General features: G+C 38.5%; 5 protein-coding genes and 2 long non-coding RNA genes across 14 annotated transcripts; 2 read left to right on the top strand and 5 right to left on the bottom strand.

The window, feature by feature from the left end:
* Positions 1-10,849: 10,849 nt before the first annotated feature.
* rerea (arginine-glutamic acid dipeptide (RE) repeats a) lies at positions 10,850-170,015 on the bottom strand. Of its 7 annotated transcripts, none has more exons than XM_039652986.2 (24): positions 169,754-170,015; positions 144,421-144,489; positions 142,452-142,564; positions 95,039-95,510; positions 81,586-81,656; positions 53,629-53,734; positions 52,694-52,790; positions 50,899-51,003; positions 45,982-46,030; positions 44,338-44,462; positions 44,147-44,246; positions 37,822-37,920; positions 28,982-29,062; positions 20,414-20,576; positions 19,995-20,087; positions 18,813-19,012; positions 18,555-18,716; positions 18,346-18,459; positions 16,197-17,587; positions 15,031-15,253; positions 14,210-14,918; positions 13,381-13,521; positions 13,127-13,295; positions 10,850-13,033 (listed from the first exon to the last, which is right to left on the bottom strand). In XM_039652986.2, the coding sequence occupies exons 4-24, from the start codon at positions 95,364-95,366 to the stop codon at positions 13,000-13,002; spliced, it is 4,560 nt and encodes a 1,519-aa protein (XP_039508920.2). In that variant the 5' UTR covers positions 95,367-95,510; positions 142,452-142,564; positions 144,421-144,489; positions 169,754-170,015; the 3' UTR covers positions 10,850-12,999. The 7 variants fall into 7 exon arrangements, with proteins under 7 accessions (XP_039508920.2, XP_088980786.1, XP_088980785.1 ...); XM_089124660.1 differs by having other exon boundaries at positions 13,381-13,551; positions 142,452-142,655; positions 169,754-170,014; XM_089124659.1 differs by having other exon boundaries at positions 13,381-13,551; positions 169,754-170,014.
* LOC148970630 (uncharacterized) lies at positions 29,799-38,879 on the top strand. The gene is made up of 2 exons (XR_016148272.1): positions 29,799-29,989; positions 37,661-38,879. It is a non-coding gene; the product is annotated as an uncharacterized LOC148970630 (long non-coding RNA).
* A 5,287-nt stretch (positions 170,016-175,302) lies between the features above and the next one.
* Positions 175,303-185,616, bottom strand: eno1a (enolase 1a, (alpha)). The gene is made up of 12 exons (XM_039652953.2): positions 185,495-185,616; positions 183,777-183,871; positions 181,843-181,938; positions 180,869-180,927; positions 180,461-180,530; positions 180,153-180,286; positions 179,563-179,785; positions 178,327-178,524; positions 176,915-177,116; positions 176,687-176,795; positions 176,540-176,598; positions 175,303-175,778 (listed from the first exon to the last, which is right to left on the bottom strand). The coding sequence occupies exons 2-12, from the start codon at positions 183,859-183,861 to the stop codon at positions 175,715-175,717; spliced, it is 1,299 nt and encodes a 432-aa protein (XP_039508887.2). The 5' UTR covers positions 183,862-183,871; positions 185,495-185,616; the 3' UTR covers positions 175,303-175,714.
* A 3,365-nt stretch (positions 185,617-188,981) lies between these two features.
* On the top strand, positions 188,982-194,036 carry ca6 (carbonic anhydrase 6). 2 transcript variants are annotated; one of them, XM_039652955.2, is made up of 10 exons: positions 188,982-189,161; positions 189,649-189,828; positions 190,110-190,258; positions 190,621-190,716; positions 191,797-191,863; positions 191,970-192,127; positions 192,205-192,331; positions 192,437-192,520; positions 193,176-193,196; positions 193,332-194,036. In XM_039652955.2, exons 1-10 carry the CDS (start codon positions 188,999-189,001, stop codon positions 193,943-193,945), a joined length of 1,659 nt encoding a protein of 552 aa, XP_039508889.2. In that variant the 5' UTR covers positions 188,982-188,998; the 3' UTR covers positions 193,946-194,036. The 2 variants fall into 2 exon arrangements, with proteins under 2 accessions (XP_039508889.2, XP_039508891.2); XM_039652957.2 differs by lacking the exon at positions 193,176-193,196 and having other exon boundaries at positions 188,983-189,161.
* A 119-nt stretch (positions 194,037-194,155) lies between these two features.
* Positions 194,156-200,638, bottom strand: slc2a5 (solute carrier family 2 member 5). The gene is made up of 12 exons (XM_039652958.2): positions 200,498-200,638; positions 200,195-200,293; positions 199,569-199,726; positions 199,367-199,491; positions 199,141-199,293; positions 198,890-199,015; positions 197,921-198,108; positions 197,703-197,813; positions 197,504-197,605; positions 196,384-196,459; positions 195,934-196,061; positions 194,156-195,636 (listed from the first exon to the last, which is right to left on the bottom strand). The coding sequence occupies exons 1-12, from the start codon at positions 200,525-200,527 to the stop codon at positions 195,409-195,411; spliced, it is 1,524 nt and encodes a 507-aa protein (XP_039508892.1). The 5' UTR covers positions 200,528-200,638; the 3' UTR covers positions 194,156-195,408.
* Positions 200,639-206,393: 5,755 nt separating this feature from the next.
* gpr157 (G protein-coupled receptor 157) lies at positions 206,394-210,842 on the bottom strand. The gene is made up of 4 exons (XM_039652959.2): positions 209,843-210,842; positions 208,552-208,765; positions 207,562-207,756; positions 206,394-207,386 (listed from the first exon to the last, which is right to left on the bottom strand). Exons 1-4 carry the CDS (start codon positions 210,217-210,219, stop codon positions 207,171-207,173), a joined length of 1,002 nt encoding a protein of 333 aa, XP_039508893.2. The 5' UTR covers positions 210,220-210,842; the 3' UTR covers positions 206,394-207,170.
* Positions 210,843-212,696: 1,854 nt separating this feature from the next.
* LOC120462823 (uncharacterized) lies at positions 212,697-219,474 on the bottom strand. Its single transcript, XR_005618422.2, has 4 exons — positions 219,282-219,474; positions 218,145-218,229; positions 216,939-216,997; positions 212,697-213,670 (listed from the first exon to the last, which is right to left on the bottom strand). It is a non-coding gene; the product is annotated as an uncharacterized LOC120462823 (long non-coding RNA).
* Between the last annotated feature and the right edge of the window lie 21,220 nt (positions 219,475-240,694).

The raw sequence follows: 240,694 nt of genomic DNA, 5'->3' as shown, positions 1-240,694 counted from the left end.
TTGTATGTTGACCATAAAAACATAAACCCCATATCCCTCCACAGCTAGAGTCATCATCACAGCGCATACGGATGAATGGCTGTAATGCACACGGAGAGACAGTCAGTGAGTAAGACAGGGAGGATTGTGGCGCAGCAGGAATCGGTTCCTCTCCAGGTTTTGCAGGGTGTCGTGTCGTCTAGGGAACGCAGGGAGCACAGGCCTCATTAAATGTGCTGAAGAGACCCATCAGGAGCAGTTTTACAGAGCCGACCCATACCACTTTCTCATTACAAACCTTATCCTCCCCCAAGCACTCTGCTCACACAGCACAAACCATCCAATATCAAATCAAATCAGCCAGCAGGGAAATAACCCAGTAAAAACACACTCACGTCACACATTCACACACTCCCACTGACACACACACACATACGGGTGCATACAGCATGTGAAGCACGTCCTATCTTCTTTTCACTGGCTGAGACTCAATGTAAACACACAGAGTGGCACAGAGATATGCACATAACCAAAATCATACCACATACAGTATAACGCAAAGATAAATATATAAAACCTTGTGGAAAGCGAGTAAATGTGCATCTTTTTTTTTCTTCCGGTAAGAACATCTCTTTCAAAATGGAGGACTGTTTCCCTTAACCTCCCACATAGAGATGTGCTGAGCAGAGGTAAATGATGACTGACCACAGAGTACACACATCTCCACTCTGTTTGCTGAAGGTCTAGTCGACCGAGAAGCCATTATCATCAGTGTTTACACAAGCAGCTTTAAATGGTCTGATTCAGCAACATGAGCTTCATATCTTATGTTTCTATAGAGGTTTAATATGTTTGTGAATGAATAGTATTTTTGTTAGCAAATGACACATGTATGTTTGTTGCAGTACTAGAGAAAATAATTTGGTTTTCTTTTGAGTATTGTCTGCAGTTCCTGTGGGGTACAGGGAGAAAACAGCTAAAGCAAATTCCTCTGCAGCTTTCTGTTCATTCAATATTGACACACCTGCCTTCAAAGACTAGATGTAACGTGAGTGAGTTGGATTAACAATGTTTACACAGTGCTAACATCCACACAAAATCTTGAAAGGCACATTCTGAACCATGTCCTTCCAAAAACACATATATGAAAGTGCTTTACACCATCCCTGCTGTGCAATAAGATGATAAAACAAAACATCAATAAAAAAGTGAAATAAAATAAAATTTAAAAGATTAAAATTGTAAGATTAAAAGTTGAAATTGAATAAAACATAATATAATACAAAATAATAAAATGAAAAAAAAAATAACACAATTCAAAGTAGCTAAATTAAATTAAGTTCGTTGTATTGGGTGACCAGATAAAACAAAACCAGTTAACATAATAATCTCTATGTCAGTTGTATTGTTATCCACTAGAGGGCGTACTCAGCCCAATTTCCATCCAGTCACGTGACGTGTCTAAAAGAATGGAATCATATCACGTTACAAAAACATCACAGTGGACTCTTGATTCTTATAAAGGGGGTATAAACCAAAAGGCAGCATTTATGCCACTTTGTAGATTAAATGAGTACTACCACTCTAATATGTTACGTTTTCTGTCAAGAGATACAGTGTGGTAGGCAACGCGCTCTTGTTTCGCCAGACAAAAGAAGTGTCCATTCACATTCCTCACAGTCGTCAAGCGCATTAATCAGGAAGAGATCAATTTGAACACGTGACACAGGTCCATCTAGCGGCCTCCAGAGGGCGCTGAAATCAATATTTGGGTTCTGTGGTTTGAACCGTACACCAAAGCTGTAACTTTACAGACATCGATTTGAAAGGAAAATTCTGTCACCATTTACTCACCAACCATGTTGTCCTGGTCTTCATTTGATCACAAAAGATGTAAGGCAGAATGCCAGTCCCAATCGCCATTCATTCATAGTAGAGAAAAAAATAGGCCTATAAGAAAAACAAAACAAATTATGATAATTTTGACATTGGACATTAAAAATGTGATTTAGAATGATAATTTTGACATTGGACATTTGATATAAAAAATGTAACCGATTTATAGGTAGGCCTAATCTGAAACTGATGAAATCATTTGTGTTTCACAGTTATGACTGCATGCTATAGTAAAACCCTGGTGAATTGGTGAGGGTTGGAGAGCTACAATGCAGATCTGCCTTTTTGTTATCTCATTAACCATCTCTCCATGATGGGAAATCTGCTCGTCAGTGGATTTAATCTGAATCATCTCAGTCAGAAATGATATTCTCTGCAGGCTGTACAGAGCTGAGTTCATATGAAAAGCAGACGTTTCCTCTCTCTCTCTCTCTCTCTGTGGAGATTTGACTCGCATGTCTTCTGGGGATTTCAGTACGGTGTGGCCACAGATCCGCTATACTGAGGCAGTGAAAAACCCCTCATCTAAGGGATTACACATCACATCTGATCACTAACACTGTCATCTCTAATCCAATGTAGTTATTAAACTGGAATACTGTTTTGCATTAGCACTTGCAGTATTAAGCGTTAGTTAGTTGATATCACATATGGCCCAATAATATTTCTGAAAGAGTGAGATTACATGCCAAAACCACCTCTGAAATGAAATGAAGCACTTCTCAGAGCAAACATTAACTATATGTGAACGCATATCTTATAAATAAATATTTCCATTCTGCATATTTCCATAACACTAAACCATTCACAGCGTCCATTTCGATTTCACTTGAAGACAGCTGGGGGCCTTTGGATCAATCTACCAGATCATCACTGACAGGCCAACACACATCTGTGACCCAGGTAGTCTATAATATCTGTAGAAAGCTATGTTAGAATTCCCATTCATATCACATTCAGCTGCTAGCACATAACCCTTTTTCTTTGTTCATGGATGCTCAAATCTTCAGCCGATCACCTAAGCTCCAAATGCTGTGTAATTAATGTAAACAATGTAAACAACGTGCCTCGAAATCATTTTTATTCTGTCAGAATACATGGCTTTTTTGATGTATGTCAGATAATAAAGATAATTTATTGATGATACATCAAAGAGATTGGCTAACCAGTAAACAGCAGTGTTGCTAATGCTCTCTGCAAGAGCATACACTTGTTTATTTGTTACAAAAATTATATTTGAAATTATTGCTGTTCTTTTGAACATTCTATTGATTTTTTAAATCAGCATTTTAGAATGATTTAGAAGGATCATGTGACACTGAAGACGAGTAATGATCCTGATATTTCAGGAATAGACTACGTTTTAATATTATATATATACCAGTTATTTTGAATTGTAATAATATTTCACAATATTACTGTTTTTGACTATTAGTATTTTTGATCAAATAAAATGCTTAGAGAGCATGAGAAACTTCTCTTAAAACCAAAAAAAAAAAAAACTCACCAACCCTAAACATTTGAATTGTAGTGTATCGCCTATATATGTTGAAATGTCACTCTCATTTTTTAGCATGCAGCAGAAACAAGAAAGCAAAATAAATAAATAAATATAAAGTAACCGCTTCATACAAACTTTTCAAGGATCATCTTACATACAGTACACTGCACACAAAGACAAAAGTCCCAGTGAAAACCACCAGTCCAACTGCTGAACAAGTGCTTCAGAGGAAGGTTTTTGTGTGTGTATGTATTCAAATTTTTGCACAAGTCATGGCAATGGTCTTTGAAAGAGTGAAGTATTTTGTTTGAGGCAGTTTGTAGCAAGTAAACAACATATCCTTGAGCTCAAGTGTACTGCTTTATCCTAAGAGTTATGTCCATGAAAGTATCTGTGGTCTACATATTGTATGGGCAGAAATCCAGACCAAGGTCAACGCATATGTTCTAAAAATGTCTTTAGCGTTGCCTTCACAACCTTTTCTTGAGACAAAAACGTATTGCTAGTCAGTTTATCTATTTGGTATCACTGATTTCTGCTTTAGTGAATAACAGGTTAAAAAAAGTTTTACAAAAGAGTTATAACTGCTCCCCATCAACCACTGCGTGACAAACATGGAGCTCCGCCCAAAATCTCATGACATTGGTTGAGGTGGAGGTTGACATGACGCTCAAAGAAACAGCCGCAAAGTTTACACGCTTCTGTAACATCAACCTTTTCTAATGTTTTACAGTTGAATCAGCACAAAAGGCTTAGTAACCTTAAATCTTCCAATTTAAAGTACGAACCAAAATAATTGATACATTTATTATTAATTTGTTAATAGAGAAAAAGATTCAGAGAAAAGAGTTCACGTTTTTTTTTCATCACTCCAACAATGTGCATGAATCTAGCCCCATTCAATCTAACATCTACGAGCAACACACCCTCCATTCATTTATTATTGATTGAGAACCCTTAATAAATCGGATTTCACGTACATTTTTGACTGAACATCTTTGAATGAAAGTTTTATTGTGTAATTTAATGTTCCATATACGTTTTATGTTTTATATCCATGTCATGTTTTAACCTATTTAAAAAAAAAAACTAGCTTTTGTTTTCTGCCCTGCAGCCAACGTCATGCTCAAAAAAAAGTCCTGTGAATTTTGGTGTGGAAAAATAAAATAAAAGTATATGTTTAAATTTGTTTATGCATTTTGTATTTAGCCAAAATTATTTTTGAGAGGATTACGGAAATGGGGTATTGTTAATCAGTCAAAAATCAGAAATTTGTCTTTGATATGCATTATGAAATTATTTATCTTATTAGGAAAATACCATATAGCCTACATAAAAAGAGGTGGGCTCTTTGCAAACCAGATGTCTCATATGTTATAAATAACTTTCCTTTTGAAATAGAATTTAAGTGCTGAGAACATGTAAAGTCAGATCATTTCAGATGCTACGAGTCAATTTTCGAGGAGGCTCAGCCTCCCATTGCATCCTGATTGATTTATGAATCACTGTTTGTACTGCCTTAAAAAAAAAAAAAATGATGGCTTAAGTTCCACAGTATGTTGCCATTGTTAATGCAAAACATGCAATTGGCAATACAGCAGATCAACATTCCTTTTTTAATCGATGCAAGATTACTGTTGGGGAAATTCTAGCTTTGAAATATTTTGAAACCAAAATGAATCTCTCATGGAGCAAAGATAAATAATACCCTGGGCTTTGTCCAGAATACAAGGTGAAAAAAAAGCCAACAGAGCTATGCATTTTAACATCTTCTTTCTTATTTCAGCAGGCCGTGGTGCATTTGCCCCTGGCGTGCGAGTTTATCACCTACCGGCTCGAGAGGTGTCCGCTACGCTGGAGTCAGACATGGAGATGGACTCAGAGAAGATTAATTGCACTGTGGAGGTGTGAAGAAAAACAAAGAACAATCTATCTGTGTCTGGGAAATCGGACAGCCCCACAGAGAGGCGAGTGAGCGCATTGGCACAGCGATCTATCACAGGACGCTCATTACACACAAGGTCAGGGTGCTCCCTGTCTCTCTGGCCCCTGAGAACATCTAGCTGCTGCATGTGGTTTCACCTGAAGCCCTCTGGGCAACTACAGGCCAACATCTTAACAGTATTGGTTTAACATCTGAGTGTGCTTTCATTAGGGGCATGATGGACATGAAGAGCTTACGTATTCATATTCAAGCTGTGTCGCTGTGCATCTCAACATGTTCAGCACACCTTAGAGCAATCAGTTCTGTTGGAAGCAGATAATCACCGTCTCCCACAAGCTGAAATAATGACCCAGCACTACTTCACACAGGCTTTTAGTAAGATTACTGTTTCATCAAGAAAATTAGAAGAAACACATCCACCACGCTTACTCTAACTTTCCTAATTCCCTCCCCAGTACAAGTAGAGCAGAAGGTGCAAAAGCTGTAAAACATGAGACAGATGAATACATCATCACATTTACATGAAGCAATGCATGTTTGGTGTTTAGATACCTGGCCTATAGGCATTATGTACAGTAAGGATGATGTCGGATATATCTGACAAATTAAACTCACAAGTAAGCCTGTATACAGTTGTAATCTAAATTATTCAGTGTATTGCAAATCATGTTCATTGGCCAATTTTCAGACTTTCAGCTGTTCTCAATGAACAAATAAAACAAAAGTAATTGAAATAGCTCAACACAACAAATGTTTCAAGTGGTTTCTCATCTTAAAGAGGCACAAAATCTCTTTCTCTGACCTTTTTCTGGTCTGTTCCATGCTGGTGGAATGTCCCGCCCAATTCAACCAGAGCTGCTGAGCTAATAGAATATTATCTTCTATTCTATATCTCTTATCTTTATATATAAAAAAAAAATAATAATAAAAAAAGTACACATACTGCGTTAGATTAAACTAGGCACATAGCACTGGAATACTGTTGTCCTATTGATAGTTTAACTGCTTCTATTGTTCTCATTGTAAATCACTTTGGATAAAAGCATTTGCTAAATGAATAAATGTAAATGTCAATAGATGGTGAAATTAATGCAGGTTACCACTTTGTATATTTTAGTGTGCCACCCTAGGATTTCTTACTGTACCCCTTTGGCCATTAAAAAATATTCAGGATATATCCACTGAGACGAAAAGGGTATGTATCAACTCTTCTTAGTTAAGGGAATAACATACTTTAATATGAAAAAAACCAGCCCGTTCTCATCCTTTGGCATCATGTGACGCCATATGACGTCACCGAAATATTTCGCAGAAATACTCTGCACATGGCACCCTTTAGCGTCAATATTACACGCAGAACCCAAGCAGTCATACAGGTGACTGGCATCCTTTAGCGTCAATGAGACGCAGACCCTACCCCAGACCTAAATAGCCATAACAGTGCGTGTTATATTGGCGCTAAAGGGTGCCATGTGCATAGTATTTCGACAAAATGTATCCCTTTAAACTAAAGGTTGTATACATATATAAATTTGATACGCCACTCCACATAGGAAGAATAGACATGCCAACTAGTGACCTGATGGAGACATATAGCTGAAGCGGACTGACAGCATCTTGTTCTGGAGTAAGGTTTACAATCAGGTTGCGTACAAATAAGCGGGGCAGCCAGAAATCTGCCCCTATGGATCTTTTTGAGAGTGCGCTGCAGTTCCATTTTTCACCACAGATTTACATTGGAAAACTCTGGGGCACTGTAGAGCTATGGAAAGCTCCGAGACCGCCGGCTGCCCCGCTTAGTATCGTAAATACATGCCTGCTGAATCTATACACTACATTTTAATATATCCTGCTCACTTCATGACTTACTGTAAAATAGTCTAGAGCATCCAAAACATATTTGTTGTAGAAAGCTGAACTCATTTATTTATGTATTATTAATTCAGTGCATATAGTGGTCTTTGTTTGGATGAATGTTTTGGTTTGCCCATACAGACGAGCCACGGCCTAGACACCTGGAAAATAAATGCCAACTGAAAATACACAAAAGGCCATTATGATGTTAGTGCGTGATGCACCTACAGCTCTGTGTGTTCTTCTGAACAGTCCCTATGAAAAGGTATGGAAATAGAGTGCCGAAGTTACGACGTCACTCTGTAGGCCAAAACGCGGAAGTGAGTTAGCATTTTAGCTAACTGGTTTTTAAATGGGTTTTTGCTAAATCGCCTGAAATAAGGTCTGTGGTGAACAAAGCCTCTAAATATTTTCACGTTTTGATCTATGACATAGAACACACAGTTATAACCTGCTTGTGTTTTTTTAAACTTTATTGTGTCTGATTGTGTTTTTTTTAAATCTTTATATAGGCTTCAAAATGTATAAATTTTGGATTAACTTGTAAAGATTATCTTGACAAAACATGTAAGTGTCACTACTCTTTGTTAAACACAGATCTTATTTTTAGCGATTTTACAAAAGTCTATGGGGAAAATGCATTGCTTTTCTACCGAGGGAACCCATGCGCCGCTAGCTTCCGAGTTGTCGTACAAAGTGACGTCATCACTTCGGCACCCTTTAGCAGCTGAAGTTAATTTCAATCATGACACCTGTACGAATAGAATTAAACATTGTTTATTGATATGAATAGAATGTTTAGGAATAATTTTGGCGGACTAGATCTGCTGCTACTGCTGCATGAGTGAATAAGGCTAATGCCAAAAGATGCACATAAATCCAGTGAGCTACTGCAATGAAATTCGGGAGAATCCCCAAGCAGATTTAGGCAGGTGGTGCTGGGGAAGTAGGAGGACTGTGAAAGTTAATAACCAAATATATAGGTTATGTAGATAGAAGAAAAAAGACTGATTGGCCAGAGCAGCCAGCTGTGTCTAATCAAAACAGCACATTTCAGTGTGGATTGCATTGTGATCCTCTCACAATGTAAAACAGCCTTTGCAAAGAGGCTTTTATTGAAGGATGGAGCTGCACAAAGTATAATGCACCGACAGCAAACCTGCGGCAAAGTGCTATTACTCGTTTCATGAAAAAAGATGTTCACAGAAGGAACAGTGGCAAAAATAGCCTATTTTATACTTAAATACTTAAATAATGGACTTTAGATGGAAAAATTAAACAATGAAAGATTACCCCTCAACAATACTTTTAATTACTTGGTTCTGTAGTGCTTAATATAATTTTATATTCAAATATCAAATATATTAATATTACTGTAACAGATATATAAAAAAATCTTTTTACTATTAGTTCACAAGATCACAACGTTCATTTTGTACATATGAGAGCCTGTAGGTGGCCCAAAGAGGCTTAAGTTATTACTTACACTATCACAAAGCAAATGTTTGAGTATCTGGACAGCTGCCACAGAGGATAAGTGTGAAATGGAGATTCCATACATCTCAGAGGATAACAATGTTATCCAGCAAAGAGACAGAGAGCATCATGGACAGGAAAAGGGAGGATCAGACGAAAAAAAAAAGAGGAATGATGTCGGAAAGAGAGAGAAAGTGCACACGGCTGGTGTAGAGTGGGTGTGGAATGCATAGGACCGGCCAAATGTGAATCTAGTCCCGCAGAGCGCATGAGGGAATTGAGATCTGCTATGACAGGAATGTGAGAGTGGGATATCATTAAGCGGGGGGGAGCAGCACTTTCGTCCACACACGGAAACGAACACCACAGGGACGTACGACAACAACAGCTGCCTAATAATACTCACTGAACGACCGCACACTATAACTTCAAATAAAAGGACAGAAATCATTGCTGTGTGTTTCTGTATCCTTCAAGATGGCCTCTTTGAAGAGGAAGCGCTTCAAAGTTCTCTCTTCACACTGAAACGCTCATCCCCTCAAGCAATCCAGACAGAAACAGGAACAAATTGCAAACGCACTGACAGATTTTAAAATTGTGCTGCAAGACCTTTACATTCACTGTGAGGATGCGTTTATTCACTGCACTGTGTGAATACAAATTGCAAGTGACATGTAATATGCAAAAGCATTGTGAAAGGCAGGCACAAAATATATTCATGTTGCATTTCCCTTTCTATAATATGACTGTGTGTGTGTGTGTATATATATATATATGTGTATATATATATATATATATATATATGTATGAGTATATTTAAAAATATAAATTCATATTTTCAAATAAGAATACATACAAATCCAAATTTCATTAATATATATAGGGTGTGACTAACGGTTCGGTCCGGTATGTTCAGGGGAAAAAAAGACTATTGTCAAATAAAAATTGCAACCAAGAGCATAATTTACTGGAACAATGTCCTGTGGTCTGATGAGACTAAGATAAACGTGTTTGGCTCAGATGGTGTCCAGCATGTGTGGCGATGCCCTGGTGAGGAGCAAGAAAACCATCTTACCTCGGTCAAGCATGGTGATAGCATCATGGTCTGGGGCTGCATGAGTCCTGCTGGTATGGGGGGTTGAGCTTCATTGAGGAAAACATGGATTCCAGCATGTCCACAGACATTCTGAAGCAGAACATGATGCACACCCTTCAGAAACTCTGCCGAACGGCATGATAACGACCCCCAACACACCACCAAGATGACAACTACCTTGTTGGGGAAGCTGAAGGTGATGGAGTGACCAAGTGTTTCTCCAGACCTGAACCCTATTGAGCACCTGTGGTGATCCTCAAGCGGAAGGAGAAGCACCATGTGTCGAACATCCAGCAGCTCCGTGATGTCATTATGGAGAAGTGGAAGCAACAACCTGTGCAGCTGTGGTGAAATCCATGCCTAGGATGATTGAGGCAGTGCTAGATAACACAAAATATTGACACTTTGGACACAGTCTTGATATGTTCACTTTGAATTGTTTTCAGAGGACAGTAAATGCAAGCAAAAACAACCATCTAAATTACCCTATAACTGTATGAGATTATATCCACATAAGCGCTCAACCTTAACTTTACTTACCATATACATCTTGTGAAATCAACACCTGGAAAGTTTGTATCTGCATGTGGAGAAATATCTTTTTGATTAGTGAAAATTTAAATGTAGTCGATTGTATATAATTTCAGCTGTTTATGGATTGAGGAGAGAAAAAAAAAAGACAAGAATGAGCACACAAAGTAATGTTCTGATTTCGTCTCGGTTTTAGTTTGTATTGCAAATGTTCAATTGTTTTTAGTGCTTTGTGACTGAACAGGCAGAATTCTTGGATTAGAAACCTTTCTTGGTCTGTCATTTATTGCTGCTTGGGGACCTATTCTCAGAATTGACTTTGTGAGCTCATTTCCCAGAATGATTGTGCTGGTAAAATGATGGACAACAGTTTTACTTTAGAACGGCTTGCTTTGATATGGTTGACAACACACTTACTTTGAGCATATAAATCAGTCAATAAACCCATTTTCAATACAAAGTCATCAGTATTAACCTGGAAAAGACAAAGACTTTAACCCAGAATTTTTCTACATGAACATTTACTTTTGCCATGTCATATAACAAAAAGTGATATTAGCTACAAGTCAGGTTTCCATGTGGTGTAACTTAGTTTTATTTTAATTCCACAAATTTGTCAAAAAAATTACAAAATACTCAAATGGGGAGAACACAGGACTCACAATCTGCCTTAATTATCTCTACTTTTTGTTTACACTGTGTCATCCCATTGCGACTACTAATATATACAATAAGCTTCAAGATACCAGTATATATAAATCTTAGCAGTCAGAATGTACATTCTGCTATTGCCGCTTTGAAACAAGAAGCTAAACCATTGACAACACTCAACATCAAAGGTTTAAGACACAAAAGAGGGACAAAAGGAGAAAATGCTTAAAACAAAAGTAAAATGCTGTATACATCTGAGACAGAATAAAAGATACATGACAGTCCAATTACAGAAAGTGTTCAGCTTTGGGTGTATAGTATACTGCTAAAAACGGGCTTCTATGCTTCAATGGCTTTTTTTAAAAAAACAAAAGGGGAGAATTAAAAACAGTACTATGAGCTTTTACTGTACTTTGAACTTTTAGCTCAAAAAAGGCCCATACACAAATCTCACCAGAGGTAAAAACTCATTTTTTAGCATTTGTCATTTTAAATAACGAACGTTAATTCTGACGGATCTGGAAAAGACGAACAAAACGGACAAAAGTTCTGCATGTAACAGTCAATGATTGCTATCAAACAGCCTGATCATGATAGAGAGCAACTAAAGAGGCATCATGCATCATAGGTAATGCAGTGTCAGGAATGCAGAGAAGCTCAAGCACAGTCATCATCTCCACTACTGTGAACACATGCACCCACAGGTACACAATCCAAGCTCGATGTCGCCTCCGCCACATACATCTTCCCCCTGGCTTCACAGTGAGAATGGTTTCATGAATTTGTACAGTAGGCCGGGAAACTGACTGTGCGAGTAGCTCGTAAGAGGACTTTAGGAGAGAAACCGGGATTGGGGGGGGCATTGCTATCTTTTCCAGCACCCTTTGACAATGTGTAAAATCTAAAAGTAAAAAAATGTGCATCAAGATGTCATATTGTTACTTAAAAAAAGGTTTAGCAATCTCTAAGCACTGAGGAACTTGCCGAGATATGAACCCAGTTGCAAAACTGAATGTCGCTCAACTTTGGTACACAGAGAACAGAGCGAAACGGCTTTCGAAATGCACTCGCTCACACTTAAGTCACAGGAAAGCCAATTATTGTAATAAAAAAACAAAAAAACAAAACTGAGGTTAATCAGTGCAATATTCTTCTTTCCAAATGGGCTACTTGCCCCAATACTCACGAGGCGTCGCACCTCCTCCTTCAAGTGTTTTCAACGTCTAACTCGGTCTGAGTTCAGCAATGAAATTAAAAAAATGGTCATGATGTCATGAGTGTTTGTCATACACTGTCATATATGAAACAAATCAAACAAACGAACAAAAATAAAAAGGCGTCATCTGAGCTTTGACCTCTAGAGGTGTTTGGATTAAAATCCGGTACCATTCTACCCAGTAGACCCCGTTTACATGGACCGAACCATCTGACATGGTTACCTGCTCTGACGATGCCATCTCCTTCCCCTCTGAAACAAGGGATGGCACTTCAGAAAATTATTATATCGGAGGTCTAACGCATCTGTTAGGAATCCACACCTAATAATAATTATTATGATAATAGTAATAATTATATATGTATATATATATATATATTTATATACTATTTACAGACTCAAAAAATGCCATGCTGCAGCTTTTCTTAGCATTATGAAAACCTCCTACAATGTATTAAAATAAACATTGAATTTAAGATAGCACTTTTCAGATATAATGGCCCGACTGTTCTGTTCCTCTGTTTTCCCCCCAATTAGCACAGTGACAAAGTATCTGGTTCTCTAGCACCTACAAAAGACGTCAGGGAAGCTTCTCAGAGTATGTTCATGCAGGAAAGTCACAATCAGTCTTGAGGACGCTGTCACTACTTGAACGATATATAACCCCCCGAAAAAGTCAATGTCTTAAAAAAGTCCAGGATAGTGAAGAAAGCTGACAACAGAAAGAAGTTTCCTCAGACGATCCTCATCGCTTCGGCGAACTGAAAACGTTCCTAGAACACGCGAGTTCCCGTGTGTAACTGTTCCGCTGTGACCTCCTGTGTCCTGCTGATACACTGGGAGCCCTCGGCTGATCACAGCTGTTTGTCGCTTTCCTTCTTCAACCGGCTGAAACATAGCGAGAAGAAACATAGTGTGGTTTTATCACGGATGTTTGAAGCACACATGCGTTCTAGAAAAAGGTGTGATTGGGGGACTGACCTGTAATAGTCCTCCTGTCCTGGCAGAGGCCCTCCGTGCATGTGGTGATGACTGTGTAGCCACTGCTGCTCCATGGCCAATCTCTGTAGCTCTGCAGACTGTGCATGCATGGCCTGGAGCTGATGTGCCGCTGACATGGGTGGTGGGAGATCCCTGGGGTATGGAGCGCCTAGGGATCACACAGCAAGATTCGTGAGTTAATGCTTGGACAAAGAGCTGGAAAGATTCAAATGCTGCTTGTTTATGCGTCTTACCGAACATAGGGTGCCGGAGCATCTCGTGTTCATGCGGGGGCTGTCCGAGCAGGGGGTTGGGGATGGCTCCAGGTGGGTAGGGGAATCGGGTGAGGTGCGGTCCGCCGGCCAGTGGGTCTACAAGCGGATGTGCCCCAGAACCTGGGGGACACACAAGACATTCACCACCACCTTCGCCCGTGTCAGAAGCTTTTTGTAATGGTACACAGTCAATATAATACAGAAACACACATATTTAATACTAACAGCACTTATATTCAAAATGAACATCATGCATAAATGACAAGCATAAAATAACAATATTTAATAGCAGGGATGCATGATAAATTTCAGTATCAAATTGGCCGATATTGGAGATGTTTTTAAAAAGCATAAGCATGAGCTAATGTTACATATTTATTTGCACATGCACTTTCCATTTATTTAGATAAAATATTATATTAAATCAGCCCTTTATAAGTTATCGGTCATAACACAAAAATAATTATGGGCTTATTGCTATCGGCCAGAATTTAAACATCAGCGATAGCATCATTTCATAGAATCAAGCCATGCCATTTCTACAATTCTAAAGATGGCCCAGATGGAATCTGCAGACATTTTTCACATTTTCTGAACTAGAACATTCGAAATTCTGTTAAATGGATTCAAACCATTATATTCTTGAAGCTGAGAGTACTGCACTCTAATTGGCAGCCAAACTACATCATACTTCATATAAACACACACAATGGATGTATAGAAGTCTGTGAATGAGATCTGGGCACACAGATTCCATGTGGGCCAACTACAACCATTCAACACACAAGTAGAGTGAAAGGTCTCTCACCTTGGTGCAGAGGGTCCTGTTGGTGCAGGTGCAGGTGTGAATGGATGTGCGAGTGCTGATGGTGGTGTGGCGTCACGTTGAACATCTGCAGCCGTGCGATGGGGTCGTTAGCAACAGAAGCCATCCTCTCAACGGCCAGTCGCTCAGGGTAGGTCATCTCAGGCCGTAGCTGAGGCCCGGTCAGCGCCAGCCGTTCCCGCTCCAGTGGATTCAGGCCCGGGTGGAAGGAGGCGAATGGATGATGGCCAGCCATGTGTTGGAGACCAATAGGCCCGTGCCGTGCAAAGTGCTCCATGGGGTTAGCGGAAGGATGCAGGCTGTCCAATTCTGGAGGTTTGACCTCGAAGCCCGGCTTCATCCTCTCCATTCTCATCTCCCTCTCTCGGATCTCCCTCTCCCGCATCTCTCGCTCCCGCAGCTCACGCTCCCGCATGGCGGGGTCTGCGTTGTACAGGCCGGGCATGTGGTAGGCCAGGAGTGGGTCTGCGGGGTTGAGTGAGACGAAGAAAGGATGGTTGCGGTTGGTGGGGGACATGACGTGGGGCCGAGCGTATTCGCTGAGGGTGCGCAGGGCGGGTGTGTCAGGGCCGATGTAAGGGGGCACAGTGGCGATGGTGGTGGGTGGTGGATCAAAAGAGGTCCGCATATGAGCTGATCCCGGCATCTGGGGTTCACCCATGCGACCCTCATGAGAAGAACTGGAAGCTTTCTGTAAAGACAGAGCAGATGTTTAGGAGCAAGAAATCGATAATGAAAACCGTTTTGGAGAAATTACCAGATAAAAATAGCATTTAATGCACACACTTTAGACCAAAACTTACAGCAGCTCTCTCAGCCTCTTTCTCTCTCTCCCGTTCTCGTTCTCTTTCTTTTTCTCGTTCTCTCTCCTTTTCTTTTTCTTCTCGTGCTTTCTGCTCTGCTTCCCTCTTGGCTTTCTCCAGCACCTCCTCACGCTTTTTTGCCAGTTTCGACGAGGCCAGTGGTGTGAAGTAGAAGTCTGTTCTGGCACATGTGTTGTAACCTCTGTCCAGATGTTTGTAGAACCTATAAACATGATGGATAGACAAAATAATCAGAATAATCTTTAAAGTTACCACTGTCAGTGTCATTTTGCTGCATGAAACCTTTCTTCTTTAATGACAGATATAAGCTGTGGAAGAGCAGAAATATTTCCACAGGCTGATTTAGCAGCCAGTTTAAAACAAATAGAATTACTTTGTCTCAAATAACCTGTGGGATGTCCTCTCATTTATACTATACTAGAGCTTCTCAATCTTTTTAATGTCTAGTGGCATAATGAGCTGCTCTCTGTGCATTAGTGAGCTTATTGCTATTCACTGCAAGGGAGTGTGAAACATGGCCACAGCAACTCTACAAAGACATGCTCATGTTCTGATGGAGGCTTTCACCGCTATGATGCAGTCATTAATCTGTGCCCTGTCCACGCTTGATGACTGCAGAGGAGCTGAAGCTAAGGCAGGTTTGTTTAGACTGCTACATTGATAGTACTATTTCACATAACTTTTAAAACTTAATGAAATTATATTTGATTACATTTGAATAAATGCAATAAATAATTTGTTATCATTTGTTTATAACATAAATATCAATTAATATACCATTTCATAAATAAAATTGTATTATCTACTACTATAAAAATACTATTCAAACCATTCAAACAAATTTAATAAAATAAAAATGTAGTAAACGTTAGCGTTTTTGTAATATTCTTTTAGTATGTTTGATCATTTTAAAATATATAATATAAATATGAATTCATGTTTTATTGTAGTTATTACTGATTTAGAAATTGTAATATATATATATATATATATTTTTTTTTTTGACAATTACTAAATTGTCAGTATATATATATATATAAAATCAGTATATATATATATATATATATATATATATATATAATATTAATTCTGCACTTTAGCACTTAAAGATAATTCTATCGATCATGAAAAAATAAATGATGTACCGTGCAGACTGGCTGGCATGACTGGGAGTGTTGACAATGGTGGGTGGAGGTGAAGGGCTCCTCTGTGGTGGTGGAGGACTCTCTGGCTCCTCAGCTTCATCCAGTGGCTCTTCCTTGATCTGTACAGGTGGCACAGTGGAGGGTCCTGGGCAGGGCGCACTGACCGATGCAGGCAGGGGCATGGATATGGAGGAGGGTGGCTGCTGCAGCATAGTCATTGAGCTCGCCACAGAGGAGGAGACGGCGGAGGGTGACAGGACGGGCGAGCTGCCGGGCATGAAGGAATGAGGAGGGAAGGGTGGCTGGGAAGGCGCCGAGTGTGAGGCAGAGGAAGAGGAAGGGAGCGGAGGAGCCGGCGGGGGCGCTTGACTTCCTGTTGCCGGAAGGTTTTGGGACTGGGTGAGCACTGGAGGTTGCACTGGTGGAGGCTGTAGCTGCTGGTTTTGAGGCATGAGCTGAAGGGGAGGCGGATGGGCAGAGGGAGGGTGGTGCGTGGATAGAGAGCTGAGGGGCTTCAAGGCAGGTGGTGGGGGCAGGTTGGAAGGCATCTGTGGGAATGGGGGGTGGCTGGGATGCTTGTGTGACTGAGGGTTTGGCATTTGTGGGATAGGGGTGGTAGGCGGAGGTTTGATGTGGGGCATAGGCAATGGTGCTGATGGCAAAGGCTGCTCTCTGGGAGGCTGGCTGCCGCTCTGTGAGGAGGATTGCGACTGGGATGGAGGGGTGTGAGGTCGCTGTTGTTGAGACAGGGAGGGAGCTTGGGATTGACCTGGGAGTGGTGAAGGGAGGACCTGAGACTGACCGATTGGGAAGGACTGAGCAGGTATAGCATGAGGGTGAGGCATGTGTGACGGCCCCGCCTGCAGAGGGTGGCCCATGGGCGGCATGGGGCAATGTAGTGGAGGCTGCAGGGACTGAGGGCCGGTCTGAGTAGGTGGAGGAGGCTGGGTTATGCCCTGCAGTGGAGAATGGGGTGAGGGCAGCCTCTGCACCCCTGACTGGATGAGAGACAGCGGACCTGCTGGAGGTGTCTGCTGAGGAGGCATGGAGGTAGGGGGGATGGAGGGGGATGACTGGGATGACAGCGAAGGTGTGCCTGTGGAGGGTGGTGTGGAGGCTGCAGCTGTGGAAGGAGGGGCCGGGGGTAAAGCCCCCGTCTGGCACTGGATGACTGGAGGGTGCTGACCCTGGAGGATCTGTTGCTGCGCTGAGGAGTCCGAGTCGCTCTCGTTGTCACGTGGGCTGGGGATGCTGGGTGAGGAGCTGCGGTTGTCCTGGTCAATATCCTTGGGATCACTGCTGCCCTCATCATTCACGCTGCGACCGTCCGAGCTCTCGCCCTCACCCTCGCCCTCTCCCTCACATTCCGAGGGCGAGTCCGGCCGGAGTTCCTGCAGAAGAAGGAAGGAAGGGTCAATAAACTTGGCCATACCGACATTTGCTGATGACCGAATAATGGGTGCAGTCACGATCAAGAACAAACAACCTTTGCATTTCACAGTCATTGTGATATAATGTGAACTAATGACATTTAAAGGATATGAAATCACTCTAACATGCAATCACATTGTAACCATGGGTAACAGCAAAAAATACAACTGTAAATCTAGCGTCTTTGTTGGACGGAGTCAAATAGAGCTGCCACGAACCCTTCAGTGAACTTTAGTTTATTAATGTCTTTTGGATTATTTGGAGAGCTTTTCTTCCAAGTAAACCTCTAGTTGATCATTTTTCTCCTAAACACATCACACATTTCCATGCTAACAATAATATAACCACATTATCACATATCTTTAGCAGTAATCATCAAACTGCCATCTTTAATGCAGCAGCATGGATTTCAGAACTATACATTGTTATGAAGGACAGGTTAAAAGAAAGCAAATCTAAGCCATTTCTGAGTTATATTTCCTATTCTTTTTGAGATGTATACAAAATACTTTTCCTGCTTGTTTACTAGGACTTCACTTACCTGCATTTTAGACTAGACTATAAAAATGTAAATATATAAATAATATAAAAAACACATTAAATATTTTATAAATTTTTTTAAAATAAAGATATTTCTAAAACTAAATTTTCTACAGACTAAAAATGTGGAAACTACTAATGATGTATTGAAATGCTTGTTTAGTAGGAATTCACTCACCTGCGTTTTAGACTTCTTGGCGCTTGCCCTCTCAGACTCTTCTGTGTCAGAGGCTCCTTTTTCTCTCTGACGTTTGGCACTCTTCATAGGCGATGGCACCTCTTCCTTTGTCTTCTGTTTTGACAAAATGAAAACATGTTTCCTCTGAAAACAAATTCCTGTGATGCTCAGTGTGATTTCAATGAACAGTCTGTGCACATGGGTCTTACCTTGCTGGGTTTCTTCATCGAGTCAGTCTTGCTGTCAGTGCTGGAGGTGCTGGCTGCACTGGGTGAGGTACGCCCGCTGGAACGCAGATCCTCATTGGTTGGTGAGGCTCTGCCATCTGGGCTGGCGGTTTGCTTCTTGCGGCCACTTCGTAGCGTTGACATCTGAACAGAGAAAAAAAAAAGATGTCACAAATGCTGCTTAAACACATTATATGTAGTTAAAATGGCGCTAAATGGTAGCCAAGTTAGGTGTCTTACTGAGCCGCGGTTCCGTCGAGTCCTCATGCTATGCTTCCCACTGAGTCCATCTTCTTCCTCTTTGACAGGTTTGAACATAAACGGTGGTGGGTCTACAGGCTTCTCAATGGGGGGTAGTTCGCCGTACTTCTTAAAATGGATCCGGCAGTCGGTGCACAGCAGGATGTTCTCGCGACCCCCGTGGTGCCAGTCCTTGGAGGCTGTAAACACAAATTTCAGTTCAGCTGAGCTCTGCTTATTAAACATTACACTAACAGGAAATGCTCTAAGGCTAGCCAAACACTTCATAGACATGCTAAGGTCAAATAAGATGTTTACGTATCAGACTTCAATGCGATATGAATGCAAACTGCATCAACAGGTCAGAGCACTTAATGAGACAAAAAACAAATGAGTAACTGTGAGATTGGATAAAATTAGAAATGACACGCTCTGATGTCCATCTGCCAGATGAGGTACGGGGCCGAGCATCAGCGGACTCTCAAACTGAGAGTAATTACAGGCTTGCAGAGGGGATTATTATAGTCCCCTGAAGAGTCACCTGTCTCATGGTATCACTATATTAGGTTAATACCTCCAACACTTCAACTTGGGAAAAATTGAAGGACTGAGGAAAAAAAAATCATTGTTTTTTGTTTGTCACACTGTTTGGTCACTCGGCAAATCAGAAAGAATATGGGCAAAATTATACAACAATTAGTGCCAGGCCTCTAATTTGATTGGACAAGCAGCGTTCCCAGTATCAAACTTAATATTCATGGCATGAACTTAAAATAAAATGCCAAACGTTAAATAAACTTTGTGACAAAAGATAAATAAACAATAAATACACATATAAATACAAATACAATAATTCTAATAAAGATATTTAAGTGTCTAAATGTAAATTATTGAATAACTACTTGTTTACTGAACTGTTAAATTAAAACAGCAGCACACTCAGTCTTTATGCTGGTCTGAATATCAGCAAGGTGTGTGATAATGCTTAATTTGATAAAAACTACATAAATAAATGTATAAATATAAAAACATTTATTATCCTTTCTAAAATGCAAGTTACAGTAACTTATTGAGCTGCTGCATAAAAACTACATCACACTCACAGTCATGCTGTTGGTCTAAATATCAGCATGATATTATATATGATATGATATTTAATTTGCTGATAAATTTTGCACTCACTGGTAGAGAAACAGTGGCGGCAGGCGTAGCCCTTCAGTTCCTGTTCGCTGTCTTCACTGTCAAAGTCATCTTCGCTGGCTGAACTCAAGTCCACTGGAAAATAGAAAGATAGGATGATAAAGATAGGAGACTGTAGTTGTCAAATGATGTTTAAGACAAAACAGAGGCCTGTTACACTTAATACATTATCAGTGGCTTTTTTTCTGGAGAAAAGGATAGTACACATAATTAGAGCGATAAACCTCCCTGTTCCGTCTCTTATCGGATATGAGATTTCAGCTGTTTACTTTGAAGAATCACAGAGGGGGATCTGTGCTCTGAAAAGCCATATTAGTCTTGGAAGATCAGGGATGTCATGTTTAGCTGTGACAAGAGTCTGTTCTCTGTCTCTAGGAGGAAGAGAGGTAGATTGCACTTACAGAACTCGCTGGAAGGTGGGCGGGAGGGAGTGTTGACGGGAGTGGAGGCGGTGCGGGTCTTGATTCGGCGGAAGACGGGTTGTCTGCGGTGCCTGCGGTGGGCTCTGCAACTGGCAGCCTCTGGGGTTTTCTTCCAATAATAGTAAAAGGTGATCAGCTCCCCCTGTGAGATGGCAAACACAAAAACAATCTCATGAGCCAGCAGTTAACCATTTAGGCAGTCTTACTGTATAAAATTGAACAAAGAAACTACAAATACTACACAAAAATATTGTTGATCTGTTGGATGTGATGTGAATATGGCTTGATAAGTGAAAGAATAGGCCACAGGCAGCTGCAATGAAAAACTTCAGGAGTTGGTTGATAAAACCATTTTAGTTTTGATAGTACAAAGAAAGGAAGGGAGAAGATAGTATAGAGTCCTGGACAAAGAATCCATGCCAGGTTTGCCAGCAGACCGCCTTGTGATGTGGCCGTGTCTGTCCCAGGATTAGGCAGTGAAGCTCTCTGAATGCTGGGATATTAGGATCAGTACATTGGTGGCTGCCTGGGTGGCAGGCGTTTGAATGGAAACAAAGGAACATGTCAGGGAGAGCTTTGGCGCTACAAATAGGGAGTAAAATGGCTCCAAGCCCCTGCACTAGAAGAGTCAATTGAACTTTAATCAAACATTCAGAGGGCGCGCTTGCCAGGGAGTAAGGCATATAAATCCCGAGCACAAAAGCCAGCCAGGAAATCAATACCCTACTGAAACATTAACACATGCAATCATGGATCAGAAGACGCTTTTGCTTAGGCAGCCTGCACAAATTAACTGTAGTTTTCCGGACACGTTCAAAATAATACACATGCCCTAAAACCGTTGTCTGGTGGAAAAGCAATTACGAATTTTTCCTCTGGTAGTTCCTCATTTCTCTCTTGTACCTTTCGGTTTCTTCCCAATTGAATCATTTGGCTGATTCTGGATATTCATTTCAAGACATTGCATTGGAGTGGCTTGCATGTCAACAGCTGAGCTTTTATCATGCTTTAATGTGTTAATGTTGCAGGAATGAGTGAAGAGGACAGACACGGGGTCTGACAGGGTCTGTTAAACTCAGGCTGAATAGGGCTTGGGTGTCTTTAATGCGTATTGATTGCTTTCCCTCTTTGCTTCGGCTGTTCTTCTTGACATAAATTGGTCATTAAAATGCTGCTCTCCCCAACACATTAACAGCTTTACGGCAAACACTTCAAACTATTCTTGGCAGCAAGTGGAAAAACATGTACTTTGAATCCTAGACTATTCATAGGCTATTTTATTGCTTGAGTGAAATTTACTGAACCATATAGATTTGCTTCGCATGCCTGCACTTGAGCATATGAATTACATTTACATAAATCACAAAAAAGCTGCAGTCTGATGGAAAGGCTATAAAACTGAGGCTAGCTCAACCAAAGCTACCATGTCTGACATGGGCAAACACACAAGATAAGCCTCATACTTGCATCCTCTTCTTATATAACATGTTCCCCTCAAAAAAAAGTAATCAAAGTACAGCATAAACACCAAAACAATGGTGTGATCGGAATAAGCCATTAAAGAATAGAACATGAAAAATGCACAAACCACAGTTGAAGGACTGAAAAAAAGCACATTGAGCAAATGTTTCCCCATGCATCAAACTCATCAAGAGTAGCCCATCTTTGAGTGGTCCGATGGACACACGCAAGAGGAATACATCAATTCCTTGAGGGTGGTATAAATGCTTGCCAAATGAGAAACACAAGGCTGACAAGCTCAACTTAAAGTATCCAAGCCCAGCTCCCGTGGGTTATTTATCCGATATGATGAGTGGAACGTGCAATGGCCAAAGGCCCGGGCCCGCTTCTGAGAGCAAAAGGCATTTGGCGGGGTCGGTCAGGGCGCAGGTGCAGGCCAAAGGATGGCAGGCTTCCTGATGTGAAATTTAATTGAAATGTGCAGATCAAAACTGTTCAGCAGGACAGCGGGCAGGCTTTCTTCACAGCCTAATGACTGTTCAGCACCGCATCCCCCTCCCCTTCCTCATGGTTGCCCCTTACTTTTTATTTTCCCTCCCTCTATTTGATGTGAGCTTTGAAGCATGAAACCTCAACTTAATGCTACAGAAGATAAAAAGAAAAGGTCATTTTAGCCCTCAACAATTTTGCCAGAGCTCTTTATAGCTCTTAAACATCCTAGAGGAAGGCAGACGAAAAAAAATGCGCTCTGGTTCAGAGTAATAACACTGTGAAAGGAATCACTGTGGTCATTCAAAAGTAATTTAGTCCATAGGCTATCAAGACAGGTGTCAAGGTTGAGAAAGAGCCGACAACCACGGGCGAAGATAACGCAGCGATGTTTAATGCAATCTACTGAAGCAATATGTAGAGGAGTAGGGGAACGAGGATGAAACGAGTGATGAAATGTTTTGAGAGGATCATCTGTGATGATGACAAATTTCCTTGGGTGATAACTGTACGATGGAGAGCTATAGAAAAATCCCCTTTCAAGCTGGAGGAGAGGCGATGGAAGAGGAAATATGATTTCATTTGAAGCATGGAGGGGCTGTGCCAAGTCACAGGCGCTGGGTTTGTCTCTCATCCCTCACTCGTTTCAGCGCTGCCCATTATTTCTGACAAAATGTTGCTGGATTGTTCGCCATACAGAAGAAAAAAAAGCTATATTTTTTAAGGTGCAGCACAAAAAACATAGGACAGACAAAGAAGCTATTTAGTATTTTATATAGGGAGATGTCCTACTGTGAAGCAAAATAAAAGATGACATCTGGGGGAGGAAATGTCTCCTGTGAGTTTCAGTTTGTAGTGAAGGTCTGTGAAGCTGGATGCACATAGTGAGTTAGTGTCAAGTGCTAAGACTGACAGCTTGAATACCAAAGCCAGGACTTGTGTCAAGGTAGGTTTGTTGGAGACAAAAGTGAGATTTCTCTCTGCTATCTGTAGTGAGCATCAAAATGTAAAATTTAAGCTTTTTTTGTTTTATTTATACACTAATGTGCAAAATATTATGGCAAGGCAAAAAAAGAAACCACCACTAATAATATTTTTAAAAGACATGGCTCAACCATAAATAAAAAATTAAAATATCATGCTGTTCCACACCTGTGTAACAAAATATGTGAAAAAATATATATTTCCCTCCCCCACTCTTAAATTTAAAGTCAACGTCATTGTTTTGCAAAAAAAAACAAACAAAAAAAAAAAACGGTTGAAACATTCTTTAAAATATCACACTAATTTGTTTAAATGCAATGGTGATTAAATGAAAACTATTTAGATTTTTGGGTGAACTCTCTCTTTAAGGGTGTGTAACATTTTAAAAATGATTTGAGGTACAAATAGCAAAAATCCTTAAACTAAAAGATAAACATTTTCCTGAATAGCTATTACTGTATGTGGAATTTCCTCCATTAGCCCCGAATCTTTAAGAAGAAGAGAAGAGTGTGCACCAGGGAGCGGGAGATACTGACAACGTAAGCTTGGAATTATGGAGACATTTCAGAATGCTTCCATCTGCAAAATTTTTCTGGAGGGTGGATTATCTGACAAGGAAGGGGCTTACCTCCTATCACAGCACAGAGAAATGCTTTTTCCACTCTGATTTCACCTCGAGAAAACCACCGATGTGGGAGCATGCAAGCACAGACTGTAATTTCCAACAGATTACACTTTTTTTAATTGCAGCAGACCATTCGGGATAAACCATAGCTGGGCCTTTTGGTCATGTGTGCGTCTGTGTGTAGGACGGGTGTGAGGCCTAAACTCCTGTATTTATACACTCATCCGCACTCAGGCCTGGACTTGAACAGATGGTTTCTGTTTTTCCTGGCAGATTTGTGACGAAGCCACAAAAGGCCCCTGCTTTGACAGTGAGCCAAACGGTTAAGGCTGTAGCTGACAAATACAGGGGAAGGAGAGCAGCAGAGAATGCAAGGGAGGGCAGCGAGAGGGGAGAGAAAATGGAAGATAGCAACAGACAAATCAAGCCCGCCTGAAAAAAACCTCAAAAGCATTTGCTTGGTTAAACAATACAAAAAATTGGATACGAGAACATTTGGTCACTAGGTACAGACAGGGAATGTGCAGCTGTAAACATTAATTAGTTGAGTTGGCCCGTGTGCTTTCTGGTTCTCGCATGGAACCGACTGTGCCCAAGTACATGCGGAAGGGTGAGACATGCAGAGGTAAAGACAAATTCAATCCACCGTCACAAATAAAGAAAGCGAAAAGATATTTGACTTATGGCACTGCACTTTATAGCCTTTAAAATCTGGATACTTACAATATTGTCTTCAACAATTTTATACAGTACAATATACTTTTTTGTAATTTAAAAAAACCTATAGCAAAAATAAAATTCATTAATAAAATTGTACCACAAATAAAGAATTTAAATTAAGCTATTAAAAAAAATTATACACATAGAGATGTATTAAATATACATATATTTAGTACACTGCAGCTAATTAATATAAATTTGAATTTCAAAATTAAAACACACACACACACACACACACTCTCTCTCTCTCTCTATATATATATATATATATTCAATATTTAATCATAAATAAATTGTAAACAAGTATTTCATTAAATGTATGAGACAAAATACGCGCATTATCGCATAAATTTTTTTTTGTTAAAAAAAGTTACTACAGAGTATATTTACTGTAACCACTAAGACTTCATTTGATCGCTTGGCTTTTTTTTTTTTTTAATGCCTTGCCACCAATTTTTACTCGCACACCAGGCACTCCACATTGAGGGTCAAAATAAATGCAGCTGAAATACTGTCTGAGAAGAGCCCTGAAAAATCACATTGAGAGGAGATGTCTATTACTGTAACCTTGCTCCAAAGTCAACAAAGCAATGTAGCACACTACAAAAACAGGCTCCATTCAAACACCATTGCCCAACCTTTTGGTTAAATCTGGCAAAATTTGAGAGGAAAAAAAAAGTGCACTACAATGGCCTTGGCTGATAGAGCAGGGTATAAAAGGATATTAAATGGACAGTGAATCCCTGCTGCGCTGTCGCTTTCTGTTGGAAAAGAAATAAGCCGTGTGCGCGTGCAGGTCAACGAGTCACAAGCAGAGGAATCAGCAGTTGTGTTTCCCTGCTTTAAGCGCTTTCAGCCAATGGAGGCAAAAGTACGCCACAGCAAGACTTTTTGATCGGGGTCGATCTCTTTAATCCAAAAGATCAAGTTGCACAGCCACAGCTTTGTTCAGAAAGCCAGACAACAAACACCACACACGGCTATGCATGCTCACTTTTCATACACACTAAACAGAAATAATTATAATTTAATTGTATAGCCTATCTGGAGGAAGTCTAAACCATACAAAATGGCCAAGTACACGAAGATCAAAAATATTTCCAAATATTTACCAAAACAAGCAGACAATTTTATCACGACTGGACAGCTGCTGGCGATCGAGCAGGCCGCCAGTTTTAGCCATTTTAATTAGTGCCCAACCCTCAATACCTCTAATCACACAAGCGCCTCTCTAGGGCACTGGCTGCAGGGCTAACATCTTTGCAATGAATTCAATTTGACATTTATACAGATCGCACCAGGGCAAACATCTGCTACAAGGTTGTAGCGAGAACAGTTCTATAATCTTGGCCAAAATTACAGGGCCCGAGGGCCAGGGCTGCCTCCTTACACAATTGGATCTTCTGCAACGCCAGCAATGCAGCTGGATTACACCATGGCTGCTTTACGATATGGCTGTTTTTCCAACATGATGGAAAATAACCCTTAAACATCTCGGCCCACATTACAGAGTCTCCATTGTGCAACCTAATGTTCTTTCTTCCTGCAGGTGCAATTTAATCAAGCTTTGGAGTGTTAACAGTTAGTCTGCACCCTCCTTAAACAAGTGTCCACCTAGCATTAAAAAGCCAGGGGCAGATTTCCAAAAGGTTAAAGCGCACAGACTGTTGTCTCAAAGTGCTGCAATCATACCAAAATTTCAGATTTACCAGGGACAGACCAATGTGCCCTTTAAAATGAGAAGCATCTGGAAATCTTCCAAAAAAAAAACCCTACAGAAAAATATTAATAATTTCTTAAATTCAAATCAAAAAGTCAGTATATAATAAACTGTCAAATACGAATAAATAAATAAAGGAACACTTTTGGCCATTTAAAGTGCATTAAAAATAATCCTAAAACAATCTGCAACAGTTTATTTCGAATTAGATCATTTGCAGTCTATCAGAAGAGTACAAAGCACAAAAAATCTTTCTGGGACAGCACACAGGCAGATCTGCGATCACATCATGCCGGGTTTGTTTGGGAACATTTCTTACACCAGAACACAAATAATTCCATGACGTTGTCTTTCAAGTGGAGGAAATGGTGGCAGCGAAAAGAGCAGAGACAGTAAGACGACACACCCACTTCCCCAACTTCCTCTTTTATTTGACTTCATATAAAAGCATTCCAAAGAGCTAGTCAGGCCTGGTGTGTTTGCACAGCAGTGGGTGCTTAGCCTTGGCACCGGCTCTTTATGACAAACCCAGCTCATAAGTGCTGAGGGGGGAAAATGAGGAGAGGCAGAAAAGCTGCACTGTATCACCCTCTACGGCCCTGGGCATTGAAAAACACTACGGTCATTTCAAATCCTGGACCAGTTGACCTGGAAGAAATTCACAGGAAAGATTCTTCAGCAGAAAGCCTGGTATTTGAGCAGCAGGAAAGGTTTTCATCTTGGATGGATGAAGTTTCAGAATTTGCCACAAAAAAGAAAGATTTGGGAAAAGAAATGGGAGAGAGGGAGAAAGACTGTAGAGAAAATAAATCAAGCTTTCCGCAGGGTATTGACTGGCACTTACACAGAGCTGGCTTTAAGCACAAAAGCAACTTCAATCTTAAGCAAAGTGGGGCTTTTTAGAGAACACTCGCTGTTCATAGTGTACATTAAACTAACCCCTCAACCCTGCTCTTCAGCAAGACTGTTGTGCCTCCATGTCTTCTTTTTCCATTATCCTTTCTTCTTGTCCTGGTTTTAAGAGGCTGGCTTGTTTATGTATGCATGTGCATAATTAAATAAATGGAACAAATGTCTCCATTCGAATGGGAATTGATATTAATTCAATATAAAATAAAATAATTTTATCATTTTCAAGTCCTGTCAGAGATTACAGCTTTATAAAAAACTAAATAAAATTGGCATCTTCTGAATACTGTCATTAAAGAAAATAAAGAAATAAGCCAACTATTCTAGTATATGATATTAAGATATTAATTTGCAGAATTACAGGATTGTTAAAGCCTTCAAGTATTCGTTCCTTGTTTAAGGTCAATATAAAAATCAACGATTTCAGCACAAAAGTGCACTGCTCCACTCGCTAAACGGGTATTTGGGAGTGTACACATACGGAGTTATTTACACTGTATTTAATTTAGTTCTTTCATCTACAGGGTCATACTATTAACTAATTAAAATGGGCTCATTTAAAATACGTATTTACAGCCAGAGGAATACATGTTGTTCAGCATGAAGAGCAATACTATCAATGACTGTTGTACTTTAAAGGTGACAGGCCTTAACACAGCTTCCCTCATGCTAGCAGGGATCCTCTTTATTGACTAATCATTGAGCTAAGTCAATATCCCATAAAACATGCACTTGATAACCAGCCTATTAGCCAGAGATTGTGTTTTAGTCTATCTGACATGACACTGAGGCCAGTAAAGCCAACAGCTGACCTGATAAAACATTGATAAAACATGTTTGGCACAAACACAATTCATACTGTACTTAAGTATGCGATAAGAATGTTAAAGAAGTGTTCAACTTTATCAACCCTAAAAAAACACAAACTATATATTTTTATAAATCAACATTTATATAATATAAGTTTATTAGTCATTTATAAGTTTAAAGTCATTTATATAGTTTAAAGTCTATATAAGTTTAAATTCATTTATATACGTTTTTAATGTTAAACAGTTAATGAAAAACAATCTAGATATCTTCTTAATATGTTCATGTCAACAAGCTCATGTCATGTTGATCTAAATAGGAATCTTAAACTTTACTCATGCATCAGCTATGACCTGAATACATTTTAATGAAAACAACAAAACCTTAATCTGCTAAGAATACTGTGAAATGCAAAGTAACATGCATTTAAAATTAATTTCACCAATTTTTTTTTTTACATATTACATTACAATAAAATCACATATTTCTGCATTTATTACTTGCAATATGAATAAAAAAACGAGTTTAACAAATAATGCTTTACGCTTAAAATAAGTTTGAAGCTGTACAGAGCTGTAACTAAACGTTATATAAACAGTCATGTTTCTGTTTTGACTAAACACATGTCTCAGGGCCCCTGTACAAGCACCTAACATGCACTGTTAAATCTAATAAGTCCATGTGTAAACTATGGTATTCAATCATTTTCTCAACCACTAAGACATAGCCTTTATTTCAAAACATGAAAAACCACAGTGAAAAGGAGTTAACTTGTTTTAGTGTCCAAAGATGACAAATGTTTTTTTTAATAGGAAAAAAAATTACTTACCGTCTCCTTGTTAGGGAGCAATTCTTTCCGAATCCTAAAAAAGTTCTTCCCGTACTGCCTTAAACCCTTTATGAACCGTTTCTGTTGAAAAAAGAAATGAGAAAAACATTTAAAATTAGATTCTTAAAGCACCCGTAACAATTGACATGAAGCACTACTCATACATTACATTGTGAACCGCAAGGGGAAGAAAACAATGTTGTGATCTTAATCTGAAAATCTCTGCTTGTTCTAGCAAAGCTTTGCTACAGTGAAAAAAAATGAAGGGAAATGACAACAAAAGCAGGAATAGAAGCTGAGATTAAACCACAGTGGAGTAGAAACGCAATGGCAGTTCGAAATCTTAGTGAAAGTTCAGCAAGGTGATATGCATATGAGGGTCGCACAACACTGAAGTTCAAAGCTGAAACTGAACTTCAATAAGTTGCGACGAATCACAACACACTTCTCTCTGATCTTACAATTTGCACGCTCGCACTTCAAACAGCTGCCTGAGTCCTGCGCAAAGTACTAGAATTACAAACCCTTTTGCTTATAGTTACTGCAAACAAACAGAACTTAAAATAATCATGTTTGTGAATGTGAAAAATGGCTGAAGCTTTAAACAAGTACAGTTATCAAGTAAAACATTCACTTAAAAAAAGAGAACAACTTTTACAACACAAACCAAAGAGTAACTTCAAAAATAAAACAAATAAAATAAGACCTCTGTAATATAAAAGTAGAATTGGTGCCTTGAATGCTTTTCTATTCCTTTAAGAGCCACAGACTGTGTGAGCCATAAAAAAGCAGAGGCAGAAACATTCATAACCAGCGAAGCAGACAACCAGCAGATTTACTTTCTTGTTCCAGCGGCGAGCCCCGCTCCACAGTAATCTCAGTCAACGGTCCTCAACAAACAAACTGTTCGGAAAGCCTGGGAAAAGTCCACTCGGCACACGACCCAAATCTCTACGTCCACTCAAAAGCAGTAAAAAAAATTGAGGTGCAAATCCAGAGTCTCCGAAGGTACGTCGTTTTTTTTTTTACGAGCAAGAGATAGCTTGTCACTCTCTGCTCCTCCACTACAAAGGGGAAGGCTTTACATGTGATCTTTCTGCTAGAGAGCCTCTGGTCTGCGGCTGGCTGGAAAACCTGGAGCGGAGTCCTGCGATGCATGGTGGATTGAGCAGTTGTGTCACACATGCGTTTTCGGCGAGCTTTAAGTGTGTGTGCGTATGTACATCACCTCTACGTCTGCGCTTCTCATTACTCAAACTCCAACCCCCTTATGGTGGCTTTTACAAGGGAACCATACGGTATAACAAAGCACAAACTAGTGAGAAAAATCTTTGTAGAGGTTTTAGACGTGGTTAAATGATGCAAGTCGTTTGCAAAACCAGTCGTGGATTTCCTCTGGCATTCTCAGCCAACTTATCAAATGCATACTAGTTATGTAACCAGGAACTGTTTACACATGGCGTTTAAAAGAACAATTTGCAGTGAGAAGAGAGAGAGTATTACTTCCTTCTCTCTTTCAAAGCTCTGAAAACATGCAATAAATTAGATGTCTGAGTTTAATGAAATTCCCAATCCTGCAAATTAAAACTAGATATAGCCTCGTCAGGGCAACCATAACGGGTCGAGATACGCAAGCATTAGAAACAAAATTACTACAGACGACACTGTTCATCTGGTGTGGTAAAGAGGCGGATGATTAACCAGCAGGTGGTGCAATGTGCAAAACGAGCGTGTGATGATCTTTAAATGCCCCTACGACTAAAGTACTAGTTATGAGTTAGGGCATGTCAGACTATCCAAGTATCAAGTTATTTTACTCGAAGTTTTAAAGGGCTTAACATTGAGGGATGCAAAATAACAGGACCAGGGCAAGAAAAGGAGTTAAGTAGATAAATTAGACTCAAAAACTACAGTCTATGTTTATCGAGTTATGTTTACACCCTGGTGACCCAGACCAGGACCAGCATTTGGCACTGGGACCACTTAATCACAACTATTTTAATCTCACACTGATGAGTATCTAACAGTCTCATGTGTTAATCAATCCCCAGCCTAGCGACTACAGGTCTAAGGTGTGAACACGTTCATTTTGTTGAACACATTAAAGGGATCCGAGCGCACCTTCATTATCCGAGGTCCCGGATCCTGACCGGCAGGACAAAAATCAATTACACCTGCCAGAGCGGCACATGTTAGCAGCCTGATTATGTCACCTTAATTATGTTTCCACTACTGTAATATTTACAGTGCGCTGCAGGCAGGAGTCTACGTGCACGGCTGTCTCGTTCGCTGCGTGTCGGCTCCACTTTAAGGCTCCATTTCAGCTGCCTGGGCTCGCTGCACTCTGAGCGCAACTAATAAATCATCCACCAATCTGCTCCCTGAATTGCTCTGCCTCTGCTACGATTGCTCCGGCCCGCCGTTGCTAGGCAACAGGGCAGATAACGGGAGGGGCTGGAGAGCGAGGGGAGAGTGGAGGAGGGGTGAGAGGGGGAGGCGAGCGCTACCGAGTCACCAGCAGCCCGCTCTGTTGAAACAACAGGCTTCTTTCTGTCAAAAATGTTTCCAGTGCGCTGGCTCTGCTTTCTGCCTCTCTCTCTTTCGGCTCGACAGTGCTCTATTGTAAAAGAGAGCGGTGAGAAGGGAATACAACTGAAAAGGCTATTGTGATGCGTGCGCACTTCCTGCCTAAATCATAATTGTTAAAAGCTGCAAAACTGGTTAAGATCATTCAAGCATGTACAAACAGATGGTGTCAGAACACTCCATACAAAACACACTAGTGGGTCCAACATACACACACAGAAACACACACGCACTCTTCAAATACCAAGAATGCCTAACATTTAGCTCTATTGCACAAACACACGAGGGTCTTATGAAACCAGTGTGCTTGGCCTTTCGCTGAGGATGACCTGCTATGGGCGAAGACGAATGAGCAGAGTATACAATTACAGTCACAGATAGCACAACACACAAATATGACTTGACATGACAGCAATGATGATGGCACTTTCAAACACAAAGCAACCACAAAGAGGGATGAGAGCAAGCCCACATCCTGTCCATTTCGACCTTACATAACATCAAAGCCACAACAGAAAAGAAGAGAGACATGGGGGGAAACTATTACGGCCCAGCCGTAGTACCAGTCCTATTAATATGAGCTTCTAAATCAGGCCGCCGCTCCCGCCACTTAAGCATTTGCTTAGCGCTTGAGTCTATAAATATGCATAGATTTAGCTTAACCGCAGCTTTTCTTGTGTACTGTGTAAAACCAAAGGTGACAGGAAATTCTCTAACACACCCTTCCTGCCTGCGCAAATCTCATGGCAATAAAACGGTCTTTAAATCTGAGCGCTAGCAACTCCACTTCACACATAAAGTCCAATGACAGAGAAAATATCTCCAACCATCTCAGTGGTTGTCGACTAGTTGGTCTCAAGTCCGTTTATATTTGTAGTATTATTTGAATTATATAACAAATTGTAATATGTTATACATATTTGCATATAGTGCTTCACTGAATTTCGATCTGTGTTTAGTCTAAAAACATGTTATCATGCAGTCAGTTTTCATTATACTATAGTATTTTATTCCGTATAACATTATTCATAGAAGTACATTTTAAAGCTGGACATTCTAAGGACATTTTTTGTTCACGTTTGTGTCGTGTCATCACTTGATGTCCCATGTAAATATTCTGGGTCCTGAAGCAAAACCAGTTTAAAACCACTGAACTAAACAAACATGCAACATTGCATGCGGGTGGCCCGCAGGAAAAAGTCATGATCTGCTGTCCTGGGGGTATTATTCCCTTCTTGTAAACTTCCTTTATTACTGTGCACTGAGATTAATATTAAGGAGGGGGAGGAGGAAGGTGTTTATTTTTTTTAGAGAAATTGTGCAGGCTTCTTGGATCACCACTGGGGGGCCATAATCTTACCAGGTTGCCCACTGCTGCACAGAGCATTTCAACTATCTGGAGCTTGACGCTGTCATTTGTCAACTTGTGACAAGCTAAAGATAATACACAGCAGGGCAGAGCAGCAGATAGCAGTCCTCACTGTGGGGTTATATGTCAGACAACCTGAAACAGCACTCAGTGCTCTTTTTCTGGCTGTTTTAAAACACAGTGAGCTGCATTTTTGAGCATCAAAGGCACACATTTAAGCTCAGCCTCTCTTAAAGGGATAATTCACTCAAAAATTCAATTTATTCACCTTAATGTATTTCCAAACCTGTATGACTTTTTGTTTTTTGGAACGACTTGAGGTAAAGATTACGATGATGAGGTTATGACCGAATGTGTGAACTATCTACCCGCTGTTACCATTCTAAAGTTTTAGGTCAGTATTATTTTGTAAACATTTTTAAATCTCTGTTGTCACTAATGTTTTTAGTCTCATGTTTAACAAATGCTGCATTATTTTCCGATAAAATAGTAGAAACTTAGCTTGGATGGCAGCCGAACTTCCACAACATTTGAGCATGGGAAGTTCGGTCTGGACTTGATCTGATGAGAAGCAAGTATGCCCGAAAATTGTCAGGGCGGGCTTTACGCGATGATGTACAGATGATCAACAGTAACGTAATCATCCATATCACCAAAGAGCGCTTGGGTTGAATTCGTTTACAACAAAGAATGGCTGCCACTGGAGAATTTAGATGTGTAGAGTCAGCCATAGCATCTGTTATAGAAGATCTAGACAGCACATTAATTTTAAAAAAAGGAACAGAAAACCGCAATCAAGGCATTTATCGATCGGAAAGTTCGGGTTTTTGCCGTCTTTCCTACGGGATTCTGCAAAAGTTTAATTTATCAGCTGGCCCCACTAAGAAGATGGGACGCAATGAAAACCCTGGTGGTCATTGTGGTTTCTCCTTTGGTCACACTCATAGAGGACCAAGTGAAAGCAGCAACCGAAATGGGCAAATATAGTTTAGACTCATCTTTTTCCCTTGTGCATATAGTTATGTTGACAACTATGCATGGCTCAACATAAGTCATTTACTCCGTTGCTCTGATCTGGTCTATCCAATTTTGAGTGCAGAGGTATTTTCTTTCCTGGTTCGGTTGAAACGCCCCATAATCACAGCCCAATGGAGCATTATCAGACTCACATTCTGACTAGAATCTCAGCGTGACAACATCAGGCTAGTAAAAACTAGCAATATTGTGAAATATTACTGAAATTTAAAACAGCTCGGTTCTATTCTGGCATATTTTTTATTTTTTGTAATTTAGTGTTTTTATTTATTTTGAAAAAAGTTGACAACATTTTGTACAATAAGAAAGAAAACTTATATAGCTACCAATTCCCCTCTAACCCACCCCACACCCACCCCATAGCACTTCTATTCTGGCATATTTTAAAAGTTAATTTGCGATGTCAAGGCTTCAATTACTTTCAGCAGCCATTACTCAAGTCCAGTCACATGATCCTTCAGAAATCTTTCTAAAATGCTGATTTGGAGAAAAAACACTTCTTACCAATTTTGGAAAAAGTGGAATAGAACGTTCAGCATTTATTTGGAAAATATCTTTTTTTTTTTTTGGTAAAAATGTAAGCATTTACTGCTCCTTTTGATGAATTTACTTCAGTGTATTCAAGTATTTGATCCCATCCTTAGAGGAAATACAGAAAAAAAAAAACTCACAGGGAGCTAATATTTCTTACACGGCATTACTAAAATGGCTTACAAGATTAAAGGGTGTTACATATGACATGCCATTTTAAAGCATTACCGCGGGATCTAAAAGAATTCTCTCGATAAACTGTGGCACGGGAAAAGAAATAAAATGGCACTCTCTGTGGCTGAAAGCGCTGCAGGCTAGTTGAGAAGAGAGGCTCCGAGGGCCGGGTTGAGAGGCTGAGGGAGACGGGTGACAAGTGACCCTGAAGAGGGGATGATTCTGTCATTTCTGAGACAGTCACTGTCACTTTTATTCACATTTCAAAAAGGAGCGATGGAAAAAGAGCAGGAATAATGAGGCCGTGGACCTGCAGGCAGAGAGAGAGAGAGAGAGAGAGGGAAAGCAAGGGATAATAAATAAATGAGGAGCAGCGGGGCTGGTGCGAGCGTCCAAGGTCAGGGGTACATTTACACCTGTCCCTCAAGGCTGCAGGGCTGAAAAAGCACAACTTGAAATCAGATCAGGGGGAGCGGTGTCCTTGACAGTGCAGTGGTGGCCTGGCTGGGTTACAGACAGGGAGGAGGGGGCAGCTTGCCTGTCCCAAACAGCCTCCTGAGGGGTGCACGCACGCCACATAGAAAAATACCAACAGTGGTGTAATCGAGGCCTGTGCTCATGCAGTATTTATTCAGCATCTCTATTATTCATCTCAGACAGACTGTTATGCAGTTCGCTTCACACACACGTGCGTACATTAAAAAACAGGCCCACACTCAGTTAAACATGCCAATGCAAATCGATACACACAGCTAATTGATCTTTTTTAATGGGCTTGCTGGCACCATTGACATGACCACTACTTTTAAAATTCAGCCTTGTAGCTTTTATTGAGTGTGTACATATACACACAAACACAAGAATCGATTTAATATAGAAAAAAAAAGCTACAGCATACTAAAGCCTGTTGGGATGGAAATAACCTAATAAACATTTAAGTGTGTGTTGCTGAAAAGTACGTTCAGAAGAACTCTAGTTTATTAGATGACAACTATGAATGGAGTGAGTTTGAATGTGAGTGAATTAGGGTGACCAGATTTCTCATGGTGGAATACGGGACCACCAGGTGGAATTATTTCTCATATAAATTATTTCGTAATAAAGATCTTATAAGGCCTAGTTAATTTATTTTTGTTATTTAAAAAAGCAGCAAATTATAAACTATAGTCTAAGTTGGTTTTTAGGTACATGTTTATTTAAAGATACAATATGTAATTTCTTTTGCTGCTAGGGGTCGCTAACCTCTTACAATAACAACGGAATTATAGAACTTGTCGTCGAGCCGATGGATCTAATAATGTTTATCGATGAGTGAATACATTGATGTTTTTATCATGACTGTGGTTTGAAGCAGGTTGCGATTGCTAATAAAAGATCAACGCCACACGCGAATTCCACGGAATAAGAACATTTAATGCTACCGAACTACCCGCAAGTGTTGAATTATTCACACAGGACAGTTTATTAGATGAATTAAACTTGTGAGGTAACGCTGCGCTATTTCACTTGGTCTACACGATCACACTAAACTGCATTTGAGTGTGTTGAAAGTTATAATGTTATATTGGTTTGTTGGCTATATGACACTAGCAGTAAACTAGATCAAAATTAGAATAACATACAGATCAGAGTATGTGAGCGGAGTGGGAGTGGAGCGAGGAGGATGGAGCGCTCCACTACCACTCAATCACAGTTCATTTCTTGCCAACGGCTCATTATAGAGCTGCATTTAGTAAGGATTCACACATTAAGCACATTACGCTAGCATGGATCACTCAAATCAGAAAAAAATGTGAGTGTTTATGATGATGCCGATGGACATGAGTGGCTGCGGGAGGTTAGTTGTCAAGCGTACTGGATGTGATCTAAAATTGTTGCCGCTCCACTCCGCTCACATACTCCGATACAGAACAAATTCTAAAATTTCATCATGTTGAAATATATAACATTGATTAGTTGTGTATATTTACTTACCTGTCTATAAAGTAGCCTACATGTAAGAGCTCTGTCAAGTCAAAGTTAGTCGCGGAATCGCGGTATCTCGAAAACGGCACGCTGATATCTATCCTCGATTTAGTTCTTCTTTTTTCCCCAAAGTCTGCTTGCCATGGTCCATAATGTTTAAACAAAACAACAGCGTGCAGCTAGAAGTTACGCATTACGTAGTTGTCCACGTCTGTTGCCATGGTTACTATCGGAGAACTCCTAGCGGAAACCATAACGCAGATATTCCGCCATTGACAGGCGACAAGTGAACAGGGATTCCGGGATGGCCAATTATTTAAAAATAGTATATTCTCTGAAATGAGAAATCTTTGGGAACTATTGGGATATTGTAAGTACACAACTGCAGGAAATATATCACACTGTGCAAGTGATTTTTGGATATTTTATTATATAATTCTCACATATTGTACCTTTAACATGTATAATAGGCCTATATTTAACATCTTTTGTTGTTTGATTAACATTACACAAATAGGTATTTTAGGCTGCTGTCACTTTAAGACCGAAAGCTTTTACTGTATTGTGAGATACTCCAAATGATGGGATCATTCAGGCGCACAGAGAACTTAATTTAGTATCGCATGCTGTCTGAGAGGTACTTCTGGTGCGGGTCACCAAATATTTTTCAATATAAGTGTGGAAACTAAAAATAGAGCTGAAATGCGGGACTGTCCTAAGGAAACTGGGACGTCTGGTCACCCTAGTATGAAAGGAGTTTTGGCACTGTGTGCAGATCATGAAAATGTTATAAGGTCTTTTATTTTTGCCTATGTCAAGCCCTTCATGGAGTGTTTAAAGGTAAACGTATAATTGCTTTTCAGGCTATTATCGACACAACAGATCTCTTTCCACCTTTTTTTCCTTATACTATAAAGCACAACTGCAAGCACAAATTGCTTTCAGGTACACAGATAAATTTAAGACTAACACAAGCTGACCAAAACTTTGTTTCCCCCTCCTTTGCTTCTCCCTCACAGGGAAGATTTATTCCACAGGCCATAAACAGGATGCAGCTGCCCTGTTCTGCTGGAGGAGCTGGAATCCTGAGTGCTTTTCAGCGGACGACAAAGAGCCAGCAATGCAGCGAAATCCGGCCTTCCCTCTCCAAATAATGAAGAAAGTTAACTCGTTCACTCACCACTTCGTCTTCTGACCAGCACTTCTCGATCAGCTTGGGCACTGGCTTCTTCACCAACCGCTGCAGGGCTTTCCCGGCATCATAGCTGCTCTCATGAAGCTGTGTGAAAGACGACAGAAATTCACATTAAATGTTAGCCCTTTTGGAAATGTATCTTTACAAGCTACTCATTACTTACAAGCTAATCATTTGTATGAATCTCAGCTAGAGTGACAATAATGTTTAAGAATAAGTGTTATTACTAAATGCTAATACAAGTTAACGCATTGAAAACACCACATCCAAGTGAACACTAATTTAACCTTAACCTCCTAAGTGCCACGCCCCTCTTTTTGAATAAAAATGAAAATGCACAATTCGAACTTAAATGGTTGTAATTCAAGAATGAATTATATATGTATAATTTGGAATATATATGTAAGATTGGTCTTGTTTTAAAGAAGACATTTGGCAGATTTTCATAGAAGAAATTAAGAAAGTGAAATGGAAAAAAGTTATAGAAGTTTGAGTTTATGAAAATGTAAAAAAATATTCCTATTTTATATAAAATATATTTTTTCAAAACCTGGTGGACTCTAAAACTGCAAGAAAATCAAAGTCAAAACTCTGAACAAGTTGTGTTTCAAATTTTTGGTTGATATCTCAAAAAATTAGCTCTCAGTAAGATTTGGTTGGGCGCAGTACCCAACTTTTTCACTAGGTTACAACCAGACTCCATTACTTCCCATATAAGTGCACCTCCATTTCCATATGTGTTTTGAGTGATCTGAACCATTATTTCCGGAATTTTCCTACAGTTTATGAAGTAGGCATCCAATTCAGAAGTAGTAAGGGAAGTTTGGCATATTTTGATATAAATTCAACCTCAATAATCACATACAAATAACACGCATGTGCTTTATAGCTTGGTGCCACATCACAAATAGAGAATCTATCATTTTTTTCTTTATATTTAAAACATTTTCTTTTTCTTTTTCTTAAAAAAAAAACTGTGGTTTCTACCATTCTTTCATGATTTTCATGTTCATCACTATTTCAAAATAAAGGTCTTAACACGCTTTAGGAGTATGAAAATATTCTTGTTGCAAATTGATAGATTACGGCTCTTCTGTAATTTATTTTGACAATCACCAAAAAGATATATAATGTGTCAATATTAGTTTAAGATTAGTAAAGGATATTACTGTTTTAAATATGTAATGGCTATGGGCCCGTCGGCGGTGCAACTTTAGAGGCCAACTTGAGTCAAAAATACTCAAATCTAATAAAATCCTAAATGGAAAACCTCCTGATTTAACTGTTAAACTAAACACACTAATACAAAACTGAAGTTAGCAGTGTTGCAACTTTTAGTTAGTTACTCCGCAGTTCATTGTTACAATGTGATTGCAATCGACTCATTTTCCCCAGTGTAAGTACAGCCTGAACACTTTAACAGTGGTTGGATCTCTATAAACGTGAAAGATAGGGTGAGTTTGGACAGCTAGACTGGAAATCTGAAAGCCATTAAGTATTGAGCAGGCAGATGAGTGTGAACTTGAATAACCTAAAATATACTGCCAGTAGAGCAGCCACGCACGCCTCACGGATGATGCAGAAAAACACTTTAATATGACTCGGAACGTCCAGACAAGCTACTTATTATCACTAGCCGTTAACAATGGAGCGTTTTGTCTCAAAATGATGTCACTTACTATTTAAAGGCTTAAAGTGTCACACATTAGATGTGTTTACAAAAACATTTGAATGCAGAACAATATCCGGTTGAAGTGACGCAATCCTTTTTCCTGCACCACTGGAGACTTTGGCCGAATCAAAATACACATTTCAACATCAGCGATCATTACTAATATGGCTACAACAGAGCAGCTCGTCAAAGACAAACAGATACCTGACTGAGGCACGGGGCAGATCAAGCCGAAAGCACAATGGAATTGCAGATGAGTGGAAAAGGGTCAAGAAACTGTGAACCTCAGGTCACATTAATTCTCAGCTTATTCTCACTTCAAGTCAAAATGGAAAATTCATGTTTATTGCATTTCAGGTTAATTTGTCGAATGCTTTTTTAAAGGATAGGAGACAAACAGTGGAATTGGTTTCATAATGGATCACAAGTTGTCCGACATGGGCAGCATTAGCATAAGTGCTCTATGCTCTGTACTTGATCGGGTAACTTGTCCGTGTAGGAGCTGGTAAATTCAGCTTTGTAAAAAAAAAAGCTCAGCTGTCAGCGACCACTGTGTATTAATGAAGCCATGGATTACACCCCTCTTGTTCAGACATCTTACAATCGCAGAGATCACTGAGGAGCTCTTCAACGCCAATTTACTAGCGTGTTTTGATGGCCCCTGGTGCCTGTGTCTTTCCCGAGGCGAGGCTGTGTTCAGAGAGCGGCAGCCTGTGGTGCACCGCTGAGAAGGTGAACAAATGTGAGTGAAAACGCTGAGGGATTTTTTTTTTCATCTTCTGACAATTAGGCATGAAGCCTGCTAGGGACATCTTACTTCACTGTTTCTCTCTGGTGCTGGGCGCTTAATTGGCCAAGACAAATTGGGTTTTAGCTGCTGTACTGAGCAAGTAGAGAAAAATTAGATGCAAAGAAGAGTCTACCATATACAGGCAGATGTGTCACACTTAAGTTACTTTGAAGGTCAGGAAAATGTGTCAAGACCACACACCAAACAATTAATGAAACTGGGAAATAAATCGAGCCACAAAACCCCTGTAATAATCTATTTAAAAAATAGGGTTGTTAAAACCTTCTCCTCATGAGCCTGAGTGATTAGTTATTTAGAAAATGGCTCTTACTGAAACGTGTGGTCTGTTAAATCACTCTACTGTCTGCAGCTCTTTTGGGTTTAGACATTATGCCATTTTATGGTTTTCTTAACTGAGTAATATGACTGGATTAATTTATCGTTGTGTTGTTTAAATAGCTCCACAGTAAAATGACAATAAATATTGCTAATAGCATAACAAAAATGCACTTAGACTGAATCACCAATTACAAAGCAGCAGATCAGAGTCTGAAAAAGCACTCCGTTCAGGAGCAACGTTTTATTGAAGAATCTACATTGCTGTTTATTTGCATCTCATGTCTGGTTCTCTAAAAAGTGACCAGATGATTAAAAAATCATGACTGAATAGAACAAGTAACTACAACTACTACTAAGGTATTCATACTGTCAAATGACAAACAGTGTTAAAGTACAAATGCTGTAAAAAAAAAAAAAAAACTATATCAATATAGCAATGAGGTGTGTGTGAGATAGATCATGCTATTTGCTTCAGCCAATGGCAGCATGGAGTGTAAGTTTAGCAAACATTACTCCACTTTATTACAAGTTACAGCAAAACAAAGCCTGAATGTACATCAGAAAACATATGTTGAAAAACACAGTACAACATTCAATCATGGACAGTAGATATAAAAATTCTATACACCTCTTTGGTTTTGCGACGTAAAAAATTAAATACATAAAATTAGAACTTTCACATTTAATGTGAAATTACAACCTATGCAATGCTAGGTCAGGGCGATATGGCCCAAAAAAATTATCACGATCATTTTTTTTATATCAGTCGATATCAATAATTATCACGATAAATGTCAAATCTTTATTTCTTTCAAGTTTAAAGGCAGATTTTTGCTACTAAGTGAAGTGAATAAACCAGAGCATTAATTGTGGTTTTAAACTATTGTCAGAAAATATGACAAACACTTGCCAAACACGAGAACATTTGCCAAATCTGAGTTATTCAAACATGTGTCATTTTCTCTTAACAAAATAAATATCTTAATCGAAAAAAAATTCTTAGTTTCTGCATGTTCTATTTTATATTTGGTAAAATATAATATCCAGACTGTTTGAGTTTTATTAAAATCAACCATTGGTCATCCAGCATCTTGCATTTGGATCATGATAACCACAGATAAAACCGGGCATAGCCTATAGCACCTCACTATCATGTTACTTTATGGTTTCTATGGTATTTGTATGAAAACCTGTAGCCTAAATACATTAAATAATGTTATTATATTCCATTAGTCCTTGCATTGTCTACATTAATAATATAATACAATTCAATATGTATATCCCAAATTTCAAAGCGCAGTTATTAGTAGGCTAACGTTACAGTAAATCCGTGGTAAATGATGGGATTTGTAAATGGAAAAGCCTTCAGACTGTATCATTGCACACAGTGTTTCTCCTGTTCGTCAGCGCCGTTTCATCTGCCTTTTAAAATGGTTTAAATCACAGGGACATGTGTGTTCTTCGCTGAATTCAAGCGCTTCTCAATGGATCTCGTGACCGAGGCCATTCAGAGTAAACGCATCTGCCCAAGTGAGCTCGCGCTCGCGCTGCTGTTTGGACTTTGAGCCGAGCTAAAACAGTCCGTGAGGTGCACGTGGTTCAAATGAGTTTCGTTATGCTTTTGGCACATAAACATTATCTAACATTTATAAAACTCTTGATATCGTTTTGTCTAAAAAAATTATATTGCGTTAACTATTATTATCGTTTTAATCGCACAGAATTACCTAATCACGCTCACATGTAATGATATACGCCAAGTAGAGAAATCATGGCTAGGACTAGGTATCGTTAATTTTTTCCCCATTTCGATACCTTGACTTCGATACTGGTTCCTGAACGATACTTATTTCTATAGCAACAAGATTACATTACATATCACCTAAAACTTTTTTTTTTTATTCAGTTTTTTGACTTTTTTTATAGACTCATATAGGCCACTGGGGGCAGAATATATGTCTCGAGCTCAAGCGCACACATAAAGCTTGCTGCAAAGCACTGGCAAAAATTAGCTTTGATTATGAATGTGTTGGGGAAAAATAGCAAGGAGACATTTTAATTGTTTTTTAATAACCTAGTGTTTTCCGAGTCAGTGTTGACAATAAAGAAGATACGTTGAATTTCGTTTAATTTTTGACGCGTTCCGGTTCCTCTTGCAGTCGAAGATGGAGCAACTTTCTGCTCTTAAGTTTACTTTGTGCACTCACTGCACTGTCAAGTGCTTCATTAGGTTTGTCATGTTGCTGGTCATGATAGTAATTATCTTGTCGCAAATATTGCATTTAGTCGCAAATATTGCAGTTAGTGATTCCAAGTTTATTTGCTATGTGTCACTGGCTTTCAGTGCATTGCATAACCCAATAATGTCTTTATAGAGATGCTTTAAGTCTTTCTAGATGTAATACATAAACAATAATGAACTAAAGAACTACACAGTTGTAAGGTTTATGCTTTGGTTCTAGTTTCATTGAGTTTTTAGTTAGATATGTCTAGGTCCTTATTTGTTCCCATGGATTCTAATTAGTTCTATACATATTTTTAGTTCATTTATATTGTCAACCTCATAAGCTCTTTGTTCTCCCCAGGTCTTTGTCTTGCGATAATGTGACGAAACAAAACATTGTATGTTTGTTTTGTGTTTGATCTCCATTGTTCCTGTTCTGTGAGTATTTTTGGATGTAAATTCAAGACTTCTAAATTGAAGACAATTTCGTCGGGTTTACTGATGAGCATTTCTTGACAATAGCTAAAATTAATAAAATTTAAAAAAAAATATTGTAGAATAAACAAGTTATGACAACCATTTGAATCACTATGTCTCAAACATGATTATAAAACGTATAATTACAATAACTGACAACAGAAACTTACATTTTATTTTGTGCATAAATCTTAAAATGTTTTTCTTGGTTAAAGTGACTGAAAATAATGGAACATGTCATAATCACAAAAATTAATGAAACTGTTGTTTCACTCATGTTGTTTCATTGTACTCACAATGTAGCTTAATTAGCCTACTTTTAATGCAATAGCTTATTTTACATAAATCTATTAATATCCTTTGTGCTCAAATTTACTACACTGAAATAATTATTATATTATAAACATTCTTTCACTTATACATTGTGCTGGTATTATCTTATGAATTACATGATTACATGATTACATCATAAGTTTCAACAATGTGTTCATAATGTAATACATCTTTCATACACATTTGTTATTACATTGGAAAATCGTTTTTACATTGAGCTCAAGATTTTATTATATCTTGACAAAAATTATTAGAAACATTTTATTATACTAATAATGTAATACCCATTACATCATGTGTAGCTATTACATTATGCTTTGTTGTGACTTTGAGTTGCTACACAGCTTCTACATAAAACACATCACTATCCCGATGTTACTCAATGCTAATTTTACTGTTAGCTAAGAGCTCCTGTAATCTTAAATCTGGAATAAGGGTCAGTTACATTGTGAACAGTGTGTGTGTGTGAACTTACAGTGTTTAATGCGTTAAGTGTAGTGTCGTCTCGTGAGGCGGCGAGGCAGCCGTCTTCTGTTGACCCCCCATCACACATCCCTGCAAATGCTGCCATGCTCCTGACAACCAGAAAAAGGGAATATTGATGTCCAAGATAACAACACCACATTGTATAACACAACTAAAATCCGGGGAGAAGGTAGGGCTTACCTGGCTGCCCGCAGGTACATGAGCAGGTCACAGTCGTTGACCCCAGGCATCCAAACCAGCTCCTCATTCTCTGTCACTGCCTGACCTCCAGGAGAGGGAAAGGGCTGGAGTTCTGGCAGCTTGGCCTAATTTGGCAAAGCGCAGAGGGGACAGACAGCTGTGGTCACAACACAAATAGCACTAGTGGTGAGTGCTAAATATCAGTTTTCAAAATCATTTAATCTCTGTATGCGTCGAGCCGACGGAGGGGAGCGAACAATCACTGGTTCGCTTGAATCAAAGAGGCAACTAAACATTTAGTTTCCCATTGTGTGTATAAATATTGCGTTTATACTTTTGAATGTGATATTGACACAAGACTTAGGTGGTTACCAGGGTGCTGCTATGCAGCTTGTAAGAGTGTTTTTAGTTTGTTATTAAGGAGGTTGTGGGAGGCCTAATGCCAAAGTATGAGCAAGCATAATTAATAGATATACACTACCATTTTGTTTGGGGTCGGTAAGAATTTTTTTATGTTTTTGAAAGAGGTCTTTTATGTTCACAAAGGCTGCAATCATTTAATTACCAAATACAGTAAAAAAAAAAAAAAAACTATAATATTGTGACATTACTATATAAAATAACTTTTTCTATGTTGTCGCATAAACCTTCAGAAATTCTAATATGCTGATTTGAGGATTATCATCAACAGCACTCTTTATTTGAAATAGAAATCATTTGCAACATTATAAAATAATTTTTAAGAATATATATATATATATATATATATATATATATAAATCCTATCTGAAGACCAATTTAATGCATCCTTGCTAAATAAAAGTATTTTCTTTGAAAAAAAAGTAACTGACACTAAACTTCTGAACGCTAGTGTATATTATTCGCACAGGGAAAAATAAAAAAACATGGCGAAAATATAGTGTCCTGAAATCCTCGACTAAATCCCTTCAGTAGAATGTTGCCAGAGTTAAATACAAAAATCATGTGCTCAAATAAATCTTAGAGCAAACCACAAAAGTAATTTCCTAAGTTATATCTAGCATTTAGATCCGGCCCGTGTTGGATCAATATCCATGGTGCGCTAGCCTGTAATAGCTGGCTTTGTAGAGCTTTATTACCGAACTTCATTTAAAGTCATTTGAAGTAACCCTGGGCAGAGGTCCTGCCACTGGTTCCACTCCGCATGATAACTCGAATGAATCTCTGGGAAAATATACACTATAAAACCTCTGACATTAATTGCCCGTGGTACTCTGTCTTTTTCATCGTGTGCCATCTTCTTTAGCGATCTTCCTTTTGGCTTTTCAATTTCAGACCACTGTGACCGTTCCTAATTCCCATAAAACACAGTTAAATGTTTCTAATAAATCCCACATACACAGAGCAGCCAATTTCCAAACACACTATTCCATATGAGTGCTGCACTGCATGAAAAATCCATTAAGTATTTTCTTGAATGCGCTATGAGGACATGTTCAAGTTAAGTATGCAGGTGACAGAAGACCAGTAGTAATATAATTGAGCTTGTCAATCAAGCCACTGCTTAATATGAGCTTTGGAAATCTTTGTTCAATCTACACCACACGCAATGTCAGGGAAGACAAGGTTTCAGATAACATCCTAAGAATTTGTAAAGAAACATACCTGGTGACTGGGACCGACTCGAATCTCCCCTTGTGTACTGTTTAATCGCCTGAGAGAAAAGGAGAGAGAATGAAAAAAAATAAATAAATTGGTTGTGTGGTTTATGAAATGTCATACACTGTGTTTAGCTATTTTTAATAAGTGTCGTATAGGAAATTGTGCTTCATACAATGGAGATTGACATCTGAAGTTAGTACTCAAATTGTATTAGCATTAAAAGCCCAGATTGTTAACCTTCAGGCTATAACAGCCTTTTAGCAGCTTTCTTTACAAGTTTTTACCTCTCCAAAAACCTTTTCAATGCTCTGATGGTGCTTTTAATGTATTACATGGCTTTAGCAGCACATTAAAATACATCACATTAATGCAAGATTCACATTACTGCACAACAGAGGCTAAGAGGAAATGGTGTGGATTTAAATCTATAGACCAAACAAAGGCGGCGAACAGCGCAGTTGACGTTTCTCATTGTTTTTGTGGAGGTACACTACAAAAGCCCCCAAATAACCAGATGATAAGCAAGGGGAGATGAGCCCTGAAATGGCTGCTGTTGCAAACCCATGGCAGTAACCATGGCAACTACAATTTAATAATAGTGTTCCGATCTCCAGCTGCAGTGGATTAAAGAAAATGACAAGATGTTCCTTTTGAAAAGCCTTCCCTGCTCTGTTGCCACGGTAACAGCACTGATTTTCATATAGCAGGCACAGAGCGGGGCCCAGAAACTGTCACTATGATTTGCGTCCAGAGTAGCTCTCACTCCACCGCCGGGCTGACTGCCCGAACCTGGCTGCAAAGTGAGGAGAGGTTAGGGCCTCAAATCATATCCCTCCTTCATCTGGGTACATTTCATAAACAACCCCTCTCTCTCCCTCCAGCATGATCCACTAAAAACACAAGCTCTGTCAATGGAGGAAATTCCACACTGAAGCAAATATGGCAGACAGATGAAGAAAAAACAGACAGGCCTGCATTAAAAGCTTTTCAACATTGAGCTGTTTAACGTTTTAAGAGTCTGATTCTAATGCTCACGGCTCCTATAATGAAAGACAAATCCACATGAAATAAATTGCAAGGCAAGCATTAATGTGCTCTTGTCTGAAACTGAATCTGCTGCGAGATGATGGCGATAGCGGAGGGGAGAAATCACTCGGCCGGGTTCCTAAACATTCTGCAGGCTCTGCATTTTTGGAGGGTCTGAGTTAGGCAGCAAACACACAAGAGTCTTGATCAGCCTTGACAGTGATCTGAGAGCCGCCACGCCACAGTTAAATCGCAAACAGCACGTATTGCAGAGAAAAATCTCTCCAAAATGAGTCAAGAAAATATGAAAAAACAATAGTTTATTTAAAAATGACTATTCACAGGATCACGGTTTATCAAGATTTAAAAACTTGTTAGATTAAGTTTTTCAATTCCAAAACTTTAAAATTATAATTATATGCATTCAAACTTTTCCATTCAAATTTTGCCATTATCTGCTAAATGCATGAATTCTATTGTTTAACCCACAGGAATATATTAATTTGAAGTATTGAAAAATACTTCAGAAATATTCATTAAGAAATATTAAAAGTTTGATAGTTATATATATATATACACACACACACACACACGTGCGTACATTTCAGTTTGTGTGAGTGTGTATGTATGTATATATATATATATATATGTGTGTGTGTGTGTGTGTGTGTGTGTGTGTGTGTTTATATATATATATATATATATATATATATATATATATATATATATATATGTATATGTATATGTATGTATGTATATTACACACACACCACGAAATGTGTAAAAAGTTTACTATTAGCACAGGAAAATATTAACTTTCATGATTCATGATTAATACAAAAAATAGAGAATCTGTATTTTAATGATGCACATCCTTTTTGCAGGTATAACTGGGACTTCCGGGCAAGTCTGACATGTCGAATATAAACGTATACACTTTGTAACAAACTATTTTGTAAATTCCTTTTGCACTGGTATTCTGTTGAACTGAAAAACTCTGACCAGATGAAGTAGTATAGAGTTCATCTGAAGCATAGAGATAATCTGAAGGGAGTTTAATAACGGTCTGCTTTAAAAAGTAAAACAGCAACATGTGTGAACACTTATGCAGTGACGCTTCCTGGCTTGACATCCTTTGAATCAAAAAGGTCAGAAAATTGCACTGGAAGGGCAAATGAAAAATATCAGCATGATATTCCTCAGTCATGCCTTAAAACATTTAAGATCAAAACCTCAGATCAATGCATTTTAACTTGGATAGAATAAACAGTTAATAAACTAATGTTTATGAAATAATACAAACATGGAGCAACTCCCAAATACACTTATTATACACTACATCTTTAATTACAACACTATCTCTAGCACATGAAGCGCTGTCAACAAACACAACATCCTGCATATTTTGACTCGACCACGAGCACAGCAATCAAGCCTAGCCCCGCCCCCTCCATCAATATCCCCCAATCCCAGCACGACTTAGGGACTCTCATAACACATTGCATAAATAAAGCAAGCGCCTCAACAACTTTATTTACACACCGACTAAAGCCCTTTAAAACAACGGAGGCTTTGCATTATACATTTGAAACTCAAACTTAACATCCTACGCCATGACATTCCGACTGTAGTCACAGCATAGCGTATTGTCAATTCATAATAGGACGATTTTTATATTTTATAAGTCTAAAACCATTTAAGTGGAATATCTTATGTCGGGACAATTCGCACTAGCGTGCATTCAAACCCGCTTTATTTCACACGCTCATAGCACTAATGATGAAAGCACACAGCGTTGACATTAGCACAGACGGCTAATGCTACTGACAGCAACACAAACAACCGGGCAGCACTGTCAACGCGATTTAAAGCACGGACAGCTATTTTCAAGACAAACACGTATATAGCATTACAACAGGCGCGCGAGGCGGGTACGTCCAGAATGACGCACGCCGATATTTTAACAGGTGAAGACGAGCATGCTAACGTACCTGCGCGGACTGAACAGGTCGTCCATGTCGGAGCCAGAGCTGCGGTTTGATTTGACAGAGTGAGGAATAAAGTGTCCCCTCGCACCTATTTGTGTAGGTACTCAAAATGGAGGCTCAAGCATTCAGTCAGCTTTTACACTGAGCTTGTGCCGTGACCGACAGACAGCACTGAGCATGTGCCGCGACCTCACACACATACGCAGAGGAATCACAGCCCATCTCTCCTGCTCACACACACCATGCTGCTGCTGCATACCAAACAAGCGGGAGGAGGGAGTGGAGAGGGCGATAGACTGTGATTGAGTGGGGGACCCGTGAAGGGGGCTCCCAACCAGCAACAGTACACCAATGCTCCTGTTTATCCGCCACAGCATCTTATAGCCCTCAAATATCCCCTTTCTTCTCCCCGGGCTCCTAATGCACCCCATTATTGGAGCATCACATGACTATGGTAATGGGCCCTAATGTAATCCTGCTTTTTCCCTGACACAACAGCATACAGGCTATGATTGTTATACACAAAGGAATAGGGGATTTAACTATTCATTCCCATTACGGTTGAACATTTAATAGAGAAGCGTGACACAGATTTTTTTTTGTCAATATCGTATGTTTAAATATAATTATTGCACATCATCTGCAAATAAAAGGATTGTACCCCCCACCCCCTCCATTTCATTTACACTATCCTAATTAAAATTCATTTGCAGATGTGGTTTGGATTTCAAATGCTTAAATAATTGTTGTATGCTTAAATACATCTCAGATTACATCAATTACATTGGTTTTAAATTTGAGGTTCCAAATAGTAAATTTTTATTCTAAAATAAGTAGCCCACAAAAAAGACATAACAGCCATTACAAAAGACAAGTCATTGTCCTTTAAAACACTGTAACGCGAGTGCACCACACAGAGACAAGGCCGTAAAATAGGCAATAGACATTCTTTGAGCAAAACCGGGATTGCTATGGTAAGTAATAAACTGTGAGAGGTGTATTAGTTCCATTATTAATACTAGACTAGCATTTCAAACTCACAGTGAAAATCATACAAACAAAGATCCATCATACAAAATCCATTTCCTGTCCTTTCAGCTGTATTGGTATTTTAATTCATCATACCATGCACCTGTGAGAAAATGATGTCAAAGAACAAACAGCGTAAAAACCAACTAACTACTTCTTAAAGCAAGCAAGCCTAAAAATCAGACTCCAAGAACAACCAAATATTATATTTTAATGCTATTAAATAAATATTATGTTTAAATATATATATATATAAAAAAAGCATTTATGAATCTTACATTTATTAATCTTGTATGAATACACAACCATTCAAAATATATTTTTTAAAGAAATAGGATTAAGGATGAAAGTGACATTACAGACATTTATAATGTTACAAAATATTTACATTTCAAATAAATGCTGTTCTCTTGAACTTTCTATTCATAAATGTATCATAAAAAGTATCAGTTTCCACAAAAATATTAAGCAGAACAACAGTTTTCAACATTGACAATAATAAATATTACTTAAGCACCAAATTAACACATTAGAATGATTTCTGAAGGATCAAACATTAATCTGGGATCAATCATTAATGAATTAACTTTGAATTTATGTTCCATTTATAATAGAAAATTAAAGCATGATAAAATTCCCCAAAATGCTGGAGATGGAAAATAAATCTCTACATGCTTGTCAAAGACAGTGTCCTTGATTTAATCTATTCACAACTGCCTTTGTGTATTATAGGACAATTTAGAGTGAATACAACAAAACCAGACACTGCATACCTGATAAGAATCACAAAATCTCTATTTGTAAAATATTGCAACAGAGGATCTGAAGACAGAACATGCCTGAGGATGCCTGATTACTGAAGTCAGTAAAGGCTTACCTGGTTTCTGGGTTATATCCTAAGATGTAGAAGAAAGAGTCGATTCGTGCTTTGAACTCCCTGGCAGCAAATATGTCAGAAAAGTGTGAAATGTTACATTTCCCCCTGCAAAGAAATAGAGCGAACAAATCAGTGTCATGGTGCAAATACATTTCCATGTTTACTTCAAAGAATAGTTCACTCAAAAATGAATATTTTCCATTATTACTTACTCACCCTTATTTATATTAATATTATATTTATTTATTGAATCCACCCAAATGCTGATCCAACACTAAATGCTGTTTTTTTCATAATTTTCCTCCTACCTTTGTGTAAATAATAATAATTTTTGGGTTGGTCCTACACCTTTAAGAGACAGTGTCTGATAGCTGACACGTCTCGTCTAAGCTATTGCTATAGGTTTGTAAGTGCGGGTAATCTTGTGGGTTACAGTATTCCTGTATAGTTGTTTTATTAATGCCCTTTCCCTTCATCCTGTTAGACAAACAAAAGATACCAGACACCACATGATTTTCAAGAAATGCAGAGCGAACAAACTCTATGAATTGTGACATTTTTACAATGCCCCCCTTCTACATTACATTTTTGACATCAGGGGCCATCAAAATAATAGGCATCAGTGTTTTTGCACTGGTTCAATACCTTCCTCATAAGATGAAAGGAACATGAGGTTTGGAGCAGGAATTACGACATGCTAGCGGAATTCACTGAGTTTATCTAAAGCCCTGTAATAAGTCAAATCAAAGGGGTCTCTGTGCAGCAGAAGTTGCAGCTAATTTGCCCTGAAATCAGTGGTTCAGAGCTGTGCGCTGCCTCCAGATGGTTTCAGTTAAGAGAGAGGAAAGGAAAGGAGGGAGGAAGAGAAAGAGAGAGGCGAAAATACATCACTTGGGTAAAGACGGACTGAAAAGGTCTGGTTTCTTGACAATAAGCATGCCTGTACTCTTTTTCCTGAGCCTCATCGCAAAAAAACGTAATTGCTTTCAGTAATGCTTTGCACGCAGAATCGCTGTGAAATGGTTGTCTGTACTGAGACGGCTACTCCTGTGGTGAACTGAGAGGATCAAAATGTCTGTTTACAGCTCTTAAATACTCAAGTCTTAGATCCCAGAGCATCTGTACATGCCAGAGGTTTCTTTAATGACCATAAATCTGAGCTAGTGCTGGCTCTTAAAAGGAATATTCACAATTTATTGGTGTAATCATTAGACTAGTTTTAGAAGTTGCCAGTATGAGTATGACAGAGTATGATTGCCAGTACAAGACACATTTAATAAATTACATTTATAAAAAAAATGTATTGATTAAAAACATTTTAGTTTAAAACGCTTTAACTGAATCATTTCAAAACTCAAAGTAGCTACTTGTTTGCACTATCCAAAAAGGCCATATGCAGGATGTTTCATATATTTAGAAATTAAATATAAATATAAAAACTATTATTCTTGTAATTTAAAAGGACATTATGAAGGATTGAAACGAGAGAGAGAGATAAGAGAATCCTTGCCGTCTTCATTTAGAAGAAAAAGTATTTCACTTCCAGTAAACATTTTGAATCTAATTGACTATTCATAATGGGATATAACAGGTCTTTTTATTGGAAAAAATTAAACGCATAAATATTGATATAATCGTATCAAAAAACTATTATTTTGTTTAGAGATTTTGAAAAGAAATTTAGTTTTCCTATATTTAGTAAACTCTTATTAGGCAGGTGCTGATACTGCTGTGGGTAAAGTGACTGAATTCCTAACCACAGTTGAATTTAATAGTTTGTGTGTGTGTGTGTTACCTGAGGGCAGCAGCATGATAAGTGTCCACATAGTCTGAGATGAAAAGCTCTCTGCTTTTAACCACGGGATCAGTAATAACCAGCTCACGACCAGAGTCTGGAGAAAGAGACAGAAAGCAGACACGGAGCGTGAGAGGCATCCAGACTGCCGCTAATAAAAACGTGCACACATAATAAACACATGCACGAAACAAAAGAAACCAGACAGATTCACATACACATCTATGCAATATGATAGCTATAGACTATGACAGTAACAGTACAGCAGCTCTTGGAAATAAACAATAAAACTTAATGGGTTTCAATTCATCAACAACAAAAGACAACATTTAATGCAAATGGAAAAGCTAATGAAGCTTTATATTTGCTAAACTTTATATTTATGGCCTTTCAGGCAAATATTTCCAGTGACAAATGTCACAAAGATCCATACAGACAGTGTTTGATGAAAATTTGTCTTCAGATGGTATTAGCACAAATTACAATGGCCGCCATGTCAGGCTAGTCAATGGTGCAGCAGGTGGCGGCTGCTGCTCTCCAGAAGGCTGGCAGAAATGCAGGCCTTCTTAATGCTTTATTAGAGTGCGGTGTGAATCAAAGTGGCAAAGACCCAGCCAGGCAGACCCCCTCAGCCTGTTATTACTGCCTGATGTGTGTATCAAGCTCAGATTTGCTGCTGATAGTCGGGAGAATGAGAGCTCCAAGGGCACATTACACTGAAAGTTATTTGCACTTCATGGCACCGCTGTCGCTCTTGAGGGAGCGTTACCAGGGAAACAAGGGCAGGAGGGTGGTCTTTTTTTCCGAATCCTCATTTATTTGAGATGCCGTTCTCTATGAAACTTCACAAACCAATAACCAGGGGTGGTTACATAAATGAGAAGGACTCTTCAAACAAAATTCTTTGTGTTTGTTCGACCGTCACACACACATACCGTTCTCATTGTTGCGGTCCTGCACCAGGTGCTGGTAGACGGAGTCAGGTACCTCAGACTGGCGGTAATACCATTTCACATTCATTAACAGATGGTCCCGTTTACTCTGAAAGAGAAAAATAAACATTCCGTAAAATAAACAGATATTGTTCGTTTGTTCACAGCGTCTCAAATTTGGCTCTTGGCGAACGTGAGTCTGTGCCACCACTGGGTTTATAGTTCTAGTCGTTCCGTGCCAAAAGCTCTTGGTGAAACAAAGTCAATTAAAAAGGGATTGAAGGCAATTCATTCTTTAATAAAGGAAATGGCTCCATGATCATGTGTGGGAGGGAGGTGAAGAAACATGGATGGGGCATATTTATGTAACAAAAAAAAAAAAAAAAAAAAAAAAAAAAAAACGAGGCCAGCTTTGTCTAGCTAAACATCAGTTGCCGCTCCCCTCTTTTCCACAGCTGCACTTTGAACTCTGCCACCCGCTGTCTATCCAAGGGACTGCACACAGTGCCAGTGTGCTTCAGTACCGCATAATGACCAGCAAGTGGCAGCACTGAGTCATGTCCAGACCTCCCAGAGGCACTTCCAAGAGGGGCCAGAGAGGGGGAAGAAAAGGGCAAAGCACTGTTTTTATTCCCTGACATGAAATATTTATTATCCTCTCACACGAAGCCAACTGACCATTCAAATGGTTTAAAAGGACATTAAAGAAACCACAGCTCAGCAGACGCTGGCGACAAGACCCCTAGAGCAGCGGCCAGAAATCACAGTCATCTTTAACATGACTACAGATTACCACATTCCCCACAAAAGGCCGAGTGTGTGTGCCACCGCGCCAGCCTAGTGGAAAAAAAACATCCAGGGTGGATCAGACAGCCAAGGGTCTTTTTTTATTGAAAGCCTGATTCACTTCATGGAGCTCTGGCTTCTCAAAGGGGGTGGGGGGCTGAGATCATTGTAGAGATATTTCAAGACTCCTACCTTTTCTGAGATCATTGGAAAATACTAGGAGAGCAGAAATGAAAATAGAGAAATGTTCAAAAACAGAATTCCATCTTTTCAAATTGCCCACTAAACAAGGTCAAAGTGAAAATTCTTGGCATTGAATAGCATGACTAAGAGTAATCGAAGCTAAATTAAAATGTGTGCTGATGTGGTATTGTTGAGATGGTTAAAACCCAATTTAAATGAGATTAAAGGCGCTCTCTGTAACTGGGCCACTTGTATGTGTCATCAGAGGTGTTGTCAGTGCTTATTACACCCCAGATGGGGAGACAACCTGTGCTCCTCCAGGGTATTTCAGAGCTTTCAGTGCCTTGGTTCAGCTCCTGCATTAACATTAACCCTATAAAACACTGAGTTTTAACATGAATAAACACCGAAGGCTTTGAGAACAAATGCACACTGTTTGATAAGTTATTTGTGCCGTCCAAACAGATCCCTGTGGCCGAATCGTGCAACCTTTCCTGTCGCTCTAGAGCTGGAAATTACTGTTTCATTATCAGACCCTAATTATGTTTGCATGTTACACTGAGCAGATCACTGTGCAGAATCAAATTATCAAGATAAGCACTATGAGGCAGAGAGAGGCAGCCAAACTGAGGCAGCGGTGAGGAGCCTATTACAATTACAATGCTGAATTGATTAGTGACATTCCACACAGCATTCTCTTCCTTCCCGGAGTTGCTCCTCATCCGGCTGATCCAAGCACATCTTAAAGCCATCTCTCCAAACACATGACTGAATTAAGCCTGCTCCAGGGGCCTGCCAGCTTACTTATAAACTAGGTCTCAGTCAGTGATGGAGACACTAAAGGAAGAGATTTCCCCTCCATGAGAGGACCGAGGCATACCACAGGAGAACGGAGGGGGTGGTGGTGGTCTGCTCTCTCCTTCACTCTATATGGCTGTGCTGTTTCCTTTGTCTGTTCATTGAGCTCTAAACCTGGGAGTCTCTATCTACCTAAATGGAGCAAGATGCACAAGAGAAACCCAGATCCAATCCAAACACGCCTATCGTAATGCCCAACACTACATTCATGATATAAGCACGACCTAAAGAGGGCAGAAGAGAGAAGTGAGAAATGTTAGAAGCATGGGGGATGTAGGGTGAGACCAACAGCGCGGCTGGGCAGCACTAATTACAGCACAGCCAGTGTAAGAGTCCAGTGAGAGTGCTATAAGAGGCTGAAGCTGGACTTTATGAGGTCTGGCCAGAGGGGGAACAGAGCAGGGTGGAGTCTACCAGGGGTGTTAAGCAGACTCCACCGGCACGCCAACAGCTGGGCTTTCCACAGGGAGCTACTGTGCTAATAATAACCTGATGTGTGGCACACATCACAGAGAAAAGATGTGTGAGGACTATTCATTAGTGATGTGAGAATTAAAGAGCTGCACACAGAAGCGGGCTCTTGAGCCATGCTTGGACGGAGAGCCGAGGTGGTAATGAGAGGAAAATTACACGAAGTGAATGCTTGCGCACACGCCGTTTGAATTAGTCACGGTTTATTACATGCTCTTGCTGAAGGTACCAACTCGGATCCAACCGCCGTGGCATACCCTCCCACCCCTGTGACCTGACGCTGCGCTTTGGCGGCTGACATTTTGTCGGTTTAGCGTAATCATTAAATATGGCGGCAGCTGCAGCAGTGGTGGCAGGTTTTATCTGCAGCTTGAAGCGGTCGCATGGCTACCACATTAACAGGAGAGGGCAAAACAACCACAGCCCAGGCCCTCGCACTCTCTTCTCTCACAACCAACTCGCAGCTAAGCAAAGCCAGACCCTGAAGCTCTCCACCTAGAGCACATTAACAGGAAACGTGTGTTTATTTTCAATTTCAACGTTGTGCTTTTTTGTCATCCGGCACCAGAACTCTCTCTGGTTTTCTTAACCAAACCGAGTTCAGACTGCAGAGGAACCGAGAAAAAAAAGCAGGGATTTTCAAACTTCCTGGAGAAGGTGGTTGTGGAAAATGGCTTTGGCCCGTGATCATGTTGCAGGAAAGGTATGCAAAGAATCCAAATGGCTTGGGTGCAGAAATTCAGGCTCGTTTTCCCGGCATGCATACATGTTGGTGGCATCAAGGAGGACAGATCTATGCTCAACAAAACGTAATATGATTAGTGAGGAGCAGGCAGACAGGAAGGGCACACTCTCTCAAGCATGATGGATGTGCACACAGAGACCGTTTCCGCCCATAAGCTTGCTCTCTCTTTAACTGCCTCTCAGACATAGACCAGACGCAGCTCTCTCAATATACACACACAAGCACTTCCATCTGGACCTCAGCTCACAGCTGTATGTGCCTGAGTGACAAAGAGAGGAAAAACACGTAGTTGTAGGCACCAAAACAGAACTCTGAACAAAAAAGTCCAATGTGAACAAAGACATGTAGCATGCTCTTCCCTTTTTTAATAAATAAAGAAAAAGAAGAGTCTCAAGTAGCAGTTGAAGAACAAATGAGCTGCCCTGCCACCGTCAGACTAAAACTAATAATGGTAAACAAGTGCTGATGACATGTTTCTCCCCTGCAAAAGCCTGTGTACAGATTACTCCTCCGCCTGTCTACAAGCACAAATGGAGGGGGGGGGGTGTCACAGCTGTGATGTCAGCACAGTCAGGACCTTTATGCTGCTAAACACCGGGCCCCTCTCTCTCCCTCTGCTGTTTAGATATTAAATCTCGACTCGCTTTGAACAAAGTCTGCCCATCTGTCAGCCACTCTCTATATTGGATTTGATGAGCATTAGGCAGTTCAAAGGGGGAGATTTTTAGTGTAACAAAACCAGGATAAAACTGCACCCCCCAACCTTGTGACACCAATCCACTCATGTGAGTTCGGCTCCAAAACCTGGTGAAGCGATCTAGGTAACATTTTAAGGCATGTTCTCAACACAAAAGCAGACAGCACCATTATGCAACCTTCCTAGATGTCATTTTAGCCTACTTCTAAAAGTTGGTCTCAGAACTAGTGAGCTGCTTCACTGATCACGTTTACATGCAGCCATTAACTCGTTCAAAACCGGGATATTAGCAAAAACGGCCATGTAAACACCGGCAAAAACCCGAATATGATCGTACCTTGGATTTTAAAAACCGGGATATTGTACCTGGGGTACCCCGAATATTTGGTCATGTAAACGTGTATCGGCATATCCCCATAGTGATTTGTGTTCTGCGCATGTTCTATTCGCAAGGAATCTTGGTCTTTTGAGTAGAGAAACTTCTTGGTGCATACAAAAATCCACGTGCAGCTGATGTTGTTGTCTTTGGATGCAGGAAGAAGAATCGGAAATGCATCTTAAGGTTGTCCGTACGTCTAGACGCTAACCGCGCGTCGCAGTTTACATCGGGATATTGTAATTCCATGTATACAGGAGAAACTCTCTCTGTTCACGCATGTAAACAGGTTATTCCTAATGTTTCAGAAACCCGAATAGTGACCTTAACCCAACCATAACCCGAAAATTGGCTGCATGTAAACGTAGTCGCTGTCAACCACTTACATTAGAGCTTTCTAACCGAAATGGAACCTCAATAGTAACCGTTTGGAAACAAATCTACATTGGTAGCTTGTCATAGAAAGCATTGCCCAAACAAAGAGCACAAGAATAAAGGTAATGTGACTGGAATGACATTGTACTTTAAAGGGATACTTCACCCAAAAATGAAAATCATCATTTACTCACCCTCAAGTTGTTGCAAACCTGCATGAGTTTCTTTTTTTCTGCTGAACACAAAGGAAGATATTTTGAAGAACGATTGGAACTTTGGCACCAATGACTTCCATAGTATTGATTATTTCCTACTATGGAATTCAATGGTGCCAAACAACTGTTTGGTTCCAATCGTTCTTCAAAATATCTTCCTTTGTGTTCAGCAGAAAAAAGAAACTCATACAGGTTTGCAACAACTTGAGGATGAGTAAATTAATTTTCAGAATCTTCATTTTTGGGTGGAGTATCCCTTTAATGTAAACTACTGTTTGGTCGGTACAATTTTTTAATTTTCTTGTGCTCACCAAGGCTGCATTTATTTAACCAAAAAATACTGATTTTTTTTTTTTTTTACAATTTAAAAAGACTGGTTTCTCTTTTCATATTTATTTTGGCAAAGCTGAATGTTAAGCAGCCTTAACTAACTCCAGCCTTCAGTGTCATATAATCCTTCATAAATCATTGTAATATGATTTCTTATAATTATCAATGTTGAAAACAGTTGTGCTGCTTAATATTTTTGTGGAAACATGACGCATAATTATGTAACATGATTTTTGTCAGGATTCTTTGAATAGAATGTTCAAAAACAGAAATGATATGAAATAGAATGCTTTCTACTGAGGCTGCTCACTCCTTTGGCGGTGACTAGATTCGGGCTGAGTGTACAAATAACGCTAATTAAGATCTCACTGCTACATCCATTACACCAGACTCTCAACACAGAAACACTTATAACACTCAACTCTCTGCACTTCACATAATCTCCCTGTCTCCATTTCCTCGCCTTGATTCTTGATCTCACAGGCTATTTCCTGTAGCTGGCCGTTGGGCGATATCACGTCAGGTGTGTTTGATATGAAGAGGCAGTGGCTGTGATGTGTATCACAGCGTGTGTTGGGTTGCTACACACAGCAGGTGTGACCGGCTTATATCCCTTCCCCCCTTTTCCTCTTTCAAAACAGTTTTTTCCCCTCACTCAACCCCCCACCTGGTACTCAAACTCTTCAGTTACTGACTGAAAACTGGGGGCTGGACATGAAAGGAGGGGGTGTTTCCTGAGACATGATTGACAGCAGTCTCCAGGCAAACAATGGGTGGAAAGACAACGTTAATATTTAAAAGGTTGTTATTGTCCTGAAATGAAGGAGAAATACTTTTTCCTTCACGAGACAATGATGGTACAGCTCTATTGTTCTCATGATGTTTTGTTGTTGGAGACATTAAAAGATGCAAACCAAACTAGAGGCATTTTTCACTATGCTTAAAACAATGTACCATAAAAATGAATGCTTTTATCTAGAAGAAACAATCTGTAAAACATGCTTGTAGACTGATAAGATACCCGCATAGTTTCTAAAATAGCTAAATACAGACAAGTCTTTCTTTTCCTTCAGTCATGGCTGTTTGAGTGATCCAGACAATAGAAGGAAATGAAGAGCTCTGAATACAACTATCGATAACAGGCCAAATCATACAGCTTTGCACAAACACACACAGGCATTCAATGCCGCAGCTCAATGGACAGTGCCCAGACAAAATTAATCACATTCCACACAATATGTGCATTTGCTGAACAATTCAAATGTATTACTTTGCTGTATCCAGTCCCATCCAACACAATAAATAGACATACAGGTAACACCTTACAATTGTATAGACGCCCCTGTCAGTACTCAACACAAGGAGACAAGCAACAGTTCAAATTTTCTGATTCATAAACGACTCTTATGAGCAGGTTCTTTTAATGAAATGGTTAAAAAGATTCACAAACTCTTAAAAATGACTTATTACATACTTACAGAATGCTTGCTGAAAACGTGTATATAACATCCAAAAGTTTTGGGTAAATGTAAATGAAAAATACATTTAAATATTACAAAAGTTGTAATAAAAACAGTGTAAATTAGGTTTAAAAAACGAATAATGTATTAAAAAAATATATTTAGTATGCGATTAAGACCAGTTTTGGAGGGTGATCATTTTGCAGTCAATTCAAAGTCTATTGTTACGATTGGCGAATTCGTTTTCCTCTGTTGCAGAGTTTTAGATTTGACCTCTTCCTTCGTCTTGGGTAACATCTTATCTAAAACCTGACTGTGCTAGCCCTAAATGGCTGCTGACAGCATAGATTTATGGACTGAAGCAGTGCGACTTGGAGGAGAATGCCTGCGAGCTCAGGGGACGCCGGATCTGTGTTCCTGACCTCAATGGTCACTGTCGTAGTATAGAGTTACTCCATAATTCTACAGCTCCCTGACACAACCTTGTCACACGGCCGGTGAGATAATGTACTACAAGAGCACAAGCCTGGCGAACAGCCTTCCAGAAATGTGAAACATCTCAAAACATTTGAGCACAAAGGCAAAACACATGAGCCTGTGAGCTTATCCAGTCCTGAAATCTGTAGAGAGCGACGGCGGATCAGTCGGACTCAGTTTAGCCTTGAGTCCCTGCTCATGTCTCTGCACTTCCTGAATGAAAGCAGAGAGAGAGACACAATGCGCTGCCTTGTTAGTGTGGCCTAATGACTGGGTCGTTTCACTTGCCGGGGAGGGGAGCAGCCATGCATTTATAGATAAACACAGACAGGATCATGGTAGGGTGAAAAGGGCTGAAGCACAGGCAATGGTATCAGCAAGAGTTAAACGAAGAAATAGCATGTTTACGAGACTGACGTATGAATGAAGCACACAAGCTGTGGGGCCTTTTTTGTTAGGATACAGAACACAGAGAGAGAGAGAGAAAAACACGCAGTCTATGTGTTTAAATGTGAACCATGCCTGGTTGGCTGGTTAATCCCAGCATTGAGGCTGCAGCATGGGCCGCTGAGCAGTGCCGGGTGTGATGGAGCGCGGTAATGGAAGGCAGGAAATGAGAAGTCTTGGTTAAGCCACGGCTAATCGATCAGTGTGGGCTAGAGCGAGCCAAGCTGATGCAGGGAAAGTGGCTTGTGGTAACAGACGCTGCGCAAACCCTTCCTCTCTTTTCTGCGCAGCTGTACTCTAGCACAATGGTCTTTGTTCTGCTCTAGCTCTAATTGCTCCGTTGATTCACTTGGGTTCTGATTATTTGATTGGGCTGATTACAGCGTTCACCTTTCATTGGTCAGTGTGCATGTGACCCGATGATTGTAGATAGAGTACAAGAGCAGTTTTTGTATATGTGCAGCTGTTTGGATTTAGGTTGAATTTAGGTGAAATAAAGAGAGAGAGAGAGAGAGCAAAAGAGACTGATTTAACTCTGCCATCTCCCCCATTGTCTCAGCTAACTGAAGCTGATGGAAATATTTATAAAAACTCCAAAACCTAGTCTCCTGTCTAGCAAGATACCATTTAAATTAAAATAATATCATCATCAACAATCACCTTTGTCATTGAAAATCTATGAGTGTCAGTGGATCACAACCGTTTTTGCCAACTGAATTAAAGCCAATTGTGTCCAAAACACTAGAAGAACCCAATATTACAATGAAAGAGAAGAAAAAGAAAATGACTATCTAAAGAAAAGTGAGTTAATGAAAATTATTTACATTTTTGGGTGACTATCCCTTTAAGTCATCATAACCACCTACCGCTATAGACCTTATGTAGCTCCACCCCTTTTCAGCGCTGTGCTCGTTGTCTTTTGTCTTTCGGTCTGTATTTTCACAGTGATCTTGCCTATTTATGAATGAACGACTCGTTTTAAAATCTTCCCGGTTTACTGACATTTATTAAGACATCTGCTTCAAACATTACAATCCTCATGATAACTTTCGTTAACTTTACATTAAGTAAATCCACTTCAAAAGCTAATTACTCCTGGACAGCAATGCTATAGAGATATATAGAGCTAAAGCAGATTCTAGATTCTAAGGCAGCACAAATACTTTGCGGAAAAGCTGATCCCAGAATTTACAGCAACAAGGCTCAGTGTTCATATTTCATCAAAAAAAAAAAAAAAAAAATGGTTTAATCGATTTATTGTTATTCCAATGCAACAATAAGACTAGATTGTGCTGAGAAATTAAACTAACATTTTTTAAATAATACCAGACAGTGCATTAACAACCCTAAAATACAAATACATACAATCACTGATAGAGTAAAAAAAAAGACAAAAATGGAAACAAAGTGGCCTTAAAAAAAAATCAAAACCATAACATCTCTACTTATGAGGTTTAATTTCAGTTTGCATGCTGCTTTAGAAGGCAGTTTCCTACACCGACAGTAGACAGCAATGTATGTCACTAGATCTATCACAGAGCTATCATTTTTAAAAAATTAAGATATAAAGAAAGAGAACAAAAATGCTGATTCTTACAAATCCTGACTGCCAGACAATGATACTCAGCGGGAAGTAGTCTTTATCAAGTACACTCATCTAGTGGAAGAAGAAAAATCAAGGAAGGACAAGAGCACAATTCCCATCCTCACTTGTGATTCATCACACACACTCCTTTTACCCAGCATCCTCCCGCACTGGGTTTTCTTTCAAACATCAACCTCTGCAAATATTTAGTCTCTAATATCTTTCAAATAAAGGAGCCAAAGCATTAAACAGGATGGCAGAGGGACAGATCCGCATACTGATCCAAGCTCACGCATCCTAAGAGGTGGACAAACGCTCAACGATCTAGGAGGACCGTGACACAAGGTCCTTAGGATGAGTCGGAGAGCGTGTGTGTGCAGACAGACGGAAAACTAACTGGCCTGCGACATGCCAGCTGGAGCACCGCCCTCTGGCTCGACGGGCGGTGTGTTACCCGGTGGCCGAGGGAAATTATCGCTGACCAATATTCATAAAAACACGACACAGATACAGAAAATACATCAGAATGACAACGCACTTCCTCATGTAGACAGACAGGCGCACATGTAGCCTCATTCCCTATACGTTTAGATTTTAATGAGCATGTGTGCATGGCTGAAAGAGCTCCCTACAGTGCGGAGGGGGAGAAATAAAGAGGAACGCCACAGGAAGCTGCTTATCTGTGCTCCAGACTGTCAATCTGCCACAGGAGCCCTGCACTACAGGCATGAGGAGAGATCATCTGCCTTCTCCAATCCCTCCGTCCTCTTTAATTACACACCCGCACCACGTACACACACACACACACGACCGCGCATGCGCACAACTTCACAACGACAAAGAAGAAACAATGCAGATCTCCTTGTCGAGTCTGGCTCACCGGCTTCAGCTCTGCATCAAGGGGGAGAGGAAATGAATATCTCTCATAAGGATGAGGAGAAAGGCTGCTGGAGTTGAAGGGTCATATAACTGACACGGTCGTATGCATGCATCTTTCAGCTGTATTCCAACCCTTACTCGCTTGCAACAAAAGCAAACATCTCTACCGGCAGCCACCAAGTCCGTTCTTTGTTTTAGAGTGCCTACACAGCCTTGCCAGATAAGAGCTGAGGTCAATCTAATTAGACGTAATGGGTGGCAGCACACTCACACACACACACAAACGCACGCATACAGAGGCAGGCATGCAACCACGCAGACAATTTCCCATGCGCTAAAATGTGAGCATATGGTCGGGGGAGGGCTGCAGAGACATCAGCCATTTGACATTTTCATCAAGTACCGTAGTACACTTGCAGTAAACTGATATCTCAATAAGCGGGGCGAGGTATCGGCCTCCACTGCCGAACTCATGTCAAATCGAGCCTCTGTACTAGATTAAAACGAAAAGAAGAGGAGAAACGTCTGCGTGCATTAACGTCTGCCGAGATGAAGGACGACGCAAAGTGGGGGTGACAGCTCAATGTGGTCTTCAGTCTATGAGTGTGTGTGTTGTGAAGGGGGTGTGGTTATTGATGGCACCCGGCTCAGCATTATTAGTGCAGCGGTCGGTAAATTTTCCCTCCAGCCTTTCGCACAAGGTCCGCCCACACACTAGCCAGTGAGCTTCAAGCTGGATGACTGACAGCCCTAAACAGCCAGTGGCGGAGAGGCACGGAGAGACGATGAGGTGATAAAGCGTTATCAGAGCCGTTTTGTGTATGATGACTGAAAAGCGCTGTTTGTTTGCAAGCCTGCTGAGATTTACAACCATTTGCACTGCCCCTCCCTGCATTTGTTTTTCTTTCTTGCTGTATTTTTTCCCGTCCTCACTTTTTCTCTCTCTCTCTTCGAGTGCTGTGTGCACAGAGGACATTTTCCAGCCCACTGTGATGATATTGATTGCAGAGCCTCCCCTGATTGCAGCCCTGAAGTATTGACCAGCCGGCTCTCCTAGAAGCAAACAAACATGCATGCAACCTACACAAAGTGTGTGTGTGTGAGAGTGATTACATGCTGTCAAGCCCCATGTCGAAACGCTCCACAAGGAGAGTGTAAAAGCCCAGAGCTCCTGCTCTCTTGTGCTTATTGGTTCCAGTGACAGCCAGTGGGCAATAGGTGTCTGCTGTTTTTCTTATTACCATGTTACTTTTGCAATAATTTTACCCTTTTTAAAAGGACTGCATTCTGGGAAAGCCATCAAGAAAGCAGCATTGAAACAGAAAATCTCATCACTCATCTAATCCAGCTCACAGGCTCTTCACAATGACCCTGATCTAACAGCTCACACTCTACCCTAATGCACTAGCACTGCCATTACTGCTCTCTAATTAGACCTGCATTTCTGTGCGATTTCCACGAAAAAGAGTGCATGCTCCTGCACACAGGTGATGTGCATTAAGAAAATTTTAAAGCAAAAATATACAAATACTTCCTTTTTAGCGCAACAATAAGCATGCATAATATAGGCAAAGCATGCTAAATGGAGGGACAGAAAATACTGGAAGTACAAAATAGTGTTGTCAAAAATATCGCTATTTCTATAAATATTGAAATACTCTATCCCCCCACCCACGATATTGAAATATCTGAAAAACACCACACGTGATGCACTCGTCACATTCGCTCTGGCTAAATTGAATTTAGCCAGTCGGGAGAATTAAAGGCACTTCTGGATTCGCTTTGCGGCCCTAAATCTGCTATAACCACGGTATGTACGATTGCCAAATCGGGTCGTGTTTCTGTAGTTCTAACGAGACATAAGAAACCTAGAAATTTGACTTGCTTTAGAATAGTCATAATTTTGTTTTTCTACGTTTCTGATGTCGCAATACTTCATACTTTCATGAAATCATGCAACATACTCTACCTTGTCTGTGGACATCGATCATTCCAAAGCCGGTGCTGGATAAACGAGCGTGCGTGCGACAGTAGGCTGCGGTAGGCTAAATTATTTATACGACAGCGGTAATGGACAATGTCGCTTCCAACCTGTACGGCGACTGCAGAGGAAAAGTTACTTGGTGTTGCGTTAAATACCACTACATTTTCATCACATTTTCATCATATATTATGCATGCTTGTTTCACTCGAACATCTATCAAAATTTGGATGTAAAATGGCTTTAGACTTCTGAAGTAGAAGTTCTCCCTGGGCAAATGAAGAACAACATCGCATACAATTAAGTATGTCAAGAGCTGTCAGAGATTGCTCTTACTACATGAAACGCATAATGTGATATTACATATGGTGACTGGCATGATTTGAATGCCTCAGTGTATAAATCAGTCATTTCATAGAATATAAAGACGGTATTTGCCAAGAATATGTGCGACTGCATGATATAATTCTCACGTCTTGCCTGTAATTCTTTAAATTTTCATGCCTAAATGTCAACCTCCCACACACAGTTCTCTAATGGCTGCCAGCGAGAGTGGTTTGACAGCACTGGCTTATGATCGTTACAGTGTGTCGATGCCCCAGATCACGAAAGAGACTGTAGAGCGCAAACCACTTCCACTCACTCCTCTCTATCCCCCCACCCCTCTCCCCCTCTTCGTAAACCTTTATATACACTAAATCCCTTCCATCCATTCAGCCATGGTGGGAAAGAAAGAGTAAAATAAGGAAAAAAGGCAAAGTTGAAGCCATAAACCCCTGATATTATGCCTGCTCTGGCTACCACTTGGCATTTAAATGCCATTTGTGGCAGCAAACAGTTCACACTTAATTACAGCGAGCAAGCAGCTGTAGCGGCCAGCCTTTCCACACTGAAGCAAGCTGGGCAGCCAGCACCAGCCCTTTCAACTTCCCATGCCGCTAAAAGAGAGCTCACCTTTTAAATACTAAATTGGCCCACAGCTCAGAACATCTCAGCAAGGGTTTCCCGGCTTCTGAGATGTTGGCCAGCGCCTCGGTTCTTCAAACACTCCACCATCAGCCTGTCCTGCTGCCCCAGTGGTGCCTATAATCAATTGGCCTTTATACAGCACCATAAGCTCTGCCTTTGCTTTAGTGTGACACACACACACATACACACACAGAGATAGAGGCCTCCCCTGCGCTCGAAACGAGCTTGGATGATGTGTTGCTCAGAAATGTTAAAGGCGTCTCTTCCACTATCACACTGAATCGACCTTGGAAAGGTAAAAGGAGAGGAAAAAGGTTTTAAAAAAGATTTAAGAGAGCCGTTTCATTTTACCACTGTAAAAAAATCAAGTTTATTTCTGTAGATGATTCACAATGATCCCATGTAATGAATTAATGTATCACCAATATACAAACCAATTGCATCTAATTAAAGTAATTAATCTCTGTTTTTTTTTTTTTTGTAAATATGTTCACTAAAAGTTGTCATATAAATAGACTGATTTAAGTGTCATGTAACTTAAGTAGCCTACAAATGGTCAGGGTTGTGGCCGAATAACTTACAATTAGGAGTGTCGCAATATACACCCCTAATTGGGTGTATTGCAGTATTGGCAAAAAAAAAAGGGAAGAATGTATAGGATAATATAAAGGAAGGATGTGCATTTATAATGGAATGCCAATCGACATAGCCTTGTATATAACAATTAAATAGAATATAATTTCTTTTTAATTTCTATTTGACCCATATCTTTTTTTTTTTTCAACTAAAGATATCGCGATATCATTATTGTGAATCCTTTTGGCCATGATAACAGTGTAGTGAAAAATCTGATACTGTGAGAGCCCTACTTACAGTGATATACATGGTATTTGGCAACATATATTTCACAACACAACATATTCTAAGACAATAACATAACTACTTGATTAAAACTCTGCATCACATAAGGGTCTCATTGTATGTATTTCACATTACTGCCTTGACATAACATTTTCCCAACTGATTGGCTGAAAGGCAATCAGTTAAAGGTCTAAAATACATCTCAGTCCATTCAGCAAAATAAATTCTTGAAATATACTATTTAAATTTGGGGGGAAAAGTTGCAGGGTGTGCCTACCAACATAACCGCCTTGGCTTTTCTCTATAACAGCAGCTAATCCAGGACTTGCATTGTGCTCGGTATTTCCTAACACTCAACCTGTTTGCTCCTAAAACACCAGGCCTGAGCAACAGACAGTTCAAGACCAAAGTAGGAGGAAGAAACTCTTCACATGTGAGAGACGAACCAATATTGTGTCGGAGCATTACGCGGATGTGCAGTTCACATATTTCTGAGTAGCACTTGCAACATTAGAGAGCATGTGTGTCACACCAGGAAAACATACAAAGACAGACTGGGGTCTTAATCTGTCTCAGCTAGTTACACACAAACACTCCATATCAACATCCAGGCAGGTCTACACTAAAAAAGTCCATTTCGTCTTCAGAGGTAGGGAAGAGTTTTGTGCATCTCCTCGACAGCATGAATCAGCCTCGGACATGTGCGTCCGGCACACGAAGGACATTATAAATGGAGAGCACGGCCTCGTCTTCTAACATGCCCACAGGCACACATTTATCAGTAACACCAGTCAGTGGCAGAGCCTTTTCCAAGAAAGGAAAAAGAAAACATTCTCAACATGTAAGTGTGCAGAAAATTATCTGGTGCTCTTTCTCTCTCGATCTCATTACTTTTTCTTAAAGCTATAAAGAGCTATTCTGCTACAAATGGCTCAGGCATAACGGCAATCTATAAATGGGATGTTAAGTTCAATAGCCCAAGGTTAGAGGCTGAGAGAGCTTGAGCACTTCATTGCACTCTGCATTGTTCTTTCCAGAGTTCAGATGAGCCTGGCCTCAGCACACGGCTGAAGCATCAAGCACTATTCATGAACTTCGTCCTGACATGGAGGAGATGGTGAAGAGAAAAATAGAAGGAAAAAAACAGAATAAAACATTCTGTCCATGATAGGAATCCATATCTGGCTCTTGTGGCATCTCACTCTTTCTGGAATCTCAATTGATTTGTGAATTAATTTTGACAAATAAACAGATTTGGAAAATACAGAGATTGTTCAGCTCTGAGACAAAGAGTCAGCAATGGGGTATTATTTTTGGGAAACAGGCAGTAACAACAGCAAAAAGCCCAACGTATAAATAATTTTCCCATAGGTGAACTTTGTCATTAGCATAGTGCACTTGTACTATATGCGCAGCCAGACTAAATACGCTCAATCTCACACATGAGCGAAATGTTTTTCTAGATTTTTTTTCTTGATTAATTTGTACTTTTTTTAGCTTTACCATAAGGTGTTAACACTGTCCTGGGTTGTTTCACAATCAAACAAGAAACTAAAGAGATGGAGCAACAAAAATGGACTGCGTTGACAAGTACTTGTGTGAGGGGGTTAAAAGATTTCAAAAACACGCCGTAGCTCGATTATAACAGTAATGTAAATGTTATTCATATAAAATACTTCAGCAGCCTAGGCCGTTCAAAGCATGCCTGCTGCACAAAGACAAGTTCTGAAACGTGTCCGAGATGTGCGACAATTAGTATGCAGGTAATACAATTAAAAACAAAAAAACACAACTTTCAAGCATTCACACAAACACTAATAAGCATAAAACAGTCATCCTCAAAGCCATTGTGATGAATCAAGAGGGAGAATGCATACAGAAAAGAAGGGGAATGAATAACATAAGGGGGTGAAGATGGAGGACTGTGGAATTTTCAAGCGCCTTATATTTCCCATCCTCCCCAGCCCAAAAAGCCCTCCCACTCTCCCTCTAGACTTTTTTTTTTCGTCTTCAGCGAGAGCTAATTTGCAACATGTGTTCTTTAATGGAGAGAGCCACCCGATGGAAGCATGTGAACTCGATACCACTGTAAATCTCCACTTCCACAGCTTTTTTTATTGGCATGTCACACTTTGGACAAGCTGGAAATTACACTCGGTGAACTGAGAAGCATTGCCGAGACACTCTAGAAAGGCGGGGAAGAAAAGGAGAGGAAAAGAGACAGATGAGAAGGAAGCGGCGTAAGGTGCTGCGAGTCAGAGAGAGGACCGCTGGTCGTGTCAGAAAGGGAGGATCCAATTACACTGCAGCCAGGCAAAGCACATGTGTTTGGAGAACAGGATTGTTGCAATGAATATTGGCCATGCAAAGACTGCATAACCCACTTTGCTGATACACAACATGAGGCAATTTACTTGGAGGCAAATATCAATTACAATGTTTCAGTTAACAAGAACATGAAATCTAATTGGGGAATAAAAATGATAGTGTTTGGATTTTTGGTGGATGGGGATAGTGTTGTGTGAAAAAAAAAATATTTGAAAGCCAATTTTTTAATTGTAATTAAAATGCTCAGGATTACACTAGTACAATTGTTGTTTTATCACAGAGTGATAGGGAAAGTGTAAACACTGCCTCCATGTTGGTATTTTTGTCAATTTATTTCTCTTTGACATCAAAGCGGACGAGATAGAGAAGCCTGCCTTTCCTTTTTTGAGATGAAACAGTTGGGTTGAATGCCAGGGCTCAGCGTTCCCAGCTTCAGATGCTAGTAAAGACATCAGAAGAGGGAATTTGCCTGTGATGTGCCAAAAAACAGCATTGTGTCTCTGCGGCAGATTCCGGCAATCTGAGATGAGCAGAACGAAATTAACATAGCCGTTCCACCGAGACCCAAATGATTTCTAATACATAAAAATACTTGACAAATACCCACCTCGCCACCAGCAAAGCAACGGCGGTAGTCCGGGATGGGAAAGCCGCGATAATAAAACGTGGCGAGAAAGGCTCTGTTTAATAATTTAGTCTCGCTGTCAAGGATATGCTATTGATTGTGCTTTCAGGTGTCTTATGAAAATGTTATCTCCAGCCTCGCAGTCTCTCGGCTCCATCTGGCAATGTAATCACCACCCCATACCCCATTGTTGACCCCACACACACCTCCATTTTGATTTTTGTTCTTGCTCTTCCTCCTCGCTCTGTCCCTCTTTCTATCCCTTTGGCCACACAGCTGGTTTCCATAGTAGCGTTTAATGAAAGCATAGAGCTGTTAAAGGCATAAGAGGGAAAGAAAGAGAGAGGGAGGTGCGATAAAAAAAAAAGAAAAATAAGGCTTTTTCGAATTGGGTGATAACACAATACTTTCTTATTTGGCTACTGTCAAGGTAGAATGTCAAAAGCACTGGTATTTAAGTATCAAAAAATTAATCTAAATAATTACATAAAATACAAAATAAATTTAAAATAAGATTATCAGCTCTGTGCATTAAATACAGACTAATAGGTCTGTATTAATGCAATTGCTAAAATGAATCAATTTGAAATATTAAAGCTGCAGTCCGGCGTTTTTCCTCTTTGTCGCCATCTCTGTTCGAAATCTGCAATTGTAGTCATTCGCGGAATTATCAATTATACGGGAGTTGTATTTCAACACCCTCGACACGGCACAGCAGGAATGAACACAATGTTTGAGGAGACTGTGTTTGAGGAGACTGTCAGTCACCGCACCGCTGTGGATATACTGGCATTCAGAATCACAGATTCTGGAATTTTTTTGGAAGTATGACCAACATAATTTTCACCGGAAAATATCATTTGAACTAGTAAGAAACATCAACTTTTGTTGGTTCTGACATTGCAGTAAATCGAACTGATTAAATCTAACAATTGCTTAAGTTTTCATATCACGCAAAACTGTGCAAATTATACTTTGTTCTCAAATTGTTAAATGTTAATGACGTAAGCAAGCATTGCGTGACTACATGTAATGTCCTTCCGATATTATCCTTATTTTCGTCTTTTTTTTCTGCAGCCGTTCCGAAGTCCGAACGAAGTTTTGCATTTTACAGCGGGTGAATCTCCAGATCTCACTGGTTATTGTCGTTTGAACCTTTCTGGATCCGCCATCAAATTGATAAGTTTAATTATATCAAGTGCTGAGAGAAAAGGTTATAAATCTCCACCTCCAACACCCGCACACACAATATAGCCGACTAGCCGAGACTCCTTCTTTATGTGTACAGATGTGACGTAATGACGCAAAGACATGCTCGAATCTCCCGCGGAATTCAACCAGTACCACTGGAATTAAAAACATTACTACAAGCTTACCGTTATGAATTGAGCTACGGCAAGCAGATGGCGTTGAACACTGGCTGGTTATGCATTTTCTCAAATATGTATTTTGAATAATTTTTAACCCAAAAAAAATCTACGGACTTCAGCTTTCACAAGACAAACCTTTAAATAAAAGGAGTCCATTCAGTACCACATTATTCTTTCCTGTGTTATTGAAAATTGTATTGAAATTACACTGATATTAATATTGAGTACTAAAATTAGTATTGTGACAACCCTATCAATTATGTATTTATTTGGTTAGTTTGTTTGTCTAAATGGCTTCATTTTGGAGATGAACTAGAAAATTTGTTTTTCAAAAAAAAAGCACCAAAAACAAAGTGGTACACACAGCTTCAATTGGTTTTGGAGAGACGCCCATGGAAGCAGTGTAGCAAGGGCTGTGTGTATTTTGCACAGTGCTAAGTACCTAATGTCATTACCACCAGCAGCATTAATGCTTCCTTTAGTGGAATTTTAAGTGTACAGGAGGGAGGGAGGAGAAAAAAAAAGAAAGAAGAGTCACACACTTCATTCAAGAACATTAATCAAAACGGCCATTAACTTGCAGCATTTCACAACAGTTTTACTTACACAAGCCTGGCGCTTAAAGGGCTTTACAATCAGGTTTTGTGGAGGTGCAACGTCAGGACAATGAAAAGCCAATTCACAAAAAAACAAAAACAACTGGTTTAAAAAAATATGGTGGAAATAAAAACACTATTTCACTAACATTACACCCCCCGTAGTTTTATGTATGCGTTTTAGCATGCTGCTGAATTTAGCCTGGTGCGTGATGTCACCATGCTTGCTTGACAAAAAGTGCACCCCCTCCTACAGCTCTCCCTCAGCGCCTGACACTCACTGCTAGACCTGTAGCCACTCTGTAATTCTGCCCTACTCTAAACACGCTACCCTGCAGACAAAGTGCAAGCAGGGATATTTCAATCACGCGCTCCCGAGCAGAGATGCAGCAGAGGCTCTCTGGCTGCCAGCAGAGCCCACATTGCCAGAGGTGCTTTTTCAGAGCCGCACACAATAAGGGCACAACAAAAACCTGGGGGCCACTTGTGAGAAACGCACCTTTACATATTTATACATGCAAATGTGCCGGCTCATTTTCAGCGGCTGAGCGGGCAGAGGAGTGACGGGCGGGGGGGATGGCGAACACGTCGAGTGTAACGCTGGGAGACATAGAAAAAGCATAGCCACCCCGTCCACACAGAGCCTCTTAATGACTGCAGGCTCCCTGATGTAAAGATGGCAGCGGCTGCCGCTCCACTCAATAAATATTAACAAGAACTGCGACTGATGGCGCTGCTCACTGATCCATAATTGCATTTCAAAATGTTGGAGCTTGTGGGGGGGGGGGGGGGGTGAGGGGGGCCCTGATGAGGCAACCTACGCACCTCCCACCCACAGGCCGGATGAGGATTTAATCAGAGGTGCAGAGGGCAATTTATAGAGACACAGGCCATCATTACACTTTTAAAGGGACAGGTCATACAGAAATTTAAATTCTCATTTACTCACCCTCATGTTGTTCCAAAAACTGTGAGATCATCATTTTCTGAGGAACAAAAAATATTTTGGAATGCGTCTCAATATTTTTTTTGTGCATACAATGAAAGTCAATGGTATCATGCTGTTTGGACGCCACTGACTTTCAGAAAATGTGTTGCGCAACCAGGTTTGTGCAACATGAGGGTGTGTAAATGACAATTCTCAATGTTGGGTCTCAATGTTAAATTGCTTTAATGTTATGTTCAATCTATTTCCTGCTTGCAAGGACGAATATGTTTGTAAGAGTATATTCGCTGATTTTCCCATCTAATCATTAACGCTCATTTGTGGCGTATAGGCAAACTTACGGTTTGGAAAAATATGCACGGGAGCATTGCGCGCACACATCTCTTCCTAAACCCACTTTTATGATCATTCATGCATGTATGCACATATATTTGCATCTTCATGAAAGTGTTTTAATTAAAGCTTTGAATCATTAGCTTTTGAGGGCACAGATAAGCGCAAAAACCATCAGGAGTGAATTACACTGGGAGTTTATTTGCATTCCATGAACGCAGGATCCAATGCATTAGGTTGAGCTGGCAGCGGGCTGATCAAACACTCCAACCACACGCCCTAATCAACAATATCCGCATTGCCAATAATCAATAGTCTGTTAATTGCCATTTCACAGCTAGAGTGCAGATGCATGGGTCAATGCAGGGCCAGTTCAGATTGCAGTGTCCTTGCCATCCACCAAGCTATTGTTTCAAATGAATCATTAGGGATCTATGTATAGCTCGGCTCAATGAGGAAGCCATATCTGGAATAATGGCGCTTTAGCCGGCTGACAGATGAAACACGGTTTTCACATTTTCAGATTTGGAGGGAAAATGTAAATGGGCTGAAAACGGTCAAATGTGTTATAAACAGAGCTGACAGTAATATAACTGAACAAATCAAATTAGCTAAAAACAAGCATTTATAGAACTGTGAAAGATGGGTATTCTAATTTTTCAGAAATCTGTCATGTCAAGACTTCCCAAAATCTTCAAGATCTCATAAATCACAAGCTAGATAGAAAAACAACCTCAAGATGTTTGAATAAAAATCCTGTCTGTGATTTCTTTAGCACGTTAGTTAATAGCTGGGTTTCTATCCAAATAATTCACATAGAAATTGCTAAAAGTTTGACTTAAGAGATTTCAAAACATAGCTGCATTGTGTTATTATAGAAATTGCACATTAGGAAAGTTTTACATTAACTTATTAAGACATAACGAACAGGTAAAGTAAATATGAATATATAAGCTAACATATGGCATATATTTAGGTAAGTCAAGTTTATTTATATAGCACATTTCATACACAATGGTAATTCAAAGTACTTTACATAAAGGAAATAAATTATTAAAAATAAATAAGAATAATTAAAACAGTTTAGAATAAAAATTAAAAAATGAATACCCTATATTAATGAATAATAAGGATTTGACACATCCAACTGTTTACTTCATCAATGCATTGGCACAGGGACTCAATGGGGCTATAGTCGTTAGGTGATAGGGCTAAGTAGATAGGGCTGTGTGTCGTCTGCATAGCTGTGGTAAGCGATTTGGTTCTCTCTCATTATTTGGCTCATTGGGAGCATATACAGGTTGAATAGGAGTGGTGCAAGTATTGAGCCTTGAGGGACTCTGCAAGTCATGGATGTCCACTCAGACTTATGGTCTCATATACTGATATAATAACCTCTCCCTTCTAAATATGACCTGAACCATTTTAGGACTATTCCAGAAAGCCCCACCCAGTTTTCCAGCCTGTCAAGAAGTATGTTGTGATCGACGGTGTCAAATGCAGCACTGAGGTCGAGTAGTACCAGTACTGATAATTTGCTTGTATCAGTATTTAAGCAAATATCATTTATTATCTTTATAAGCGCAGTGTCTCTGTGCTGTGATGCGATCGGAAACCAGATTGAAAATTGTCAAAGGATCCAAGCTTAAGAATATGTTCAGCTGATTGAAGACAACTGTTTCAATGATCTTGCCTATGAAAGGAAGATTTGAGATCGGTCTATAGCTACTTAAGATGGTCTTATCCAGATTGTTCTTTTTCAGGAGGGGCTTGACAACTGCAGTTTTCAGGGAGTTTGGAAAACTCCCAGAGCGAAGAGAGGCATTTACCACTTCTAGGAGATCTGCTTCTAAGCTGTTTAACACACTTTTGAAAAAAGATGTGGGAAGTGCGTCAAGGACGCAGGTTGATATTTTAAGGTGCTGTACGGTTTCTTACAAAATTGTGCCATCAATTTCTTCGAAAACAGAACTACTTTCTCAGGTTGTGGTCTGATCTGTCAGACCCCTGAGCAACTCAACAATGTTCCGATCACCATTCTGATATTATTGATTTTCTCAGAGAAGAAAGAAGCAGATAATTTAATGAAATGCTCCAGTCAGGAGTTTTGAAATGGTCTCCTCTACAGTCTTATTAACATGTACACTTATGCTTTATGCACATTGCACATGTGAGTTTATTTATCATCATATGAAGTGCTTTATTTCAAGGTTTCTTAAAGGAATAGTTCACCCTAAAATTTTAATCTTAATGTTTAATCTTAATCTTTAATTTTAATGTCATTTACAACATGTCTTTCCAAACTTGTAGGCCTGTCTTATTCATTTGCATTACACACAAATACAGATACTTTAAAGAATGCTTTGACTGTCCATGCAATGGGACATTTTTTAAAATATCTTTTACTTTCCACAGAAGAAAAAGTCATACAGGTTTGGAACAAGCAAAAAAATAATAATCTAAAATTGCTTTAAAAATAGTCTGATGGACAACAATGAATAACAAACTGTCTTTATGCTCCGTCCCGCTGCCGTGCTTCATTGGAAATCATGAGTTCTTTTTGATAATTGTATTGTACATCACACCTAATTAAATGTCCATAAGCACCAATACAGCGAGAAGAGCAGGGCATTTCTGCCTGCGCCCGAGCCCCCAGAGGCAAGCAGCAATCAGTCCATTAGAGGCAGCGCTGTGCTGCAGCTGAGCTGGCCAATATCAGCAAATTAGTTTAGCCACGGGGATGGGGGAAGGGTTCCACGGCAACACACACCGACAACAACAGTGTCAGTCATCGAGCATATGCAGCCGGCCCAAATTAACAGGAGGAACAAGTGAGGGAGGCAGACAGAGACAAAGAGGGTAGAGCTGGAGACTGTGATTGACTTGAGGATAAAAGCTTGTGCTGTTTATGATCGATTCGGTGCTGAATTGTCTGTGTCTGAGCAACCTCTGAGAGATCTTTCTCTGTCTTACCTCTTCTCCTCAAAGGCGACAACGTCTCAAGGCTGTTTCCAGCCAATACAGAGTGTCAACAGGACTCGCTGCATAGCTGCTTTTCCTATTAGCAACAGATACTTAACTGAATGTGTCACCCGCCTCATCACATTAATACAGCGTATGTCGTATGCACAGCACTAATGGGCTGAGGCCGTAAAAGAAATACACAGAGGCTGTCCGTGTCCTTGAAATCAGTATGCACCGCTGGCTTTTAGACACACAAAATGATGCTGAGCTTAGCTAACAGCGGCCCAGTATCACACCTGAACTGAAGGAAAGTTCTGTATTGTCGGAGATACAATTATTGCTCGTCTCTACCTAAAAAAGAAAAATATTCAATCAAAACTACACAAGATTATGTTTAAAATGAACAGCATGTTTTAAAAGAGCAGTAAAATCTTACTATAGTATCATGAATGTTGCTGTTTTAGATCAAACTCTCACTCACACACACAAAAAAATTATTCTGGTTCAGCTATAACAGGTACCTTCCATTTATTTTCTCCATAGAGATCTCAAAAGACTCAACCAAGCCAGTCTTAGTCAAATACTACAAAAATCAAATAGGAAAAATGACGGAACAATATAAAAATATTAAATTATAATCAGGCATTATTAAATTAAAATACTCAAATCTATTCCTGTGTTGGTTAAGCTGAATTTTCAGCAGCCATACTCTAGTCTTCAGTGTCACATGATCCTTCAGAAACCATGCTAATATGGTGATTTGGTTCACAAGAAACATTTATATCAATGTAGAAAAAAAAGTTGCTGCATTGCATTATTGCTTTTGTGGAAAGTGATATTTTCCCCCAGGATTATTTGATGAATATGAACATTTGGTCAATAGAAATGATACATTTTGCAATAAACAAATGCAGTGGTATACACATACACTCAAATTCATGGGGCTTTCATTCCAACTAAGGCAAGTGTGCGCTTGTGTGAATGTAAAAGATGGCGAAACAGACAGAAGAGATGCATATGGAAGCAACTTATTCCCACCCCTTTTTACCCCAGCTAATCTCTTTTATTCTGTCTTTACTACATAAATGTTTACACAAGCTGAGGAGAGCTCAGTCAACTGTGCCTTAATCACAGTGTGTGTATGTGTGTGTGAAGGAGTGACCCTGTGCGCTCACAAACAAGGGTGGAGGCACCTGTCTTTGTACATCTTTAAGCCCGTTTAAGCAGGAGGCTCATTCAGAATATCAATATGATTGAGGGGGAAAAGGAAAAGGTTGAGTGAAAAGCGTGTCAATTAAGGGTTTAATTTGGACTGAGTGAAGGGTGGAAACATCTCTGTGACAGTGTGAAGGTCTGTGGGTGTGTGTGCGCATCAAGATACAAGAGCACACAGGGCACAAAAAAAAAATATCGCTCAAAGAGGGCGGAGAGATCGATTGCAGCATGCAGGTTTTCTCTGCGGTGTTAACTGGATTCCCAGGTCATTAGATAAAGTACACAGGGTGACGTTGTTCAACCCTTAAGACTAGAGGAGAACCATATTAATGAGGTTGTTTTGCCAGAAGCGAGGCAATTTCCTCACCTCGCGGTGGAAGAGGGTCGCTGAGAGAGACGCTGCAAGAAACAGAAGCTCTCAAACACAAGATAGCAAAAATACGGCTAAAGCAGCGCGTGAGACGACCGCAAAAACGGTCCTCCTGAGAGCCATGATAGTTACGCATGTAATGAATTCACTTTAATACATAGAACCACTCAGTAAATCCGCTAATGCTGGAACCTTTCCGATATCCTCATATACCACTATGGCCCGCTATCCCTATCTGCCCTGTTCAATACAAGTGAATGAATCAACCCAGTGTTAAAAGCTAAGAAAGGGAGAGAATGCATTAGAAGGGACATCTAAGAGGGGGGTGAGGGGGTCAGGGCAATTGACCTAAAGGCTTTTCTAACATTTCAGTGGACAGATGCTCGCATACCAATTAAGAGGAGAGGGGTGACAGCAGGTGTTCAGAGGTGAGTATCTGAGCTGTAGCTGCACATCTATTACAGTTGTTTCAATTGAACTGAACATTGAACACTCCACCAGTTCCACCATATTCCACCAGTACTAAACAAAACCAGTGCATTTACAAACATTTAGGAGCATTTAGAACTAAATCAACTTAATTTTAAATTTAAATTTAATAAACACTAGTAAATACTACAAACACGTCCAGTAGTGTACTTAAGTTACAATAACGCTCACACACACACACACAGTAAATGTTAAAACAGTGGGTGCCTTTTTTATTACTAGCTTTTGTGTTTCGCCATTTTACACTAGCGAGACAAGTGCGTATGTGACAAAAAACTTCAGAGAAACGGCTATAAACCATTATGGTCTGTGGGTAGTCTGCATCGATACAGAATGATCCACGTCAGCAATGCGATGTATCGTATAAACAATTATACAATGGAGTCGCCACTTTGGAGGGTTCAATTTTATATATACATTTTTCAATTGCAGTCTTTTAAAAAGGCATCTGAAATAATAAACCAAATTTGTCAAAAATAAAGATTTTCTATACATATTTATGATGAAATATCTGAAACGCTTCCAATACTCATGTTCTACCAAAAACAGACAATACCAGCTGCATTTTCCCACTCTCTCATGGGCTGCGTTTGAAATTGCAAACTCTCTTGAGTAGGTACTTATATTGAATAATTAATTACTTCATTTTTGCTAAAAAAGTACATTCTATATAGTGTCACTGTGTGTAGTAAGATGTACAGACATACTATAGACCATTTTGCAAGATGTAAACAACACTGGTCCAGAAGCACTTGCTGTTTCAGTTTTTTAACAGTACATAAAAGCTGGGATAAAATACAACCAACAGAACATATAAAACTGAATCAAAAATTTAAACAAATATCTTTAAGATGTTTTATTTGTGTTAAATAAAGAAAACAGTTACCAGTGTTGTTTAAATCTTGCAAAATGGTCTATATACACCTACCAGCGTCAGTTGTCGCTTCACTGCCACTCACAAATCATCTACTGTGACCTCATGGGATAGTAAAGTGTCCAAATTATGCACACTTCAGAATGTCGCCGGAAATAGTAGGTTATTCGCGTACTTCATTTTTGGGTGAACTACCGTAACTCTTTAAGGGGATTTCCAATGATAGTACTAGTCAATGCATTTGAAAGTTGTGTCTTATTGTTTACAACCATGTTTCAGTCCCAGCTCCTTTTCAATATAAAAGTCTTTGCTACCGACTCACTCATAGAGACAGTCTTTGCTGCCATCTAATGGTGTAATAATGTAAATATTCAAATAAACACTATTAGCCATAATAAAATTATAATAACTTTGTACAATAGCCATTAAACAAGCAAATACTTAAGTCAGAAGTACGAAAGCAGAGCTAGTTATAGTTCAGTTAAATAAAAATATATAAAATATTTTTGAAACTTAACTTTGCTCTTGAAACAAGTAACAAATTACCAAAAAACACAAGATTGCACGTTTGATATACTCAAAATGAATTTGATATACTCAAAACGCTGTCGTATATTTGAAGTCTAAATTGCCCCCCAAAAAATTAAAACTAAATTCCGTGACACATTATCTATCCATCTATCTATTCATAATATTAATTAAGACATCACAAACTAGTTGACCTCACTAATCGACTCCTCAATATGACTAGTTTATAATCACAACCCAATTACATGACAAACCAGTATCCAATCAACTTCACAGGCAAAAACATGGATGAGAATCGACTAATTAGATGGATTAAGGTGGTAAAAGCTAGAAAGGAGGGCCAGTGAAGTCTTGTGACACAGCCATCAGACAAAGACCCCTAGATCTGCACTTAATCAAGGTGAAGATAATCAAGAAACATACTATATATGTTATTCTTGGCAAGAGCAAGATTCTGCTGCCCTCAGCACTCTTCCGAGCAATCCGATTAAAGGCTGCTTGGATGCCCAAGCTCTGGCACACTCTCCCCTACCTACCCTCCCTTCCTTCCTCTGCACATCATTCTAACTCATCCAGCCAGCCCTGAACCCCCCACTTCAGCTCCTGCGGCTGTCATAAGCCATCCTGCCCCGTGTCCACCCCCTCCCCTCAGCACCTTAGCTGTTCAGTACCATTAACAAAGCCTCATGGGTCTTCCTCCACACACTCTACAAGGGGGGGTGGCGGGCAAAGCCGAAGGACCTCTTGGCTAATTGTGTCCTGCTGTGGGGAAATAGCCATTAGAAAAGCCATAATGTGCTTATTTACTTGTGACATAACGTTATCTCAACATAGTGACCATCAAATGAGGCACCCATAGAAGGAAACAAAAAAAAACGTACTTGTCTGCGGTTGCTGGGGGAAATAAATCATGGAAATATTGGCCTAATAAAGCAGACTGAATCTAAGGTAGTTTTTCACTCTGATCAATGTGTCCTTTGAAGATTCAATCTTTTTAAGAAGCTGATTAATAATCTATATAAAAAGCGTCAGCAAAGAGTGGATCACGTAGCGAGAACTACGATCTGGAAAAGGAGTTTCTCTTTCCCCTTCTCTCGCTTTTTTTTTTAATTGATCAATTAACGGCATGTAAAACCAAGCTGGCGCTACAACGTAAACGTGTGAGCTAGATGGGGCTTTGTAGAGAATATCTGGTGCTCCGCTTCACACAAGCTAATTAAACTTGTAAATCTCAGTGTGTTGCAGGCTGATTTTCCTATAGAGTAAAAATACCGGCATTAAAAGTGGAAAAAAAGCCAACTGTCAGCACAATTCATTCCAAAAAACAAAAACCTCATAAGCCTTGTTAACCAAGTGTACAGGAAAATCTCAACGTATGAAACCTAATTTTCAACAATGTAGCATAATTGCTCCCGGACATCAACAGCAAGCGGGCATCTCGTTGCAAAACCATATAGAAATTAATCAAAGCATCTACCAACATCAAACGCTCATGTTTGATATTGTTTCTGATGTATAGAAAGAGATACCAAAGGAAACACAATGGCAACACAGTCACATAAGGGCGAGTGGAGAGTGAGCCTTGATCTGGACAGATGAGGGCGAAGGAAAAGCCGAGTCAACTCACCAGCTTGAAGTCCTGAATGCTACAGATGAAGTAGGGCGTGTTCGGCCGTCGGCTCTCTATGTACACACAATCTGTGAGGATGACAAAAAAAAAAAAAAAGAGTGTTAACAACATCATCTAGACTATCAGATAAGATCTCTATTTTAATTTCTCAAACCTGCACAGAATCTGTTTCCCTTTGTAAAAGACAACTGGAATGCGAGTAATAGGATTAAAGAGCTTTTGGATGCAGGACTGTCTGCCCTTTCCAGAACAAACATCAAGGGGAGTCTGAGAAAGAAGGTCAGTATTGTTCCAACAATTATGTGATGGCAGGGGTTTTTGTAGAGCAGAAAACACAATAACCCAACACAAGATGAGACGCAAAACGTATCCTTAATTAAGCAAAAATTATAACTTTTTCTCCACTGTAGTGAAGCTGAGCAGAGGGCCTCTATGTTTAAATTAAATGTGACTGGCGGTATGGCCAGGTCATGAACCTTCGTCTCCTGAACAAAAACATTCACACTGCACAGCCCCAACAAGAAAAAGCAGCTTTAGCCAAGGAGACACACATAAACGCACACATACTTCCTTCCTCTGCGGTCAATCTGCCAAACATTTGTAGAGTGCGGGGGATGAAAAGATCACCCTCTTGTTCCACCCGCTTCTCCGCAGAGAGACAATCTGAGGCGCTCTTGAAATGGAAAATACTTCAGTGCTGTGCTGCACCGACATCAAAATTACTGTGAGTTGTTTGGGAGGGGGGGTGTCTGTTTAAAAGAAAGGGAGTGTTCGAGCTGTTTGCTAGATAAGAATCTTATTTACACAGAAGAATGAGCCTCCAGTTTGAAGACAGGCATTCTTTGATAGTTCAAATGTGTTGAAAACACAAAGAGGGCTGTGCTCGGATGCTTGGATCACCCTCTGTCAGACTGTGAGGTGCCAGTCGCTGCTCCATTCAAAACATTCATTACATTACACATTACTACTTCACAATACAAATCCATTTTACACTGGCATCCAAGCCAGTATTTATCTTACCTACACCTGCACCGTTCAGCTAGAGATGAGGTGATGGGGTTGCTGTGGTTTAAAGTCAACATGAAATCAAAACTGACATTCTTTACTTTAACTCTTAAAAAAAGGGTAAGACCATAAAGAGACATCAGATTATTATTTAGTACCATTTTCTATCTCTATTTTCTTATTAGGACACAAATTCAACTTAACAATTCTTATTTCTTTTAATGTATCGCTCACGATACATCACCCCTTATGGTGTAAATTCATTGAAATGACATTTTTTTAAACATTTTTTTAATTTAACTTAAAGTAAATATTTAACAAAACTTTTCAAATAATACGTAATACCATTTATGAATACACTATTACCCAACTATATAATTTAATACGCACGTTTCTAGGGCCTATAAATGATCAACAACCAAAACTTTGCTAAAAAACATGTTGTACACAATCTACTTAATGCCTTTTATTGACAGTACATACTTTGTTTTATCAAGTAAAGACTTTTCTACAGTGAAATCTTTAATGTTTTTTTAAGTAAATGTAAGATGAACATTTAGACTGAAGCAACTTGGGTTTACAAGCTAATGAATGCATTATTGCTTTAAATGTTCACTTTTTTTTATATTAAAAGATTTTTTCATGTTAATGTAAATGACAAATATGACAAGTCTATGGGGTAACATTTATTTGTCCATCTCTCACTTATCATTGAATAGCATATATGAGCCATAAAAGCCTGATGTAAGAAATATGATACTTCAGAATGCGCATGAGCTAATTACGAGCTACAGGCAAAACAAGTGAAAGAAGTCAATTTTGTTCGAATCTCAGATTTTCACAAAAATGAGTTCATTAAGACCTCGTCTATCGATCCCAATGTTCCAAATACCAATTCAACATCTAAAAGTATCTTTATTTGAAGAGTTCAGATGCAAAAGCCTCTAAATGCCATTTGAAATTTTCTTCTTTAATGACCATTTTTATCAACCTTGTATATTTCAGTTTAGTAATTTCACTTAAATGACAATTAATAGGTAATCTTCATTGCAATTTAAGTGAAATTACTGAACTTAAATATACAGGCTTGATAAAAATGATCATTCTAGAAGAAAATTTCAAATGGCACTTAAGAGGCTTTTGCATCTGAACTCTTCATTTGTACATTTTTTTTGTTCATCTTTATTCATGCTGTTTTTAAATGATGCCCATGAGCAAAACAAAGAATGTATGAACAAAGTCACCTCACCATATCTAAATATCCACAACAAACACCCTTTTCAACATGAAACCAAGAAATGAGACCTACACTTTCACTACCTCTTCCCACAACCGCTCAAGTGTTCGTATCCCCCAGGGTCCTGACATTTATAGTGCCAAATTTGTCCATTTACATTATTCCAATAACAAAATCTTCACGTGATCAATTTAATAACTTGATCCACCTCTGAAATGACTTTAGTTTTCTGGTGAGGTCACCTAGGCCATCCGGTCTATTACATCATGTTAAACAATAGCCGACTAGCTATTTTGCATTCAAGCCCAGCTACATTTGTGTTGGGACCTGTCACTAGTCACAATCCAATCAACTTCTAGGTCTTACAATTACATTTTTTCTCATTGAATATACCGTTTTAGTCAAAAGTCACTGTACAAAACTAAAACGGTTCACATTTCATCATCTTATATCGACTTTAAATAATTAAGGCCTAATGACTGGGTGATGTCATCAGAGGCGAAGAAAGTTATTAAATTGCTATTCTGATTACATCACCTAGTCACATTCAAGTCTGGCTAAATTCAGGTAGGGACTTCCCACATTTCATGATCCAATCACCTTCTGGTCACAAATGCCATTTCATGCCTACTTAAAAACAATTAAAATTTTTAAAAGCATAAATCAAACATCAGCTCTCAGGCCACAAATCATACGTTAACACATTTATATAATGTTAAAATAGAAATAAAAAGTCAATAAATAGCTAATAGCAAGCAGGATGTTAAAAAGTGGCTTATCAGAAAGCTGTTAAAAATCATTACAGATTCCCGACCCAATGATTCATTCACACTTCCTGGCTCATAAACAAAGGCCATGCCACGTGTTAAAAACACAAGTCGTGCATTAACAAGCAAGTGCGACTCCACCATCTTGTCTCCAGTTTCCTAAAGTCGTGTTGATGAAGGGGTTGAACCTCGCAGTTACCCGGCAGCCATATCTGAACACACAGCCTCTGGAGCGTGGTACAAACACACTCTCAACACCATAGTCCTCACTAGCAGCCTGTGTGTGTGTGTGTCATGGCTCTAAGCACAGATCTGGAGATGTTAGAAGTCTTTGTGTCTCTGCAGTGCTAAAACGGCATGGAGATAAATGTTTATCTGAACACTTCAATATTCCAGGGATGAATCCACGTAGCATGGGCTGAGGAGACTAAAAGCTACTACTAACAAAGGGAGAGCGATTCTGTTCTAGCCTTCTTAGTGCACATCTTTTATTTATTTGTTTTGTCTGGTGCTGTTATTGATCTTGTTGCGTTTATCTGTTCAATGCAGCAGGCAGAATAAAGATATTTAATAGTCGGAGCACATTGTAAACCATTCGTTGGGAGTGTGTGTGTGTGAGGGGGGGTGTTAAGAATGCAAGGGGCCATTTTGAGTGGATTGCATGTGTGACAGGAAAGGCTCGTTATCAGAGCTGGTCCGCACAGGGTTTTCTAAGGCTTTATAGTGTGTTAGTGGGATGGGCTGAGCTCTGTCCATCTGTTTCTACCTGCGCTCATTCTCCCATTTACAAGATAACGCAAGTGAACGTATTTATCAGTACCGTGACTGACAGCCTTCCATGGAGGGGGAGGGGAGGCTGAAGAACAAAAGAGACAAATCTCAATGAAATGAGATGACATGTTTCAGAACATCCCAGGCGGCGTTGAGAGGGATTTACCTTTGAGAATTGCGGCTTATAGTATCTTAACCCGGCTGGTAGATTCATTTAGAGGAAATGGATTCCCAACATACTGACAAGGCAATAGATGTCTTTGCTGTGAGCTGAAAGGAAAATACTGAGGTATAAAGATCTGATTTAAAATGCTTCCTAGAGTAAATGAAACTGTATAGCCTATTTCAAGGCAATAAAGCCACAATTTGTTTCTACCATTTATGTCTTTTTCAAAATAATTCAACGGATAGTTTACGCAAAAATTAAAAGTCTGTCATCATTTACTCACCCTTAAGTTGTTTCAGATCTAAATTAATTTCTTAAAATATTTGAACAATATGAGTATGGTAATCAATTGATGGGCCCCATTGATTTCCATAGTATGGACAAAAAAAAATACTTTGGAAGTCAATGAGGTCCAACTGATTGGTTACTAACATTCTTCAAAATATCTTGTGTTCAACAAAAGAAAGAAATTCATTCAGGTTTGGAACAATTACAGGATGAGTAAATTGCACAATTTACATTTTTGGGTGAACCTTTAATTATATTGAATCATTTTTATTACACTATTAAACAAAATGATCAAAATGACAACAATTGTTTGATTATAACAATTATATCAAAAACAACATTTATCATTCTTCAGCTTATTTTTCCATTAATTTCCATAAAAAAAAACACACGATTGTGAGTTTCACGTGAGGGCAAGAGATTTCCCCATGCAGATTTTGCATCGTGTTCAGCTTTGTCACACAGATTCGCTGCGTTGGCCAACAGAAAGCTGTTTGGTTTGAAAGTGACTCATGTCTGAGCTGTGCTTCATACATCTATACCACTGACATTAAATAATGGACCTTTTAAGGCCCTCAAAATTTAGCTAATGTGGACCCCACATTAACATTATGACAAGTTTAAATCAAAGATGTTATTAATGCCACCATTTGCGATCTCAATGTAATGAGAAATATGCTGGCCTAATAAAGCAGTTGACACATCGATATTTAAAAAAAAAAAAATTAACAGCTAAGAGAATGTGTTTTTAAAACAACCCAAAAGGTACTTTTCCCACCCATCTGTGAAACTCGTTTCCAAACAAAAGGTCCTCGTGAGATAAATTGTATTTAATATTTTACAATAATGACACTCCTCCCTAGCCGTGAAGAGTTGCGAGGCTGTAATTTACTTTGTACTTTGAGAGCGGACCTTTAAGAATCCAATCTGTTCAGCTGCGTTCCAGCCATTTTGTGCTTTTAGAGAAGCCCCTCTCCATCAGAGAGTGAGCAGGCGGAGAAAAAAGGGAAAGAGACCAAAAGAAAAAGAGAGAGAGAGAGAGAGAGAGAGAGAGAGAGGAGGGTCTGGGGGAGGGGTGTATAGGATTTGAAGGGATATGTGCAGTTCTATGGGCTTTGTAGACTCCCAAATGCCTCCCACAGGCCACAAGTCCCAACTCTCTCTCTCTTTCTGTCTTTTACACAGTCCCTTTACCTGACTCTCTCACTCTCTCTCTCTTAGTGGCCTGAAGAGAACAGGAGGGTGGGGGCTTTGCAAACAGCACAGATCCATTATCGACCACTCCACTGAAGCAGCCTGGCCTCATCCTTAGATTGAGATTTATTGAGCTGAAGAAATAGTCCATCACACGGCGAGATGCGTTCACACACACACGCGCGCGCATGCACCCATGCTTAAAGAAACTGACAAAAAAACCCTAGCGGATGTTAGAAGTTGATCTGTTTGCAGCTATTATTTCTTAATGTATTGTCACCCGTCACTTAGCAACATGAATATTCATGCAGAAAGGGAAGAGGGGTAGTACTAATCATCCTATCGTCCTCCTTTTCCGCCGAGGCTTATTGTTCACGCCATTCTTCTAAACCGGCAAAGCGTGGCTAAAAACACACCTTTACCGATGAAAGAGACCAGTCCTGCTTTCCGTGTCAATCCAGTTGCTGTTTAATGGAAGGTAAAGACAAAAGGCTGAAGTAAAATATTAATATTTCACAAGCGCTCAGCTGTTTCCTTCAAAAGAGTGCCGGTGTTACCTTCGATAGAAACCTTCTGCTAGGTGACGTCTCGGCTCATTATTAAATGCAGATGCTCGCTGTGGTCATGCTTATCTTGAAATTAAAGTAGCCAGAGCAATGCAGTTGAAATGGTAGGGGGGTTTGGACAAGGTACTGACTTCACACTCCACGCGTCACATTCACACCCCTCTTGCTACATGACGACAAGCGGCAAAGTGGCGACCTGCGCCACTCGTATCACATCGTACTGGGAAGTACTTCAGTACAGGTGCTTCAGCTGGCACCAATGCCCCGTGTCAGGAAAAACAGGCCGATCTTAACCCTGCTCATCCCATTTACACTGCTGCTCATTTCCTTCGCATTGAGATCTACAGCTTCAAACATACACACACAAACTGATTCTGCTATTCTCCCATTATCCACTATGTCAAGTTGGTAAATATTCACCCCATCTCATAGCAGGAGATTAATACCTTCATCCTGAATTATCAAACCTTATACAGTTTTGCCCTCAGAGTAGCCGGCAGTAAAAAGCGGACTCCCTCTGGGCCGGGAACAGAAGCCGTTTGACAAGTGTGGTACACTTAGTCTGTAGCAGCTTTCTAATTTGTAATTGGCAGGTGGTTCAATTTCACAAAAGCCTCTACAGTCTCCCTGTCATACAATGCAACATGGAGGGAAATTTCAGAAAAGATCTGACTCTTTTATTTCCAGCTATAGACTTGGTAAGGATTTCTCTACACACTGTTTGAAATGTTGTAAAAGGAAGAATGTCAGTGACACTTAAACCTTTTATTTCAGGAAGAATAAAACTTGACACATGGGGTTTAAAACCAAGAAACAAACAAAAGCGGCTCACAGTATATGACTACGTTTACATGCAGCCAATTTTCGGGTTATGGTCGGGTTAAGGTCACTATTCGGGTTTCTGAAACATTAGGAATAACCCGTTTACATGCGTGAGCAGAGAGTTTCTCCAGTATACATGGAATTTCAATATCCCGATGTAAACGGCGACGCGCGGTTAGCGTCTAGACGTACGGACAACCTTAAGATGCAATATGCGTCATTTACGATTCTTCTTCCTGTATCCAAAGACAACAACAACAGCAGCACGCGGATAATGAATCATTCGGGGCAGATAGCGATCGCCTTTGTTTGCGCTGTGATGCTGGTAACGTTACTGACCTCGCTCCAAAAGTATGCTGTGCTGTGTCTCACCATGTTTACTTCCGGTATACTGCACGTGGATTTTTGTACGCGCCGAGAAGTTTCTCTACTCAAAAGACCAAGATTCTTTGCGAATAGAACATGCGCAGAACACAAATCACTATGGGGATATGCCGATACACGTTTACATGCCAAGAAATTCAGGTTAGAAAAGGTGTACCCCAGGTATAATATCCCGTTTTTTAAAATCCGGGGTACGTGCATATTCGGGTTTTTGCCGTTGTTTACATGGCCGTTCGCGACTGGGTTATTGCTAATATCCCGGTTTTGAATGGGTTATTGGCTGCATGTAAACGTAGTCTATGATTGTCTGTACATCTTAACGTAAATGCATTGTGTTCAACACTGTGCTATTATGCGGAGTGAGCCAATCATAACAGAGTTCATTTACCTATAAAAATATTAAAAGGCACAGAAACCTTTTAAACAACGTGTTCTAACGGTTAGATATCGGGATACACGAATATTTAAATTCCTGTCGATAAGATTCATGCTATTCATTTTTATGTCAGGATTGAAAACCAATAAATAGTCAATATTTAAAATAGTAAATAATGCATTGAATATTAAAATGTACATATTAAATTACAAAAAAATACTATTGTGTTTAAAATTAAACTAATAACGTTTTAATCGCTCCAAGTGAATTTATTATGAAAAATGGATAATCATTTTGGAGATCTGCTAAAGATTACAGTTATTACAGTAAAGTAACTATTTCTTCTAAACACACTATTTCTTCTATTTCTACTTTTCAATTAATAAATAAAAAAAATCTAAAAAATAAAAAATAAAAAAAATAAAAAAAAGAAAGAACTCACTAAGATAAACAATGTGGTAAAGATGAATCATGCATCCCTAATCAGGTTCACTAAATTATGACCTTTCTGGCACAAAAATGCTTAAAGTGAGTGACCCCCGAGGGAAAATAAATGCTACGCAAGTATAAAATGTGGCCCTTTTAATTGAACCCATTGGATGATTTGATTTAAACAGCAAAGCCTCTGTTCTCCTTCAAGACAAGGATACGAGGGTCTCCTTGTCGCCTGCTCTGCCTCTGCCTGCTTTTCATCCCCCATCTCTCTTTCTGTCTGTCTAAATCTTGAGACAGCTGGAAGCAGAGTGGAAGACATGCATGGAAAAGTTGTCTCTCTACATGGGGTGATACTGTTGCTGTCTCCTCAGAAGAGCAACAGGGAGATGAAGACTGCTGCTTGATGACTCACTCAGGTGGTCAAATGCAGTTAGTCTCACCTCGCTGAATAATACATGACTCTAGCCAAGAGTGAGCCTGGTTTCTCCCCATGACAACAAACAAAGTTTATTTCAGAGAAGTCAATGTCAATTTCAGCAATGGCCGAATGCTCTTTGCGAAGGTGGTGCATGTCCATTTTCACCCCACCAAGTCTATTGAGTTCATTTTTGACTCTGTTCCAGGGAAAGATCTGAAGCTTTGTTCGCCTGTTAGTGTTTCTATAATCTCTCAACTGGATCCACTGACAAACATGAAACTTACACCAAGGTGCTAATCAGGCAAAATTGCGAGCAGACAAATAACCAGTCTTGAAATGATATTAGCGAGCTGACAAGGAACCACTCAGCTCTGTATGGAGGTGAGGGCGATGGGCTCAAGCTCCCGGTGGAGATTTCAGCCTTATGGAAAAGACTGCAAGCTTTGGGTGGCTCCATAATTAGGTGACAGCTGTCCAGACACCCACAGGCAGCCAGGAGAAAGAGAAAAATAAAGGCCACCTTCAGAGATGTACTCATCCTTTTGTAAATTCAACATCTAGACCTCCACCTCAATCATAACCCCAACAATAAGCTCTGTTCCAAAATCTAGTAAGCTGTCCTGCCGACTACTTTCAGATTTCTGTCTAAAGAAACCTCACCAGTGACTGAACTGGAACTTCACACAAATAGAACTCCTAATGTGAACGAATTTACACCACTCTCAATTTCATGTTTAATTTTTTTTTAAATAGCATGTTCAATTATTGAGTTTTTTTTTGTTTTTTTTTTCACTGACCTTGTCACAACGCATTTTTTTGTGATTTTAATGAAGCATTCTGGTGAACTAAAAGACAACATTTGTTTCAAGTATAAAAAAATATCAATTTGATTAAAGGCCATTGCACACTGAGTCCAAAATTTTTCGTATTCGTGATTCGGTGGCTCTGAATTGTCAAAACACCATTCAAACTGCTTGCTATGGATGAGAAAAACGCAGAAAACCAAACCGATTCGTTTTTTTTTTTTTTTTATGACGGGTGAAAGTTTCGGAGGCAGTGTGCAAGCGTGATTGACATAACCTGAGGTCGTATTTATTTTTTGACATGCGAAAAAGGGCCTTAATTTCAATATTCAATATTTATTAACTTTTCAGGTCAGTACATGCCAAATTTCCTCAAAAAAAAAAAAAATCTCTCAACTAATACTGTAAACTATACAGAACCATAGTTGGTAGACTTTAATATTAAATTAATTGTTTACTTGTTTGTAGGCTACATATATAAGGAAGTTTTTATAATAACGTTATAATAAATTTAAATGACAATGTGTCTTCTAGTTTTAAATATAAATATTTAAATGCTGGCTGTCTTAAACCGGATTTATTCAAACATACATTTATTTTAAAGAACAGGTTAAGTAAAAATACAATAATTATGCAATAGCCTATAAATTAGGGGTGAGAATCTCTAGGCGCCGTACGATTCGATTACGATTCAGAGGGCTATAAATAAATGACTATAAACAGTTTGCCTTAAAACTACTAAGTAATAACCCATAAAGAGTTAACGTACAATATATTTTATTAACATTGCAAAGAAGCAACAGGAAAATAAATCTGTGTCTAAATTAATATAATAACGGTACAGCCAAGTGTTTTTCCTCCTCTGGGTGGAAAAGTGTCATATGGCTTCTCATATTTGTCGTGTTTCCGAAATATTTTAGTTTTATTCTACAAAGCTTACAACTAGTGTGCCTCTTGTCCAGCTCCTTTCCTTTTTTAACTTCAGAAGCCAAAATATTTCCACACGTCAGCTTTTAACAAGGGTTTTTGGGTTTCACGCTCAGCCATTGCGTCTCTTGTGCATGCCACAGACGGACCACCTGCACTTCAGAGTTCTGTCAAAATTACGTTATTATAAATATATATCTGGATTTTTATTTATTTATTTTTTTTTGACATTTGTGAATCGATTCAGAATCGTCCACGTCCGCATCGCGATGCATCTTAGAATCGATTTTTCCCCCACCCATACTGCAAATGCATATATTTAGCAAAATTCTCCTAAGTACATTTTTCTAGCTGACTAGTTTTTGGACATTGAATGGCTTTATTGAGGTAAATGCATTGGACATTAAAGGACATTGTTTACAAGCTGTTTTATTGATGCCTTCCTGCAGTTAAAACACTGAGCAATTACATGTGACTGACATGATACAGATTTCGGTAAGTTATATAGTATTTCAACATACCTTCAAGTTTATTTCGTGTTGTGACCAGTAAAGCGAAAGATATGATCGTTCACAAGCGCTCTGCTTGAACGGAGGCACTACAACGATCTGTCAGGCGTCAAAAAAGATTGCGATAGCTCGAGAGACATCTAAGGTCTAACTCCAGTTTATGGGAAAGTAGCCAGTTTTTGATTCTTTTGAGGTTTGGGCTTGCAATTTCACCCCGAACCCCTCCCTCCCTCCCAATTTACATAAATGACATATTTATTACAAACTGCGTATTCTGCTGAAAAGCAACTAGTTTGCAGGTATAAAACACTCTCTAAGTAGGCAGCCCACTAGGTTTTGGATGAGAGTTATAATGAGCACAATAAAGCCCACCCCAACCCTCAGCCGAGCCCACGGTGGATATTCACCTCTCTTTATTGTCAGCATTCTCATCACACGGGTGGGAGTGGTACTCATCCAGCCAATCCCGCTTGAGAAGCTCTCCATTTTAAAAGCCAAATGGCAGCCAGGGAGACAAATTGCCGTCACAGTACAAGGACATTGGTGTGACTGCAGGTTGTAAAGACGGACTGCAGACAGCCACGGCCAGCTCGCAGAGGCTTGAGTATTGATCTTATGTGTGTATAATCTCCCGGCTGGATCCATAAGCTGCCTCTGTGTAGTGAATATCCGCAAAGCTAAAGGGAGCCTGGACACGAGAACGCCACTCAAAGGCCTGATCGATTCAGATGCTTTACTCTACCTTCCATCCGAGTGGCCCTGTCTGCAATACAAATGCCTCTCCATCTCTCTCTCCCCATCTGAATCACACTCCACATTCACTCCTTTTCTCCTTCGTTCCTTCCTTCCGCACTCAAGCACAATCCATCTCTCCAATGACGAGGCTACGTGCCTATTTGCTTTTTTTGCACACCCTAATAAATGCACACTAAGCTTGCTATAAAATTGTTAGTCGACAAAATGTATGAAGGAGATCTTCATGTTGGCTTTCAATATTACTTCGTCTTATCTAGTGTCATACGTACACGCGGCCGACTCTCTCGAGCCACAAAAGCAATTATTGTCTTGTTTCAGTTCTCTCCCTTGATTAGACTCTCTCTTTTTCCGTTGGCTTCTCACCGTTTTTAATACCCACTTCAAGGGTGGCCAGTTTTACATATTGTGTGTCACTAGACAAACATAAAAGGATTTAACATTTAGTAGGGTTTAATCCAGCACAGGCTTTGTGTCTACTTAAGCCGCTCGAATCAAATCTGATTGCAATAAGGCTGCAGAAACTGACCGCAAACCAAATGCATCCACATGCTGCAAGGCCAGCACAATTAAACGAAATAAATCGTAAAATGTTTACACATTAAGTATATATATATATATATATATATATATATATATATATATATATATGTGTGTGTGTGTTGTGTGCCTTTTAGTGTTTTCAGTGTTTCAGAGCAGTGCAGTTCACACATTTTTATTTTTCAGTGAAATATTCCAATAAAAATATGGTATTTTTTATATTTACATTTAAAAATGCTATTTATATTTTACATTAATAATAATAATAATTATTATTATTAGTTGTAAATATCAATATATTTATGTATATTCATAAATTTGTCCAAACTGTACGGCACTACAAACAAGCACAAAAACATCATTTTAAAAAAGTGACAAAAAATTATAAAAAACATATACAAAACACAATGATGTCACTAAAGCATTAACAGATCAGCTATATGATGTATAGACCACTATAAATCAAAGGAAAGGTTCACTATATAAACAGAATCAACAACACACATATGGCGCAATTTATTTTTTTAAATAGCTGCACCTTAAAAAGCGCCTTCAAAAACATGGTGTCCGTCCCTTTGTATTCTCTACTACAGCAGTGATTAAATCAACTAACATGCCTCAGATGTGTGTGATTCAATTCAATCTAAAGCAGACTGGCGGTACTTTCCAAAACAGAGCAGGGAAGGGATCTGGTGGGTTATTACTGACAGAGAGCTTCAGCAACTGTGTTTTCAAGGACCTTCAGCAGATAATGCCTCCAACCGGATTCCCACTGGGGCAACAGTGCAAGGAAGAAGAGGAGGAGGGGGCAACCATCACACCATTCCTCACCTTCCCCTCCGAGCAAACACCTCTGCTAAGCAGAAGAGATGGAGTGGAGAGACTGGAAATTACACAAATGGCAATAATTTGAAGTCTTCGCATTAAATAACTAAGCATACTGCTTGACCTTTCTGCTAAATAAATGAAAGACACGGCGAGGATGATTTAGAACTACAGCAGCCGTGCTTTGCCCTCCACCGGAGTGTTGACATTTCCCCCCAGTCTCATGTACAACCAATTTCTAAACAGCAGGTGAAAGAGAGGCCATGTTTACAGCGCAGGAAAAGGTTATTGCTCTGGTCTAGGCTCAATCTCAGCGCCTAATAAAGACCTAATGTGGATCGTTTCACTTTTTCTGTCACTCACTGAAAAATACAAATAAAAACAAGAATCTTGCGTGGTTTGGACAGCTAAGTGTGAAAAACATGACCGTTTCAAATATCATCACGGCGATTTCTCCTGCATTTTCAGCAAGAGGGAATGTATTTAGTCAAGCACAGCAGCCAACGTAAATGCATTTTTTTTCATCCAAGTAGTGGATGATGTGACATGTTTATGCTACGCTAAAGCACCATTTTCAGCAACACATACAATATATTGCCAAATACATTTTGCTGTCCAAACAGCATGGTTATTTAATGACAAACACAGTACAACCAGAACTTACCACCGGGTCTGTAAACAATGTCATCCTCCGTAATGAAGGAAGTAATCTCGCCGTTCTCCATTCGCTCATAGCGCGACTTCTTCTTGGGCAGCTTCTTCTTATTTTTCTTACCGCCCTCCTCGGCGTTGGCGGCCCCAGGCGTCTCGTTGTCGTCATCCTCACTGTGTTCGCTCTCAGCATAGTTCTTAGCACCGCCCTCCAGCGTGCAACTTCGCCGGGGCCGTGAGCTCTCGCACTCTCGCATTTTGTCCCGCTTCTCGCGGTCTCTGTCCCGGTCCCGATCACGCTCGCGCTCCCTCTCCTTGTCCTTCTCTTTGTCGGCAGTCATGATTCGCCACGTGCCTTCTTCTGTCCTCTCACGGCTGGGCCTCCGTGAAAGGTAGACTGTGAGCCTGGGCTTCAGTCTTCTGAATTTACCAATCAAATCCAGGGAAAATTTGGCCACACCAACAACCCCAGTGTTTCAGAAGAGCTGAAGGGAGAGGAAAACAATGACATTGTTAGAGTGGTTAATGTGACACTTTTTTTTGTTCTATTTATTCAAAAAATACATGTGTTTTTAAAAAAAAATGCATTCAACATAATGACTTGAATACACCTTTTTGTACACTCTAAGAAAAAAGGGTTCTATATATGTAGCATAGGGTTTTTTACTCAACTCCAAAGGACATTTTATGCTAAAAAAGGTTCAATAATGACAAGAAAGAACACTTTTGGCACAAAGGTTCTTTAAAGGCTATTATTCATTCATATATTACATTATTCTCCAACATTTTGTAGTTGTAATTAAATTATTGTTTATTAAACTGTTGTAACTTAATATCACATTTTAATCATGCAGATTTTTGGAGGATAAAAACTGAAATGGCACTCTTCATGTGATATTGATTAATTACATTTTTTAACCCCATATCTTGAATTTTGTGATCATTCACACTCATTGCATTTTAGGGGTTCCAAATATGTAGCGCTTTAGAACATTTTAAGGTTCTATATAGAACCTTTTCTTCTAAGAGTGTAATGAATTGAGAATAAAATTAATTTTTTTTGAAGGGGCAAAAATGAAATGCCACAGTGATACAATTTTTCTGTTATCATAGTGACGTTAAAAGCCTAATAAAAATAATGTTTTTCATGCGACATGCCGCAAAAAACATCATCACAGATAGGACCTGTGCAGACTCTCATGACTCGGGGTCAAGGTCATCATCAAGTCTCTTAAAATCTCAGATAATTTGATCTTAATGACAAGGCAAGGTTAGATGTAAAATCTCATTTGGTGCATCTTGCTCAATCTTTTAAAAATAATGAGGATGTATACACCTACATTAAAGCCATGTGAAAAAAATACCACTTTTGACTTGATGGTTACAACATTAAACGTGCTCTAAATTTGCTTTTCATGTTCCCCAACACAGCGAGATATTTGTAAAACCAAGGGCCTGTTGATACTCATGCAATCGGTTTAATCAATCACAGCCGGCGAGCAGCGCTGTGACGTCGCACACCAAAAGGAACATCAATTGCCGGTCTCTTCCACAGCAGCAGCACATGTCCTCAGGAGAGCTCTGAGCAAAGCTATATCAAAAGAGCACAAACTTCAAGCTCCCTGCTCTTTTCCCCAGCTCATTTCTGCCTGGCGATGAAAAGCACCACTATGTTTCCCTGCACAGTGGCCTAAACAGGATTCCCCACTGCATTATCAAATTGGCTCAGCTGCACGTTTTACAGGATATTAGGCTTATATAGACCTTTGCACAACTAGCCAGCTCAGGCTATCGAGAATAGAATTTCTTACAAGTAATGCATTAGACTGGAATAAGACCTAGTGCTCCCTCTAGGCCACAGTGTTTGTTGCTTGTGCATGCTGGTCAGGCAACTACAGCCTGGCCAGAGGCGGCCCTACCTCAGCTAGCACAGCGATCACCCGTGGAAATCAGAACAGACAGGCATGGAGAAGAAACCTGGCAAAAGTCTCAGACAGAAAACAGCTTTGGATCAAATCCTGTTTTTACAACGCTCGCTGCTACTTGCCTCTTTTAAGTCAACATTCATGAAAATAAAGATCAATCTCCCATTGGCCGAAAAGGGAAAAAAACAAAACAAAACAAGACCTCTAATATGAGAGCATGAAATGGCTGCGTAACAATGAAGTGCACTTGAAAGGGTCCACGCCGCTTTCCCCCTCTTCAGTTAAACAGGAAACTAAAGATTACAGCCTCAAGTGCAGCTAAACCTGACAACAGCCGAAAAAGCAGCAGCGAGTGAATTTGGAAATGTGGAGCCTGCGGGAGGACAGCAGCAGGACAGAATTGGGCTGTTTGTCAGTGTGAGAGGTGTGTTTATAGAGCAGGTATAAAAATGAAGAGAAATGGCTTATGACAGGCACACTGGTGCAGTTGACAAGCAGCCCTGTCAATGGCAGCCTGTCATCTTGAGTAGACGGCAACTGACGGGGCAGCTGCTCCCCTCATCAACCTCAAACACTACTGACTGATTACAGAGCTGCGCAGCCACGTCACGGCCCGATTAATCACCGCACGAGTTACCATGCTGACCGCCAGCCTGAACACACATGCATACATTCATATGGACAGTCAACAAGACAGTGGGTTTTTAAAATGTCTTCTGAACTAAACGATCAGTGAAGAAGTCCTGCATAATTAGAGCAGTTGAGTTCATCAGACACTGATCACACATGTTTCTTAGGGGGCGTTTAAATGGGACACATTCTGGTGTTCAAATGCAGCCAGCAAGAGAGCTCAAGCTCAAGATCATCAAAACATTTTTTCACTTAAAAAAGCAACTATTGCATTATGGGCACTTATTGTGACACGACGGCAAAAAACATGGAATTCATTTCCGTGAATGTTTTACCGTGCAAACAGCTAAAACGAAGGATATAATACAGTAATTAATGCACCAATTTTTAAAAATAAAATCTAGACTGTCAGTCAGTCATTCTCAAATTGTTGGATGAGAAATTATAAAATGCAGCCTATACTAGCTTTCAAAAGTTATAAACAGCTATACATACAATTACAACTGTAACTGATTAAAAAAATTAACAAAAGTAAATAATAAAAAATAAACACTAATAAAAATAAAAAAATAAAAAATAAAAATCTCACAAGCACTACATTGTAAAAGTTTGTGGTTCTCGAATGCTTTGAACAATCGAGTTTGAAGACCAGCCAATAAGCCTTTATTTGGTGGCAGCACCTTAGGATGGTTTTCAGTTAATATTTTTTTTTTTCGGAACAGTACAACACAATTAATACCAGTATCAGGCCCGATACTGAGCTAATGTACTCGTATTCATTAAAATGCTCCAATACCAACAACTAATACCACAAAGCATGTGTACAGTGTTTGTGTCCAGTCAAAGAAACACCAGCAGAGAGTATAATGTGGATAAAAGAGAAGGCTGTCTATGAAGTAGAGGTCGACAGATAGTGGATTTTACTGATGCCGATTATTTAATTGGATACTGGGATTAAAAACAAACATAACACTCCAAGTAAAACAGTGCTGATTTGAAATGTGCACCAATACTTCAAAAGTATCACGATTCTCGGAAATTAAAAACGTCACAATTAATAAATTTGTTAGTATCGATACTTTTATGAATGACCGCGTTCCAGATTTGTAAGAGATGCATTTCATGTTTCCCTCCCTAAGGACGTCAGTGTTTTTTCTCCTCACACACGGCCACCAGTCAGTAGCGGAGAGGCAATCCCGAGAGTCGGGACTTTTCCCTGTGGGCCGGAAGGGTTGAGGCCACGAGGGCTGGTCTATAGTTATGCATTGCAAGTTATTAGCCACACCATCCGGTGGCTTGGTGTGCGGCCGCTGCCCGTTGGTCAAACTGTCCAGAATATAGTCTCTGCAATGGCGATAAATTGAAGCACGCGCCTGAGTGAAGATAGACACTATAAGACAAAAGACACTGTATCCATGTAATAGATAGCATGCAAAAAAAAGCACTCAGCTTGATTTGAAAAACGACAGATTTTAGCGCTAGATCTCTTGCGCTTGGCGAATATCCTAGTAAACACAGTCGGATATAAGTGAACGTAGACAGTTGAGAAATACAATGCGCAACAGTATATTGGATCCATGCATTCGGTCTTAAAGGGGCAGCAGTCTAATAAACCTGCTGCTCTGTTTTAATGTTAACCAAACAAAGGACAAAGAAATCACTCACTGCTCTTGACTGAACAGGGCCTAACTTTTGTAACTTTATAAAGATTCATTTTTTTTTGGAGCAGCTCTAAGTATGCGCTGTGCTATGAAATGATAGATAAAATATGATAATAGCAGGACCTCGCCTCTTACAAAACATTTTATTAGGCTTAAATAAGAATGATATAACTGAAGAAAATATATAGTAACTACTCAAATTAAGCCAACTAATATGATTCATATTCGTTTGGTTTCTCTACCCAATATATTTTAAAAACTACAAATGCAGTGAAAATGCAGGTATCAGCAAGTACCAAGAAGGAAACTTATTGGAAAAAGTGGCATCGGTGCATCTCTAATGAAAACCCTTATTGCATCTTGACTCCATTATACGAGCATTGTACAACCTTGTGCCGTATGATTAATAAATTACTACTGCAGAAAACTCAGTGATCCACACTTCTCACATGTAAAGAGCGTGTTATTTATACCAACAGAAGCATTAGCAACCAGTGATAGGCAGTGGGACTGCAGTGAGGTTTACAACACTGACCAGGCAACAATGCATCATCAGTTCATGTGGCTTCTGAATGGTGACCAGGACCAATTAAGCAATGGCGAGTACTCCCCTCAACACTACCCACAGATGAATAACGCGCTGTGGGGCAGGTGAGGCTTGAAGCCATTACACATCAATCACCAGAGCAGGACCTTTTGAAAGATACCAGCTGTCTTAATGGAAAAGGGAGGGAGAGAGGCAGGGAGGGAGAAAAATCAGCCATTTGTGAAAGCCGGTATATATATATATATATAAAAAAAAGCTTCAGGGGTCTCAGCCAACAGCACCTATTTTACCATTTCCATTACTGCAATGAAGTCAAGGGGTGTGAGCCAGGAGGTTTTAAATAAAAATACATTTCTCCTTCAGAGCAGCGGATAAATTAGACCTTCTCACCCCTCCAACCACACAGTTGCTCTGCCACTATTAACACATCACCTCACAATGGGCACACAGCAGGGCTCTATTACAAAACACACTCCTTTTTCAACATTACTCTTTCATGCTGCATGTTTTATTCATCCTAAATCACTCTCCTATTACGCCAATAGGCTGACGCATTCATCTCTGTGATTTGAGGCAAAAGCCAATAAAGGGTCAGGCAACACAAATGCTATTTCCCCAAGACAACAGTATTGCCAGGTGCCTCATTTTAGGGCTGTAACGAACAATTATTGTGATAATCGATCTCGTACCAGTCAATTAACCCTTTAGATAACAAACCAACAAATAACCAAACTCTGCCATTAATCTTTCCATGTTTCATTTAAACATGTTTTCATAAAATTCAGCTTGAGGAACAGCTGAAGACGCAACCATATTTAGTGACCGTATTAATGGCGATGTCCATAACACCAAGAAATTATCACAATTGATAACGTGTTATTAAACAAATAAGTCTGATCGAGGTCTGCGTTTATCCATCAGTTATTTTAAGCAACCAAAAAGGACTTTTAATGCTTTGTTACAGAGTGCAGCGTTCAGTCTCCGTGAGGAAACTAAACCCATCATGATTATACAGTTCAGTGTGGCTCTTACATTATATGACGTGAGACAACTAGTTGTCCAGTGCGGTTCCATTCATCCAGCAGTGGTTCGTCAAAAAATGCGGTTGTGAGTCTTGAAAACATTCAGGGGTCAGTACGGTTATAAAATGCAGTCATCACGCTTGTAAAAAACAAAATGATGTATGCGCTGCCATAGTATCCATTAGCATTTGCTCTAGTTTTGTGTGACACTGACAAGGGATGACGGATGAAAGTAAAAAGTGTGAAGCTTCGACACTTTACACACAAATCGATGCATCGTTCCAACCGTAATCTAATTCATTTGCAAATTTAGTCAAAGACTGTTTATGATAGATAGTCAATGAGCAGATAGCAGTGAGAGAGTGAGTGACACGCTTATAGACATTTTTTGGGGGGGATCCCTGATCACTGGTTTCAAACAGTACATTACAAAATGCAGACATTTGACTGGCGAGAATTACCGAAAGCTGTCCAGATGGAAGTTGTGAAATACACGTTTGATGTAATTGTTTTCGGCGAGTGAGATTAGCCTTGGAACATATCAAACAAAACATTATCTGCAATACGAGTAACTGAGATTTATCAGACAAATGTCTCATTCGAAGCTCAAACAAGAGAGCTACTCTGATTTCAACAAAGCTGTTCAATCTATTTTGCCAAAGCGAAAAGCTCAAGAAATAAATAAAGAGACATCTGAAGCAGAACTCAAAAAACAACAACAACAAAAAAAACAGAAATCCATTTGCTAACTCTCCACCAGATTTTAGTTATTGTTGATGAAAGCATCACACTGACTCTGTATTGTGTGAAATTATGACTTGCAGCAGTTCAATTTTAATAGTTTCACATGATCACACAGAACAAGCATGTATAATCCGTACTGAAACTCCTGACACACACCATCGGTCTGCTAATAACAGTGATCTTTATCTGATGGCACACATTTATTCTGAAACTGTTCCTGCTGGAAGAGATTGCTCTGACTAAAATTTAGCATACTCCAAATCTTAATGGCCACTACTGACTATTCCCAACAATTACTCAGTGCTCCTCAATAAATGTCTACTTTATGGACGTGTAGTACAGTGGAGGACCCTCTCCACACAGAAACTGTTTTTACTGAGTTTTAAATTGTGTAGACAGGCTGACGGATCTTTAAGCATTACCACAGTCTGTTCCATTAAGTTAAATAATGAAAGAAAATGCCTTTCTGCATAGATTAAGTCTATAGACTCATATTATACACATACTCCTCATATCCTGATAGCAAGCACTAAGGCTGAGCAATTTTATTGATTCTGCGATATAAATCGTTTTTTCCCCCCAAAAGTATCGATTTTTAAGCCACGAGTATCGATACACAAGTCCCATTCAAATCCCCCGTGTTTAACTTAGCTCGTCATGGTCTCGTTCACATATCGTGTCTTGTGCACTCAAGTTCGTTTTTTCAAATTTAGGTGTGGGGCAAGCACACTTATAATTGAAGCGACGCGCTCATTTTTCCCAGGCACAGCGAGATGAACACATCGAATTTTCAGAATGCCGCAAGTACAGCGCAGTTCATGTGACAATAACCAACCATTAGCAGAGCTACAGCAAGCGTTTTTCGGTGGTGGAAATCAATTAGCTATTAAAACTTTTGTCGTTGTGGAGAGCGCAGTGCATGGTTGCTTAGCAACGACAGACGGCATTTACTTTTCAAAGGCTTGTAAGCTACAGTTTGCACTGCTTCAATAAATGGAACTAATTTTCTCAACAAATCGTTGATTCATTTTGTCCAGCATTTTTAAGCTGTAGAGACCGTCTAGTCAGAATATTTTGTAATCAATGTTTTCAGTTCAATTAATTCAATCCAAGTAAATGGAACTCACAAGAGGTCACCAAAATCACTCTGTCCACTTTAAATCTTTCAGAAAATGATGCAAGTGTATCGAATCTAGGGCTGCAACTAACGATTATTTTGATAATCGATTAATCGGACGATTATTTTTTCGATTAATCGGATAAAAAATTATATTTCTTTTTTGTTTATTATAACAAAATAAAACCCTAAAAACCACACTCTTTTGTGTGTTAAACAATCCACTTAATACAGATAACTTCATTATAAAGAAAAACAACAAATAAAAAAAATATATATGACCATAACCTATGACAAAAATGCTATTGTAAACTAGATTAGTGGATAACTCAGCAAAACTTAGCCTAGAAATATCACAAGTGCACAATAATTTTATAAAATCTAAACATTTAGTGAAAAAAACATTCCTTAGTGGGGAACAAATAAGAGACAATAAGTGTAGCACTAACTCTGGTAAAACGTTACACATTGCTCTTTGTATTGTTGTTATACATTCATGAAAAACATCGTAAAAATCAGATGCACAGCTGTTTTAAATGTAAAGCACAGCTGTTTAGTGAGGAAGCAAAATATAATAGATAGGACAGAACAAGAAAGGCTATTAATAAGATTTCAAAACCATCATAGACCTTTATCTACGGATCAATTATAATAATAACATTGAATCATCTTGGAAAGAGATCATCATGTTAACTGTTGTAACGCGACGCGCTGTTTGAACACCGAATAGAGAATGACCGCAGCCGCAGTGGAGGGAAAAGCTTAGGTTAACTTGAATTTAATGACTTAAATATACATTTCTATCTCACATTATACTATAGTATGGCTTCATAAAGTATACACGATTAACGTCGGTCACCTATTTTGGTTTCAAAACGGCGAATTTACCGAAAGGTGAATGATTTTCGTGTATGCTGCATATTGATAGCGGTTTCCTGATGCCCGCAAATTAGTTCAAACTCACGGAATCAAGAGTGCGCATGCGAGACAGAAGATAATGTGCTCCAAACCGTCCGTGTTGCGCGCGCGAGACAGGGTAGAGCGGCGAGGGAGAGAGACTGCATGTGCGCCTCATGAAGCGCATGTAAGAAGCGCATGTTCCATGTAAACAATCCCCGTGACGTAATCAGACCAACTAATCGATAACGACATTCGTTGACAACGATTTTCATAATCGATTATAATCGATTTTATCGATTAGTTGTTGCAGCCCTAATCGAATCATAACAAATCGTATCGTTGGCTGAATATCATGTACCGTATTGTGAGATAAGTGCATCACTACAGCCATAGCAAGCACTATGTTAATCAGTCTAAATGTATTATGTACAAATATATATAATCTGTGGAAGCTGTAGGACCATAAAATGTTTGTTCAATCATTGCATGCGGTCCAATTGATATAACACGTGTTATCTGTCAGTCAACGTGTGTTTGCATACCACTGCACAGCCTGTTCACGCAAATATCATACGTCATCAGCACATTCACATACACTGCGCAGACAGAGCGAGCATGGCAGGCAAACCGTCGTTTATGTTCGTTATTTTAGTACTGTTATTCACTGTCTTGTAAAGTTCTCACCGGTGAATGACACATGATATAATCCAACTACATTGTCTCTGGTCATCTCGCTTGTGGTCTGTGCGTGTTCATGTGTTTGAGGAGGCGTGGCTTTATGAATCGCACGGTGATTTGCAGGGAGGGTGGGATCGTATGCTTTCAATGCTAGTAGGCTAAAATTAACATTTTTCCAGATCACCAATTGCACATTTAATGAAGCCTTCATGAACAAAAAAGACTTTTGTGACTTCTGAGATCTTACAAGCAGTATCAATATGCATATAAGTATAATATAGAATATAATATGCTTTTAAAAATAAACCCCAGAGACCTGATTTGATATGATAGCAATAATACTTTCAAATATGCACTTATACGCTTCAATAAAATAAAATCCTCTATAATGTTTACGTTATCTAATCAACATCTACCACTCTTCTTTAACATACTGTCGGATTAAGATTTCATAAGGGCATCTTTACGCAAAACACTGGCTGGAAATTAATTTGCTGCATCTCTGTAGCATGCAACTACATTTACATACAGAAATCAAGGGGCTAATCTGAGCCCTGAGGAGTCCGTAAACCAGAGGCTGAAGGCTAGGCTTCAAGCAATCCGAGTATGTGAGTAAGTGGTTGTGTACGAGCCTGTATTCCCTCTGCACAATTCCCGTAGGGGCCGGCTCCCCATCAGTACTTGTGTCTATTATCAGCATCGTGCCTGAGAGTAACTTCATTTCACACTGTAAGCCACAAACACAGTGCAAACCACACTGAGGGCTTTCAGACTAGTTTGTCCGTGTGGCAGAAAGGGTGGGGGGAATGTCTGGACAGTCCATCACTGTGCTTTTAGCCTGGTTGTGTAGCCAACGCGCATTTCTAAAGGGGCAATCAAAACTGGAGAAGTGCGAACACAAGAACAAGACAAGAGATAGTTCACACAAAAAGAAAAAAATAATTATCACGTCACCATTTATTCACATTCATGTTGTTCCAAACCTGTATGCCTTTCTTTCTTCAACGGTTTTAATAGCAAAAGATATTTTGAAGAATTGTTTTTGTCCATGCAATGAAAGTCAATGGGGTTTAGTGCTGTTTTGGAAACCATTGACTTTCATTGTATGAATTGTTTTTCTTCAAAATATCTTGTGCATTCCAGAAAAGAAAGTCACAAAGGTTTGGAATGACAAGAGTTTGAATGAATGATTTTGAACATTAACTATCCCTTTAAAATATCCTACCAGTGGCCAAATTATATAAGGTAATTATTGATATAAATATCTTTTCACATTCAATAAAAAGAAAATGAGGGTACAAATATGAAACGACCAATACATATTTTGAGGTAGTATTTAAGGTGGGTAATCCTAGAATAACCGCTGATCCAGCGTTTGGAGAAGACGTGCTCTTGGCTTGGCCTCTCCCGAGCACATGCGATCAATACTCAATCAATGGCAGATAAACATATACGTCACTTTCTAAATCTATCCTAGATGAAGAAGATATTTACATTGCACTTCCCCACCTTCCCTGATATGCTTTGATTCACAATACAATGAATGTAATGCGAATGCAGCAGTTTACAAAGGCCCATTCCCTGTATCAAAAGATTCAGATTGAGTAACAATGACCGCCCCCCTCCCTCCTCCTCTCAATGAAAATACAATCAGCATAATAGCTGATGTAGAAAGACTATTAGCATGTAAGAAGCCACGATTCTTTGATTAAATAGAAGTACTCGATTAAAAAAAAAAATCCTCTACTGCAATTTACCCGTGTCGAGTAACTGGCAAAATCCCAGAAGTACCGCATCACACATCAGAGAATCCATGAATCACATTATTACACCGCTTTCTTAGGCTGCACAATATATTAAAACAATGTAAATAACATTATAGCATAGTGCTATTGTGAATTCACTAAGGTTGCGATTCAATTAAATTAATACATGCCATTATGAACATACTTGTAGGTTACATGCGTCTGGCCATTGGTGCCCTGGTGTTGCTCTAAATATTATTGCCTATTATATATTGTATTATGTTATTACACGGCTAATAGATTGGTCAATCGCATCATGCCGTCATCCAGGGGTATTTTACCCCCCAATAAAAACCAGTAAGACTGACAGCACATGCTCATCCAGGCACCTGAAGTCAGTGCTATATGCTTGCTAGTAACGGGTTTTCTTCATGGAAGTTTTGTGTTTGATGAGCTAATAAAATATTAAAATTCTAATCAATATTTTGTGTAGAATTATTTACTTTTCATCTGGGTATCTCAGAATAAACCCCTTCAGAGTGATGCAAGACTCCTCCGCTTTGCGTCAGGGTCCTTATTCTGCGATTACCAGCTGGATTGTAGGACTTTATTATACCTTATATATTATATATGTATTTCAAGTCATTTTAAAGGCTTAGGTCTTTGCCTAGGTCTATTTTTGTTACCACACACAAACAATCTGATTACTCGAGTCATGTTCAAAATAATTGACAGATTACCAAAATAATCGTCAGTGACAGCCCTAAAAAGATGATATCTAAATGTAGTCAGTTGATCAAAAGCCTCATGGCAGCTCAGCCTGAGCATCATTCACAGTGAAAGCAGGGAGGTCTCAGGGAAGCACTGGTCCTGACAGACACCCACAGAGAGGGGGGTGTCAGCTCTGCGTCACGACGCCTCCCCCCCTCCATAACTCCCAACTAATCATCACATGAAACAAGGGCCTGGAGGAGAAATCTCAGCTCAGGCTTATTGTTCAGGACCTCATTTATTATCGCTGCAACGTTATTCCAAACTCATCTTCGAGAACATAAGGTTAAAGATGATGAGGCCGCAACGGCGATGCCATTAGGTCAATGCGTCAGACCATTCTCAAACTAAATTATTTAGTTATCTGGCGGTGGCGCTTTTTTTTTTTTTTTTTCGAACACTGGCAACCGGCAGCAGATGGTCTCTCGAACAAGCCGGGCATTCAAAAACACGCGTAACGGCTCTGCCAAAAGCACCTCCACCCCAGATACCACAGGACGGTATTACCACTAATTAGGAGCGGCTTTTGTTTCTGGATGAGCCACCTCTCCAAACCCACAGCCTGACAGTCTTTAAGAGGCTCTAGTCTGAATAACACCCTCTTTGTTACTCCACCTCTCCATTTAAGGCAACTCAGCTCAAATATAAATATAAACTTTCCAGTCCTATTTCCATTGCAAGCCACACAAAACACTGTTCTTTAAAGCGGATGAAAAAAGTCTGCCTGAGAGATCCTATGGTGTCAAACCGGTGTCATCCTTGACATTTTTAAGAAGAGAGGATGCTCAAATGTTTGGAGGAATATCAAATCACTGCTCTCTATAATACTGATGCAGTAAAGTCCAAATGTGCAGCACTGTAAAAATGATTTGAGATTGTTTCCTTGCCTTGGAGCGGCAGGCAGGAGGGGAAGTGACTGGAGGGTAATGAAAACGCTGCTGAAACAAGCAGGATCAGAGCTTCCCTCTCCTCTCTGGACAGCTCATAAAACATGCATTGACTAGAACTATTACCATTCTGCCGTTTTAGTGTGTAGCGCAGCTCCCAGGAAGAGTGCACACTTATCCTATATACACACCAGACCTGCTGCTTTTGATTTTAAACGTAGAGTGACGTAAAAGAGCAGCTGTTAAAAAAAAAAAAACACACACACACACAAAAACCCAAAGTGTTTACCAGAGGGAGGCATCTATACAGCTCTCCGGGTTCAGGGTTGTGTTTAAAGCAGTGTACAGTGGCAGGCGGGAGATTAACTCGTAACGCATTCATGTGTGAAATGGAGACTTTATCCCTAACTGATAGTGTTAGGAGGCTTCCAGAAAACACAAGCCAAGCCTGATGATTTTTCATCATTTTGGAAAAACAGCCGTAATATATTAGATTACCGCTTGCAGCATTTTGGTACCTTTGCACAACACAGACTCTTAAAACACCCTGGTGTGTTACAACAAAGCATGGTGGGAGGCGGGAGAGGAGAGCTGGAGTCTGACGTTCATGCAACGTGGCTTTTCTAGTCGAGCAAGCGCATTTGAAGTCAAAACGTTTCACAGAGGCACCAGGTTATAGTGCGGTTAATGTAAAAGAGCTGATGGATAGCTTAATAGGGGGACTCCCAATTTGTTTTCATAAGATAAACCTCTCTGACCCAAATTATTTACTCCCATGAGGAAATTATTATATCTATATATGAGAGAGAGAGAGAGAGAGAGAGAAAGAAAGAGAGAGAGAGAGAGAGAACACTGATGCATTTCTTCCAAGTTCCAAGAAAGAAAACAAGTCAAGGGTTTTTTTTGTGTGTGTGTGTGTGAACTATTCCTAACAAGCCTGAGAAAATAAAAGCCCCAAATTACCTTTATTACAGCTGAAAGAAAAAAACAGTGTTACAATTTTCCAAATTAGCGAACAGGAATTCCTGCCACTTCTTTGCACAGAGCCTCCATATCCCAAGAGAGCTGAATCAGACAGTATAAAGAAACTGGAAAGTCTACTTTATAGGTTTTAACAGTGTGCAATGATCACAGTACTATTCTGTGACACATTCACAGGGTTCGCAATATTTAGTGAGCATTACAATTCCTTCCACAGCACGGTAAGGAATGAACCTCAGGGGGAAGGTTTGTGCGGGTCCAAGTTAAAATAGCTTGCAAATGCACGAGTAAGCTCATAAACAGCAAGCATGTTCAGCACAGAGACACATTCATCCAAGTGTATACACATGTGTCAATCTAAATGAGTAGTCCATTGACTGCTGAGCAACTGTATTTTCCTCCAAACTGCATACAGGGCAGAGCTAATAAAAAGCTCGGCTGAAATGAAATGTGGCCTGACCTTTTCTGGTCTCTACTTTACGCGAATGTCCAGTCCCCCTCATGCATCACGCTGTTAAATAGGTTCTTTCTACCTTGCGTCCCCTTAGCTGTGCTAACAGTACGACGGAAATGAGACGCACTCTAAATCAAAAGAGTTCTCTTTCGATATCAAGTGAAAAATTATGCATCCCATTCAAAAGGACTTTTTCCTTTTTAATTATTAGTTAAGCCTTACACAGCCAATTTTGTTTGCATTTTGTCTGGTTATCTTCTGAAAAAACACAATTTGATGAAGATTTACTCTTTGTTAGCATCTTAATGAGCTGTTCAGCAAAGATAACGCATTGCTCCACGGAGCCATCGCATGCTGTACTTCTCTAACCCTCTGCAGCAACAGCAGATCAAAAATTCAATAATGAATGTGGAATTGCTGCAATTAATGTCTATGAGAATCCAAGCGGTCTGAAAAAAAAAAAAATACATCAGTAACCTGATTAATTTTATATAGGAATAATCTCTGATCAGCATTACCAAATGAGCCCAAAAACAAATTAGATTTGAAGCTAAGAGCCCCATTGATCAGCAGTCATCTAAACCGACCATGAAAAGGGTTCAGTAATCCAATCCAGCCATTCGGAAGTGCCTGAGAGAGTCGCATCTCTACAATGGAAACATTCTGTCCACAATGTAATCCATTGTGTTCATTCGGCGAGCGTTTTGGAACCTGTTCGATTGCACTAAAACGGCCCAAATCATTGCAAGTATAAACAACGTGGGGAGGATCGTTTTTCAACTTGGCAACGGCTGCGCATTTGACATTTGAATGACCCATAGAAATAGTGATGCACAACTGTCAAAACACTGACGCTCTCCAGAACATTCCACACAGTCTCCGTGTAATACCATGACTCAGGCAATAACTATAGTTTTATTTTTTCCAAGTGAATATTTAATGGTATCCAGAGAAGATCCCTAGTGGCCTGTGCTTCGGTTCCAAAACAAAAAACTACATAAACTAGGCACCGTAAAAGTAGATGCCAACAACTATAACCTTTAACTATTCTAGCCAATTGGAATGGAAAGATTAAAAATTCGCTATTGAGAAACACTCAAGACTGTGAAGCTTTGTTGATTGATAAATTGCTAAAGGTATCAGACACATATTAGAATAATCTTACAACACTTCACGTCAAGGCGCAAGACTCTCTGCAGCCATTTTACAAGCCAATGCCAAGGCACAATACCAAATTCCCTTTGAATATACAAGGAGATTCCTACAAAGACAAACACGAGAATGAATCAACAGCATGTACACTAATAACCTTGGGCTATCTAACCGTTCCTTTGCTTTATGGAACTGTATAACGTATAAATAGCAGATCCATTTCTCCCCAGTCTGTTAAGGCTCTATTTCAGCTTCCCCGTCATTAAATATTTATCCTTGCGGAGTGGCGGATTGTACTGAGGAGATAAGCACTTAGGAATCCAAATTTTTTAACCCCCACCCCACCCGTTTCTTTAACCCTTTATTTCCCCCCTATATGCAACAGAGACATTTATTCAAACAGATTATCTACAAGTGCTGCTTTAATTGACACAGGACGGGACTGAAACGGCGCCCACATTACCAAAGGAAAGGCGCTCTGCTGGTTTTATCAAGATGGAAATCTTTTTTTAAATACCAAAGGGATGAAACTTCCCTTTGTAAAGAAAGTTAAAGAGGCCGGGCCAGAGGAAGTATTCCTGACACAACAAATGAACACCCAAGCTGAAACAAAATAGGATACTTAGCTTTGCCAAATATGGAATCGCTGTTCATAGCAAATCAAACATAAATTTAAGCAGCACCTCTGCTTGTGTGACTGTTTGGCTCGGGTTGAATTTGGCATCTTACAGCATATAATGATGAAAAGATTTCATGCCTCAGCCTTGTGGGTGGTTGCTGTTGGGTGTGAATGCACCTCTAGTGGACCCTGCATGCTTCAAAAGCTTCTAGGGCTGACCTACAGTACTTCACAGGTATTCTTGGACGGACAACAAAAACATTTTTTTAAAGCTCAATAGGGAACAGCCTGCCAGAGGAATGGCAGTTCAAATCGGAAAGGCTGAATTCCAAACAGAGCCTCTACATATGGGCTAGTAGCTCTCCACAAGACAAGAAAGGAGATCTAATAAACGTTTAGTGAATACCTTAGTTCAAACACAGCCAACTGCACTTCCATCCACACATATAGAAGAGTAAATACATCAATTCTCTCTAAATATATATTAGTGCTGTCAAACCATTTAAAATATTTAATCGCGATTAATCGCAATTAATCACAAATTTTTATTCTAAATGTCTCTTGATTTCTTTTTGTCCCATTCTTTTTTCTCATTTTTAATGCTCTTATCAACATGGAAAAGTGGATCGGCTTGCTTTGTGTAAATGTTTTTTTTTTATTGAAAACAACATTGGCATATACTGTGTTCAATTTCACACTAACATTCTCACTTGGAGCAAATAATCTCTCACACAATGTAACACTGTCCATCAATAAAAAGGTGGAATACTGACGAGGTACTGATATTGACGAGGGGTCAGAGAATTCACATCAGCTGTCTGTGTGCTTGGGCATAATCCAAGTGGTATTTCAGATGTGCTGCGATCGCGATGAGGACATCTCAGTTCACAACGACAAAACACAGATCACTTTGGTCTCGTCAATGGAACCATTGGCAACTTTTAAACTTTCCATTCAGAATGTTATTGGCATCCATTTTGGCGTCTAGCGCTCATCATCCACTCAAAACGTAAGGTTAACCAACTATTTGGCCGGCTCGCAAGCCCAAACAAGTGTTAGCTACTTGCTTTACGTTTATTTAAAATGAACAACAAGACAACTAGAAGTAAATGCGCTTTCCAATAAAAAGTTGCAATGAACGTGCTATGTTTTAAATAAATCACACACTGTAAACAAAACCTTAACAAAAAAAAAACCATTGCAATTTAGACACAAAAACTGGGTCCCAGTGCGGTGAGACGTACATGCTCGGGCAGATTCGGCTTGAAGTCGTTCATCCTCGGATGCCGGTTTGCGCGTTCTGATCGGTAAAAGTACACAGACCTGTCCCGAATCATCTCCAGCAATAGCAGCCTCCGAAGCACCAACTCTGCCTCCGTTTCCCTCGTAAGCTGATATTAGTATTTCAACATTCTCTATGATAAAAAAATGTTTGTAAAAAATATTTAATAGCATTGTTTTGGCAGTTATAGAGTTCTAATGGTGGTGTTCAACTATAACCGTCGGTCTCACAGTTGTATAATAACCGTCACACCCCTAATGAATAATACACTATCTTAATGATTCTCACAAACACAACCAATTGAGATCTGATAAGGAAAAGAGAGTTTCAAATGTCTCTAAATGGATGCAATCACTGTCCTATCCCTGATAGAAAGTAGTGCTATCAAGTGGGAATGTAAATATTCAATAGCTCTGCTTAATGGCGAATGGAGTGGGATTGTAGTGTATTGCCACAATAGAGTATAATTTCCCTCCCGCTCTGATGGAGCCACTTCACTCTGATGAAGAACAGGAGCATTGAGCTGATTCTAGGACCAGAGTTTGTGTTTCCACCCGCCTGTGCTCCTTTTTGTCCTCCAATGAGACACGGCACAACAAGCTTGTAATTTTCAAACGTAACCATTCAGGTCTCATCGATTTATTGTAATCGAAGATGATGTGAAAGGCTACGACAAATACGAGGCTCGCTCCAACAAGGGTAAACAAACAGCAAAGGTCTCAGTGTACGGCGAGGTTAACCTCGATCTGAAATCCCCCGTTCATTAATGCGGCGTTAACAGCCGGTTACGGCCAGTGAAACCGCGGTAGCAAAATCAATTACCTCAGCAAGTATTGATATGTCTCGCGGCCTGTTTACAATTTAATCTCTAACTTGTCAGAGCCATTATTTTCCTAATCACAACTCCAGCGCTTCTGCGCCTTTGTCTCTGGCTCATGTTTAAGGGAACAAAAAGGTCATAAGCTTGAGCGCTCCCCAGGGCTCAGCCTGCCACTGCTGTAATTATTCCTGAGCAAGAGATGACAAATGAAGTGGATCAAATCAAAGGTGTCAGTACCTCTTATGACACCAGCCCAGTCGCACAGGTTAAAACAGAGGTCACGCTAAAAGGAAAACTAGTTAATGCCACCCTACAATAATTATGTGCAAAGCCTATTAAAGTGACAAACTAGGATAAATGTGTATAAAATACATTCCTATATTGAAGGGGCATTCAACCGCAGGAGATAAATACAACAAACAAACGAAAAAAAAAAAAAAAAACTCCCGGTGACGTGTCCATTACTCAAATTGCATCCAATCACAATAGCGGCAGAAAATATCCTCAGGAGCTGATACTAAACTGGCTAAAACGATCAGCGAGGATATCATAATCAAACTCACCATTTGTATTTTGGCCAGTAATCATTGAGGAGCGGAGGCTGATGCATTATTTACTGTCTAATGTATAATTCAGAGCCAACAGCAGATTTAATGCATAAATAAAGCTGTGATACACCTGCTTTAAATGTTTACTCACCAAAATAAGATCTGAAACTACAAGCATGTCACGCAGTGCCTTTGAAAGTTTCAAACGTGTCACTTGTTTCTTTTTTTCATCTTGGGTGACTAAAAGTGAAAATAATTTGCAGGTGGCGAGACCCACGACCCGCTTTGTTCACCTCCCAGAAACATAAACGGAGATCAAAAAGACACTCAGATGTCGAAGCGCAGGATCTCAACTACTTAATTTAAAACACAAGTCTGCAGACATGAGCTAGTGTGTTTGTCTTTCAGCGAACACAAACACTGTAACGAGAAGAAGGACGTCCATGTCCAAGTTACTCATTTCTGTTCCAAAGCATGATGGTACTTTCATATGATAATATTGTGGCAGAAAATAGAGGCTATTTTGAAAATATTTCAATTTGTTCATTACTCTTTGCAGCTGTTCTCAAAATGTAATGGATCATGGCAGATTTCAGAGGAAAGGTTAGTAAACAATACATTAAAAACAGAAAACAAGCATACGAAATTCTTGTTAAAAGGTTAATTACGCTGCTTCAGGGAACCGATCTTTTGACGTCAAACAAGTCAGTCACAATTCCCTACAGGCCACGCTATTGACCCCTGTGCTGAGGCTGGCCTAGTTAAAAGACAGTGATAAAGACAGACAATATCCCAACAGCATCTAAAACACCCTGTGGATTAATCAAGTCAAAAACACATTTAAAATGGATATCATCGTGATAAGGTTGGATGTTTCCTATTTTGTCCTGTTTGCACTTTATTGGAGAACATGCATGCAAATGGATGGATGTCCGAAAAAAATAAAGGTTTTTCATACTATTATTCCAACTAAATTCAAAAATTATGCCAAAGCAAACAACAACATACACCGTTTCATTCAAATGTTTGGGGTTGGTAAGATTTCTTCCTTGTTCTGAAAGACATCTCTTACCAAGACTGCATTGATTTGATTAGAAATATAGTAATATAATAACGATTTAAAATAACTTTCAGACTTATATATATAACTTTAAAAACTAATAATAACATTGAAATACCATTTTATATATATATATATATATATATATATATATATATGTGTGTGTGTGTGTATGTGGTCAACAAAATAAGGCCTCATGATTGTCATCATATGGTCTTTCATTACAGACATATAACAGAGGTAATTTTTTTCGCAGCCGCAAACGTTTGGACACATAGCCTACATTCAACTTGATAATGAAACTATTTATACACTAACGGGATGAGTCAGGGAGTGAAATCTAGAGTCCTGTTTTCTTCTGCCAGCAGTTAGATTGCACAAAAGGTTTATTTGATCTCACAGAGATATAGTTTGATCCATCAAAGCAATCATTATTCACCAACAACAGGCCTGGCTTATAAAGAACAATATGCATATTGTGTCACACAAAGACAACACATCACCTGGAAAAGAAATCACCAAAACAAATCGGAGCAGCCGATTTAACTGAAAAGTACTCCACCTCAAAATAGCTAATTAGTCCATTATTAATTAAAAATACTACAAATATTCTTCAAAAGTCTTCTGAATACGGATGACATTTCTTGGCTTATGTTTGCAGCATTCCCGTGTATCTTTTCAGCTAAAAATAGCACCTTTCTGTGCCTATAGTTTTTAAGATAGATGTGGTTCAGCTGGCCTTTACTAACAGTGTAGCAGATAGAGATCTTGAGTGCTTGTCCACCACAATTAATCATAGTATTGTGATAGAATTAAATTTCTGACTTTCAAACTATGATACTTTTGTATTTTTGAGCTTGGCATTTAAAAAAAATCAATTTTCATTGTATGGACAAACTGCCTACGGACACACTGCATTCCTTTGTGTTTCATGTATGAAAGATAACAATACTGAGTAGGAGTGGCATGACCATGAGTAAAATAATGAAAGAATTTCCAGAACACATATAGCAAAAAATGAAGATATTTATGAATCGTTGCGGGACAGATTGTGCTCCATTCCAGCAGTCTAACAAATGTATGCGAGAAATGCTTCAACTCAACATACTTTAAGATGAAAGCACTTGAGTGAGGACTGCATTTTTATAATATGTTTATCACCACAGAGAGTGTTTCTCTACAAGGACAAGGACAGTGTGAATACAAGTACGGGTGTGCACTGCAGGCATAAAAGACTCCATCTGACATCCCTAACAGAGCAGGAAAACAGTGGGGCCTATGGGACCCCCAACCTCACTTTATGACCATGTGCTGAATTAACAGGTCCAGATGTCCCCTCTCACTTAACATGTGCGAAACATCTCGAGCAAAGGGCTCAGCTGCTTTAGGGCTTATTAAAAAAATATCAATTTCAATTATAACCATTAACTTCTCGCGCTCCTCAGGTTTACATTTATTTGACATCAACAAGGCCGATTCTCACCCAAGACGCACATTTAATGCACAAGCCGACCGATCAGAGTTTATCAGGTTAAATTCATCATCTACAAATCAACCACCTGGGCACGGGTTGAATAAACGGTGGAATGAACACAACAAATAAGACAAAGAGAGTGTCGCTGAAACACCATACCGTGTACCCGTGAAGCCCGAGGAATGAGTCGAACAAAGACGAGCCTATTACCAGACAGATATCAATCTGCTCTTAGTACTTGCTGCTGTAGAAGCATTCAGACAACTCAGCTGCTTGGGCTGTTTATAGTTTGACAGTGTCAGGTCTCTTTGTCACTAGGGCTATGAGCAAGGCGCCTGTGGTTACTGTATCTATTATCAAGGGGAAAGTGCCAACACATTCTTGTAAACAAAGGAGAGTCTACCTACAAGTTCGCCGAGACAAAGCCCAACCTGAAAACGCTCGAGGCAACCATTCAAAACAATCTGAGCTGTTCTCAAATCTCTTTCAGAAACAAATTTAGACTAATAATAAGCTTTCAGTCAATCACGCGTTTTGCTAGAGGTTTTCCCACAATGCGATGCAAAACGTGACGTTAATTACCTCTGCCCTTTCTCCAATTCATTAAGCATAACGTCGCATAGCTCGGCCCGCGTTACGGATGCGGCGTACACTGTCGAGGCCTCTCTCAGCAGACGGAGGAGAAGTGCGCGACGTAACACCAGCCAATTCTATCATGCGAGCAGATTAAATAACATGCCTACCCAAGCCCCGTCAAACATTCAGCAGCCACCACACGCCAACTGATCTGCTACAACACACTCTATGAAGAAACCCCTCCATCAGCCCTGCCACACCGCCTTTGATGCTTTAAGGTGGAGGATAACCCAGAATGCATCTCTGCGATGCGAGTAATTTCATTTAACGCAAAAGGATGAACAACTCTTTTTTTGCAGGGAAAACACACAGGCTAAATGTCATTGTGCGCTTAGGCATTAAACATTTAGTAGCCATTCTCGGCTGCTCAAGCAAAGAAGCAAGCAGTTGTTAAGGGAGAAGAATGACACAGTTAATCATACACCCACACGCTGCAAAAGAAGGCCCGGTACTAAGATGTATAACGGACGAGAAAACATACGGCATTCACCAGTCATTTAAAAAAGAGCAAGAGAGCTCAGCCATTAAACACATTTACATACACGCCGATATGCTAATAACTTGAAAAAAAAGCTGAATTAACATGATGTACCAGCTTAAATGCAAACCAATAACCCAGCAATGCCAAAAACAGGTTATTACCTAGTAGTGACGTCTAAACCTGATCTTTTGTGTATCTGACTCCCAAGTATTACATTTTGTTTATGCGAGATGTGATGTTAAATAAATAAGCAGTACAAGCAGAAAGAGTCTGAGTATGCAATATATTTATTTCTCCCCTACCACAAAATAGTTGCTCTGTCTGGATGCGCTTGCATCCGTAGTAAGGACCCCTTGTTGCATCACATATGCGCACTTTAATATGTAATGTGTAAATGGGGTGAAATCGAGGACAGGGCCAAAAATCTAGCTGTGACAATCAGTTTATGACATTTGTGACATAACCAGATGCATTATTTAACAAAATTTTGATGTTCATTTTGGGTTTTCCCCTAACCCGTAGTGTCTGTGACCCATTAAAAAGAATTGTGTGACCCACAAATTGTTTTCCAGGAGTTAAGCTTTACATGCGCAAATGGGAGCATAAAGAAAAACAGAATAAATTCATATTTATAAAAGGAATAAATATGCAAAATATTTCTCTTAAAACAGTTTACAGATTAACAAAGTGAAAGAAAATAAACTGCGACAAGTATTAGCCTATATGCCGAGTTTCGGTCCCGAATACAAGATCACAGATAGGAAACCGAGAAGGCAGAAAGCGCCATCTTGTTTGTTTTCTTTATTTTACAAAAACACAATGTTTTGATTTTATTGTGGGTGTGCACAAATTAAAGTAACGTTATAGTTTTGAATGATGTCTTGCTCTTCTGTATGACCGTAAATGAGAGTATTTTAAGTTGTTTCCACTGTTAAGGAAACAATTCAAGTGATTGCGCAGACGTGCACACACACAACCAATCAGTTCTAGCATTGCTACCTTGACACACAATTTAAAGTGCCTGTAGTACAATCTGTGCCATTCAGCATGGGCCATCCATTCTTTCTCTCAAAAACTTAATTTTATACATGTAGCGTATTTTTAACCATGCAGCAAAAGTTTTCAACATATCTTGGAAAAAAATAAGCCTAATTAAGAACTTACTTTTTAAGCCGTTTAACCAATGTTATTAATCGGTCAACTCAATATTCATAGTGTCGGTTTAACCAGTTAATTACGAGCATCCCTAGTTAAGAACCTGTGTGTAAACACACTCATTACTAGAGTCACATAATGGCACCTAATTAGCAGTATTCAAAACTCAACACTTCAAAAAAGGGCGGACGAGTGCTACAAACATACAGGCTGCTTTCAAATATTAAACTTGCCATCCATGCATTTTAAAGTGATCTAGCTCAAACAGGTTTCCCTGAGTGTAACAAAAGACAATGAAAACATTCTGTTCCTTGATGTAGTCTTTAGTTCCTCTGCAGGAGACGCTTCACTAAATGTTTGATTTCTTTCACCTCAGGCTACCCTCAAAGCCATGGCATGTGTAACGGGGGTTTATAAAAGCTTTTCTTCTCTCTCTCGCTCTCCATTTTCTATGAACCAAAGGATTAGGACAGATACTCTGTACATAGTTGTTATGATTACAGATTACTGATGTCTATGTGTCTCCAGACTGGTCAATTCCATCTTTTCGCAATATTTAATCCTAATCTTTGTGTTTTTGGACCACGAGTCTCTGATGTTGGATTTCTAATTTTGAGTAAGCAACAAAACTACTCGTACATTGTGATTGACCACCTCTAAGCTTTAAATACACCAATTACAATGTTTCTGCACAACTGGGGAGGAAAAACATCCCAGTGTGGGGGATGATTACTTCTGGCCACAAAAGAGTGGGCCATTCTTAGCACACATAGCTACATCTCTTACATATGCAAAGTGAGAAAAAAGTAGCATGGATCCTTTATAGCTAGCTAACCTTAGGAACTGAACAGTCACATGCCCTTTCAAGTATAACCAATACTCCAAAGAGGATATACAATTTGCTACCACCACATGCACAGCATGGAGAACGAGATCAGATAAGGCAAGCTGTGACTTTTCAACCTCAACTCCTAAAAATAAAAGATCCTTGACATCTATGGCAGTCCCATAAAGAACATTAAATATCCATAGAAACTTTCCATTGTTCAAAACTTTCTTCATAATAGGAAAAAGTTTTTAGATCATCACACCAAAGGCGAAAAAAGGTTCTTTTAAAAACTGATTACTGAAAGATTATTTGGGGAACCCGAATTGTTCTTCTATGGCATTGCTGTGAAAATCTCTTAGAACCGTTGTTCCTTCACCAACAACACATCACTATGAGCTTGGGAGGACCATATTTGTTCCCATGACAGGTCATGGTTCAAGAGCTTCAATTTAACAAAGGGAAGTTAGGCAGACTTGGCTGTCCCACAGTAGACTCCAACTAGTCAGGCAGGTCTACCAAAAGCTCTCCTCCCCTGCTCTCAGGGTTTTCAGTAAACAAAAGGACATGTGAAGGAAAGCACAGGGTTGGGGTCATAGAAAACACACTGTAGTGATGGTGTTTGATAATACTAAACACTAAGATAAGCAGCATGCTTAATGTATTGAAGATCCTCATTCCTCAGCACCTCCAACTTTAAATGCACCATTTATGCTGCTACCAGAGCATTAATAATTCACTTAATGCTTGAGTTCATCACTTAATAAAATGGAAACAAACAGAAGAACTACACAGAAGAAGGCTGGAACTTGATAGACTACTTACTAGAAAGTCATAAAACATCCTAAAATGATTACACACTGCTTGTCTCTTTCAACAGCGAGAGCAAAAGTGAAACATGCAATAAAAAAAAAAAAACAGGCTGCTGCTGCTTTCAACTTCTGAGCCTGTAGCAATTGCCAACATTCCATCTCTATCCCCCCATGTACCTTCCCACCCACTCAAGACCTCTAAACTCCCTCTGTCTTCTTTCTTTTTGTACATAGCTTATGTCGCCAAGGCACTACTCACCCGCCAGTATGATGATCTAAGTTCCTATTGGGCTGCTGCAAACAACTTCAAACACAATTCCACGTCTGTTCGTTGAAAATGACCCAGCCGAACTTCTCGGCCTGGGCCAAAATCCAAGAAGCCGAGGGCTGAGCACTATCACGTAGATACTTTATCCTGAGAGAGCCGCTGTCCATACAGAGGAGAAACGGGGCAAATGCCTCAACAAAAGACGACCTCGCTTTACTAATTTATTCGCATTCGGACCGCCCGGGGACTCGTTTTCTGAACGTATGCGGTCCCCCCTCCTCCTTTTCGCTGTGTAATAACTCCAAAAGCTTGAGTTTGTGGAGGGTAGGAAATCAGTGAGTTCGGCGTTTACAGACTCCGCTTCCTTTTTCACACACGCGCGCGCTCACACTCACGCGCTCCCTCGCTCTCTCCTCGCGCTTTCTTTCATATGCACACACAGCACGTTCGCTCTTTCTATCTCACTCTCTTTCTGTAGAACCCCCTCCTCCTCCTCTTCAGCTGTTCAACAGACGCATCCACATGGCTGACCTAGTCTTTCTTTATCCAGACACTAGTGAAGGAGAATTACCCCCCTTCCCCTCCTCCACCACACACACACACACACCACTTCTAAAAAGCAAGCAAAACAAAAACACGGACTGGATTCCTATGATTAGCGTCGACATATGATCGGACGGGAGTTGTGATTGATCTTAAACCGTGGGGTACGGTAGAGAAACTGCATCGGTAAGCAAGACGTTCAATCCTGATTCACACGGCGGCTGTAAGGAATATTAATGCCCATGCTGACGACTCCACCTTCTGTAGCACTAATAATAACAACAAATAGTCTAGATACCGGTAATCAAAGAAAACACACACCAATCCTACCGTTCAAATAAGCCACAGATTCCGGCTATTGATTTTCAGTGTCCACTGTCCAATAATGAACGCCCCGTTTTTATTGCCGTGCTTCGCTGCCAAATGATTGGGACTGAGAACAAAACAACCAGTGAAAATTACACATACATTGTGCGTTGGTGCTCTCATACTCATTTGCATATTCACATAATGAATTAATTACTCCGATTCCCTCCGCCCAACGTGGAAGCAGGATGTATTCACAATAGTGCATTTAAAAAGAAACGTGCATTCTTTGTTGCTGATTTTGTTTCATGCAGAATCCAGTTGTTATAGCAGAATTGCTAAAAGGATGCTAGAGATTTCAAACATTCAAAAATCCATGTATTCCACTTTCTAGAAGATTTTATTTAACGATTCTGAAAATGTCAAGTGGTCTGATCAAGTATTTTCCTTACACTTTGAATGTATAATGGAATAAGCTTTCATTAAAAAAACATCACATTACGAAAAAGCAACATAAGCATCCACAAAAAGAATATAAAAAGCTCCTTTTATTAGAAAATGTCAATGTGATGTAAAAATAGCAACCTTGTTTAAATGCATAAATTAAATGCATATAAATAAATGTAAAATAATATAATCACAGTCATGAGGGTCTAAAACAGTTCACTGTTTTCTTATCGCAGGGCAGAAAAGTAACTTCCTGCATAATTTTTCACCCACTTTTTTACCCTCTCTCAAACTCTTAAATCTAAGCAGTAACACCAACAAGACATGTTTGACTTTAGGCCTCCACAAAACAAATGAATAAAATGGCCTTTAATTTAGAAATTGTACAGATGTTCATAGCAGATACTAATGACATGTTTTATGTTGTAGAATATCTCACAATCTAATAAACCAACAAACACACACACACACACAAAACAATAAGAATACTTTTCTCTCCACCAGCATTATATTTGCGGAGGCAGCTAAGATCAATAGGAAGTGAGTTTGGTGTACTGCAGGCCCTTTATTGTGCTGCAAACCATGTAGCCTGTCAGGTTTTCAAAAGGAGGAGGTGTCCCTAGTGATCCCATTGCTGGCAAACGCTTTCCAGCTCCAGGGGAGCCAGAGACAGTGTGACTTCTGTTTCTCCTGACAATCCTTAGCTCTGCCATGCGCCCACACGTACACACTTACACACACACACACTCCCTCACACCCCAGCAGGCTACCTCCTCCCCTCTTGGAAAGCGTTTGAGCTTCACATTCAGGCGTATTTATTACATTTACTCAAGTGCATCCATATTTATCTCCCCGAGCCGCCCTGATAGCACTTACAATGTGCCCAACAGGAAACCTGAGTCACTTGCTTATGCGAGATCCTCACTGTGCACAGGGAAGATATTTAGAGAATGCAGTTTTCAAAAAGATACCAATCACTGCTATCAGCCAATGGGAGATTAGCTACTGGCTCATGAGAAAAATACACAACAATGAATTTGACATGGTGGCACACAGTTAATTAGTGCTCAGAAATGAATCACGACGGAAGGTGCGTGTTTGAGAGCCGTGCGGGGAAAGCCGGAACAATGTACGGATCTTGTTCGTTCGAGGAATATTAAATCATCGTAATGTTATGTGCAAACAAACATTTCATCTGGATGATTGACATTCATGATCGGCATGGTAAAGCAAATATGCATGTACGCATTCGACTGGTATTTCACAAAATGCACTCAGTAACATAATATAAACCACCCTGATGGCTCTAATAAATTCTCAACTAATGCGTGCTGTAAAGTGCTCAACATTCTGACAGAATCGAGCAGCGCGGAAAACAAGCCAGGCGTTCGGAAGAAATGTAAGCCGTTCTGAGTCGCTTTATGAGACTGAAAAGGGAACCAAAATTGTGAATGCTTTGCATTTCATGCACTCAGATGGTTGTTCCGCAGGCATTCGCAACAGCAGATGAGATCCCATTATCAGGCAGACGAGAACTCCACCTCCAGGATTTCACAGCTCCTCTGTTTATCACATGGCCCTGTCAAGTTGGGCACCATTAACCGATAATGAAAGGAGACAACCGGTGCAGTTACAAGCAAAGCATTCTGCATTCTACAGGCCTAAGCATGTATCTGGGAAGCTGACTATGTCTATTCAGTTCTTCCCTGCATTCGATACCCATCACAATGCCTCAGCTACTGTACCCTGACCCCTTCACACCACTGTATTATTGAAGGCTTTAGCTTGAGATGACAAGAATCCAAGGAATATTCCAGGTTCAAAACGAGGTAAACTCAATCTACAGCGTTTGTGGCATAAAAAATGTATTTTGACTTGTACTTTCTTTTCTTAAAAAAAAAAAAAAGGTTGCAGTGAACCACATACAACAGAAATGATTGGGTCAATCTATAAACACTAAAATACTCTCTCTTTTAAAGGGATACTCCACTTTTTTTGGAAATAGGCTCATTTTACAACTCCCTCAGAGTTAACCAGTCGAGTTTTATCGTTTTCGAATCCATTCAGCCGATTTTCAGATTTTTAGAAGAATATCAGTAGCCAGACAGTTTCTGGTCTCATTGACTTCCATAGTATATATTTTTTTTCCTACTATGGAAGTCAATAAGACCAGAAACTGTCTGGCTACTGATATTCTTCTAAAAATCAGAAAATCGGCTGAATGGATTCGAAAACGGTAAAACTCAACTGCTTAACTCTGGGGGAGTTGTAAAATGAGCCTATTTCCAAAAGAGTGGAGTATCCAACACTATCTCACGACCAATTCGTACGAATTCGACGCATGATTAAAAAGTGGCTAATTCGTACGATTTGTCTAAACCCACGTGATGGTTAGGTTTAGGGGCGGGGTAAGGGGTAGGTCATTCGTACGAATTCATACAAATTGGCCAATTCGTAAAATATGTACGATTTAGCAAAATCGTATTAATTCGTACGAGTGAGGTCGTATGAATTGTTACGAATTAGCCACTTTTTAATCATTCGTCAAATTCGTACGACTTGGTCGAGAGATCGGGTTGGAGTATAGTATAGCAACAAAATGTAAACTAAATTTGTATTAACAAAATCACTCAAACTTTTTGGAGTAAAGTTATACACAATTGAAATGTGTTGCTCTAACTCTAAATCAACCATTTAAGTATTGGTAAATCCAGAAAATTAAAAAAAAAAATCCACAGAATGCTGTAAATTGAGCTTAACTCTTCCTTTAGGAATTAATAGCTAGATAATATGCTAAACATATTATATTTGGCGATTAAAAGGAGGGAAAGATATAAAAGTCCTTTATTGTAACCAATAAAGATTCCTCAATACTGATTTGATGAATTTGAACAAAAGAATTAGATGTACATGAATGATTTATTATGCTTCCTCTTGCCTGATTGTCTTTCAATGAAGGTATTTGAAAACTTAAAATGCCCTGCCATACTAACAAGTCAGCCAGTAGCTGAAAAAAAAAAAGACGACGAGAAAGAAAAGATGACATGGTTGAGTGAGCCAAGCTTCTGAGCGCCTTGGCAAGCCTGGGAGGCCCTGGCCCCTTAAGCACTCATATCTAGTAACTTCATTTAATGCATTCACCAGGGATCAGCAGACAAGCGGAAGGGAGACAGAAAAAAGAAAAACATTCAAAGCAAATATTCCCGGGTATGAGGTTCGGCAAGTTATCGAGCAGTAAAAACAGCATGGAGAAATTAAGCATAATCTTTCACACCATTTCAGAGATAGACAGGATTTATTTCACTACTTATTTTAAAAAACGTGTTCTTCCTTGTGTCTGAGGAAAGGATACCGCCTGAAACAGCCCATATCAAAGTGGTACGAAATAACAGTAGTCCAGAGTGCCTGAAAGTAGAGGTTGATCTCAGCAGCCGTTGCCTTTTCTTTTTCTCGCCCACTTTTTTTTCCACCAGAGGTCATATTCACACTCTGATGCCTGCCATCGGGAACAAACACTCGTGCTTCCCTTCAACAGACACCAGCCACTTCCACCCCCATTTACTTTTCCTTGGCTTCAGACATACACACACTCCATCAGCTGACAGCCTCTCTTATACTAGCAGACGAAAATACCTTGACTTCAATTTGCCGGCTGCCATTTTAGCATTCTGCCACTTTCAGGATGAGACTATTTTACAAGTTTCGAGACTTGAGGGATGGACTTGTGGGGTGAAAACAAGCAGAAATCACACAATGTATGTAACCAAACCCTCTTTGACTGAGGAAAAAAAAAAAGAGGTTGCAGATTTTAAATGTGTTTTACGAGCTGTAATGCTTCATCCTCTTGAACAAAGGAAATGCAATGGTTTGGATTGAGGTTTGGATCAGTTCGTAGTACGCGAACACCACATAAACATTTTCTTATATCATCTCATCAAAGGATTCCAGAGTAATCTGTGCTTTTTGACAAGCACAATATACTTAAAACATCAGTTAAACAGTAGTTAAAGAGATAACTGCATTCCAACCAATTATTTAACATTATAAACAGCACAAGAAAAAAGCAAAAGTCTTTTGATGTGAGGGCAGGAACGCTCAATTTCATTGTGGCAAGTCCTGCATAGTTATATTGTTTACTTTGCCATTCATCCATACTTGGCAGACTCGCGAAACCTCAAACCCTGCGACACTTCGGAAAGGTTATTTATCGTATTGCCAAGCTACACAAACTCATAAGCATCCATCTTTCAAGGGACAGTTAGATTCAAAAACCATCCCATTAAGAAAAAGCAACATAAGCATCCACAATTCCAGATGTATTGCTGTCACCCGGCAAACAAATTAGACCAGGGAATGTGAAGGGGAGGTCTATGTGTCTTTCTTCTCACGTAATTACACAGAGCAGAGCTCGCTGAGAGACGAGTGGCAAGCCGCCCTGACAGGCTGACTAGTTTTCAGCTTCATGCGTAAACTCGTACTCAGATCTAAATGAGTGGTTACTTCTGAAAATAAACACAAGCGTTTGGCCGGATTCATACACGAGCGTTTGCCGATTTGTAAATAGCTGTGAAGCTCCCGTGTGGACGCCTTGAATTTTCTCTTTGTTTGCCGGTGGTAAATAGTCCATCAGGGCAGCAACCCCTCCCTTCGCTGCTCTCTCAAACACTCTTGCTCAAGACAGAGGTATAAACACACACACACTCAAATCTTCCCAGGTGCTACTCACTCATCCCCTGATTGTACATATATTAAGAGTGCTCACTAGAGCTGTCTCAGGGAAAAAGCTGGCATGCATTTGTCTAAGCTAAAAAAAAAAAAAAAAACTGGCATAAAAAGTGAAAGACGTGTTTTATCCAATTAAATATAAATAAATAAAAAATATAAACAAAAATAAATGTAAAAAGTGCTTTATTCAACTAAACATAATTAAATAAGGAAAACTCAGTAACGAAAAAGTTAAGACTTTCCATTTGAATATAATTATATAAAAATCTAAAAACAACGAATAAAAAGCATTTAGAAAAAAAAAATTAAATTAGGTTTAAAAAGGTTTAAAAAAATGTCAACTTTATAAAAGGTGTTGCATTTATCCATTTAATATTTAAACATTCTTTAAATAATTAAAAAAACCTTACAAAATTCACACTTAGGAGACCGTTCTGGGACGCCACTGATTTTAAAGGGTAAAACAAAAGGGAAGTGAATGGAGGATGTTGCTTTAAGCTTCTCTGTCCAGACCCATTAGATCAAGCCGCTAGTGTCTGCCATGTGAGAAGGCACGTTCACACGACTAGAGTCTCTCACTCTGCCACCCAATGGACAGTACGAGGAATCGCACCAATGTTCCCATCTCAGAGAAGAAGGGGAAAAAAAACAAAGACACAAAAATCTCCCTGAGGTTACAAAAAAGTAGTAAAGGGCATTCATGTTGAGCTGGAATGTGGAGTTTGATGACTTTTACAGCAGTGGGAAATTCTGAAACGGTTGCTGGTGATTCATTGTTTACTTCTCACTCCAGACACCAGTGCCAAGTTGCTACCATCAGCCATACCCAAAACAGAACAAGATGGTTTGGGTGACTAACAAACCACATATATAGCTGCCACATAATGTACAGCGGATGGAAATTTTCAATAGATTGCTAAGTAATTAGCAGTCTGTAAGATTGTAAATATTTTCTTGGAAATCAAAAAAGGAGGAGACGAACATATTCCTCCGCTGTAAAGCTGAAGAGCTTAAAGCAAAGCATTAAGGCTATTGTCAAATGCTCTCAGCAGTATCTCACACTGTTGTTTCAGCAGTCATCATGCCCTAGGCTGTGCTAACCAGCTGGAAAACCATTCAAATGCAGATGAGATCATACTCAATTGGGAAAAGTGTTATTTTCACACTTCTCTCGCCCCGTCCTAAGATCTCGCTGTCAGGTTTGCACCCTCCACGCGCCCTCGTATCGCTCTTCACAGGAGAACGACAAGGAATGACAACAAAACGGGTTCATCTTAGACGTAGTGGCCCAAAACGCTCACAGGAAGTACAGAGGGAGCATTGTTTTCTCCCTTTACACCAGGTACATTCTTCCAGATGGTGGAAAACAAACCCCACAATACCAGCTACACAAGCCTAGCTGAGTGAAACGGTGTCACAGTCACTCCGCTGGGGCACTGAATCATCCTGAACGCTGACATCTTTCCAGCGATGTTCTCAACGCTGAAGTCAGCATGCATTTAGGGCAGTTGTGTGTGTGTGGGCTCGTGAACGATTGTGAAAATCTCAAGCAAAGACATCATGACAGTTGTCTCCGTAGCCTGTCTTCGTGTCACAACAGATTTCTCACATATCTGCATGCTATCGGTTAAGGAATTACATGCAACGGGGCCTTCTTTAGCACAGATGTTAGAGAAGACGGAGAAGTCTTCAAAACGGGATGTTCGCCCTCAAATTAAAAGGCTGTCATTATTTATTATTCCTCATGTTGGTGCAAACCTGTATGACTTTCTACTGTGGAACACAAGAGACATTATTTTTAGGGCTGTCAAACGATTAATCGCGATTAATCGCATCCAAAATAAAAGTGTTTACATAATATATGAACTATTTTATACACGCATGCTTAAATATATTTAAGAAATATTTTCATGTATATACTGTATATATAGATTTATATATAATTTATATTTTATATATAAATAATATTTTTTTCTTAAATATACATGCATGTGTGTGTATTTATATACAAAATAATTATACACCGTGCACCCATATATATTATGTAAACACAAACTTTTATTTTGGATGTGATTAATCGTTTGACAGCACTAGTTATTTTGAAGAACATTTGAACCTTTTCTCCCTACAATGAAAGTCTATGGGGTTCAAAACCGCATTGGAACCAACTGGCTTTCTTTGCGATAGACAAAAAACAACAACAAAAAATATATCAATTTGTGTTCTGCCGAAGAAAGTCATTCAGGTTTGTAATGAGCGGAGGGGAATTCATTTTTGAGTGAACTATCCCTTTAAATTCCTTCAAAATTTTGTGGTCAAATCTAGTCATTTCAATATTCCCCTTCAGCAACTGTGAAAATTGTGCGGGGGTGAAAGATTTCCCCATGCAGATTTTGCATTGGGTTTAAGGTGGCTTCGTTGACCAACATAAAGCTGCTTGAAAGTGACTTCTGTGTAAAGTGCTTCAAACGTCGCTACACTAGTATTGAAAAATTGACTTTTTCCCCACAGAATTTTACCAAAATTTCACTAATATAACAGTTTAAAATGCACAGTATGTAACGTTTGGCCCTCAGGCGGTAAACAAAAAAAAAAAAATTGCATGCATTTTGTAGAAGAACATTGTTTTGATTGTGCTTTGGCTCTGCATGTCTGTGTGGATGAATATGATTCTCTCATATCAAAAAAAGGCAGAGATTATCCTACTGCTCACAAAACACTCACTATAGGCTTAAGAGATTGAACCAGTTTAGATGGAAAGGATCTCAAGGCGTTACACCCATTTACAGATACAGTACGTACTACAAAATAAATTCCAGCACAGCTCGTCAACAGCCCATAATGAAATGACCCTTCACAATAGCTAATGCTTTCTGTTAGTCAACTACATATGGAAATGTATCCGTTCACTAAAATACCTTGTTAAGAAATAGCCATCTCTGTGTCACCTTTACAACATTTCAAATCCCTCAGTTCTCGCTATCTCACACTTTCCTCTGTTAAACGGAGGTTTGAGAATTAGCGTCCTCCATGAATTGGCCTCCTCCGCATCAACCTTTCTCACTCGCTGTGACAACTAGTCTATGGCGGTCCAATTTTTCTCTATTTGTGGATATGACGCATATATGCAATTTCCAGCTTAAACCATCCTGTCAGGTCTAAATTACAAACACTTATAATAGGCTTACCATAGTGAATCAGGGTAAGACAAAACCCTGTTTTGGAAGAAGGATTGGCGGTGTATTGACAAAAAAAAGGTATATGGAGTACATTTAAAAAAGGAAGTGAATATGGCTCATTTTGAAAGCTTGGGTACTTTAATTTATAATTCAACTGAGTATTTGACGTATTTTGTTACATTCAGTTGCCCATCCCTACAATGAAGCACAGCAAAAACTAAAGAGAAGGAGAATCAGAGAGAAAGAGAGGGAGGTGTAACGAGAAAAAGGGAGACGTATCCAGTAGAAAGCCAATTATCAAACTCATTAAGTAAGCCGCTCTGGTGCTTTAAGAGCCACTGCCTCAATATCATTGCTGGATTTATTACCGTCATTTGCATCCTCTGATGCAGCCCGTCACTTTTTCACCGAGCTAACAGGAGGGGTCACACCAAAACAATCACTTGCATCACACACACTGGGTCGGCATGCAATGTGGGTTTCATGGTGATACAACTTATTTCATAATGATGAAAAAATGCATTACAAATGTGACACGCACATTTTGTGTGACCACTATGCAGAAAAAAAATGTATGACTTTAAAACATGAGAGCAAACAAAATAAAAATACGCAAATTTTTGAGATTGGATATCTAGAACAATATGAATGTAAATTCATTCATTAAAAAAAACCCTGCATAATATGATTAAAAGGAGCATGTTTTGGCTTGGTTTCGATGAAGAGGTGCTCAAGACGTATAGCAGTTGGAAAACACTGCTTTACAGGACGATGAGCAGATCGTATGTGGTAATTGGTTCAAACAAAGGGGAGTGCAGGGAAGCATCATATACGTTGGCATCGGATGTGGAAAACAAGATGATGTTAGAAAAGGAACAGGTGGATTTACAGCTGTAATGCTGACTAACCACGACTGTGTCTCCAAGGACCTGCAGCCCTCTTACAGGCATTCACAGTACCACACATTGGGGGAAGTGAAAAATAGACAAAAGAAAAGAAAGGAAGGAAATAAATCATGAATGCATGAGTGAGCAAGTGAATAAAAGCAGGCAATAAATGAAGAAACAGCACCCAGCCATCGGGGCTTTATGCACACGAGGAAACAAACTGAAGATTAATGTGTCACCTGGTATTTACGCTGATGATTTATTTAAAATGTCAACTCCTGTCATAAACAATAAGGGGGGGTGTGGAAGAAAAAGAACAGTATGCAAGTTAAGCAATGGCTGCTTTCACAGCCACTTGATTTGCGCTTTAGAAATGAATCCAAACATGAACTCCCTTTGGAGACTTGATTTGCCCCCCCCCTGCCACCTTAAACACACACACACACACACACACACACACACACCGATTTCTATCCCTCCTCCACGCGCCTTTAACTCCTATCCTGCTCCTTAAGCAGCTCTCCCTCCCAGCCAGTGCTGTGGTAATAAAAACATCAGGACCTTGCCTCACAGCACCCGTTCAAAAACATTGACATTTTACATTCAGCATTGTTGCTCGGTGGAGCATCCGTGCACTCGCAAGCCTTTCAGAGAGAAAACAGAAAGCAGCTGGAAGGGCTGATTTATGAGGACTGAAACACACTTACTGCTAATCCCAAGCATTTCACACAGGAGAGACAGTGTTCCCTTTATCTGTGTGTGTGTATTGTGCTAAGGTAATATTTAGCAAGCCCTTGACCAAAAGTGGGAGGAAAACAACATTCGGTGGATGCGTATGCTTTGGATTTGTTGTGTGTGTCCGAGCATATGGTCTGATTTATTTAATACAGTTAAAAAAAATAAAGCGCTGTTTCCCCAACACACGCCTGTGACATGGCCATTGGTCTGCTGAACAGTCTCTGAGCCCCAGGGACATCTGTTCCACAGAATTAGAGCATTTAGCCGGCTGCAATTACTACAGATAAAGGTTATTAACTCGCAGGATTAGATCACTGTATTAAAACATTGGGCTTTTTCCTCATAAACAGCTGCATGCTCATGTCTGTTTCTATCTCAAGGAGAAGTCAATTCAACAGAACATGATGTTTAAAGGGATGGTTCACCCTAAATTCATTTTTTTTCTCTCACTCTAAAAAATTGTTGGGTTGTTTGAAACCAAATTTGGGTAAAATATGGACAAACCCAAATATGGACAAACCCAAAAGTGAAAGTTTTAAGTTGGGTTAAAATTTGACATTTGGGTTCATCCATATTTTACCCAAAATTGGGTTCAAACAACCCAGCATTGTTTAGAGTGCACCCTCACATAACTCCAAACCTGTTTTACTGACTTACTTTCTTCCATGGAACAGGATTTTTTTTGGTCTGTACGACATGTAAATAGGGTCTTAAACTGTTAGGTTACCAACATTCTCAAAAAAAGATCTTCTTTGATGTTTCACAGAAGAAAGGTTTAGAACAACATGAGTGTGTAAAAAAAAACAATTTTAATTTTTGGATGATCTATCTCTTTAAGCACTAACTGTCACTATGTTCTAAATACCACCATACTAATGCTGAAGTATGTAGTATGTATAATGTGCACAGTATAAGTATGTAGTATGTATAATATGCACAGTATATATATATATATATATATATATATATATATATATATATATATATATATATATATAAACTGTGCACAACAAATTTTCTGTGGAAAACTATATCCCAAGATGTAGTGTTCTTGACTTGACTATTTCATTTGGGTCATTGCATTACATAAAATTAAATAAAAAATTAAAGATAAATATCATGAGAAAAACAATGAATGGAGTAATGTTTACTATTTCACTATGTGTAAAAAACAGCAGTCTAGGTTATACTGTGCAGTATTCAGCAGTGAGCTTGTATTCAATTCTGAACACAACCTCTGTCTTCCTCCAGCCATCACTTGATATTGATCCACAGCAACATGGCCGTCGAACACAGCCATGCACACAGAAAATGGAAAATAACCTGACTGAGAGAGACTGAGCCTGGAAGGATGCTTCAGCCTTGATTTGAGTGGGTCATATTTTTATAATGAGTAATTCATCACTGATTAGCTGGTTTGTTTTTGTTCAGCCACAGTCATTGATTTGTTATGGAAGGAGCAGAAAAAAATGATCGACTCAATATGAAACAACATCCGCATCATATCCGCACATTTACCCTCTCTGTGATAGTGATGTATTTGAATACAGAATATTCAGTATAAAACCGCTCGCACACATTAAATCCGACACTTTATGCAAAAAAGGTTTTACAATTAATTTGTACCGAAATTCGCTGGTTTGTATTTCATCATGAGGGCCAATGAGACCAAGGTGATTGATTAAAGGAAAAGTTCACCACCATGTAAACTTCAGGCACAAAAATCCGTTCGGAAAAATCAGACCGGAATTTGTTGCACAAGCGCAAAAAAAAAAAAAAAAAAAAAAAAAAAATCGGGCCACTTCCAAATATGGTTTTAAATCAGATTCATATCTGACATCTGGACATCTGACTTAAGTCTAAACACATATTCAATTCCCCTTGGAATAAAAACCCACCATAAGGGGAGGATGACAGGCTTGCCCACAAAGATGGCTTTTGTAAATGAAGCAGGCATGCCTGTATGCGCTCACACTAAAACTCATTGAGATGGAAACTTTATAGTAAAGAAATTACACACACAGAAACATTCACGAGCATAGAAACCGTTTCTCAACCTCTGCCCCATGAATTTTATAAATAAAACAGGTTTGTTATTGAAAGCTACATTATATTTCCCAGCAACGAGGTGATCACTTTGCTGTTTTTGTAAATAAACTAACAAGCTTATTAGATAAGAAGCACGCACACTCCTCACAATCTCTCACTCTCTGAGTTTGTGAACCATTTCATTGAAAAGATCTGACTCAAAATAATTATTCATGTATGAATCATGACACTGCATCATTGGGCACGCCAATAAGCACTGCGATGGACATCAATATTTTCAATAGAATAACAACTGTTTCTCACACGACTTAAAAAGGCTTGGAATGTAGCGTACAAGTCATATGGACCACTTTTATGATGCCTCTGAAGCTTTAAAGCTCTTAAAATCCCTTTGTGTTCAGAATGAAAGACGTACAGGTTTGTGGCATCCTAAGGGTGAGAAAATGATGACAGAATTTTCATTTTTGACGAACTACAAAAGGAGATGTGCAGTCTGTGAATGACTACAAATGGCTGAAAACAATCAACCTTTTTTTTTAAAGCAGCTTCAATCTCATTATGCAACTCATCTCCCCTGTTCTCTCTTTTACGTCCTCTTCAGAATCAGCTTTAGAAATTCTTCACCTCCCTGCCTGCCGCGGCCCCTGCTTCTCTGGCTGATTTCAAACTCTACTGACAGCTCTCATGACTAAGGCTCTCATGTCAAACACCATTATATCAGCCATCCATTCATTCCCGAAACACTGCTTTAGTGACATTTTCAAGCACTTAGCAGTGCTGCAGTACTGTCTCTTGTGCTACCTCTTATTTCAACCCACTAGCCACCAGAAAACGTACATTATTAAAAAACGCGATCTAGATTGTGCTTCAGAAAAAAAGCTTTGCTTCCTATTCCAGGCTGGTGGCTGGGATTATAGGTTTAAACGCTCCTGCTTTAACTAGATCAGCGTGATTTAATGCTAATGCTCTTGGACAAAAGCTGCTAGCGGCTTTTTTAGACCACAGCCAGTGGTCTCTGTTTGCCCACAGGTTGCAGAGCATCTCGAGAGTTTGTCAGCCCAATAGAAACGTAACCCTGACAACAATCATATAACCATATATTGGAAAATGAGAATTTCCAATCCTCTGCACTGAGATGTGGACTTCGGTCACAGTTGAGTATAGGGAGAATATAAAGGAAAGAAAACAGATTACCTGCTGATTAGCCTGTATTATGGGGCAGCTCTAACCTTTGTGAAACAGACTGCCAGTTCTGTGCTAAGCCAAGCATGGCTCCTCGTCTTTCCCAGCTGAGAGAGAGAAGCGCCACGACAAGCCTACCGCTCCCTATTAAGTAAGCGCTCTGAGCAGTGAGCCTAGCACATCCATCAACACACAATGACACACAGTCCTGCCATCCACCAGCCTCCCTTTTCTTCTATTTTTTTTTCAGAGAAATTTGTCGTGTTCACTTAGTTCTTCTGTCTTAGATGGTGACAGGAAATTATTCATAATTTTGAGTGCTGGTGGCTGTGAGGCTGTGAAATGATAATCCAACATTCGAAAACACAAATAAGCACTGATGTCACTAATCAATGATACTTCAAAAACAAAAAGTTATCCAAATACTGTAATAAAAGTCCCCCTGTAGACAATAATTCTATCCCTTAAAGCGGTGATGAACTGAGAAACCAAATTTTCCAGAAGAAGACAGTCGCTGCATAAGCTTCATCTGGATTCCAATAGGACTGCATGGATAAACTTTATTTTTAATGACGTTCCAGCTGATGAGGTAAAACGTTGTCCGTCTGTTCGCTTCATTTCACTGAGGATCGTTTTGTAAACAAGACTGGATTTGCAGACCCATTAAGATTAAATAACGGTGCTGTGCCGTCTATATTGGATCTGACAGGAATTGTGCAACATACGGACTCTGGGGCGAACATGTATGGGCGAATCATTCCGGTTGCCATTTTACAACATTGGACGTTTTCAAAACAATTTCCCCTAAGTGCATCGACGGGTGGGTTGAAAAACTCATTATAATATGCAAAACTGTTATCCACTCACAGCAGTGGGCGTTTACTTCCAAATCTTCAGTGAGAGATGCCCATAAAAACTGAGCGTTTCTGACCTGGCCTCAAAACTAGGGTAGAAAATAGCCTATTACTTATTCATTTTTATGTTTTTGAATGCAAAAACCAAGCGAACGTCATAAAATGACCCCTTTAAAACTCATCTTTGATCAACAAAATGACATATTGAAAGGTTATACGTAATAGCTTGAATGTAACTCTACACCCTTGCTCTGAGATCCACTCATTGACGATCACACGTTGACATGATTGGTTACGAGGTAGTTTGTGACGTCAGAAACACCAGTGATTTCAAACTGCATTCTTTGGTTCACTGCAGTTTTGAGGAGAAAATACTCAGCAATGGTGTTGATTTACGAATTTGCACATGGTTTGTCTTGAAGCATATTAAAACCACCACATAAGCATATTAATAACATTAAAAGCTGTATTTTCACCATAGGGAGACTTGAAAAGGTTTGAGATGCTAGCTTCCCACACAGCAAAAACACTCAGAAATGGCAAGAGACTTATTAAAAAGCAGTAGAGCAACACTTATGTTAACTGCAACACTTATGTTTGGGTGTGGGTGGTTTCCAAGGCGTTGTTATGTGGTTACTAAGGTGTTCTAAGAGATTTTAGCATATTGTTAGGCTGTTCTGGACAGTTGCTTACTGGCCCAATTTTAAAATAGTCCCTTGAGTGTGGTATTTTTTAATTTACTGTACTATTTTTATTTGTTGTATTATTATTATAGTAATTATTACAAAAAAATGCTAATACGGTATATATATTATTCAACAATAGAATTTATAAAATTATTATTATAAACTCCATTTACATCTTTTACTGATTCCACATTGCTTATTTATTTATTTAGGGGGATATAATTTTTTCCCTGTAGGTCTTTTGAAAAATGTAATTTAATCATTAATCAAAAATGAAAAAATGGCTCTTTGGTCAAAAAAAAAACAATTCCTGACCCTTGAATTAGACCATAACAGGAACAATGTGTGTGAATGCAAGGAGTTTGATGTAGTATAATTGTAATATTCAATAGCAAGTTGCCTTAGTAAGTACTACTAAAAAATTTGTCTGCAATAAAAATGACCTAATTTTATGCTAAATGACACTTAAATGAAGGCCTTTATGACTAATATTTATGCCATATGTCATCAAATTCAAATTATTCCCTCTCTATTACAGAAGCTTAGCAGAACAGAGCACACTTATCGTGTACAGTCTTGTCCATTTAATTTAATACCACGACGACAGATGGCATCCAATTTCCCATTTGACAATTACAAATTGGCCTTAAAAATAAACGGACAAAAGACGAGACAGGCAAGAACTGTTCCAAGTCATTCAAACACAGTTCCACTGCCCACAGAGCCTGACCCTCTCCTACACTGTGCCTCGCACTGCAAATAAATTCAAATCATTGCTCGGGCCGATGCTTATTCAATCCAGGCTAATATCAGTGCTCTACCACACTGGCCCGATGGCTGACATTTAACATTCCTCGGCAGCAGAGACGGAGGGGGAAGAAATGAACTTGCTTATGTGCCTTGACACGGTGCCCTCTGCAGGAAAATAAAAACATGGTTTTCACTTACTGCCAGCCTGTGTGCTGAGCCTATACATCACCCCGGCTACAGAGGAGACTGATCCAAGGTCAGCTCCATTTCCTCACCATGCTATTTTTCTATCACAATCACAGAGCGAGGCCCGGAAGAGACGCGCTAACACAATCATCTGCGCGGAGACAGTACGGACTGCAAACCACTCCAGACACTTATGCAAACTATTGACTCGACTGCATAAATGGAAATAGAGTTAGCATGAAAAACGAACACTGCTATACAGACTATTGTGTAGATTTCAATCTGAGCAGAAAATCTTCACAGCACGTCTGGATTTGCTGTAAACATTAAAATGCAACAAGAATCTTACCCAACACGACTTTATGAGGGACCGTAGTCCACTCGAATCTCACAAGCAAACACCATTAATGCTGAGCAGTATGCGTGCTGATTGCTTGGCTGAGCAGTTGGTGTGCGTTTGAATGTGTGTGGGTAAGGCTCTGGAGTCATCACAGTACTTCACGGTAGGTTAACACTCAAAGTGCCTTGGGAAATAACATTTAGGCTACATAACGCTTACTTAACACAACTTGGGTTACTCATACCCAAGCCAGCGTTTCTGTGGTCCAAAGTGCAAATGACTAGAGCAAAAGCCAGATGAAACAAAGCTCTGATGATCATAATGTAGGGTTTGTTTGTTTGTTTGTTTCAGTAGGAAGAGATGGGAGGATGGCGAAAAGGAAACATTATTATGCATGATGGAGAGAACTAACTTGATTTTAAGTTGGTTTCACACTTTGCGAAATGCAAAGAATAAGAGCTCTGCTCTTTTCAGGAAATGTATTCTTCAGAGAAGCTGATAACTGTATACTATAATATAATAAAAATGCATACTATAAAGTCTAAATAAATATAAAAAAAACATAAAACTGATATTTAGGTATCAATATAACGTATGAAAAATGGAAATTAATTCTGAGATTTGATAAAGATAATATTTAAAAGTGTTATTAAATGATTAGGTGTTTTATAGGTGAACTTCAAGTGACCATTAGATGACAGCAATGGTAATCGTAAGGTAAAAATAGGGTAAATTATCATAATTAAATATTCAATATCAATATTCAATTAAATAATCAATAATGATAAAATTGAATATCAACCGATAACCGATATGGCATAACAGGTCACATGAACTGTACCACAGACCACTTTTACAAGCAAATCTTTTACAAGTAAAAAAAAGTATAGCTCTCTATTGTGCACCCAGACTTGGGGATAAAATAAAAATAAAATAAATGAAATATTTGAGCGTCAATTTCGCTTGAATGGATTCAAAGTGTTCAAGCGTATAACTAGACGCGGTAGGCACGAATTTGACGCACTATTCGCATCTGGTGTGAACACGCAGATAGGGTGAAGCACAGTGGCAGATGGGGGACATACTGCAGCTGGCTAATTAAAGGAATCTTCAATTAAATATCCAAAAACACTGGACCTGTCACCTCTGTGGAATTCTCTCTGAACACAGGCTCCAACATGCTTTGTGTAACCTAAGCCTATTTAGCGTAATCCAGCATAGGGATGAGAGCTAAAGAGAGATTATGAATGAAATGGCTCTAAATGCAGATAGGAATTCCTCACTATGACCTCAACCCTCTGGCTTTTTCCTCTAAAGAGCATTCCTTCATAAATTATCTACTTCAAACACACGTCCTTTTGTGCCATATGTCTTCACCTATTATAATGATATCCAAACCTCAGTGCTGAGAAAATGTATGTAGGTCCTGTTGTTTTTTTGAAAGTTATTTTCCAAATTAGAAGGTAAAATAGTAATAAACATCTTTCAATTGAGTCGTCTTTAAAAGTTGCATGCAAAACCAAACGTACAACATGAACAAAAGACTCTTCTGAGCCAATTCTTTGAATCAAAAACATACAGAGCAACCGGTGTAGACTAATTCCTGAAACAAAAGACTCTTAACAGGCGGTAAAGTGAATTAAAAATATACGACACAACTAATGAAGTCATATTGACGACAAATGCCTCTTATGAGCCAGATTTTAACTGATTTGAACCCCCCACCCCACCCCTAATTAGAGACAGAGTATGCAAGCTAAATAGACATTATAACTAGAGTTGGGTATCGAGAATCGAGTATAGATTGGAACCGGGACTAACTTTTCGTTTTTCCCGGAATCGTTCAAAAGTTAAAATTTCAATTCCTAGTTTCGATATTCACAGTCCGCCGAGCTGAAGAAGAAACCGCTGAACAACACCAACGAAGAAGCGTCTACCGTAAGTGTTGGCATAACCACGCGAGTCGAACATGAGTACCTTACGTCGGCGATCCAAAGTGTGGCTTCACTTTTCTAAAAATAACAAAATCTCGGCAAAATGCAAAATTTGTGACAAAAGGAGTATTTCCTTCAGAAAGGATTATTTCCTTCAGAAAGGCCGTTGGTTAGCAAGGTTAGCTAAACTTTATTGACCCTGCGAGAATCGTTAGGAACCGGAATCGAAACAAGGAATCGGAATCAGAATCGTTCAAATTCAAACGATACCCAACCCTAATTATAACTGAAATATCCCAAAATGAATCGGAATCTATTTAATTGGAATCCAATCAAGCTTGAAAATTAGAGAGAGATCAGAAAATATAAATCAATACACAACTCTTCTCAACTTTAGTTGCTCACATTGCCTTAACAACTTTAGCTGAAAATAAAATGACTTCTGTTTGCTTTGTCTTTGTTTACAGTGTGAACATCCCTGAAGTAATAACAGTGATTGCAGGAAGAAATAATTCACTGCTTAATTATCAGCTTATCAAAGTGTTTGCAAAAACATCCTTGTCTGCACAGGGAGCGATGCGAATAAAATATGGTGTGTGTATTTACCCTTTCCTTGGGGGTTAACCATATGAGCCCACCATCAATCCCATGAACACTTATGCTCTCTCTTCAGCACCTCGATATCCCTGCAACTGACACCTAATCTGCCACTCTCCGGTGGGACGCCGAGATAGCTGCGGCCCGAGGCCGATACCCGCAGGACCCACTTGATTAAACACAGCAGTTGGGGTTATGACAAAGAATATAGAACCTGTCACGACACCTCCCATCATCACTCATTTAGCTACTAAATATAAAACTTCCAATCAAGGCAAACATAATTAGCGTCAGGAGAAGGAATAGTATTGTTACGTTCTATGTAATTTAGATCAATATTGAGACCACAGCGAAAAGAGCACACAGCCAAACATCAATATTTTCAGAGGGTTTGTTCAGGTATCAGGCAGGCAGCTGGTGACAAACACCCTGTGGACCAATGAGAACTCTGCCCCTTCCTGCCCTAGACTCCACTGTCTGTTTTCCCTCTTTCCACCTAAACAATGGGTGTCAAAACCTTCTGTCCGCTGTCCTCCCCCATTCCCTTCCCTCCATTTCTCTTTTCAGATGTTTGCTGTCTCTCTCTGTGATAACTGCACTAGCACATCTATTTTAGAGTGGCTCCAGAGCTGGGTTTCCAGACAGGCTCAGGTAAAGATGATCAAGATAACACAAAAGGAGAGGAAGGAGCCTTAATAAATTTCCTTTCCGGTCCCCTCAGTGGCCTTCAGGAGCTTTATTTCTGACGGGATTCAGTGAACAAGAGCGGGTGTCAAGGGAGCTTACCCTCAATTAAGCCCAGGTAAAATAATGCTTGTTCTGGGAGTGGTTGTGAATACATTACACCCTCCCTCCCATCACCCTTTTGGCAAAGTGGTCCTCCGCATATTGGATGGAAGGGACTTTTTTTTCTCCCCTTTTCAAAACTGCAGGTGTAAAATTACACTTCTACCAACTGCTGTGCTTAAACATGTCGGAGAGTGATTTTTCTCCATTAAGCTTGAGGGCTGAGCCAAATGCTTCACCTGAATTCTCCAACAACCCGCTAAAATTACAGGTTCATCTGTGGCGCTATTTTAGAACACTTATTAGTTTCTCTCAATGGACAAATAAAGAACTTCAAGTGTTTAACCTTTTCTCCCCTCCCTCACTGTAACTGTGGATGTTTTCCTTGGTTTAAAACCTGTGCAAAATGAGCCATGGATGTGTTTATGAAGCCATGTATTAGTACTGATGAAATATTAAAATTCTGCTTGATAAGCCAGTAATTATTTCTTTACTATTTTGTCTAAATCCAGGTTCAGTTCTAAAACATGATTCGGATCATAGGGCAAAATCTGAAGTCTTTTATCATTAGTTTGACATTTTCACCCACAGCCGATTAAAGACCGTTGCGATAAAATTTTATTTTAATTTCTGGCAGTCTCAGAAGATTTGAAAGACAGTGGATATTCCCAGTGTGGCTTCTCCTACGACAACCGACAAATCAAAAACCAATAGGAAAGCTGAACCTGATGATGCAATTAGTTAAAACAACAACACCAAACCACCACTTGCTCCACACACATCGCCAGACTTCTGAAGAACAAAACTAACGCTAGAGATTGTTTTTGTTTGCTAGCCACCATTTCCACCAACCTCACAGTCGCCAAAGTGTCACGGCTTACTAAAAAACTCCAGACGAGTCTTCTTGCGTGTGTCTGTTTATAAAGCACCTTGACTGCCTTACAGTCTGACATTAATGACAACTGAGATCCTACAGTGTGACATGGCTTACAGCGAGGCTCATGTTTATACAGTCTGACAAGCAACAATCTTGAATGACAACTTTTAGACAACCTTTTTTACAAATTATAAAACCTACAGTGCGCACTCGGCTTATAAGTAAATGTAATGTAAAAATATCAGTATTGAAATTTTAAAGTGTTAAGAAGATGTTTTATATCACAGTATCAAATATTTTTCTTATTTTGTACAGTGAAATTACAATATTACAAATTAAAATGGTAATATTTATTCTGTTTCATATTTTTATTTAGCAAAAAAATAAATAAAGAACCAACTGAATTTTTTGTGCATCTCTAATGGCGCTTTTCTATTACCAGTACCAGCTTGACTCGACTCAGCTCGCCTCGGCTCGACTCAGCTCCCTTTTCGCTCCGTTTTTCATTGCAGACAGTACCGACACAAATAGTACCCGGGCATCATAGTGACGCCTTTCGTTCCTCGTTGCCCCATCAAGCTCTCGCTGGATCCTCTCTTCGGCAACCAAACAAAGGAAAGTCTGCACCTCCTTATTTGACCACAGCATAATCTTCCGAGTTGCCATAATAATAGTAGTAAGTGTAGTAACTATCTGTGGCCAAACTATTTAAAAATGGCGGGGTTATTCTGGATACTCCGTCTGGCACGTGCAATGATGACGCAGTGAATGTTGACGATTCACTCTGACCAATCAGCAGTCGGCATTGTTTTCACGTGACATTTTAGTATCGCCTTAGCTCGCTCAGAACCTCGACGGAGGTGATACTAAAAAAAGAGCCGAGCCGAGTCGAGCTGGTACTGTGTAATGGAAAAGCGCTATAATCGTTGGCTTCAGGATCACTCACTTCACCATCTATTCAACCAACCATCAACTATCGACACCAACTATCAAGAAATCATCACATGTACCTTCTGCTAACACCACAACAGGAGAGTAAACGTTTGAATAAATATATTCAGAAGATGATGCAAGGATAATTAAATGATCCATGAGTACTTCACTCTGATGAAAGGTCACGTTCAGAAATTGGACTACATTGGGCTGAGGCAGGATTAGCACATACTTGCACTTCATATGAGTCATCCACGTCTGTTGATAAGAATCCAGGAGAGATGGAGATGTCCTGCCCTCTGCTCAAACTCTTGTCTCTCGCCCCCTCTTGTCGCTCTCTCTTCCCTAGCAGTGCACAGTATGACAGACGAGTAAACACAGATGCTGAGCAGCAAACTAGAGGAGACCGTTTCATCAGCGTTGACAGTCCTGCCTGCTGTAGGAATCAAACAAACAGCATAGGCAACTACTTGGCTATAATAAACTGACAGGGAGAAAAATGGAGAGGAAACAGTGGAATGGACATATTGAAGAGAGTCAGTGCTTCCAGACATTAAGATATTATGCTGCTTTTGCAAGTTTTGGAATAAAGTTTAAAAAAAAAAACTACAGGAAACTGAAAGACTTTCATGACTAAAATACTCCAACAGCATCTACAATGATGGCAACGCTTCTGAATCTAAATATACAGGGTAACAAACACAGTCTGATTCCTGAACAAATGACTCTGAGTCAGGTTCTTTGCTAGTGAATCAAAAACACTCATGAATAATTTAGATTAGAATGGTTACGGAATTAATCTGAATCCCTTACTGAATCGAAAGTTCATTTTTGACCTAATAAAAATCAAGAATTGTTTGTTACTGTGGTTTATGACTTTAAAGCTAAGTGTAAGTCAAGACAGTGTAGTTACTGACTGGCTGTTAAAAATAAATAAACTGTCATCAATTTAAATCTATAAAAACAAAATATATGTACCACAGGTATGTGTGGTCCAGGTATTCCTTACAGGATAGTAGACAGTAAAAAATATATACACTGTATTAGGGGTGCCACGAGATCTCGTGAGACTAAAATGTGACGAGATTTCTTGTAGAGTGTCTCACAATCCCGCCATGATGGAGCGCGAGGGTGAAAGTAGCATAGAATATGCCACCGCTACATCGTTTTGCTGTTTTTATAAAAAATAAAAACCATTGTAAACTATTGTGAAGGTCTGCTCTGCTCATCCAGCAACAGAGCCTAAGCGTCTGATAAATGTCTTCTCTTATAGAATGCACTGTCAGCACCACTGCTTCCTATACACAGAGTGCGTGCGATCCCGAATCTGAAAGTGAAAGTAAAACGCGAGCTCCCTGATGCACGCAAATTAGGCTGCATTCAATAGCATGTTTCCCAATATCAAACATATCTCTGAATTGTGTAGCGTAGTTGTGGTCTCTGTTTTGGTCTTTGTTTGCACTGTTTGAATACTGAGAAAGTACTTTGATTGTGATTGCACTTGTGCTTATTGTTTGCACTTAATAAGCTTATTTATTTTTGTTTTATTTATTATACTGTTTTTATTTCTATGTTCAATTTGTGGAAATAAGTTTGATTCGAAGGTCACACACAGCCTCAATCAGAAGTTCTGGTAGCTCATAATTCATGTGCAATAAGGATTTCAAGAGACTCATGAAATCATACAGGAGAAAAGCCAGGTAGTTGAGTTTGTGGTAAAACATTTTCCAGTGCTTATATATTGTTGTCTTTCAATGCATTTGATGATGCATACTCATCAAGTAGAAATGAAAAGACATTCATTACAATTTTATTAGTTAAAACATTTCGAATTGCACATGCAAAACTATTTTTCCAGTCAGGAATTCGGTCATAGGATTTTTATAAAATATTGTGCAAAATTCTCGTCTCGTTCTCATGAACCCAATCTCGTGTCTCGTCTCGTGAAATAAGTGTCTTGTCACACCCCTAATATATGTGTAAACATTTTTTTTTTTTAAATGTAAAAATACATGTTTTCTGTAAGGGTTATGTCTTTTTCTGATTTCTTTTGTAAATTTACAAAATGATTTTATCAATATTTCTACCTCAAAAACACAAAGCATTAATGGAATCAGAATCACTAAATTCAGCACAATTCCCATCCCTACAGGAAACAAAATCACTGCACCTACTAGAAGACATGAGAGCCTATTACTTACATGGATACTGTGGTTTGCCCCGCCCAGAACGCCGTGTCACCGGGCCGCCTGCAGACACCTCGCCACGTCCTGTCCAATAGAGTCAAAGCCAATTAATTACCTTCCCCTCTTAATATCACTGATTAAGATAAAGAGATAAATAAATGCATCAATCTCCGAGCCCCAAGAGGATCCTCGACTGAATGGCATCATGACAGCTGAAAGGCCCTGCCACCCCCCAGTGCTACAGATGTGACACTGTGTGTAAAGGAAGGGGGCAGGGCTCACGCTCAGAAAAGAAGGAAGCTATTTGTTCAGAGCCTACACAGATGTCACTAGCAGAGTCCGGTTCAGTCATAGTCGTGTATGCAACCATCTCACCACCCACCAGGAACAAACACACACACAAATGTAATTCAAACGCAGAGGTTAGACAGGACGACCACTGCCCCTCGGGGCTGTGTCGCATTCATGACCACATGACGCGGGCAGTCACAGTGAAAAAAGGCGGAAAGGGTCACTGCACCTGGTCAAACTCTGTTTTTTCCACTGCTGTTTGGCAAAAAAACACATCAGAATCAATTACATCCGTTCACCTCTAAAGCCAGCTAATCCACTTGTGTGCCATAAGCTTCCATGTAAATCCAGTTTTATACTGCGTAGCCCGTGCCCCCATTAATCACTGCTGGCACGGTCAGAAACGGGCCGCTCTGAAGGGACGGCCAGCGAAATACCAGAGTGGAAGAGGTCGCAGTTAAGGCTGCTGACACTATTGTGGGAAAAAACAAAAAAACAAAACAAATGCAAACTGCAAAAAGCCTTCTATTATCATTGCAACAACAGCTTATGAACTCGAGATCACACATGATAATTATTATACACAATAATTTGGTTGAGTGGGAAGCGTGTTTGTTGCATGCTTCGTTTTTTCCGTGCAAAACAAGCCAAATCCATATATTATACTTCCAAGTAATTTTTTAAATGCCAAGCTACAGAAAAATGTTTCAAATGAGGGGTCATATTAAATGAGTCTGGCCTAACACTAATCATTAAAAAAAAGCTTTTCATGCATTCTCTTATTCTCCTTTATAAAAATCTGGTTTCAATTTATGTTACTTACATAATAATAATAAAAAAGATTACAGTGAGGGACTTACAATGGAAGTGAATTGTGCCAATATTTAAAGGACTTAAAATTATAATTTTACAGAAGCGAAATTTTTACAGTCATTTTAGGGGTTTATGTGTTAAGTTGTCATGGCAGCAAAGTAAAACTAGATAATAACTACAACGAAAAGGTCACACTAAAAATAAAAAAAATAAGAATCACACTAAAATCATGTGACCAGTACCACACACATTGTTTATGTGCTGTGGCTTTATTATTGAAACTGAGTATTTTAACATGTATAATCCATTATAGCCCCAATTCCAAGTCAAAATATTTTTTTTGTAATAACATTATGTCAAATGCTGTCAGTTGAGCCTAACTTGTATTGAATATTCTTCAGACATTTGAGAAATTATTTGTTTTTGGGGTTTTTTTTTTTTGCTTTTACCAACATTCTTCAAAAAATATCTTCTTTTCTGTTCCACAGAAGAAAAACAATCCTACATAAGGATGGACTATCCCTTTAAATATGATTAAAAGTATTAGGTGCACAAATTGGCACAAAAAGATAATTTAACACACAATGCATGTCTACTTTACAAGTAGACCAATTACTCACAATAAAATCACATCATACCATGGTTTCTGAACCAGCACGATGCTATTTGAAAGTTAAAAAGCACGAGTCAGTGGCACACACAGACATGCATTAATAAATGATAAAATAGCTGTTCTAATCCCCTTGTGCAGAGCCAAGTACTTTTTCCTCATCAGCGAGTGTGATATTTACACAGAAACTGGAGCGTACTCCTGAGACGAGACAGGAGAGAGATGTACATTCTGTATTTGCTCAGGTTTTAACAGTCTGCTCCCTTATAAAAGTGGTGAAACTGCTTATTTGTTACAGTTGCAGCTTGCTGTGATCATCAGCTTATCATATTCTTTCTCACTAGCTTTTCTCTTCCCTTCCTCCCTCTTATTCTCTCTCTGTGACAGATGTAGACACCACCATTGACCTAAATCACTCTTTTCCAGCACATTAACCCCGGTGCCTGTCCAAACACCTCGCAGAAACGCAACACCACAAGAGGCACGTCGCCGCTACCGCCACCATTTTAAACAGAGCCCCGTCTCTCACCTGCGCTAATTGTTAAAATGTCCTCTCATTACGTGTGGGTGGCTGATGACGGAGCCTGCCAACACAGCTACCGAACACAAAATGAAGCCGTGATAGACCGAATTAATTGATTAAATGAGAAGAAGCTAGAGAGAGAGAGAAAAAAAGGAGTGTCAATCAACCCAGGAGCGAAACAGCGGGGAGTGGGACGAGCGAAACGGATAAGATACAACCGAGCTTCAATACGCGGATCAATATACGATTTGAATTTTTTAAAGCTCTGTTTATGAAATGCAATAATCTCTCATTAAAAATGCAGACGGCACGTGTGGTGTAAATGATTCATGGTTTGATATAATAGGCTCCGAGTCCTCTAGGTGAGGCTTGCACTGCAGCACCGACCAACGGGATAAAAAATAAACCATCTCACGGTTGAAAGCGGCTGGGTGCAAACTCAGGGACACACAGGTGCAAGATTTGCCTCACTTAATGGAACAAAACATCACATATTTCTTCCCCTTACCATTTTTTTTATTAAACACCGGGACACCCCAGATCTCTCAGTGTGAAACACTAACCGCAGAGACTACCCAAGCTCGTCTAATGCCAGATGATTTACTATCTCTCCTTCAGACACCATTTTTCCCCTGATTTCCTCCATCCTCTCGTTCAGCCCCTCCCTCCCTCGCTCGCTGATTCTCTCCGCAGCGCCGGCTCCCTGTGAGAAAATGAAGAGATTAAGGCAGTAGCATGTGCCTGACTTTGATTTAGAGGAAACTGGCTAATCATAACATAGACAGTTTAGTGCAATCTTGCATAATGAAATGCTCTGCACTAACCACCTAATGCATACTAATTTGAAACAATCCACTCCTGGGACTGGAAAAGCATGAAGGGACTGGCCTGAGAGAAGCGAGGCGCTCATCAACACTAACAGCCAGGAACGTCGATGGCACACATACACACAAACAAACAGCTTTTTTTGGCCTCGGACTACAGGCACGAATAAAGATTCGCTCCGAAGGGGTGTGAATGCTCAGAGGCAGACTTGAATGGAAAGGTCAAGCATCATTATCAAACAACTAAATAAACAGCACCGCAGCTGTTAGGTGGCAACATCATGGTGCTCCTGCTAACACTGTGTTTGCGTCCACCTAAATCCTCTATCTTTATCCTTTTCTCCAGCTCAGACATCACATTAGGACTGTCATATCCTGTATTGATCCTTTTCCAGACAAGGCTTTATTGCTCCTCTTCTACCTAGTCACAGGGATAAAGCTATGCTGGCATTCTTCAGTTCAGAGTGCATTAATATTAACTGCGTCCACATCCACTGATAATACAGAATCTGGAATTAACATCAGCAGCATCAAGCGGGAGGTTGGGTTGTACATCCGTTATTAGGGTCAATGAGATTATGGTAATGAAGCTAAGTTGCAGAAATATGAGGGAAAAAAACTAACAAAAAAAAAACAACAACAGGAAATTATATAATTGAGAGAAACTCTCTCTCTCTATTTATATACACTCACCTAAAGGAGTCTTAGGAACACCATACTAATACTGTGTTTGACCCCCTTTCGCCTTCAGAACTGCCTTAATTCTACGTGGCATTGATTCAACAAGGTGCTGAAAGCATTCTTTAGAAATGTTGGCCCATACTGATAGGATAGTATCTTGCAGTTAAAGGAGATTTGTGGGATGGACATCCAGGGCACGAAGCTCCCGTTCCACCACATCCCAAAGATGCTCTATTGGGTTGAGATCTGGTGACTGTGGGGGCCATTTTAGTACAGTGAACTCATTGTCATGTTCAAGAAACCAATTTGAAATGATTCGAGCTTTGTGACATGGTGCATTATCCTGCTGGAAGTAACCATCAGAGAATGGGAACATGGTGGCCATAAAGGGATGGACATGGTCAGAAACAATTCTCAGGTAGGCCGTGGCATTTAAACAATGCCCAATTGGCACCAAGGGGCCTAAAGTGTGCCAAGAAAACATCCCCCACACCATTACACCACCACCAGCCTGCACAGTGGTAACAAGGCATGATGGATCCATGTTCTCATTCTGTTTATGCCAAATTCTGGCTCTACCATCTGAATGTCTCAACAGAAATCGAGACTCATCAGACCAGGCAACATTTTTCCAGTCTTCAACTGTCCAATTTTGGTGAGCTCTTGCAAATTGTAGCCTCTTTTTTCTATTTGTAGTGGAGATGAGTGGTACCCAGAAGGGGTGGGGGAAAAAATTGATTCTTAGATGCATCGCGATGCGGACGATTCTGAATCGATTCACAGTTCAGGAGATTGTCTTGACCAGGACCACACCCCTAAATGCATTGAAGCAACTGCCGTGTGATTGGTTGATTAGATAATTGCATTAATGAGAAATTGAACAGGTGTTCCTAATAATCCTTTAAGTGAGTTTATGTACACATACGCACTATAGTGAATAAATGAATTACATTTTAAAAAGTGACAGTAAAGACATTTATAATGCTACAAAAAATATTTTGATTTCTTTACATCATATTAAGCAGGGCAATAATAAAAATAAATGTTTTTGAGCACCAAATCAGATATTATTAAAACATTATGATTTCTTGAAGAAGATTCAGCTTTGCCATCACAGAAAAAAAAAATAGTATGAATGTTTTTCAAAACCATATAAAACCAACATGAATCTAGAGAGTACCTTTCCAAAACCTTGACAACATGCATTTTAAACAGCATTTTTAAAGGATTTTTCCGTTTCTTTTTTTATCGTGGACACTCTTATTTGTCATTGACCTATAAACTAAGTGTTGGGAATTGACTACACCTAATCTTTAAGTTAATTACCTTTACTCAAGGCCAATACCCTTGTCTTCAGGAAACTACAGTGCTTTTGAGATTGAGTGCAAAGAAAGGCCACAGCACCAATAAAACTGTGCTCTTAAAAACCATCAGAGGAATTAATAGCTTGGCCTTATTTCCACTCTCAGCTTTCATCCACCCAGAACATATTCAATATTCTCTCGCCACGATGTTTTAAACGGAGAAAGTGTTTCCTTTCTCTGATGTGGCCTAATCATTTCTCAAGGAGAGATCTAGCATTGCAGAAACACATTACGAGTTTAGCGTTGACATCGGTTCCGATCAACACCTTTTAGCCGGCGCATTCATGTCCGTCAGGAGAAGCGGGCGGCGACGGGCATGTGCACTTGACAGCTATATCGCTCTCCTTGCCCTCTCCTCCTTTTTCCTCTCACTCCATTCTTTCTTTTTATTGGCGGCTGAGAGAGAACTGACAGCATCTTTAACATTGCAGTTTTGCAGCACATTTGTGCTCCTCTGGCCGATTTCCCCCCAGACTCATCAATGCCGCATTACCAAGTCAAATCAGGTGGTGCTGCAGAGCTCGCCTCACAGGCTCACACCAACACATAACAGCCAGCACAGTGAGCATCACCATCACAGCCTGGGAGAGAATATAAAACACTCTGCTCTCATGGCTCGCCCCCCTCCGCCGCTCTCATTTCTCTGCAGCCTGAGATTATAATCTCACAGGCCAACTGCTACCCTGTTATTGTTTCTCACTTCAAGAGTCCGATCAAATTAAAGGGACGTTTTTTTCCCCTTTTAAGTGACACAACGTTTGGAATCGAATACTAGCTTTTCAATTACTTACAGAAGCTACTGTTTCTTAAAGATAGTTAGTAAAACTGACAGCAGCTACATTGTCGTCAATTGACTTTATCACTCCGCGCGTTTAATTTATCAAGTGGCGTCCCTCGTGTTGGAATTAAAAATAGCTATTTTTAGGGTTGGCAATTGAGCAGAGTGATTTAGTGTGATTAATTGTAAACGGCCCCTAAATCTACAATAGGCTGAAAATTGAAAATTATACAATCCCTAAAATCACTTTTGTGATACTCATTACAAAATTAGTTACTCTTCTACCACAATATCAGTTAAAGTCTTTTTGCTGAGCGTTTTTTTTCTCAGCAAATACACACACACACACACACACTATGCATGCAGAGAGAAAATTTGCATGCTCTGCATAATATACTACATCCCACATTTAGTAGTAAGAGGAGTATGGCAGTATGTTTTCCCAAACATATCCATATTCTCTACCTCTCCCCTGCTCCATTTCCCACTTCTGACCATCCTTCTATCAGAGGAAAGGTCACACTCACTGCCCCCTTTCATCATTCTTATCACCATACTGCCATTTACAAGGCAGACAAGCTCTCCGCTGGCACAAGCTCAAGAAGGTAGGTTAGAAGGGACAATGAAATGAATCTGCCATTTATTTCCCTCCGTTTTTTTTGTTGTTGTTGTTTCCACGGCTGCAGAGGCAAGACAAAATGCTCTTGGGAGGAGGAAGAGAGAAAGAGAGAGACTGTATGCACAGTGAGAGGAAGCATTGTGTATTGTTTACTCGGTAATTCACAGCGCATGGCGTTGATTAGCAGAGCAGACTGCGACACTGAGCCTTGGTGAGGCACTGGAGGAATAATGCTGTTCCACAACTATCTCTCCCTCTTTCTCTTTTACTCTAGGGCACACTGTGGAGTGACTGATGGCTGCAATGTGAAAAAAAAAAGCTGCCTGGGTGAGGAGTGAAATTTAAACTGCTGCTGTCAGGAGCATTATTTGGCTTTTATTACGCCGTGCTGCTCCGGTTGCCTGAGACAAGCCCGTCTCTACGTGAGGCAAACGAGGCAACGCCACCTCACCTCCCTTTTATTAATTCATGTTTGCAATGAGCTCGTACACGATAATTGTTGACAGAAAACCCGCTTTGTGCACTGACAGTCGACACAGAGGCGAGAGATGACAACATGGACAAACACAATGGATGGGCATCTCATAATATCCCATATGTGTGTTCTAAGCTGTGTGGCGAAGATAAATAGAAAAAAGAATAATGCTATGTTATATCAATTGGTTTAAAAATGCAATTCACACAACTTCAAACTATCCTGAAAGCATAATAAAAAAGGATAAAGAAATTCATTAGTGTGTCAAGGTCAAAAATGTCAGATAATTTGACCTTTTATTGGCATGCTACATTCCACATTCAGTAGTCGCAGCAGCAGTCGACGTGTTGACAAAAAAACAAAACAGCAACACAGTAATATTGTGAAATATTACAATTTTAAAAATTTAAAAACTGTTTTCTATTTTGCTATATTTTAAAAATTATTCCTGTAATGGCAAAACTGATTTTTTTTTTTAGCAGCCATTACTTCAGTCTTCAGTGTCACATGATCCTTCAGAAATCATTTGCTTCTCAAGAAACATTTAATACTATAAATGTTGAAAACAAGTTTTGCTCCTAAATATTTTCACAGATACTGTGATGCATTACCATTCAAAAGTTTAAGGTTTATACATTTATATTTATATATATACATACACACACACATGCCAATATATTTGTCAACGAAAAATACTGCTCCACAGCAGATTAGCAGTACTATCAAGCATTACCGGGAGGATTTTTTTTTTTTTTTCCCAAGCAATAAACTGATTGTGCTGGAGAATACACAGGCCTCCTGCTGCTCAGTGTAGATGAATGAGACTGAGAGAAATTTAATTCCCCGCTAATTAGCATTCTGCTCAGAGGAGCATGTGGTCTCTCTGTGGGTTACACCCAGGTCAGGTGACAGTGGGCGACTCGGCAGCAGTCGCCGGGTTGGCAGTAGTGAACGCTCTCAGGGGAAAGTAAGAGTCAGAGGCCCTCTTCTGCTCTCCAGTCTGTCCCCTAGAGCTACTGGAGTCTTTCACAAAACAAAGAGCAATGCTGGTATTGGGGAGGTGCTGTGCTCATCTCCTCCTCCACAGGCAGATAAAAACGGGATTACAGGTAAATACCAAAAGAAGAGGCAGCCTGGAAACACATGGTCCAAAGCCCTTCTCCAAAAGGAACCACAGCACCTCAGAAATAAATGGCACTCAGTGGCAAAGCACGAACGTACGACCCCTGTGTAATTTGCTTCAGAAGTGAGAAATGATTGCCCGTGACTAGACAATAATTAATCTTGCCACTGAGTGAAAAAAAAAAAGGTTACGGAGCCGCTTCAATTACGAGACGATTCCGCCTTTGCTAACAGACAAGGTTGGATTCAAAGAACACTTGCGATGACAAAAAGGAGAGACGATTCTAGTGTCATCAGAAATAGGCAGCGATGTGGGAAATCAATGGCGAGATCAATCGCGCCTGCCTCCCTCTCTAGAACGGTGGGGGAACAGAGCACTTTACATAAGCACTGATAACCATCAGGGAGGCCAGCTTCAGCTCACTGATTTACTGCGACGGACCCCCGAGACACCTTCAGGAGGTAGAGCGGCTCTCTTTCGCAATCACAGTAACCTTCTCAAGCACAACTTCAAAGACACACAGTCAGGGGGAGAAAGCATCATATATACTCCATTTAAGCAGTAAGGTTCAGGAGGTTGTGCTGTGTGATGAATAAACTCAACAAATGTGTTGTTAGGCGTAGTTAAACATTTACTACGTTTGCACACTAGAGATACCCCGGTCATAAATCGGAACCGGCCGGTTGCCGAACGAGTGTTTGATGAAAACCGCCCGGTCCTGATTAATGGCCAGTCAACAAACCTATATTGCCGCAAACACATTTGTTAAGTTCACTGTCCGAACCTTACTGCTTAAATGCAGTATACTTGATGCTCTCTTCCCCTTACTGTGTCTTTGAAGATTGTTTTATCTTGATGTGATTTTAGATGCGTTTCTCTATTCTGGACCTGCACACAAACTGTATTGCAATCATTTTCCAAAATGTCATTTGCGTGGAAATATTACGAAGTCTGTAAACAGGACGTTAACACAGGCCAGAGACGAGACACGTAAAAAGGAAAGGAGAGCACAGATGCACCAGCAGAGAAAATACTCTACCAGGCACAGCAAGCTCATGAAATATAGGCCTAGGTAGAGAAAATATAAATATTGAATTTGGGTGGGGGTTTATATGGCCATATCTGAAAGAAACCGACTGTCTGTTTTGATGGCATTTTCTTTTCCTCTTATCTCAGCATAAAAGTAGTGTTTATAAGCGCAGCGCTGCTTTGTGTACAGCTGCTGTTCTATAAGCGCCACCTACTGTCAGAGTTTTCATTTTCATTTTCATTCAGTCTGTCTGCTGTTTTTGTTTTGTGCAGGTCTTATGTACCATAATTTCAGAAATCTTAAGTTAGACCATTCTGTTTTTAAATCTAGAAATTGTATCTAATTCAAATCACAAAAAACTGCTACATGTGTGGGGCATCTTTGTTTGGATCGAGATTAAAATGCAGTGGTTGCCTCTAATTTCAAATGGCTACAAATATATATATATATATTTTTTTTTTTGTGTAAGGCCAGTTTCATTAAAAATAAATAATTCTGTCAGATTTATACGATTTCTTATAGTTAATTGTGTTTGTACGCCAAACACGTGATTGTTGGTGTCGCTCATTGGTGAACACACGGCCCTCACTCGTTCTGCTTGCCACAGTAAACATAATGAATGGCGACTATAGAACGCAAAAGCCGAATGTCGGACATTTTGGGTGGTCTCGAAACACATTTTTGGGCAGACTCATCAAGGGGACTCAATAGTAGCCTAAAGTACTGCGCACTGTTACCGGTAGGCGTGGCCTTCTAGGGCAGCGAAGCAAGTGCATTCTGGGAGTTGTTGTTTTTCATCCAAAAATATAATATTTAGGTAGGGTCGGCAATTTTTTATAAACACTTTTTGTTATCTAGGTAAAAAAAAATTTGCTTCATAGCGGTTACAATATCACGCATGGATGGATTGCTATACTGACCAATCTGCATCAAGGGATCACTTATTTAAACATAGTGGAAATCAGATATGGGAAACAATTAGGAGGTCGATGGTAGAGGGGTTGCAGTAGCAGTCTGTGCTTGGGTGTTTTCATTAGAGAACGAAAAGTAGTAGCTGAAAATACGCAAGGTGTTTTCGGCCGATCAGTTAATTAGGATTTTTGCTGCTTCATTTTGCGTGAGAAAGGCAGGAAGTGCCTTGATTGCCTTTTATTATCAGTCTAGCAGCTTCAGCACTCCCTCCTTCTTTATTGCAGATTGTACAGATGTGAAGCGTCTCGGGCTCTCGGCAAAAACATCAATTCCAATAATTACAAGAAAGTGCAAGTGAGAGCACGAGCCATCGCTCATCTGCGCTCACCCACAGCCGTTTGTACCGTGACGTTTCCCTTGATGACAACATGTGACGGGACTGTTTAAAAAACGCATGGGAACACGTCGTTTTTTCAAATTGGAGGATGAATGAAGGAGGAGAGCTGCTCTCCAAGTAAAGAGGAATACTGTAATAACTGCAATAAGCAAAAGAGAGGTGTGTAAACATGATAAGAGGGCCCTTAAGAGTTTGTTGTGAAAAATAAAGCTAAAAATGCACACTGTCACACTGTGTGAACGTAACACCTCTGAGCAAAGTGTGCATCTGTCTGAACAGAGAATTACTCACTTAACAGTTCAATTTGGCAGAAGCTCAAATTACACGCCCTAGAAATCAAAGACGACAAAATACTTGGTTAAATAGCTTTGCATTTGCAAGCAAAAGAAACATCCGTGTTAAACCAAAAATGCAGAAAAATACAATGATGAAATCATAAGCCAATCACTGTGTTCATCCAATAATAATACAAGGTTTTAACAGAAGGAAAACTGATATGAAGACATTTCACAGATATTTAAGGTCCCTAATGATCTCTGATACACAGAAAATTAATTCCAGATCTTTTCCTGCACAACAATCCTGCACCAATTTCCAATCATCGTCCACAGAGAAGAGAATGCAACAGTTTCATAATATGCAGTGTTAAATATTAAAACAGAGTAGGAATGATATTATTACATTGGTGTTTTTCTTTTAAAGAAATTACTTTTTTCAGCAAGGAGTAAAGGACACATTAACTTGATCATAAATGACAGTAAAGTCTGTTACAAAAAAATACAGTCTGTTCCAAAAAACTATTTTGAATAAATGTTTTTTAACTGTCTATATACAGCAAGAAAACCAGAAAGCAGCACCACAGTTTCCATAAAATATTATGCAGCAAAACTGTTTTTAAAATGTTTCTTGACTATCATATTATGATTTATGATTATGATGACAATAAAGAGTAATGGCTAAAAAATAAGCTTTGCCATTGCAGGAAGAAATAACATTTTAAAATATATTCAAATAAATTCACAATTATTATATACATTTATTTAAAAATAAAACAAAAAAGTATCATTGAAAAAAAAAAGTAACTAGCTTTGGTTTTTTTTTACATTTTACAACAGGGTTGCTGTTTTCGCAATGTCTCAGCTCTCCGTTAAGACGTTTATTTTCCTTTTCAGACACCTGGTAGAACTGCAAAATCATAATTTTTAAAAGCCATCTTTCCTCTAAATAGCAAAAATGTCACTACAAGCTCCTGCACACCCTAAAGATGTATGGATGCAGGCTGAACTAACCCCCTCAGTCGTTTCCACTTATTACTGAGGCTAATACTTGCATTTAAATAAAATCAATATTTCTGTTGACTTGGACTTTAAAGCACTTCTCGTCTAATTTCTCCAGTGAATGTTTTTTTCATGAGGCAGCGCCCCGTGACACGTTTGTGCAGTGTGAAACCCCAGGAGTATAAAATGGTGGGTGTCGAATTAGCCCGTCACCACTTTCAAAACAACCACTGCCGCCACTTACGCCCATTTTATGAAGAAATATTGGGGTGACTATCTCAAGCACTAAATTTTGAGTAGATGCCATCAATTTTATGGCTTTTCAGTATAATGAAAACAGACAGAACTGCTAGCTCACTCAAAAAAAACAAAGAACGACGACCGAAATCATTACAGGCGCTCAAAGAGGTGGATGATTTTAAAATCAATCCATCTGCAACGTGTATTTATTTGCCATTTCAAAAGAGCCTCATCTGCCCAGTCCAATCAAAGCCCCTAAATGCAAATGATGCGACGAGCAAAGAAAAGAACATACGGGCTGGCACAGAATGATAGCGTGAGAGCTCCAGGGTAACACTTCAATGATAAAAGAGAGAAAATCTTGTTTTGATAAGTGAATTACTGGCCTTCACCACATTTTCCAGCATTCCCGAACCAGTGGGTTCATTAAATGCATTGATATTTCTGTCAACCTCATCCGAGCTGCCGTGCTCAGGATGGAGAAATGCAGTCACCTTTGCAAGGGCTGAATCTCTCAACAGCTCGAGGCAACAGATTTATTACAAATTGATCCATTAGATAGCGCTGCCGTGGTTTATTGTTTACGCCGTTCCTCTCTCCGCGGCTCGTCTTCGCCACAATATGTAATAAGGAGGAAAACTACAGGTGCAAACTCATCGTCATGCACCACTCTACAGCAAACCGGAGCGAAGAAGAGTATCTGAGAGAAGGGGGGAAAAAAAGAGGTGCTGTCTAACAGACACCAATAAGTGGTCATGCCGTGAAGAGGAAGTGGTCGTGGTGCAAGGGCAAATGAAGGGCAGAGGAGAGGAGAGTCTTAGCGCCGCTCTCTGATGAGTCAGGACTGATTAGAGCACACAAAGACAGCAGACCACCCCCTCCCTTCTCAAGCACATAATTCACACCTTCAGATGCTCACATATTCCCCATTAAAACATCAAACGGAACTCTGCGTTGTGCGGGTGCTGTGGTAAAAACCCAGCCAATATAAATGACTATACAACCTGGTTTTATGACCAAGACATGAAGAATATCAGGCTTTTATGTCAGCATCTGATGGTGGCCTCTCTATTGATTTGAAGATTAATGGAAGACCAGAAAGACTGGGACAAGCAACATTCAAGCAAATAGAAAGAAAGAAAGAGTCGGGCCTATAATGTTACAGTGATGATCTCCACCGGACTGATATGACCTGGACATGCAGCTGCACATATATCGTTTACAACCATTACTGCCTATGGGACCAGTCGATTGTGTATTCAGCCTGACTCAATAGTGAAAGGAGGTCAGGTCGGCCACAAGCATAACTGATGAACATTGATTATCTTTACCTTGACGTGTCTGGGTAAAAATATAAACAACGCGTGAACCAACCATTAAACGCCAACTCTCTCTAACATGTGCTGCCCAAGGCACAGAAAAAGTAGAAGACAGTATTTTCAGGGCTTAACAATGATGTCTGTTGGCTTTGTTTCGGTGTGAGGGCTTATTGTAAATTCTGCTGAAGAAATCTTATGCTCACCAAGACTGCATTTGTTTGACCAAAAATACAGTAAAACAGCAATATTATGAAATCTGATTATAATTTAAGATATTGGTTTTTCAGTTTTAAAATTTCTACAGCGGTCTTCAGTGCATTTCCATCCAAGGATTGCTTCAAAGCGGTTACGCCATTTTAGGTAATGCTATTTATCAACAATTTATCAAGTATCGGCACAATCTTTTTCCGTTTAACTTTAGCACTTACAATCTACATCGAGAAAAAAGGGGCTTTAACACAAATAAATATGGTGTCTCATATTAATATTATTTGTGAAAAAAGCAAGCCAGCAAATTTCAATTGTCTCATGACACATTACTTTATATTTTAGAGATATTTGAGATGTGAAACATCCAATAATATAATTTGCGATATGCACAAAATGATGAATGGAAACGGCATGTAAACATTGATCGGCAAACATAGCTCAACCGAACCTGCCCTAGGGTTAAGATGATTCAGATGCTCAAGTCTTGCTAAACAAGCTGGTTCAATATTTAAAAGCGACGGTTAATGGGCCAGCAGGTTTATAAGGGATGTTACTAAAAGGCACGTCAAAAGCCTGGGCTCTCCTCCCCCGGCCGGTGCTAATGCATCTGAGAAAATTGTATGGCTTTGCTAATACATCCTCTCCACTCCACCTCTCTCATTCCTCACACTACACTAATGCACTTACAAATGGACAAACCAGACTGGAAACAGACTCAGAGTGTCAATGAAAACAGTGGCTGTCTATGTGCATGTGGGGGTGTGTGTATATGCGCTTCCCTTGACTGTACTCTGAAAAATGGGCATTATCAAATGATAGTACAATATTCCATGAGGCTCTACATAAACAGCTGCAGGAGCGAAGCAATAAAGCACCAGTATACAGCAGAGACTGTTTTTGTGTGCGACGTTCACTCTATGTGGCGTCATTACATCCGCCAATCTTTTACCTAATCAGCAGTGTGACTCTTCAGTCAGCAGGGACGGACCAATATGGCTCCATTCTCCTACAAGATGCCATCTTATTATCCACCCTCTCTACTGACAGCAGTCATGCAGCCAATTGGTTCACTCTCAAAACAGTTTGTGAATAGCTCCTTACACCCCTTCCTGCTCTCGGTATATGTCATGGAAGCCTATAGTAAGCCTTTGGTACTTTCATTTCCCAACATCTGCTTTGGCTTTGCTTTAAAATCATGAATGTCTCTACCCCCTCCCCAATTCCACAGAATGACTCCCATAGTACAGTTCTGTCTGATCTGGGAGGACATCTTGGAGCAATCTGGCGAAGGGTCTCATAATTCTTCAGCATGTTACGTTAAGCTGCTCGCTGGCAGGAAGTTTCATCAGCAGCCCTGATGGTGTCTGGTCAGTTACATGGCGAAATACAGCAACAGACTCTGCATTACAAAGACTTAATGTCAAAGCTTGACTGCTTTTGACTCTTGACCTTTTTTATGCCATTATAAACCGCTGATTATAAGCTTTTCATAACTGTGTGAATACTAAAGGAAGTGGCCTGTTATCCAACAATAAATTTAATGGATAATGAAAAGATGGCTGGTCGTTATTGCAAAGCAAGCCCCTGGTGGGGTTATCAAGACCCAAATATGAAGCAGAGGAATGTTGTATCACCCTGAAGGGGTTTATTTTGCGCTAATGATGGCTGAATTAACATGATCCAAATTATTACATGGCTACTTACCAAATAAATAAATGTGTGTAAATAAACAAGTAAAATTAAATATATCAAATAAAATAAGTATATTTAATAATCCCACTTGTACATTATTAAAACATCCCTAAAACAAAGCAAAAACAGCAGTTTCACAACATTTTTTATATTATTATTACATTAAGCATAATCCTAACATAATTAATATTATAAATTATAAATTAATATTATAAATATGTATAGAAAGGTGAATAAAAAGGTGAAATTAAATTAAACTAAACTAATTAAAAGTGTTAAATTAAAAGTGTTTTTTTTTTCTCTAGGCATAACTATATGTTTTTTCTTAGCAGATGTTTAAACAGCGGGATAATTAAATATTTATATTATTTTAGTTATTTTTGAATTTTCTCCTCAAGATTGTGAAATTGTGTTTCATCCTGCTGTCTTTGCATCTTCTAGCAGTTTTTTGAGTTTTCATTTTATGGCTTTAACTGGGAGTGTTCCACAGATCCGTGCACATAAAATACATAACATCTGTCCAATGATCACATACCTATTGCATTTGCAGAAATTATTAGGCTACAAAAAGTATCTGCAGCTACACAGTTTGCAGCACAACCGCAGCATGTCTTACTGCTTGTTTTGCTATCCTCTTAGACTCAACAAGAAAAATGATGTACAATACATTTGCATGTCTCTCGAAAACTGTCAAGAAACAAGGAAATCAGCCCTGCTCAAGACACAGAGCCTCTCGGTGTCAGAGAGGAAGAAAGGAGGCCTGTCTCATTTCTGCCAGGCTGCCCTGAGTGTCAGCCTAATATCTTAAAACAACAGATGCAGAAAGCACTGCTGCAGCCAATTACCCGCTCTTGGCATTTGTGCTACACACACACACACACACCAGAAAACATCTTTTAAGAAGAATGAAAGAGCTGGATTGTTATGCATGCTGTCAGAGTGTGTGTTGTCAGACTGTTAAATTTAATGAGTACACAGAATTTGAATGGCCCATCAAGAGCTCTTCGGAAGAAGCATGACAGCATTGTCCAGGGTATCAGATTTTTCAAGGAGGAATCATGGATTTCCAACAAACAAGGGTGATTTGCAGTAACGCTGTCTTTGCAAATCAAAGCAGACCTTACAGTTGAACAACAGCGGCATAAAGAATGACCTACTTGGCAATACAGACGGCAGCCAGCAGTTACACACTATAAAGAAAAGAAGAGATGCGATTTATGACCAGCAAGGTAAGAGTTACATTAACCAGAGGACACCTCTTTAGACAAATGATGAGATAATCTTGGAACTAACTTTTCCCCCGATGCTTAAAAGAATGTTCTGGGTTCACTTAAAGGGATACTTCACCTCTGGAAAGATAAATGCGTATTTAAAATGGGTAATTTATGTAGAAGAAATGTGAAATTATTTTTGAATTTGGAGCTTTCAAGGCTGAGAAGACCAGAAAATGTATTTTTGGCTTATGAGAATGCTCCCAGAATGCACTTGCATCTCTGCCCTAGGAGGCCATGCCTACCGGTAAGAGAGCGCAGTAGTTAAACAACAATAGGCTACTAGTGAGTCTCCGTGATGAGCCTGCCCGGGATTTCGAGACCACCCAAAATGTCTGGGATTCGGCTTTTGCGTTCTACAGTCGCCATTCATTATGTTTACTGTGGCGAGCAGTACGAGGCCGAGGGCCGCGGGAGAACGGTGCGAGGGCGGTGAATACCGTTGAGTGACACTGGTGAGACGCAGTGGTCTCATATATCTTACAGAGGAGAGGGAATTTTCTGAGCAAAGTTAAGACGCACATCAACCGATCACTTGTTTAGCGTTCATGTAAAGACTGCATTCAGATTAACCAATCAGAAAGAATTCAGTTAGATTTGAACAAAGGTGTACATGTAAACAATGAATGGCGACTGCAGAAAGCAAAAGCTGAATCCAAGACATTTTGTACAATCTCGACGGCCGGACATGTCCAGGAAAAAGAGGATGGTAACCCCTAATACTAAGCTTTCTTCTACTAAGTTACACAGCTTACTCCATAGAACAAAAGACCGCAAGCTTAGCTTCCAAAAAAAGATGGCTGACACTATGTGTACATTCTGTCAGATCCTTTATAGGCGGGTTGAGAACATGCGGAACAGCCCCTACTACTGACTGTAGTCTTTAGCTTCTGGCCAAAAAATCCTCAGATGACGCGAAATGACGAATTTTGCGTCATCAGAGGTTTTTTTCCAGGCAAAAAATACATAAATCTCTCATCTCAAGGGGGATATAACGGTGGAAAGCATGGTAATTTGTAAATACTGCAGGTTTCCTACAAATACAAAGCTTAATGCTAAATGCTGAAGTATCCCAGTAGAAAGTAAGGGTGCTAGGGTCACAGATTACCAACTACTAATGCCAACTACTCTTAAAGGATAAGTTAGATTTTACACTTAAAGCCCTGTTTTAAGATCGTTTCTGATGAAATAGAACGGTTAAGATTGAAATTTGGACACTTGCTCGTACATTTTTCTAAAAGGTTTTATCATAGTTTTTGTTTCATTTCGAGGAGCAACGGCACAAAACAGAACAAAATGCTTTGTTCTAATTGTGTTATTAAATAGTGCCTGTAAACTACACAAAAGATGGTTTAAATAAAAATTGCGTGTCTGTGTGAATGAATGAATGAATGAATGGCACAGCGATGTTGTGCACGCGATGTTTACAGATGTACTTTGGATCTGTGCATTCATTCACTCACACTCCTACATTAATAAACGTCATTTTTACATTAACACATCCAAACTATATTACTATAGCCTATTTGTGATTAGTTCTAATTGTGATATAATAGTGTCTGTAATGACAACATTTCGTTGACTAGTTTTGTATAGATTATAAAGTTTTTACACTAAAATAGACATCAAATCAGCTTTTGTTAGACAGTTTCTGCTCATATGTTAAAGTAAGTTTTGTCAAAAATAAACTAATCAACTGTTATAGTGTTTGTTCCAATGCAAGCTATATCAAAATAATGAATCCTTAACTTTGAAATATGTATGATAAAATGTATTGGCCTACTTATTAATTTAGTGCTGAGTTTGGGGAAACAACAATCAAAAGTCAGGATATGGCTGATTTGAGTGCTGCTTTTGCAATGAGAAGGATTTGCTGGGCTTTAACCCGTTTTCAAAAGCCGAGCAAGCCCTATATGTACAGCAAATACAATAGGCCATTGCCTTTAGGGGTGAAAAATGAGCACAGCACTACTTTTTAATTTCCATAAAGAGATTTATGGAAAAAGACATTTTTTTCCAACTCTAACTTTGAAGCAATTCTATAGAATGGCCCATTCCAAAAAAAAATGTTTTTCACAATTTAAAACAATCTATTGTTTCATGTGAATTAGTGTTGGGCGATATGCCCCATTTTCATATCGTCCTATCGTCAGCCTGTGAGATCGGCGATACACGATATTATCGTGAGGGGGCGGGGCTAACTTATTTGATTATTAACTTGATTATTTAGCCTACTTATTAATTTGCTTGTTTTATTAGCCTACATCGTTTTATATACGATAATCTTTTTTCTATTTTGCTAGCAAAGGTGGAGTGTTTATTAATAGGAACAGGTTATTTCCTGGTATAGTGAGGTAAAAAAAAAAAAAAAAAAAAAGAGATCCTAATCCTTTTGTTTGTCAACGGGAAATTTACGGACACATATAGCCTATCCTCATGCCGTTACATGCAGCATTTTGACTAGGGCCTATTTCTGCACGAGATGAAAACACGTTTTAATAATTTCTTGGGTCAGAAAAAGTCGGAGTTTGCGATATGTGCCCCCCTACCAGTGCGCTCTCTGCGCACTTCACATGCGCACTTCAGTAAGCACGAAGTACGGGTTAATGTGTTTTAAATGCCGGGAGAAACAAGAGCAAGGGCCAAACGTCTAGCTGAGTCGATCGGTTTATACAGTACTTATACTTATGACTTGACTCTGATAAAGGAAACGTTTACATGACCACATGCATTGTCAAGTTTATTCAACATAATCAGGTTAAGAACGTCGTCGCATGTAAACGCGCTCAATCTCTGAAAGTGAAAGTAAAAACGGACTGCTTTCGGCATCTGCATTAACGCAGCGTTCCCTCAGAGACGACGATGATAACGGTAACTATAATACTATTTTAGTGATATTATTATTAATACTATTTAGTAATTGTATTGTTTTTGGTGTTAGTGTCATTAAACGTTTTGTTAATGTGTTACGGAAACAAATACTGCGAAAAACGATGCCGTTTTCATCTTGGATCTGTGGGAAATTGAATTTTGCGTCTGTTAAAACGAGCACACTTGATAATTTGTGAATGGATCACCTTGCAATTAAATTTTGATGTGGGATGTTTTTTAGTCTGTTTTAAAAACATTCTCTTTAGAGGAGTCCTCATTAGTGCGTGTGTTGTTGCAATTGTTATGAGGTGATGTCGACATGACGTTGTAAATTTAGACAAGGCAAATTAATTGTAGTTCCTAATATTCATTTAATAACAATACTAGCTTTATAATAATAATAATAATAGGCATAATAATAATAATTTAATACATTATGGTAAAACGAGACAATTATCGTATTGATATCGTCAAAGGCATCTGCCATCGGCGATATGTCAGACTATCGTCGATACACGATACTATCGTCTATCGGCACAACCCTAATGTGAATGATTAGGCAGGATGATTTTCAGATAATTTTGAAGCAAAAACTCTAGGCGACAACATCCATTAGTCAAAAGTCTTGTGGACAGATATTTAGTATGTCTTTTGTGGCCTTATTTCAGAAATTTTCATTTTTAGCTTTTCCAATAACCATGCATAAACAATATTCTCTCAAAAATACAAACATGTACATGTTGCTCACATATTATGGTAGCCGTTTTTGTGCTAAATAGAGTGTAATTTCACCTGTACCATTAATATGTTTAGAAGCAACTGAAAAAAGCACAAATGTCAGGGCATGTCAAAACATCTCAAGGCCCCCCAAAACCCCAGAGGGTTAAGTCTGGCATTTTAGGAAGGAAAAAAAAGCGCAAAGCTGTGAATGGTAGGAAATTAACCACATTTATAAAAGCACCTTATTATAGAGTTTACAACATTGCATCATCATAGCGACAAAGTTGTCAAATTGGATTTAACTACACAACAAAAAGAATCGAAAGTTACACGAAAATTATTAATATACATATGGTTTACGTTCCATTCGCTTCCATTGTTAGTGCCTTAGATTGTTTTGCAGTAATCAACATTATAACAAATGATTAAGCTTAATTAGACTGTTCATTTAACTGATAGACTGATCCTTTTGCCCCTTCTGAATAAACAAAAAGACTATAGTTTAAGTCACTGCACCAAAATCTACCTTATCGTTTGCCTCCATTTCTCCAAGCACCAAATATCACTGCACTGTAATACATAACCAAATCTGTTCTGAGCCACACGCCAGGTCATTCAACTATCTGACACGAATCAAGGCTCGGATCAAAAGGAACAGTGTGTCAGTGTGATGGAGCATTATGTAAATGCTGCCTCTCCCTGCCTAAATATTGACAAATCAGCTCGGAGAAGCGAGGCAGTGAGAGCACACCAGCATCCACATGGGATCTCCCCTCCAGTCGTCTGACTGACACTTCATATGAAATGTCTTCCATTTACAACCCATTATTTACTGCTCTCCCCATGATTGCTTCACACTGGCCCTGGCAGCAGCTTCCCCAAATTGCCCTCTTGGGTGGATTCTGAGCACACTCTTGCTCAAAAGATGGATTCACGCCATGCCAAAAACGCTAACCAGATTACTTCTGTTGTCACCGATCCCCAGATTGCTGGCTCTATCCTAAAAGAGTACGAGAATCTAGACTACGCAAGACAGCTTGACTGATGTGGATAACAGTGTGCTGTCTCACTTCAACTGTGATGTTCAGCTTTAAACTGCTAATTAACGAGAATCACTTCTCCTTCACACCAAGAACGATAACTACGACAATAACTATATTTACAGTCTAAACAAATGGACGATAAAATTCTGTTTATTATGACCGTGCATGGCAGTTATGTTGTCTACCACTGTAAATGCTCAAGCTCTTTGAAAACAAATGGATTCTGATTGACCGTCTATGTTTTCATTGTTCATCAGCTAGAACGATTTGTTCCAGCTGATGAACAATAAAAACACAGACGACGATTAAAGGGGCAGGGACTCATTTTGCTAAATATGCACTGTATTACATGTTCATTGTAGTTTTTTTTTACTTAACTTGTTAAGAGATGTCTTCATTAGTTTATCGCCGTTTAAATGATTATATTTCACAAACAAACTGGAATAGAAACAATTCTATTAAAAAGTTGATATAAAAACTGCCTTTAAAACTAAACTAAACTCGGTTTTAGCTATTTTAGTGTTGATTATCAAATAAGTTTGATTGAATAATGTAATTATTTAGTTTCTACAGAAGTTAATTACACATTTCAGTGCATTAACTATATAGTTACAGTTCGTATTTTAGTATCAACATGCCTTTAGCATTGTGATGGTTGAGCGATTAATCCAAGACAAACCTCTCTCCTGTTAAAATCCAAGAACTACTCAACATCACCATAAAACTTCTTCACTATTATGATGAAATATGAAAATGACAGGTGCTGTGTTTGGGGAAACAACACTCAAAAGTCAGGATATAACTGAATTGAGTGCTGCTTTTGCAATGAGAAGGATTTGCTGGGCTTTAACCTGTTTTCAAAAGCCGAGCAAGCCCTATATGTACAGCAAATACAATAGGCCGTCGCCTTTAGGGGTGAAAAATGAGCACAGCTGTGAGTCAGTGTGACACTGATTTTGTTCAACAGTTTACATAGCTGCTCTGTGATACCCTTGAGAGTACTCTCATGCCCTTTGGCCAGCAGAGAATGATTACTAATAGCTTTCTCCTACACAGTTAAGACTCCCACACACTCTTTTTGTAGCATGACGCTGAAATAACAAGATCATCAGAGAATAGCAAATTGAGAGTTATTCTATTTGCTTGCAAGTCTCTGACAACTGCACGAATACAGCAGCAACAAACCAGAAGAACCTGTGGTGATGTGTTATACATTTTTCATTAAAAGCATAATTGTGGGTCTGAGTGTTTTCTTAAATGGGTGGCATCAGCTTTGATGCCCTTGTACGACCAAATGCTCATGTGATAATCCCAGCTTGTTGGATTCTCTTTTACTTTCTCTCAGCCTGCTAAAAGCACATAACCCAAGGCAGATGGTGCTGAAAATCACTGTTAAGGAGACAACATAAAGCTAAGCCATTGTGCTTATAAATAAGTCCATTTGTGAGGAAAATGTCCCTTGATATCAGAATTCTGCAAAATAATTCAATTGGCAACTATGGCTCAATTGCATTGCAAGATCACAAAGTATCAGTAGCAGGGCTCAACAATAAGGATTTTTCCTGATGCCCCAGTCGTTCAGATTTTCACTTGCCCCACTAAAGAAAAGGGAAAGGGAATCAAATGAACAAATCTTTTTCCAAGTCAATACGTTCGTTGAATGAACCAAATGACTCGATTTGTTCATTTTGATGAACGAGTTTGCAGGAGAGTCACCAAAGTGTGTCACAGAACAGAGCAAGGCGAGCATTTGAGCGTATAAAACTTAAACTTTGTTATTTATTTTTTAAATGAGTAATCATTTCGCTTGATTCATCGTCTGGAATCGTTTAAAGCCATTTGAACAGTTTGCAGTTTGTACTGAAAGTGTCTTTTGGACCTCGAACTGTTTGGTTCCCGCTGAAGTGCATTATATGGAGAAAAATGCTGAAATGTTTTCATCAAAAACCTTAATTTCTTTTCGACTGAAGAAAGAAAGACATGGACATCTTGGACGATATAGGGGTGAGTAAATTATCAGGAAAAGATTTTTTAAAGGTGAACTACTCCTTTAATTTTATGTATATTATTGTTTTTATAATTACAATATAATTATTACGTAACATATTTTAGAATATCCAAATTACTAAGTTTTATTAAATTTAAGTTACTTTTTTCCCCCACTCATTTTTGCTCGTATTCCACTAGAATGTATAAAAACCCTTATGCGGGACAACAACAACACATTCTTACTGATGTTTTTTAAGACTATCACAAATCGTTTTTGCAATTTTGGCAAACCTTTTAACCAGCTAGAAGGCCGAGTAACCAGCTAGAATCTCAGTGACAAAACAGAACTTTCAACAATGCAGAACACACCAAAGAAAACCAAACATTTGAGTTTGCATAGCATAAAAAATGGATTTACAAGCTCACGGGATGTAAATCCAAGTGCAATAGCATTGGTCCAAAAGGGCAAGTGACTGTTCTGTAAACTGGCCCGAAACCCTCACACACTGGCCTCGGTCCAGCCATCCTTATTGAGAGCCCTGACAAGCAAAATGCCATCTATGCTAACAAGTGAAGAGCATAAAATAACAGTTTTACACATTAATTCATTTTAGCAAAACAGAACAGATCGGCTGAGTACTGTATGAAGGATTATCTAACGCATTGGAGAAAAATGACCACAACAAAATACACTTCTGCCTGCTCCAATCACAAGCTGTTGAGAGTGCCATTTGGTCTTAGTGCAACACAGTGGCAGGTGGCCGTACAATTCAGCCTGTGTTTACTGCATGCTGAATGGACAAGAAAACAATGCGGTGATTATGATCTTATTTAGTATTATTAAGTGTGAATAGCCAGTTCCATTTCAACATCCTTGAATGTCAAATCTTTATAACTATGGCTTTGCTCCACTTCATCTAAATCTAATTAGACGGTGGAAACCATCCTAATAAAAACCAGTTGCATCTATAAAAAACATTTGTCATTTTTCCATGCCAAGCAAACATGAGGGTGTTTAGGTGCGGCTCACAACCTGGGCCTGACATTTGATTCATTGGCTGGTTTATTGATTCTCCATGTGTAAGCTGGATAATTTAATGTTTAAACACCATCCAGCATAATCAGGTTACACAACTTTCAAAGTGGTATATCATACACATCAACATTATTCCGGTCCTTACTTTCTTGTTCCTTAAGACCAAAACTACTGAAGTGCAAAAGCTTGTTTATACATTTATTATTGTAATGAATATGGTGTACATTTTGTTCATGTCAAGTTCTCTCATTTGTTCTGTATTCACTTAATTATACGTGGTAGACTTTGATTGCTGTACAGTTCGCATCTGGCTGCTAATTAAGCGTTTATCTGTGTATCTATCAAATCATTTACAGTGTTAACAGTCACAATTCACAACATACATTCACAAAATAGAAATGTAAACAGGTGGTTTACACTAACTGAATCTTCAAAGTCAATATTTTTCATATGTGTTTTTATCTATTCATGTCTTTGTTCAAACAAAGAACAAATTATCATGGTGAAAATTGTTTAGATAGCAAGTTCTAGCTATAAAAACTACAGATACAAATGCCTAGCTGAACCTTGATGACAACAACCATAAAAACAGTGGACTGATCTTTCAAAACACATCTTTGACAAGCCAGACACAGAGCAAACATGGTGTAGATAGCACCTGACCTCTCAGGACACATTTGACAATAAAACTATGTGGTTTAACCAGGTTTAAAAGACAGGCGAGACTAATTCGTCTGGGTAACCTCGCAATCTTGCAATGACACGATCTCAGCAGATCAAAATTGGGGTAAGTGCAATTAAAAACTGCACCGTGAACGAGATGCGCGCACACAAGTTGCCAACAAAGCGTTCGATCGGGTGCTAGACATAAACCAACAAGCAAAACTATCAAGTTCATTACTGTCAAAAACTCTCCAATAACCCATCTGACCGGATCCACTGTCCTTCCGATGACTTATTGTCACGGCGTTATGATTATATCAGCGCATTAACAATAAAAAAAGAGGTATCTTTGTCAAACACTATACTCGTTGGCACATACACACACTGGTGATGAGGAGGATGATGTTGATTATGCTAGCCTGCTAGCTAATGTCTCCTGTAATAATAAAGCACAACACCCCCTCAATGGCAGCTTACAGTGGCTGTGATTAACACAAGGAGCTAACGTTAATTGCAAGAGCCATAACGCTAATCAGATCATCTTCCGTATGCTCGAGAAGACGAAGGCGGAACTTACCTGAAATCCTTCTCTACAACATCAGATTTTGCGTTTTGAGATGTTGTTGTAACTGAGCAGCGGCGGTTAGTGGATGAGAGTCAAGTGCCGCTTCAAGTGTTTTGGAGTCGTTTTACACCCCTAGCACACCGATATTAATGATATGGCTGTCACTTATCAATATTTATGGTGGTGAGGAGTGCTGGTAACGGGTCAGTGTTGGGACACAGTGTTGTGTTGTCTCTCTCTAGTCTCTCTCTCTCTCTTCTATAAGAAAGAACCCCCCCCCCACACACACACACTTGAAAGCCGCTCTTCCTGCGAGAAGAATAATGTGCGCTGAAAACGCTCTGCCCACTTTCTAGTATCGCGTGCTGCGATTGGTTGAACGTGCACAGTGCGTAAGACGCGGACCAATCAGATTGGTCATTTTGTGATTTAAAAACGCGCTTGTGTGTGTATGTGTGTGTGTGTGTGTGCGAGTAGTTATGTGTATGGCTGCCTAAAGATTGGTAGTATTATGGTGGGCAGTATGAATCACACCAGCAAATCGTTTTTAATCCGTGTGTAACAGATTCCTTCAGTGATTCTATCGGGAGATTGCTGGGACCGTTCACACAGAAGAACGAAACACAGTAGTGGGGAGTTGGGTGGTGATGGTAATGACAATGTAATAAATAATAAATGGTTACTTTGTTTACGCATACACACACATACACTTACACATACCCACACTCACACCCGCTCACATACACACTTAGATCAAACACTTAAATCACTCTTGTCACTTGTGGAATTATGGATTTACAAGATTGTTCACTACTGCACTATATTGGTTTGTATGTATGTCTGACTGTTAAATAAAAAGAACGAAACAAAAAAAACTATTTTTTTCTAATTTTAGAAAAAAGAAACCCTAGTGCAATTTTATAGTCATTTTACACATTACTAATACCTAGTGTCGGCTCATATCTCTCTCTCTCCTTCGTGTGAACAACATTCGAATGAAGTACAACATATGAAGATAAGAATCTTCTGAACAACTGAACAATGCTGTTTTTGCTTTCAGTCGGTTTGGTTCCTTCAAGACATCTGTTCGTTTCGTTCACGACGATGACATGTTCTGTTAGGAACACACTTGCTACGACCAACTGAAACATTTTAAGACTGCAGCAGATTGTCACCGACTGAGCGCGACTCAGCCGGTTTGGGCATGATGATCAGTCAAAATTACATGATTAATCTCGGTCTGGCAGTCCTTAAGTGTGTCCCCGGAGTGGGAACAGCCCGTCTCGCTTTAGATTATTAATAATAATAATATTACTTGTTCTCTGAAGTGGTCAATATTTGTTCAGTTAGAGTCAGACCAACCAAATCAAATGCTGTTGTATATTGCTAATTTTTGACTACACAAGTCGAACCAGAACGATTTTGGTTGCCCTTTGAAGAATTCAAGCATTTCTAATCATTTTAAATAACCAGCTAATATTCATTATTGATTAAGAATATAGACAGAGGCACACTTATTACTTGTCTAGATATGTGGGTACAATATTTCTTTATATATACATTTAAAACTACATTTGTACAGTAAAATTAACTTTTTAAAAATATGTATTTATTTATTTATTAAATTTCTTTATTTTATTAAATGTGCAATGCTTTGGGGTGCATTTCTGTCACCTGGTGGAAAACAAACACTTTTAACATGAAAATGACGTGAAATTACTAATATAACCAGTAGATGGCACCAGAGGAGCACTCTGTAGCTCATTTGCCATTTCTGTCATTAATACTTCTTTTTGCATGTTTTGCTTTTGGATTCATTATAAAATGAATATTATAACAAATTTTACTACACTAAAGTATGAAGTCGAACTGAAGAAAACGCTGAATAGCACAGACTAAAATGTGACCCTGGACTTGACCACAAAACTAATCACATGGGTCAATTAATTGAGGTAGGTATGGTTTGTTAGGGTAGGACAATATTTGGCCGAGATATTTGATCTTTACTTAATATACTAATGATTTTTGGCATAAAAGAAAAATCAATCATTTTGACCCATATAATTTGACGGTTTCATTTGAGTTTTAAGGGGTGGCGATCACGAATTACTGTACATAATCGCAAATTTGTAGGGGGGCTGGGTGGAAATTTAGTGAGGCTAAAGTCCTCTTACAATGGTTTTAAAGTGACACCCTTGGATCTAAATATAATCATATTAAAGTAGCCTATTCATAATTTAAAAAAAAAAGTGATTATTAGTGGCCCAGATTCTTCACAAATGAAGTGTACGTTTTCAGATACATAAAAGGTGTTTTTAAGCAAAAGTCTGAGCATCTTGACCTATACCTATTTAAACACCTGGCTGAGGAGAGACCACATTATTTTTGCAATGCTCTTTTTCGAATGTTGCTCTCCAGTGTGCTTTATAAGAACATACAGTGTGTGGCACCCTGCTGTGGAAATGATTGGTTTATAGTGTAGTCTTCCACACTTCATGTTTCTCCCTCTCTGAAATGATGATTCAGTCAGTCCCAGAGGATTCATTCAGCAGTGGGTCATTGAACATGACCGCTGAGCTCTGAATGCTCTACTTAACCTTCTGCTGTTCTGTCATGGATGTAATCACACAAAAACAACATCATATCATTTTACATTCAACTTTTTTTTTTTTCCTGTAGCCAAGTATAGTTTTAGTATGGATGGAGCCTACAATCACTGTGCATTTAACAACATCGGTAATCTATTAATGATGCTCTGGAATAACTGGCACAATCCTGTTTTGCATTTTAATAGGGAAATGAACCGGATCCAGATCTTATCCCATTCTCTATTAGGCAGTCATTCAAACTGAACAGATTGCAACGAGAAAAATTGTGATGCACTATAATGGTGTGGATTTTGATTCATCCCAGCGTTTTGAATCTTTAGATCTACGTCAGTATAGGTGGCGACTCCCCTGAGCGAGTCATTGAATCAACTGAATAAATAAAAAAGCAAATGACCGAAATTTTTGTGTGTGTATATATATATATGTATATATGTCTGTATATATATAAAAAAACTATAAAAACTATTTAAAATATTTAATTAAAAAAAATATTTAGAAAAAATATATTTAAAAAAATATAAGTAGGCCTATACAAAGAGAATAATTATTGTTAGCTTATTTATTTTGTCAGCCCATGAAGTTTCCTGATGCATAGATTAGATTTCAGAGGCTGTGGGTGTTACCACCTGATATATTAAGTGCAGCATTGTCTAACAAAGAAAAGGAAGCTGGGAAAATGATAAATGGACATGCCGTGGCATCATAGTGCTGGAGAGAAAAAAAAACAGACTGAAGTCTAACTGTTTTGTGTTACGGTGTAATGATCACAGCTGGCTGTTTTCTCCTCTCATTATGATAAAGGTATCAAGAGGTTTGCGCAGAGGTATTGTGAGGGAAACGGATGGCTTGTTATTCTATTGTGACATGACAGGCTGAATGAACAATAAAAATGGGGGAAGAGAGAGAATTTTGTCGGAGGGCCTTGATTGGAGGAGAAGGAGCACGCCGTGATTGATTTCAGCAGGAGAGGGCTAGGAAGGAAAGTGGATTCATGAGGTGTGTGTAATCAGAGAGACAAAGCCAAACGTACAAGTGCGGTTAAGAGACAGGTTTTGTGGAAGGGGAAAAAAAGCAGCACACCTCCCCTTCCCTTTGTAGTTTGAAATATGCATGCTCTTGATACAGAATACCATACCTCGATCATTCCTGCCAGCATAAGACAGATGGCCTGAATCTCATTTCCACTGCTGTGCTACCTTGTCTTGGCAGCTCATCTGAAACTCTGTTATTAGTAAACTCTTACATACTGTGTGTTTCAAGGTATAATGTACATTACAGGTTTTATGGCAACTTTAATCTGCTATTTTCCCTGGTTTATAAATCAAAGAATTGAGGCACTGAATGAAGGCACGGGTTAGCGTGTTGTGGGAGCTTTGAGGATTGAAATATAATGAGGATCTGGATTACAGGAGACAATAAAGCACAGTGTGATTTGATTGTTATCGAATTGTGGGCGGATTCATGCTCCCAGTGGAACAGTAAAAAAAAACTGAGGAAAATATGCATGCAAGTGCACATTCTATATGCAGATGAGAATGATTCATTTAATACATCGTAATCACCTGAAATGATAAGCCTTAATAATCACAGTAAAATCAAATCCCAAGCCATAATGTTTCATCTTCTGAGCATTCAGGGGTTTTTATTTTATTTTTCCTTTTTACAAAAATGTAGTGTAGTCACAGCCAAATATGCATTACCTAATCAACCCTGTTGCTGGTGATTTTGTGTATTAATATGTACTAAAAGTTGATCAGAATGTATTAGTGTTTTTGTAAACAGAAAATAGCCTACTGAAATAAACTACTGGTTTAATTAGTAATATCTGGTAGTACTAACTGAACTGTGCTATAAAGGACAGTTAACTCCAAAACAGAGGAGGATTTATGTAAAAAAAAATGTTTGGGGAGAAACCAATAATAAATGCTGTTTCAGCAGAGCGGTAGCACAAGAGATGGCAGCCAAAAAAAAAAAGAAAAAAAAAAGAAAAAAAAGAAAGAGAAGACATTTGCCAAGATTGCGAATTACACTGAAACAACAGCAGATGGCGGTGTGGAATAACACACAATCTCTACACAGCAGTTCCAGTGGAAGAACTAAAGAAAGGTTACTTACTTCCTCAAAATATTTGAATTATACATGTACACCGAAAGAGCAAAGTCGCCTCAGGACAAAATCAATCAGTCGTGGAAACAGGAGATGGCAATTCCGAGCTCAAGAGCACAAACCCGTGTCTGTTAGCATGTTCACTCAGCAATACTACTGATTACTCTGGTTTATGCGATGCAACCACTGGGCGGCGCTAACGACAGCCGCTCTCTTGTTTTTATTTTTTTTATCTTTGAAAATGGTAATATTTTACAATAAGGTCCATTAGTTAATGTATTAACTATCACGAACTAACAATGATCAATACATTTGTTACTATATTAGTTAATCTTTGTTAGAAAGTTAATACAAATACAGCTGTTCATTGTCTGTTCATGTTAGCTCACAGTGTAAATGTTGATTAATGGATTTGAAAGGGCTTTCCAATTCACTTTCACTATATACCTTTATTTTAAGTAAAAATGTATTTATAATTTATTGTATTAACTGATCATGTACGTATAAGTATTGTAATATAGCCAACTATTTTTATTTTACCATGTTTATTTAAATTTGATATATTAGTGCTGTTAAATTAATCACATCTAACAAATAATTGTGTTGTTATATGTGTATATATATATATATATGATGTGTGTGTGTATATGCATATATAATATATGTATGTGTATATATTAATATTATATATAATGCATTTATATATAATTAAAATAAATTCATACACATTATTCTCACATTCACATTATTGCAAATTATAAATCATTTTTAAGATATATTTTAATTTGTTTATATTAATTTGTATTTGTTTATATTAATAAATAAATATAAACTTCACCCACACTCTTCCTTTTTAATAGGGATAATTTATTTGTTATGCCACACATATAGAACTAACACTTGTCAAAAGCAACACAATACACATAATCGTGCTGCACACTGCAACACAGTGAACAACTTCAGCTCTTTCGTAAAATACTCAGTGGAGCACCAGAATCACTACACCTCACAAGAAGCTTAACAAAGATCTCTCACACACACAGACACAATTAAAGGACTGATGCTACTGATGCGGATACCAAAGCATGGATGGGGCAGGGGCCGTCACAGAGAATGCCATTGACTACAGACAGATCTGGACCTTTGAATACACTGCTTTTCCATCTAGTCTCCATTCTACAGGAGCTGGCTTTGCGTGGCGTTTTGTGTAGGAGAGTAAGCACGATGAGCACACTAAGACCAATGACGGGCTGCCGCTTCAGATGGGCTTCCTGAAGTTCTTTCCAGCGAAACGAGCCTTGTCACCAAGCTCCTCCTCAATCCTGCAGATGTCAAACATTATCACAATCAATCTGGGAATCTCACAGTTTAAACAACTTAAGAAGTACAGACTGGGACTTAATGCTACTTATTATAGTTGCAATGATTAGTAAGAGAAAACAAAAGTGTGAGGACGGAAAGATTTTTAAAATCACCAAGGATGTTCACCAAGGTTGCATATATTTGATTAAAAATACAGTAAAACAGTAACATTGATTTTTTTTTTTTTTTACAATTTCTATATTGATTTATATTTAAAATATATTATATTTTAAAATGTTATTTATTCCTGTGATGCAAAGCTGAATTTTCAGCATCATTACTTCAGTCTTCATTGTCACATGACCCATTTAGAAATCATTCAAATATGTTGATTTGGTGCTCAAGAAACATTTCTTATTATTATCAATGTTCAAAACATAATATTTTTATATAAAGATACCATAAATAGAAAGTAAAAAAAAACAGCATTTATTTGAAATAGTATGATTTTGTAAAATAATAAATGTCTTTACTGTCACTTTTAATCAATTTAATTGAATAAAAAGAATTCATTTCCTACTGACCCCAAATTGTTGAAAGGTAGTGTATTTTATGTGAGAAAAAACACATATAAAAAAACTTGAAACTAGCCAGCATTTGGTTCCTAGGGACAACAGTCAAATATACTTTACAGTTTCTATGCAAAAATATTTTCAGAATCAAGTATTCAATCAGAGGCCATTTAAGAGTACAATAATGCTACATAAACACAAAAGCTCACCTCAGCAGCTGATTGTACTTGGCCAGACGCTCAGACCGGCAGGGAGCACCAGTCTTGATCTGAGGGGAAAATAAGACAATTTACTTTTTTATCCCATAAACAGCATTGACCGGCAATAGATAAGAGTGTGTTTGGCAAACCATGTACCTGGCCAGTGCAGAGTCCAACCACAAGGTCAGCGATGAAGGTGTCCTCTGTCTCTCCAGAACGGTGGCTGACCATTACACCCCATCCGTTAGTCTGGGCCATCTTACAGCTAAACAAAGGAAAACCGAAACAAAAGACCTCACATTCAAGACCAAATGTAGCTCAATTTTAGTTAGTTCTTATTTAAAAATATCCACAACCATCGTGTGAGATATTAGAGACACTCACGCCTGAAGGGACTCGGTGACTGAGCCGATCTGGTTGACTTTGAGCAGCAGGCAGTTGCAGGCTTTATCAGACACAGCTTTGGCGATGCGCTTGGGGTTGGTCACTGTGAGGTCATCACCCACCACCTGGATGTTAGTGCTGGCAGTGAAGTTGCTCCAGGCCTCCCAGTCATCCTGGTCAAATGGATCCTCAATGGAGACCACTGAAAAGCAAAGATGAGACTTGAATGATTTGAGATGGAGCTGAAGTGACCACATATCAATCACACAATCTACATATTGGTTTGGAAATGTAAACACATTGTACATGTTGAAATGTACATATTGCTTTGGGAATTTGTCAAAAAATTGGCTCTATTAGGTCTTGCCGTGTAAATGCAACTAAAGTGATCTGTGCAATGTTTACTTATATGCTTTCAAAGTACTTAAAGCCATTTTTTGAATACGTAAATATTTATATTTATATTAAACTTTTGAAATAAAGGATTTGTGCTGTTTTGCAAAACTGGTATAAAGAATCATGAAATTTTACTGGTAATTAACTGCTAAAATTTTTAAAAATTGTGACAAACCACTTATGCTTAGGCTGCATCATAAAAAAATAAAAGAAAAAAGTATTAATATGAAATATTATCACAATTTATTTAGTAATATATTTTAGAATGTAATTTATTCATGTGATTATTCTAATACGCTGATTGGGTGTTCAAGTAGCATTTCTTATTATCAATTTTGACAACAGTTGTGCTGCATAATATATTTGTGGAATTTGTTTTCAGTTTTATTTGATGAATAGAAAGTTCAAAAGTTTTTTTGCAACATTATACATGTTTTACTGTCACTTTTGATCAATCCTTGCTAAATAAAAGTTCTTAACTTCTTAATAAAAGTAATAAAACCTTAATGACCAAAAACCTTTGAATGTACCCTGCAATACAATTGTTTAATGAATATAGACCTACTACATGTAATGCACTATACTATATAGTTTATTTATATACACTTTATCTCGTTAGTATCTAGGGAACTGGCCTTAAGGGGGTTAAATCACCCCTGCCAAACACCCCTTCAGCAGGGTCTATATCATTCACTGCTGGTCTGGATCTTTTCAAAGACCTGGGTCTTTTTTTAGAAGATCTAAAGATACCCAACATGCATGAGGGAGGATTTTGTGTTTGGGTAAACATACTCACGGTAGGCAAGGAAAAAGTGTGTTTTTGGTAACACTTTACAATAAGGGTAATTTTACAATAAAACTTTATATTACACTTTATAATAAATGTTAATCTATATACTAATTTATCACATAACTTGTCTATTTGGATGCTCTGACATCGGTCACTGGCCAGCTGAGGATTACAGTAGAGTATCACACTCTCACACATACTATCACTAAAGATCAGGGCAACTGACCAGGATAATCTTTAACAAAGCTCCTGTAGAGGTCAGCCAGCTGGTCAGGGCTGATATAACGGCTGGGGTCATCAGGTGATTTGAAGTCCAGGTCGTACTTGCCACCCTTGTAGAACTCAGAGGCGGCCACATCCATGCCGATCACAATCTTGTCGGTGTAGCCGGCTTTGCTAATGGCATTCTTCAGCAGCTCCAGAGCTAAAAAGCAAAATTTTACGTTAAAATGTTGTTATATGAATGTATAAAGCAAAGTTTATGTTTCAGGTTTATTATACAGTAATATACACTACATGTGTATAGCACGTCATACTGCAGACTGTTAACTTCCCAAAGGTATTTTGTGTCAAATGCCCATTTACAACTTTAAGTACTAATTAAAAATCATTAATATTTCTATAGCAAAAAGATGAGTTCACGCACTGATTTGTACTTTAAAATGAAGAATCTATCACCTTGAGGATATATTTCATTGTGCTATGCTAATAACACATAAGCTTTTAACCTACAGCGACTTTTGGATTCCTGACTGATATATTAAGACAACTAAATTAACATTGAGATACTGGTAAAGAATAGGATAAATATTTAAACATTCAAAGAGCAAGTAAATCAGTTAAATGTGTAGAACTCTACATTATTTTTTTCATAGATGGGCAGATGTTATGACTGATTTGCAGGCAGCACAAAGGTCATGAGCATTCCCAGAATTCCCCAGAGCCGGAGCCACAGCTGCAGAACTTCACTAGTTTCAATTCAATTATAGCAATGCACAAGATCTTAAAATAAAAACCATTTGTTTTTTGATGGAAGGAAATTAGTTGTGAAGTATAAGTTTAGGTAATGATTCACAGTATTGTTATTCAAAGGGTAATGTTAGTAAACTCACTGAGCTATCATCAAGATAACGGTAATCTCTGACTCCTCGGGTTATCTCTGTGTCATCTACAATCAGTTTTTATCATACCATATTGTTTATCAATACATATCTGTACTAGTTTGCTTGCTAGAGGCTAACAGGATGGATTGATTATATATGCATGTAATTTCTTATAAAGTGACCTTAAATTCCCCAAGTTTGTTTTTACCATGAATATGTTTGTGTAAAAATATGGGCTATTTTACATCAATTCATAGTACTGCAGCATTTACATCCTTAAAATTCTGCCTAAAATATGAATGCCTTAAAACTAAAGGCTTTCTAGATCTAAACTCCCTCATAAAACTCCTGAATCTCACCTTCTTTGTTCTCAAGAATGTTGGGGGCGAAGCCACCTTCATCGCCCACATTGGTGGCATCTTTGCCGTACTTCTCCTTGATGACATTCTTCAGATTGTGATAGACCTCAGCACCGATGCGCATGGCTTCTTTGAAGTTGCTGGCACCGATGGGCAGGATCATGAACTCCTGCATGGCCAACTTGTTTCCGGCGTGGGAGCCGCCGTTGATAACGTTGAAGGCCTTTGAAAACAGACAGTCTATTTATATTGTGCCAAAGTTTGCATACTTGAAATTTATTGCAAACCAGAACAATTAAGCATGCAAAATTCAGCAATTTTGGCTGACATCAGCTGACTGTCTTTCAACTGAAAAAAAAAAGCTTAACAAAATAGTGCAAAAGAGAAATGGAAATGGAAGTTCTAGCCACTGTGGCTCTTTAATTTAAAGTAGCTATGTTTCCATCCAAAGTTGTGTATTTATCGTATGCGCAAAATAGGAATATCGCAAATTTGCGAATAAAGCAGCAAATCTATCACATGTGTTCAAGACAACGAAATGGTTACTTCCTGGTAAATTTTCGATTTTAAAATTTCTTCAGAGTACGTACAGGGACTGGGAGAATGACTTCTGGGTTGCCAGCGAGGTCTGCGATGTGACGGTAGAGGGGGACGCCCTTCTCTGCAGCACCAGCCTTGCACACAGCCAGGGAAACACCCAGGATGGCATTTGCACCAAACTTTGCTGTGGATTCAAGTGAGCACATTCATTAAAACAATGGATGCATATTTCAGAGTCTTTATAAACCAACTTGAAGAGCTGTGATAAATAACATTTTCATTTCGTAAATACATTCTGTTATGGCAACTAAATGAATTGCAATGATAACAAAACCCTTAATCATATTAATATGCTTACACTTGTTGTCTGTGCCATCCATATCAAGCATCAGCTTGTCGATCTTCTCCTGCTCCAAGACTGAAACGCTCTGTTTAAGCACAAGAGATTATTAATGACAATATCAATCATTATACAAGGAGTATAATGTCCACACAAACTTCATTTAGCATAGAACAATGCAACGTTATGGCATTCACAGCATTGTGAGATTAGGGGGAGGGCTTTATCTTTATAAATGACTAAATTGTAATATTTTATCAAACATTAGTTAGTGTTCACAACAAGACACTTACCACTTCAAATAATGGTCCCAAACTTATCTAATTCTCTCAAATAATCTTACAGTACTTGTCTTGCATATTACGAATAACCACAGCTCAACAACAGTACACATTATCATGTTAGTCAAAGAACAAATATTCCTACCTGGCTAACCAGAGCAGGTGCAATTGATTTATTGATATGCTCAACAGCTTTTGAGACACCTGCAGGGACACAAGCAGACCATCACTGACCCAGGCTAAGGAGTGGATGAACATGCAGAGCAGACATGACTAGATGATCACAGAGCAGGTAAGTGCTGTACTGTCAATGAGAACATCTGTGATCACCTACAAATACCTGCTGTGGTTAGTCAAAGCAAACCCAAACGCTCATGCTGCTTCTGTGCTATATCAAAAGGGGTTAAGTTCCTCACTTCAGTTAATACACACGCTAATTTACCTGATTACACAAAGCAGGGGCCAAGAACTCATTTACATATTTAACAGCTCTTTTCACCCCTGACGGAGGAGAAAAGATGGCAGAAGAAACAATGAGAGAAGAGGAAAAAACTGCAGTGCAGATGGAAAGACCAATGAAAAATACTGTGAGGGAATTACATATTTCAAATAAATTAAGAAATGAATGTTTAAAAATACAAACAAATAAAAAAAGAATTCTATATTTCATTCAGATTTTAACTGGATGATTATTATGATATATGAAAAATACATATTATATTATGCACATCTGTATAATATTACAAAATTAGCTTTTCACAGAAAATTAAATAAATATATTTTATAGGCACACTAATTTTCACATTTATTATTATTAATAAATTGTCAAAAACGGTTGTGCTGCTTTATTACATTTTTTCTGGATTCTTTAATGAATAGAAAGTTTATTTATTTGAAATAGAAATCTTTTGTAACATTATAAATGTCTTTACTGAACAGTTTTCATTATTTATATTTTAATCTAATGCATTTCAAAAACCCTTAACAATAATGCAATAACAATGCAATAATGTTCAAAAACTCCTCAAACATTAAAACTTGAATTCATTTTTTTATACTGTAAAAAATAGAGATGTTTTGAAATACCACATGTACAAACTGAATATCTGAAATACAAACCTTTGCCCAGATAACGTGTCTTGTCATTGTCGCGGAGTTCAAGGGCTTCATAGATGCCAGTAGATGCACCGCTGGGCACTGCAGCTCTGAAGAGACCTGTTGATCAATAAATATGTATCACCATTCACAGGTTTCTTCATACAATGTACATGTACAAACAACTCTGCTGATTTTGCTCAATTCAATCATTTCCAGAATTCCCAACAAGAAACACTGAGGTAACATCACCGTACCATATAAGGAATGAATGGACACACCTCCTCACTGCAGAAGCAGAATCACAATGTATAGAATCTCTGCATAGTGCCAACGGATTATCAATATATATAGTGTTTAATATCAAAACTAATTGATTGATTAAACAATTGATTAAAAAGCATGAAGCCTCAAGCCTATTTTTATCAACTAAACTCAATGTAGACAGTGTTGTGAAGGGGGTTTCCTCTTGTGATGTAACCGACTGAGTGAAAGTTTGAGGTTGGCACACGTGCACTTCATAATGGCACATTTCAACTCCAAGTGTGGCAAATCTGCACATCCATATTCAATCAGCACAGCTTGCCAGAGAGAGCAGTTGAGTCGATTGCCAGAGCGTGCAGATGAAAATGGAACGGATTTAAAGCTTAACCAGAAAATAAGTCAACTATATCAGTACATAGCGATTTTGTACCTCAGTCTCCAAATATACAAAATAAGAAAACTGGGTTATGATATTATCATATCAAATGATTTGCCAAATTCTTAAAAATCGTGCACTATCAAAACAACTCTAAGCTATACTTTAGTTTAGGTTGTGTTTTTTCAGCCCGACCTCACACTGTTTAATCAAAACACATTCATTAAGCTGTGCTCAAATACACACAGACACATTAGATCTGGGTGAGTTGTCTGCACTTTATCTGGGACAGGGAGTTGGCAGAGGATGAATATACATTTTACACATTAGTCCCTAAAAAAATACCACGTTCATCTTACACAGTGAAGTATATACTAGCTTGGCAGTGTATGCCAACTCCGTCTCTCTCTTCAATACAATCTGGCTGGAGAGGGACGTTCTACATATTTGCTCACTTGCCAGCCTCAATCTTTCAAAATGGTCATTCACTGAATATAATTAAAACTCTGGGCACAATATGTTAGAGGCCAAGACACTTGTGTTAGACTAGAGTGCAGGGCAATAGACAAAAAGCAAGTTCTAAAATCACAGATATACTTCAATGTTGTTGTGAATGAGCAAAACATTAAAATGGGAATAAAGTCTATATATACTACCATTAAAATGTTTTTGAATGAAGTCTCTTATGCTGCATATATTTTATCGAAATTACAGTAAAATCAATAATATTGTGAAATATTAATACAATTTAAAATATAAATATAGTATACTGTCACTTTTCATCAATTTAATGCATACATATTTTTTTAAACAAATTTTGTGTTCATGTGCAAAGCACCACCATACAGTAGCAATGCAATCCAAGAGGTATGTATTACTTTGGCTATTTATAACCACCTACAACCTGATATGTCGACTCTGGGCTATTGGACTCCAACATGAGGGCCTGAATAGGCAGGGAGCCGTTCAGAAGCTCACCCATGTGAAACTACCACCGCATTCAGACTCTACGCCCCAATAACATTGCATACAATGTCAATTACTGTTGCTTTATATTGATGTTGGACATCTAATGGACTGTTCTGCACAGCAGTTGAAGAGACAGTTTGTGGTGGGCCATGCATTTTATCTCTGAAATGGTCCCAGTTTTATTTGCTGGCACATGTCAACATTGCAAAATGGACGAATGGATTAAACGTCCTGAAAGAAAGGTCAGATTAACATATAATATATATAATTAATTATTTTTTGAGTATTAAAAAAATATTTGCGTTAAATAATACAATGCAAAATGCTTGACAATTTGATTATTACAAACCTTTCTTAGTGTAGAGATCAACTTCCACAGTGGGGTTTCCACGGGAGTCAAAGATTTCACGAGCGTGGATCTTCAGGATAGACATGGTGCAGTTTCTGAGCATAAAATAACATGTTAAGAACATTAAGGAGCTGATAGAGACATTCATTTTATATTTAGGTTACAATTAAATTTTAAACTTTAAAAACACTTTTAATATAACTAACACATTTTAATATAATAACTGGCTAAACTTTTTTTATGTACACTAATGTTAACTTATGATACCAAAGTTCACTTAACAGTACTTTATTTTTATTTTACATATTATTCATATTTAATACAATTAGTTTATTCTATATATTGCACATTTGGTCGAAGCTAATCCCACTGAAAGCCTCATGGTGAAATCCCCACAAGGAAATTATTACTCTACTCCTCCAAATTGAGTTAAAGACGAAGAAGGTACTGTTTCACCTATTAGCATAAACTCCTTTTATGATTTGGAGTTTCAGTTGATGCAAAATGAGTAATCAATCCCTTTTTGACAGTCAACAAGAGCAACAGGCAGGAAGATTTGAGAATAAACTAAATGAATGACTTGCAGTTGACTCTTTCCCTCTCCAGCCAAGAAAAGCTGAGCCTTTCAACTGTCAGCACCTGTTCACCTAAAAAATGCAACTGTACTGGGAAATACATTTGGAAATATGAAGTAAGTAAAAAAATTGAATCAGCTCAAGCATGATGCTGTTGAATGTTTCAATTAATCCGGGACACTAATCATCCATCAAATTAATTAATTACTTGACTTTCTTTAAAATAATTAGTTTTCTGAACTTGTTGTGCCCTCAAACAGAGGATTTATTTTACTCATGTAGGCAAACATTAAAACATCAAAACCCCATATTTTCATTGTCAGACCAGGATGACATAAGAAAACCCTTTCCCATGAATATCACGAGACTCATTTCCTCATCAACACCATTTCCTGCCCTGTCAATATGTTGTGCTAACATATAAAACCAACAAAAAACATCCACTTCATTTGGACCAATGGAAAATCCTGTAGCCTTAAATGTCTCTGGAAACTTCCCACTGGCCACAACACAGTGGGTTGGGTTAACTGAGACAGACAGTAACAAGTGCCCGGCCTCCTGTCTGCTGTGGGTCGAGAATGAGTTGGTATCAATTTTAGGAATGATAATGAGAATTACATTAAATTTAGACATGGTAATGACCATTAAAATGGATTTGGTGATCTGTCACTACATTTCATACAGTCTAAAATAAACCTGTTTTTTAAAAGCTACAAAATAAATAACAGCAATGTCTCCAGTTTAAAAGCCTATTCACCATGTCAAACTGTGACTTGGTTTGCTGTCAAAACACCGACTAGACCAGCTGTAACCTAAGACAAACTACTTCCAACAAAAAATGGCCTTTTCTAATTTTGAATGAACATGTTTAATTTAACCTTGATCGCAGCTGTATCTATTTTTTAAAAATAACTCAAACGTGCGTGACATAAATGTTGCAATGTTAAATTTAGATAACAGTAACTGAATACTGAGATTCTAGAGGACGTCACCGCACGACAGCATCACCTTCAAAATTGCATAACTCGGTTGAACATCACGACCACTGATTTGCCACATTTTAATTATCATGACAAAAGTCTCTAACTGCTAAAATATAAAAGCTACAACACACGCCCTTGTGTTGTAATGTATTCCCCTTACCTTATCTGGCCTAACCAGTGCAAGGGAAGTCGAATGCTGACCGTGGTGCAGAGCAGAGAAGGCAGAAGGCTGATGGACTTGCGCACTATTAAATGTTGAGAATCAGGAAGCGGTGGGCGCGAGCACGCTTCTCGCTCTGTGATTGGCCAGACGCGCATCACGTGGCACACTAATGAGATTGCATGGCACAGAGCACGTTTTCAACCGGCAAGACTCCGCCTTCGAGAGTGATGTGGAAATTTTAATTCATTGATTAAAAGCTTTTATTTATTTTATCTAAAGGCTATGGATTAAATGCACTTGCGGTTAATAGGGATACAAGTAGTGGTTGTTGTGTTTGAAGCTTTTTGCATCGAGTATTCTCGTGTTTACGGTGGAAACTGGTGCATTGTGGAGTACGTGCAGAGCATCACCTACTTCAGTGATGCGTCATAGTTAGCGTGCACAAAAACTGATTGGACATGGCAGCTTTTATATCATTTTGAGCTCAGTTTACATTGTGATTTATAAAATTATGTACAGATTCGATTGCGCGCTAGTTTTAAATGGTGTATTTTTCATAATATTAAGGATGGCATTGTCTTAAACTATGTTTGTATATATAATTTGAAAGGGTCTTGTTTAAATGATAGCCTATTTGATAGCTAAGATCTTTTTTTTTTAATTTTACTAAGTAAAAGCATTGGTCATTGTAAAATAGAAAATAAACTTTATTCATTTTCTTTATCATCTTTTTATTTTTTCAGTGTATTTAGATCATTACTTTATATTTTATGTATTCAATAGGCTAACATATCATAATATATGAAGGGCACAGTGTGTAAGAATGGTAATTTACAACCAAACTAATACATTCATTTTCAATGTCATCTCCCCATCTCAAACGCACACGATGGACCAAGTGATGCTGTGCGATTTCTAGCTTCAACTATGGCAGCCTCATGCATTAAATGACCTTGAGCAACATTACTACTGCGCCATCTTCTGGCTGCTGATAGGACAGGCACTTCAAACGGAATAAGCAGTATACAATTTTGAAAGTTTGTATGAGTTTTCAGCTTTTTATATGTATTGTGTGACAAAATCTACACCACTGTCCTAAAGTTTGGAGTAAGTAAATTTTTTTTCAAAAATACGGCGAAAACAGTGATATTGTGAAATATTATTACAGTATTTATATTTTGATAAAGCTGAAATTTCAGCATCATTACTCTAGTCCATTCTTCAATGTCTCATGATTCTTCAGAAATCTGATGATTTGGTGCTCAAGAAAATTTCTTATTATTATCAATGTTAAAAACAGAGGGCTCCTTCATATTTTTGTGGAAACCCGTGAATAAAAAAGTTAAAAGAAAACGGAATTTATTTCAGATATAAATATTTTGTAACATTGTTAATGTCTTTACTGTCACTTTTGATCAATTTAATGCATCCTTTGCTGAATAAAAGTACTAATGTATTTAATTATTTAAAAAAGAAAATTGCCCTGAAATAAATGATTTGGGTGCTTGCTATAGTCCTTGTTTTTTGGGAGTCCCATTATCTGTAACTAGATTAACTTGCATTAGTATTCCGACCCCTAACCGTTTCTCTCATTACCCCGAGTTACAGATCTAAGTTAACACTGAAATGTAGTTTTTATTTCAAATCACTGAAGACTGACAAGGCTTGAGCCAATAGAACAAAAAACAGGGATTATGCACCAGGCAACTGACAAAAAAAAAAAAAAAAAATCATATTGGCATTTGTACAATGTACCAGTTTTTCACTTTATGTCTTTCACTGAATGTTCTTTAGGACGCAACATTCATCACCGTTTTTTTCTCTGTACCTTTATCTGTTTGTGTACCCTTATTTTGCAAGATTTATAGATTTGGATGAGTGCTGTCTTTTTGCTGTTCTAATTTAGGAACTGCCAGCTTTGATGTCTTGTATAATAGCCCTATGTTCTCTTGCTGCTATAAACTAAAAAAAGGCAAAAACTGAAAATTGCTTCACAAATACAGAAAAATACCAAAGCTGACTGTCAGTTAGATTTAGTAACACTAATGTTATAAGCATGTCACAGTTAAATATATATAAAAAATATATGTCAGCAATGTCGGATTAAGATCAGATTTTTTTTTTTTACCTTTTTGATCTGACAAAAAACAGTCCCACAGCAGGGGATTTCTGCACCTCATTTCACTTTGTATTTAGGTAAAAGGTACATCTTGATCACAACATGTTGTTGTGACTATTGCTACTATTATGGCTTTTGCAAACTCCAGACATGTTTTCACAGCTCTTGACATGACTGACTAAAGCACCTTTACTTCATTATCAGCTACTAAACTCTAGAGTCTTCAAGGTAACCTTTGACCTCTCTCACTCATGAGTACCTTTAATCACTGCCTGGCCTGTTTGAAGTGGATTCCACATCCGATAATTAAAATAACAGTGTTGGGACATCCAAATGTCTACCAGATTTTTTTTTACACTTGTCCTAATTCGTGTATTTGTTTTACATCGTCATAAGAATACACAAAAAGCATATTTCCACTGTTACTTCTGTTCAAATTATTTTCAGTAGGTTCAGTGCTTTGAAATAAAAATGTCACAATGTTATATTTATAATAATATTTTTAAAGCACTGTTTAATATATTGTTTGTCATTGCAGTCTCTCTTGTTGTGTCTCCGGTTTCTCCACTTCCCTGGAACAACTTGTAAAAACATGTCCTGACAGCTGTCATTAACGGTCTCGGTTAAACATCCTTATTCTTGAGTAAAACATATTTGCTCTTGATTCAAGATAAGACAGGGTTACACTTTATTTTAAGGTGTCTGTGTTACAGAGTAATTATGCATTTAAGTAATAATTAACTACATGTACTTAGGGTTGGGGTTTAGGGTTGTAATGCACATAATTAAGCATATTTATAGTTATTACTATAGTAAATTCATGTAACGTGTTACAAGGATGCTGCAAAATAAAGAAATTTGATTTAGCAAGAAACTTGCCAAAAGTTTGAGTGATGAGAGCCTGTTGTCTTTTCTCTAATAGAAAGCAGCTCTGCCCTTGCTTGCCATGTGTTGCCAAATGCAATTGTGTAATTGATTATTGCCTAAACTTAAACTTAAAAGGAAATAGTCACACTTGTTTAATACTTATTTACATCTAATTATTTCTGGAACTGCTTAGGCCTACTACTATTAATTCCCATTGTTACTATTTTTTTTTTAATAAATCAGCTTTTATAAGGCTACTGATATATTCATCTCATATGAGCATATTTTAAAAAGATTTACATGTTAAGGATAACCCTTTCTAAGAATATATTTTTACTATTAATAACCAACGATTAAAGGGAAAGAGGAAACCACTGAACAAAACCAGACTGACCTGTTGGTGAACCTAGAACTATTAACTAGTCTCAAACATTATTTGTCAATTCGTCAAAGCTTCTGTAAATTACCATGTTACTACACGCCTTTGGCAAACTGGGTGTAAACCGTTGCAAGCGATGTCACTCTCAGGCAGTAGTACCTCTTTACAACAACGAGGGAACAGCCTGAGACTGAGTGCACTTCCAGAATCCAGCATGGAGCTGTTTGTAGTCCTGTTATACGCCGGTTTGGTGAATTTCGCATCGGCTGGAATAGATGGAGAAAAGTGGACATATTCAGGCAAGTGATCTCTCTCTCTCTTTTTTTTCTTTCTTTCTTTTTTTTTTTTATGTGACAAATGTTCACACCATCAACCTTACGAGTACCGATGCCCACATGAAAATGTAATTAATGTAGCCTAATAGCCCACAACAGTCTAGCCCATAAAAAGGCAATGCAAACCTACAACAGTCTAACATAAACATTCAGCCTTATACAGTTCCACACAGCTAGCCTATAGTTTTATTGTAGCAGCAACACAAAGTCAAAGTTGTTTTGGTGGTATTATTCAACGAGTTCTTAAAGATATCTAAAGATATTATCGTCAAGCTCAACTCTACGAATGTTTTTTCTGGCTATGAACTATTTTTACCAGGTGAAGTGAACATTTCTGCGTTTTAAAAATCTGTTACATTTTAACATAATATCATATGTAGTAGGCTATATGGTATTTTTTGGAATGCAATCTGTTAGATAATGTCCCACCCCTTTACCTTTTTTCATACAGAAGGAGAACTGGATCAGAAGCACTGGGCAGAAAAGTTTCATGTGTGCGGCGGCAACAAACAGTCTCCCATTGACATACAGCGGCGCAAAGTGCGTTACAATCCAGGACTGGTACAGCTCGAACTGACAGGGTATGAAGACATGCACGGTAGCTTTCACATGAAGAACAATGGACATTCTGGTATGAATTCTTTGATGAAATATACTTCTTTTGATTGGGAGATTTACACTTTTTATTTACTTTTAAATCAGTAGACTCAGGTGTATCTATTTACACCTTAAGCTTTGTCGCCATCTCGTGTCAAAAATACTTAGGCCTGTCTATTTTGAAATAACACAGCATCTTTGCAGTTTCTGTCTGTATATAATGCATGCTTCCTTACCTTACTCTATTTAATCTTCACAGGTTAGGTTAGCTTTTCATGAATAGCTATAGCCCACAATCCTGTTTGTTTTTGACAGTGGAGATTCAGCTGCCACAGACTATGAAGATTACCAAGGGGTTTCCAGACCAATACACTGCTGTCCAAATGCATCTGCACTGGGGAGGCTGGGACTTGGAGGCCAGTGGATCAGAGCACACAATGGACGGCATCCGCTACATGGCAGAAGTACATCGTTCACTTAGGCCTGACACCTGAACACATAAATAACATTTGGAGATGTCCTAGTTGTAAATATAGCAGTGGTGCATTTTCAAGGCATTGTTTCCTTTAGTGACTGTAGGGCTGGGGACTATCCATTCAAGTGCTGTCTGAAATTTTAATATGCTGGGATCTATTTTTAGACAAATATGCAGTTATCATTGTTCTAACTGAATTAGAAATAGTATTCTTGTATTTGACTTGCTCAAGAATATTGAGAAACTTTAGTATAGCAATAAGGAAGAGCTTGTTTGTGTAACATAAGTTTGAACTTCTCATTACTCAATTGCAGTTAACACTTTTATGTTTGACTTCTTCTTGTGTCACAGCTCCACGTGGTCCACTACAACTCTAAAAAGTACAGTAGCTTCCAAGAGGCCATAGATAAACCAGAAGGCCTTGCAGTTTTAGCCTTTTTCTATGAGGTATTGGCTATATATGATTTTTCATCTGGTTGGAAAGTGGAATAATGTTTGTATTTATTTATTTATTCATTTATTTTGGTGCAATGCTGCCATCTGATGGGAATAAGGGAAATGAAATTATCTGCAAATAACTACAGATTTTTTTTAAAATGTACATTTTTGTCTGTGTGAATAGTCTTTTAAGAGCTGGGCTGTGCACCATATTACCCTACATTGCCTGAAGCACACAGCTTGAGCAAAGTTAGACATTTGCGTTCTCTGAACTTAATGGGTTAATTGATTAGACCGCTGTGTGGTGGCCTACTGCCTGACATTCTGTTCCCACAAGATTGTGTGCCGGTCACAAGCTCCCACTTCCAATAAATGGGGGAGGTCACTGTTTTAGTAACACAACAATTGGCGTTCTGTTCAGTTGGATGTCTTTCTCTGCGATGGCTTGGTTAATAGCTGGGCTTTTAATAATGATCAATAGTGTGTCCAAACCACTACATAATGTTTTATCTCTCAATGTTTACACCTGAATGGCTTAAGGAACTTCACATCTACATAGATAGTTTAATAGCAATTAACAACATGGCACTAGTTTAATAAGTAAATACTGTTATTTTATGTACCGTTTAGTTTTCAACACCACATTCAGTTTCAACTAATTGTAAAAATAATTATATATATATATAAATAATCATATATATATATATATATATATATAAATGATTTTGACAAGTAAGACATGTTCCTTGGTCATGTTTTGTTGATCCTGGAACAGTATTCCTCTCCAAATCATTGTCCTAATGCTATTTCTAAAATCAGAGAGAAATAATCTGTGAATAAGAATGTGTGGAAGCCCCTAAGCCTTGTTGCAAGACTAAACTTGACATTAACTGTAAACCGATCCCTCAAATCTGACTGTTTGTTTGGAATGTTGTTCCAGGATCAACAATGACGTTGTTATATATATGTGTATATATATATATATATATATATATATATATATATATATAAAATTGTGTATTATATAAAATCAAATATAGTGTTTTGCATGTAGCAGCATATTTGATATATGGATACTTTGTGTTATAGGATGGCCATTTTGAGAACACGTACTACAGTGATTTTTTTGCAAACCTGGCAAACATCAAGTATGCAGGTAATGCAAAACATTTTGGATGAGCATCTCAAAAACTTTTAAATGTGGCTCGTGCGTCTTGTCTATGCACTTCTTTTCTGTATTTTTTTTCTCTTGCTCTTTGCAGGTCAGGCCATGAATATCAGTAACTTGAATGTACGCTCCATGCTCCCAGAGAACCTCAGTCACTTTTTCAGATATGAGGGCTCTCTCACCACACCGCCGTGCTACGAGAGCATTCTGTGGACAGTATTTGAAACTCCTATCACCCTCTCTCACAATCAGGTGCCTTAAAAAGTTCTCATGAAATAGTTTTCGATCTTTTTTGCTGTTTCCTGAACTTTTAATGCGATGACCTTCAGATCAGGAAATTGGAGAGCACATTAATGGACCATGAAAATAAGACCCTGTGGAACGACTACCGCATGGCCCAGCCTCTGAATGACAGAGTCGTGGAGTCCTCTTTCCTCCCACGCCTGGGCAAAGGAGGTTAGGGCAGAGCTTCATCCTTTCTAGCAGTTACAAAAAAACTCTCTTTGTTAGGACTGCGGTGCCTGAGTATATTTTCTCTCTCTCCTCTTTGGTTTCTTGCAGCATTTTGCCGTCAAGAGGAGATTGAGGCTAAGCTTAAAAGGATTGAGAGCCTCATTGTGTCACTGGACAAAAAAACGGTTCCAGGTATAACTTTTCATGAGAATTGTCAAGATTGCAGGTCATCTTAAAGGGATAGTGCACCAAAAAATAAAATGTCTTTCAAAACTAGTATGACATCCTTTCTTCAGTGAAACAAAAATAAGTGATTTGTTGCAGAATGTACACACTGCTCTTTTACATTCATTGAAAGTGAATGGTGACCAAAGCTGTCAAGCAGACCAAAACTGTTCCTCACACTAATCTACCATGGCTATATTTTATTTATTTATTTTAGTATTATTTATATACTATTATAGTGTTGTATCCATATGAATTAGCTTTTTTTTTTTTTATTTTATTAAATGAAACCAAATGGTTTTTATAGTTTTAATAAATAACAAGAATACTTGGAATATGGAGTATGAGTCGTATTTCATCTTTTCTGGATCTTGACAGCCCCTGATCACCATCCACTTTCATAGCATAAAACATTGCAATTCAGATATTCTGCAAAAACCTGTTTCATGACGGACCAAAAGTCGAAGAGGTTTGTAATGACACAAGAGTGAGTAAATAATGACAGAATTTTTGGGGGAACTATCCCTTTAAATGTGATGTGTGTGGTTCTCATTATACACGAATCATCTGTTTCTGAGTTAAAATGAGCTTTGTCATTGATATTTGGTGTATCCTTTTCAAGGACCATCGTCTACACGTACAGGTGAGTATTTTTCGCAATGGGTGCAACTGTAGTTTTAGAACCAGTAGATATTCAAGTATACCATCACAACAAATGCAACCAAGTGAGATTTCAAATTGACAAACTTGCGAAATAACGTTACCTTTTCCTCTCAAGGCCAGCAACCTCTATCACCACTGGTCCTGTACTTCCCATCAAAGAATTTGGAGAGCTACGCTTTGGTGAACTTATCCCACTCCATGAACCTCCAATCCTTCACAGCCTGCATGAACGTCCGTATACCACCCATTCAAGACCTCACTGTGCTGTCTTACTCCACTTCAAACGACAATGAGCTCATGATCACTTTGGGCTCTGAAGTGGGTCTCTGGATCGGAAATGAGTTTGTTAATTTACCATTTGAACGTCAATCACATGACTGGACAAACTACTGCTTTACCTGGGCGTCACATAACGGAGGGGCTGAACTGTGGGTGAACGGACTGGTCGGGGAAGAACGCTACATTCGGAGAGGGTACACCATTGGGGCTGGAGGAACCCTCATTCTGGGAAAGGATCAGGATGGCTTTTTGGGGATCTCGGAGATCGATGCTTTTGTAGGCCACATGACTGATGTAAATATATGGGATTATGTGCTGACTGCGGCAGATATTGGTGAGCAAATGTTGTGTGATAATGGCAAGGTGAAAGGGAATGTCCTGAGCTGGGGAAACACTCGGCTCAGTCTGTATGGAGGAGTTCAGCTGCAGGCTGAGCAAGTTTGCCACTGAGTGAGAGAAAGAAAGAAAGAAAGAAAGAAAGAAAGAAAGAAAGAAAGAAAGAAAGAAAGAAAGAAAGAAAGAAAGAAAGAAAGAAAGAGAGCGCCACAGACTCAGAACGTTTTATATCGAATGTCAATATCAGCAATATTAGCTCTGCCAACTTGAACTGTATACTCTCTCCCAGGGGGATAACGGCAACTTAAAGGGACGGGACAACCAAACATGAAAATTCTGTCTCACCCAAAAGAAGATTTATGAAGAATATGGGTAATCATTGGTAAACAGTTAATGGGCCCCGAATAGTATGGGGGTAAAATACTGTGGATGTCAATAGGGCCCCATCAACACTTTGGTTATCGACATTCTTCAAAATATCTTCTTTTGTGTTCAACAGAAGATAGAAATTCATACAGGTTTGAAAAAACTTTAGGGTGAAACAGAATTTTCATAACCGTCCCTTTAAAGTTGAAATTCTATTCTATTCTAAAAGTCTATTCTATTAACTATATTCTATTCAGTATTTTAGTTGAGCATTTCAATGTATTTTTACCCAATTGAATAATGTGAATCATATCTGAAGAATTTCAATGAACAACATTTGCATTCTTAACATTGTGTTTTATAAAAACATAATGTTTTATACACAATAAATGGTCAAATTAAATATTGACGTCTGAATCTATTTCAAAATATATTACAATTTATACAAAATATCTCCATATTTTTACAAAATGCACTTACAATAACATCAATGAAGAGCATGTTTCTAATTTCTGAAATAAAATTCCTGATATCTGGAAAATAAATCGTATTTTTTTTTTCTTATATTCCTTAGAAAAGGAGAAAAAAAAGCAGTAAAGCAGCTTTGTGCAGAAACGTACGGGGGGGGGGGGACATAAAACTGATAATTATATAGGTTTATATGTAAAAGATCAGATCATTTGACCTTTATAACATGCAAGGTTAGTTCAGATTGTAAAATATGCAAGACTTTTTATGATAAATGTAAAAACTTTCTTTATATATTACTTTTTGTCTACTTCATAGTTAGTTACATCACATTATTCGATTTTTTTTTTTAGTATAAAAGTTTTACAAAAATATGAAAATCTATATTAAAACAATTTGAATACACAGAGTACATTTCTAAGAATTTGGTGCATTTTAACCTAACCATTTGTTTATTATTGTGCATTTGATTTTTAAATGAGACGTATGCAAGATTGTGGCCAAAACCGGTACTACAATCACTTTCAAATTACTATAGAGGTGTATAAACCAACACCCCCTTCTTATTTGTCATTAACACAAATACAGACTGCAATGAAATTACGTTTTAGTGTTTCAATTCAGAACCTGTTTTTGAGTTAAAAAAATCCTGGCATGAGACACTGAACAGTAAAAGTGTGTCAAAACAATTTCAAAGCATTGCTTTGACAAACGCAAGCTGGTGTCTTTGACTCCCTACCCATTCAGAAAAATGAGCTTTTCATTTCGTGTCCGCTACTTTCTCCTTCAGTCTCTTTGATCTCAGAGTCTTCACCCTCTAACACAATTCCCACCTTGTTTCTCTTAGCAAAAAGCTGGCTGGTCTCCAGAAAGGTCTTGTTTTTAGTCTCTGGAATGACAATCCAGATGTAGATAAATGTGGCGAGACAGACGCAAGCAAAAATGATGAAGCTGTATGCACCCAGGCCTTTCTGTAGACACAAATATGGAACACATTTTTTTTTTTCTATTGGATGATCCACAAGTTTTATAACGGTAAATTAGGATTTGATTAAAGCTGCAGTCCGTAGCTTTTTTGGGTAATAGAAAAACATTTTTGAAGTACAACTCACGTAAAGTTGATAGTTCCGCGAATGATTGCAATTGCAGATTTCAAACAGAGATGGCGACAAAGAGGAAAACCTGCGGACTGCAGCTTTAATAAGTTAACAACTTGGTGCAATCAATTGGTGCATTACTGTGAATGTTTGTAATGTTTGACCTCTGACCTCTAGAAAAGGGAAGATCAGGCCGACAGTGAAATTTGACAGCCAGTGAACCGAGCCGCCCACCATAAAGGCTGATGGTCTGGAAGACTGCCGGAACATCTCAGTGGTGATTACATTAGGAATAGGACCTGCGAAGGGATGCAGCATAAGCTCTCAAAACTAGATGTTCTATCATCAAACACTTCATCTTTCTATAGGCAGCGAGAAAAGAGATTGCTTGAAGCACTTTGCTGATTTTACAATCTGTTTTACAGCCACTTTAAAGCACTTCTCTTACATTCACTCCGGGGTTTTAATGTAAAATCCTAGAATCTGCAGCATAAATCTTTTGCCATTCCCAATCCCCAGCAAGGAATACAATCAAATGAAAGGGAGGGAGTGAAATTATTGAGATGTAGCGAGCCCCCCACCCATCCGCAATATGCCCCGACGGGATTGGCGTGAACACACTTGGGCCAATAGCATGTCCGATGACGTAAACAATGACACAAACGATGCTGAGATAGGGTATCCAGTCCATAGTATCCTGTGGGTGGAATGTGCAGCAGTTATTCAAACACATTTATAGCCTTGCATTTCACATAGACCCAAGAGGCAAATTTGTCAGGCCAGCAGATTCATGGCTCTAAAATTAAAATCTCTGTTGGGACTGAGCTTTTAAAGCCATCTGTCTATAAACAAGAATTTATTACAGTCATAATAGGTCACATAAGGAAACTCACTTTCTCAGTCAAAGGGAATTAATAATAACAATGAGCCTATCTGAATCTTTTGCACTTGTTTTAGGGTTGAACTGAAATTAAAATTCTGATCGATACAGATGATATGCAATGGACAATATCCAATAAAAGACCTATATTAAAATATTACTATTAAATTATTTAGACAATACTGTTTTAAATTTAAATATAGTTTAATATTAAAATATTATAGCAAAAATATTTGACTATTTAAACAATAACATTTTAATTGTATTTCTATATTAATATTAAACTATTATGTCATAATCCTATTAAAATATTACTTGGAAATTATTTAGACAATAACATTTTAATTGTATTTATATTTTAATATTAAAATATTATGTCAAAATAATGTCAATAATTAAAAAAATATTACTGACATTATTAAGACAACGATATTTTAAGTTTAATTAGATTTGAATACTAAAATATTAAGTCTAAATAATGTCATAAAAATATTACTCTGACATTATTTTGGCAATACTATTTTATTTTTAATAATATTTTAATATTAAAATATTGTGTCAGAATATATAATTTTGTCTAAATAAAAAAAAACCTAAAATCAATCATTTTAAACACATCACAACATTGATGTGATGTGTTTAAAACAAAAATTACATTTAGAGCATTATATTATTAACTTTAATCTTAATGTAAAATCAAGGCAAACACAAACAGGGCACACAGTCATGGACAATTAAATATACTATATTGCCATATATATATATACTAAATTTATAAATTTAGTTACTAAAAATGCCTAATATTGGCAGATAAATCATGCATACCTAGTTTGTATTGAAGTAAGTACAACATTATTATACCTGGAAGTAGAGCGCTATGGTCAGGAGAACACAGGCTGCACAGCAGATGCCAAAGCCGATCAGTAACAACAACCTTCTGCCAGATTTCTCCACTATGAAAACCTATAAAATTACATTTTTTACACATGTTTCTTTTTTATGTAAATAAGGGGCATCAAGAGGGGGCATCAAATTATGAAGAGCACCAAAAGTGGCTTACAGCAGCTATTGTCATGAAGACATTTACAGCTCCTGTTCCGGCTGTCACATACTGAACGTGATCTTCCCTCACTCCTGCTGAGCTATAGATGCTGTCAGCATAGTAATAAATCTGAATATGGGGTTCAAATTAGGGTTTAGTTGAGCATAACATATTTGAAATATTTGCTTTCTGAAGAGAAATGTGTTGAAAAGTATTTTCTGTAAGTATTTTCTTACGGCATTAACTCCTGATAGTTGTTGACCCATATTCATGAAGATTACAGACAGCAGCTGCCAGCGCAGTGAGCGGAAGGTGAAGAGGTTGAGCAGAGAGAGTCGACCTTCTGCTCGCTCGGACTGATCCTCAACATGCATCTCACACAGCTCCTCATCCACATCCTCCCAGCCTCGCAGCCGCTGCAGGTCTAAAACACAGCACAACATATCAGAGTGTTTGTTTATGCAGCATCACAAGAGCAATAACAGAATATTTGAATATCAAATATCAACACTTCTTTGGTGATATTCAGACCAACAGCACAGTCACTAGAGAGATATTAATATTGAGTATTTTGTTGGTTACGTGGTCAATTTTTGCTCTGATCTAAACTAAGCTGAAGCAAGTAAGCCATTGGGTCTCCGAGTTACATTATTGGTGTAGCGTCCTTATTGATTCAGTGTTTTTGAATGTAGGTTAAATTAATGTGAATGATAATAATGCACTCATAAAGAGAGTCACTTGCTTAGTTCCTAAATGAATCAGTGTTTTTGAATGGATCGGTTGGATAAATGTGAATGATTCAAAGGGGTGGTGATGGCACAGTGAACAAGACACATGCCTTTGGTGTGAGAGAATCGGGTTCGAATCCACTGTGAGACACCAATGCTTCCCTGAGCAAGACACTTAATCCCTAGTTGCTCCAGAAGCGTGCGACCTCTGACATATATGGCAATTGTAAGTCGCTTTGGATAAAAGCGTCAGCTAAATGAATGTAAATGTAAATGTAATTCAATGACGCACTCATAAAACCAGTCAATTGCTGTTGTAAACTCTTTACATAAGAAATAAACTTGATAAAGCCAGCCCTACTCCATCATAAAACCTCTGCAATCTTGATGATTTGAGCGTTGGTGCACATGCCGCCATGAAACGGACATTTTCTTTGTGTGCTCTGACATGGGAGACCAAAATAACTCCTTCTGTACCTTTCCTGGCAGTTTTTTCATCCCCCTTCTGTATGAGCATGTAGCGTGGGCTCTCAGGAAAGAAAGGCAGAAGCAGTAGCTGAATGGCAGCTGGAATCCCCGTGAGACCCAACATGATGGGCCAGCCTAAAGAGAGAACATTACACATCACCATGAGCAGCAGGGGCACGCTTTTTCCAACTGTACTCAGGAAAACAGCACAGCAATAGTGGCAGTTTTTGCACTGTATACGTCGAAGAAAAGTGCATTACCTTCTTTATTTCCTAGGATATTGCGAATGCCAAACACTTGGGCGACAAGGATGCCAATGGTGATGAAAAGCTGTGGCACTATCCCAATGGCCCCCCTGTAATTCTTGGGAGCGATCTCTCCCAAATACATAGGCACCACATTGGAGGACAGGCCTAGAGAACACAAGTCACACACTGTCATGCTTAAAAATACAGTATAGCTTATCCATTCTGTTATTCAACTGACCTGCACAAATGCCCACTAAAAAGCGGGCAACAATGATGATCTCAAATGATCCCGCCACTTCACTCACACCCATCATTATAGCAGGAACAATAGAAAAGATGTTGTTGAACAGGAGTGTGCCTTTTCTGTAAGCAAATGACCTGAATGATGATTGGGATACAATTGGCAAAAACAACTCATTTCCTCAATTCAACTCAATTACCTTCCGAATTTGTTCACCAATGGGCCTACCATGAAAGATCCGAAAAACCCACCCAGAGGGTACATGGACACAGTAACGGACCACAGAAGGGTCAGGAAACTGTCTGACATTGGACCATAACGACTCTCATATATTTGGCTGTAGAAAAGCTGCATCTCCTTTTATCAGAATATCAGAGTAAGTTTCAGCCCAGGTGAATGTTAAATAAGCAATAATATAATATAATAATATGCAATAATATAATATAATATGAAGAGTTCAGATGCAAAAGCCTCTAAATGCCATTTGAAATTTTCTTCTTGAATGATGATTTTTATCAAACTTGTATATCTAAGTTCAGTAATTTCACTTAAATGACAATTAATAGGTAATCCTCTTCGCCATTTAAGTGAAATCACTCAACTTAAATATACAAGCTTGATAAAAATGATCATTCTAGAAGAAAATTTCAAATGGCACTTAGAGGCTTTTGCATCTGAACTCTTCATATTATAATAATATAATATAATATAATATAATATAATATAATATAATATAATATAATATAATATAATATAATATAATATAATATAATATAATATAATATAATATAATATAATATAATATAATCAGTAAAAAGTCAGTACCGGGGCAGGTGAGTTGATCACAGCCACATTGTATCCATACTGAAAAGACGAACCAAACCCAGCAATCAAAGAAGCTGCTGCCAGGATCAGCGTCACCCTCTGCACATTTGCATGAAGTTCAAAAATATGTAAATGCTACTAAAATTCTAGTTTAAACATTAATTTTAAGCCATGGAAGCTGCTGCAGCATATTTGAAGACAAAAAAATACTGTTAATGGTTGTCTTTCTGAGTATCGAAATGTAAAACAAGTGCTTTCATTTTATTTGTTGCAGAAATATAATATTTTTATAAAAGTACTCACCCCCTTCCTCTCATGTTTCTCCATGTTCATCTCTTCCTTCAAGCTTTAAATCTACAGTATGTTTAGGAAGAACACCAGTGAAAAGAACTGCTGTTTCTGTCTATTGTACATTGGACATTGGAGCCAACCCTGAAATCCAAGGTGAAAGTTGTTTAGTATTAAAACAACAGATATACAGAGATAAAGGTAACCTGGCTACATTCCTATCTGCACCTGTAAAGGAAACCGCATGACATTATGTCAGTTATTGGGGTGCTAGTACTGTACATGCATAATGTAAATTAGACTCCAATTAAAATGTAAAATTATTAAATAAATATAATAGGGTATTTGAGGGTAGTTTGTCTGCTTACTTTAGAATTTAGAAGACTAAAAACAGAAAATCATATAATATCTTTGGAGAACATTTGCACCCCTTATAGGTGAAAACTGTTTATGCAAGTGTACATGACTACAAAAAAGGAGTTTTTGCCTTTACTCAAAATATATATGCCATAATAAAAACAGGTAAATTGTAATTTTATATTAACATGAATTATGATAGATTCTCATAAATAAAGATGATTAATCTGAAACGAATGAGGTGCTTTCAGGTCTCACTGCTGGTTGTCCCCTAAAAGACCTCCATGCTCGATTCAGGACTTCATGCACATCCTGCAAATTAGCATATTTTAATTAAGACCCTATTCATAATTACGATCTCTGGTTTACACCTGAGTTAAGAAAATAATGGTAAATCTCAGCTATGCTTAAAAATGAATCCATTCACTTATCAGAACAAATTCTGGAGTTAGTAATTGAATAATTACTCAATGTCAGGTGCTAAAGAAATAACACTATAGTCAGGAATAAAAGGATTTCCGTAACACTTCAAAAAGGAATATACATATATAATTCTCCCAGTCCCACTACGGCTGAGTTGATCAAATAAGTTGGGAAAAAAAATGCTGAATTCAGTGCCAAATGAAAGAGGTATTTTTGCTCAGCATTTTTTATCATTACAACAGGGTCTTAAACCGATTAAAGTCACTATTTCAGGAGACAATATCTTCTATGGCTATGCAATTAAATAGCTGATGTGCAATTCAGGAATATTTATTGAACATTTCTAGGTCGGTAGCAATAGTATAAAATTATAAATCCTAAATACAGAAGGTGAAATAGATTAAATAGACTGACAAAGTTAAATAAAAGACTGTCAAGACAGTTTTGCCCAATATACAGTGTATAATTGAAAATGCAACACTAACAATTCCCTTCTGTAGTAGAACCAATCTGGAATCTGAACATGGACTGCAGCCCTGCACATCTCCACTAATTAGTGACCTCTTTACCCCAGACTGTTGATTTCTACTAAATGTCAATAGATGCTACACTTCATTGCTATTGCACTGACTGCATATGCACAGCATATTTAGGCTATTTATATCATTATTTTACATGAATACACAATTGAAATCAAAACAAACATCTAAAACATGACATTTTAGTTTTATTATTTTGTTTTGTTTTGTTTTCGTTCAATTAGTTCATGCGTTCATGACATCAAGATTAGATTATTGTAATGCTCTACTGGGTGGTTGCCCTGCACGCCAGTACAAAACGCAGCAGCTCGAGTTCTTACCAGAACAAGGAAGTATGACCATATTAGCCTGGTTCTGTCATTGACTGTCAACACTGCATTGGCTGCCCAATAAACCAAATATTGTTGATTACAAAGCACTTAATGGTTTAGCTCCGCAGTACTTGAGTGAGCTCTTAACGCATGATAGTCCTTTATGTCTATTGCAATCTCAAAATTCCGGCCAGTTAATAATACCTAGAATATCAAAATCGACTAAAAGTAAAAAACTATATAAATACCGTTCGTTTTCTCACACAAACTGCTTGTTTCGTGTCTTGGGCCATCAATGTGTACTTACATTTACGAGTTATTAAATCATGATTCATTTGGACTTCTCTGTGCATGCTCTTTGAGGTGGTGACCATAGACCTGTATTATATGATTGACAGACAAGAACGGTTTGAAATAAAAATATCAAAATTGAATACTGTGGAAACAAAGACACCTACATCTTGGATGCCCTTGAGGTAAGCTAAAACATTCCAAAAATTAATTTCAAAGTGAACTATCCCTTTAAATGATCTATAGGCACATGTTCAAAGTAACATGATCCAGACACAGAGGGACATGATGACTCCGGGTGTACAAGACATCCGGGGTATTTCCTGATGGGCTGCCAAATTGATAATACAGCAGCTATAAAAAAAAAATGACTTGGAAATTAGATAGAGGCAAATTTCAAATTAATAATTTACTACCAATTGTGCAGTTAAAATGTGATTTCATTTCACTGTAAAACGCAGGCCACATTAAAAGAACAATTCAAGTTTTTGTTGAACAGTTGCAGCTTTCATTAACATGACTTCTTCACCTCCTGGCTCAGCTCACTACATTTGAAAAATATCAAACAAATAATGAAATTAAACAACACAATCGATCAAGTCTATTCTGTATTTCAGGCCTACAGAACCACTTTTGATTAAAAGCAGCATCCCCAAACAATGATCAGTGTTACACGGACAGCAGGGGTCTCTGTCTGACCAGTATCCACTCGCTCCTGCAGTGCAGCACTGCAGATCCTCTCATTCCTATTCCTCCTTCAGCAACTCATTAATCAAATTGATTGGACCTCATCAACTTAAACAGAGATCCTCAGCTGTTTATTTCAGCAGGTCGAGGGCTGAACACCCCACTGGGGATTGTGGTAAGGTGTGCGTCCTTACAGTCAAGTCTATGCGGGTTTAAAAAAGCTCCCATTTGTCCTCTGCAGTGATACACAGTCATTGCAGATGCCAACATAGCCAGGGCTCTAACATTCCCAAGCGATGGACACTAAAGTGAACACATGGTTCAAGAAAAAGGTATACCAAAATCAGCCATAAACCAGAAGATCCCAGACCACAAAATATTATTTTAATCTGAACATGTATCTTTGAAAATAAATCAGGTCTATAAACTAAGAAGTATATTTCAGTCTTTTACGATTTAACATATGACGTCTCATAGAGTGCATTTAAATTTTATGACAAACTATCAAACGGAGTCATCTTTAAATAATGTACAAATAATAATGAATTAAGGCAAAGCAGCTACATTTGCAAATGATATTTATACAAATCTAAGTTAAACCATTGATATTAACACACACACATTGGGTTTGCACATTTTATGGGAAATTTCCATAGACATCATTTATTTTTATACTATACAAACTGTATTCTAATGAAGGCTTTTTAATTTTTTTTTTTATATTTTCAGAAGCATCCTCATGGGACATATATATAAATGTAAATCCAATACATATTCTTTAAATCGCAGTGGTAAATCTGTTTATAAAGTTAAAGTATCTCTAAATGATACGTGATAATGTGCTGAAGTGACAATTAAGCCTATTAAATGACTGAACAAAAATAAGCGATTTTTTTTGTCCTAGCTTGCCAGTAAAACATTAAATTGCATGTGTACATGCCAAAATGAATGATAAATGTTTCAAAATGACTGTTGAACTGTTTACAGTTTCCACTCTGTCAATAAACTGTTATTATGAACTACTAAGTCAACTGACTCTTTCCAACATCCATTTCCCTCAGCCCACATGACCAAACAACAAAAGATCTGCCATTGTTGTGTTCAGCTTGTGCCCTTTTCCCAGCTATCCTCAGAATAGTTCCTCTTCTTGCTAACTGAAAGCAGATCTGGTATCACGCTGAGATAATGGAGAAGTCACTGGTGTATCCTAATTGTGAAACTACTGTAGCTTGGACCAAGTCTCTTATAATTCTTGTATTATTAAATATTTCAAGAAGCTCAGATACAGCTCAGGCATGCAAAATATATAAAAACATTTATTATTTTCAAGGTGAACAGGATTCATTTGCCTCGATCCACGCTGAAAATATTAGCTAACGCCAAGAGAGATCCACATTGACTCAAGCTGAATGTTGAGGATTTTTGGAACATTTTGGAACATTCAGATTCAGATCGTCTCCATACAGACATTATGATCAAGAAAAACCCGGAAGCACATTATTTGATAAAATTAGAAAATTCAACCCAAAATAACTGTGTGAGGACAGTCCCAGAATATATGGGGAGCAGTCTCATCAGGTGCACCACAAAAAGAACACTTTTAAATTATTATGTTTTGCGCGTCCGAGTCGGAGAAAAAAAAATGGATGCCACCCGGGCCGGAAAGCTGCTGCAATGGTAGCACTGGCTGAGTAGCCTACCAGGCACTTACATTAAAAAAATATTATTACTACACCTTATCAAAACCCAGCCATTTGAACTTGAAAATGTTCATTTTATTTCATGTTAATCTTCTGTTAGCAACGCAGGGGACGCAGTAATACGAGTGATTATAATCGTCATTTAAAATACCAAAGCGGTTCAAAAACAATGAAAACAATTTATACTTAAGTCACACGGGCGCAGCCATCTTGAATTCCGAAACGGAATTCTTGCTCGGTGTCCTCACGGTTGTCCGACGTCCGAGAGGAGAAATCCGAGGAAAAGAGGCGTGTTGCTAGGCAACGTCTGTCATCCGATAGAACGCACCATTACTCATGCTGATTGAGTGGACCTGTTGATTGTTGATTATTGATTGCTGACAGGGTTGGAATGATTTGATTGTGTGATCATCAGAACGTTTTACTCCAGAACCTTGTTAATAAAACATAATTTCTAGGAAAAATGTGTCAAACACAGAGACAATAAGTGTGAATGTAATGGTTTAATAAACAAAACTATGGTAGGCTACACACACAACTAAACTAAGCAAAGATTGTATATAGAATCAAGAAAGTAAAGAAAAGTGAAGAGAGAGAAGAAAAGAGAATGGCAAGATTCCAATCAGTTAACCACAACCTACGAGAAACATCAGAGAATCAGGGTCACCATAACTTAGAAACGCATCTAAAGGCTGCAAACGGGTACTTGCGTTTGGTTTGGTTGCAGAAAGCAGAGTGGTCCAGATGCAGGAGACTCTTGAGATTCTTGTTGATTTTTTCAGGAGTGCGCTGAAGTGTTCGTTTGGGTTCTTGGAGTGGTCCATGTTGAATTCAAAGTTACCTTGAAGATGAAGTTCCCTGAAGGAGACATGAGGATGTTGTCTCACAGGTTGAGCAAAGGATCTGACCTAATCAGATACTTTTAAGGGTCCTATCAGTTCACACCCATTTGGTGAGGTGACCAATCTAAGATGACCTGGAGAAAGTCTTTGTTCCATCTTATATCCATTAGTGTGTTCATAGTGGCATGGAGAATTTGTGAAAATATCCTGAATATCCTAATGCAATTTATCATCACATATTGTACACCATTGATTATAAAATGAAAAGAGGATTATTTTAATACATCATCTTTGGATATCAACATTAGAAGTTACTTGAACATAAATAAAGATTCATAACTGTGTAAGCTGCTTGTGAACAGCATCCTTACTGTTTACGGTATTATATATATATACTATGAAATGTTTCAATGTGTCATTCATGTTCTGAATATTTTGCTTCACAGTAGCCTTCACTTAAAATCTTTAGTCCAAAATTGTTGGATAATAAAAATTGCCACGGAATTAGTTTAGTCCGGTTATAGGACTGTATACAACAGTGAATAGCACATGTTGTCCCTGAGCTCCGTAACAACGTCTCATAAAGGTTTGCGACTTAGTTTAAACAGTAAAACATTATCCGAAAAACACCTAGCATCTTCGCTAAATAGTACACAAAATACCATTGGTATGCTACTTCCGCCGCCTGACCGGAAGTTGTATGTACTTTATTTTTTTTTACAGTTTTATTATATAAAAAAATACTTAAGTAACACTGTATCTAAAATTACTCACTTTATTGAATTCAGTTAATATGCTGATAAAATAACTACATGAACAAATTTATAACTACAAATGCTACAATTAAAAGGCACTTCTTCCCCAGTGTTTCAAAGGCATAGTGTGAAGTAACAATACATTTTTTTCGTGGCCTGTGTCCAGCTATGTGCATGTGTCTATATACAGAGAAAAAGTGAATAAAATTAAATGAGATTAACATAATACATACATACATACAGAAAAAAAGAAAATACTATACGTTTTGAACATATAAGTACAGTAATCATGCTAAATATATAATAGATATGTACAGTATTAACTTTGCATTAAGAACACGTGCTTTGTTAGGGAAAAAATCCCTTGTAAAGACACTTCACAGTACATTTGCCATTTTGGTCACTAGATAATAAACTGCTGTATCCTCACTTCCCCTGAGTTACAGATCTCATTTCTATTTAAATGAACAGGAGATATCTGCGGCAGCAGAATGAAAACAGATTTGGAAGACAGAAAGCCTTTCGCCTAAAGTGCTGAGCTAAACCGGTAACAAAAAGTGCATTTGTGTTCCATGCTCTGTGGGTTTTGTGCATGTGACCACAGTCCCCTGTAATCTGTGAAGGCGCTTGGTCAAACAAGAAGGCTGAGCATAAGACTCTGATGTAAGTCGAACAACCACAGCAGAGAGCCATAAAGTCAGAGCTTTCACTTTTGGTATCATACAGCCTTGTGCGTAAAACAGAGTTAAATGTACAGGAGCAGATGCAGGATCTTAGTAGCTCTTACTCCATACTGTTCTCCAAGGTTTGAGGGCTGGTGTTTTCCTCCCTGTGTGAAGGCGTATATGCATTTGCCCTGTTCTGGGACACTGCTTCTGAGCTCCAGGGTCCGTCCCAACCTTTGCAGCACAGCAGAGCCAACAGTCGTGAACGAATCGAGGGAGTGAACAGCACAAACATGATGCAGTTCGCAGCTCCTTGAAAGGTGTTTCCAATTCCCTATTTAAAAAATGAAATCAGAATTATTGGGTTGCCAAATCCAATAAGGGCAAGTAAAGATAAATGACTTTGATGAAGTACACAAATAAACTGCATGATGCTAAGAAGAATTGAACTTCAGGTAGAAGAAAATTAAGTTAAATTCAGGCTAACTAAGTGGAACCAGGTGACTTACATGCAAGGTCACCAGTACTGGATTGTGCCCTGCAGGGGAGTCAGTCAGCAGGAGCAGGAAGCGGATGGTGCTCCACACGCGGAGTATGATGAAGATGATGGGGATGAGGGTGAGCTTCCTGTCTGCCATGGAAGACAGTGAGTGAGAGACAGGGCTGCTGGTCAGGATGGGACGGTACTCGGACAGGGCTGCATGCTGAAAAACATCACATGAGAATAAAAAGAGCACAAAGAGAGATTTTTAATATTAAAGAAACAGCTCACAAAAAACTCTGACTTACACATGACTTATGCAATGTGGTTGCGTACATTAACATTAAGTAATTTATTTGAAAGAAATTAATACTTATATCCAGCAAGGATACTTTAAACTGTCCAAAAGTGACAAAGGATTTCTATTTCAAATAAATGCTGTTCTTTTGAATAGTCTATTCATCATAGAATCCTGAAGGAAAATTCACGTTTTCTACAGCTACTTTAAACTGTATATTTTTCTACTGTACATTTCATCAAATAATGACTTATTTTAAAAACATTCCAAATTTTACCGACACCAATTTTTAAACAGTAGTTTAAATGATGACAGAATTTTTGTTGTTAGCTGACCTGTCAATCTAAAATTGCATTAAAAGTGGCTGGCAAACCAAAAACCCAAAGTAATTCTAAATCTTTCATATTCTTTCAATTAAAGGATGTCTTTAATATTATTTTCTTTTTTAATTCCAACAATGAACTTTACTGGGATCTTTGATGAACTTTAAAATGTACCCTTTTTACAACGGATTTATTCAAAATCATTAAAATAAAAAATCTGTTTATAGTCCTTTACGTATTTTATAGCTCACCATAACTAAAGATACTTTTGACCTTTTAAGATTTTATTCATTTCCATGACATTTCCAGGCCTAGAAGTAGAAATCACTATTTTATGATATTATTATATTTCCCAGTTTGTCATGCAACTGTCTATGATGAGCAGCGGTGGACTTACTGCTCTGTTTATGTGTATCTTAATAAGGATGTACAAGACTGGCAGTGTGACATAGGCAATGAACTCCCAGATCTTTCCCGTGAGCAGCATCCACAGCACATGGTCTTCAGCCTGTATGTTCACCCAGCACCAGCCTACGGACACTTCAGAGGCATCATAGCCGATCTTGTGCAGGGACAGGGCTGCCACAGTGATGGCGAAAGGAACGCCCCAACTGACAAAAACCACAAATCACAAGATCAGACTGGAAACACGAGTTCATGAGAGCCAGCCTTCTCACACAAAATCTTTATTATTATAATCTTTGTAAAGAACACTGACTGTCTAAAATCCTTTTTTTATTTTATTCATGAAGCTAAAGGAATAGGATTCTTAAGGGAAAATATTATAAACTGATTATAAATAATCTCTTCTCCATTCCTAAATTCCTTCAATATGTAAAGGTTACCTGTAAATTAAATTAAAGGATTAGCATGGCATATGCATATGGACTTCAACATTTAGATTTTAGGTTTTATTTCTTCAAGATTTACATTTTAGGCTATATAATTTACATATATAACTTCAAATTCATTTTTAACAGTACAAATATTACATATCAGATTTGAATTCAATAGCCTAGTATTACATTAAAACGTCAACTATACGTCAACTAAACTCAAAGAAACTGCAAAGGTAAATATAGCATGTTAACATATTAAAAAATGCAAAGTAACTATTGCATGTTTATTAAATATTAATTCATAACAAAAAAAGTAAGATTGAATGCAAAGAAATTGGTTTAATAAAGGGATTTCACTTTTCCCCCACACTATTAAAGTGAATGGCGACTCATTTGCTTTTGTGTTCCATTGAATAAAAAGTCATAGAGGTTTGTCATAATGGTGAGGAGTAAATATTAAAGATTTATTTTATTTTATTTGGGTTAACCTTTGCTTTAAAGCGATAGTTTACCCCAAAATAAAACTTCTGTCATCATTTACTCACCCTTACATTGTTCCAAACCCTCTTCTGCAGAACACAAAAGGAGATATTTTCAAGAATGTCTGTAATCAAACAGTTGACGGTAGCCATTGACTTCCATAGTATGTTTTTCCAATGGCTACCGTAAACTGTCTGGTTACCAACATTCTTCGAAATATCTTCTTTTTAGTTCAACAGAAGAAATAAAGTCATAGAGGGTTGGAACAACATAAGAGTTAGTAAATTATGAGATAATTTCCATTTTTGGGTGAACTATCCCTTTAAGACCTTCCTGACTGACAGAGAAGAAATGCTTCGAAGAGTTTACCTGATAAGATGAAAATACAGCACCAAGTTGTCGGCCTGTCTCTGGCTGGACTTCACAATAAAAACATACAAGTAGATGGCTATAGCCACGGTCCAGAAGAATGAGCTGGTGTTCGCGAATGTGGAAATTGCTCCTTGCGCAATACAATCCGAAGAATCAGAGTCAAAAATCCGTACAACTCCGTAAAAGTACGAGAGTGCAGACAGAAGGTCAGACACAGACAGATACACGAGCAGTTTTCTCGGTGTTGTTCTCAAATCGAGCCAACGTAGATATGTGCATATAATTAAAAGTGACCCAAAAAACGAAAGTATACATGATGCCAGGATAACAACCTGTTCGTAAACATACACAGCGGTCCGGGTTGCCTCGGCCATAGTTTCCCCGTAGACAACTTACTTTAAATCTACTGGGGCCGTTTGTTAAAAGTTTGCCTTATTTTCAAGAAGTATCGAATCCTCTTGTAAATAAATACCCAGTCCACTGTCCCCCTGACGAAGCATTACCCCGAAAACAAGACGGGCTTTAAGATCTAGCGATGTGAGAAACTTTATAAGCAGTCAAACAGCTTCTTCACAACAGCTGAGGCAGTGAAACAATGTCTTGACAATCAGAACAAATCAAAACATGTTGCAATGTGTCGCCATCTAACGTTAATTATGAAACCCAGTTGCCTTTATAAAACAAACCATACGTACCCCAGCCTTTAAAATCTAAAATGACAAACTTTGTTTTAAAGCTGAACAGTTTCAGATTCAGAAGGCGAAATCACTAGTGCTGGGAAGTGGAACTGATTCATTAAATGACTCGAATCCTTTGAAACGATTCACTAAAAAGATTCATACAGAATGGTTCAGTGATTCGTTTAGTGACTTTTTCGGTTGGTTTCATCGGCCCTGTCCCAAATGGCACACGTGCACGTTCGGTCTTGTGGACTTTTACAATGGCTGCAAAGCGCACCCTTTATAGTCGATATGCGCCCTCAATGCGCACTAGTTTAGCCTATGACTTTTGCCCAAGCCCACACACTTCTTCCCGAGAGTCAAAGCGGCGTTACGTAACGAAAGTGCAGACTCGCAGGAAGAGCTTGGTGCCATTTGTTAATTTATTTATACTGTTGGCCAAATGTTATATTTTATTTGATTGCCTCATATCTTCTCTGGAATTGCTAAAAAACAAAAAGTCATTAACATGTTTAAAATATTTTTATGCTTTTTCCTTGTTTTGTAAAAATATATGCTATGTTGAATACTTCTTCTATCTGCAATAATAATAAAATAATAATAATGATAATAAAAGGTATGGTGGTATTTGGCACAGGGCCACAGTCACTACAGTAGAAGGAGACTAATGAAAACAAACACCTATAGAAAGCACTTATAGGCTACTGTTATTTTCTTTAATCCTCCAACCAAGTCATTCAACCAGTAAGCTTGTGATGGCTCCAGTTCATTTTAAACATATGCATTCCAACATTCCAAATGGAACTGCCAGAGAATTACGCAATAGGCTATTAAATGTGCAAGCAATGCGTCATTGCAAATGTTTCTGCAATTATTGACAGTTTATCTGCAATCCCTATACTACACCATTAGATGGCGTAATGTGAACTTCAATCAAGCTTCAAGATCTTGGTCATTTTCTTTTTTTTCTTTTCTTACATTTTTTGTAATTTGATTTGTAACTTGCATTGCATTAACCTCATTATATCATTAGTTTTTGGAGCTGTCTTTCAGGAATGTTTAGAGTGAGGTAGCATTCTTTCCCAGTGTGGTGCATAATTTTATTTTAGGCAGAAAAAAGGTGAAAAAAAGAAGCAATGCTCTGCTTGATCCAGTAAAGGGCACCTATTATGCCATGCATCCATAAATTAAATGATTACCTAAATTCTGCCAGTATAAGGTGTGATAAAGTCTAAAAGTGAGCAGATATGATGAGGCTTTCAGGCAAAAGGCATTGTTATGTTAAAATGTGTTGAATAATATACTGTATATTACATTATAAAATATAGTTTTTTGTATTGTAATTCAATGAAAAATATATTTGAGGGGGACTGGGGTAAAACCGTTTATTTTGTATTCTGGTATGTGCATGAATCACATCAGGAGGTCTGGTTAACAAGGCAAGTTCAGTTTTGATCTTTCATCACAGATAATATTTCCAAATAAAACTCCTGACAGAATGCAATTCAGACTAAAGTAAAGAGATAAAATAAAATAAAATTCAAAACAGAATCAACATATGTTTGCCCCCAAAATCATTGCATAAAAATGTGATTGACAGTGTTGGCACTAAGATCCAATCCAGCAAGTGATTAAACTGGTCTATTGGACAAATACCTGAGGTTATCCATACAGTTAATTTGCTATTGTTGCACTTGCACTTTGATATATATGGTGTCCAACAACATACCTTTTAAAGTAACATGTTTGTGATATTAAATCTGTGAAGGCTACACTGTTATCTCATTTTCAAGGTATGATTTAAAACAGAGTGCTTTAATACTTTGTAAAAGACCTTACTAAATTGATTTTCAGCTTTCCGGACAAGTTCAGACTTATTGCCACACTGATGTGATTACATCAAAAACCCAAGTGAGTTACGGGCGTTTCATTCACCTGCTCAAACCACTCTTTTGATGATCAACCACCGAAACCAAAACACTAATGAAATTCCCTGAAAATGAAACTCGACTTGATACACACAAATTGCTTAAAAGTTAATACTAAACAGAAACCAGACATAGAGAAATAACACATGACAGTAATGATGCATTCATATATTTTTATCATAAAAAGTCTATTAAAAATACATTTAAATTAAATTTATTTATTTAAATTTATTTATCATACAGTCTATTAAAAATACATTTAAATTAAATTTATTTAAAAAGTGCACATTATACAAAGTGTCTACATTAATATACATCTATATTATACAAAGTGTTTACATTAATATATATCTTTTATTTTCAAATTCAGATATTTTTACTATCATTATGATGATAATGTATATTTTAATTAATTAACACACTTCATAATGAACATTATTACGACACAAAGTCATCTGAATATGTCATCAGACTATAATCTATATAGGTCAAATATAAACAGATCACAACAAGTTAATTTCAACACTGAAATCTGGTCAGCTGATATTCACAATAAGATGTGACTAAATCACTCCTGATCTCATGGAAAAGAGAAGAAAAAAAGAAAGAGGTTTGATCTAAACTATGACAACAACGTCATGGAAAAAATGACCCAAGATACTGTAAGCATGAATCAGTCTTTCACTTGAAACATTCATGAAATCAGTCGCTGAACGTGTTCAAACGACTGTGACGGAAACAAAAGCTCACACTCACAACTAGAAGAAGAATGAATGGGAAGAGAAGCTTAGTAATAAGTTTCTCTTTTCTTGTCTCTCCCCAGGCTGTAAGTGCGTGAGGGGGGTCGGATGGATGGGCTTCCTAAGGTGATGAGTTTCTGCGGCAGTATACTTGCTGATTGCTTCGTTCTCACTCCACACAACAACCAGCTAAGACACTGCCAAAGAACCACTCACAGCAGCGCCCCTCATCCCTTACTCGCTCGCTCTCCTTCCATCACCTCAGAATCTCTCACCCTCATCTGTCGGTGACTGTAAAGGCTCCTCGTATATGACTCTCCCGTCTTCTCCAGGTGAGCTCTGGACACTTTAATACTCTGCTCAAGGAATGTCCAGAGTTCTTCTATAACAGCCAGGGACAGAGGTAGATTTCCCCTTACCGAATGAGCCTTTGTTCTGCTTTCAGTTTCCAAGAGATGACGGTAGGTTAGAGGTCGCCTGAAAACACAGAAAATATCTCATATTTCCAGTTTATTACACCCCACCACTGCTGCATACGGAACTGTGTGACATAACATGAGGGATGACAGCATAAAAAAAAAAAAAAATTCAGTCAGTATTTTTGTTTTCAAGTTAAAAGTATTAAAATAAAATATAAAGAATAAAGAAACACTTCTTTTACAAAAAATATGATATTGTCAAATATTATTACAATTTAAAACAACTGTTTTCTATTTAAATATATATTTTAAAATGTAATTCATTCATGGCAACATTTTCAGCATCTTTACTCCAGTCTTTGGTGTCTGAAGTGTCTAATATGCTGATTTGTTGTGGATCAATGTTGAAAAGAGTTGAATATTTTATTCTTAGATTTATTTAAAAAAAAAATTGTAAGATGTTTTTACTGTCATCCTTGCTGTTTAAAATAATAATTCATTTTTTATATTTATTTTATAATAATATTTTTTAATGGAAATAAAGACAAAAGTACTGATTAAGAAATAGATTTATTTTTGTAGTGCAAGTTTCAACAAACAAATGAACCCAAAGTACAAAGGGACAATGATGACTGTATTACTGGGGGGTAGAAAGTACCAAAAATCACAGTTCTCATATCTGTGATGTCATTTCGGCATAGCTGTGGGACTTCCAGGTTAGCATTTAATAAAAAGCTATGACATAACCCACAACACTTACCTTCAATAATCACAAGACAGACGAAAACAAGCCCTGAGGAAACACTGACATCCAACACTTTACGAGAGTAACGCTAGCTTGCTAAGACTCCCTCCAATGTAAACAAGCCAGTAAAGCCAACATCTGAAAAGAGAAAGACTCAATCCTCAGAAAAAAAAGTTTGAGAGTCCGCCACACCTCAGGGAGGGGAGAGCACACCTTCTTTTATTACTTATGTGAACTATGCTCACCCTCTACACCGCAAATAGAGCCGTGACTCACTTATTCTCAAATAAACTCTGAATCTAGGTTCAAAGGGTTCAGCCTATATTTGCCTGTGAGAACGGATGCATGTGAAAGAGCAAGATCGCTCGTATGAAGGTGTCATGTTTATGAGTTAAATGACTAAGGGCATTAGTCCCGTCACGTGACGTCGGTCCCTGATTTGTTGTTCACCTACACAAGCACTGTGAAGGCCCTATCTGTTGGTATTCCCCACAGAGCAGCTATTTTGGGCAGACAGCCTCTCTTAAGGGCTCTGCCAGAGAAGAAGGGCCTCTGCTCACTTAGCAAGAAGGCTTAGAACAGAGTGGGAGAGCGTTAGCATGTGCGTGGGTGGGAGAGCGGAAGAGTGAGGAAGAGAAAGTGGAGGGACAATTAAAGAGAAATAAAAAGTGAAAGAGAAAAAGAAAGTGATGAAAAAATGGCCGCGTGGCTGCCGGTGACAGTTAAATCAGATCAGGGTCTTGAAATGCGGTAGAAGCGCTTGCAGCATTAGATGTGCGCCACACCAGGCTTAGTCACTCGAAATCCCATACTCATGCAATAAGGAGTACTGTGACCCTGCTGAGGCGGGTGCTTGTCCTCTTGTACCATTGCTTTCTTGTGCTGTCTGGTGACAAGTTATGGCAGGTAATAAGTCCACAGAGCTGAATTGCCTATGAAAACAGGTTGAGGTCAAGAGAGGGCTAAGTAGCGCATGTGATATTATCTTCGTTCCCTACTCTCCACTTCGAGCGAGAGGCACCAGTAAAACCTTTTTACAACAACTGCTGATAGAATATTCCGTTGCGTCCGCAGCGTTATCTGAGTCTGAGCAAACACACCTGTAATTATGAGACAGCCCTGCACTGACTGCTACAGTACCTCACATGAATGCTGACATCACTGCAGAAACAGGGTGAGGCTTTCCTAGAAGAAACTTCCAGCAGCTAACTTTATTTATACATTTTACCCAAACTGTTAACAAAAAAGTACATGTTAATATATTTAGATATGTTTGAGGGAATTTCTTTGACTGGTTTACAATCTTTGACTGGAAGAACAAACAGTAAGTTTCATCGAAATTCCTAGAATTAAAAGCAAAAACAAAACAAAACAAAAAAAAACTTAATGTGTATTTTGTTATGCCGATATATCAATATATACTTGTATGTAAAATACATTTCAGTATTTTCGGTGTGTGTATGTATATGCTTATGTTTTTTTACAGTATATTTTTTGTATTTAATTTTTTTTAAATAATACATAAAGTATTAAGTAACACAAGACAAAAATACTGATTATAAAGTATGCTGCCCATCATACTGTACATCACAATTTCTGTTTTTGTCTGAGTGTTGACAACCTGCCAGTCCTGCTTGGCTGCCTTCTAACAGAATGTGTATATCGCATCAAACATGTAGGTGTTTTGTGTGATATAACACGACAAGACGCATGCTAAGTGACATCCCCAGCACTGGTACATATTACCAGATTTGAATTCTATCAGCCAAAAGCTGTGTCATTAGACCACATCTGAAGGCTGCTTTTGAGGAAATCTGATCGGCTCTTTGGACAGAAAAAGATAAACACGCACACATGAATGAACACACAGCTGTCTGACAGTCATTAGAAAAGAGGAATGCTACATGTATGCCACCCAAACCAGCACAGATGCATAAATTCATTATACCACATGCAAGGCCATGTAAAAGCATGCAGACCCTCACATACCCACACACACTCTCATACACAAACATACACCTCGTGATCTGGTTTCTGCTGGAGTTGCTAAATTGCAGTGTTGTGTCCCTATGTCTGTCTCGTGAGGCCGACGGCTTGCAGAGGCCACATGATGGCAGGAATTCCTGGCTGCTTTGGGCCTGATGTAATCTCTAATACAGGCTTTCAGGAAGTAGGGGAAAAACATACGCGCATACACACACACACCTGCCAGCTGGCACTGCCGTATGCTTGTACGCCTCTGACACACTTCAGAACCAAGATACACGGGTGCTGTATTAACTGACAGATCAAATGAATGCATTTACGGGTCACAAGGTTTGTCTGAACTAGTTTAACTATTTTCTAAAGAAAATACACATTTTGAATAAATGGAGAGAAACCAGTAGTAGAGGAGCAAAAACTATAGCATCATATTTGACCTAAAAAATACAATGCTTTTTCCACATTTTTGCCAAAATACTGTATGTGAAAAAAAATATGTCAAAGCACTCCGAATGCAGCAATAGAAACTAATTTAAAAAAGAAAACAGTATATCAACAAGGACAGTTCAAATTTTGAATTCTAGAATCAGACACTCACCTTTCTGCTAATCTAGCTGACTCAAGGTCTCATCGTCTTCAGGACATCTGGATACGTTTCTGTAAAAGAAGCACTTTGTTTTTTTACCACCGTCTGCACTGTTGTTTTCTCGCTCTCTTTCTCCCACGGTTGCGTCACTTTGTCTATAGTACAGCAGTCATTTTATTCCTCTGACTTAATTATCTTAAAAGGCAAAGATGATTCTGGCAAAACTTCCCATGTTTTTTCCTTTATTCAGCTAATTAAACCATTACCGTGCCAGCAAGTTGCCCTCTGTGATTTTATAGTTGGTATTTCATTGTTAGAAATAGTAATATCATTAAATTAAACATTATTATATATTTGTTTAACAACAGAGTGAGTGTGAGTGGACTCACTGGAAAACACAGAACGAGTAGAGCTCACAATCAATCAATAAATACAAATAAATATATAAAAATTGCTATTACGGTTATAAATACATTTTTCCACTACAGGGAAAATACCTTTATATTTTATGTTTATTAAGAAGCCATATTCTTCAAACCATATAAAATACACTCATTGTCATTATTTTATGTCTAATATTTAAATTAACAAAAATGGACAGACACTGTGAATAAATTTGATAAATTAGGCTGTTATAGCTATATATTTAGATTAATATCAAACCCTTTTATTTATATTTTGTGATAAAATATATAACTAGAATATGAAGAAATATACCAGACATTTTCAATTTTTGTCACATTTAATTGCATTTTTATGTTTCCCTGAGGCATCATTAAGTTCTGACCCTTTATAGATAATGTTTTTAAGAACAACTGCTTTTCACTGTTCAGTACTCAAAATAAAATATCTTCAGGGAAACTGTCATTGGGGACTGAAAGGTTTGTTTACCAAAAAAAGCTAGAACCTCAAGTCTTTGCAAGGCTATATGGGGAGACAAAGTGCAAACATTGCATTTCTAAACAATATCAGTTTACTCAAGAGACTGTTGATCAATGCAAGCTCTATTTGTAGAGCTAGAATACATTAATAATTCACACAGCCCACCTTTCAGCCAGTAAAATACATTACTATCAGCACACTGATGCTTCTGGCAACAGCAGAGTTGCTTACGAGTTAACCGCTGGTTCAGGGGAGTAACCAACACTTTAGTGGTCACCAAATACTTTTACAGTGACATCAGTAAGTACATAAAACAAGACTGGTAAAACATCTCACCTTTTGTCTCAGGAGTCGTGTCATCAGAAGAATCAGCCGTGGTGAGGTCAGGGATCTTCCAGAGAGGGAACAGCCAGTGCAGAGACTATAAAAACATCCGGTCAGTCAAGTTCATATGTGTGTTTGTATATGTGTTTTGTACAACACAAAAGACTGAGTCACAAAGGGATTCATTATTCTTCCATTGCTTCAGATTGATTTTCTCTATTTCTAAGGTCAGCGGTGCACCAAAGGTGATGCGGGCAGAGTAATTAAACAATTTATCAATAATCTCTGTGAAAATACGCTTTCACTTAGACACATAGGTGGAAATAATATGATTGAAAATGAATAGAAATGAATTATTGGCAAAGTTTGCTAAGAGAGACACCAATGATTTTTATAGCCATTCTATTTCAGTATTTTTATTTCAAATATATATATATATAAATATATATATATATATATATATATATATATATATATATATATATATATATATATAGGGCTGTCAAACGATTAATCGCATCCAAAATAAAAGTTTGTGATTACATAATATATGTGGGTGCACTGTGTATAATTATTTTATATATATAAATACACACACATGCTTGTATATATTTAAGAAATATTTTCATGTATATACTGTATATAGATTTATATGTAACTTATATGCGATGTAAATATAAATATAACATAAAACACAGTGCACCCACATATATTATGTAAACACAAACTTTTATTTTGGATGTGATTAATCGTTTGACAGCCCTAATATACATATTTGAAATATATATATTTCTATACAAATAATTATTTTTTCTCATTTTAAGCATGAACTTTACTGGATTTTGTTAGATTTATGCTTAAAACAAGAAAAAATGCTAATAGCATAAGATTTCTTTTTTATTCAAGATATATTCTCTAAAAACAAGCCTTGTTATCTCACAGTTTTGTTTCTTTAAGATGCTTAGATGGTTTTTAATGGAAAAAAGATACATTTACTGATTACGAATATGTTATGCAGTGTACTGTTGTACTTTTAAGTAGACCTACGCTGTAATTATAAAAAAAAAAAACAAACAAACAAAAAAACAAACATTTAGAATAAAAGCACTTCTATTCTTGCATAAGATACAGCTGAGAAGTGACATTTACCTGGGTGTTGGATGTTTGAGTTCAGTCTGTCTCAATATCCATAGAGTCGATGCTGTTTTCGTCTTCACCGGTCAGTTGGGTCTTGGGTGAGAAACAGTTACTGGTGCTGACCACAAGGCTCAACTCCCTCCTGACATGCCAGTACAAGTCAAGGCATGTTCTTGTTGCTCTCTGCAGCGCCCTCTGCTCCACCACTTCAACAGGGAGAACTGGAGGAGGAGCAAAGAGAATAGAGAAGAAGACTTAGCATTAGAGGTGACGGGACAAATCGACAAATCAGAGACATCTCTCTCTCTGAGGTCACTGTTGTGTAATTACAGGCATGGTAAGACATTCACTGCGCAATACACCACATGAATAAATGATCAGGCAGGATGTGTGAGTAAAGTTACGTACAGACACGTGCAAGAAGTCAATTTAGTAACATTATGGTTATTATTCAAAGTGTTACTACCCTACATTTCATTCACATTTACACTTGTTTGTCTGCACAGGCATTTCAACCCATTCACGTATCCTAAGAGATTCAAGTAAAGTTTAAGCGTATAACACAATTGCCACAGTAGGATTTCCTATACTATTTTATAGGTTATTTTGTTAAATATTTAAATGAAAAATGTTTATTTTGAATGATAAGATAATTAAGAGAGGGCATAGCATAAGCGCAGTACAATTAATAAATATTAAAACTTTCTAGATTTTCATTTAAAACAGCATTAGAACAGTAAGGGTCTTAAAAACTCACTAGAGCTAACTTTTAATCATGTACAATAGAGCAGATCTGTTTTTATCAATGACACGCAGTTTGTTCCGGGAGGGATCTCTTCATGGGACCCTGCACTGCTCCCCCTGGCGGTGAAGTTCTTACTGCACCAAAGTTCAAATTGATGAATGTGCTGGTCTGCTTTTAGGATACCAGCTCAGTTTGAAATATTATCTAAAATATTTTAGATGTAATAACATATTAAACATTCAGATTAATAAAAACATTTTTCAAGTAAAATAATAATGTATAAAGTTATATATGCAATTGACAAATTTGTATAGAATAAAAAGAATATTGATAATAACATAATTAATAATGCAATTTTTTTTTAAAAGATAATGGTAAATACATGCCAAATGTGCAATTTCTAGGTTGATCTACTAAAACAAACCATTAAGCTTTTACACAATTGTTACACAAATATTCACACTTACCCAAATCCTCAGTGGAATACGCAGCCACACAAATGATTTCTCGAATATAAGCCAGCACTGACTTTTGTAGTAATGAAACACAAACCCTAATTAAAGTGAGGCACCAGAGCAGTAACGCAGAGCCCAACGCTCTAGAGAAACTTCATCAGCAGGCAGAGTTGCAGTGCAGCGGCACAGCTCAGCTCCACAGTAGATGTAACTCTGTGGCCTCTCTCTCTCTCTCTCTCTCTCCCTCTCTCTCTCTCTCTCTGCAGTCTGGTCCACTGTATGTTACAGTACTAGGACTGCACTTCACTGGATTGCAGCAGTCCAAGACTGATGACCTTACCAATAAAAAGAGCAGAGTCACAAATGCCAGCGTTTCCATGCCGTCCTGTAGCTCACCTTCACCCTTCTCACTTACCCCTCTTCTAATTATTTCACCCCACTCTGAGGTGGTTGAACTAACATTTTGTTCTGACATGTACATTTCCTATTGGTTAAGACCACGTGTAGTGTCAGTCAGAGCTGACTGATGGCTTTTTGACACAGATGCTGCAGTGGACGTTAAGAGGGTGCCAAATATAACGCCGGGCGCGCTCACTGGCCTACTCTCTGCTGCATTGGACCCTTGTACCATTTGAGTAATAAAAAAAAAACAATCTCTTTACGAACCTGAAGTTTTGCTTTGCGGATGGCTTTAAATTCCGAAGCGTTGAAATAAAGGAAATCCCTAAACTTCTGCCTTGTGCAAATCTACTTGCAACACTATGAGAGATTGGAGGGCAAGTGTGGAATCCTTACTCCAGCAAGATCAAAGCTTGCTGCATTGATTACATCATCGGAACTAGAGCAGTAGTATGGGACAATGCACCATTGGGTTGGGGGGGGGGGGTATTCGGTGGGGGAGGTGGTGGAGTAAAAGGGCTAATCTAGCTGTTCTATCTTTTTTTCTGTCAGGAGGGCATATCCACAATCTGGGCTGCCAAACTCCAGACAAGAGCAATAGACTTCCGTACCATCCTTCTATTAACTTGCTTTCTCCGTTTCTCTCTCTCTTGTCGTCCACGTGACCTAGCGTAGCTGCCTGTCTTTCTCGCTGCTGCCACATCTTGGCAGTACTGCAGGAACTGTGCTGCAGGACACTGCAGGGTATCCGCTCTCCCTCTTGTTCTTACTCTCAATCTGTAACTTTTCACGAGGAAACATTGATGAAGAAAAAGTAGCCGTGTGAAATCGTAAGGCTTGTGCGTTCTGTATCTCAAAGCAGATCTCTGGAGAGATGGGGGAGGAAGAGTAAGAGGAGATGGGAGGATGGGTGTTAAAGAACATCAGGTGAGTGCGGCAATATGCTTTTTGGCTGAGCAGCAGCAACCTCCTCCCCCCACCCCCCTTTGGTGAGCGCCATGAGAAACTGCAGTTTCTCCTAATGATGTCAGGCAGCGGATCTGACAGTGATATATCACTCCTCACATTCCTGCTGTACACAGATCTAATCCTGCCCTATAGCATGCAATATACACAACCGCGGCCGTTCTTCAACGTTCGGCTGGGATGGATGGGTTATGTGCGTAACCTGAGTTGAACTCATCACCGCAGAGTTTGTGTACTGGTAGCGAGCGCTACGTTCAAACTGAAACCTACACGGTCCGCTACAGTGTCATGACAAAATCCCTTTACATTTCAAAGCGCTACATTGAATAAACGCAAACGTCACGCTCATTAACAGTTCAATCTAGGTAGTTAAACTACAACAAACAAAAATAAGCCCATCAGATTTCAATACACTACACAGAATATATTTCCCATGTATAAGCATGCAGGTAGTATCTACAGTTGAGTAGAGAGTGAGCTGAAGCAGAAAAAGACCTGCAGTGAAAGAGTTATGAGTCCCCCCCCACCGCTTTATTTAAGTCACTCTCTCTTGTTCTCGGACGGGACGGTTTGTAAGAGTGCAGCACCGTCCAACAGAGAGTGTGAAACACACACGTTGTATCTGAGACTCTTAGGCACCAGCCAAAACCGTTCTGTCAAAATATTCCGAGTGCCCTAAGAGTCTATGGTGGTGACAGTTGCTAGCTGACACGCTCGCACACTGCGTTCTGTCCTCCCTAGGCCGTCCTAAAACGTTACTTCCATTTTCCCATCTGCTGCAAGTTCTTTAACTCTTTCCCTTCCTGACATTCTGGATGCAAGGCAAACTGCAGCATCAGTACTTCAAGCTACACAACACAACAAAGTGCAGCAAAGTATGGCAGCACCCTGAAGCAGAATATCTCTGGCCTACATCTTTTATTTATGCCTGCAGGCGTCATTTTTATACCGGCACTGATCCTAAATCAAGCTCGTGCGTCTTTTCGCCCTGTGCTAACTAAGTGCTCTTCCTGGTATCCCGCATGCAACTGCGTGTGCAAAGATTATCAGTAAGACCGGCCGGCATTGCTTAGGGAGATGACTGCCGAAGTGTCATAGCCTGACTGCAGAAGACCGCTCATCATGTAGGTCAATGCAAACGGGTCCTTTAAGACCTAAGAGCAGGTGAGTGGATAATTCTGCAATCAGACAGAAACATCCCACAAAGCTGACCCCCCGAGATTGGGTTAAAAGTTCAACATCCGTCCTCAACCCCCATAGAGAAAGACAAACTTCCACATACTCACTCAGCCTCCGCTCCTCTCTGAGTCTAGCAGGGATGATGCACAAGCAGCCGTGTCTTCTCCTCCGGTGCTGTAAAGTTGACTGCAGCATTGCCTGCTGAATGGAATGACATTGTTCGCTCTCTCTCCCTGCTTCATTCTCCTGCTCTCTCTCTCTTTCTATCTCTTGCTCCCCCTCCTCCTCTCTGCGCGCTCACTGGCAGTACAAACTGCACAGCTCAGCAGTGTTCTCCCACTGCCGCAGCAGCTCCTGCATGAGCCTTGCGTATCCGAGTGTGCCGTGACTTTTAAAGGGGAATGCAACCTCCAGGGTCAGTGTGCGCCTCATCGCCACCCCCCTGCACTCCCACTATCACGACCCCCCACTATCTCCTTCCCCCGCAGCAGCTGGTCAAGACATTCCTTAAAAAAAAGGTAGTGTATGGGGGTGGGGGGGGGGGCATCGAAAGTAACTCAATTCCTTCGGATTAAACTGGTGACCCTTTTTAAAACTAAAGTGTGCTATGCTCGTAGTGCAGTGCGGACACCATCCATCTTAGCTGCTGACACTGGCCCAAATCCGCCTAATGAGGCTATAGCCAATTTCGTCAGGTGGGTTTAAAAACGATGGCTGTGAGAAAATGTTTGTACCAATGGTGATGAAAAAAAAACTGAAATAGAAAACCTGGATCTTGAGAAACCAGATCTGGGGGTGTTTGAGGTGTACCGTTGCTTCTATTGCAACCAGGAGGTCAACTGTCTGGGAGTTAGAGAGATACATTACCAGCGGTGTGCAACATTATATTGGACGACGGACCACGAGGCGTTTTGACAATCAAGATGATTGAGGCGTCATGTTCCACTCGCCATACGTTCTAAATCCCGACTTTACCGTAACTTCTAACAGTTTGAGAGGGCTGGCCCGCTCTGTGTACAGTAAATCAGTCGTAACTCTTTGCATCAGCAAAGCTGGAGCTGCAACCCTGCAGTGGATTTTCCCCCCATTCCCGCTCTTATTCCGTAAAGCACAACGCTTTGAGTTCCAAAGCTTTTACTACAGTACTACTGCAGAAAGCTCAGTGAGCTACAATTACGCCTGTTCGATGAAATACCGGAAATACCCGATCAGGAGTGCACTGGTCAAGGCCGAGCTCATAAGACCATGACCTCTGGATAATATATAAATGTCTGCAGCATGCTTGCAGCCGATGAGGGGGCTTTGTAGAAAAGGCAGATGTCATCATAACTGTATTGATTGGTGACGTGTGAGTTTGCCCAGTGGAATAGAAAGCGATCGAGCACAAACTCTGTGCTGATCTCGCACATCTGCGTGGCTGTTAGCGCACATTTCAGTTTGTTTTCCAAATCGGTTAGGCACTAAAAACTCAAAAATCATATTTTGGGAAGTATTAATGAAACATCCTAAACCTTTCACTTCCACACTGAGCCATTCAAATGATTTATGGTGTTTATACTTTCCTCTGTCTCATCACAAAAAAAAAAGATACTCATCATGGACAGAAAACCAGGATGATTGCATCTATTGATGCCACTGTAGAAAAGTGATAGACTGATATAGATTCATATTTTACATTTACATTTTTTCTATTAACGGATGCTATTATCCAAAGCGACTTAAATATGGAATATAACATCAGCAATTCATCATATGGAGGCAGTAACATGAGAGGTGCGCAATACAAACATTCATGACTGTTTTTAGAGATAAAAGTGAGAAATATTTGAACTGTAATTATTTATTTGTTTTTTGTTTATCAGCTGATATTTGGCCATTTTGACATTTGCAGTTTAACATTTCTTGATAAAGTCTTAAATATTGTGAAAAATATGTTTTTGAATTAATATTTTTTTAAAGATGACGTTGATCGTGTTAAAGAGATATTCCACTTTTTTGGAAATAGGCTCATTTTCAACTCCCTCGGAGTTAAACAGTTGAGTTTTACCGTTTTTGAATCAATTCAGCCGATTTTCAGATATTTAGAAGAATATCAGTAACCAGACCATTTCTGGTCTCATTGACCTCCATAGTAGGAAAAAATATATACTAAGGTAGTCAATGAGACCAGAAACTGCCTGGTTACAGATATTCTTCTAAATATCAGAAAAACGGCTGAATGGATTCGAAAACGGTAAAACTCAACTATTTAACTCTGAGGGAATTAGCCTATTTTGACAACAATTTATGACAACATATGGTTGCTTTACATTGATGTAACTCATCAAGATTCAACTCATTTTTAAAATCAGTTGAATTTAAGTTGAATTGACTTAAACATTCAAGTTGATTATACTTAAAAAATTTAAGGCAGTAACTTTTTTTTACAGTGTATATAGCAAATAATATGTAAATATTTTTTCTCCTTTTAATTCAATTTAATTTCATTCTTATGAGTCATTAACTAGCAAATATCAGCTGATATGTTCATTTTAACGTTTCTATTTAAAATATTTCTTGATAAATATTGTGTAAATCAATCCGTGTTTAAATAAATAAGGTTTAAATATTAATTTGTTTTCCTATTAGATTATTTCATATTTAATGTAATACCATTTATTCATTAAACACTTGCATTTACTGCATAGCCAACTATTTGCTAAGCATTTCACAAGAAATATTTGAAATATGTGTATAATAGTACATCATCCATCCGGCCCTCAGCCACCCATGCTCAGAGATCATCATCAAACTCTCATATTGAGCAACCACTAGTTTGTCCACATGCACCTCAGCACTGCTGGTGCGCTGCGTCTCTCCCCTGAGCATCCTGTGCTGACTTTGACACAGATAGAAATGCCTTCACCAGCATCTCCTTCATGAGCAGTGCATTTTGGTAATGGCATCTCCATTGATAAATAAAACATGAGTGAAGGGCACTTTTACATGGCTGATCACATTACCCCTCGCCTCACCTGACGCTCTGAGTCAGCTGTCAGAGTGTCCCCTTCCGCCTCCGCATGGCTCTGGGATTATAGCTGGCCGTGAATACCCACAGGAGCAGCTTCATCACCAGCCAGCATGCGAAAACTGTTCATAGCCAGGTGTACACTGCATGCACTGATACTTCAGGATGATTTAAACAAAGTTTGACTAATGAAGATTTTAGTCAAAATCAAAATACTTTTCTTCCAAGGAAGAGACAGTGTCAGTAAGCTTATGCATTAGATGTAGATGTGTGAAGAAATCAATCATGTCCATCATTTTCAATCAAGCTGTGATTAATAATTCAAAAAAGTATGAAAATATATTTTGAAATGTAATTTATCCCTGTGATGGCAGAGCTAAATTTTCAGCATCATTACTCCAGTCTTAAAGTTGTCATGAAATAATTTTTTTTTTGTATGTAATATTGTTGTGTGATTTATCTGTTGCAATCAAATACGTTACCCTTCCCTCCCCCCTCGAAAACGTGGGAAATTCATGAGGAATTTTTGACGAACCTGACGATGAGAACGAGCATGAGCAGTCAAATTTTCCGAAAGGAATTACCCCATATTTATATGAGCCTCCTGCGAACCAAGATGAACCAAAACTCTAGTAATAGTTTTTGACCGGAAGAAAAGAGATGTCGTTTTACGGGCTTGGAACGACATGACGGTGAGTCATTAATGACATAATTTTCATTTTTTGGTGAATTAACCCTTTAATCTTCAGATCTCAAACTCTGATTGGAAGTTGTAACCGAAAAACCATCTGTCTACAATTGCAGCTCCCACTTTGGTCTGACAGAGCCAGCTGTCCTCCAGAAGAGTATAGCTGCAGCCCCTCTGCCTCTCTCATTCATCCCATCCCTACCTCTCACAACCAGCTGAACAGATTAACTAACTGACAGAGAGCAGAATTCAACGAGCCTGTACCTCTCAGCTGACCTCATTTTTTTTAAAGCAGGCCAGATCTCTCTCTAAGCCTATAGGACCACAACAGAACAACTAACCTCTAACCTTAAACACACAGATGAGCAAATTAGAGTTAAAAATATTTTAAAAAGACGTAAAACTGAATAATCTTATGATATTAGAATTCTGAAAACTGATAACTGATACAATTTTTTGGTAACACTTTAAAAAGCTTAATTTGATAATATTAGTTACTACATAACAACTTGAACAATACTTCTAAACTGTAAAAATTATATGATCAATAAGTTATGACAACATGTTTTTACATTGATTTAACTCATCCAAATAAGGTAAGTAATTTTCAACAAGATTCAGCTCATTTTTTAAAGTCAGTTTAATGTAATTTAAGTGGACATGACTTAAACATTTAAATTGATTATCCTTAAAAATCAGCTAATGTCAATATCAACATTTACTATACATTTACAAGATCAAAAGTTGTATCTGTTAACATTAGTAAATCAATGTGAACTAAAATGAATATTAACATATTATGTAGAGGAAATACTCCAAGGCACTCACTCACGTGGTATATGAATATAAAAATTTTTTTGAATTATGCTTATTATTGCTCACTAGTATTAGGTAATGCAGTAATGTTAAAGGGATAGTTCACTTTAAAATTCATTTTTGACATGTTTTAGCTTACCTCAAGGGCATCCTAGATGTAGGTGTCTTTGTTTCCACAGTATTTTCAATTTTGATATTTTTAGGTCAAACCGTTCTTGTCTGTCAGTCATATAATGGAGGTCTATGGGGTCCACCTGAAAAAGCATGCACAGAGAAGTCCAAATTAAACATGATTTAATGACTCGTAAATGTAAGTACACGTTGATGGCCTAAGACACGAAACGAGCGGTCTGTGTGAGAAAACGAACAGTATTTATATCGTTTTTACCTCTTAATCACAGTCACGTCCAATTTGCGCGTGTACCTCACTCATTGTTTACACAGAGATTTCAGAAGTGTTACCCTTCACTGTGAAGATCTAAACATATTTAGATATACAGGAAATTGCAATGGAAGACGATTTCGATATATCGAAATAACAGACAACATTGATTTTTTTTTTTTACGCAACCGCGCAAGAGATCACTTCCGGCGCTTTACGGTGCTTGTGCAGACCGAAACGCCCTCGCCCTCAGATCACTTGAACGTGGCTGTGGTTACAAGAGGTAAAAGCTATAGAAATACTGTTCGTTTTCGTGTGTCTTAGGTCAGTGTGTACTTACATTTACGAGTCAATAAATCATGTTTAATTTGGACTTCTCTGTGCATGCTCTTTGAGGTGGACCCCATTCACCTCCATTATATGACTGACAGACAAGAACGGTTTGACCTAAAAATATCAAAATTGAAAATACTGTGGAAACAAAGACATCTTGGATGCACATGAGGTAAGCTAAAACATATCAAAAATTAATTTCAAAGTGAACTATCCCTTTAACAAATGAAACATTTTTTATAGCGATACCATAGAAGAACCATTTTAGGTTCCCCAAACAACTTTCAGTAGTGATCAATTAAAAAGTGTGTTAGTGTGAGGAACATTTTACTAATCTAAAGAATATTTATAAACAACTGCAATAGAAAGGTTCCATGTTCCTTCATGCCAAGAAATAAAATTCATTTTTAAATCAAAAAGTGCATTGACTCCATAAATGCCAGCCAAGGATCGCCTGACGCTCTGCGACAAAGATGTCTGAAACACGTGCCCTATCTCAATGTCCAGAGAGACGCTGACCATGTTAATTTGCCGTGGTTGAGGAGTGGATTGTTGTGGTGTCAGAGTCATGTGTGCGGTGAAGAATGGCTGCCTGCAGTCGTCGGCACATTTGATTAACGGCCTAATGACGGTCGGCCTCCCCCACAGCGGCTGAACTGAAGTATACGTCTGCTTTATACCACAAAATTACATTTGACCCCATGAGCTGTCAAAGCTTGAGTCATTTACAGCCCTGATTTTAAAAAAAAATCACGATTTTGGAATGTTCAGAGCAAATAACTTTCGAGTGCTGGGTCAAGAGGGCTTTTAATTTTGACAGCAAAACATTCTGCATTCCACTTGTTTCTTGTGCTCTTTTCGGTCTCGATGAAACAAGCAGTCATGGGTCATTTAAAAGCTCTCATAATATCAGGCAGTACATTGATTTCTAAAGTTGATATTACATGCCTGAATTAGCCTGACACATGAGCTATATTAAATGCAGGGGAGTTAAATGAAGACAAACAGATTGCTGTATTCATGGAGTCTTGCAGAGAGTCATTAGCTAATTCAGCCTCAGCAGCATCTTTTCTCAGTTAATTGCATTTCAGCACTTTCAGTGCAGTCAGAATATCTACATATGTATTGGGGAGGGAGTGTAACACACGTAAAATGCAGCTTGATGTATGCATTGCTGCAATATAAATGCATGTATACACGTAATTCAGAGAAATGCATGAATGACTGTGATTATTAAATACTTGCTGAGCTAAGGAGAACAGCATCACAACCATCCTGTGCAATCACTCATGATCAGAGTCATCCAACATTATCACTCCCTCTACAGGACAGAAGTGGAGAAGCAGAGGCATTCAATAGGCCTCTGCCAGATTACCTCAAGTATACAGGCAATGAACCATAAGAACAGTACTGATCTGCTGTTAGGTATGAAATAATTAATTAAACATAAAAAAATATTAAATTAGCATTACATTAAAAAAGCCCTTCAGAAATGATACTGAAAAAATTGTAGTTATAGGCCTCATAATATAGGCCTGTTCTTTATTTGTAATTGCTTGAATGTACATTTTCTGTACGTATGTCCCAACATAAAGTCAACCACACTTAAAATAAATTTGTATTCACTAATATAGGGGAGGAAAATCATCTTGTAAGTAACATTCTTTTTGTGCGAGTAAAAAACTAACATCCTGAGTGATTGGCATCATTAATCTCTGAGAGCTGCGTGAGATGGTAAGAGCATTTGGAAGGGCCCTTTCGACCTTTATTAAAGGGGCCGATGCTCTAGGGGTCTGAGCTGATGCAGCTTTGCAGAGATGAACCTTGTCACATATCACAGGGCAGGTCAAATGCAATCATAATGCCATTATAATAATGCGTAATCCACATTAAAGGTGCTTGTGTCATGAGTTTAATATGCGTTTATAAAATGAGAGATTCAAAAGATTTCAAGGGCACGCAGCAAAAAATTGCTCCTTTAGATATCCCGTCTTTCTCCAGCAAAAGGAAGCTCAGGACAGTTCTGCTGCTTTGCGGAACATATCAAGGGAGAACATTTTGCAGTACAATGCTTAAAGGGACAGTACGGTATTGCCCGATATGACCTGCAGAGAATGTATTTGCATAAATGTGCCACAGTAAGTAGGCTACATTTGAATTTCTAAATTAAATGGGCTAGTCACAATCCAAGGAGCATCTGAAGTATTTCCCAAGGTACTGACAGTGTTTACATTCATTTAGATGTATATTTTGAAAAATGCATTTTACTTTTAATTGAAACCATTATATTTACTAATTTTATCTTGAAATATTTTTTTACAGAAAAATAATCAGATTAGTGCTGAGGAAAGTCATACAAATCTTTCATTAATGATAGACTTTATTTGATACATATATCATTATATTAATAATCACATTAATTAAATAATGCTGTTCCAATTATCTATACCCCACACCCATATTAGAATGATTATCTGGAATCAACAAGCTAATCTGTATGCAAGAATGGTCGTGTACACTAAATGGTCGATGGACCTTTACACACAAGGCATGTCGGTGACTTAAAGCTGCAGTTCTGTTACCAGTGTTAATTTTGACTTTATATCTCCCTGTTGAAAGCTGGCTGAGAATATAAAGAAGCAATTTAACGCAATGACGGCAAATACTGATACAATGATTATCCTGAGAACAATTAGGAAGTTCATTAAAGGACTAAAGGGATCGGCTAATGCCAATATGATTAATACATCATATCACTATGAACACTGAGCACATTTTAACTTTTACTTTGATTATTTTATCTCGACATCCACATGTTTATTTTATTTTGTGTCATCACATACCTCCTTAGTTTTTAATCTGAAAATTTACTATTCAGGTTCATTGTTCATTTAATTGTACACTTTGTTTTTTTTTACCTTCTATAAAGGTAATTTTTTACCAGTAGTATTATTTCAACAATGAAGGTCACACACGTGTGTTATATATATATATATATATATATATATATATATATATATATATATATATATATATTAGGGTTGTCAAATGATTAATCGCGATTAATTGCATTCAAAATAAAAGTTTGTGTTTACATAATATATGTGGGTGCACTGTGTATAATTATTTTGTATATATATATATAGGCATGTGTATTTAAGAAAAAAAAATATATATATAAAATATTTATATTTATATATAAAACAAATTATATAAATCTATATACAGTATATACATGAAAATATTTCTTAAATATATACAAGCATGTGTGTGTATTTATATATATATATATATATATATATATATAATTATACACAGTGCACCCACATATATAATGTGAGCACAAACTTTTATTTTGGATGTGATCAATCACGATTAATCGGTTGTCAGCCCTAATATGTATTTATATATATATATATATATATATATATATATATATATATATATATATATATATATATGTACGTAAATATGTATTTATATATATATATATATATATATATATATGTATGTATATATATACAGTATATATGTGTGTGTGTATGTATACGTACATTATAAAAAAAATTTAACAATTGTATGTTATCAAGTAAACGTGCAAATAGCCTATAAAGTCCATTTTCACAACAACATTGCTATTTTTAGATTTAAACAGATGCAGAAAAACGAATTATTGCTCATCGTCATAGGTTGCAGAGATTTCTTTGACAGGACTGTGTATGTACTGCACACTTGGCACCTGCTCCAGCTGCTGTAGAGAGAAAACACCAAAGCTGATCAGCACACTCGCACCTGGGACAGATCCACAGATCTGCTCTTAAACTAATCCTTCCTGGCAGCCGTACTAAAGATACACTTAAAACGAGCCTTCTACTGACATGAGCATAAAGAGATGAAAAGAGATAAGAAAGGCATAGTTAAAAAGAAAAAAAAACTTCATCGTGTGAAAGGAAGAAGGGAAGATAAAAGAAGGAAAGAAGACTGGAATGAAGAAACAAAAAGAAAGAAGGAAAGAGCGAACAAGAGACATATAAGACGAGCAAATCTACAGCAGGAATTATGCAATTTAGTACTTTGTACTTGGCTGTGACCTTCACACGACTGCCACCAATTTTGTGTCTACTGCACATTTTACAAGCAAGGAGACTGCTGAAAGCATGCTGCCCCAGGCCTTCCTGTGCTCCTCCACCCCCAACCATGAAGAAAAGCTGATTGCCTCTCTCTCAGCAGCAATGCAGCATTTAAGTCCTGCAGGCAATTTGACAAATGAGCTACGTTCTGAGCTGAGGGGGATGCCTCCACTGCAGCACACATCCCAGAGCGCACGTGCCCGCAACCAGGGCCGCTATGATTTACACCCAACATACCATTAGCCCAATGCATGAATGCTCAAGCGCGCACACTCTCTCTCAGCTGCAGTGCTGTCAGGATGTCCTGGCTTTAGCCTAAAGCTGGGGTATATCTGCTCTAGGCGAGTCGTAATGCCTCCACAATGCAGCATGAGCAGTCTATCAAGAACTTTGTCCTTGCTGAAAGATATACGCGTCTTTTAACAGATTTAAAGAGTATTTGTCTTAATCAGTATTTCACATCTGTTTTCCAGTTAAAAATGCAAACATTCATTTAGGTAAAATTGTATCTTTAATTAAACGTTATTTTAAATTTGATAAAAAAGATATTGGTATATTCAGAATAAATTCTATCAAATTAATGGTGAACACTATTCAGGTTCATGTGCATTTAATTGTGAACCTTTTGAAGTAATTTTTTTTTACCAGTATTATTATTTCAACAGTGAAGGTCATATGTTTTATGAATATGCATTTTAAAATTTAGGAACCATTTCATGCCTTCAAGGAAAAACAAAAATGCTTTTGAATTGCAAATATACATAATAAAGTAAATTTTCCGTAACACCCTAAAAACATAGCTATTTTTAGATTTATCCAGAGGAAGAAAACCTATTCATCTTCTACACTGTAGTGTCCTTGAGCTTTGGAAAGGTGCTAAATTAGATAAATAAATGTTTAATCATCCTTGAAACAACATACAATTTCCTTTAATTAGGTAATAGGTGTTAATAGGTGCAAAATTAGGAGATATTTTAAATTAAATTAAAATTTGATTTTTGAAATTAGAAATCTAAAACAGCTAAAAATATGCTTTTTAATTCTAAATGAATTTTAATTTAAATTGAGCAAAATTATACAAGGTGATTGTTTTCTGGCCATGTCAAAATTATTATTCATATTACATTTAAGTTTGCACTTTTGATTAGAACCTTTTAAGGTCTTTTTTTTTACCAGTAGAATTATTTCAAAAGTTTACATCAAAGGTTTAACTTTAAAAAGCATATAATCTAACAATAATTAGTAAGGTTCATTAAAACAAGAAATATAAAGCTAAGAAACATATTTTCTTATTCCAGATATAATATTGGAAAATGCATTGTAATTTTACTTCTTAAGTAGACTACATTTGTCTTTTTAAAAAGTATATTTAATTAAAAACACTGATTTTAATTTTTTTTGCAGTGTTGATACAGAAATTAATCTCCCTTTACATATTTGGGTTTGATAAACAAAGCAGAATGATTTTGAAAAATGTTATATATTCAAACACTCACTCCCATCTCTAATTGCACAATATAAATGACAATAGAGTTTTTGCCAACGCGTTCTCTCTCTTCCGAGGCTGGGGTTGATAGTTTACTGTGGGCTGTCAAACCCACTGTCAGCACACATGCTCTTCTATAGAGGGGGAGTGATTTGCGGGTTGCCTGGTGGGACTGTGTATTGATTACCTTGAAATTACAGGATTTAAAAGGTTGGCGAAAAAGAGAAGATGTAAGCTGCCCTCTCGCAGCAGTGTCTGCATGCTCACCGGCGGCAATCAGCATCTTCAGCATATTGTGCTAACACTGCACAGGAAAATGTGAATTTCACTGAGAGACAGCTGAGTGCTGGGTAATTTAATTCAGGACTCTCTCTCTCTCTCTCTAAGCCAGAAGTGTAAAATGAGCCGTATAACCTTCAAAACCACACAACCTTTCACCGGATCATAAAGGATGACTGACAAATAAGAGCAGTTAGCATTTAAGGAAATTACATATGTCAAATGATGAAACTGTTCCTGAAATATGCACACTACTCCATCCTTGCGGAAATCTGATCAGCAAATGACTGCGTATAGACCATTTCACAAGATGTAAACAACACTGGTCCAGAAACACTTCCTGTTTCAGTTTGTAACTGTTTTCTTTATTTCACATGTAAAGAAAACATCTTAAAGATGTTTGTTTAACTTTTTGATTCAGTTTTAAATGTTCTGTTGGTTGTATTTTATCCCAGCTTTTATGTGGTGTTAAAAAACTGAAACAGGAAGTGCTTCTGGGCCAGTGTTGTTTACATCTTGTGAAATGGTCTATAAAAACCGAGAACAACACAATCAGCTTCACATGTTTCCAAAAGCGATTTCAAATCTAATTCAAACTTGGACATGAACATAAAAATGTATGATTTCAAACAATTTAAAACAAAGAAACGTTGCGACATAAATATTTACCATTGTGCACACTGTAAAAAAATATTTTTCATGATTTGTAATCATAACATTTCTTTTGTCAAATTAACTTAAATAATTTATGTAGTTCAGATAACATAATATTTAGAGAACTCAATTTTTCCAGTTCAATGAACTTAAAATTTTAAGGTTACTTAATTTTTTAAGTTAAACCAACACTATTTTTTACAGTGTATAGGTCATTAATTGCTTTCTGGATCACTCTAAAATCAAGATCACCACACAAATATATAGTAAAACATACATATCTTGTTTCAAATGTTATTCTGATAATATTATTTATGATAAAATTACTTAAGACATTTTTTCTTTAAGAAAAAAAAGATTTATAAAACTAAAATTATATAACTATAATTCAATAATTAAATGAAGATAAATTGATTTAATCAAATCTTTTCATGTTAATAATCAAAATATGCATTTTAGCATGACAAGTCTTTTAAGCACATTTCTTATCTGCGCTTTAGGTTTGTCTTTTCAGGTTTCCTGCAGTTGTGTCATACAAATCTAAACACTAGGTGGCACAACAGGGCTTGTTATCTTAAGCCATCACAGTTCATTATTGTTCTGTATGTTCTCAATGATTTTGACTAATCCCAACAAAATGAAATATAACAACTTTTCTTTTTTTTCCACATCACCTCAAAATACCTTCTAAAGCTGCTGTCAATGCCAAAACCTCTTGTAGTAACATTAATCAAATAATCAGCCTAGACAAATGAGGCCTAAACACCACTAGCTTATATCAAGAGGATAAAGGGAAACAATGAAGTCTATATATTTCACCTAAACGCAAAAACGTGCATATATTGCCTGCCAATTTTCAGATTAAGCAAAGCTATCTTACATAAAAACATTGTTAAACATAATAAATGCCAACATATGCAATAATGAGAACAAAGATTTAAAACAACTGTCCAAGCCATCCAAGAAGACCCTCTCGAGTCTGAGAATAAAATGGCAGCCTCTGAAAACGTCTTGTTTTATAGTAGGCTATATTTCTGCTATGGGTGCCAACAAAGCAAAAATATCCGTTCAACAGTATGCCAGTCCTTTATTTCACAGCATGGCCTCACTTATGGCTACCTATGAAATAAACAGCATCTGTGAGAAAGTTTATGCAGCCTGCTGGAAGAATGACTCAGAGAGAGTGAATGTGTCAGAGTGTTGTGTGATGGTTGGATTAGCTCACAGTAAATTTCCTTTTCCCTATGACATGCTCCTCATGCTCACATTCCTGCAGCTCAATTCCAGTTCCTGAAAAGAATGAGGTGCTTGTGCAAGGATGTTTGGAGCTCTGTTGAGGAAACATAGCAGGTGAGTCACTCAGAATCAAGCACTTGTTTGTTGCGTGCTGCTGGTGGAACCAGACCACAATGCTACAAATACTATACAGTTGGTGTTAAAACTTTAAAATTCGCTCATCTAAAAGCCACAATCTCCTAAACATTTGAAAGGAAACAGTAAATTCCCTTTAGTACGAGTCTGAGCGGGAGGGAAAGAGCTAAGATGGATGTGTTTTCTTTTTCTCATGTGAAAGGTAGCGTAAATAAACGTGAAATTGTGCGACTTACTTTTGTATGCTTGCCATTGTTCAGCTTTACTGAAACATTTAGTTTGGCTTAGAAATGTAATAAGGTAAGGTAAGGCAATTTATTTATAAAGCACAATTACAGGTAGTTGACCAATGTGCTGTACAATTTGCAGAAACACACAACAAGCCAAATGTACAGAACATTTATACAGTGTATCTTAATACATAACAACTCTCACCAAGCAAACAAACTACCAATATATCAGCAGTTAGAGTTAGACAGAAAAGCCAGAGAAAAAAGATGAGTTTTTAAAAGAGATTTAAAAGATACCAATGTGGAGGCAGTTCTAAAGGCAAACTATTCCAGAAATTCGGAGCCAACACGAAAAAATAACGATCACGCCGTCTAGACTTTGGGATAGTTAAGTGTTTCTGGTCAGAAGATAAGTGATCTTGATGGTGAGTATATCTGCAAAAAAAAAAAACCTGAGAGATAGCATGGTGCATATAGAGATTTAAAAACAAACAACAAAACCTTAACCAATCCTGTAATGGATTGGCAACCAATGCAATGAAAGCAAAATAGGAGTGATATGGTTCCGCTTTTTGGAACCTGTCAGCAATCTAGCTGCGGCATTTTGAACAATTTGCAGCGCGTCAACGTCGACTGATTAATCCTTGCATACAGGGCATTACAGTAGTCTAGACGTGAGGTCACAAATGCATGCATCACTCTATCTAAATCCTTGACTTTAATAAAAATGGCTTGACTTTAGTCAAGGTTCTTAATTGAAAGAAACCTGGTCGAACAACAGCATAAACTTGCTTGTCAAATTTTAGTGAGTTATCAAAATGACCCCCAAGTTTTTCACCATGGATTTACCATAAATAGATAAAGGGCCTAAATCAACATATGGGAACTCAGAGACATTAGACGGTGCAAACACAATAATCTCGGTTTTGCTCTCATTTTGCACCACTCTATCTCTCAGATTTTCCACAAATTACCATTGTGTATGAAATGTGCTACTGTATATAAATAAACTTTCATTTAGATGCACAAAATTAGCAGCTCATGCTAAAATAGGCGCTAATGAATTATCATTCTTTTTTACTGCCATATATATCTTTGTATCTCTGCATTACAATGGAACGATACTCTGTGTTTTTGAAAGATAGCGCCAATTGGAAGCTATGGATGTATGTACAGGATGTAAAGATGGACAGATGGATGGACGTGTATGGATGAATGAATCCAAGGATGGATGTACACATTTTTACTACTCACTATGTAATTACTACACTTTCATTTCCTGGTTATCAAATAGGAAAACCAATAGTGAAAACAATAAATTATTACAAGAAAACAAGTTATAATATATATAACAAAGTATAAGTAGGTGCAGCCAAACTTTTAACTTGTAGTGTTACTTAAAATAGTTTCTTTTGTTTATCACCTTTATACTTCAGTTAGTATAGGGTTTTGCCCATCTCTTACACTTTTTTACGCTTGTTTAAATTCTCACAACCCTCAACAATCGTCAGAGTTCATAAAGAGAAAGCAGCAGAGGACGTGAGAGCAGACATTCAAAGGAAACGACTGTGGTCTCCCCTCAAAAAACAGCAGTGAGTGAGTGAACTCTGTCTGAACGCTTCAACTATTAGATCATGAGAACCTGCAGCACCGGCACTGCCTCATTATGCCCAAAGAAAACAAGGGGAACAGCTGCAGCCTGCAACTCTCTGACACACTGAAACAGAGAGGGAATGACCGAGAGAGAGAACCAAAGAAACAGAAAGGCATTGCATTTGTCCTCTAATTGCCTGCTCAGCCAGGGTCACAAACCTATGATAGATAGATATAGACTCACACTCTCTTTGCCTTTCCTACCAGACAGGAGCCCATCTGAAAAAAGCCAGTGTTTTTTTGGCACATTGGAAAAGTTATGATTGGACTTAGGATCTGTGAGAACGGTTTATGAAAAAACACAAGAGCTTAGTTCACTGCAGTAACACGTGGACCGTATTATGAACTACAACCATATCAAACCCTTTATCCCTTTCTGTAGGGATTTTTTCAAGGCGAGTAGCAACATCATACTGACTCTGAATATTAAAAACATTCAAACTCGAACACTGACATTACATTCGCTTAACTGTGGATTTACTGTGGTCTTAAACAACAAGGAATAAAAGCAACTTCATGAACTATTCGGTTCACTTGTTTCCCTATTACATAGCAAGGGGCGGAAAACAGTAGCCTATGAGAAAAGAGTATGTCCAATGTATGACTAGTGTCATGTATGACTAGAATACATCTGATGGACACTTTAATATCTATGACCGTGATAGATAAGCTGTAGTACATCCGGATCCACACACGTGATTTTGGATGCAGCCACCAAAGTGAGATCAGACACTGAATAGAGTACTCAATAAAAGTACCTTTGGCTAATGGACTCACTCATCACATGTTCATGATACCAGCAACCTTTGTGGATTTAAGCTTTATTCTAATGAACAGCAATAGAGCAACTACCAATGGGAGTGCAGCCAGTGATCCGCTCATGTGGCCTTCAGTAAAGTCAGAGATTTGTTATGCAAATTTGGAAACTTAACATGGAAGAAGCCAAAACAAAATGATTCACTATAATTTACTGCAGCTTTGCTTTCTGCTTTCTCTATATAAAAAAATATGTCATATGACATTGTCTGTCTTACAAGTCAAGTTTTTCCAAAGTTTTAAATCAACACAAGCCAACCATCGCTTCCATCTTGGTAAATCGTCGTGTATCATCAAAAATCCCCACAGACACTCTCTCCTGTCACTCTCAGATCAGCCCAGAAGCAGGAGGAGTTTAAACCATTAATGATCACATATATATCATTGGGACCGGCATGTCACTATGTCATTTTCTGGGCAAAAATGGGCATGGAATTGCTGAACATGTTGCTATGAGCTCTTTTGTCCACTTACGGAGTGTCGCAGACAGTTTTCCGACTGCCGTAATCCCTTCACATAAATTGAGCCCGCTTTCTTTTTATTTATTTTTTCAAGTATGCAGGACATGTTTGGTGGCTGTGGTTCTGGGTTGCTGGGAGACGTAAGTGGGGCTGAGACTCAAAACAGAATGAGGTTTAGGAGAGAAGGACCTCACCACCTGCTTGTTAAACAACCAGTTTGACAAGCCTCTGGAGTTTGCTGTCACAGCAGAATAATGTTTCCAGTTAGCAATGGAGCATGCCATGATAATAGCGGCTCTAGCATGAGAGCTAGCTGCACCAGCATGGAACCGAGTGCCTTGTGTATTCAGTTGGGCCAGGGATAATACCGTTGACCCTGTGCTGACACTTACTGTCAGATGACTGTTATGATGTGATGCTGTCATAATAAATAGCATGATAAGTTTGCTGCTGCGTAAGCAAAGTACTGCTGAACAATTTTTCAGTAGGTCATCGTCATTTCTTTGATATTCACCGACAGCACCAAAGCACAATGTCAGCATCTAACTAAATTTAAGGACAATAGCATGAACAATATCTATTTTTCAGTATTTAATATAGTATATATCAGTGTTGTAGTCGAGACCAGCTTACTCGAATCCGAGTCGAGTCCGAAACCATAGAGGGTCGAGTCCGAGTCGAGACCGAGATCATAGAGGTTGGATAACCTAAGGTTGGGTCTCAAACCAGACTTAAAAATATCTTCAAGAATATGTAAAAAACTTTTGGTGGCAACAATAAAATTGGCACCATACTCACACAGAAAACCAAATATACCATGGAATCATGTACACTGTAATGGTAAAAAGGCCACATAGTGGTGTAAAGGTAATTTTATTACAATTATGACTTATTTTACAATAAGTGCTCTTCACATTACTGCACACAAATTCTGTGAGGCTCTTATATGCAAACTGAATTATGGATGATAAGGCAGACATATTATTTTTCAATACATAGTTGAGCTAGAGGCTCCACATCACATCTGACCTGGGTCCTGCTGCATTTGCGCGCCGCGAACGTTATAGTCTCGATTCATGCGCAGTTGCACTCAAGAAAGTCAGCAATCATTGGACGTTCCAATCAAACAACAATTCAAAGAAATATGAACATTACAGTAATAATCATGACATATTTTGAATGGGACTCGAGTGGACTCGGGAATAAGTCCGAGTCTGGGTCAAAAAGCACACGAGTCTAAGACCCCGAGTCTCGAGTACACAACACTGGTAGCATGCAATATAAGAGCCCGATCTCATGAAAGTTCGTATCTAACGAATGTTATTTTTCGTGCGATTTATACGGCAACAATAGTTTTTGAGTCTGTATAATACGC

Source organism: Pimephales promelas, chromosome 20, assembly GCF_988280905.1.
Source record: "Pimephales promelas chromosome 20, fPimPro1.hap1.1, whole genome shotgun sequence".
In the NCBI taxonomy this organism is placed as follows: domain Eukaryota; kingdom Metazoa; phylum Chordata; class Actinopteri; order Cypriniformes; family Leuciscidae; genus Pimephales; species Pimephales promelas.
The sequence above is the reverse complement of the archived record's forward strand: the minus strand, read 5'-3'. Positions and strand labels throughout refer to the sequence as shown.

What these genes read in the sequence shown, in the direction of transcription:
- ca6 (XM_039652955.2), top strand. Translation starts at nt 188,999, where the DNA reads ATGTCACTCTCAGGCAGTAGTACCTCTTTACAACAACGAGGGAACAGC. An exon ending in TTTTAGCCTTTTTCTATGAG is followed by an intron (nt 190,717 to 191,796) that starts GTATTGGCTATA and finishes TTTGTGTTATAG; the next exon opens with GATGGCCATTTTGAGAACAC. An exon ending in TCACCCTCTCTCACAATCAG is followed by an intron (nt 192,128 to 192,204) that starts GTGCCTTAAAAA and finishes GATGACCTTCAG; the next exon opens with ATCAGGAAATTGGAGAGCAC.
- slc2a5 (XM_039652958.2), bottom strand. Translation starts at nt 200,527, where the DNA reads ATGAACATGGAGAAACATGAGAGGAAGGGG. An exon ending in TTTAGTGGGCATTTGTGCAG is followed by an intron (nt 199,294 to 199,366) that starts GTCAGTTGAATA and finishes TGTGTTCTCTAG; the next exon opens with GCCTGTCCTCCAATGTGGTG. An exon ending in CCATAGCGCTCTACTTCCAG is followed by an intron (nt 196,460 to 197,503) that starts GTATAATAATGT and finishes TTCCACCCACAG; the next exon opens with GATACTATGGACTGGATACC.
- eno1a (XM_039652953.2), bottom strand. Translation starts at nt 183,861, where the DNA reads ATGTCTATCCTGAAGATCCACGCTCGTGAAATCTTTGACTCCCGTGGA. An exon ending in CTTTGTTAAAGATTATCCTG is followed by an intron (nt 177,117 to 178,326) that starts GTCAGTTGCCCT and finishes TTTGCTTTTCAG; the next exon opens with TGGTCTCCATTGAGGATCCA. An exon ending in TTGGACTCTGCACTGGCCAG is followed by an intron (nt 176,599 to 176,686) that starts GTACATGGTTTG and finishes TTTTCCCCTCAG; the next exon opens with ATCAAGACTGGTGCTCCCTG.
- gpr157 (XM_039652959.2), bottom strand. Translation starts at nt 210,219, where the DNA reads ATGGCCGAGGCAACCCGGACCGCTGTGTATGTTTACGAACAGGTTGTT. An exon ending in CTGTATTTTCATCTTATCAG is followed by an intron (nt 208,766 to 209,842) that starts GTAAACTCTTCG and finishes GGTTTTTGTCAG; the next exon opens with TTGGGGCGTTCCTTTCGCCA. An exon ending in CAGTACTGGTGACCTTGCAT is followed by an intron (nt 207,387 to 207,561) that starts GTAAGTCACCTG and finishes TTTTTTAAATAG; the next exon opens with GGAATTGGAAACACCTTTCA.
- rerea (XM_089124660.1), bottom strand. Translation starts at nt 95,366, where the DNA reads ATGACTGCCGACAAAGAGAAGGACAAGGAGAGGGAGCGCGAGCGTGAT. An exon ending in CATTGTTTACAGACCCGGTG is followed by an intron (nt 81,657 to 95,038) that starts GTAAGTTCTGGT and finishes TCATCCTCACAG; the next exon opens with ATTGTGTGTACATAGAGAGC. An exon ending in TATCATGCTGCTGCCCTCAG is followed by an intron (nt 51,004 to 52,693) that starts GTAACACACACA and finishes ATTTCTTTGCAG; the next exon opens with GGGGAAATGTAACATTTCAC.